At 44.4% G+C, this 233,601-nt stretch overlaps 3 protein-coding genes and 1 long non-coding RNA gene across 4 annotated transcripts; 2 read left to right on the forward strand and 2 right to left on the reverse strand.

The window, feature by feature from the left end:
* Positions 1-23,231: 23,231 nt before the first annotated feature.
* Positions 23,232-29,323, forward strand: LOC135914191 (dnaJ homolog subfamily C member 10-like). Its single transcript, XM_065446931.1, has one exon. The coding sequence runs from the start codon at positions 23,736-23,738 to the stop codon at positions 26,079-26,081; it is 2,346 nt and encodes a 781-aa protein (XP_065303003.1). The 5' UTR covers positions 23,232-23,735; the 3' UTR covers positions 26,082-29,323.
* Positions 29,299-60,417, reverse strand: LOC135914192 (ATP-dependent RNA helicase DDX55). The gene is made up of 16 exons (XM_065446932.2): positions 60,160-60,417; positions 52,702-52,839; positions 50,452-50,606; positions 50,275-50,368; positions 49,742-49,797; positions 45,697-45,886; positions 45,504-45,628; positions 44,406-44,495; positions 44,221-44,313; positions 41,479-41,593; positions 39,358-39,437; positions 39,170-39,258; positions 38,974-39,100; positions 34,346-34,442; positions 29,517-29,648; positions 29,299-29,456 (listed from the first exon to the last, which is right to left on the reverse strand). Exons 1-16 carry the CDS (start codon positions 60,259-60,261, stop codon positions 29,418-29,420), a joined length of 1,722 nt encoding a protein of 573 aa, XP_065303004.1. The 5' UTR covers positions 60,262-60,417; the 3' UTR covers positions 29,299-29,417.
* An 84-nt stretch (positions 60,418-60,501) lies between these two features.
* LOC135914179 (copper-transporting ATPase 2-like) lies at positions 60,502-212,731 on the forward strand. Its single transcript, XM_070524259.1, has 21 exons — positions 60,502-60,656; positions 60,797-60,922; positions 61,376-62,264; positions 64,195-64,377; positions 65,744-65,907; positions 72,083-72,244; positions 73,849-73,928; positions 77,414-77,573; positions 88,434-88,667; positions 96,165-96,305; positions 132,615-132,848; positions 159,304-159,441; positions 161,654-161,842; positions 168,704-168,886; positions 171,360-171,546; positions 172,768-172,911; positions 177,641-177,783; positions 182,241-182,444; positions 187,697-187,814; positions 209,273-209,375; positions 212,178-212,731. Exons 2-21 carry the CDS (start codon positions 60,809-60,811, stop codon positions 212,410-212,412), a joined length of 4,005 nt encoding a protein of 1,334 aa, XP_070380360.1. The 5' UTR covers positions 60,502-60,656; positions 60,797-60,808; the 3' UTR covers positions 212,413-212,731.
* LOC139049079 (uncharacterized) lies at positions 184,558-225,599 on the reverse strand. The gene is made up of 3 exons (XR_011508113.1): positions 225,472-225,599; positions 186,253-186,342; positions 184,558-184,686 (listed from the first exon to the last, which is right to left on the reverse strand). It is a non-coding gene; the product is annotated as an uncharacterized lncRNA (long non-coding RNA).
* Between the last annotated feature and the right edge of the window lie 8,002 nt (positions 225,600-233,601).

The raw sequence follows: 233,601 nt of genomic DNA on the forward strand, positions 1-233,601 counted from the left end.
GGCCAGGGTTGATTTCCACATCTCCACTCAAGAGGAGACAACTTGTGCAATACAATGCACGCGAGCAGCAGGATACAAGACGTTGTGGGCAAGGGAGCAGCAGCAGAAAGCGATCATCAGATCAGATACACTCGGCATCAGAATAGTAACATACCTGCATGAAGAACAAGCAATGATTAAACATGGTGCCGGTGCCGCTGCAGCCTAGCCCACTGAAGAGTCGATGCACGCACTGGACATTTATACCGTCAGCTGTTGACGTCACAGACCGAGAGTTGTCGATGATTGGCTGACCAAAGGATCGGACATCGGGGTAACTGGCATGCTGTAGCTTGAAGTGGGACACGCCGAGGTAATCGCATATGGTAGCGATAGAGCAGTTCCTGGGCAAGCACTCGATGACATCCACGTGCTCGACCACAAAGGGAGCCAAGTCAGACGAAGCAGCCCCAAGCCATGTGATGCCGCAAAGGGGGGGTACAGGAAGGAAGCCGAAGAACTGCATGAAGAACAAGCAGCGATTAAACATGGTGTCGGTGCCACTGCAGCCTAGCCCACTGAAGAGTCGATCCACGCGCTGGACATTTATACCGTCGGCTGTTGACGTCACAGACCGAGAGTTGTCGATGATTGGCTGATCAAAGGACCGGACATCGGGGTGACTGGCATGCTGTAGCTTGAAGTGGGACACGCCGAGGTAATCGCATATGGTAGTGATAGAGCAGTTCCTGGGCAAGCACTCGATGACATCCACGTGCTCGACCGCAAAGGGAGCCAAGTCAGACGAAGCAGTTCCAAGCCATGTGATGCCGCAAAGGGAGGGTACAGCAAGGAAGCCGAAGAACTGCATGAAGAACAAGCAGCGATCAAACATGGTGCCGGTGCCGCTGCAGCCTAGCGCACTCTTATTCAGAATTCAGAATTAATGGCGTCTAATGAATCAGTGTTCACAACACATGCTCATTGAGAGGAAGCGATAATCACAGTTACTTCTCCTAGCTTGCAAACTTCACACATTACCGCGAATAGAACCCATTTTGGTGCTAGGTTACCATCACTTCAGTGGGTGCCACCATTATTGTTGACACAAAGCTTTTGGAGCTCCCGCTAAGTCGGTGAAATAGTGTGCCCAATGCAAAACCCAAATGCAATTTGCATCTCGCGCATTAGCAGTGGCTTCAATGCTATTTCTTTGGGGCCCCAAATGTTTGTGGCCCATATTCTAAAACTTTCTAATGTATCCCCTTCCGTATCTCAACTTTGCAAGGAAATATCTTGTACTAGCCAGGATTTCTTATCCCCTAAAAGTTTTTTAGTAGTTTTTATAGAAATATAAAATGTCTATGTCTTTCTGTTTAAACATACTCTTATATCCACATTTTATGAGTGATTGTATCGCTACACCAGCCGCTACCATGCCTATCTGGGAGACCGGAGCTTTGTCAAGCTGAAGAACTATTGGTATTTTTATGGCTCTCCCTTTTTCACCTTGTATCGAAAGGTGAAAATAAAAAATCGTGATGATGATGATATCAATGTGTTCTTGCATACCTTTACTCAATTCATTCTAGAACCGTAATAAAACTTCAGTTTCCACCTTATTATTTTCTGAGCACTCAACTATAAAAAAAGACGTTCTATGGAATTAAACAAAAGGTGTTCCTGATGAACGAATTTCGTCGATTGCAAGGTGGAGGTTGCATCCTGCTTTACAAATACACATGGAGAGGATGGTCGTTGCACATCATGTGTGTCATAAGAGGCGTAGTACAGTGCATTATTCCATTTATTTGTAGTATTTTGTCTAGTTTGTCTGTAGTTCTTATAGAAATATGTTGATTTTAAAAGTAGCTATTAGATTTGTTAAAGTAGATTAGTTATTCACAAATCAACCTGAATTCATCCACTCCACTCAAGTGCTACCTTGAATAAGCAATCATAATGCTCGGTTTTGTGAAATGAATGCTGAACATTTAAGAAGCATTGGAACAGCAAACAGATGAGTATATAACTACGGAAAAACAAATGTAAGCAAGATAAAGCGTTGAATGAGTACCGGACGGTATTTGAAACATATGCTGACTACACTGAAGTCATTTAATTATGGCTTATATTTAAGGAGATGTTTGAACTGAGGCAGCGCTTTGTTCCGGCATGGACATTAACGAAAAGAAGAAGTAAACGTAGCCGTTGGTTTACTCAGGAGTTACGCAGTCTTACACGCAAAAGGCAACTAGTTTACAGCAAATATAAAGGAAAGCCAACACGTGAGTGTTGGTTGAAGTTACATGAAATTACCAAAAAAATGAAAGTTGCAATGGCAGCTGCAAAACATTCATTTGGAATTTCAATGGAGTCAAAATTAAACTATAATCCAAAGAAATTCTGGAAACATTTAAAAAGAAATGGAAAAGACACTGCAACTATACCACCTCTTGTGTCTGGTAACAGCTTTATTGATGATGACGTAGGAAAAGCTGAGTTCTTTAATACGTATTTTAGCTCTGTTTTCAGCTGTGCAATTGGACATGATGATACGAATACCTTGAATTTCCAGCCAGTGATGAGTGTTATGGATGATGATGTTATTAGCATCAATGGTATAGAGTCTCTGTTGCAGAATCTGAGGATTGCTAAGGCTGGGTGTCCTGATGACTTGCCAAACAAATTTTATAAACTTTGTGTTCAATTGGTTGCACCATACTTGAATATTATCTTCGAAAAATTGCTTGATGAATCCTGCCTTCCAGATGACTGGAAGATTGCCAGCATTATGCCAATTCACAAATCTGGTCCTCGTGACACCTTGTCAACTTATAGACCAGTATCACTAATTTCAGTTGCGTGCAAGACACTTGAACATAATTTGTATACTAGTATAGTAGCAGGTGTGGACGCACATTCGTTGTTTAATCCTCGTCAACATGGTTTTCGAAGGGGCCTAGCTTGTACTACGCAGTTGACTGAATTTGTGCACTACCTGGCAGGGGCACTAGACAGGCGTCTTAGCGTGGACTGTGTGCTTTTGGATTTTAAAAAGGCATTTGATGCCATGACGCGCTGTTTACTAATAAAAAAATTGGCCTTTTAGAATATTAATCCTCAAGTGATATCGTGGGTAAAATATTGCTTATGTTTACGTCAGCAGTTTGTGGTTGTGAACGGTACTGAGTCCCAGAGGGTGCAGGTTGTGTCCGGGGTTCCATAACGCTCTGTGTTAGGGCCGCTATTGTTCTTGCTGTACGTGAATGACATTAGCAACGAAATAGTGTCTCAAATGCAGTTATTTGTGGATGACTGCGTTCTCTATAGAGTAGTCACTTGTCACTGTTATGTTAAAATGTTTCAGGAAGACTTGAACAGAATCTCAGAGTGGCGCGTCAAATGGAATATGAATTTGAATTTATCCAAAACTGTTCATATGAAATTCATAAAAAGAAAAACCCTGATGTGCAACCTTATGTTATTAGGAATATAATGTTGGAACAGGTATTCAAATTTAAATATTAAGTTTATTTTACTCCTGAAATCAATTGGCACCATCACGTCCATTATGTCGCTGCTAAAGCATGCAAAACCTTGGGATTTCTTCGCCGAAATGTAAGCACTTTTCCACAGTCATGTAGGGATATTTTGTACAAGACTTATGTCAGGTCGATTTTGGAATACACGTGTATGGCTTGGGACCCGCCTACTGGTACAGATAAAGATAAGTTGGAGCGGGTGCAGAACATTGCCTCTCGTTTCGTATCTGGCACATGCAGGGCTCGATACAGTGCATCGCGTACGAAGGAAACACTCTACTGCGAATTGCTTGACATGCGCTGAAAGAAGTTGAGTCTGAAGTTTTTTTCATGCTGTTTATTATTCAGCTGTTCGGGTTGATCGCAAAACGTTTGTGCAAGAGCCTTTTTATAGATCCAGCCATGTTGACCATAATTTTAATCACAACAAAAACTGAATTGTTTAGAATGTCTTTGTTTCCTAAAACCATTAGGGAATAGAATAGACTGCCGAGTGATGTGTGAGGGTTGAATCAAATGATGCTTTCTTTTTGATGTTGTAGATTGTAAATGTGCATTGCTACGGGCTTTGCCTCTTTCTTTTTTTTTTTATGCATCTATAACTCCATCCAGGAGCAGAGGTGTCATATGTACTTCTTCTTGTACCCCGCCACTGTAATGCCTTGGTGCGGTGGGTTCCTTAATGAATAAATAGTATTGGCGTAAGTACTGAAGTTCGCAGCTATGCTACCCTTACATATAAGCATTTTTTTTTTTTTTCATTACAGCGCTCGTCCTTCCAGTGGTAGGCGTCGCAAGCTTGCTGATCTTGTGAACAGTTTTACCTTTATAAATACACTTTTTCGTAAGATTTTCTTTATGCCAAAATTTGTTAGTAAGTTCGCTTAGTGAATTCCACCCCTGCGTCGGAGAAGCTAAGAGAGCGCAGAGCCGCCGGCCACGCGATCGAGTGCCTTTGCTCGAGCCTTGGGTGTGGGTTTTGGAGAAGCCATATGCACTCCAGGCTAATAGACACTATGCCTCGCGGTAGCGTGAAAGAGCAGCAAGTAAACTTGGTCAAGAAGCACATTCCAGAGTGTGAAATGCTGAAAAAAGAAAGGGTCAACAAAGTGTCGATGCTAAACTAGACAAGATCGACATAATTGCATGTGAAATAAAATACGAATTGAGTGAATAATGAACATAAAAAAAATATAGAAATATAACCAACATTTAATCATCGCATCATTTGAACCACCATGTATGGTACGTCGAGACTTCGTTGTCTCTCTCTCTTGCTTTCTTCTTTTTTGTGTGTGTGAGTAGGGCACATACGCAGTCTGGGGGCATATGTGCCCCAAGAATGGGCACATTATACCAGTGGCTGAAGTTGTGGCATGAAACAGGTTCTGCATACTTGGGGGCAAAGTTCCCAAAGAATGCTAATCACATTAATACAGAATGCAGAGAACTCCTCAGAACAGGCGCTCCAGCATTCCCACAACAGTGAAATAGTGAAAACACTGGTTGGATCATGGATCATCTGCACTTGAGTGTAGAAGATGAATTCAAGACTGGCGTACCAGGTAGCACACAGCCTTAAAAACACAGATTTCAGGGATACAATGGATAAAACGAATTTCTGACCCTTTTTGACGTTTTAAAGACTCCTCAGACTAGTCAGATTATATCTCATCCTTAAAATCGCTTACAAGACATTTTCAAAAAAACTATTTGTGTCATTATCTTCTCGACACCCTATGAAAGCTGTTTTCTTTGGGGGGGGGGGGGGGGGAGGGGAAGCTTGTTTTTCTTTTTCTTTTTTTCGTGGCAGTGTCACGCTTTTTCTGATGCCGTTAGGGGGTCACAGTCGACAAAGCAGTTTCAGATGGTTTCAGCGTGGGAGGATGAGCAGTTAGCTGCTGAGTGTCGATCGATGTGTCGATTCTCCACTTTCTGTGAACTTTTTGGCTGGTACGTGGAGACTTCGCTGTTGCTAGTTATCGTTAGCAGATATCTGAATTTGGGAGCAGTCATCAGAGATGCAGTTACTGGTGATTATAGCGTACCGTAAATGATTAAAAGTAGCAGGAATGGTCACATTCATCTCCTACCAGTGCCAACCCAGTGTGTGCAGCCTTGATGTTCGTATTTATTTCGAGCATCTATTTAACTATTGTATCATGAATACTTGAAGTAGAAATAAGTCTTGAAAGCTGTTAATGTTGCTAATTTTAGGTTGTGAACAAGCTTTTTAAGTAGCGTGTATGTGCACTCTGCTGTGCGATCGCTGACATGCTCTGAATTATTCCGACGCCTCCTCACATCTGTGGGAGACAGAACACATCCTTTCCGAGCATAGAAGGAGGAGAAACTGGCACGAAAAGCATTTGTGAGAAGCTTCTTAAAGGGATTAGCGTGTATGTAACTGTCAATGGGCTTGCTTTTTATTTCTGAGTTACGAATTAAGAATAGTGATAAATTGCGCCTTATACGAATTTGTTCACATACGCGAGGTATATAACTTGTGTTAAAAAGTGGGGGATCCCCATTTACTTTGTATTTAAGTACGTCATGTTTAAGTAAGCTCGTCTGTAAGTTATTAAAGCGAACAGCTTTTTTTGGCTTTTGGCTGTTTCATGGTAGCTTGGCAGGACCGGGTAAGTCGGACTTGTGGGAGGGAAGGCGAGGAAATTTGTCAAGGGAAAGGGCACATAGTCTGAAGGGTGAGGGAGGAAAGTGGAACGGGGCATCATATACGAGCTCTCGCTAGCCACCATACTCTCACGGCAGGGAGGGGCACGAAGGAGGAGGTGGGGGAGTTGGGGGCGTGCTGTCGCTCGTTTGTTGTGGGAAGGTGAGTGATAGGGCTCATGCTTTTTGGCAAGTGAGTGGGGGAGACGAATTGGAGAGAGAAAGAAGAGATGCTGTCACGTGCTCGTTTACCGCACATCTGACTGGCTGTCCAGCGGTGACCCGACGGTCGTGGATGATTGGGTTTACGAGAATCCATAGCGGATTCTCACCCACGAAAAATACACCGCAGGCGCAGGCGAGCGTTTTGTCGAACTCTGATGGCGTTGACGTCGACACACCATGTAGAGCAATAAGTGGACGAGTTCGCCCTTAACGGCTGTCCTGAAGGAACTGCGGGAAGGCACCGAGGTAAAGGGCACATGGTCTCGCGCAACAGAGTTGGGGGGGACGACGGGAAGGTGGGGAGGGGGGCTGTTGATTGCTCCATCGTTCTTTCGGGCTATTCGCTTACATTGACAATCATTGTCGATGGTTTCTGCATAATGTTTCTTGGAAGGTATAGAACAATATGCCAGAGGATGTGCTAAAATATATTTATTCATGATGTTTCTTAGCTGAAAAAGAACTCAATTGACAGTAGCACCCTGTGTTGTGCATTGTCATTTTTATCTTACAAGCGATGATAAGTTCGCACATGGTCAAAAAAACAAATAACCACACGTGCTGCTTGTATCAATGCATTTACATCTTTGGTAATGCTGCTAACCGCCAGATTTCCTTTCACATCACTGTAAAGCGGTAAAACTTCGGCATTTGCTGATAGATGGTTGCATTGAGGTATCTGTTATGCCATCTGTTATGCCACTAGTTTGGGTCTGTGGTTCATAATTCAGCTTTCTTGCACAGTCCTATGAATGTACAGTTATCAAGTTGCCCTTTTACTTGTTCAATGAAAATGACGTGCGTGTGTCCCCAGAAAGACCAGGTCCCGTCTACTTCACCATTCATGTTATTACTGCACGAAGATAATATGGGGACGAGGGAGGAAGCACACAACACATGTGCAGACTCGCAACTCTTTCATTATGAAATTGCTACAAATATATAGTTGACACAGGTACACATGTCATCGTATCTAAGGCAGAATGAATGGCCTAACAAGAAATTGCTATACGTCACAAAACGATATTTTCCATGTATCGGCATTCAAGATACCGTGCTATAGACGCACGAAAACTCCTAATCTGTGAGGGCTATTGATAGTTGACTTATGGATTCTTTGTAATTCTCTTAATACAAAACGCTTCTGCCATCTCCTGGTTCAATTGTTCTCATTGTGAGGGGCCGTGCTCCCAGAAACGTTGGGTGCATCAGCACTCGGCAAATCTACAGCAAGGTGGGACAAAGCTGCGTTTTTCAGCGATGGATGATATCCTCGGAGGCATGTGTTGACACACCTTCCAGTTTGCCACACATGATATTTTCAGCGCGACAAGGGTATCCGGTAAACTATGCCTGCAATACAAGGAACGTAGGAACAAGTGTGGTTCACTTGACATGTATACCTTGACGTATGGAAGAGGCAGTTTCGCTCCTTTTTCACACGTGGGTGCAGGCTTCTGAAAGTTTTTCTGAGGCCGAAAATGCAGTTTGCACTCCATACCGCAGGGCTATATCCTTTAATGCGTGTAGTAATGCATGCACATGCGGAATGACGGAGAACTTTTCATTGTGTCTTTCGATGGTTTGACGGTTGACGGTTGCTATTAGTCTGTGACGGCTGCTATTAGTCTGTCACATGCACTGATAATGGCATGGCTATAGGGGATGTTCTTTGAACAGATTATCAGGCTGGGGAAAAACAACTTTCCAGAGGTTCACCCATTATCGCGCAGACTAAAGAATGTAGGCTAGTGATATGCAGTGCAAAGTGCACTCTCAGCCCCGAAAAACTTTCAAAAGCCTGCACCTAGAAAGGAAAAAGGAGTGGAAATACCTCTTCTGCACCTCAGGGCGTGTGCCAAATGAAGCACACTTGTTTCTATGTTTCTTGTAATGCAGGTACCCTGGTCGTGGCATTATTGTTACCATATCTGGTATCGTTTACCAGATACCCTTGTCGTGCCAAAAACCTTATGTAGGATAATGTGGAAGGTGCGTCAAGACACGCCTTCGAGAACATGAACTGTCCCTGAAAAACGCAGCTCTGTCGCACCTGGCTCTGCATTGCTGAGAGTGAGGATGCACCCCAAAGTTTCCCAGCGCATGGACTCTCACAAAGGTAAGGGAACAAATGAGCCGTGGGATAGTGGAAACGTTTACCTGCAATTGTCTTGTTGCTAGTTGTTATATATGAGGCGGTAAGTAATTCATTCGAAATACTTTTGTGGGCACAATCTTTTACAGCGGAGCTGTATATAGCTAGGGCACCATAGAATTTTTCTGTTCGCACACAAAAACTGTCATCATCAATGGCTCATAGCCCCATAAGGCAGAGGCTACAAGCACTCGGTAAAGTGAAGCGAGCAGTGCTTACATTCTTTCTAATCATGCATGCAACATACAGAACAGCATGTCGAAAACTCTCATCATCAATGGCTCATACCTTCGTAAGCAGTGGCTCATACCCCTGGAAGTAATGGCTCACACCCCCGTAAGCATGCAAAAAATGCAATGACTCATAGCCCTGTAATGGAAGACGACGACGAAGTTCGAAGGAGGCTTGTGGGCTTTTATGGGTCTGTCTTTTTCGAAGCTTCCGTGCCTTTTTTGGTCGCCTAGTGGTGCAAATTTGATATCATCGGATCCGTGAAGAAGAGAAGATTCAGCGGATACCTGATTTTGAGGTGGGCCACGCCTTTTTTGGACTTCATTGGAACTTTTGTGCTCACGCCATGCTGGCCGAGAGCTAGCGTCTGGTAGACCTAGCGCAGCATGGCAGCAGTGCACGTTGAAGGGGAAGTGCTCCCGGCGGAGGACTTTACTGAAGACCTGGGATGGCGGGCAGTGTCCAGCCGAAAATCTAGAACTACGACGAGGCATGGATTGGGTGATGGCGGTTCGCCAAGTGAGATGCCTGAACGACGGGGCGCAGGTGAACAGCGCGGAGGCTCGGCAATCAAGAATCGCATTGTGAAGGCGTCGCGCATGCCACCGATGCCACAAGAACACATCAAAATAGTCATTCGCCCATGGGGTGGACTGAATTTGGAGAAAGTTAGCTCTACAGCGGTGGGCAAGGCAATCGTAGAGGCGGCAAGCCTCGGTATTGAACAGATTCGGGAAGATGTTATTTGCCCGAACTTTATGCAAAATATCTTGGTGGCTAGTACGCCAGAAAGGAGCAACGCTGACCGATATGTGAGACTCGGGTCAATCAGAGTGGCAGACAAGGATTTTGAAGTCAGTGCGTACGAGATGACCCCACACACTACGTGTAAGGGGGTCATTTGCAATGTAGACATTATGGATGGCCCCGCGACACTTGAGTGGAACATTGTTAACGATCGCAATCCGCTGGCTATGGCGGTCAAACGAATCAAAAACACAGGATCAGTCATCATTGTTTTCGACGGGTTAAAGGTGCCAAATTTCGTCAGATATGGGCCAACTCTGGTACGGTGCTTCCTGTATCGAAAGCAGTTGGATGTATGTTATGTGTGTGGCAAGCTTGGACATCGGGCGGATGTCTGCCCAGCACCCGATTGTTTTGAATGCTGAGGATGCGGGACTCGGAACCCTGAAGAGGATCACAACTGTGTGCCTTGTTGCAAGCTTTGTGGCGGACGACACCTGACCGCGGATAAACAATGTAGACAACGATACCAGCTTCCCTACGTCGTGCGTGTTCGACGACAGGAGAGAGCCAGGGCGGAGCTAACGGCGGAACAGGAGGCAGCCGAGATGGTGCAGCTGGTGAGCGCCCGCGAACGCTCTAAGGGACGCTCGCGCTCTAGGAGCCGCTCCAGGTCGAGGCAGCGGCCATCCACTGGGACTCGTACGACCAGGAGCCGATCCGTTTCTATGGAGGCGCGGGTGCGCTTTCCTGCAGCTGGTGGCGGCGGCAGCGCAGCTGGGAGCCAGACCACCTGGGCTGACAAGGTCAAGGGTGGCATCAGCGCCGGCCGAGCGCACGAGCAGCGCCAGGAGCATGTGGATGGTAATAAGGAGAGGGATAGGATTGCGCAATTGGAGAGAGAGAATCGTAGCTTAAAAGCAGCCATTGACGGGCTTATCAAAGAGATAGCTGAACTTAGGAACGGCTTACCTTCCGGTAACAGCGATAACTTAGGACAGGCTAGGAAACATGATGACTCGGTTGAGGTACCAAGGTCTGTGGAGGTCGCAGAACAGAACATGGCGGACAAAGAGACGCCTGCTCCGAAAAAGAGGGCCTTATTCTCGACCGTACGGATTCAGGGCAAAGTCGGTTCCGAGCTTAAAGCAATGATGGCGACATTGCAAGAAAGTGTAAATCAGATCATTAGTAGACTGGAGCAGATAGAAGAACGGGAAAATATCACAGATCAGAGATTAGGCAAAATTAAAATATATCTAAACGAGACAGTGGTCCCTGTTATGGAGCGGGAGTGCACTCGGCCGCTAGCCCAGCAGGGTAAGTCGCCGAGTGGACTTGAGCTCAAAACTAGTTCACCAAATTTCCGTGGTCAAGATGGCTCTATTAAATAGTTCATTTAGTATTTGGCAGTAGAATTGTAGGGGGTTCAATCATAAGAAGGCGTCTCTGCAGCAGTTCGTTAGAACGCATGGTGTCAAGCCTCAAGTCATCATGTTACAGGAAACACTGACGTCTAACGTGACCTTAACGAATTTCAAAGCGGAAGTTGAGGATAATGAACAGGGCAGAGGACTCGCTACTGTCATTAATAGGAGGTTGGTGTATATTAGACATGCTCTTCACATGGCAGATTGCAAGATTGAATATATTATGGTGGAAGTAATCTTAGTTCGGCAAAGGTCATGTCAGAGGAGCGTTTACCTGCTTAACCTGTACAGTAGCCCCCAGGACACGAAGCAGAGTTTCAAATCTCTCTTGACCAAGGCAACCAATCTGGCTAAGGATGCACCGTTGCTTATTGGAGGGGACTTCAATGCACCATATCATGTGTGGAAGTATGTTTATAGCACTATTAAGGGGGAGAGACTACGGCAGCAGGCACTAGACTTTAATTTAACTCTGATTACAGACCCCTCGTATCCCACCAGATGTGGCACGTCGACATGTAGAGATTCGACACCTGATCTCACTTTTGTTCGGGGGGTGGTGGATTCGTCCTGGTCCAATTCTAATATAGATTTTGGTAGCGATCATTACATACTGATGATTACTTTGGTAGTGGCTAATAAAAAGGAGCGCACATTCAGGATGGTTGACTGGGATGCATTTAGGAAACGAAGAGCGCAGAGAATCGAAGATGAAGGAAATGAGTTGACCTTGGAACAGTGGACTAGCCAGCTTAAAAGTGACGTTGAGGCGTCCACTAAAGAGGTCCAGACCGATATTTACACGGAACACATGGATAGTCGCCTGGCACATTTGTTGGAAGCAAAGCAGTCGATGTTAGCGAGATGGAAGGGTCAGAGGTTGAATAGAAGGCTTAGAAAGCGTATAGCAGTGGTTAATCGGGAAATTGAAGACCATTGTCGGGTACTGTGCAAGCAGCAATGGGATGAAGTGTGCAATTCTATTGATGGTCTCATTAAGAGGGGAGGCGCCTGGAGTTTGCTCAGACATTTACTAGGTGAGACAAACACTAAGTCTAATCAGAGGACTGTGATAGGTAAGCTGGTCCATCAGGCGTGTCGGGACTCCACGGAGCAGGAGTTGCTGAAGGATTTGGCTGAGAGATACCTTCCGTTGGAGACCTGTCACGATACACCTTATGTGGTTTTGGAATATAGTGGAGACGAAAATGCAGCTATGGACGCGGAATTTGCTGAAAGTGATATAAGGATGGCGCTGCAGAATCTTAATGGTCGATTGGCATCAGGGCCGGATGGCGTTACGAATAAAATGCTACGGAATTTAGACGATGGGTCAATTGAGTTCCTTACGCGGCAGATCAATTGCCTATGGAAGGAAGGCTCTTTCCCGGAAGAGTGGAAACTTGCAACTACTGTTCTGATACCCAAACCGGGGAAGGCCATAGGGCTTGAAAATCTCAGACCCATTTCCCTGACGTCGTGTTTGGGGAAAGTCGCTGAGCATGCCATTTTAAATAGGCTAACGCGTTATGTTGAGGGCAATGGGGTCTTTCCGCACTCTATGATAGGATTTCGGCCCGGCCTCTCGACTCGGGATGCTATGATCAGGATTAAGCATCAGATCCTTGACCGGCGAACAAGGGATACTAAGGCACTAATTGGACTTGATGTGGAAAAAGCTTTCGATAAAATCCGACATTCTTTCATTCTACGGGTGCTATCGGACTTGAATATGGGGCAGCGGCTTTTCCATTTTGTCAAGGCTTTCCTTACGGATAGAAGGACATGCCTCAGGTTTGGGGAGATAAAGTCGGAAGTCGTTAAATTGGGTTGCTGTGGTACTCCGCAGGGATCCGTACTCTCGCCTATGTTATTCAATGTGGCGATGACAAAGTTGGCTCATAGACTGGACACTGTCCAGGATATTGGCTATTGTATCTACGTGGATGACATTACTATATGGAGTGTCGGTGGTAGTCATGGAGAGCTGGAGGCTAGGCTGCAGCAGGTGGTAACGCTTACGGAGGAGTATCTGGGTATTATGGGGCTTAAGTGCTCCACTAAAAAGTCGGAGTTGTTGATCTTCAAATCTAAGAAGCTAGGTCGTAGGCCGGAGGGTTGGGTACCGGAAGTTGAGCCTTGCATTAGAATTCATACTAGGGAAGGGTCGGTGATACCGAAAGTTGAAGCAATCAGGGTCCTGGGTTTTGTACTTGAAGCAAACGGATCGAACATTAGAACCATTCAGCGTATTACCAAGAAAACGGAGGAGGCCATAAGACTTATAAGAAGGATCTCTAATAGGCATAGGGGTTTAGGAGAAGAAGGTGCGATTATGTGTCATTTCTCGTATGTGGCGGCTATGCTAAATTGGAATAGGGGGGAGAAAAATAAATTGGAAGCATTAATCAGAAAAGCCATCAAGGCTGCGCTTGGTCTGCCTATGACTACGTCAAACGATATGTTGTTACAACTGGGTTTGCATAATACTTTAGATGAAATTGCTGAGGCTCAACGTACCGCACAGAGGGAACGGTTGCTAGGTACACTAGCGGGTAGGTATATTTTAGAGTCAATTGAAGAATCAGTGGCTGTGTCGCACGATAGGGCGCCCCTACACAAGTTGAACGTGAACTTTAGGGCAAATATCATGGTTCGTCCTTTTCCGCGGAATGTGCACCCCGTGCACAATGTAGGGAGGCGGGTCGCGAGAGCTAGGGCTTTGTTGCGAGAGGCAAAGGATCAGAAGGAACAGTCTGCGTTTGTTGATGCCGCATGGATTAATGGTAAAAATTCTTATTCGGTGGTGGTGGTAGATGGCAAAGGAAGCGTTAGAAATGCTGCTTCCATTTATACCAAAGATCCGGGGGTTGCTGAACAGGTGGCTATTGCTCTAGCACTAATTGATTCAAGAAGAGTTTTGGTGTTTAGCGACTCGCGATCTGCGATTACAGCCTTCTCGAGAGGACTTGTTGCGAAACCGGCTAACAGACTGCTACAGGGTAGGAATATCACTTCGCATACAGTTACTTGGTTCCCGGCGCACATGGGGACAGTGGAGGGAGCCCCGCGTAACCTTAACGAGGTGGCGCACAGGGAGGCACGAGGATTAGTGTGCCGTGTACTCCCTGAAGGGGCTGGATCTCCCGTTCCTGAGTACAGGGACCAACTGTTAACCTACAACGAAATCACCAAGCACTATTACTTAGGGCGCAGGGCATTCCCGCTGCCACATCCTAAATTAAATAGGCCGCAGGCGGTTACATTAAGGCTTCTACAGACACGTACGTACCCTAACCCGGTCATCATTAATAAAATTAATCCGGACTGCGGGGTTTCAATTTATTGTAGTAAGTGTGGGGGTTTGCTCGATTTACAACACATGCTGTGGCGCTGCTTGGCGTTGGCTGGTGATGGTTCTCGAGGTGAACAGTGGTGGCAGCGGATGCTGCACAGTGAAGTGCTGGCGGACCAACTCAGGGCTGTCCAGAGGGCCCGTGTCATGGCAGAGGGGCTCGGCCTCTCTGTGCCGACGTGGGAGCGGCCCGCATCAGTCCCAGACTGATCCCTCAGGACCTAAATAAAGTTCTTCATACCATACCATAGCCCTGTAATGTTTGTGCCTACTCACTTTGCGTGAGTTAGTTGTGATGACACTATCCCTGTAGTCGTTGTCCGTGATTTCATTCTGGATGTGTAGGGACCGTAGAGGAAGCAGTTTATACGTTTCACGTTGTAGACATATCGTTTGCGCTGCCGCACCAATCCGGCCCAACCGACCACCCAGCGACGTACGTGCATCGATTTGACATTATCAAAGAACGTTTTTGCAGTTGTGAGTATGCCGATCAGTGTATATCATAGCGATGACAAAGCCATTGTGACCGTCGTTACCAAGTGACAATGAGTGATGCAATAAAGTTCTTACCACAAGTTATCTCGCCACAATTACAGCTTTGCTGGTCATCCACCTTCACAGGGTGGAATGGTCTTGACTTTTTCTTTCAAAGGAATTGTATGCATCTATAAATTTGCTTGAAGAGAAACCGAGGGCCTTAATTTTTTGTTAATCATGACCATATGGAGCCAATTAGAAAAAAAAGAAGTTTGGCATGTGCCTTCATGTGCTAGTCAATTGAAAAGATGAATTACAATTTCTATGTTGGTAGTGCTCTTTGCAGATGCATTTTTTTATCACAAGTGAGGAGTCTGTTTTTGTAGCCTGCAATTGCTTTCATCAAGTTTTATTCTCCCAAATGTCTGTCTTCGTGTATTGGTGTTAATCAATTTTGAAAAATCTATATTTTTGTGTGACCTGTGTTCCACTGATGACGGGTTGCTACTTGTTATGTACTAGCACCGACAAATTCTATTGAAAAGCTAAATGTCTTTGTTAATGATAAACCTTTCAGGTGTTTCTGCTATAGTAGGATACAACTTAAACAGCAATTCGCAACCAAGGCATACGGACTGCGCAGGGTTTGTGTTAATCCACAGCCAATACACAAGCAAACAAAATTGTCGTCATGCGACCTTTTCAAAATGGCGTCGTACTTGATACCTCGGAGCGTCTGCTGTTGATTGTTTTCATCGGTGGATGTGATGAGGTGTGCAACAGACATGGACAAAGTATATGGAGTCTGAGAATTTCACTCTTCAAAAGTCCGCGGTACAGTTCATTTATTTCACTACTGAGACCGTTTTACTCGTGAAACGTGACTGCCAACTGAAGTGAAACTTCACACTAAGTTGAAGCAGATCAAGCATTTTTTTTCAGTTCAATAAAGAATTAGGCTTTCACCATTCCACTATAATAGATGAGTGAAAACATACAAACTTACGCACTTACAATTTTATTTTTGTGGTTATCTCATTGTTCTCGTAACAGGGAAAGTTTGAAGTACAAACTATTTGTAGTCTCGCAGAGGAACAGTCGCTGGCAGTTACGAGGGTGTGGGTGGGGCTGACCATAGTATGATTATCTTTGGAGCCTTATTACCTTGCTCGACATTTCCGATCTGCTGTGTTCAAGAACGACTGTGTTCATTTTTACATTGTCGGTGGTATAATATTGTTGGCGGAGCTGCTCTAAGTCGAGCCTTCACCGTCTGGTGTCACTCAGGGAGGCAAGTTAATGCACAAATCCACTATGGGGGATAGGCCATAGGAGGGGGGAGGAGAGGGGTATATGAGCAGGCGTTTCACCGGCGCACGCTCTTTCGCGCCGTGGATTCCGTTCGGCATGAGCAGCCGCAGGAGCTCGCACGTGAGCTGCAGCAGGAGCTCGCACGTGAGCAGCAGCAGGAGCTCGCACGAGAGCAGCAGCATAGACGTCGCACAAATCCCGAGTTTCGAGAGCGAGAAGCACACACCAGTGGAGGAAAGCCTCTACTGCCTAGGATCGAGAACGGGAAGCGCAAGCCAAGCGCCGGTGGAGGCAAGTCAACCCCCACTTTGAAGAGGATGCGGCAACCCAAGCCAAGCGCCAGCAAAGGCAAGCTAACCCCCAACTTCGAGAGTAGGAGGCAGAGCAGAGACGTCGACTCAAATAGATTCCTCCCATGGAGGTGCCCATGGACTGTTCAAGAGAGAATTCCCCGACCGTGAGTGGGGACACAGCTGCAAGGTGTGTGATAGGCTGTGGTTTGATCACAACCTCACACAACTGAAGAATGTGCGCAATCCGCAACCGAAGCTCGAATCTAGCAAAAGACGACGACAACGAGACAAAATGCTTTCGTGAAAATCGCGCTAAACACGAGTTCAAACTTGAGAAAACGCCACCAGCTTCGCTGTTTCGACGGCTTTCACTGCGTGGAACTGGCTTTACTTTTTCTTTTACTTCCGTACTTTAAGTGTTGTGAATTAGGAAATAAAATCATACTTCATCAATATCTGTTTGGAGATACACTTATTACGGTGCAAGATCTTCCTTTCACACGTGCTGTGGCAAAGGTTAGGAAAGTGACCGGGGCAGCGAAATTGCGATACGTGACGCAGATAGCGAGAGTGCTGCGGGCTCTTTCTCATATGTTTATTATGTGGCAAAATCAGAATTTATTGACAACGGCGGCCATGCGATTATGGATCGGTGTTTTAGCTCTGGTTCGTATGTTGACCAGCCATCAAATCATATAATTACTTCCAAACCACAACCGGCAGATCGAACTACCTTCGAGCGCGAATAGTGAGAACGGCTAGGTGCTCTTGCTTGTTATCCACGTGCCGTAATTTCGTCGCTCCAATCGCCGGTTACTCGCGCTTATCTTTTTCTCTTGCCACTGTACAAAAAAAAAAGAAAGTTAAGCTAAGCTGCAAAACAAAAGCAAAGACTAAATCGGATTCTTGGCTACCGTTTGAAAACGTAAAATTAATTTTGACAGCGGTTTCGGCGAGATTCTTTAGGTATTTGGAAACCCTTTTTCTAAATGGGTTTTTACGGTGAAGCTGTGTACCTCTACCGTCCAAGGAAATGTTAGTGTCGGCGTGGTAAGAAAAAAACTCCCCATACGTGGGCCGATACCGAAGATAGTGCAATACCGGCCCGAGCCGCGGCGGAGGTGAAGCAGGCCCAATTCCGACACGGCCTATTCAAATACATGTAAAACGCAAAAACATTTGTGTGAAATAACCCCTGGACCGATTTTAATGAAATTTGTTGCATTTGAGAGAAAAAGTTAAATTCTAGTGACTGTTGGAAGCGGAATTTCGATTTAGGGGCCGACATTTTTTTTAATTTTCGTAAATACCAAAGGTGAAAAAAATAGAAACATGAAGTTTACAGCTTAATAGGTCTGCATGAAGAACAGATATCGTGGTTCTGTAAACGGCATTCATTAGATCATTCAAATCGGACAAATTCGATGTGTCAATTTGTATCTTACGTGAATTTGTTACGTTGTTTACAAGGGTTCTGCAAAAGCTGTATTTCCATATTACTGTTTTTTTAGATTCACGTATTATACACCAATTTTGCCTGCTTTAAATGTACTATCATATACAATTCACAGAATTGTGATATCATTTTTCCTTGCTGAGTTACAGTGTTGTAAAGTTCATAGTTTCGTTTTCTGGAAATTTTCAATTTTCGGCAATTTTTAATAAAAAATTTACGACCTAAATTAAAAATTTGAACAAACCTCGCTAAATTTGGTGCAGTGGTTGCAGAGAAAAACGAATGCGCCTTTTACATGTACAGTCGACCAAAAAAGTTTACGGACCAAGAGATTTGACACAAAGCTGGATATCGCCTCAGTCTCAAAACACAGCCTGTTATTCCCACTTATAGCCTTTTGTGGCATGTGCGGACAACATTGTGATGTACAATTTTACTGGCTGCTTTTAATGGCTGCTAGTATATTTTGAATTTTCTGAGATCCCGTGGTCCGTAAACTTTTTTGGTCGACTGTACTTAGATAGGAGCACCCGAACTAAAGCGTTCTCTCAAGCACTCCCCATACGTGGGCTGATCCCGAAGATAGTGAAATGCCGGGCCGACCCGCGGCGGAGGTGCAGTTCGCTGGTCATCCTTCTTTACAGAGTGGAAGTTATTTCCCCTCTCCCACTCTTTTCATGTGTGTGAATTTTTGTAGATCTTTCTGTCTCTCGATTTGCCAGTGTAGGGTATCGAACTGGATATACCGGTTAACCTCCCTGCCTTTCACATCTATTTTATCTCTCTCTTGCGACGTTTTCAAAACCGGATTTCGACCATGTATAAAATGAATTCAAGCCGGACATATATATTGTATCCTACTATAGTAGGATACAGCATTAAAAAAAAAAAAATACAGCAGATCCCGGCCACGGCGGCCGCATTTCGATGGAGGCGAAATGCGAAAACACCCGCGTACTTAGATTTAGGTGCACGGTAAAGAACCCCAGGTGGTCCAAATTTCCGGAGTCCTCCACTACGGCGTGCCTCATAATCAGAAAGTGGTTTTGGCACGTTAAACCCCATAATTAAAAAAAAAAAAGCAGTTGCAACCAAGGCACACGGACCGCGTGGGGTTACAAGACACATAGGCAGAGTCACATATTCCTTCACAGTTTCCTTCCTCCATGTATTCAAGCTATTCAAGGACCAAAGTACTCTAGCCACCGTAACCAAAGGTCCCCAGACTTTCACCCACTCTTACTCGCGCCTGCGCGCGAACGGCTGGCAATCCCTCAAACGAACGTTTCGTGCGCCTATCTTGGAGCGAAATTGCAGATGCATTGCAATGGCTTCTGTACGCTAGCGCTCACTTTCTTTTTGAAGCGCTAACGTCGCAATATAGCTGCCAAGGGCCAATAAAATGTATTAGTCGATAAAATTTGCAGCCCCACGTCACGTTTCGCCATCTTGATGAAAACGCCAAATTGCATTTTGCAAAACCCGTTTCCCGGCACAAATTTCAAGGCACATGAGCTCTCCACAGCCAATCAGAACGTCAACCAACGCCTCCATAAAGGAGGCGTTGCGTCAACACGGCGAATAATGGCGGCCGTGCAGCCACCATGCGTGTAGAGAATTGAGCTTCTTGAAGAGATTGCATGGTATTTTCATTGGCGGAAGCGATGAGGTGTGCAACAGACATGGACAAAGTGTATAGAGTTCGAGCATTTCACTCTTCAAAAGTCCATGCTACAGTTCATTTCACTACCGAGTCCGTTTTACGCATGAAACTTCAATGCCAACTGAAGTGAAACTTGACAGTAAATAGTTGCAGCGAAGCAAGCGTTTTATTTCAGTGCAATAAAGAATTAGGCTTTCACCTTTCCACTGTAATAGACGAGTGAAAACGTATATAATCACGCGCTTATAATTTTATTTTTGTGGTTACCGCCTTACTTAGGTAACAGGGAAAGTTTGAAGTACGAATGATTTGCAGTCTTGCGGAGGAACAGTGGCTGGCGGTTATGAGCAACGTTACTAGATTACCTCGTGGTTATGAGGGCGTAGACATAACATCACTGCAGGCTTGAGTTGACACGCCACCGAAGCGAGCGGGGTAAGCTACGCATGTGAAGTTCACCTGTATGCACGACCCGTCTCTCTCTCTCTCTCTCTCTGATGTAGCCTTCGTTCTTGCGTTACTTCGACACTTCGACACGTTACCACTGCAATACTGGACTACGGCAGGATGAGAAATCTTGTTAGACAGTCTGCGACGCATTTCAAGCAATTGAGGCGTACTGCACGGTATCAAAAATTGTGACGCACTTAGCAACAAACAGCTCGGCCGTCCTGGCGCAGTTGAGTTAATGACTCGTACTGGACGATGTATGCGGCGCTTTCTATGGGCCCCAACATCCTTATTTCGGCAGTTTTTGGGCACGCTCGCCGCACCCGGCTTACTGACGCAGTTATTTCTGCGTGTCCTGCATCTTACTGGGACAAGTTCGAGACGCTTACTTTGACCCCCAACATTATTGTAATTCGTTACTTTTTGGGATATTTTTGACACAGTTAGCGAACACCAGCTTAGCCGTGTGATGCAGTTTCGAGTGTACTGAATCTTCCATGGGACAAGTTCGTGATGCTTTCTCTGTTATTCATTTCGTTACTTTTTGGAATACCTTGAGGTATCCCAAAAGTAACGCGCCTGGAGTTGTGACGCTGTTAGCGAAAAGCAGTTCGGCCGTGGTGACAAAGTTGGTTTGGCGTGTTTTATCGGGACAAGTTTGTGGCGCTTAATTTTTATGGCCCTGCAACAACATATACCTTCTTTCAGTACTGTTGTGACTGCAGTAGACAACATGCTGTTCGTCACGAGCAAGAGTAGCACGCGAGAGCCATGCTGGGAAGATAGTCGGAGGACAGTTCTCACGCGATGCTGGGCGTTGCTAATTTTCCCGTAACGTACGAGCTCCCCTCGTCAGAGAAAAAGCGTCACAAAGGGAAGAAAGAGGTGCCACTCCAGGGGAGGCCGAGACGACGCGAATGACTCGTGGACGTACGTACCCCGGAAGAAAGCAGCCACGAACTGGTGCCTGCCTTCTACTGAGAAACAGTGGAGAACAGACCCTCTTTCCACCTTTGCGCTCGCGAGAACTTGAAGGGGGGCGGGGGGTCGCAGGTCCGATATTCCCTCTGCGATAGTGTCGTATGTGCTTCTTGATTGGCTGTGGCCAATCAAGAACAGGTGAGAGAGAGGTGAGATACAGGTGAGAGAGAGAGAGAGAAAGAAGCGTTTATTGTACGAAACAGTGTCCCGAGCGAGGACGGGTATCACCCTAAGGTGGGAAGGCTCCTTCGTCCAGGAACCCTCTGGCTTCGACTGCCCTCTTGGCCCTGGCGACGAGTTGTCGTTGGTCGTCCAGGTACCCGAGGGTTAGCTTGGCCTCCCACGTTTCGAATAGGTCGTTTGCTTCTATTGCTCGTTTTGCGTGGGTCTCTGGTTGCATTACAGGTGTGATCACATTTTTTTTGCGTGAGTGTTTGAACAGAGGTGTTATATTAATGACGGTGCCGAGAAAGCTTAACAAGCAGCTCTGGGCCATGGAAACTAGGCTCATCCAGACGCTTGTTGCTAAAAACTTGATTTTTCGTTCTGTTGTTACGTTGTAAATAAGTTTTGTTCAAGTGCCAGTAAACCTCTTGGTTATCGTTTTCCCAACTTCCGAGCATCTGGTTTCTTCAACCCGTATCCTCCGCCACGCTACCATAAGCAGCCGGGTACGAGACATAACCTAGCACCGCAACAGTACTAAAGCTTGTCGAAAACGCGACGACCGATTGCCAAGAGTGATAGCACGGGAGTGTGTTGCTTGCGCCGGCAGAACGCGGAAATAACACCGAGGAGCTCAAAAGCCAGGAAATTGTGTAACTAGAAAATTCTGTCTTCTGAAACAGGCTTTGCACCCACGCATTTGCCTTGAGTGCGAGTATGAAGCATTCTGCGAGCGTCTAGTATGGTCTGGCTGAGAGGCTGTGCTGTGGTCACCTACCGCAGCAGAGCTAGCAGAACTCCACCTTGCTGTCGACCTACTGGCAGAGGAGCTACCAACGACTCCGGCAGCTATGTTCTGCGACTCCAAGGAGGCGCTGCTTTGCCTGCAGAGCCCTGACAAGGCTAGCCTTGGGGTTGCACTTCTCTCCTCAAGACTGGCGGCCCTTCAGGATGCAGGATATAAGTGTCGTCGAGTGCCTCGACTTGTCGGGGCTCTCGGCGAGACTCCAGGAAATTTCTTCAAAGACGAATAGCCTAACGGCTATTCAGCACCTCGGGTCTCCTGATCCGCCTCAACTTCGCTTTTGCTGGGCCACCTCCTATGGTCCGTCACCAGTGGCGTAGCTAGGTCGTCTGGCACCCGGGGCCGATAGCTCTTCTGTCACCCCCCCCCCCCAGGTGTAGTCGAGGAAGGCGAGGATATCGACAATTTTCGGGTGTCTTCAGACGTATATGACACCCCCCCTCCCTACTGGCCCCGTGCACCCGGGGCCCACGCCCCGCCTCCGTTGCTACGCCACTGTCTATCACGAGTCCACTCCTCCGGTCGAAGCCACTGGGCCTTCCCGGCCGGGCTGCTGCCATGGCGACTCTCTACCTTTCTCCCTTAGATCTCCCTCCTATCTCCTTCACTCCCATATCGATCCCCTGCTGGCGCTGAGCCGTGCTCCCGCAAGGGTTGCAGAAGATAGTGCCAGCCTTTCCTCCTTTCCCCACAAGAACCACTTCTCTCTCTACGGTATTGTTTGGGATGAGTCGGGTGTTTTTCTACGCCATGTATGTAAAAGCGAATTTATTTTGTTTGTAATGCTATTCACCACTTTCGCACGTTTCGCCTCAACGCGCATTATAATATAGGGTGTTAATACGAAAATGACACATGCTTGTAATTTTTTTTTTCAGCCGATGCCGTCCGATGGAGCTTTGTACGGGAACTACTGCTGCTTACCTGGTGCCACAACATTGGATGAATGCACGAATAGCCCGGAGCGAGCATTTATATAGAACAAAATAATTCATTTCACAAGGCGTCTTGCGTCGGCTTTATGAAATTGCACGTGTCACAGATTCGATGGAGGGTTTTAAAGATCGTTCGGAATCATTTTTACTAAATGATATCACGCGCGGTTGAGCAGTAGCAAAAACAAATGCCGCGCCGATCAGCGCAGCCGGCATAACGTGTTCCAGATAGCGTTCAAAACGCGCGCGCCCAAAACCGAAACCGGAAGTGTGGTTCATGTATTAATGCCGACGGCTTGGTGCACTATTACAGTCAATTCGGCTGCTGAGGAGACGTTGGCTGGGCTCATGGCTCATCTCACCGGTGCGCACCAGGGCGCCCCAATGCGCCGTTTTATCTTGTATGAAACTCTATGGTTTCATCCAACCATGGAGGAAGGAAACTGCATCCAACCATCGTTGTCCCAGGGCACACCGGTACGATTTGCCGAATTCGCCGAAACCAGCCGAGCCACGCATGGCCACGCCAATCCAAATCGTTCTCAGTCTCGGCCTTGGCGTCGCGTTGAATCGTGGCAATCGCGTGGGCACCGTTGGTATCATGCGTAAGCTAAGCTTTTATTGCTCATACTAAATTAAGAAAGTTTGTCGCAAAGTTTAGAAGCTCTGACATCAACACTAAGTGTTATTTTGCGTTGAGCAGTACTAATTGGAGATGACGTTAAGCTGACTATGATAAAAACCTTGCGTTTTGGCTGTCGCGCCTTGTCTAGAGCTACTGACCGCTAGTTTTGCTCAGAGTCTCGCCGCCTTTTGTGTGTCGTGGGTACAGCGACACGTTGACTAGCTTAACGCAATGAGAGCTGCAAAAGTGATCCTCCTCGTCGTCTTATGGCCAGCTGCATTGTGCGACGATTATTACCAGCTCCTGGGTATCGAACGTGACGCAGACAGCCGTGACATACGACGAGCCTTCAAGAAGTTAGCTCTGAAGTTTCACCCAGATAAGAACCAAGGTGATCCCGAGGCACATGACAAATTTGTGAATATCAACAAGGCGTATGAAGTGTTGAAGGACCCAGACGTTCGAAAGCGTTACGACACCTACGGAGAAGAAGGGTTGGACGGTGACCAGAACGGATGGGGGCGACAGTATCACAGCTGGAACTACTATTACGAAAAGTTCGGCATTTACGATGACGATCCCGAAGTGGTGACATTGAGCAGAAACGACTTTCAAAGCTCAGTAATTGAGTCGGAGGACGTCTGGTTTGTCAACTATTATTCTCCACAATGTTCCCACTGCCACCACCTTGCTCCGGCCTGGCGTCAACTGGCCAGAAGTTTCGAAGGAGTTATTAGGATTGGCGCAGTAAATTGCGAAGAAGATTGGCAGTTGTGCAGGCAAGAAGGCATACACTCTTTTCCGTCATTGATCTTCTATCCAGAGAGGGAAAAGTACACTGGTTCTAGAGACTTGGATGATTTGAAAGATTTTGTGTTGCGTCGGCTTCCGGACCTAGACGTTGATATATCAGAGACTGGCCTCTTACAGGCTGAAGCCAGCTCACTGCTTAGATCAGTGGTAGTTGCTTCATGTACTAGTGCCGACACATGTTTAGCAAAAGAAGAGCTCAAGAAGTTGGCTGTTGCACTTAATGGCCTTGCTTATGTCTCCCTGCTTGATTGCAGCAAAGAAGCAACACTGTGCAAAAAGTTAAGAATTAGTGATGGAGTGTACTTTTTTGAAGCAGCAACCAGCCAGGTTAACAAACCTCAAGAATTGGTGGGGAGTGATGCCTCTGAATTGCGGAGAGCCATTCTGAAAGAGCTTCCTAGTTTTGAGCCAATAACATCCAAGCTCTTCAGTGGCCTGATTCAGCAGCTAGATGGCAGTGATGAGTCAGAACCATGGCTTCTGCATTTCTCTAAGAGCAAACAGCCTGACACAGCTGCAGAGCTAGAGTTGAAACACATAAGAGGTTACATTCAGTCAGTGCGTCTCGGCTCTATTGACTGCAGCCAGGAGGTAGATGTCTGTGCGCAGTTTTCAGTGACAAAATCTCCTTCCTTCATCCTTTTGCGATCAAGTGGTGAATATGAAGTGTATCATGGTCGTGTTAATGCACGAGATTTAGCTTCATTTGCAAAGGAAAGCGCAGGAAGCCGCTTGCAGACTGTAACAACTGCAACCTTTCACAAAAAGGTGTCGCAGAGCAAAACCACATGGTTGGTTGATTTTTTTGCACCTTGGTGTCCACCATGCATGCGCACACTTCCTGAACTGCGAAAAGTGTCCCGCTCTTTTGAGGACATAATGTTTGGCGTTGTTGATTGCACCTTAGATGCTCCACTGTGCCAAAGCAATGGGGTCAGCTCGTATCCAAACCTTGTTTTATTCCACAATGGTTCAACCACATCTCTGAGTGGCTACAGGACAGCTGCAGAAATCAGGGAATTCATTGAAATATCGCTTGATCCTAAAGTGATAACACTCCACCCCGAAACATTTAAAGAACTGGTAGAAGGCAAAAGCGAAGCTGATGTTTGGGCCTTAGACTTTTTTGCACCTTGGTGTGGCCATTGTAAGAAACTGGCACCAGAGTGGAACAAATTTGCCAAGATGGTGGCCGATGAGCCAAACATAAACGTTGGCCAACTTGACTGTGATGCCCATAGACAATTCTGTGCTGAACATGGTGTGCGCTCATATCCCCACCTTCGTATCTATCCTCGTGGACATTTCAGCAGCCGCCACTACTCAACGTTCAATGGCTGGTCAAGAGATGCAGTATCTTTCAAGGACTGGGCATTGCATTTTCTTCCTAGCAGTGTTGAAGAACTTGATCATCACCGTTTCTATAAGGATGTTCTTGGTGACACTGCACCATGGCTTGTAGACTTCTATGCTCCATGGTGTGGCCACTGTGTGTCATTCAGGCCTGTGTTTGAAGCAGTTGCAAAAAAGTTTGAAGGTAGAGTAAAATTTGGTACTGTCAACTGTGAGGAGCACTGGCATGCTTGTGATGCAGCACAAGTGCATCGTTATCCCACTGTTATGTTCTTTGTTGGTATGACTACTAAGCTTCAGTCTGCAGTTGGCAGCATAATTCATGACCATAGAGAGGCTGATTTGGTGAACACATTGGAATTATTTCTCAAACAAAAATCTAGGTCTAAAAGAATTGATGATGAACTGTAGAATGAAACCATTTGCTTGCTGACAGGAGGTATGCCCTCTCTATGGTCATGTATATAATTGCACTGTTGCACACAAATCTTGGTTCTTTAAGAATGTTGGCTTTTGCTACATGTCAAAGCAGCAGCATGTGTTCTAAACGTTTTTGGCAACTGATTGTACTTGAAGGATTTGCCTAGTCATTTTTGAAGCACACAGTGCAAGGAAAGGCAAAGAAGTGATATCTCATTTTTATGCTTGAATGCCAGAAGTTCAGAGCAGAGTCTTACACCTAAGTTGCACAAGTAACTGGTTAAATAGTGCAGTGCATAACCCATTCAGTCACAGTATAGACGTTTGTGTATGCAAATTGTTTTTGCCAGTCCATGCAGGGGTGCCAAGGAAAAAGCCACAAACATTGAACTGCATGTAAATTGGACTCTTTCCTTGCCTAGTGTGGCTCAATTTCACTTCAGTGTGCAGAGTGTTACCACACATGACAACTTTACTAAGGCACTACCATGTTAGAGAAAAATTTAAGCATTCTATGTTCCGTGAGCATTGGAAGAAGGATTGTTTATCCTTTCTTATAATGCCTGAAGCTGGCAATTGTACACAAGTTTTAAGCACATGATTCATTTCTTTTCATAAAAAAAAAAAAACTGAATTGAGATTGGATTATGTATACTCACTACAAATTAAATGAGTGATTGTTCTGCTGCCTTAAAAGATGCAATTCACAGCATTCAAAATAGCTCCTGCCTCCTTTTCATAACCTTGAGGAAGGATCATGAATGATGTTGAAAACATCCACCTTTAAAATATATAGTGTAGAACATAAATTTCAGATATATCTGCCAAGTTTATACAGCTCTCTTGTAAAAGATATTTGTACAAGCAGTTGGTATCAATGGTGGACATGCTTGAGTAGCTGTTTCCTGTTCTACTAAGCATCTCAAACTGCATTTTTGTTCTTGTGCAACAGCTTCTGTTGCTATCTTGCGTTCCTATATACTCTTGTGTTCATGGTATTTAGTTATCATAAGCCACACACCCAATGATTATGGTAAAGGTGGAAACTGGAAATTAAATGAGCATCTTTTACATGAATTGGATATCAAAATATTGTAGGTGAGCACTAGGATTTTCTACTTTTTAAATGAGCAATCTATACATGGGGAGCTGCGTGCATAAGTGCGCTTTGGCCTATTGACAAGCCTTTTAAAAGAAGCTTAACATATGAAAGTCACCTTTTTCTTTTCTTTATTATAAGCAGTATTATATATGCTAAATCGCCTGATGGTTGCTAACATTTTTGTGTGCATTTTGTGAGGAAACCGGCCAAATATGGCTAAATTTTAAGCCAGTAGCTGATAAATGATGCAAAAGCTTCCCTGCTCAGATAGCTATGACCACTAGGTAAAGTGCTACTTGCGTACAATTGTTTCATGCTCTGTGGGCATGGATATAGTCAGCCAAAAAAGTATATTTCAAAAGTTCAATGACAAGTGTGCATTTCTGCTCCATTATGGCTTGGCGTGCCTAATTTAATGGACCAGTGTGTAGGTCACAGAAATTTCTATAGGTTGAAAGTTTTAATTTGAGGCTGTGTGCCAAGGCTTCGTGAGAATTAAGCTTTCCGCAAATCCTGGCTTGTAACCTTTTGTGGCTGACTATACTATTCATTGTGTTGCCAGCAGCAACTTGCTTCCTGATGGCTCTTCAGATATAGGTCCTTGCCATTTCCTATTGTTAATGTGTTTTTCCGTCTTAACATGAACGTCATTTGTACTAACTTGTCATTTTGCTCACTGGTATACTTATGTGTGCTCAAATTTATTTGATGCGCCCCCCAGTCTTGTATTTTATTGGAGGTGCTTTTGCATCAAACTGTACTGTGTTCAGGCAGCAAACCAAACCTTGCTTGTTCCTGTCATATTAAAGAAAGCACATTAGTGTCTTTATGGTCATCTATATACTATTGTAACAGCATTGTGCAATGCATTTATTTAGGAAGGGTTCTTTATTTTCTCACTTCTAGAAGGGGGGTGATGCTAGAAGGTCCACAGCCACAAAAGTTCACAGAACAGGAGCTTGACAAAACTTGTGTTACAGCATGAGACAAGGAATGCAACGCTGCACTTGTGTAACTACCATGACACACCTCACCGCTCTGGGCTATGCATCTTGGCAGTAAGGAAACTTGGTTCATACACAGCTCCAACATGCCGTAAAGAGTCCACATTTTATTTCGGCTTAGCTATCTATAGTCAGTGCCAGGTCCAGAACACCGCTGCAAGTGTCCCGAGGATGTAGCAAATGGCGCAACCTATTGCAACCCCCTCCTTATCCTTTGTATCTACATCCCTGCCTTCGCTCGATAAGCCCTTTTGGGGGAGCTTTTTGTTTATCAGGCATGAGTGATGTGTCTTTGAAGGATCAGTTTGTCCAGTTATCCTTTCTTGGTACATCTGCACAGGTACACATCCACACACAAAGCAGGTGTGTGTACATGCATGTAGGGGAGGATACTTCCAAGACCCTTTTCAGATGGCTTTTTTGTGCTTCACACCCAGACTTGAAGGTTTTGGTTGTTCATGTGTGTAGTGCGGGATCAACGCATGCAAGGGAACAAATTTCTACACTCTTAAAAGAGTTGCACCCTTTGGGGTGTATATTTGTTGCACAACAATCGTCATCTGCCTTGCTTGTGTTTCCTTTCTTGAAAACATGGGGCTCGCTACTTTCCTATGAATGCTATGTTGTGCTGATAATGGGCATGCTGCTCACAACTTCAAAGTACTGGGCTTGCAGCTTTAAAGAAAGGAAATGCGGGCAAGACATGATTATTACTGCGGGGCAAAATACGCCCCAAAGGGTGCAAACTTTTTAAGAGTGTAGGAAGCACATGCTTTTTTGGAAGGAGCCTCTCCTGCTTTCTTGACTTGTTGCCAACTATAATGACCACTGCTCTTGTCATTCTTTTGTGTTTGTACTGTCATGGCTTTAAATGTTCAGTTATACATTTTATGCAGATGTAATTATTTTGCACGTTTTTTATGCACTACATAATTACTAATCTTGCTGTTTTACACTGATGCTGCTGATGCTTCATACTCTGCTGGTTTACACTGATGCTTATAAGAATTTTTTACACCAGTTTACATGTATCCTGTTTACGCATTATTTTGCATTTATAATTGCTGACATATGGACTACAATTCAAGACATGAACTATAAGTGAGAATAAATTCTTGTGAATGTCATTCTTGTATTTATTTTGCACACAAAACAATGTGAAAGTGCCGATATCTTGTTGCAACACACACACTGTGCCAAGTGGCTCAAGGATGGCTTTGCCTAGATTAGAAACGCTTCATCAAACTCTTCTTTTGAGATCTGAAAACATAATGTGAATAAATGTCAGCACTAAAAATCTGTAGTACCATTCTGCCTTACCTTATTCTGCTTCAGCTTTTTTAACAACCTTGCATCTGAAGCCAAGTCATCCCACTCTTCATTTTCATAGTCTTCTTTTGTCTTTCGCTTCTTACCTTGTCTCTGCTTTTGTCTGCTTTTTACAAATGAGCCCTAGACAACAACAAAAAATAATACATGTTTGGCTTCTGCATGACATCAGCCTTTCTATAAAAATGAAAAAACCTCAAGCCAGTGACAACAGCCACTTAGTGTTTCATGTGGCTTGTGGCCTATGAAGAAGGTGTAAGAATTTACAGGGCATACATTGGTAACCTGTGGTTTGCTGATCATATTTATTGCAATTACTGCAGGCATAAACCCAACAAAATGTAAGTTTTATTTTATGGATAATATGCATGAAAATAGTTTTAAATTAATTACCATATAGTCTGGAGAGAAAAAGGTTCACAGTTGGAAGCTTATCAGCGTATGGAAGTAGTATTGAGAGCATTTATTAGACATTTGCAGAATAGAATTGCCATATTTATTTGATTATTAGGAGAGGGTGCAGTTGGGGTTTCCAAGAAAACGAACACTTAAATATAAGGCAATATAGAGTCACCGATGGATTATGCAGACTCACTGGGTATTGCCTAAAATATTGAATAATTGGCGTGGGTTATATGAAAATTTCGTCTTGAGGTGTGACTTCATGGTAGCACGATGTTCGCCTTATGATGTGGCTTCCCAGCAGCATGGTTCACTTTGCTCTGATGCCACATCAAAAGGTGAACATTGCGTTGCCAAGAAGTCGCACCTCAAAAATTCACATATAACACACACTATACCTTTACTGTTAAATTTCTTGAATTCTCAGTGCAGGTTATATGTGCAAAAATAAGGTACTGCTTCACCTGCCAAGGCTTATTAGTTGCTTCAATTTGCGCTGTTGTCTAAAATGTGGATCCTTGGAAATGTGGTGCTGTTGCCGCCATATTGAAACAGTATCTGAATCTATCAACCTCACATATACGGTGGGGGGGTGCCTTCGAGGCTAAGGATTCTGCGAAAAAGCTTTGCCTTATATTCGAATATATATGATAATTGGTTTAACTGCACTGGGCAAACAAGCTTAACCCTTTGAGGGTCAGTGACGTAAATATACGGCACCGCGAACAAATCCAAAAATGGTCGATGCCACATATTTATGTGCTGTCTGTACATTTAAATAACGCACCAATTTCCTAACTTTTTCTTTTCTATCATGTGTTGTCACTATGTGGAAATACAGGGAATTTTTTTCGCTTCCTCCCTTTCTCGGTTTTCGTTGCATGGTTTATTGTAGATCTACTTTTCTCCTGCGCGGCTATATATTATTGCTTGCGCATTGGCGCGCGAGCGGGTGGGTGGCAGTTTGGGTTTTGTTCCGCGGGCGGTTTCAGCTTCTTTCGTTTGCAAAACTGTTGGCTATCTTGTTACTAATCGCTCAAAGGGCCACCGCTTGTTTCTCGCTCATTTAGTGCTCACAAGGGCGCACATAGGAAGGATGCAGTCGTGCATGCATTTCCGTAGCTTTGTTTTTTTGTTTGGACACTCGCTAAAACTAACTGCCTCTGGTTAGCGATAAGATGAAGATTAGCAGAAGTCTGTCACAAGTATTGCTTTTCTGATGGGCACACAACCACACAATTTTCTTGAGTGCGCGCACCTACGCAGTTCGATTACGCTATGGATGTAAATATTAGTGTAAGAGCAGGAAGAGGCGAGAGTTGCGAAATATTCTTGCGTGCGCATTTTCAAAGCCTTGAACTATGTGTATAACAATGCATCAAATTTTTAATTCTTATAAATTTATTTCCTTTTTTATTGTTATTCATGAATGAAGAGTACATATATACCAACGAAAAATGTTTTTTCCTCACTTTACGGTCACCCTAGAAAAATTACGGTAAATTTTTTTCGAAATAAGTCCCTAAGAAGAATTGGAACCTGCAATAAAAAAAAAAATCAGCCCTGGGTGGTCGCATATGGCGAAACGAATCGACCCTCAAAGGGTTAAGACATCAACCGCAGCTTACTAATATCAGTGAAACAAAAAGTACACAATTGTTGCATTCTGCTGGAATTAAGCTTAGGAGCTAAAACTAGGACGCTTAAAAGGCAACTTGAAAGGAAGCCAAGGCCACCAGGTAATGTTACTTAAATAAAAGTACATTTACGTGTACAGGACAACTGCCAATGATACTGTACCATTTTCATCCTATTGCAATATTGGTACTGGTACACCTGCCCATGAGCAGAATATACAAGGTCTGAAAAAACTTGAGAGAGCTATGTGCAGCAGTAAAAACTGAAGCTGGATGTTACAATTTTTACGTAAAAGCAATGCAAAAGATACATAATCTGTTATCACTTTCTCAGGCAGCGACAATAGAGTACCTAAGACACTTCGCAAGAAGCTCAAAATACCATGGAAGTAGAATCTGCCTTTATAATTTTCCAATGCTATACCCTGTCAAACATCTCTGGAAACATGTTGGAGTGTCCCAGTAACTTTACCTGGTGCTGTTGATGTGCCTGCGCCGATGTTGCGCATGCATCATTTGTGCATTTGTCGGATTGTGTTTAATTATATTAACAGCCTCTCTAAAACAACATGCCATTTCCGGAGGTTATCTAGCTCTCACCGATGGTAGAAGTCCTTGGTGTGCGCCTGTGCTAACGGCGTGCACCGAGTACCTGGAGTTGCCAGGCGCGGTTGCAACCGTTAGCTAAAGATTGGCCGATGTTAAGGAAGAAGGCAACATCCTCAACACGACATTTAATGAAGTATGACACCAAGGAGACGGTGGGTTTTTTCTATTTACTTGCCATCAATGAAGGGCAGCTACTAAGTAACTCGTACTCTAGTCCGGAAGAACCTTGCACTGCTTGCCGTTTTAAATGTAGAGTTGCAGCAGTTGGTGCATACGATGTTGGAATCGCAGTGGTGAGCTGTGGTACCCGGCACAATTGTTTGCAGCAGTGGCATGTCTGTACATATTCCAAATCGCTTAGATATCCTTCCATAACCTCTGCGACCGTGTGTGGGCTCCATGTGTGCTGCCTGGTCTCAGAGGCCACTACCTTGCCGAATTACTCCCAACCTACAACCCCTTCCTAATCTTACCCTAGAAAAGTGAGAGGCAGCACTGTCCAGCTCGAGCTTGCAAGACCAGCTACAGCTGAAGTGGGTGCCACAGTCGGTGACTACTGCTGGATTTCTGGACAGAGGTGTCTATGCGCCAGTGGGTGAAGAAGCAAGACCAGCGTTCCCCACCCAATCCCTGTAATAGCTTCACACTACTACAAACTGTTTCAAACTACTCCACTAGAATCGCGTGCATGTGCAAGTCATGGCATGAAAAAGATGGATTAGGATTGTTAGCCGATGCCATTTATAAATTGGTCAGACACTCAATTTTTATTTCGTGGTTACTGCAGGCTTTGCTGCCAAGATGTATAAGAAAAATGGTGATAGAGTACTTACAAATGAGCTTTAGGTTACATGATGCCATTACGAAATTAAGCCAATTAGTGCTCAAGGCATGTGCATGCCAATTCACTAAGAATTGCAAGATTAGCACTGTTTTTGAGATGTCTCTTGCCAAAATATGAAAGCCATAGCCTTGTTCGGCATATGTGACATAAGATGACACATAGCATAGGTGACATGTCTATAATATGGTCTCAGTTTTACGATTTGCAATTAACAGACATGCGGCTGCTGGTTGGTGGTAATTCTACGACTCCAACACGCATCCAGACCTTATTGATTGTGTAGTTAATTACACAGCTAATTAGTGTTACATGTAACATGTTTATGAAGCGAGTACTTTTTTATCTCAACCACACTATCTACAAAAAAAAAAAAAAAATCTCTCCGCTTAAGTATGCAGTATTTTTGGTTTCACGAATATCCCCGAGATTACTTTCATTTCAGCAGTGGCATTGGCTACTAAAAAGCTAAGAGCTGCTGAGCTGGGCAATGTGTGTTGCCTACCAAAACCTGCATTGCTTTCCTGTGCTGTCGTAGCAATGGCAGCAGCAACAAAGAATGTTGTAGCCCTGACAAGGTCTGTCAGAACATTGGGCACATGCTTGGGGATAAATTAAAAGTAGCAGCAGGCATGAAAGGGAGTGAACCATGTCACAGCCTGGTGCACGATTTCGCTGGCAATATGCTTCTTATGTGGTCAGAAAGCTGCATTTATTTTCAGTTTTTCTAGTATGTCATCACTGTCTTCACTAGTGGTCAGTAGTGCCAATGCCAGGATACTTAAAAGAAATTTCACAGGTGGGAAACTCGGGAATTTTATGGCAAAGATCTGCTAGCACATGTTTTTCAAGCTTTCCGTGCACATATAAAAACTATTGCCAACAGCACTGCTTGTAGGAGTGTGCAGAATGTGAGAACACAGGTGCATTTGCCAGCAAAGTTATTTGTGAAATATTTTGTGCTTTAGTTGAAATATTCTGAAAAAGACATCCAGTAAGGCAGATTGGCAATGGTAATTTAATTTGGCCAGGTTGTTGTACCCTTGGAATACATTTTCACTTTCCCTGGTCAAGTGAGCTCATCCAAATGAAAGCATTACTATTACATAACTGGTCTTTACAGCGATCTTAACACAGAGAGAATGGAGCCTACAGGAAAGGCAAAAAAGAAAAGCATCAACAACTGTCCAAGCCCTAGTTTCACCAACATTCAAAAAGGAATATCGAAAATGGAGCGAAATATGTATAAATTATTTCTTCTGTGATTCAGACAGATTCCAAAGAACAGGAATGCTCATTCCAATCTTTGGACAGTTAACGTTAATCGTTACCTTTTTGGCCATCACCTTGACATCTTCGGTATCAGCATTGGTACCTTCCTGCACATTCTTCAATTTTGCTTGCCTCTGTTTTTCTCGCGATTTTTCCCTAAGAAAATGAAAATGCTATAATTAGATTACAGTATATGTGTGTGTGTATTTGGAGTTTCATTGCTCAACAGCATCAAGGCCCCCCAACTATATGTAGAACAATAACCCAATCTACAATGTTAGAGTACCCTTCTAGAAAGTTTACAACGTTTGTCTTGTGCCAAGAGGAGGCTTAAGTAAGAGAATATCGCAAGGAAAGTGGCCCCACAATTCTTCTGCAGTTTAAATCATCCGTGACAAACAGGCTCTTGTGTATGTATCCTCAAAGGCCATGCTGCAAATCTCCAAGACCATGCTCTGCTGGGCAATACTCTGCGTGCTTTGAGTCGATGGCTTGCACAGACAAGGTGCCACAATCCCGTGAAAAAGGTCAGTAGAGCAGCGTGAAGAGGTAGCATCAAGGTGTGTTTAGATACAGAGAGACTTAGGGGGGTCCCAAAATTATTTTTTCAGCAAAAATTTTCTGTGAGGTGGGAAAATGTCTCTGTAGAAAGAAATCAACCTTCATTTTACAAGACAGAGTGCAGATTTCCTGAAAAAAAAAAGTGGTTCACTAAAGTAGAGAAGAGCATTTAACAACTTTCAGTTTTACAACTTTCAAGACCTGTCACTCAATAACTAAAACATTGCACACTGCCAAACTTTCATAATTCTATACCATTAAAGCTATTCGCCCAAAGAAATGTAAATTTACAACACCCACAGAAGTATATTTTTTTAATTGGCAAACCTTGTTTTCTGAGCATGTGCCTCTCAATGACCCTGAAATCAGTGGCTGTATCAGACCCCTGTATGGTCATTCTTATGACCTGTGTAGTAATAATAATAAAATCAAAATTACATTCATATTGTGTTCTTCGCTCATTCACCTTGGAGTACTAGTTAGGGAAAATGACTCAGATTCTGTCTTTTTTGCCTCTGCTGAGCCACGAAATGTACTTCTGTTTTCAGGGTTCCTGTATCCGTATTTTTCCTACAGTACGTGGAGGTAGCAAGCATGTGAGAACACGCACAGTGAGATGTTTAAGGTTCGTCTGAGTAGACTACTGGCACTACTCTCTAAATACACCTGCTACCTGGAATGCTCCCTGTATGTAAGACAGTCGTAAAAGGTGCCCCAAATATTTTTGATTATCACTAAAATTTTTATATTAGGCAGAAAAACCCTGCCACACAGTGAAACCAAGACTACTTCTCCAATATACGGCCTTGTGTCCATATCACACGGGGGGGGAGGGGGGGAGTTCACTGAGACAAGGTGCAAAAATCTCGAGTCGCAAAATGTTGCATCTTAAAAAGTGCGTGGTATAGAGATTAGTTTACTACGCATTAAATATTTTACTCTACATCTATACAACTTCTCTCACGGAATTAAGGTAAACTGAGTTTAATCAGCCGTAGCACGACATGGTCAAAGATGTGAATTTTTCTTTTTAAAAGAACAGAAAAAAATTGGGGCGTATTTAGGCTTTCTTACTTCTTTTCCTTTTTTTCTCTCTCTTTCTTTTTTGACAGTGTTTTCTTTTTTTTTTTTCCTACAAGGCATGACAAAAATGCTTGCGATGATGTCAGTGAGCTTTTCAAACACCAAGCCACACTACACAACCTGCGATCACCAGCCACCAAGGCCATTCAATGTGCAAGTGACCTTGTGAACATGGTACCTGTCAAACTGAAGAATGTTTGCTTACTGCACATTGACAAGGATGAAGTAAACACCTTAAGTGAACAACAGAAAGAAGACTGGAAAGGTGTCAGGCCGGTGCAAGGAATTCAGCCATTTCATACGTGGAAGGTCGTAAAATCTGACCAAGGAAATTCCTTGTACGTTGCACAGAGTGCAAGCGGCGGCGGTTGCATATGCGTGGCTGAGCACGGGCCCTATGTTGAAAGCCATCTGCAGTGGGTACAGAGTCTAGGTGCACCGAGGGCTGATGGCTTCTTGTGCAATTTGCTCACTGCTGCTGCTGCTCTTACTCACGCCAGCGTTTTGACAGCGAGTGTCCGCGAGTGGGATGTGTTTAGATTTACCTGTGCAAGCGTGACACCATGCTGCTTAATTTAGTAAGTGAATGTTTACAAGTTTAAGCAGCCAATAAAAGTACTATCCTTACTTCATATAGGTAATACCGTATTGTTAGTGGGCGTCATCTATAGGCCTCCTGGCAGCTCCGTGGAATTCTTTGAAAGCCTTGATGATTACCTAACAGCGTTAAGTAAGAAAGCGAGAATAATAATCACTGGTGACTTCAATTTGCCTGGTGTAGATTGGGAGGCAAGAATCCCAAGTTCCACTGATAGGATTCATGCAGACAGTATGTTAGAAACAATGGCTAAGCTCGGTCTTATTCAGGTGGTCTCGTCTCCAACGCGAGTATGTGCGGCAAGTTCGACGACGTTGGACTTATTGTTTCTATCCGAGGGAACGTTTGATTATGAAATTGATGTGGAAGAAGGAATATCCGACCACAAAGCAGTAATTTCGTCTCTTAAAGTCAGCAATAAACTCTTAATTAAGAAATCGGCTAGTAAAGTATTTGATTTTTTTCGAGCCGATGACACATCAATTCTCGACCGATTGGAAATCGGTGTCAATGAAATGCCACATCATGAAGAAGTAAATGGGCTCTGGCGTCATTTCCTAGCAGTCGTAAATGATTGCTTGCTCAAATATGTTCCCCAAAAAACAAAAAGGACAGATAGGCCAAACCCATGGATTACACGAGATATTATTAATCTAAAACGGCGACTGCGCCGTGCACGTCAGAGAATTCAAAGAGACGCGACAGCTATCAGTAACCTCAGTGCGCAAGTGCGTTGAGAGTTAAAAAAAGCTAAAAGCTTTTTCCTTTCCAATACGTTAGCTAAATATATGCAAGAATCGCCACAGAAATTTTGGCGATACATGTCAAGGAGCAGAGACACAATCGAAGCTGTTCTTGTAGATGGTATGTCGTGTTCTGAACCCTCCCTCCTAGCTGAAGCATTTAACAAGTACTTCTGCTCTGTATTTACTTCAAAAGATGATAGTACTGTCATAAAACACTCGGACACAAATCTTTTCAGCAACGACATTGTTATCACCAAAGAAGGTATAATTGCTGCCTTGCTAAGACTACACAACAAAAAGTCACCAGGCCCGGATAAGATTCCAAACGCTTTTCTTAAACGTTATTCCGAGTGGGTGGCATGCTTTCTCGAAAAGCTTTTTTCATTATCGCTTCATAGCGGTATTATACCTACTGACTGGCTCATGGCAAGGGTGAAACCAATTTTAAAATCTGGAAGCAAGCTTGCCATTGGGAATTATCGCCCGATTTCTATTACGTGCACAATATGCAAGGTCCTGGAACATATAATTGCTAAGGAGTTAGTTCAGTACATAGAAAATAATAATCTTTTCTACAGTAAGCAGCATGGCTTTCGAAGAAATCTATCAACTGTGACCCAACTGTTTGAAACTATCCACAGCTTTGCTGAGGCAGTCAACTCGAAAGCGCAAGTTGACGTAATTTCAATTGACATGTCAAAGGCATTCGATAAGGTCTGTCACAGCAAACTGATCAGCAAGCTTTATGACTTTGGAGTCAACGAACAAATTACTAATTGGATTCAGGCACATTTGACAAATAGGCTGCAATTTGTTGAAATTAATGGCCAACACTCCCAAAGTTTACCCGTTTCTTCTGGTGTACCGCAAGGGTGTGTGTTGGGGCCGATATTATTCTTGATTTATATTAATGATATAGCCGAGCATATAGATACTAGTGTTGAGGTTCGCTTATTTGCGGACGATTGTATATTGTACTGCCCAGTGAAATCAATAGATGATCAAAAATTACTGAGTTCTTTTCTCTAAAAATGAAATAGAACTGGACAAGTAGCATTTTACCTCGTCTTATAATACAATACAAGGACGTTTTTTGCAACGAGTGGTTGAGAATTTAACTGAGGAGTGCTTTCATCATCAGGCAAGTGCTTGAATGTCCTGGGGGAGTCTCTAATCATTTCCTGCATTTACCGCAATTTCTCGATTATTAAGGCTCTGTTTGTGATAATATTGATGCTTTAGAGACTCTGGAGCACTAATATGTCACTTTAGCTTGACTTAATATTTGCCTTTAGTGTCCCTTTAAATCAGTGCATGACATTAATAATCACTCGGATTGGATTAGTCCAGTTGGAGGAAAAAAACCAAGTAAACAGCCTTTTACAAAAATACACTGTGTAGAGAAAAATGTAGGGACACAGAGACATGTAAGGATTTTTTTAACCTATGCTCTTAAGGACATAAAAAAGGGAGGTGGGGAGGAGTAAAACTGTGCATTAACTGCCGCACAATGTAAGTAGATGTTCTTGTGTTAAACACTTGTTGAGATACAAATGGCATTGCTAAAACTGTATCTGCTGTATTCATCAAACACCTTGGCCAGCATGGCATTAAATAGGTGATGGGCAAATTTTATTGTTCACGAAAGAATTCAACACTCTATATGACCAACCTCAGCAAGAAAATCAATAAGACTTACTTGTAGGGAATAGACTTCACATCAATACTGCAAGCTTCAAAACCTTGAATCTTCTTTCCTCTGAGCTCTGGCATGTATGGCATTTTCAGCAGAGCAAAGCCTTCCGCTACTTTAGCGAAATCAAGGTCTGGAAAAATGTCAAACAAAGGCAGTGATGCAGTGCATAGAGTAAACATTATGTACGTTTTAAACAAACCTTTTATCCTGAATAGAAGGTAACATTCATGCTTGCTGTATGCCTGAATATACGAAACAAAGGCACGCATTCCCTTCTCGTAAACTGCCCTAGGAGAGTAATGAACATGTTAATCTTTTACAACAGTTCAGAATGAATTTGCTCAATGTGCAAGTACTAGAACAAGTTAGATTTATCTTTCAACTTGCCTGTCTTTCGTTGCCATTTTTTTCACTCTCGATGTAACCTCATTTATTACTGGTGGGGGATCCATCTTTTCCAGTGTAACCTATTAGGCCAAAAGACAACAAAAAGAGATAGACAAATAGATGTCACTGGGCATTCATCAAGTATGAAAATTCACTCCTGCAATTTCTTGTACTTGGCTACATCTTCAAGTAACTTATATGTCAGTTCTACATGTCCACATTTTCCTAAAATTTCTGTTGATAAAGTAATCAGGTTTGTCAGTGCTATAAGAAACGAAATGGTGCCCTAAATCCATAACGATGTGAACAGTGATGCTACTCCATCTCGGAGCAACAAAATGGACTTTCGGAGCAGGTTTATGGAAGTGACTGCAAACTATAATATACAGAGCTTTTACAGCGGGCAAGACATGTGAAGGCTGTAAGTGGTCATTGGTTCATAAACTCAATCCAAACACTAAAAATACACTGTGTAGAGAAAAATATAGGGACAGAGACATGTAAAGATTTTTTAACCTCTGCCCCCTCTCTTCCTTGCAGTCATTACTATGGACTGCGACAAAGCGGTTGTGTCCCAAGATGTGCTTAAAGAGTACTTTAGTGCATGGCTTAGAAAAGCACGGAAGCACTTGGACGTGCTACATGCAGACTTCAGAGGCGTTTGGGAAACTTAAGGGTGATCTCACTGCTATAAATGTACCCTTTAAGACAGAGCACTCTGTGAGAAAAGAAGGTATGTTGATAATACAGGATAATATAGGCACACTCTCCTTCTTCCTCTCCTTTAACGGAATGGGCGATTTTTTTATATTCTTGCGTTGCTGCAACGCTGTTACCAGATGATAAAAGTCTTCTGAAGTGAAAGTATTGGTAATTTTGATAAAAGAAATGCTATTTACACAAATAGTTGCCTGTATAGGTACGAGGGTTCTTAGCTGGGCTTGTTGGTTTACGCACATTATGGCAAAACAGCACACATGACAGGACATGTGAAAAATGGCCAGGACAATGCGCTTACTATCAAGTGATTCTTTATTTGAAGCAACATAGTAATATAAGGCAGAGGACACAAAGGGCACAACGCTATCTATAATTGGCCGGCTGGTATGGAAAAGCAAATAGAAATCAAAGAACAGGTCATACTTGATGCTAAACTCAACTTGTCAGGTGTATAACTCGAAACACTAAAGTAACCGATCACAAGAAAAATCAAACAAAAAAGAATTGGTAAAAGACTAAAACAGGAATCTGCAAGAAGTATTTGTACACATGTGTTAACTATGCTGGAGTTCAAAAAGCAGGGAAAGTTGCGAGCTCCAAGCATTGTTGACAGATGTTAACAAATCTTTTTTGTACAATGCTAAACGAGTTTGGTGTCGTACTAAATGTTGTTGTTGAAATACTGTGTTTTAGTGAACAAATTAACTCGTAAAAAAATATGCGTAACTCTATTGAGTAATTTTTTGTGTTCTCGATAGTGAATGTTGGCGCCGGGAAATCGTACATAACGGGATTGTATCAATCAGGTTCTACTTTATTGGTAAAAACCGGTATCGTTATAAGTGGGTTCAACTACCCATAAAAACAAAAAATAACATGTTACAAAAAAAAAAAATGTTATCTAGATATGGTTTCAGAATCACGGCCTTTTGATTCAGAGTTGGGTCACCAAACATCCGCCCACAAAACATGCTTTTTGTTTAGCTTCCACATTGTTGAAGTATAAAACTACGTATAGTGAGCATGTTCAACACACAGACAGTAACCCTCAACACCAACGAATATTCCCTTTGTAATTTTCATTCCATTTATATCCCTCATTCCATATATATTCCATTTTTATAGGTAGAAGAAACTAGCAGGAGGAGAGAGTAGTAATGACATACTGTTTTATTTCACATGTTGAATCAACACATCCCAATGGTATGTCATTTCAATACCTACCAACAACTCACATACATATATGTAAACTTTGCTAAATGTCCCGCATATAGCTATCATTGTAAAATGGGCTTACATGCTGGACGTGTCCACATACAAGGGGCTAAAGAGCTACAAATACCAAGAACATTTCAGTTTAAATGCAGTCTTAATTTTAAGGCTTAAAAAACAGCAACTTACTTTCTGATTCAGCTCCAGGAACTTGATGTAGGCGTCCTCACTGGGCATCAGCAGAAGCACTGCGTTGCCTTCATTGCCCATTCTTGCGGTTCTTCCACAGCGATGAATAAATGAGCTGAAGCAAAACAAAAAAACATTTGAGTAATAACACAAGACACGCTATTGGCCATACTTAGGGTTCATCATTTTTCCATACTTAGGGTTCATCATTTTTGGCTTTTATTTTTTCAAAATTCAGCACACTTTTTTGCTATTTATTTCCACCTGAAAATTCAGTTTCCTGGGTGGTTATGTTTTTACAGATGAGCTTTCACCAGCTTTTTTTTTGGTGGACAACTTCTTGTGTTGAGGTTATTGGGTTTTGTCAGTGAATATTTGGTTCACAAATTTTGTTGACGAAACATGTTGTGGACTGCAGATCCTATTCTTCAACACTGAAGTTGCATTTAATTACACAGGATATCAACGTTTTGAGAAGCAGTCTAGCAATAATGTCACGTGACAATGCAGGAATTATGAATGAATGCATTTGATATTCAAACAATAGAAGGAGATCTTATTTGTAACATTATGTGGGCAGAGACTAGAGAGCTCCAATGAAACACAGAAATTTTTTTAAGAATGCGGTAGATACGACCTCGTGTTACCATCAGTAAACTTGCCCAGTTCATGCACCGCAGTGGCTGTGGCGCAAATACTGCAAGAGCTGAGGCTAAGGCTCCCTCGACCTCTCTGCTAATCCGCGCTCCTGCACTCACCACACACAGGAATACAGATCTCCTGCTTCTCATTTTCATAACGTTTCATCACAGCGGCAAACAAAATAGATGCACATAAAAAGACAGTAAAGATTGCTTTGGCCACAAGCCGACATGTGACCTTGCCAGGGTCCTTACATAGGAGTGTATGTAGGCTTATAGCTGTGCGCCAATCGCTGTCTTAGATTTATGGTAAATTTGCTCTCACGAACCTTTTCCGTAGAAATGAACTCCGCAAAAAGAATATTAGCATACTTTTGTTGGTTTGAAGTGAAAATGCTGAACCCTAGACATAGTTTTCATGGACAGATGCATAGTCATGCTCTTTTACTAAATAGTATACACCTGCTTGCCTGGCTCTACATTCAGGAAGACATGCACCTCCAGATTCCTATTTTTTTCTTATTAGAGAAACTAGAATTATAAGCCTTCAGGCAATAACAGTTTCGCTTGCTACTCTGAAAATTGTCATTTGTATCCATGTGTTTAGGTTTTATGTGGCAATGCAGCATGCAGCATATATGCATTTTCTTTGCACACCTTTTCACATGCAATTTTTTTATTTCATAGATTATAATACAACAGCTTACTTTGTGTCTTGAGACTGGCCCACAGAAAGATGTTTTTCAAAAACTACTGGCCATGATACTGCCAACATGTGTAAGCAAATTTAACCCTACCTGCTTTGAAAGCTACAGGTGCAATATTTGGTCATGTAGTGACAATTTGAAGTATGCAAAACACTGCACAGATAGCATGAAAAGCCAGAAAATGCACTTTTTTTTGTTTTAAACTGGAACATAAAATTTGAAAGTGCATTTGTTCTGCAACATCAAAGGAATTGCTGTGATAGCCAGTGCTCACAATGTCTTTTTTTTTTTTAAAGCAGGAAAAAAAGTTTGACAGTATGTTACCTTCCTGCAACACATGAAGGTGAAAGCCTGCTTCACATTTGGTAATGCATTAAGAAATATGATTGGAGGGGTCAGACTTCTTGCAAGACATAATGAGCCGCAGTGTGAAGTACACGTGAGGCGTTTTAGGTTGACGTCCTCAACAACACATGCGAGCACTTAATGCACTACATAAAAGTGCAGCATGCTTGTCACCAGTAAGTGTTACATATGTAACACTTACATATATAAAACACAAGCTGAAAGCAATTACGCTGAATCCTCTCTGCGGGGAAAGCAGCACTCGCGGTTGAACGCCTTGCTCCCGCTGCTTCGCACATCGCACCTTGCTTCTCACTTGGTGAGCACCCTCGAGGTCATGGCGCACTTCCAAGGCCTACCGCGCAATCCGCTAGGCCCTGGACGAGCATCCCTTATCGTCATCTCTCTCTCGCGTCGCAGTCGACTGTCACCACAACCGCCGCCATGTGACATCAGCGACGCAACACCTGCTTTTCTGTTTGCGCGCACCGCTCGTTCCCCTCTCCACCCACCGCTCACTCGGAGAAGGTCACATGGATTTTTTTTTTTTGTACCACTCAACAAGACGTTCTTTTTTTTTTGCAAGGCCATTGTGCAACGAGCCACTTTAGGCTTTTGCCTAAAAAAAAAAGGACTATAGTACCACTGTGACAGCGTTAGATGCATGTTCACTGACGTCTACACTTCAATGTTTCCTTTGGTTCCTTTAGATGTGAAAGTCGAATCTATGAGCATAACTGTGCAAATAAACATCAGAAATGAAACCTTTTTTTAGACAGATGTGATCCTTAAGCCTGTTTTCCCTTCAGAAAAGCAAAATAAGCAACAAGCAACATGCATAACACTTCAATACAGCAATACTATATGTGCAGTTCCAGCTTTCTGAAACGTGGTTCAGAATAATTAACAATCATCCATTCATCCAGCTTATTAAAGCTGGATGAATGGATAAATAGAGCTTAAATAAACAGCTCTATTTCCAGAATTTCAGCCCATGCACCAGCGTGGACCTGCGACATATGTAGTGCAAAAAAAATTGTAAGAACTACCTGGATGATTTTGGAGCATCATACTGGACAACCCACTGGACATCTGGAATGTCAACTCCTCTTGCCATAACATCTGTGCAAACAAGCACACCTCTGTAAATAGTGACGGAGAAGATGAATTCAAAAGATTCTTCTATTTTTTGAACTGTTAAGTGAATCGAGTGCATAAGAAATACATTATTTACTTGTCCATTTTCATGAATCTGTTGAAGACCCTTTGTCTCTTCTTTTTCATCTTGCCATGAATGTTGATAATAGTCATGTTTTTCAGTAGCCTGTGGAAGAAACAAAACCAAGCTTGCGAAAAACAGTTCTAAAAGACATTGTTGACTGTGAGGAAAGCAAGAACAAAGCACTCTAATGAAACTAGAGTAATAATTACTTCTGTGCCATGTTCTCTAACATGAATAAACAAGTTATTTTGCCATAAGTTTTAATAACACAGTTCTTTAGTATTATTTATAAAACACACATTTCCAAAATGATCTCTCTCACCCTCTGTTTGTCACATACTCATTAACATGGTTACAGAGTATTAATTTTAGGGTTAAACAAAATCCCTTAAGACATTTCCTAGAAATTGAAGAATTGATGGAGTTTGATATCACAATGCAACACAGTGGCTATGAGTGACTGCATAATGGAGGCCTCCAGATTAATTTTCAAAAGTAAACAAGTTATGGGGCCTTGCATTTCGAAACTGCACAATGGCTTATGAGGGGTAGACATAGTGGAGGGCTCCGATTTAATTTTGACCACTTGTTCTTCATTGTGCACCTCAAAGCACAGTACATGAGCATTTTTGCATTCCACCCCCATCAGCCATCGTGGCCAGGAGTCAAACCAATGCCCTCGTGCTTAGCAGCACATACCATAGCCCCTAATTTACCACAGCAGGCAAGATTAATTTTCAGAACCTAGGGTTCTTTAACCTTCATTTTAAGCTTAACATAGAAGCACTTATCCATGCCACACCCATCTGAATGTAGCTGCCATGATTGAGAATTAAACATGGAACATTATTCCTCAGGAGCAGAACACCCCTGCCACTAAGCTGGGTGGATTTCTTCAGTACAAAGTATATATTAATGATGAATTTAAGCAGAAATTAATTATGCCTAAGCTTGATACGCACATTTCAGAATGCTTTAGAAACTGCATGATGAAAAAAGTTTGACCTTCTGTGGAGCAAGTATGGTGTGAAACAAACATAAAAAAAATATGCAAACAGCAATTTTTTATGTAACTACTTTCCCATGCCTAAGCAATAGAGCAGAACTTACTGTACAAGAATGGCAGAGAAATACTCAACACAGGCACATGTGCTGAAGAAGACCATGTGTTTTCCACCTGAATGGCTTTTCAGAAAGGCCACCAAAGTGCTGAGCTTTTGGTCTGCCTCACAAAGCTGGAACAGAAACAAAGACACTATCTGCAGCTTGCAGTATTTTTTCATTTTTGGCAAAGATGCCTTACAATGTAAAAATTCTTCAGCAGTGCAGGAGTGCGTTGTGTACGGCCACATTCAGTGGGTTTTTCCTTCACTGTAACACTGACAGGGTTTCGAAGGCCAGCACGAATGAGATCTTCTACTTCCTTTGTTTGGGTAGCTGAGAACAAGCCTGTTCTTCGCTGTTTGGGTAAGAATGACAAGATGGTGTTGATGCTGTGGACAAAGAGGAACACATTTGCATATTTAAAAAAAGAAAAAGCATGCACACAGAGGGAAAAAAATGCACATGCAAATGTCTTGACAAATTATTCAGCTATTGCATGCTTAAGTATAAATTCCTGTTTCATCCTGTTGACGTTTGGCTCTTCAGTGTGTCCTCGAGATAAACGAAAATACAAAACAGTATAGGCAACACGTAAATAAAATGAATACCTTGATTTTACAATGTACAGGCACTTGTAAAGGCAATAGACTCCCCTGCATATTTCAAACCACAATAGGGCATCAGTTCGTGGACCAGTTAGTGCAAATTCTTGTTCAAGGCATGGTCATTTGCTTGAGAAACATTCTAAAGCAGAAACATCTTTGCCAGCTGATGCAAAAATTGATGTAAAAACCAGGGAGGTCCATTACTTTTGTGCAAGAGGGTAACGCCACTGGAAGCAATACAGACCAATGTCTCCTATTTCTGTAATTTATATATAAATTATGTGAGGGAAACAGTAGAAATAGTGGTTACCAAATGTGGCACAATGCGCCATTGCCAAACTTTGTGAACACATGAAGGAAGAAAAAAGAAGGTCGGAGGGAGCATCATGTGACAATTTTGAAGCCTAGTCATAAAAAAATTAGAAGGATGAGTAACCAGCCTTCACCATACATAGGCAAGCAGTAATTTCTAGCTAATTCATGCAATGCAAAAAGTACAGAGAGCAGAGTCAAGAGTGGTAGAGAGCAGTACAGCAAAACATTATAGTGAAAGGTCTGGCAACCATATACGGGCCCTGTTCTCAAAACTTATAGTGTGCCAAATGGCTCTGAAGCAAGAAAGAATGAGGGAAGATCAGCATCAGAAATTGTTGGCTTATTGATGCTAGTGACGTCATGCTGACTCCTAGTTTTTCTAATTCCTCTATGGCATTAACAAGCACCTTTCAAAAATTGCTATAGAATTCTTTCTGGAAGATGCTTAAATGTTCGTGTTAAGTAAATCTCTGATGGACTAGTGAGGGTTACTTTAACATATTGTATGAGATATAGAGGGCATTTGAGCAAACAATTTCCAAAATTCTTAAAGGTTGCCTGTGGCAGATAGCACAATTCTAGTTCATGAGGTGGTCCACTCAAAGCAGCGAACACTACTTGCAAAAAAAAAGAAGAAGAACTTTTAAGCTAATTACTTTATGGCCCACATTGCAACTTACAAATCCTAGCCATGGAGTTCGCAAAGCAGATTCACTTGGAACGAATTCTCATGAAGACACCAGTTTCGTGATATTAATTCCAGAACTTTGCAGACAAATGCATTCGCATTCCACTTACGTTTGTGCCTGAATGCATGAAACTAAGTTTTGTTAAGAAAGTAACTGGGATGCCAGTGTATTTCTCCAGAAAGTTCACTGGTGTCACCCTGAGAATTCATTCCAAGTGGATCCAGCTTGCCAACTACATGGCTAGAATTTGTAAATTGCAATTTGGGCCATAATATTAGTTAAAACTTAATTAATCTATTATGCATTAAAATTTTTTTTTCAATTAATGTCCGCCTATTCGAGTAGACAAGCTCATATAACAACCTGTCATATAACAAGCCTGTATATAACGTACTGAACAGAAGCCCTGAAATGCCCTGCGAATGCCTCAAGGTAACTGCGAAGTCTAAATGTTTGAAAACCATTGCTTGGTTACATGTGATGCATTTTGTCAGTTTGTGCCTGGACTTTGATCTTAGCCAAAGGGCTCAGAAGCGATATCCTGCCTGGATGGATAACAAATAATAAGCCTTTAAGAGTCAATTTTTGCTTGAGATAGTCTGTTTTGGCAAGAGATTAAATATTCTGTGCCTATGAATAAATGAAGATGGATCACTTTGCATAGTTTCCCTCCATTATTAAGATCTATAAAGCTGCAGACTGCCACCATTCAATGCATAACCACTGAGGAACGAGCTGAGTTAGCTTCTGAAGCGTTGAATTTAATATAATTCCCCTTTTGCATGGAAACATTATTGACTTCATAATTGATTATCCCAACCAGGTAGGCAATTTTGTCAAAGTGTCGAACACTGTTGTGCATATCAAAAGTCAATGTCAGCACTGCTATTGGCCTTTCTAGCAACACTTTAGTACACCAACCCAGCAAGATGCTAACACGCAGGGTACAGGTACAGTGCTCACGGAATGAAACGCGTCAATTTAGGGCTAAGTAATGCGCATACTTTTGTTTCAACCGGCTGCAGTTCGTGTCACATCGACGTAATTCTGGCGCGTACACTTACATCACAGTCCTCGTCACTTTTGGTGACCAAATTCCTAGCGACATGACATGGCGCTCTGGCGTACTTTGCACATATGTAGGGTTCTACTAAATGCTCTGTGTCCCATTTCATTCCGTGAGCACTGTACCTTCTCAGGTCATGGCTCGGAAATGACCCCCATTTTTAAAAGGCCACGCCACAGCTAACTACAGACCTCAATATAACGAACATCAATAGTAATGAACTTTTCATAACCTCTTGTCTATAAAACACCACATATTTAGAATCTCAACATATAACAAAGTGTGTTTGTACGCAATTTCAATTTAACGAAATTTCACTGTCACTGCAAAGAGATGCCAAGACATAAATGGAAACTTCCGCTGACGCAGATGGTCAAATGATTGAATTACAAGTGGCTGCTTGCAAATGCACTTTTTAAACCGTGCACTGCTCAACAAGAGCGACCGCAGAAATGGAGCCACATCATATTCCATATAAAGTCCAAGTGCGATAAGGTCCTATCAAGCCCCGCACACTGTGTGCTTTAGGTGCGAGTGAAAGTGTGCATGGGTGAGACAAGAAAGATGGTGGCTTCCCGAGTAATACCTTCCTATGCAAGCAAAGGGAAAGAGGGAGGGGAGCATGCTCGCAGTAATATGATCAAGCGCGCACGAGGGGGTGGAAGGGGGGGGTAAGTTTACGTGCATGTTGATTTCTGGCATGCGTCTCGGCCGTGACTGTACATGGCTGTAAGCGTGGCTGAGCACATGCGCAGCTGCACACTCTGCTTTAGAGGCAATCTGCTGTGTGCGCAAAGAGTGGGTGAGCCGAGATGATGACGCACCATGTAAGCTGTCTTCCCGCACATTTAGTATTGGAGGTTGCGTAATCTAGACTTTAGGTGACTTGTTGGAGCAAGAGGCAGACGAAGCATTCCTTTCCCGCTGCCAGCACTTTTCCTGATAGCGTCGTCCCAGTGCAGGCGACGCTATCAGGAAAAGTGCTGGCAGCGGGGAGGGAAGTGCAGGTGATGCTATCAGTCACGAGGGCGGAGTGCACGCGAAAGCATGGCTAGTTTCACATAATTTGTACCGCCGAAGTGAAGATATTGTCGACATACGTGGCATGAACCATATCATTCGGCACCGACTTGCAAATTTATCAAAATGAATTGTTTTGGCATTCAAATTTGCTTTTTTCGATTGTCCGATAATTCAGAAAGTTCTGCGACTCCTTTCCGTGTAAGAAAAACCGATTGGCGACTGTACTTGCAAAAAGGTCGAATTTCAATACAATGAAATGTCTATGTAAAGGAGCAAATTGTCAATTTTACCGACTTCCGTTATGTTGAGGTTTAACTGTATTAATACCAATGGTTAAACATTGACTGTAGCAGCTGCATGTGTGCATTATATTCAGACTAAACAGTGAAACTTGCATGCAATGTATAGAAAGCCCAAGTGAACTTAGTATTCTCTGTTAAGAATCACAGGAGTAGAATATCCCAAACATGCACCATTGCTTATCCATTGCCTGGAATTCATGGAAAAAGAAAGAGGGAGTTGAATTGCACAAAAAGATGGATATACCTTTTTTCAAATCCCATGTCCAACAGGCGGTCTGCTTCATCCAACACGAGCACTTCCTAGTAACGGGAACACAAAAGATGTAATAATGAAAACCATTTGTCAGCCATTTTACTTCTCCTGGTCATTCTTTGTTAAGAGCAGCAGTGGCAAAAGTAATAATAAAAATGAAGATGCATTTGTGAACTACACGAAATGTCATACTTGAGAAGTACACCCCAACTGCAATATGAAGGGAAAGACCAACAAACAATGATTACCGCCAATGTGTGGAATGAAACATGACATGTGAACGTGACCGTAGCAGCTCGCATGTTGAACACATTGAAAGTGTTGTGCAATAATTTTGTTCAGAATAGACGTTAAGATGCTTTGGCCTCCTAAATGAAAATTGGGGTTCTCCCTTTCATAGTGCTCACTGGTGTACTTACAGCAGAGGAGCGTGATCATCATGCTTCTTGCACCTTACATTTACAAATGGAACATGCTGACTTATTGTGAGAAATCCAGCTCGAAGGCACAAAAATTTCCAGTACCAGAGGTTTTACACAAGCCGCAAAGCTGAAGCTTTCATCTTTTCGTTCAAACATGTCCACCATACGTCCTGGTGTCGCCACTATGATATTAGCTCTGCAAAAATAACCAATTACACACAATAAGGTCAACAGATCTGAGGTTCTCAATATTTGTAAACATGATGAAGAGGTTATTACCCTTTTTCCTTGAAAGTCTTCACGTCATTTATGGGATTATAGCCTCCTGTAAGAAGCTGCCCTGTGAACTGTGGCAAAAACTGAAGGAAGTGTTCGAGGACGTGGTAAATTTGTGTAGCAAGTTCTCTTGTGGGAGAGATAATAATAGCACCAACCTGAAAGGAAAAAATAGAGAGAGATGGAAGAGTGATAAAAATTAAGCTGAAAACTTCTTTGGTGCCATCTGCACATCAAATATATGTTTAGGCATAAAGTATAATCTACTTGTTTTGAAACAAATGCACAGCAAAATGATTCCTGAACAATTTGACTAGTGACTTTCTAAATGGCAATTTACATCACCAGTAATGAGCACATATTAGTTCAATTATGGAGAAACAGATGAAACAAAGTGATCAGAAAAAGCAGGTGATACAGGTCCTAATAATGCAGAAGAAAAAATGGTAGGCAACCCTAATCTTTGACTTAGTTGTCTCTTAGCGGCACTTTCACCTTGGCGTCGGTGTTCTTTAGGTGGACTTTAGGCGAACATAACGCACAAACTGAACTTGGAGGCAAATGTTTTCTATTAATTACCCAGTTCAATATCATGCCACCTTCTTGTGTGTGACGTCATTACTTCCGCTTTCTACTTCCGGGTTTCCAGGAATTTCACCAAAGTTGTGCTCACGTGGCGGGTCTCTGAAGTATACGATTCTGTGCTTTGGTTGTGCAGTAATCAGTAATTTCTAATTAATTCTAATTATTACAGACACTTCAGTAACTCAATTTGTAACTAAACTTATGCTCTGACATCTATAATGAAACATATGAATTTCGTACTGTATTATTTTTTCTATTTATTTTAAATTTCGTCCCAGGTTGTCTCAGTGATTTCCAATTATTCCAGACGCTTCAGTAACTCAACTTGTAACTAAACTTATGCTATGATATCGTATCTATTACGAAACTCATGAATTTTGTACTGTACAATTTTTACAGCGAAGCTGTTAAAGGCTACTTCACTATTGTGTCCATGTGTAGAAAGAAATCCCCGAAGATAGTGCAATGTCGGGCTGACCCATGGCAGAGGTTAAGCAGGCATTAAGTATTCCCCATATGTGGGCCGATCCCGAAGATAGTACAATACCGAGCTGTCCCGCAGCAGAGGTAAAGCAGGCATTAAGCACTTCCTATACGTGGGCCAATCCCAATGATTTTTCTTTTTCTGATTTATTTTGAATTTCCTCCCCAGTTGTCTCAGGAGGTGAACCTGAAGTGCTGTGCAAGAGAAAAGAGTGTCACTCGATGCTTGTGCCACTAAAAAGAAAATTCTGGGGCTTTATATGCTAAAATTACAATTTGATTATGAGCCACACAGTAGTGAGGGACTTCAGATAATCATCACCATATGGGGTTCTTTAATGCGCACTTATTGCACAATACATGGGCATTTTTGCACTTCGCCCCCATCGAAATGCGATTGTTGTGGCCAGGATTTGATCCCGCAAAAGACTATTCAAGCAACACTTATAATGGGTGTGACTCAGTACAAGATTAATATCATAGTGTAACTAACAACAGCTCGTCAATATAAAGTTTGCAGGTTCAATTTAATTACACATAAATATTGTGCTCTTACAGAATAATAAAACAGCGATCTACTTGCACCAATAATTCCCTTGCCCCTGATGCAACCAACATGGGCACATGCAACTGGAACCAAAAAGTAAACACAACAGCGTGGAAAAGGACTTAAGTGCTCTAGCAGGTCACCTTTAAATTTAGGTGTGCTACGTTCACTGTGAGCAAACCAATCTAGCAGTTACATTCAAGCAAAGCACACCTACTTCAATCAGTGAAGTTAAATAACGAACTTCATAGGTTTAATTTTGATCCAACTTCGACAAAACTGCCACCGAGAAGGCCAAGACTTAGTTCCTGAGCATAAGTTGCTTTAGCATTGCCAGTGTTGAAGCAAGCAACTGCTTTCACAAAGTTTTTGGGGTCCTGAACGAGTAAAGAACTCCACAAAAGTCATAAATAGCCTTAGATACTTGCAGCAGCACCTCGTGACAACCACACGCATTATTGTTAAGGCCATAAATGCATGATTTCGCCATGTGCGGCTACTGCAGTGCATGTGCAGCAATCTTATTGCTAACACTTGCATTGATCTTGAGATCACTTTCCACACATCAAAGAAAACATATTTGCATTATGTCACTACCAGTTTTCAAATTTGTGCAGTGACGTACATCTCTGACTCACCGCATATTTTGTGAGTGGTTCACCTCTCTTAAGCAGAATCTCTAGCAGGGGTATTAAAAAGGCCAGTGTTTTCCCGCTGCCTGTCACTGCTTCCACAGCAACATCCTTATTTGACAAAAAAAGTGGTATTGTTGTCACCTGCATAGATAGAAAGATCAACAAGCTAGAATGACCCTGCAGTCACATGCTGTTAGTACATAAAGATAATTTTGTAATATCATATTTCACAAGATCCCTGCATTGAGAATAGCTAAGGTAGTTTAACAGGTTATTTCTCTCATTTACACAAAACTGAAACAAACCACAAATTTCTGCCTTAATACAATTTTACAATGCAAACGTACCACCACTTCAATAAAGGGGAATGGTTAGAAAAATCAAAACGCATGCTTCTCCCACTATATCAATACCTAAAAGGCAACAATGCTGTTGGTGAAGTTCCATATTATTGCGCTAGCATAACAAAACACATATGAGGACAAACACAGAAGAATTAGACTAAACAGGTGAAGTGCAAACTATTAATTGGCATTTAAGTGGAAACACATTGTGCAAGAAAAGAGAAAGAATGAAAAAGCAGCCATAAAGTCATAAACCTGGACCACATGCCTTTTCCTTCAATTTCCACACAGAAAATCCACTTCTTTCCATGTCAAGCTGATAGAAGGAGAGCTGACACACTTGTCTATGGTTCCAGATAACATGGCAAATGCTTCCAAAATTTTTATATTATAGTTTTTATCCATGATCTTCATAAAACCGAAGTGTTGGCGAAGGTGGGCTTAGATTTGCATCTGCCACAGTGTGCTGCCACGTTTCCCGGGGCATTAACGAGGTCTCAAGTGTATGTTTGTTCCCTTAGCCTGCAGTTCAAACAGCCACCTATTTGTTGAATGCAATGTTTCTGCATGGCAGTGGTATCTTGTACACAAGATGCCACTTGCTCCTGGCATTTTCAGTACATTCCGTGAACCTTGAGGCATGTCAAATGGCACAGTGTTGCTTTTTACTACTGTCTGTCACATATTAGAATGCTAATAGTGCTTTTTGCTAAAAATTTGGTGGACGCTTAATTAAACTTCACCTCAGAGTGGAATGCGATAGAATTCAAAGGTCCCTGACTGCTTCTCATGCTTCCCGGCAACTGTAGCATATGTAACCGTAATGTTTACCGGGAAACGCTCGCGGCGAACGCTATGCATGAAGGCGGGCTTTCTGGTAGAAACCCGACCTTTTGCGTGGGTCGCGATGCGGCGGAGGTGAGTGCCATCTGGAAGCGTTTCAAGGAAACAGACCCGCTGTTCTGTGGCTTCCGAGAGATTCGCGCGCTGGCATGCACAAATGGCAGATGCCGTGGCCAGCCTATGAATGGTAGAAATGCTGGAAAAGGGGTTTGAGTTTTCATGTAACAGAATTTGTTTTCTCGTATATTCAAATTACAATCCGACGCTATCATGTCTGTAGGTTGTGTGTAAGCCATACTTTAAGGTTTTTTTATGTATTTTAGCGTGAGAAATTCGATTGGTTCAGTAACTTCGTTGCACCACATGGAGGGCCTGGGTATGGGTGGTCCGAAATTTTTTTTTTACCGAAATGCGTTCGACGCCGGATTTTCTGCGACGTAGGACCCTCAACGCTAACGCATTAAAAAAATGTGCAACATCATTCATACAGGTTTAGTTTTTCAAAGAAAGAAAGTCAGCAATGTGCTACCTTAGAAGAACAGCAAAGGTCTTCGAGTTCTAAAATGGCTTCACTGCAGTACAGTTGTGTTATGTGGTGAAGCATGCAAGGTGTATTGCGGTGAAGGGAAGTGAAGGTGAAGAAGTGAGACTGCACATGCACCAAGTGCAAACAACCTCTCATTATTTAGTACACTTTAGACTCATTCACACTGGTGACTGACAGCAGCCGCATGACAAAGTTGGTCAAAAATGGTTGCAAAATCTCGCTTTTTTCAAAAAAGCTATTACAATGGGCCAGTCGCTTGCAGCTCAATTTTTCAGTCGCAAAACTGCTCAATGATTCAGATGCAGGTGCTCAGTGTTAGATATGGCGCCGTTTCCTGAGGCTACTTCGAGTTCCCCAAACCACTTCGAATCGCAGCACAGCTAATTGAGGAATGCAGAAGCAGGAAAGCACATTCCAGAGGAGCACCAGACAAGTGCAAACAAGTTTGCGGCCCCCAGGTCGTGCGCCGCCGGGATTAGAAGGGGCCGTCGGACAATAGAGCCCAATCATCACCCCTCTTCGCCTTTGAAGAAGGCATTTGCCACCACTGCGGAGCCGAGCCACCGGGAGCAGGTGGACCCTTGTACAATGGAGCATGAGCGCCCCCCCTCCTTCTCCACCTTAGAAGAAGTGGATTACAATTCTGCGAGGCAAGAGCGCAGGGGCATCAAGTGATCAAGAGAGGAGGACCAGGCGCCAACTCTCTTCGCCGGGTATGACACCATCGCACGGGCGCCTACCATTGGCTGAAAGTGGCGTCATCGGAGCGGACTCTCCCATTGGTCGAACATGACGCGACTTCCAGTGCTCGAAGGGTTTATAAGAAGCCTTCCAGAGAGACCAGAGCATTCCTTGATTCCCTGATTCACCTCTCTCGAACTTCTTGCCGCGGGCCGCAGCGTCCTTGTTGCTGCCGGCCCGTAATGACTGTACGTCTGTTAATTGACGCTCACCTCTCTGTATATAATGTAGAATAAATCCTCCCAAGTTTGGGTTTTCATCCCGAAGTCTGTCCCCCAACCCCTACATCAGGAACAGGATGTCTGTATACACTGACACTTATTTTAAGTGGCGATAGCATTGCGAGCAAATATGAATGGCATATCGTGAGGCATTTCAGTGTGGCGACTGGCTGGTGTGAACATTGGTCACCTTAAGTCCCTTTTTAATTGCTAGACCAAATTGGTCGCATAACCCACTCAAGTTGCCAGGGTGAATTAGCCCTTTGACAGCGCCCGAGGGACATCAAAGGGAGCCAGACAAGCCATGGGTTCGCTGAAGCATGTGGGTGCAGAAGGTGTATAACATCAACAAGCAGCAGATCTATGCGAACATCCCCCCCAGCATGCTCCAGCCTTGGCAGCCCCAACCGACTAACTATAGTTTACCTTAATTCAATATTCAGCCAGTATGCCTCGTTTAAAGAGAAACACTTTAGCTGCTTTTCAAACCTAGAAATTAATATTGAACCCTTAACGGTTTTGGACGAGCTCAGCACGTCAATGTGATTTTGGTTAATTTTGCTTAGGACGAGCTCAGCTCTTTGATGGCAATAAACCATTTTCAATGCGATTTGGACAAACTCAGCACGTCCACTTAGTTTTTTTTCTACTAAATAGACGGCTGCAGTGCAAGCATTTGAAATCTGCGGTTATTTTGCTAAAATTAAATAATTAAATCATGGGGTTTTACATTCCAAAACCATGATCTGATTATGAGGCATGTCGTAGTGGGGGGACTCGGGAATAATTTGGACCACCTGGAGTTCTTCAACGTGCACCTGATGGCATCCTCGATAAATCACACTGGTGCATGACGGGGTGTCTTCGTGCGCCTTTTCATCCAATCATCATTGCACCAGGGCGGCCTGGTGCATACCTGTGCGATTTGCCACATACGTCATAAATCTAAGCACCATGGATGTTTTCACATTTCGCCCCCATTGAAATGCGGCCGCCGTGGCCGGGATTCGAACCCATGACCTCATGCATAGCAGCCGGTAATTTCGCTTTCTTGTTTTACTGCACACGTCAAAACATTTTCAGCCGCGTTAACCCTGTCTTCGTGTTATACAACATAGATGCCAGCAGTTTGTCAGTGCTCAAACACTGCATTTTTGGATCGCACACTTACGGCGCCTATTTACCTTTTGTTGCAGTGACAAGCACACACACACAGCGTCTTCCGTATTTGGCCGTTGGACTTTCAAAAATTCCTGTCCTCATACTACTCCTCTAATCGGGAGCAAATATTGTTCACTGGGTAGCATATTGTAGTCTAAGTTGTTTGAGATGTATTTACACATCGGTATTTGCTTGCATTTTGTAGAATGAAGCAGAAACTGCTTTTGGTTACGAGCACAGATTTTGCAGACGGGAGCCAAGCTGCCGATCCGACAGGTTGCGCCATCTGGGGGATGGCGAGGAAAACTTCTCGGCTCGGAGGGCATAGGAGAGAAGTGCGCTTGCTTCGAAGATGCAGCAGACACAGTTCGTCTGCCACTCTTTTTTGCAATATTCATTTCGACGGGCAGACGAACTGCAACTGCTGCATCTTGGAAGCAAGCGCGCTTCTATCCTACCCCCCACACCCCTAGCCGAATTGTTTTCGCCGCCGTACACCAGATGGCGCAACCTGTTGGATCAGCAGGAGAGGAAAGAGGAAGCCACGAACTTGGTGGAATAAGGAAATTAGGGAGGCCATTGAACAACGACGGTTGGCGTCACGGGAACACATAGAAGCAAAGAGGGTGCAGTTATCTGAAGAGGAAATAGGCCAAAAATGGGAATCTTATCGACAAAAGAAACAACAAGTGCAGGTCCTCGTCCAGGCTAAAATAAAGCAGTCCTCTGATCGTTGGCTGGCTGACGTTCGCGATGCAACTAAAGGGGGGTCAAGAAAATTCTGGAACCATATAAGCTAGCTGGGTAAAGCGAATTACAGAAAGCAGGAACAGATTCACAATGCCGAGGGAAATTGTTTAGAGGGAGATGACGCTGTGAACTACATTGGTTCAGTTATAGCTGAGTCATTTACGAAAGACGACAGGGTAATCGCCCCAAATGAGGGAGCAACACAAGATAGCACAATAAAAAACAGCTTAGAACTGACCAATCTTAACTGGAAAAAGGTGGAAGCAAATGTTTCAAAATGCGAATCCACAGGGACAGACGAAATTCCAATCAACTTAATGAACTTGGCCCAAGAAGCAAGGAAACACTGATAAAAGCATTGGAGGCAGTCATAACAAATAAGCGAATTCCGCACAGATGGAAACAGAGTAAAATGAATTTGATTTATAAAGGGAAAGGCGATAAGACGAACATAAAATCTTTCAAACCAATTACGATAACATCAGCTATATATAGGCTGGCGATGCAGGTGGTGAAATTAAATGTGCGGTTATGGGTAGAAAGTAATAGAATACTCGGAGAACTTCAGAACGGGTTCAGAAGTGGTAGGCGCTTAGGTCATAGCCTGTTCGTGCTTACCCAGCGCATAGAAATGGCTAAGGCGGAAAATAGACCTCTGTATTTAGCCTTCCTGGACATAAGCGGTGCATACAACAACGTGAACAGGGAACTCCTGTGGAACATATTAAAAGATGAAGGTATCGGTCATGAGGTAACTGATTTTCTACAGGAAATATATCGAGAAAATGTTGAAATAACACGGGAAGGAATTAAGAGTACGACAACTGTCAAGGTACATAAAGGATTAAGGCAAGGTTGTCCTCTATCACCGCTGCTGTCCATGCTTTCTATGATAAATATGGAAAGAAGGCTACAATGAAGCAATCTAGGGTATAATCTGTCGTACAGATTCGGCAGAAAGGTTGTTCAGCAATGACTAGCGGGTTTAATGTATGCGGACGATATTGTACTGTTAGCAGATAGCCAGGAAGATTTGCAAACTATGGTTAATTATTGTGGAGACAAAGGAGACAGTCTAGGTTTCAGATTTAGTGCAGCTAAGTCCGGTGGGATGTTTTTTAACGATACAACTGATCAGGAGCTTACAATACAAGGCCATGAAATACCCAGAGTGGCTGAATACAAATATCTCAGGGTATGGATAAACAAAGGGCAGAGGTACACGGAAAAGCACGAACAGTCTCTCATAGCAAAAGGGCAAAGAGATGCCAGGATAATGAAACATAGGGCATTGTGAGGGTACAACAGGTATGAGGTACTGAGAGGCATTTGTAAGGGAGCAATGGTGCCGGGGCTTACTTTCGGGAATGCGATCCTGTGCTTAAGGGCAGAAGTTCAGTTGAGACTAGAAGTAAATCAGAGCTGTTGGAAGATTAGCACTAGGTACCCACGGGAAAACCACAAACGAAGCAGTACAGGGGGATATGGGCTGGACATCGTTCGAAGCACGGGAAGCTCAGAGTAAAACCCATGCGAAAAATGCCTGAGGAAATTGGACAATAACAGGTGGGCAGCTATGGTATTTAGATACCTATACAGAAAGAGCGCTGACTCACAATGGTGGAAAAGAACTAGGAAGCTAACCAGTAAGTATACCAGACACGAGGACGGAGAAAGACGGAGCATTAAACGACAGGTAAAAAATGCAGAATGTAAAAATTAGGTAAATTCAATGGAAAAGAAGCAAAGTGTTGAACTATATCAATACTGGAAGAGTTTTATGATTACTCAAGGGGCAATGCCCTACTCTTTGAAGCTAGGTCAGGATGTTTTAGAACGCGGAGCTACAAAAAGAAATTTAACGAAGAAGAAGCCACATGTACTGTGTGTGGTAAATCTGCAGAAACAATAGAACACCTCATACTGAAATCTGATAGTATCCATCCCAATGTCGATGCGGGCACAGTAACGCTTCCTGAGGCCCTAGGGTTCAGAGATAACAACAGTCATGCAAATAAATATGCGGTGGAAATTAGCAAAAAGTGATTGGAGGATTGGTGGCTCAAAAGCAGAGAGGTGACACAAGGTTAAAAGTGTAGGAAGACGTATTTAAAGATAATGGGGAATTTTAATAACTTACAACACAGTTAAACAAAAATAAAAAGCTGAGCGTGGTGGCAACTGCCATCCCCACGTTTCAAAGGGGAGCTCCTACCTTTCAACCATCCATCCCGCAGCTCTGCTTCCTCTTACAAAATCTGTGCTTCGTAGCCAAAAGCAGTTTCTGCTTCATTCTACAAAATGCAGGCATGTGCCAACGTTTAAATACATCTCAAACAACTTAGACTACAATATGCTACCCTGTGAGCGAAGTTTGCTCTCGATTACACAAGTAGTTTGTGGACAGGAATTTTTTAATGTCCACCGGCCAGACACTGTGTGTGTATGTGTGTACTGCATATTGAGGAGGTAAAATGAGGTTTGCATGCTTAAAACATGAGGCAAATCGGATGAAAAAGCTTTAGAATGATTTTCCACGAGGAAGAAGTTTGAAAATAAGCCCTAAAACAAAAAAGCAAAACAAGGTCACTTTTGGTCAAAATAATAAAACACTCCACGGGTTAAGGGGCGCGAAAATGTCGAGACGTAACACAGACATGAACAGATCAGCTGGCACGCTGGCTAACGCGCAGGGAGACAGTTAACACACAGAAGATGCGCGCATCCTTTATCTTCACTTGCCACGAAACCGATCAGTTGACGTAGCACACAGAAACTTTAAGCGCAAGCACTACGTAACAGCAAACATTTAGTTTCACATTTTCGGTCGGATAGATAATGTCTTATTACACACCTGAACAGGCGTCATTTTTTCAAATTGAAGTTCTTGAACTGCCTTTCGGACTTCATCGCGTATCTTCAACGACGCCCATGATGAATCAACGATTTCAGACATTATAATAAATGGTCATATAAACCTCTCTATAAGTCTCACCTCGACGTTTAACCCTGCATTGCAATGCGCACCAACCTATGCCAAAATCACACTCGCACCATTCTCGCACGCCGGAACATAACACACATAACACACAAGGCAGACACGTGAGGCATGAGGCTTCGGATGCACCACTGACTGGCCGTACACTGGCTTCAATTGACTTCTTTACTGACTGAGTGCTAAGCCATAGTAAACCAAGTCCAGCTGGCTATCGTGCGGCTACAGCGTTACTACTGTGTTCTGTGTGTTGGTTTCGGCAAAAATCGTCGGTTTCTACTGTACCGCTTCCACTTTGCACTTTCAGTCGCTGGACAGCGTTGCTCATTTGTGCTTACGTGAGTGGTACTTCAAAGGTATGTTTGTATGTTTACGGGTCGCTTTGTTGCAAGTAATTGTCTTGAAGTAATTGCTGGCCTTAAGAATGTTTCAGACGATCGACGCATGGACCGCGCGAGTTTTCATTAACTTCCTACATTGCTTTTCTCCATTTCAGTGAGGAAGTACCATGGCCCCGAATATGAGAACTGATGTTATTTTGCTGGAAGGAATGGCATGCCCAGTTTGTGTTGAGATAATCAACAAGAAGTTGGTGAATCTGAGCGGTGTTGAAACTGTTCACGTAAGTTTGATTATATTGTAGTGTGTACAATTCACGTATCTTGGCATATTTACTTACAGAAAATGAATAACATTCGGTATTGGCGTCTATTTGAAATTTAAAATTATGATCCTAATGAATGTATCACATGCATTCCACAATGTGCAAGTTGCATGAATGTGCCTTTTTGTGTATATCGCATCCTAACTGTACAGTTTATTACGCACCTTAGCCGATGTATGCATATTCACTCTAGTGGAAAACTTTGTCAATATTATAGTCATTTAGGTGAAGTCAGCGAGCTCACGCAGCTTGCCCGTGAGATCACAACAGCGCAGTAGTGTGCCGATCGAGGTAGTAGTGGTTTCAGATTCCCGTTTGTAATGTGAAGCGGGCTGCTTTGTTCTCGCTTGCCTGTCGTCTCCGCGGAAGCACATAAGCCGCGCTACGATCTGGTATAACCGTTCTTTGCAGGTGGATCTGGAAGAAAATGAAGCTGTTGTCAAGTATGATCCAAGCGAGGTAACTCTGCGTGAAATCACCCGAGCAGTAATAGAGAGTGGCTTCAATGCACGCACCAAGAACTCGTGTCCAAGCCTTGAAGACATCACACTGCTCATTGGTGGCATGATGTGCAACGAGTGTGTTGGCAAAGTAACTGCAAGTGTTGCCCAAATCAAGGGAGTCTGCCGTGTTGACGTTTCCTTGGATAAGGGCAGAGCCAATGTTACGTTTGAAACAACTCAAACGGACCCTCTTGCTATTAAGTCTACCGTAAACAACCTTGGTTTTGTTGTGACTCTGCCTGAAAGTATTCAGCCATCATCTGTCACTCTTTCTGTTGAGGGTGTTGCCTGCAGTCTATGTGTTATTTCAGTTGAAAGAGTACTTTTTGCAAAACCAGGAGTGAAGTCAGTTTCTGTGTCACTTGAAGAGCAGAAGGTGCTAGTTGACTTCTGTAGCTATGAGGTGAGAGCATATGACTTGTGTCGAGCTGTCTGCAATGCAGGGTATTCAGCAACAATCATCAGTGAGCAAGGACCCCCAGACCTTGTTTCGGCATTATTCAGCGTCACAGGCATGACCTGCATGTCTTGTGTTACCTCTCTAGAAGGTATGTTGTCTCGAACTGAAGGAGTTGAAGGTGTCAAGGTGTCTCTTCAAGAAGGTACTGCTGCTGTTGTCTACATCTCATCAATATTGACACGCCAAAAAATTGTGGAAATCATCAGTGATTCTGGCTATGGCTGTGAGATCAAGGAACAGACTCAACAAGGCTCCACACCATCAGAGGACACGCCACTTCTTGAAAAACAGCTTAGCAAAGCTGCATCATGCCTATTTGTTTCTTCTTTAGACACTGGTAAGTGCACTTGCAGTTCAGCACTCTTTCATATGCTGCATTCCTTTTTGCAAATATTTCCTCACCAGCCAAGTGTTATAGGTTTAATTCCATGCTGATTATCATAACAGATAACTTGAAATGGTGCAACACACAGGATGTGGTGAAGAGTACATAAATAGTGCTCCATGATTTCATCTCTTATTACTGTGCCGTCTGCTTGTACAAGTTTTCTCTTCTGCTGATACTTTTCCAGTCAGCCACATCTTCATGGTCTGCATAATTAATATTGTGGAGGTAATGTCGCAAGGGAAACATAGCGCACTAATTTGCAATAAAGCAAAAACACATTTTGTGCCACCATATGTGCTCATCCTCTGCAGCTCAGGCCATCACTTTTAATGTCACCTTCAGTCTCCCTATGATGTGAAAATAACAATATAACATGGCATGAAAACAGATTATGTGGCCATTGCACAATGGATGCTATATTTCCAACAACTGTAGGTTCCACCTTAGAAGCTGGAAAGTGGGTGAAATGCACGTCAAAAGTTTTAACCCGTGATTGCTTTGTGATTGTACCCCCCTCCTCTGGCCAACTTTATGAGCTCGTTAGCTCTGTACTAGCTAACTGCAAAGCTACCGTGCATCTTGAATGGACCCATCAAGAATATTTCATCAGAATGCAGGAATTGAAAACTTCCCCTCCTTATTCAGTATGCTTAATGAGCAACTTCAGTGATCGTTCTAAGTGTGTAAACATGAACAAAATTCATATCATACATTCTTCTGAGCACTTTTGTAAATGACACTATTGAGAGGTGTGTAGTTTTCCTGAAAATCAATTTTTGAAATCTGCATGCATACCAACAATTTGTGCCCTTGAACGAATTATTTCTACTGGCTACCCTATGCTTGCTGCTCGTAATGTCGTGGCTTGAGCAGCAGTGCTGATGTTGATATCTTTGAGATATGTCTTAAGCAACATGCACAGGACTGCTATTGCAATGCATGACTGTTCCAATTTACTAGCTGGCTTGAAGGTTTCAGAAGCAGTGTGAACTTTATAAAGGAGTCTTCTTTTATTTGTTTTATTTACTATTTTGCCAGGAGGAGTCGCACCGCACCAAGTATTTTGTAGAATTTGTTGTAGTTAACAGGTTGTCGCAAGATTTTGCTTCTAGCGCTGCTGTTCCGAATGCATGGCTTCTTTTATGTTGCCACTAACAGCATGAGAGGCAGCTCTCTGGGCTGCCCTGTACATATTCAGTTTCAGTGAGGGTTTCACTAATTTAAAATTATGTGTGTATTTTGGTATGGATTGCACTGTCTTATCATGTCAAAAAAGCACACGGTGATCTAAATCAGTCAAATCATTGACATGGCAAAAAATTGCCAGAGCTGCTCTTTAACTTCACCAATGCACCATGATGCTGCATTCAGTTATCAATCTCTCATAATGGATTGTGAGCTTTAAATATAAGGCACTGTAAGGCAAACCTGCATCACCTTTAACAGACTTGTGGGGAGGGCAGCTGGCACTGCCCCTCGGATGCACATATATCGTCACTCTCTATTCGATTGCACAATTCATTGTACTAGTAACTGTTTCAGTGCTGAAGAAAAATGTGTAAATGGCTCTGCCAGCTAATCTGCTGGTGTTTTTGTGCTTATACTTAGTTTGCAGAGCCATTGGCTGTGTTTTGCTTGGTGCCATGTTTAGGTGCAGTCCTTGCTTTTGCTAGAACAGAAACTTGATTTTATATCTGCAAGAAACAGTGGTACCAGCTGTCGTTCCACACCCCACAGCAGAGTGTGCCAGTGGAATGGCATCATGACTTAGCTTTGCAATCTTTGTTTATAAGTGTGTCACATTAACAGTGCTTTGCAAGTTTGCCAGAATGTTTTTGTTTATTTTTATTTCATCTGTTTTTATTATATTTTCCTTTAGGTTCAAGTGAAGCAATGTATTCATCAGTGGAGAATAGGTTGCAGTTAGCACCAACATCAAAAATCTCGTCAGGTTCTGTGCATGGAAAAGAAGTGCCTTTGCAGAAATGCTATCTTCATGTTAGAGGCATGACGTGTGCCTCCTGTGTATCAGCCGTTGAGAAAAATCTTCTAAAGCTGAATGGTAGGTAACTTGGATATTGTTTTGTATTCTTAAATAGTACACTGTTGTTGTTTACTGTGGTTTCAGAAAGTGTAGTGTCTATTGAACATCCTTCATTGGAAACTTTTTTTATATGTACTGCATAATGTAACTTGAACAGTGGAGACTACTTATAGTGGGCAGTGTAAATTGAGTGGCAATAATAAGGTACAAACTGATATTTTACTATTGCTTGTCTTCAAAGTTTTCTGGCTGTTATATTCGGTTATATTGTGTCTTTTCAGCTAAAGAGGGAGCTCAGCACCTTTGTTATTTTACTGTTGAGGCAAAGTTCTGGGGCCCTATTCCTGGCCACTGCAGCACATTTAGGATAATGCACAATGCTATAATGCCATGTACAGTCAAATGAATCCGCAATAAAATGACCTGTGTAATGAATTCCTATCTTTCTTTTGTATTGTAAACATCTCTACAATAAAGACCACTATTAATTTTTCTCTACAATGAAGGAATTTAGGCATCCTCAACAGCTTATTTATTGCTTTACAACAAAGGCCACATAGTGGCACCGCAACTGCCCTCCACAGATGCCACTAAACTGTAGTCGGCACTAGTGCTAGCAACACACTTGACAGGCATGACAGTGACACTGAGTGTTCCAGTCCTGCTGCACAGCTCCAGGTTTAGCACAACTTGTGTTGCTTGTTGTAGCACAGCAGTGGGTTTGACAGTCGATAAATATGTCATGGTTAACGATGCCATGACAATCTACTTGGAGCTGATGACTGAAGCCTTCAAGGATGAACAGGTTAATGAAGGTAGCAGTGATGAAGAGCCTGCAGACTAACAAATTTTGATGAAAAGAGAGGCAACAGCTGCATTCGATGCTCAGCAGCTTTACCTTTGTTGCTTCCAGGTTTTGCTGCAGAGCACGCCGGGAACTACGATGCCATAATGCCGACTACAGTTAGTTCATGGTGCTGTAGATTGGTAGAGAATAAGGTGGCATATCTGCTTTGCTTTTGAAAGGGATAGTATGCTTTTCTGTTTAATGCAGTTGCAGTAAACTTTGAGCCTGATTTTAATGCTTCTTGCAGAAGATCATGCTAGTGAGAAGCACTGACCCAGATGACCTTTGAAGTTATTGAAAGGTTTTTGTTTTTCATAGGTATCTTGTGCAATTTAAGACATTCTGTTCACTTTATGCATAGTTTATGATTGTGAACAGGGGTTCAGTGTAAGTGATCAAAGCAAAATTTCATCATCTTAATCTTGCTTTTCATTCATAATTAAATTTTCTTGAAGTATAAGTCTGCCTAATACTGAACATCAATGTGATGTTCCAAAGTGCTGTACCGTTTTCTTTTTTTGTTTTTTTATATCTTAGGTGTAGCCCAGGCACTTGTCAGTCTTCTGTCAGAAAGAGCAGAAGTGAAGTATGATCCAGAAAAAGTTTCACCTATGCAGCTTTCACAAGTGACAACAGATCTTGGTTATGATGCATCGATCATAGAAACAGCAGAGCTTCAACCAGGAGAAATTGATCTTTCAGTGAGTGTGCAGGTTGAATCTGGGTGTTCATCTTTGCATGTGCTTGTGTGCACATGTGTTATGTGTTGTGTGTGCACAGTGGGGAAGCACAACATGGTGGCCAGACCTGCTTAAAAGTAAAAGCTCTGATCAGTACAGACAGGAACTAAGTGCCAGAAGCTGTTGACTTGTGAGCATGAGCACGTACCTACAAAATGAGTGATCACTAGAGCAAAGCTCACTTTCCATGAGATCTTGAAAGGACAGAAGTATGTGTAAGCTGCAGGCGAGGTAAAATTAAGATGCTATGGTAGTAGTAGTTGGTGCCTCATGTGTGAACTGCAGTAAAGCTTATTTTAATTACTTGTCTTTCAGTACAAATAAAGTTGTAAACCATAATTACTTTATACAAAGCACTTGTGGTAGCATGCAAATATAAAATGCACATTATAGTCCCATTCAGTTACCTAAAATTTGAAATTTAAGCCATAAAAGTTGCATTTCACACTTGTGCAGAAAACCAATAGTAACACTTAAGGCGTATCCCAAACATAAAAAATGGCTGTGGCTTAGGTAAGGTTAAGCCCAGGATGCGAAGCATACTAGCCTTTATTTTAGTTGTTGAACCACTGTTTAGCCTGGTGAACTGCTGTTGCTTGGCTATATTTGGTTCGGCTAGACGAAGAAACAACTCATGCATTACTGCTTCGCCTTCAAGAGTGGAACGCGACAGCGTTCCCGTCGACCCGCCAAGGGGTGTAAGACAATGGGCTACAGGGCAGCGACTACGCGCCCCGCATTGGACGCGGTGAGCGTCGAGCAAAGCAGCGTTCGGCGCGGCAACGAAATGTGCGCCTGAGCAAGAGACGCACGCCTTAGAAACAGCTCGTTTCTAAGGCAACACCGCATTCACTAGAGGCGCTTTTGTACCGCTTTGAAGCATTGTACTCGTGGCTCAGTGGTAGCGTCTCCGTCCCACACTCCGGAGACCCTGGTTCGATTCCCACCCAGCCCGTCTTGCAAGAGTTGAGCCAAAGCCACTTCTCCTCTGTCGTGACGTCACGGTGTCACGTGGTTTCAAGGCGACACCGCCGCGCCTGAGGAGCTGGGTTGAGCTCTCGTAATATGCTTCGCATAAAAGCAAAGCTTGTTGCAGTAGGTGGCTTTACGTATCACCCACTTCTGATATTGCATGTGGGAAGTGTGTTGGCAGCAAGATCAGGTGTTGCCAGCACATTCGCTGATACTATTGGCACTTCCTGCATTGGGGCCAGTAGTGGGGTACTAAATAAGCTGGGTATTAATCCTGCATACTGCACAAATGTCAGTGTTTACCTAGTTTTTGGACAGGCTCTTTGATGGGCTTATGGTCCCTTTGAGCTTGAGGTCTGGCGACTAGACATCTCTGTAGAAAAGGTTTGACAGGTTGCAGACTTCATGATGTTTATTGAAGTCTTTGATCTGACACAATATTATTTTTTGAAGTTCTGAAGACTCTTGATTATGTGGTTGATGTGTCAGCTTGCTCAGACTTAGAGGAATCTTATCTTGGTTCTTAAACCATGAGCAGCTCTGCAGGGCTATACCCATTCTTCAAGAGAGCCAACTTGAAAGGCAGAAGTGTCAGGCCTTGTCTTTAGCCTCTGCAATCTTGAAGTTAAATCATCATGGCTCTTCGAAATTAAGGTGGGAACTAATTGTTTATGATCCATCTTCAGCTTGAACAGCTTGCTGACATGATAATCATAGAGCATTTAGCATGCCTAGACCAATGCAAGGGCATCTTTCTTGATTTGCAGGTAACGTTTCACTGTCTTTGAGAGTATCCTTGAGGCAGAAGTCATGTCTTCAAATGTCCCATTTGTTCGCTTGTGCCAAATTAATGCACTGAATTTGAAGAAGAAAGCATCTGCTGTGATTACTGTCTCTCTCTATATATCATAGACAAAGATGGGGGGAGATGAGAGCACTGTCTTCTATCTGTAGAAAGCCTGCTGTTGTGGAGTATCCCATGCAAATTCTTGCTTCTTTGATAACAGGAAAGTAAGAGCTTGCTGGACTTCCGAGACATTGGAAATGAATCTGGTGAAGTACTATGCTGCATTCTGAGAATTCTCTGCAGCTCGATCTTGTTTCTAGGGCTCTCCATTTTCAAAGTGGCTTTTCATCAGGTCTTATTTCATCTTGGCCCAGCCATTGAGCCTTGAAGGTGAGGTGTTGAACTTGAAACAAGCATTTGCTTCCATTAAATGTCACTCCAGCCTTGTCTAGTAGCTGAAGCACATTTCTGAGTGTCTCATTCTGACCCCAGATAAGGATGTTGTCCATGTGATGAATAACTCTGTTGGTCCCTTGATATACATAGGACATTTTTTTTGTAAGTTTGCAGGAGCAGATGCAATTCAGAAAGGTAACTTGTTCAAGTAGAAGTGCCCAAAGGGGAGTCAAATGCGGTCAGCTTTTTGAAATCTTTACCAAATGGAATTTGTAAAAACCCGGAGTTCACATCTAGTTTGGAGAACACTTTAGGCCCATGAAGAAGTATCGGGGATTGTGCTCTGCGGATGGGATAGCATGCCATTCTCTCTGGATGTGGTGATTAAGCTCTGTGAAGTCCATGCAGATTCTCACATTTCTGGAAGGTTTTGGGATGACTACCATAGGTGCACACCACTCCATCAGCTCATCAACAGTTGATATTGTCCAGATTTTTTGCTTCCTTTGTAGTTGCAGGTCTGTCTTCTCATATAAGGAAATTGGAATGTGCCTCAGAGAGTAGAGCATGAATGGTTCTGCTCCGGTCTGCAGTCATATCCAGAGTTTTTTGTGCAGCTTGTTAAGTCCCTGAAACAATGTTGGGAGCTCCTCTTTTGATGCCACCTTACCTTAGTGGTGGCATTCACAAATGCCTGTCAACATCTGGAGTTCTCTAATGGCTGGCTTCCCAAGCAAAGAAGTGCAGACATCTTCTGAAACGTACGCATCCTTAGCTGTTGTATGGCCATTGAGCTGGAGCTCTGGTATGCCTGTGGCTGAAGAAAGAAAGAGAAAACAAGGAACAGCAAGGAGGTTAACCAGAAGGGCATCTGGTTGGCTACTGAGCATGAGGGAAAATAAATGAGGGATTGAAAGAAAGGAAGAAAAGGCAAGCAGAGAGAGTTCATACACGCAATAGCAGACGCGGGGTATCTTAAGCATATTCTCAGGTCTGTTCATCTCAAGAAAGCTATTAGAGCATGTGTAGCATTCTGTGTTGATGATCAGTGAGGCCACGCACCCAGAATCATTGCTTCTGTAATGGTTCAACTGTCTGGTCAACTGAGTTCACTCCAAAGAGATTGGCGTTGGATGTCAAAGCAGGTACAGTGGCAGAGGGGCTGCTCAATGGCCTCTTGACAGTTGCATTGATTGCATATGGGGGAGCCAGCCTTATCAATGAGGAGGTAGTGCAAATTTGTGAAGGCTACTCCCAGTCTTAGGTGACACAGCAGGGTAATACTGCTCCAGGAGATGGCTGAATGTAATTGCAGCTACAGTGACGGATAAAGCATTAAGAAACAAGACATCACACCAGCTCTGAAGAGCTGGCATGGTGTCTCAAACAGTCTGGTAGAGCTTCTTAGCTGTGTCTGCTCTTGATAATGGAATAATTTCGATGGGGGCAAAATGCGAAAACACCCGTGTACGTAGATTTAGGCGCACATTTAAGAAACCCAGGTGTTTGAAATTTCTGGAGCTCTCCACTACAGCGTACCTCATAATCAGAAAGTGGTTTTGACCCGTAAAGCCCCGTAATTTAATTAATAATGGAATAAGCATGGTCTGTGCATTGTCATGGGCATTTTGGGCAGCTTCATCAGTTAGATCATAGCCAAAAAATACCACAATGAACGAGGCAGCTACTGAAAAATATGTCCTTTTTTCAACAGCACAATGGCAGATTTCTGTTATGCTTGAATCAAGTTCTCATCATTTCTATGGCACAATGCTGCTTGCAGGCTTTGAAGGGCTGATTTTGAATAGCAAAACACTGCCCATTTATATGGCGATTCCTGCTTGATATACCCTACAGTGGCATGAAGGGTGGTCATACGTGACACAGTCCTACACGATGTTTGCAATTTGGCTATCACCAGATGGGCTAGAAGAATGATGGCGGCTGTGGAACTGGTATGAAAGGCCTAATTTTCTCAAGTAAATTTTGGCACGGTCCGCATGCACTTTGTGCGGAAGTGGTAGTGTCTTAGGTGTATATGAAGCTTCTGCATGTACCAGAAGGGAGATGGTGCTTAGGGTAATTAGTGAGGCACGGTGGTTTTTGATAATGTAGCTGTAAGTCTCTCCACTGGCAAGTAAGCAAGATGGTGATCAGATATTCGGGCACAAATGTGGAATGTGCATGTCAGTAGCTATGTAAGTAGCTATGTAAAAAAGAAGCTTCCCATCTGGAGCATGTAGATAACAAGGAGGAGTTGAAAGAGAAGGCTTGTTCTTGAGCATCTTGAACGGTTGTTTTGAAGGGCTGTTTTGTGGGCACCACTGTCGTTTTTGAAGGTTAGTGACTGAGCCTTAAGCTAAGACTGTTCTCTCCCTTGTTCCAACTTTGCTGCACCAAGGAATTTTGGGTCTGTAATGACTAGTTGATTTAAACAGAATTGAAGCACTATGACACGCACATGGAAGCATAGTGGCCCTTTTTTAGGCAGATCCTGCAGACTTTCAAGCATGCTGGACAGAGAGTACGAGGGTGGCACTCTTGATGACACCAGCAGCATGGTTTCAGAACACTGTTCTTCCTGAAGGATGAAGGTGGTGTGGTTTCAGTGTGTGAGAAACCGTCATTCTTGTCCTGTTTCGAAGTATGCCAACTGGTTTGTCTCTGTCGGGCAACAGATTCAACTTTGTTCACATACGACACTTCATTACATCATCGTGGAGCTTGGTGTATTGCTGGCAGGTGCTTTTGATCCGGCAGATGGACTCAAGATCCTTTTGAATGCAATGACAAGATCCTCGATGCAGTGACATGTGCATCGAGCTATAGCCTGGCAGATAGTTTATGTCTGTCTTTTATGTTTGTCTTTGATGCCAACCACCAGGCAGTCGCACCTGAACTCTTCTTGAAGGGTGGCGAACTTGCTGTCTTTCGAAACCTTGTGAAGCGTAGAAACAAAATGTTAAGCCAACTTAGCATCTTTATGTACTCTGGTGTTAAACCTGACTCATTAGACGATTACATTACATCGTGGGCTAGAGTATTTGTCAAAATCTTATATGGCTGCATCAAATTTCTTGTACTAGTTCTTTTTAGAGAGATTAAATCTGGCATAGATCTCCTTGGCTTGCTTGCCCCTGATGTAGAGTAGTGCATTAACTTTATGTTTTTTGGGTTTTGTGCTGTGTCCTGAAGAGGTTTGTAAGCATTCAAACCTCTGTGTTCACTGTGGCCACTCATTGGGCGATGAATAATTGATGCCGTCTGGCTGCTGAACCATGAATGATGCCATGCCCCTGAGGTGCTAGGTAGTGATGCCAGTTGAATTTTGAGACTTAGTTACATAGAGAAGCCCACTGGCATTTCCTTACTAATGTGGTTCTTCGTATAGAGGACACCAAGAGCCAATATTCACTGGTTGCACCTATTCTTTGGACACCATGTTGTAGATAGGCGGAAGGAGTGGCACCTTTAATTGACTCTCTCAGTTCTATCCAAAGAACCCACTCACACACAGTCACATCACCAACTATGCTCTGTCGTATGAAACAGACCGCACTGTTTCACTAGGTGTCAGCATCTACTAGTTCTTAGAGAAAGAAGTCATAAGGGAAAGGCAGGCAGGTTAAGCAGACTGAGCCCGGTAGGCTACCCTGCCTGCACTGGTGAAGGGGAAAGGGAGGAAGTGAGAAGGTTACGCTTTGCACTGTTACACACACAAGTGTTCACTGCTGAGTCAGTCACAGGTGGTCATACAGGCTGCTGCATTTCAAGAAACGCACCAGCGCCTTTGTTGCCTGCTAGTTCTTAACTTTATAACAGCTAGTAACGGTCTGGTATATGTTAGAGAACAAAGGCATGGTGGCTAGCACTTGTTCACCATTTATAAAAAACAAAGTAATTCAAGTGTCTGCTTTCTCTTAACTTTGTTTAATGACTACACTTTCACCTCCACTTAAATCACTTCTGTTTTAATTCCAGATCAAAGGCATGACATGTGCTTCTTGCGTTTCCTCCATTGAATCTAACCTCTTGAAGCGACCAGGTGTGACGAAAGCATCAGTCAGCCTTGCCATGCAAAGGGGCCATTTTGTGTATGACAGTGAACTTATTGGTCCACGGAAACTTATCCAAGCTATAGAGGTCAGTATAATGGCAAAAAAGCTTTCCAATGCATCATATTTTTCTGATGCAGAAGCATCAAATGGTCCATTGAGTGAAAAAGCTGGCATCTTTTGTCTGGACAAGCGAAAATGGCACCTAAATTCCCATTGGCTGCAACGCCATGTTATGAGTTTCGACTGAGCAGAGTGGGTAAAAGGGAACACCTGCTGCTGTGATAGGGTGTCAGGAGTTGCGTGAGGGGAGAGGGCATTGCTGCGATGGCCCATCGCTCTCACTCTCACTCTTGGAAGCCTGTGTTATCTGCACGTTCCTTGTCCGTGCAAGATCTCGCCTGCTTTCTAACTGCGCCCTGGTAAGGCCAAATCAAAACGCGGCGAGCTAATGCCTCCTAGGTAATAGGCCTGTGCACTCTGCTTTATGGCATCATGCTACTTGGACTGAACTTTCCATTGCCAAGTCCGGCGTGATGAAAGCAGTGATGGCTAAATCGCCTTGGGTTACTCGGGAGCGTCCCCATTAGATTCTGTGGCAGTCGGGCGAGGTAGCGTGACGTCACAGATCAAAGTGCACTGGCCTTGTGTTATCTAGGAAGCATTGGCCAAGTGTCTCAATGCACTTGCTTGCCCTTGAGGAGTTCATAACTGGCAGGACCGCTCAGCGGTGTTCAGTTGGACATTAATGCTTTTGCATTCACAACTCATAAGTGCTTAGCTGTCCTTGGATTTTTTTTCTTTTTCTTTTATACATTTCTGATCTCCTTCATTTGTAAGATGTTGTGCAAAGATTCCAGAGCGTTTGTTGGCAGTTGTATTGAAATATATTTTTGATGGTTACTACTATAACACTATGCAGCTCACATGAATCCTGTTCATACTCTAAAAATGAAAGTAAAGTAAACCAACAAGCCTTGCCATAACTTTTGTCTCATTCGTTATAATTATCTTGTTGTAATTTGCAGGAGTTCATTTGCTTAAACTGCTAATTCTCAATAACTCAAGTATTGTGCAAGCCTGTCTTATGCCCTTTGTCATCTTGTGATGTTTACTGCCTTTTCCCACAAAGGTAATAGAGTCGTAGCTTATTACAACATAACTGAATGAATTGGACATTTGTTTTCATTATTATTTCACAGCTGTCAGGGTCTTTTTCAGCAGCAGAAAAGGATGCTGCCATCCTGTACTCTTAATACAGAATTAACTTGATTATAACTGCCAAAGTGGTGTGTTTAGGCAAGTTTGCCAGCAACAATGAAAAAAAAAGAATGCATAGGCATGTGTCATTGCACAAGGGCATTCAGTCGGTGTGCCTGCACATTGCAAGTACATAGATAATGCATCTAACAGCAGCCAAAAACACCCTGCTGTAATAACGTAACATAGCGTAAACTAAACTTTGTGGCATTTTTTAAACATTTTGCTTGGCCACATACATACATACATACATACATACATACATACATACATACATACATACATACATACATACATGCATGCATGCATGCATACATACATACATACATACATACATACATATATACATACATACATACATACATACATACATACATACATACATACATTTAAGTACAGTATGAGTGACATCTATTTCATGTAATCATTCAGGAGCTGGGGTTTGAAGCATCTCCTGCACCTGTCAACAAGCTTGGTGTAGACCATCTCACCCATGTTGCTGAAATTAGAAAGTGAGTGGGATTATTCATTGTATCTTAGTTATTCCATTTTATCATTTACGCGCTGAAATGAAAGTTATATTTGAAAGAACCATGTGGATGAATGTTGTAGTGGGGGTTTGATTTTATTATTTTTAAAGGAAACTTAGCAGAGAATGTTAGAGTTTTGTTAATAATCGAACTAAGAGATTACAACTTGTCTGCTGGAGCAGTTGTGCATTGAAGATTATTTACAACCATCAGTGTGTGCTTGCAGTTAAAAAAAAAGAAAAGAAATCAAGGAAGCTGTGTCACAGTTCTGTCTCTTTCAAAATTGAAATCCAAGCAAAAAGGAAAAAAAAATTGCTGTTCATAGTAGGGTAGCATGGCAGGTGCAGCTATATCTCTTTCACCATAACTTTGATAACAGGGAAAGCTCTGATGACTTTTCATAGGCCCAAGTAAGCCGGTTGTTTGTTAATGTAAATTGTAGATTTGTTTTATTGAAGGTCGAGCTTGTAAAGCACAATTATTTTTGCCATGTATTATCCTAACACAATACCTTTCTTTCTGACAGTATTGTTTGACATAACTGTATTTACATTTTGCGCAATTTATTTTTTCAATTCGAAGAACTTGTAAATGTTTGTAACTGCTTAGCATGCTAACTAGTAAGAGAAAACTCAAGTTGGTATGAATAAACTTTTCAAAGTTGATCCATATGCGGATCATGTTATTAGTGGGGGGGGGAAACAAGCACAGAGGCAAGAAACACAACATAAGTGCTGACTGTCAACAACTCTAAATATGTTGTCAAGATAGTCCTGGTTGAGCTTAAAGGGGCTCTTTGACGTCATTTCAACCACCAAGTATTGTGCCACAACATTTTCCATGTATGGTCCCAAAGTGAATGCAAAAAAAAAATAATTGATTATAAATTTAATGTAAAAAAATTCAATATACAAATGCAAAATAAAAGCAGGCAAAAAAAGGTCAACCAAGTGTCAGTGCTAAATAATACAAGGTTGACGTACGTGGTGGTTCAAATAATTAGATAATTAAGTGTTCATTATATCTCTCTATCCTGTCTCTTTTTCATGTTCATTATTCACTCATTTTGTATCTTATTCATATTGTATTTCACACACAATTACGTCGACCTTGTCTTCTTAAGCGTTGACACTTGGTTGACCCTTTCTTGTTTTGACCAAGAGGCCAGATGGGCCAATCCCAGAGGTAGTGCTGTCTGTGATGCAGTGTGGTTACTTTTCGACTAAATTCGTGCTCACTATGGTAGTACTGTTCATTTTACCTACTCTATGACTGTTTCTCGCTTCTTGTGGGCACCGGCAAAGTCGCCTTTGACACACAATTGCCTTGTGCGAGCCCTGCTTAGTCTAAGTGAACTCAAAACCCAAAAGTGAAGATTATTTACCACCATTGGTCAGTGCCTGCAGTTGAAAAAAAAAAAAAGCCATCAAGGATGCTGGGCCACAGTATGTTGCTTTTAAAATTAAAATTGGTGGCTTTGCCTCAACATGTCTATATCTGTGGCAGTGCACTATTTACAGGAGTATAATGCAATGCAATCAATTTTGTACTATAGTGGCTCTAAATGCACCCATACTATTAATTTTACCTACTCTGCGACTAATTATCATTTTGTGTTTCATTGAGACCTACATTTTGATAGCTTTTGTGACTTGCTATATCGCTCTGGAAGTGTGAAAGGGCTTTTTTTTTTCTGAAAGTGGTTCCGAGATATTCAGACCCCAGATATGCCAAACCGCTGTGAAATCGGCAAAGAAGGCTTTGTCTTCAAAATGCAGGCATACCCTTTTGCATTTCACTCAACCAGTGAAGACTTATGCTTCTACTCAAAACGCAACTTATGTTCATGATTTCTCATTATGGCCTTTCCACAACAACTCACAGCTGCGCTTTTTGACGGCATTGTTACCATGGTAGCAATGGCCACGTGCACTGTACATAATGTTAACAGAAGCCTCCTTCATGACACGTGACATGAGAAAGAATGACTTTCTTTGATGTGGTGGTGGAATGCGAGATTCTCAGAATAAGTGAACCACTGTGCATTGTCCCATGCTAAGACACACATGTTGAAGAGCCTGAAGAGCCTGAATCACCACCAAGCCCAACGCAACACAAGGTGAAATGCACACTTTATGTAAATCATTGGATAGCATGCATACTGTCAGTTGTAAACTTATTTAATTTTTATTGCACAGAGCTGAGATCTTTTTGCAGCTCTAAGAAGTCTAAGATACAATTTTATTTTTTAAGTTGTGACTATATGTGCTTCATAAACATGTGCAGCATGGTCTTCTTGCCGAACAACTCATAACGAGCTGTATAAGACGTGTCACGTGCCTTCCGCCTTACGAACGCTGCGGAAAATCATGGGTGTTGAGCACTGCAGTTATCACGGAAACTCATTTCTGGAACAAATTAGAATATTAAGTGGTCTGATCTCACTGCTTTCACTGGTTCTGATAAATTGAAGTTAGGTTGGTGGGTTGTGTTGTGGTGGATTGTGAGTTGGCATGGCAGAAACATTGGTAAAAGCAAAAGACGCAGCATTGAATGAAATTTCCACGCTGACTTCCTAAAATGAGTATGGTAACAAGTGGCTGAGGTACTAGTTAATTTTTTATAATTAAAAATGAAATGAAATCATGAAGTCTTATAGTAAGCAAGCTCTGAATAAAAACAACATGCATAGTTCGTGTAGTAGAGTTCCTTCAATTAATTCTTTTTTGCTGAATAAAAGCCGCATGTTGACAAGTTTTTTCCTGTAGCGCTAATAGCACAAGGACGTAGACTAGAAAATAGAGACACACACAGGCGCTAACTTCCAACAACAATTTATTTCCGGTACTGACGCCGCTTTTATATCCTCACTTTTTCTTTCGATTTTTTTTCACAAGCACATGTCTACTGACAAGGTAACAGAGCAAATGATAGTACAGCTCACTTGCAGACTAGGCAAAAACTATTATGTTTAATGCATGCGCAGGTAATCTAACTCCCTCTTTGATAGTGACGTGGATGATTGGCGAACACAAGCATCGCCAAACTCTTCAATGCAAGCACTTCCAATGATCAGACGAGTTATTCAGCATTTGTTTCTCCTGATAATAACTGTATCTTTCAAATCGTATATGCGTTAACCATAATAGTTTTTGCCTAGTCTGAAAGTGAGTTTTACTATCATTTGCTCTGTTACCTTGTCACTAGACATATGCTTATGAAAAAAAAACGGAGAGAAAAAGCGAGGATATAAAAGTGGCGTCCGTCCCGGAAATAAATTGCTGTTGGAAGTTAGCACCTCTGCATGTCTCTGTTTTCTGTTCTACGTCCTTGTGCTAGTTGCAAAACAACAACAACAACAACAAAAAACAACCTGCAAACTGTTACACTAGCAAGCCCAAATATCTACACTGTTGTATAGTGTTGCTGGCATTGTAAAACATTGTGTGTGATTTATTTGCTTTCAGGTGGCGCCGTGCCTTTTTAATTTCTCTTATTTGTGGCATTCCTACCATGGTCGTCATGGTTTACTTCATGGCCTTTGCCAGCATGGACAATCATTGCTGCCTTATTCCAGGGCTATCCTTGGAAAATCTTCTTCTATTTGTTTTTGCATCACCAGTTCAGGTATTTCTATCATGTTGGTTGTCACTGTGTGGCATAATTTTATTTTAAATGGTCTGTCTGCAACTTTCCACCTAAGAAGCAGATTGATCACACAAGAGTATTGTACACACATGCATGCATTAATTCAGGTGCCTAATATAATTGGCACATGAAGTAGCAGCCCCATTTCTTGAGTGACATCAGAGGTATTTGTGCTTTTAAGCTAGGTTGGTGGGTTGTGTTGTGGTGGATTGTGAGTTGGCATGGCAGAAACATTGGTAAAAGCAAAAGACGCAGCATTGAATGAAATTTCCACGCTGACTTCCTAAAATGAGTATGGTAACAAGTGGCTGAGGTACTAGTTAATTTTTTATAATTAAGGAAAAAGTGCTTGCCCTGCATTTGAAAGCAAGTGAAAGCCTGGGAACTTATGTAGACTTTTCTAGGGCAGAAAAGGATTGGGCTGAAAGCAGAAAAAATGAAGGTAGGACATAATGGTCTAACCTGATTTTTAGAACGACAGAAAGCTGAGCTAGTTGGTAAGGATTCATTATGCAAAAAGGTGAGGCATGCAGACAGGATACAAGAGAAGAGAAGTGGACAACACGAATGCCGACTAGCAACTGAAGAGAGCAATGAGGCGAAAAGAAGAAAGAAGACACAAAACTCATCTGCGCAAGCTCACCTAATGGAACATAAAAGGTCGTTAACCGGTGGATCGCCTTCTAATCTTTCCCTACATTGCCGAGATTGTAACTGCACGCCAGAGTTAGATGAATGCGCGATATTGTACAGGCACAAGAATGAAGATACGCGTCTTATGGTAAAGGCATGGCATATCTATAAGGGTGGAAGTGCGTGTGTAAGTCAGCCTTCAATTACTTTACATAAGAAAGAGATTAAATGCCTTAACAGCTATCTTTCACAAATGCCTGCACATGTACCCGACTGACACGTGGTGATACCATTCCAGAGCTTGTGCAGATGATTTTGGTGTCTTCTTTCTTCTTTTCGCCTCAGTGCTCCCTTCAGTCGATAGTCAGCGTTCAGCTTCTCTTGTGTCCTGTCTGCATGCCTCACCTTTTTGCATAACAACCTGATTTATTGTCCCCTTTTATTGCCCTTTTAGACCATTATGTTCCGTGTAATCCTTTAATGAAAATGTTTGTTTATTTGTGGCACTAGTACACGAAGCTCTGTAAGTAAGAATTTTTTTTTATGTAGCATGGCGCTGCTGGTCAGTGTCCACATTAGTGCAGTCATGTATAACGACAGAAGTCTAAGCATGTTGTTAGGGATTCAGGGTGCAGAAAGGCAGGCGTACAAAACGAATGCAGGAACAACAGAAAGGACTACTCGTTCCTTCCTTTTCATTCTTCTTGTGACCGTGTTTTGTATGCCTGCCTTTCCATACTACATACATATACTGCTTGTTGCACACAGTGCTGCATGTGTTCTGAACTGCAAACCTCTGTGAGAGCGAGAGCAAATACAGTTGCTGACCAATTTTTTTGGACGGCTGATTTTTCAGAACTGCTGAATAATTAAAACTTTCCTGTGGAACTGCCACCTACTCCATTGAACCAATGTATAATGACAACCGCAATTTCGGATGCTGCACGGTCTCTCACTAGATTTTCAGACTGATTCAGGTGTACAATCATTGCAAACACGATAACAGCAAACAAAGTTGCTGCCATTCAGACTGTTTTCCATGCCCTTACTTTTATTGTCATGGTGGTTTGTCGCCTTTCCAAATGCTGTGCAGCCACTGCCAATAGTTTCGTCAGCTAAGCACCAAATCACAATTTGTGTTGCCAACTTCCGATGAAGTGGTGCTAGTTGGTGACGCTGGCAAGTGGTAAGATTGGGGGAGCTTGCCCTTGATGCATTTGTGCACATAGATGACTCTATTGGTGATCACATGCATAGGCTAGACTGATGGCGATGCACATGAAGCGGAGTTTAGGTTCACGGGAGACCAACCAAAAATTGCCGCAAACACCTACCAAGTTTGTATGTGTGCTCACTGGACAGAACGGTGTAGGCTCGTGTGTGGCCACAAAGCTCCAAACTGAACTAGCACAGCACTACCTAAACTGACAGCTTCGTGGCGTCAAGGCCGCACATGCAATATTTGAACTTCACAACAATGTGGGTAGGGCTGCGCGATGAAAGAATGTGAAGCACATTTAAATTTTTAAAAGTGTGGAATTTTTTTCAGACCTGCATATTTAGCACCATTTTTTTCTAAAAGATGTGATAGTAGTGATGCCTATTGCATTTTTACTGGTATTATTGAATAAAAATCGCAAAAGTCATTGTGTATTATTTAGTTGTCAAAATTACAAGAAACTGCAGATATATACACATGTGCAAAAATTGCTGAAAGTTCTCGACAAGTTAACTCGTCATCGGCACCAGAGGACTTTCGTTGTGCTGACAAGTTACCTTGTCATCGGCAGCTTAGGGTAACCCCTTAATAATGAATTTCAAAATACATCTTTAAAGTGCGGAACTTCTTTTTACACTGGCATATTTTGTGCCAATTTTTTCTAAGGAATATACCAGTAATGCCTATTGCATCTTTATTGGTCTCGTTGAAAAAAAGGTAGCAAGTCATTGTGTATTATTTATTTGTTAAAATAACAATGAACTGTTCATATACACTCATGAAAAAATTGCAGAAAGTTCTTAACTTGTCACCGGCACAAGAGGACGCTTGTTGTCATAACCTTGTCATCAGCCATTATGGAGTTAACCAACATGGAATTTTGATTTTGCACAGCATAGAGCAAAATTGTGTAAACGAAAGCTTCATGGTGCTGAAATTATAACAAAACAATGAAATTGATTTTATCGTTGAAATTTGTTATTTCGGACTGACCATATTCAGACATTTTTACAGGTCCTGTATGAGTCCGAAATATTGAACTATGACTGTAACTTGTGTGGATGCTCTATCAAAAATTTTTGCAATGTTTATGTTCTATAATTGCATTGTACTCAACAGTATGCTGCCCAACTGCACTTGCTCAAAGATGATGTCCAATCATTCTTTATTTTCTTTTAAAAGATAGGAGAGGCATATGGCAAGGTTTATATTTTAGTTTCTCTACTTTCTCTGTGACTTATGTGTGCGCACATTGGGTAACAAAAATAAAGCATGAAGAAAGTTGGCAGGTTGGAACGTTAAAATGAAGATGGATATGCATTAAGAGTCATAGAGTGGCAGCATAGTGCTTCTGCGAACAACCTAGCAGACGATCACAGTGTCTTGAACTTGGTGCATATGCAGATTCTCTTGCATATTTTGTAGGGATGCTTCATAATACGATGCTGACTGGACAGCAGGTTGATGCATGCACAATATTATTAAAAAGTTGGATTGTTGTACACACTGGAGGTAGGATGAATACAAAGCACACTTTGTCATTCTTTAGCTCGAAATGCATATTGAAGTGCAGGTATGCCAGCCTGCAATTAGGAGTAGGTGTAATGATTGGCCTGACCCCGCAGGGGCGTCTGCGTCAGCAGGCGTTTGGTGTGTTGCGCCACCACGTACCCGAGCACACGAGGGTTGGACCCTCCCGCGTGTAGCCGTGCGCGGCTTCGCCGTGTCTGGGGAAAAGGGGATCCTGGGGGTTGAGCCGATGCTGGGTGTTTGGACCTTTAAGGCCCCCCGGCGGAGGCAACACACCCCTTTGGCCTCTGCTTCACATAGACGGCACCCCCGGACTGACCCACCCGGGGGAAATCGGCAGTCGCCTTTTCCTGTCCTCCTCTCCAATCTTCGTCTTTCTCTCCCACTTTTCCATCTTTCCTGTGTTCTCTTCACTTCTTATTACTTCCGTATTTCCTGGCGGCTAGGGTTAACCGTGTGTAATATATCCTCCCTTGGGTATATATATATTAGGTTATAGCGGCGATGCATGGCTGGCGTCTGCAGGTATTCTTCCAACCTTGTAGCGTCCCCTTGTTGGGCTCGGTGGTGGGTGGCCACCATCGCCGCCGAATTTCCCTGCTCTATATGGCAAATAACTTTCCTTCGCTACCTGATCGCTCCCTGAAGAGGGGGCGCACCGATGAGACTTTCACTTTCTTTATGCAGCCAAAACAATCTTTCCCAAAATACCACGTTGTACATAGTCAGAACGATAAGAAAACAGTCAGAATGATCTCACCATTTGTTGTAGCTAAATCTCTCACTGAAGCAATTGGCCCAGGCTATAAAGTAACGAAGATGGGAAGTGGCGATCTTCTTCTGGAACTCCGCGACAAAGTGCAGTATGACAAACTGTCGAAAGTTGTAGCATTTGGGGAAATTCCCGTCTCAGTGGGCCCACACAGATCAATGAACACAGTGCGCGGGGTCGTCTCAGAAGATGACCTCCTTGAACTGAGCGAAAGTGAACTGCTTGAAGGATGGCAAGACCAAAACGTAGTCAAAGTTCAAAGAATAACATTGAGGCGAGATGACAAGCAAATTCCTACCAAACACATAATCATTACTTTCGAAACCTGCAACCTACCTGAAACAATAGAAACCGGTTACTGTAAGCTTCGCGTGAGACCGTATATCCCAAATCCACGTCGATGTTTCAAGTGTCAGCGCTTTGGGCATGGGTCACAGAACTGCAAAGGACGTGCTACTTGTGCGAAGTGTGGTTCTTCTGAACACGCTTCGGACATCTGTACATCAACAAACCATTGTGCCAACTGTGAAGGAGACCACCCCGCCTACTCTCGATCATGCCCTACTTGGAAAAAAGAGAAACAAATCATAGAACTGAAAGTAAAACTGAACCTATCATTTCCAGAGGCACGTAAGCGTTTCGCACTCCAAAATCAGTCCAGTCCTTCCTACACCGATGTGGCGCGCCGGGGGGCAGCGCTACATCTTCAGGCGGCCGCGCAAGTCACACGGAGTGTGACGGCGGTTACGCCATCAGCCCCCCTGGTGGGAGCAGCCACGGCTCTTCCGCCCCCTACGACGAAGGGCCAGCAGACCTCCGAGCCTGCCGGTCCCAGGGCCACTGCTCGCGCAGACAGGCCCGAAAAACCCCCGCGCGTGCCCGCTGAGCGGGCGTCATCCAGTGCCTCTGACGAGGCGATGGATGTAACAAAAACTTCTCCGGCGTCTGAGACGCCGAAGGCACAGCGTTGCTCCCTGGAGCGCGGCAACAAAAAAGAAATACCCCGCATCAAGGGGCCTGGAAAGGTCCCTTGAACCAACCTAAGTGATATCTCTTGACACACAGCACATAAACACAAACAAGATGGATACACAAATATTACATTGGAACGTGAGAGGCCTGATCCACAACCTCGATGATATCAAAGAACTCTTACACAAATACAATCCAAAGGTGCTGTGTGTTCAGGAGACACATCTTAAATCTACGCAGACAAACTTTCTTAGGCAATACGCTATTTTCCGGAAGGACCGAGATGATGCTGTTGCATCGTCCGGTGGTGTAGCAATAATAGTAGACAGAGGTGTTGCTTGTCGGCAACTGCAACTCCGAACTCCTCTTGAGGCAGTTGCTATCCAAGCAGTTCTATTCAATAAACTAGTTACCATCACGTCTGTATATATCCCCCCAAGTTATCAACTCTCTAGCGCAACATTTCAAAGCTTTATTGATGAGCTTCGTCACCCTTACATTGTCGTCGGTGATCTAAACGCGCATAGCACACTGTGGGGGGATTCGTGCTGTGATGCGAGAGGACGGCTTATAGAAAACATCCTGTTCACTTCAAGTTCCTGCTTGCTTAACAAGAAAAAGCCAACATTTTACAGCCCTACACATAAAACATTTTCTTCGATAGACCTAAGCATAGCGTCTAGTACAATTGTGCCATATCTCCAGTGGGATGTCATTAATAACCCTTATGGCAGTGATCACTTCCCCATCGTTCTAAACCTTAAAAAACAAAGTGATTGTCATGCAAATCTTCCTCGATGGAAAGTTGACTCAGCCGACTGGACAAAGTTTCGCGAACTAACGCAGCTGCCCTGGAATGATATCTCTGAACTTAGCTTAGACGACGCAGTAGCGTACATAACAGCGTTCATTATTGAGGCTGCATCGGTATGCATTCCCCAAACAAATGGTTCGCCCTCGAAACGACGTATCCCATGGTGGAATGAGGAGTGTAGGGAAGCCAGGAAAAAGCAAAACAAGGCTTGGAACCTCCTCCGTAACTCACCAACCACAGAGAATCTGATTAACTTCAAGGCGATCAAGTCGCAAGGTAGAAGAACGCGCCGCCGCGCTAAACGCGAAAGTTGGAAAAACTACATAAACAGCATTAACTCGTATACAGACGAACGAAAAGCCTGGAGCAGGGTTAACAAAATAAAAGGCCGCGAAACTCACCCCTTACCTTTATTGAATACACAAGGAGACACTCTGGAGGATCAGGCAGATTGTCTAGGAGCACATTTCGAGCACATTTCGAGCACATTTCTAGTGCAGCCCATTACACAGAAACATTCCTAAAATACCAGCGACTAGCAGAACAGCTGCATTTGGGTCGGAAAAGCACATCAAATGAACCATACAATCGTCCATTTAGTATGGCTGAGTTCCAGACCTCACTGAACTGTTGCAACAAGTCCGCTCCAGGAAGTGACAGAATAGTGTATGAGATGATCAGACACTTACACCCTGAAACCCAAGAAACACTACTGTCACTCTTCAATTCCATGTTCTCTGCCGGCTACATTCCTTCTGCCTGGAAAGAAGCAATCGTGATTCCTATCCTCAAAGAGGGCAAGGACCCTTCCTCATGCAACAGTTACAGGCCCATAGCTCTGACTAGTTGTCTATGCAAACTGTTTGAGAAAATGATTAACCGTCGCCTCATCCATTTTCTTGAGAGCAACAAGATACTCAATCCATTTCAGGGCAGTTTTCGGGAGGGTAGATCCACAACAGATCACCTTGTCCGCATCGAGACAAATATCCGAGATGCCTTTGTCCACAAACAATTTTTTCTATCAGTATTTTTAGATATGGAAAAGGCATACGACACAACCTGGCGCTATGGAATCCTCCGTGACCTGTCTGAAATGGGAGTTCGAGGCAACTTGCTGAACGTGATTCAGAGTTACCTCTCCAATCGCACGTTCCGTGTTAGAGTTGGTAACGTCTTGTCTCGTCCATTTACGCAAGAGGCTGGTGTTCCACAAGGTGGTGTGCTGAGCTGTACTCTTTTTATTGTCAAAATGAACGCTATCCAGACTGCCATACCACATACTATGTTTTATTCCGTATATGTGGATGACATCCAGATAGGTTTCAAATCATGTAACCTAAGTATCTGCAAGCGACAAGTACAGCTTTGTATAAATAAATTATCTAAGTGGGCGGACCAGAACGGTTTCAAACTAAACCCACAAAAAAGTACATGCGTCCTATTTTCTAACAAGAGAGGCATAATTGCGGACCCCGCAATAGATCTAAATGGAGAACGGCTATCTGTGAGCCATGAACACAAATTTCTAGGAATCCTTTTAGACAGTAAGCTAACTTTTGTACCACACTTGAAGTATCTGAAATCGAAGTGCCTCAAGTCTATGAACTTGCTGAAGCTCTTGTCACGTACATCTTGGGGAAGCGACAGGCAATGCCTTTTAAAGCTCTACAAAAGTCTAATATTAACTCGCCTTGACTACGGAGCAATAGTCTACAATTCTGCCGGACCTAGTGCTCTGAAAATGCTTGATCCCATTCACCACTTAGGTATCCGCCTTGCTACAGGCGCCTTTAGGACTAGCCCTGTGCAAAGCCTCTACGTCGAGTCAAACGAATGGTCGTTGCACTACCAAAGGACATATTTAACTTTCTCCTACGCCCTTAAAGTTAGGTCAGATGTTAAACATCCTTGTCATTTCACTATATGTGACTTGTCCACTGCTAGGCTGTTTGGCTGTTTCGTAACCGCCCAGCCACTAGGCCTCCTCTGTCCCTCCGGTTGGAAGCACTATCAGAAAAAACAGGGGTCCCTCTTTTACACAATGACTTAATGGCTCCTACACAGCTTCCACCGCCTTGGGAGTGGCAGACTATCCAATGCGACATCTCTTTCTTAGAAATATCGAAACGAGCCCCGGAGGCACACATATATTCGCATTTTATAGAACTCAAGGAAAAGTACTCATGTGATGAATTTTACACAGATGCTTCGAAGTCTCCAACTGGTGTTGCTTACGCAGCTCTGGGACCCTCACTTTCAACATCTGGACCACTAAACCCACACACCAGTATCTTTACAGCGGAAGCATACGCCATACTTAAGGCTATTCAACACATACGGCTAAAAAATATCGCTAAGGCTGTTGTATTTACAGACTCATTAAGTGTAGTGAGAGCCCTAATTAGCTTACGAAAGCATAAGAACTCGGTTTTTAATGAGCTGTATAGCTTGTTATGTTCCGCATATATGTGCAATCAATCGATTATAATATGCTGGGTACCTGGTCACAAAGGTATAAAAGGCAACGAAGCTGCTGACGAAAGTGCTAGGTCAGTAATTTTTAGCGATGCAGATTCAAATATCCCCATCCCTGCCACAGACCTAAAACCCTTTCTACGCAGTAAATTGAGGAATCACTGGCAGGGCGAATGGGATACACAAAAAATGAATAAGCTTCATATAATAAAGCCAAAACTGGGGAACTGGATAAATGGGAAAATAGCAAGGTACAAGGAAGTACTTCTCTGCCGATTAAGGATAGGCCACACATACGGCACCCACTCTCATCTCTTGACTGGGGGCGATCCTCCAACTTGTGCTAAGTGCAGCTATAATCTCACTGTCCTCCATGCTCTTATTGAGTGCCCTGCAATAGAAACAGAGAGGAAAAAGTATTTCCCTGCTGCATATCGCGAGAATTTACCCCTTCACCCTGCATGAGCAATTTAATGTTCATGAATGCTGAAAGTTTGATCAAGTTAGGTAATTTTTGTTTAAAGCAAGGGGAAAAATTTGAAGGAAACTGTACCTCAGGTAGTCTAGCTTATAATGCATTTCCATCACAAACTGTCTTGGTGGCAAATAAAAATTTGGATGATATGTTCCATTTCACATTACAGCAGGCACATTCTGCTACGAACACTTTATGGTGTGGTTGTCTCTTATAATTTTTATAAAAAGTATGTTTTCATTATACTTCACCTCATGACCTGATAGGGCTGAAGTGGGTAGAGTAATGCGCGAGTTTTTACTCATCCATGTAAGGCTCTTGTACATAGATTCACAAAGCATTAAAATCCATAGGAATGTGAATGAAAAGGAAGTGCCAGCTATGTAGATCTTACGTACTGCCTTGTAGCTGTGTGGGCTTGGTGCATTAAAGATTTGATACATCAAATGTTCTATCAGAAGGAAGTGGCGAGTATGAAAGAAAACAAAAGTTTGTCACTGTCATTGTTCAGTGCCAGCTTGGCAGTGTACACAGTACACTAACTTATCACACCCACTAATGGAATTGTTTTATTATTTGTCATTATTAATTTCCTTGATCATTTACCAATCGCATAAGCAAAGCAAAGTTATATTTCACCTTCCTTTCACAGAGTTAGATTTCTGGTTGTAATTGGACATCAGGGCACTAAGCACAATGTTAAGAGCTTGCATAATCATAGTTGGAAATTTAAGCAGCAAGAAGATTCATATATGTCTTACAAGGTTCTACATTTTACAGATATTTAAGTAATTAAGCATTTAAGAGCCATGTGTTTGACTACAGGAACTTTTCAAAGGTATAGTAAAATTGGGAGAAAGAGGAATATCCTGAAACAGCTTATTCTGCATAACAGAAAACCAAGCTCGAAGATTTTATGCCAGGCATCTGGCCTATGAATGCCATTGGCTTGATTTGGCAAGCTTTGTAACTTCATCAGAAAATTTAAGAGATACTTGAACGTGTCTGGTTTAGATAGCATGTAAACTTGTCTTGGTTGACAAAATCACATAGAGCAACTATAATTAATTACATGGACTTTGTTCAGTGATATGACAGTGAAGTGGACCTTGAAGTGTAAGAATTATTTAGGGAGGCTAATGTTTCAATTGAATGGGAAAACTACCTCTCTTTACGTACCACTTATTCAGAGATGATGTACAGTGATAACAAGGATAAGTAAGAATTGAAAAGTAAAAATAGTTGTCTTTGTGTGCCACTTATTCAGAGCTGGTGTGCAGCCATAAAACAAGGGTAAGCAAGATTTTCTTCAATGGAATATTTGTCACCATTTGTTTGGCTCTTACATTGAAAACTGTGGGAGCATTAGGATGCACCATTTGTGCAGAAGTGTGGCATTGGTCAAACTTTTTATTTGCCTCCAAGATGTGCAGTGAAGGTATAGATAAAGCAAAACATATGGACAAGTGGGGCGCAGTTTTAGGTAGGCACGGGTTCACGCCCTACAGTGAAGTGACACTAAAGTGATTTTCATGCACTGCTGTGAAATTTGTGACTGTTGCAGCTCAGGATCCCTAAATGATATTAAGCTTTGTCTATTTAAGTACGGAAGGCACATTTTTTTTTTTTCTTCCGAGAAAGGAGTAACAAGAAGTTCATTTTAAGTTCCCTGCTGTTCTCGCACCCGCTAATAAGGGTAAATTTATCAACAGCTCAATGCTGCTATGCTCAGAATTCTCAAGGTCATGTATCAGTGGCTTGAGAGGGCAATAAAGAATGCGAAAACCATGCATAGCTTTTGTTATGTGGTGTGGTGCCTGGTAAATTTGCAGCTTTGTTCAATGACCATCTGCTTAAGGAGCCTTGTGCAGTTCCCATATGCCCTCCAAGATTGCACACATACAATGGTACTGGAAAAATGTGTGTTCTCTTTTTTTTTTTTTCAGTTTGTGGGTGGGCGACACTTCTATTTGCCAGCATTTCGGGCCCTGCAGCATGGCATGGCGAACATGGACGTATTGGTGATGTTAGCAACCAATGTGTCCTACCTGTACAGTGTTATCATTCTTCTCTACTTTGTGGCCACTCGGTCTGACCGCAGCCCCACCACGTTTTTTGACACTGTGCCCATGCTCATTGTCTTCCTTTGCCTTGGTCGCTGGCTGGAGCATCTTGCCAAGGTAATTAAGCAATATTGTTTATCAGAGTATGTTTTTAGGATTACTATGGCTGTTACTGCTTGGCTAGAAAACCTTGTTTGTCAGCTGACATTTGTGCACAGTACTTTCTTTGCCCTGTTTCATGTGTTCTTTTTCAAGACTTGTGAAGTAGTACATGCATACGGAGGATCTTGGCTGTAGTGCATTGTGCTTCAGAAGCAAGAAAGGAGTTGTTTAGCTGGATTCAGCAAGAGGATGCCTACTTACCTGTTTACAAACTGGCATCATTTCATGCCTATTCATCACAAGATCGACTTAGACGTGGGAGCCCTGTTACCACATTACTGTTGATAGGCTGTCAGTGGTACTCATAGAAATGTGCACAGTGGCACTTCGGTAAGCAATTTGGGCTGATTTTTATGAAATTAGATGCGGGGAGTGAAGTGGTAACATACTGTCCTCTGGCATAGTAGAATGCTTGAAAGAAATGCAAACTATTCAGCAACAGGGGACAACCGCTCAGCTACACAATCTCCGTTTCAGCACTTTATTCCTGGTTCTTGCATGTTTGGTTCAGTAAGCATTGTTGTGTTATTTCATGCCACATTTTCTGCTATTCGTGTATTGATGTACAAAAGCCAGTATTCCTCTGCAAGAAAGTATAAAGACTCACCAAAGGCAAATACTAAGTCGACGTGGACTGTCAAAATACCACTCAAGAAACCTCCCAGTGCTTGTTTTGTGACAGAAAAAGACTTACCATATTTTCCAGTCTATAAGTCGCGCCCCCCTCAAGATGGCAGCTTTTCTTTAAAAAACAAAAGCAAAAATGTATATATAAATTGCACTGGTATATAAGACACACCTGTTCATTTGCTAAGAGATATAAAAGGAAGATACAGGGACATTTCATTTCGTCAACGCAGGCCACACGCATTGCAAGCATATCGGTGCCATTCCTATAGAATTGTGATAGCAGTGATATGGACACTCGAGGCTTATTTCTGCCGTCGTGGTCACTGCAATGTTTCGTATAAAGTCCGAGGGTGATAACATCATTCCCGCACGCCGTATGCTGTATGTGTGAGTGAAAGCGTGCGATGGTGAGTTGAATCACTCATAAGGGAGGAAAGTGGAATGGCAGCAGGGGAGGTTGGAGGAGTGGCTTGTACTCTGATAGCAACTGTGTAGTTTGTGTAGTGGTTCCCACCATATCTTGAAGCAATCTGCAAATGTGACGACTTCGGAGTCGGTCAACTCGCAGTTGGTCTGCTGCCGCTTTCTGCTCCATCCTTCTTGCATGGCGCTTGGCAACTCGACCACAAGAAGAACCCTGTACCTCCATAGCATGCGCACAACCCGTAGTAACTGTGAGATAAGATCAACCCAGCGTGCTTTGTGTGGCCATAGCATCCAATCCGATTTTGACTGCAGTATACTAAAAAAAAAAAAATGTTCTATAACACATCGTTCTATAATATGCACCGACGAAAAATTGAGAAAAAAAAATGTGACTTATACACCTGAAAATATGGTAGTTTACGGGAAAATTTCGTCTGAAGGGTTCACATACTTATAACGCAAATCAAATCGCCCGCCCTCGATCGGGGCGTAGTGACGTTGCATACGCCATCACCACCCTTTACTGCAGTCAGTGAGTGAAACAGCGCCCGACAGACGACACTATGGTTTTCTGTGCAAAACACAAATGTGCGGCCATGGAGAAACTGATCCAAGACAAAGCATTGAATTCACCATTGCAGCTGCTCTTGTTCAAGTGCTGTGGACCATTCGGGAATCTCGTGACATCACATGGACGTGGCATTCTCTGCTAATTGCAGTTTGTGTGAGTTACACGAGCCAGCAAAACCAGCGCAGCCCTACGCAATAACAAAACTACTGAAATGCAAAAGTGCAGGCAGTGCAGGGTGGAGAAAACGAAACCTCTCGACTGCCCAAGTCATTGCCAAGGGTTATGTCAATGAGCTACTTTTTTCTAAAAATCAAATAGAACTAAAAAAGTAGCATTTTCTTTTTATGTATATTGCAATGCAAGGATCTGTTTTCTACAAGTGCTTGAATACTAGTGATAGAGTTATATTGAGGAGTGCCATTGTCATCAGGCTAATACTTGAATGTCCCAGGGGAGTCTCTAATCGTGTCCTGCATTTACCTCAATTTCTCGGTTACTAGAGCTCTGTTCGTGATAATGTTGACGCCGTAGACATTCTCTAGCGGTAACATATCACTTTAGCTTAACTTAATATTTCCCTTTAGTGTCCCTTTAAGTGGCAATAATGCACACCCTACTCCTGTGCTTGTATGTGGCTGCATTTTATTTTTTACTTGATTTTGCCATGAAATGCTGTAGACACTTATTGAGTTCAGTCAAACAGGCTTTACCACTGAGGAATGGACCGTTAACAGTGTCACCAGGTTGCTTCATCACATAGTTTTGATTGCAGTAACAATAAAAAAAGTATCTTTTTAACGCAAGCCTGTTTTTGCAGAGCAATGTACACAATAGTTGTGAAAAAGTTCTAATTATTTTACAGGTCAAAATTAGCGAGCTGTCTCTTTAATTTATGAAGCTGATGGCTGCTATTTTCTGTAAAGCTAACAGTGCCACTCATTACAGTGCAGTCATGCGAAGTGACAGACAATGAAGCCAGAGAAAGCATAGGGCAAGCTATGTTTAATTGAAATGTAGAAATAATCGGGTAAAAGGAAATGGAAGGGCATGTAAAGATAACTTGCCACAGATGGGGACTGAATCCACATACTCCGCATTATGCATGCAGTGCTTTACCAATTAAGCTACTGGGATGCTATCCCTCCAACCACATTTCTTGGTATTTATGTACAAAATTAGCCGTGGGAGTGTTAGCCAACACCACTGGCTAATTACAATCTTGTACAATCTTCTGCTGTCGTTACACCACCAGATCAAAGCTTTATCGAGTACCAGAGATTTCAGAATAATCAACACATCGCAACAAGTCACTAGAGCGCTGTATTCGTGTTCCACAGCAAAGTTTTCACTTGTTAATTGCATAAAATGTTTTTGTGATGTGCTTGAAGTGCTGAACAGCATTAAAATTTGAATGATTGTGAACAACAAAAGGTGGAATGTTCCCACAGGGTGCACTCAATATTAGCTATCATTGCTATTTTAACAGTGCAAGAACAAGGCCATGTACTCCTGTTTAGCATAATTAAATGCAGGCAAGCTATTACGAGTCCACTACAACCATGGGAAAGACCTTTTTTTAAAGACATGCTCAATGTGCTTTCATGTGTACACATTAGTGGCGTGCAGATTATCTGAGGAGCAATCCACACTAAACAACGTTCTGGCAGCTGGCGACTCTGCTCACCCATGGCTCCGTACAGATGGTTAACCAGCGAAGCTGAAACATGCAGCCCCGCTGTTTGTCACTGGGTTAATCCCAATGGTTCATTAAACGACGGCTTGGTAGACTGCCAGATCTGCTGGTGCGAAAGTACCGGGATTTTTTTTGTTATCGTTTATATGGCACATGTGCTTCCATTTGATGCTCACTTGGGTTTAAAGGAACCCTGGACTACCTCTTGAGCTTCATGAGTAAGCACATTCAAGTAGAGCATAGAGCTGTGAACATCTCTGCCAAGCTTTGTAGTTATACAAAAATTTTGTAGCTTAAACAGTGGATATAGAGTCAGCTGCCCCTATTTTTAAAGCGAGGGCTCCTACTCGTTAGTTTTTAAACTGCCATCCAGCTGCTAGCTGATGAGGGGGCAACAGTTCATAGGCACCAGACATTGGGTGGTCATTTTTTAATGCACGACTTACTTGTGCTGTGTGTATGCACAGTCTTCCAGACAAGGAAACAGGAGGGGGGAATATTAATGCAACCCACCTATCCTGTCACTGATCCTGTCACCGATCCTGTCACCGCTCCTTTTTCACTCTCAGCATCTTTGTCTGAGGCTCACCTCTGAAGGTTGACACAAGTGGACTCAAGAAATAAGAAAAAGATAGAAAGTGGCGATAGGAAGGTAGTTGCTATTGTTCGTGCCCCAACTGAGAAAAACTGATGAGTGAAGGAGGACCGGGGAATGTAAACATTGTGCTCTTTATAACTTAATTCATATTACGCCCTTTTCAAAAAATTATCTGAGTATACATTCCTTGACAGTCACCGCACTCATTCCAATGTGTTGCTCTGGTTTCAAAAAAAGCTGTTTCAGGGCCCCTTTAAGACTGTGATCATGAAGATGAGAGTAATGGCATTTAGAAAATTAGAGTAATTCCCCTTTTGACAAGCTTGGCAAGAGTGCTGTCAAAGGGAGTGTAACCCTTTCTTACACCTTAGACCCTACTGCCAACATATGTGGTCGTCATTAAATAGCAGCCTGCTAAATAGAAGAACAGAAAAAAAAATTACCGCCCAAGCACTCCGTACAGATGGTTAACCAGTGAAGCTGAAACGTGCAGCCCCGCTGTTTGTTACTGGGTTAATCCCAATGGTTCATTAAACGACGGCTTGTTAGGCTGCCAGATCCTTGGTATGCATGCGCTTGGCTGCACGAGCCTTTTCTTGTGCCTGGGCTGCAGCATCGGCACAGCGTAGACGAGCTCGTTTCCGGTTCTACTAGCGGCGTTGCTGATCGAAAGCTGCCTGCTCCTAAGTGGTACGTTTAACTCGTGGCCTACCCATTTCGGAGCTGGAGAGAAACTGCTGCGTGCGCGCTCGGCTGCGATGGAGAGCAACGACGTCACTACTGGCCCAGCTAATCCAACACCACTTAGATAGCACAAGGCCGTTTCACTCCAATCCATGACGTTATCTTACCTGGCCCGACTGCCATAGAATCTAATGGGGATGCTCCAGAGTAGGCAACAATGATTTAAACGTCACCCCTTTCATCATGCCAGCCTTGTCAATGTAAATTTCAGGCCAGGTATTGACTCATGGATCAGAATAAACAGGCCTTGTGCTATCTAGGTGGTGTTGCCTAGTCGTGCGCCTCTCTCTCTCTCTCTCTTTTTTCTATAGTGCACACGCATGGGGTTGCGCCAGAGGCATTTTTGGCATACAGGTGACCAACAGACGGATGGACGGACCTTGGACAGCACTCATTCCAAGCTTGTCTAGAGGGGAATCGTAATTAATTTCCTTTATTCAGCTTTAACGAAATCATGTGTCCATGCGATGAGTGACAGCTTTGGTGTTCAGGTGACGCAATTGAAGGAGGCTGGATACCCGTCTGTTTAAGTTTATGCGGTGGTGTTAGGCTGCTGAGCACGAGGTCGCGGGATCGAATCCTGGCCACGGCGGCCGCATTTCGATGGGGGCGAAATGCGAAAACACCCGTGTACTTAGATTTAGGTGCACGTTAAAGAACCCCAGGTGGTCGAAATTTCCGGAGTCCCCCACTACGGCGTGCCTCATAATCAGAAAGTGGTTTTGGCACGTAAAACCCCATAATTTAATTTTTTTTTTTTAAGTTTATGCGGCTTGAGAATCATTATTTCAAAAGGTAAAGCACTCTTACTCAGGAGGAAAATCTGAAAAGCAAGAAAGGCTGGTACAGGTAATTTTGTATATTCATAAACTTCCCCATAGCATTAAAGCATTATGTTTCAGGGGTTTTTTTCTGCCCTGTGCAATTTATCAAAACTATGTGCCTTTAAAAACAAAGCGAAGTTGCCACAGTGCACAACCCAGCACAAAAAAAGATTTGCAGATTGTGTGACAAATGTTGCCTATAAAATTCCTTTGAGCTGTGGCTGCCAGTACATGGGCAAACAGGCAGATGTTTTAACCAGCAAGCTAAGGAGTGCAGTCCTAATGTGAGCAATAAAGTAAGTGTCTTTTTAGCTGAGCATTGCAAGCGGTGTGGCTGCACACCAAGATTTAACACATCTAAATTTCTTAAAGCTAGAGACAGGACAGAGTGTGAAATTGTAGAACCATTCTTTATTAAAAAAGCCATGGAAAACTGCATGAGCAAGCCATCTGTTTTACTGAGTGATGCTGAGAATGCTTTTCTTGATGGTTTTATTTTGGTTTTAAATGTTTCATCCTCATGTAAAGATTTCCATGTTTCTGTTGGTCGTCTTCTCATCCTAGACGCATGTTCAGGTTGAATGGTCAATGTATAGTTTTCTGCTGTGCATTTGTTCTTGGTTGTTTGTTTTATTGTACAGCCAATGTAGCAGTATATTTCTTGAAAGATCACAGTAACAATAAAAAATTTGATGAATGTTTTTTCTGTTGGTGGTGGTGGGGGTGGTGGTTAGTGTGATATGTTCTTGCTAGCACATTATCTGGATATATTTCAAACATGTGGGACCATCTTTGTCAATTATCGTATTTACTCACATAATGATCGCATTTGCGTAATGATCGCACCCCTGAATTTTGTCGTTGAAATTCGATTTTTTTTCTTTCCCGTGTAATGATCGCACCCTGAACTTGCCGCAGCAATATGTCATGTGCCAAGTCTAGCTAATGATAATCGCGATTACCATCTGTCAAATGCTACGCGAATGACTCTTCAAGATATGCCAAGCGGTCTGCACGCAACCAACATTAAACTGTCGCAGCGGCAGCCACCTGCTTGTCGACCCATTGTCATCCCTCAGCAAACGCGGGATAAAAAACTAAAATGTTTCTTTTCGCGGGAAATTTAAGCCACGTGATGATCGCACCCCTGAATTTGCATCAGTTTCTTTGACAAAAAAGTGTGACCATTATGCGAGTAAATTAACTGGTGGTTGGAGATGGCAAACTTCTGTACATATAAAAGGCAGGCCTTAGTGCAAATAAGACCAATTGTTAGTCAGTGCTTATGATGTAGCTTTGTGTTTCTCCTTGTCCTTGTATCAGTCGCGCTGTATTTTTATCCATGTATGAACGAACTCGCCCAAGTTAAAGTTTTACTTACTGCAACTTGATACCTGAATCATCACACAAGCTGCTTGTTTCGTATAGGCCAACTGCAACAAAATTTTGTACCACGTAAGTTTAAAGCCAAGAAATTTAAAGCCTAGTTTCAGAGAGTGTAAATAAAGAGCAGGCTTCTGGTAAATTTTTATGCTTGAAATACAAGTAAATGCATCAAGAAAAGCTAGCAAAAATGTACATTTTTTATGCTGAAACCTAAAAAAAAAAACGTTTCTATTACCACTTAACAGAAATGGTGCACAGCCTCAAGCATTGATAACCAGCCTGAGCATGACCTTCGTGATTAGACAGTGCCTATGGTGGCCTGAAAATCTTGCTGGTTATGCTTTGGAATCTCCATCATATCTTCTAACCATCACGTGCCTGCGTTATCTACTAAGGCACTATTAAAAAAAAAAGACAATTATCAGCTTTGCAACTTTGCCGAGATTGCTTTGATAGTAGTACTTGCTACTCATAACTAATTTAGCCTAAGTGAAATTTCATTGCAATTGGCCTTTAACTTAAAGTTCTTAAGTACAGGCCTAGTGTGAAGTCCTTATTTCTTTTATTTTTTGTATTTCAGAGACATACTTCAGGTGCTTTGACAAAGCTAATATCGTTGCAAGCCACTGAAGCTACTTTGTTAACAGTAAATGAAGATGGTGATGTATTATCTGAGAAGAAAATTGATGTGAATCTAATACAGAGGAGTGACACAATAAAGGTAAGATTTAAATTCATATAAGCATTGTTTGAAGTTCGAAACTGTAAGGGAGGGTTTAGCTTGGCACTGTATTGCTGCTGACTTGAGCTGCACAGATGCATAGCTGCTGATGGGCTTGAGGGCCAGAGTTTACTCCAGGGCACTGGTTGTTGGAGAGAAGTGTGAATAATTGGGAGTCCTTGCCTCTTAAAATGTTTTTCAAAGCAAGCTCATTAGTGACTGGCAATGGTCCCAAGAATAGAACACAAAGATATCTCTAACAATTATGTTGTTAATTGCTTTGTCTGGAGCTACAGTGTAAAAGAAGATTTGAGTGGAGGTGGGACTATATCAAATGCCTTTCTTTTAGAATGAACAGAACAGATAGTAAAATTCTACTTGAGCTGGATTATTTTAAGAGGGGGGCATTACTTGCATGATTAGTTGCAATGCACAATCAACTAATTAACAAAATATCACACATTGAGTAAACTGTAATAGTAACTGTAATTGTAATGTAACATTGAGTAAGCATGTAAGCACATGCGCGGTCTATACTGCTTCACATGTATAAAATCAATTTCAGTGGTACATTAAACTTAGTTGACAGTTTGTGCTTGGTGTGTCGTCCTCTCTTACATCCGAATTGTTTTTTGTTGCGCAGTATCATTTGAGTAATGAGTAAACTGATTATTTTATGGCAATTTACTAATTGGAGCCAATGAGTTCACAAGGTGTATCCATTTGGAAAGAATTCTGAGGGGGATTCTGGTTTTGAGATATTAATTCCTAAAGTTTGCAAAAAATACATTGGTGTTCCTGTTGTTTGGTGCTCTAATGCATAGAAGGTGTTTTGTTATAGATGTAAGTGAAACAACAGTGCATTTTTACCACATGCTTGACTGTGCATATCTTGGAACTGATGTCATCCTCAGAATTCGTCTTAAGTGGGTATACCTACAATCTCACTGGCTAAAATTTGTAATTTGCAGTATGTGCCATTAAGTAATTCGTTAAAAATTTAGTTAGTCAAATTACGTACATTCTAAGAATTCACCAACGCCTTATTATTGAGAAGGAAGTGCAAGTTCCACGGACCACCCTGATATCGTTTTCAAGTAGTTGGACCGTTTATTTTCGGAACATCGACCACTTTATATAGCGCCACGCCGACACGGCCGCTAACCTGACCCAACGAAGCTGGTGGCTGGAGCCCCGGTGGCTGGAGCCCCGCCTCTTTTCGGGTTAGAGCTGCAAGATGGCAGCGGTGAACGTCGAAGGGGATGATATAACGAGAGAAGAGTATGAGGACGAAGCAGGTTGGCGTGTTGTGAAGAGAGGAGGATGTGCCAAAGAGTGGACAAAATCTCACGGAACCAAGGATCAGGCAGCGCTCTTCTCCAGCGAGAACGCATTCAATAATAGGTGGAACAAGGGACAAAAAGCAAGACAAATCATGGCGGCAAGCAGGATGCCCAGTTTGCCGAAGGCAGAGTACAAGATAATAGTGCGCCCACATGACAGCTTCAAGGTCACCAACTATGGGATCAGTCGCCTAGAATGCTGCATCGCTAACGCCGCGGGAATCCCCAGGAAGGAATCGGAAGATGACGCGGAGTGTGCCAACTACAAACAGAACATTCTAGTGATCAGCACGCCATTGGAGGAGCGTGCCGAAAAATACAGGACTATCACTCGACTGAGTGTGGGAGACAAGGAGTTCGAAGCCAACGCGTACGAGTCGGCTCCGGAGGATACATATAAGGGAGTGATAAGAGGAGTAACGCACGAGGTGTCTCCTAGAGAAATAGTGGAGATGCTTGTAGCACCAAGGAACCCAACGGTCCTCATGGCCAAAAAGATGGGAAACACCCCGAATGTCATCATCCTTTTCGAAGGGCATCACGTCCCAAACTACGTTAGATACGGAAGGGTACTGGTCAAGTGCTCACTATACCGGAAGCAAATAGACATATGCTATCAGTGCAGACGCCTCGGACACAAAGCGGATGTCTGCCCGAACCCGAACAGCAGGATATGCAGAGGCTGCCGGATGGAGAACCCGCCACAGGACCACGAGTGCGAAGTGAAGTGCTCGCTCTGCGGCAAAGACCACCCTACGGCGGATCGCCGATGTAATGCCTGATGCAAGTTACCGTACTTGGTAAAGAGGCGCCGCTGGGAGCGAGTCAGACGAGAGGAAGAAGAAGCGATGTACCACGAAAGGGAAGCTAAAAGACTGTACAGGCCAGGACGGGAAGGCTGGAGACAGCAGTCGAAACATCGGACAAGGGACGGATCTGGACTAGAAGATTTCCCCCAAGCTCCAGGCAAGGGAAAGGCCCCGCTAGACGTCGAATAGAACCAGATCGAGATCGCGGTCCAGATCGAGATCCAGATCCAAGACCAGTAATACCGAATCTCCCAGAGCACAGGGGGGAGGAGGATCTCCCAGAGGATCTCCCAGAGCCCAAAAGGAAAGAGCAATGTCAACGGCGCTGCAGGACCCTTACAGGTGAGCTGGGTGGACGCGGCTTCCGGGGCGAGTGCAGAGGCTGAGGCTGCTTTTCAAAATAGAATTAAGGCGCTAGAGAAAGAATTGGTGCAGATCAGGCAGAGCAATGTTTCGTTTATGGATGAATTTAAAAAACTCAGGGAAGAGAACGACCGTTTGAGGAGCGGGAAAGTGCCACGCAACGAGGAAACCTCGCGAGTTATGAGGGAGGAAAAAGAGACAGCAGTCGAAGAAGACGTAGCCCTCACTGCCATTAAACGTAAAACCGAGAACGCTCCGATTGAAACCGGAGTAAAGAAACCCAAGCCACAACGCTCCAAGGAAGACGGGAGGAATTTGAACAGAAAATCGAAGCCAGCATCAAACAGAACGAAACAAAATTTGAAACTAAACTAGAACAACTGGAAGTGAGGCTTGACGCAAAGATAGAGGCGCTAGGAAAGGCGATACTACAGCAAGTGCAACAAATGATGGCTGACTTCGAAGCGAAACTAGCAATATGGGGACTGCAAACAAGCAGGGGGGGACCAGTTAAGACAGCTATTAAGCCGTACACTAGGCCCCTGGTACCCGCCGAGGGATTGGAGAACCTGTAACACTGCCATGGACAGACGAATTAGATACACGATTTGGCAATGGAATTGTAGAGGACACGATTGAAAACGATACATTTTGCAACAACACCTTAAAGACAAAGAAAACCCGGATATTATAATGATGCAGGAAATGCACGGGCTGGCAGAATTGTCGGGATACAAGTCCTTTGGTACTGCCGAAAGAGAGACGAAGGCGCTAACGACGTTGGTAAAGCGAAGTCACTCGGTCGTTCAACATGACACGGAAGCTAAGTCAATCGATCAAATTCTTTTAGAACTCATACCCATGCGGAAAACAAAGGACAGTCTCTTTGTATTAAATATCTATAGCAGTCCAAAGTGCAGACGCCATAAATTTCGATCGCTCTTTAAAAAAACCCTAGCCATAGCGGACAACCGAGCGGTAGTGATCGGAGGCGATTTTAACGCCCAACACGCGGCATGGGGTTACAAAATCGAAACTCAAAAAGGCAGGAATCTATGGCTAGACGCGCAACAGGAAGGCCTGACCCTCGTGACGGACCCATCGGTTCCCACGAGAATAGGTACCAGCGTTTGCGTGGATACTACGGCAGATTTAACATTCACCAAGAACATACGGGACACACAGTGGACAAATACGCAACACGACTTTGGGAGCGATCACAATATACTAGAAATAATGGTAAGGGCAGGACCACGCAAGGCAAAGGGTAGACCACTTAAGCTTGTCGACTGGGACAAATTCAGGAAAATAAGGGAGGAGGCCGACGACACGACACAAGGTATTGAGGAAGGGACCGAAAAACTAAAGGGAGATGTGGCGACAGCTACAAAAACGATCCCGCTGGAGGCGCATTTAGAGAACGTAGACAGTAAGCTTCTACACATGTGGGAAGCTAAGGCAGGGTTGCAACGGATATGGGAAAAACAAAAGCACAACCGGACGCTTCATAGAAGGATAGCCAGATTGAACAGGGACATAGAACAGTACGCCCAGCAGCTATGCAAACAACAGTGGGAGGAAAAATGCAACAACATGGACAGTCAGATAAGAATGGCAAAAACGTGGAACATCCTTCGATATTTGTTAGACCCGGACAGGACAAAGTTGGCACATAGGCAAAATATAAATCGGCTAATACAAACGTACTGTGGGAGAGAGCTGGACTTCCTCAAGGAAATCGAGAAAAGATACATCTCGCAAGCGCTGCCCGTCATACACCCTGACTACACAAGGCAGGTAAATGACGAATTAGACAGCAAAATCGGCGAGTCAGAGGTCAGGGCAGCCCTACAGAAACTCAATACCAAGTCGGCACCCGGACTAGACAGTGTAACACATAAAACACTAAGGAATTTGGACAATGAGTCTATAGCTAAGTTAACCGAATATATTAACGAATGCTAGGAGGCAGGGCATATTCCGCAGCAATGGAAGACGGCACAAATCATATTAATATCTAAACTCGGCAAGCAACTGCAAATTGAGAACTTGAGACCCATATCTCTCACTTCTTGCGTGGGGAAACTCATGGAGCACGTGGTCCTAGCAAGTATAACCACCTACCTCGAAGACTGCGACGCGCTCCAGCCCACGATGATAGGATTCAGGAGAAACCTCTCAGCACAGGACGCTCTATTACAACTAAAACATCAGATCATAGATGATTCGGGCAGATTGACAAAGGCAGTTCTTGGGTTGGACCTAAAAAAGTCCTTCGATAGCGTAACACATGCAACGATACTAGATAGAGTAGGCAAACTAGGACTGGGAAAACGCACGTACGATTATGTACGCAATTTTCTAACGGGCAGAAAGGCAAAGATCACGATAGCGGACCTAGTTTCGGAGGAGATCGGGATAGGCAGTGCAGGTACGCTACAGGGCTCGGTTTTATCACGGATGCTATTCAATCTGGGGCTAATCGGCTGCCAGCCAAGCTACAAGAAATTGAGGGTCTAAATCATACCTTATACGCTGACGATATCACCCTATGGGTGAGAAACGGAAGTGACGGACAGATAGAACAAACGTTTCAAACAGCGGTCGAAACAATCGAAAAATATCTAGAGGGGACAGGGTTAACATGCTCGGCAGAGAAATCGGAGCTGTTGCTGTTCGCAGAGGTTGCAAACCAGGCAACTACAGGGAAGATCTCACCCATAGAGAGGAGATACAGTTAAAGACGGCCGATGGGAAACCCATACCCAAGGTCGATAGGATGAGGGTATTGGGGCTCCTCATTGAAGCCAAGGGCAACAACGGAGAAACCCTCAGAAGACTGGAGGGAACTGTAGTGCAAATCATGAGGCTAATCAGAAGGATAACAAATAAACATAGCGGGATGAAAGAGGAAAACATGATCAGGTTAATACCGGCCTTCGTAATAAGTAGAATAGTATACGTAGCGCCGTATTAAAAATGGCAGGTCGCGGAAAAGATCAAACTAGAATGCCTCATTCGGAAAATATACATAGGTTTACCGATCAGCACCAGCACGGACAAGTTGCTGCAATTAGGCCTACATAACACGATAGACGAGCTCATTGAAGCGCAATGTACGGCACAATATGAACGCCTCTCTAAGACTAGAGCAGGCAGACACATCCTAGAAAGATTAGACATAGGGTACCACACACAGCACGGTGTCAAGGTGGACATCCCGAGAGAGATGAAGGAAAGATTGGTAATACCTCCCATACCAAAGAACATGCACCCAGAACACAATTAGGACAGAAGAGAGAACAGAGCGAAGCAAATACAGAAGAAATTCTACAGTCGCAGACAGGGGGTCGCAGACGCAGTCTGCAGTCTAAGTCGCAGACGGGGGTTTACGGCAGCCGTAATCGATAGGGAGAAACGGCGCAAGACGTGCGCGACGATATGCATCACAAGTAACGAGATAGCTGTAGAAGTAGCCATAGCGCTCGCAGTAGCTCAGACTAACGCAACCGTGATAGTCAGCGACTCTCAGACGGCAATAAGAAACTTTGCCAATGGCCGAATCTCCCCGGAGGCACTACGCACTCTTCTTGCAGGAGGCCAAAATTACAAAAGAAAGATATACATCACCTGGACACCCGCTCACACCCTCGCGGAGGACGACAACAACGAGGCGGCACACAACGCGGCTCAAGGGCTTACGGACCGAGCCGCAGTCGCAAGTGACGCCCCGACACCCTCCAGACGTGATGGTGCAGTTTGTACTTTGCAGTTCTTTGGAGGATGACGCGACCGTGTAACATCACCGTGTAAAATACAGCTTGAGGCGGACGACATGTACAGTCTCTGCGCGTCTGGAACCACTTTATAGTTCACGTCGTTTACATGCCTTAGTATTGTGTATGGTCCGAAGTACTTGCTCAGGAGTTTCTCGCTGAGGCCTCCCCAAATGAGTGTCCAAACCCAAACTTGATCACTAGGCTCATAGGTAACTTGTCGATGGTGGAGGTTGTACCTTGTTGCATCTGTACACTGCTGCTGTCTTATGTACACAGCCAGTTGGCGTGCTTCCTTGACGCGCTGAATGTACTTCTCGGCGTCAGGAGCTGGTCGGTGTCTTCGGTCGGTGTCGGTGGCAGTGTTGTACGCGAACATTACGTACAGCAGGATTTCGTCCCACATTTTGTGCTGCACATCCACGTACATAGAAATCATGTCTGCCAGTGTTTTGTTTAGTCTTTCTGTCAAGCCATTAGTCTGAGGGTGGTATGCAGTGGCCTTTCGATGACTCGTGTAACTCAACTTGAAGATGTCATCCAGAAGCTTCACCGTAAATGGCATCCCTCGGTCAGTGACGATGAATGACGGTGCGCCATGCCGAAGCACAATGTGATGCATAAAAAACTGGGCAACTTCAGATGCTGTCCCGTGTGGTAGTGCCTTCATCTCAGCGTAACGCGTCGAGCAAAGGGGACGGCGATCAGGTGCCCGCCACACGTCCGATTTCCTTGGGGCCTGTCGGTGGTCCTGGTAATACAAGGCCACTTGGACGGGCTGTAGCATGGCCGGGCACGTGGTGCGAAGTGCGGAGGAAGGTGGGGCAGGTTGCCTCAAAGCTTGCGAATATGACATGCGAGGGTTGTCAGTTCTCAGCCATCGAACTTCTGTGTTGAAGGGTGCTTCTCTTAGCGCATGCTGGACTTCGTCATGGAGAACGCTGGACAAGGAGCTGAGCGTCGGCTGTGAGGGTACTGACAGTTTCTGGAGTTCTTCGCAGATTATGGAATGAATGAGCTCTCGAAAGAAATCGATGTGGCCCTCAAGAGCTCCGAAGAAGTCCGTAGGTGAGGCAGCGTTTACTTGGCGTTCGTATGATGGTGCCCGCTGCCGAAGAGTCTGTTCCATGGTGACGGCCTCGGAAAGAAATTCTGACACAGTCTTGGGAGGACTGCGCACGAGACCACCAAACAGCTGCTCTTTCACTCCGTGCATCAGGTAGCGCACCTTCTTTTCTTCCGACATGCTGGGGTCGACTCGTCGAAAGAGACACGTCATTTTCTCAACATACATTGCGATTATGAGAACAAAGAAAAACTGCGCAAAAAAGAACAGGACAGAGAAAGACCCACACGACACCTGTCCTGTTCTTTTTTGCGCAGTTTTTCTTTGTTCTCATAATGTCATACCAACTAGCCCCTCACCGTATGCTTCTATACATTGCGACACCCTCGTTCGGCATTTGTATATGGGACTGGAGATCACGCTCAGCTCGCTCTCGGTGATCAAGGCTTGCATACGTCTCAAGAATCCCATGAAGTTAGGGCATCTGCACGGTTCTCATACCAAACACGTGCGCCATCGTTAAGGCTGAAATGTACATTATTCAGTTTGTCTGCATCATCCCACTTGCTGAACACGACAACACGTTCATAGTTCACCTGCCAATCTTCAACATCCTCATGTATGGCGCCGGGGAAGGGATTCGGCGTTTGCGGATTGAGTAGCATACAATGAATCAGCGTTGTGCCTTCCATACTGGTGGGGATGGTCGGAGCTGCCATTTTCTCTGGGAGGAGTCCAAACTCAGGGGCTTGTCCACAGATCCTTCTGCTGGCACGATGTAGAGACGTAACCACCAGTACGGGGCTGGAGCTCCTGCTGCTCGGAGGGCTTTGGTGCATGCATAGATTAGATTACCCAGCACTTCCACCAGTTTGTCACGCGCTAAGGCAAGAGTAAGCAGCAGTACCAGCAGCCTGACACGAAAAATACCAGATACGAAGGGACGGTTCTCCAGCTGGCGCACAATCTTTGACTTTGTTGTCTTCACCGTTTTTTCTGGGCACACAATGCTGACTGTTTGCTGGCTCAAAACACCAGGTGGCAATATTGTCGAGGGACTTCAACGTGACACCATCTGGTGCAAGCTGCTAGATATGGTAGATGAGAAAAAGTTCACCTTTGTCCAGCTCTGCAACTTAGCCTTGGGCATGGAGACAGCACAAGGGCCAAGGCAAGGAACTGCATCTCACAGAAGCCACAGAGGCAAGCGCTAATGCTCCAGAGCACATAAATTCGCACCAAAAGTATAAAGTGCAAGTCGATAAAGGAAGCTATTAACCTTCGAGTAACTCTGTCATTTTTGCTAGGTGCAGTAGCACACATGATGATTTTGGCCACAGGGGGCCTTCTCAAAAAGATGCACACAAAGCAGCAAATGTGTGAAACTCTCGCACTGCATAGGCAGAAGGTAGCTGTGATACCTTGCATTCACATTCTATCGCACAATCTGAAAAAGGTGGCCCAGTGTTACGATGTGAAAGTCGTGTTCTCTGCCCCCCACAAGGTGCCCAAGCTTTGCAGGTTGACCGACCCAGCTGCAACCCAGCAGTGTGACTGCGGCATGAAGCACAAACGGCCTTTTGTTGCGTGCGCAGAAAGTGCAGTGTATCGAATTCCTTTCAAGTGTGGAAAAATGTACATTGGCCAAGCTGGGAGATAACTGATAACAATACATTAAGGGAGCACACAAACAACATTCGAAATGTGTGTGAAGGAAAAGATTTCGAAGGTTTTCTGGCAAGTCATTGTCAGACTTGCAAGGACTATTCACCCGACCTTGCAAACACTTCTGTTATCAAGAAGAGTAAAAGCATGTGACACGAGAAATCACAGAATCTGAATGGATTTCTAGACTCTGGGAGGGATGTGTCAGCATGGCCTCCAACACGCTTTGAAAGAGCTGGCATATTTACACATGTGGATAATCCCTGGCTTGGACAGCATGCATACATTCGTGAATCATTCACAATAAAGTTTGTTAGAGGTTCAGCGCTCGTCCTTGTCGTCTTGTCTCTGTCCATGTCTCTTTTGCACTGCCACCTTTTCAGATATTTATCAACATGCCAAATTCACCACGTTTAACAGACAAATGTCCTTGATTAAGGAGTACGGTGATGTGTTCCAGCAGAGATTTGTGGTAGTCAAAGGCTTTAACCCTTTAACTTACAAGTTCTTTCCTAAAAAGTGTATAAAATTTACTAATATCTTTTTTTTCCAGCTAACAATTGGAAATTATGCCTCAATTTGAATAATATATTATACATGCACTTTATTGCTTATAATACCATATTCACTCAAATCTAAGCCAGCCCTGATTCTAAGCAGACCCCCGAATGTCTGAAGCCAGGAAAAAATAAAAAAACTTGCCTCGAATGTAAGCCGTACAAAAAAGTGAGGGTAGCGTTAACAAAATAAAAGCAGTATTTATTTAATTTGAACATGCCAAGCTCACTCTGCATAATCATCGCTGCTAGCCTCGTACGCTTGCGGACGTGCGCAAGCTCACGTCTGTGCGCCCACGCATGCACAGACAGTGCAGTACGGCTCATACACGTCTAAATGCAGCGCGGTCTCGGTGAACAGCTCCTCTCTGTTATCGTGTGCTTCCTTATCGCTATCATCTCCTCCTTGCAGCACATGCAAAAGTCGTCTGCCGTTGGCCCCTACGACGGACGTTTTTCTCATCCATGCTGCTGCTGCGGATGATGATGATGAAAAACTTTATCCCTCATTAAAGGGAAGGGGACAACGGGATAGAAAGTGGATGGAGAAACTGCTTGGAGTAGGCTTCCTCCATCCTCTCAGTCTACTCCAGGATGGCCTCCTGAAGGTTGGGTCTTGAGCTGCACAAGGCAGCCTCCCACTACTCCTCACGAGATATTAATTATTAATTTCTTGAGGAAAGGGGGAAGGGGGTGGTGCTTAAGGCACCCTCACATTATGGCGGCTAGCCACCATACCCTCATGATGTGGTTTAAGTCTGCTTTGGGAGAGACACATAATTTACAAGAGGGAGAAATATAAATGGAGGGATGAATGCGGTGGAAGAGGTAAGGGGAGGGAAAGGTGCACGTCTGCAACTGTTGCCACAGAACTTTACACCTGCGTGGGGATTTGGCCATGAGCGGCGGAAAGGTTAAACTGTCTAATCGGTAATGTGTGCAGATGTTGTGGCAGGTAATAAGCTGATCCCGTGCTACAAATGGCACCTTCTCTGTTGACAGAGCAGAGCCAGCAGCCGTGCACTCTACATGTGCTCACACTCCTTTGTATTGCTGCATGCAACAACCATGCTGTAATCATCAGGCAGATGACATCATTCACCGCCAGCTATTGGATCTGACGTGACATCGTGGTTCCTTACAAGCCGAGACAGTTTCACCACGTCCTGTTTCTGTGCATGGGAAACGCCCACATCGGTCCTATAAAAGGAAGGTGGACCTGGCCAACTTCACAGAGCAAAGCCAGCCGCCGTGCACTCTACATGCGCTCACGCTCCCTTGTATTGCTGCAGCAATTCTTTTCTTGTATTTTAGCAATTTTCAGCTGATTACATGGTAGTCGCAGTTGCTGGCCTGCTCAACTGCACACTGCCCTTGTTCTTGCATTGTAATATTGTTTTTGCTACTACTTTTTATCATAGAACACCATAACACAGACGCTCTGGCAGATTTTGCAAGAATACTGGGAGAAAAGGTGCCAAGTAGCATTAAGGAAGTTGTAAAGGTAATAACTGAAATGACTGCGAAGTTCACAACAGCCGTGCATGATCTCAAGAGTGAAATGAAGGTGCTTCACTAGTCAAACTTGGTGGTAAAAACAGAGTTGACATCTGTCAAGGCGTCGATGGGATTCATGAACGATAGCTTTGAGGAATTCAAATCGGAAATCAGGGCACTTTGAGTGGAAGCAAATCAAGTAAAAACCCACACCCAAGACCTTCAACAGGAAAACCAGCAACTGAACAGAGAACTGAAGAAAGTTAATAAGCAATTGATAGAACTAAAGCAGTATAAAAGAAAGGATAACATTGAATTGAAAGGTGTACCTGCAGCAGAGAAAGAGGATCTCCGTAAAGCAATCCAAACAATAACTACATGCTTACAAATAGAACACACCAGCAGTGATATTGATGACGTTCATTGGGTACCGACGAAAGGAAGTGGACCCACAAATATTGTAATAAAGTTCATCGTCCAGATCCTCACGCGACATGTTTTATCAGGCAGCAAAAAAACATAGACTTAATGCTTCCATGCTTGGTTTGTGGAAAACGTACCCATTTTCATAAACGAGCACCTCTGCAGAGAAAATGAGATACTGCTTAGGAAAGCTATACAAGCCAAAAGGGAAAACAAATAGTAGTTTTCTTGGGTTTCTGACAGCAAAATACTCATGCAGAAGAGTGAAAATGCGAGGGTAGTGCATGTAACCTGGGAGGAAGATCTAGCAAAAATAGCATGATGCGATGTTTCTGACTGCCTGACGTATGAGGTATGTCATCATGGCTAATGAGAGTACATTGAAAACTGCGTGATTTTAGTCTATTTTACAGCAGCGTACGTAATATAAATAAAAACCTGAACTTACTTCTTTCGCTTATTGCACAACAGGAACTGATGAACGATATTATTGCTACTACAGAAACTTGGTCAAAAAAGAACGAAAACGTGTGTATTCCTGGATGCAAAACAGTATCGGAAACGCGTGGCTCAGCGTCGCGTGGAGGTCGTGTTGCTTTTTTTGTACGGTGCAGACTAAGATTTTCTGTCATACCATCTCTCACATGCAGCCTGCCACACATTGAAACACTGTTTATTTGATTGGAAAGCTCAGTTTATAGTAGGAGTGGTTTACAGACCACCGAGCTCAAGCAAACCTGATTTTTTAGGTAAGCTAGAGGAGATTTTCATATTACTGGTAACAAACTACACTCCTGTAGTAATCCTTGGTGACATAAATATTGACAGCATTAATACAAACCACACTGAGTCTACCAATGTCCTGCAGTCTTATAATTTCCATAATGTAATCACTACACCAACACGCACAACTTCTACTTTGGCAACCCTAATTGATAATGTTTTGACAACATGATCAATTTTGAGCCTCTGCTGCGCGCTTGATGTTGCCGATGCTGCTTACTTCGCGCACGTTCCTCATCTTCCTTACAATGGCCCCGCGGAAATAAAGGAGCCATGCTGGGGACTTAGTTTCCTGGAAGGATGGTAGAATTGTGATACGGCTTGAGACGCTGAACGTGAACGACTTCGCGGTTACGACGTCGCATGTCGGACGGCGGCGTTAGCGGCTCAACCAGATAATTAACGGGTGATGTTCTCACGAGAACGCGGTATGGACCGTCGTACTTCGGAAGGAGTTTTGAAGCGAGCCCAGGCATGCGGTGTGGCACTGACAACCAGACGAGAGTGCCCGGGAGGAAAGTGGGAGTCGAGTTCTGGGCATCGTGAACGGCTTTTTGGCGGTTCTGGTCGTCCGAGGTGAATCGGCGGGCAAGCTGGCGACATTCCTCTGCTTGTCTGGCAGGTTCCGAGATCGGCAGGCATTCAGATGGGTCCGGCCGGTAGGGCAGAATGGTGTCGATAGTGTGCGAAGGATGACGGCCGTAAAGAAGGTAAAAGGGTGAGAATCCGGTAGTGGCCTGAGTCGCGGTGTTGTAGGCGTAGGTGACAAACGGAAGAACCAGGTCCCAATTAGAGTGATCAGGTGAGACATACATGGCGAGCATGTCACCAAGAGTTCGATTAAAGCGTTCCGTGGTACCGTTAGTCTGTGGATGATAAGCAGTGCATTTACGATGAACAATAGCGCATTCAGCGAGCAGTTGTTTGATGACTTCAGATAAGAAGGCGCGGCCTCTGACGCTTAAAAGTTCACGTGGACCTCCATGACGAAGGAGAAAACGACGAAGTAGGAAACTGGCGACCTCCTGCGCCGTAGCACTTGGTAGAGCAGCAGTCTCCGAATAACGGGTTAAGTGGTCTACCGCAACGATGATCCACCTGTTGCCGGCAGGAGTCAACGGAAGCGGCCCGTAGAGATCTATGCCCACGCGATCAAAGGGTTGGGATGGGCATTGTAAAGGCTGGAGTTCACCGGCGGTATTGTGCGGTGGCGCTTTCCGGCGTTAGCACTCATGACAAGAGCGGACGAACTTTCGAATGAAATTATACATTCCCCGCCAGTAATAGCGGTGTCGAAGTCTTTCGTAGGTCTTGAAGACTCCCGCATGGCCACACTGAGGGTCGACGTGGAACGAGGAGCAGAGCTCTGCTCGCAAGATTCTCGGAATGACGAGTAACCAGGTGCGTCCCTCTGGGGCATAGTTGTGTCGATACAGTAGCTGGTCGCGAATCGCAAAATGAGGCACTTGGCACCGAAGCGTACGTGACGCTAAAACTTTCGACGTATCCGAGAGAAGGTCGAGCAGAGATGCAGTCCAGGGATCATTACGCTGTGCAGCAGCGATAGTGTCAACGTCCAGAGAGGATAACGTGCACTCGCAGGGGGAGTCGTGACTGGCCTTCGGGGGAAGCGGTGATCGGGATAGCGCGTCAGCGTCGGAGTGCTTTCACCCGGAACGGTACACCACGCGGATGTCGTATTCTTGGATTCGCAATGCCCAGCGGGCAAGGCGGCCCGATGGATCTTTGAGCGTTGACAGCCAACATAGTGCGTGGTGGTCGGTCACTACGTCAAAAGATCGGCCGTATAAATATGGGCGAAACTTGCCAAGCGCCCACACAATGGCCAAACACTCCTTTTCTGTAATGCTGTAATTGGTCTCCGCCTTGGTTAACATGTGACTCGCGTATGCGACGACGTATTCTGGGTGGCCAGGTTGACGCTGTGCCAACACAGCACCAAGGCCTACACCGCTTGCATCGGTATGGATTTCGGTTGGCGCTTGTGGGTCAAAATGGCGAAGAATGGGTGGCATCGTGAGAAGACGGCGCAAGGTTGTGAAGGCGTCGTCACACTCTGGAGATCATGATGAGAGATCTCTAGCGCCACCAAGGAGCTGCGTGAGAGGCGATATAATTGACGCAAAGTTTTGAACGAATCGCCGGAAGTAAGAGCAGAGGCCGATAAAACTGCGTAGCTCTTTCATAGTAGTAGGTTTTGGGAACGCAGTAACAGCACGTAGCTTCTTGGGATCCGGGCGAATGCCCTCCTTTGACACGACATGGCCTAAAATTGTTAGCTGACGAACAGCAAATCTACACTTCTTCAAGTTAAGTTGCAACCCGGCGTTGGTCAAGCAAGTGAGTACGTGCTGGAGGCGGAGCAGGTGTGTTGGGAAATCAGGGGTGAACACCACAATGTCGTCAAGATAGCAAAGACATATTTTCCATTTGAGGCCACGCAGAACATTATCCATCATTCTTTCGAACGTAGCAGGTGCGTTGCAAAGTCCGAAAGGCATGACGGTGAATTCATACAAGCCGTCTGGTGTCGCAAAGGCAGTTTTCGGGCGATCGGCCTCTGCCATCGGAACCTGCCAGTAGCCTGACCGCAAATCCAGCGAAAAAAAGAACTCGGCTCCTTGCAAACAGTCCAGAGCATCATCGATGTGGGGTAATGGGTAGACGTCCTTCAGCATGATCTTTTTCAACCGCCGAAAGTCAACACAGAAGCGGATGGAACCGTCTTTCTTTGTGACGAGGACCACGGGAGAGGCCCATGGGCTTTGGGAAGGTTGAATGACGTCTGACGGAGCATGTCATCGACCTGGTCTGCAATGACGTGACGTTCCGTAGCGGACACGCGATATGGTTTTTGTCGCAGGGGTGAGTGAGTGCCAGTGTCGATGTAATGCTTGACTGTCGATGCACGGGCAAGAGAGGTTTGCGCAACGTCGAAAGAAAGGCGGAAGTGCTGAAGGACCGTGACAAGTTGAGGTCGCTGCAAAGGCGTCAGATCTTTGGCGATGAATGGGCTGAACACAACAGTCGATGTTGAGTCTGGTACGGAGAGGGCACTCAGTTCATGGGCGGCAGTAGAAGACACTTCGTTGAGGACGGAGACAATTCGTGTTGAATCGACCGACTCGACGTAACCAAGGCATTTGCGGCGGAGCAGGGATAGCGGCGATGAAAGATGATTGTAAATGGGCATCGTGCTCACACTGGCAGCAAGGTCAAGAGCTGCAAAGGGCAAAGGAAGCGCTTTTCGGGTAACAAAGTGATGAGAGGCCATGAAGAAGACCGTCCCATCGGATATGGTACTACAGAAGACTGGTACGAATGCTGACGAGCACGGGGTAATACAGGTGTCTTCTTTCACGACAATTTTAGCGGCAGGATGAGCATCGACCGAAGCCAGGTCACCAAGGTGGAAAAGTTCAATCTCAGCCCGAGCGCAATTGATGATGGCATTGTGGCGTCACAGAAAATCCCATCCTAGAATAACGGCGTGGGAGCACGATGAAAGAACTATGAATTCAATCGTGTACAAAACGTCCTGTATGATCACACGGGCAGTACAAGTAGCGGTAGGGTGAATGGGTTGAGCACTCGCCGTTCGGAGCGACAATCCAGACAGAGACGTCGTCACTTTACGAAGCGAACGGCAAAACCTGGCATCCATAACTGAAATAGCGGCACCGGTATCGACTAAGGCAACTGTAGTGACATCTTCGATAAGCACATCAATGACATTGGCAGGTAAAGGAGGAGGACTTCGGCATGTCGACACTTGCGCAGTTCTTGCCTCAGGAACTGCGTCATCTAGTTTCCCTCTTCGTTAGAGACGGGTCGTCGATGCATAGGGGAAAGCGATCGACGTCGGGGGGACGGTGACCAGAGGCGTTCAAAGCGAGGATGGCGATCAGTCTGGGAGCGAGCTGGTGATGGGTCGAAAAGTCCGTAAGGCGCATTTGAATCAGGCGGCACATAGGACGCTCAGCGATCGTCATCGAACGCCTGCGAGCGGCGGAGGCAGAACCTTGCGACATGACCGGGACACCTACATGCGAAGCATATAGGGCGATTGTCCGGCGTACACCGCAGGTTAGCGACGGCAGTGGTGGTCCAGGGGATGGGAGGTGGAGGGCGGTGCACAGGCTGCTGGAAGCGACGCACGGGCGCAGTGCGAGGGGCCATTGCAGCAACCGTAGCATAAGTGACTGGTGTAGCCACGACATCCTGCTGGTGAACAGCCGGCAGCGCTTCCGCGACCTCTTCATGGATCACGTTACGGATATGAGACGGCAAAGTGCTGGCAGACTCCTGAGTGACGGACACCAGAGATAGCTGTCGTGCGACTTCTTCGCGGACGAAATCCTTGATTTGCATTATCAGGGAGGCTTCTTCTGGGCCGGTGGTAAGGCTGCAGAGTGATGCCGCATTTGGTGTGGGATGTCGCCTTGTCAGAGCTCGTTGCTTACGCAATTCATCATAGCTCTGGCACAAGCTGATGACGTCGCCAACAGTGCGCGGGTCCTTGGCCAGAAGCATTTGGAACGCGTCATCGTCGATTCCTTTCATGACGTGCTTGATCTTTTCTGCTTCTGTCATGGCAGCATTCATGCGCCTGCACAAATCGAGAATGTCTTCTATATAGCTGGTGAATTTCTCACCCGTGTCCTGTGCGCGTGTACGCAAACGCTGCTTGGCTCGGAGTTTCCTGACAGCGGGTTGGTCAAATACTTCTGTAATTGACGTCTTGAGCACCGACCACGTTCGGATATCCCTTTCATGATTTCTGAACCAGAGACTGGCCACGCCCGCGAGGTAGAATCACACGTAAGCCAGCTTGTCCGAGTCATTCCATTTGTTGTGAACGCTCACCCGTTCGTAGGACGACAGCCACTCTTCAACGTCGTTGTCATCGGTTCCGCTGAAGATGGGAGGCTCCCGCTGGCGAACGGTGCCAGCGCAAGGTACGGGTGGCGATGGAAGAGTCTGCTGGTCGGCGTCCGGCATGGCAGAGGGTAGCGTCCGAGAATGGAGTTACAGGATGGTAGAATGGAACGTTACCCCGCACGGCTCCACCACTTATAAAGGAGATTTATTGGGGTTCGTAGCGACCGCCGGTTCTACGATGCACCGAGCACAGTCCCCGAGCTCAAGCCTCTGCTGCGCGCTTGATGCTGCCGATGCTGCTGACTGCGCGCACGTTCCTCATCTTCCTTACAATATCAATGAATGTAGATACCCACGTCCTTCAACAACCTATCTCAGACCATTTGCCAATATTTCTTAGAGTAGGAATCCCTCTTATGAAAAAATTAGTAATAGGTAGACATTCATGAAAACTGATTACACTTATGCTTGGAACCTTCTGTTGGCATGCAAAACAGACATCATTTATCATGATGATGTCAATACTGAATTCTCGAACTTAATTCAGATGTTAAAGGACGTTTTAAAGAATAGCCAACTTGAATTTCTGAAGCACTCCTATGATAAACCTACCTGCCCATGGATGACAAATCATATATTAGACTTGCTTAAGGCTAAAGACTACTGGTACCATAAGTGGACATACAACAAAAGCAATATTTACTACTTAAGTGAGTATAAAAAAGCCTGCAATACAACAGTATCGGTGCTGTGTAAGCGAAAAAAAGACTATTACTCAGGGATGATTAAACAAGCTGCAGATAACTCCAAGAGGATATGGCAGATTGTTAACGAAGTTATCTCCCAGTCTAGCAAGCAGAGCATTCTTCCTGATAATGTAACAGCAAGTACTGTTGAGAAATTTAATGCGTATTTCACAAACATAGACCCTAGTCTAGCAAAAATGCTTCCTGATCATAACTTGCCCTCTTATTCCATCAACCCTATAGTTAATTATTTTGTTATGCATGACATTGATCTGGAGGAAATACTTAATACTGTAAACAATCTAAACACTGGGAAAGCAGCAGGACCTGATGGCATAACCGCGAGGTTAATCAAAGAAAATATTGATATATTGGGTTCAATGCTATACTGCTTATTCAATCACTCATTGCATGCAGGAATCTATCCATCAACGTTAAGGACTGCTAAGGTCACCCCAATCTCCAAAGAGGGAGACAAATCTGACCCATTTTGCTATCGCCCCATATCTGTTCTAAGTGTTACCAATACCATCTTCGAAAAACTTCTTGCTAAGCGTAATCATTCTTTTTTTAAAAAGTTTAATGTACTCAGTCCACAACAACATGGCTTTCGACCTAATCACTGTATGTCTACTGCAGTACTTTCATTAACACAGGCAATAAACAGCGCTCTTCATAATAACCAACTAGTAGCAGTTATTTTTCTCGATTTAAAAAAGCTTTTGACACCGTTGATCATAATGTCTTACTTAATAAGCTAAGCACTTATGGCTTTCGCAACAACGTACTTGAATTGTTTCGTAGTTATTTTCACAATCGAAACCAAATCGTTGATTTAAACAAGATAACCTCATCCCCTCAGCATCTGAGAACAGGAGTGCCACAGGGATCTGCACTTGGTCCCTTGATTTTTACAATTTATAGCAATGACTTGCCCCAGATTTTAACGTCCGCTAATGTATTAATATATGCCGATGACACTGCTTTGATAATAACAGGTAATAACATCAAGGAAATAGAAGAAAAAATGCAAATAGAGTTTTTTAAGATTACTGAATGGTTTCTTACGAATAAATTAACAATAAATACAAAAAAATATACTCTTTTTCATTCACGTTCTGAAACTGTCAGTAGTAATTCTATTTCATTGTCTCTAAATCGATGTCCACTCGAATGCACTGACTCATATATGTATCTCGGCGTTATTCTCGACCAAAATCTAAACTGGCAATGCCACATAGAAGCTCATTGCTGCAAGCTAGCATCTGGCTGTTATGCTCTTCTCAGTGCACGGGAACATTTTCAAACAAAAATTATCCGCATTTTGTGTTTTTCATTTATTCAATCTCATTTAATGTACTGTATTGAGTCATGTGCATGGACTTTCACAACATACCTAGAACCTATTAGACGCCTTCAAAAACGAGCTGTCTGCACCCTACTTTCTCTCAGCAAAATGAAACAAGTAAACCAATCTTTGTCAAATTATAAATGGGTAAATGGTTAAAAAAATACTATTTTTAGCAAATGTCTGCGGAACCTGTCTGAATATGTTCATCCCATGAATGCAACCAATAGTATGTACTTGTTTCCAAATATGTTTTTATGCTAAGTTGCAAACAAGATTTTTTTTTTCGTACTAACGAAGTGTTCCTTTCAATCTATACTGTTTTTCTATATGCTCTATGTGTTCCTTATATTTATACTGTGCATTAATGTGTCACAGACAAGCTTACTGCCAATTATATATTTGTAAATGGCCCCATTACTAACCTTTGGATAAAGGGCCATACAGTGTTTGCACACAATTTGTACTAACTTTGGAGAAAATAAACTTGAAACTAGGTCCGACACATGTAATTCCCGAGCCCGGACTGTAAATCCTCTGGCACTGGCATGAGCCACCTCGTTTCCGGCAAGGCCCACATGCACGGGAGTTCAGTTAAGGCTACAGTTTGCCCTGCAGGGGCGTCTGCGTCAGCAGGCGTTTGGTGCGTTGCGACACCACGGAGCCGAGCACACGAGGGTTGGACCCTCGCGCGCGTAGCCGTGCGCGGCTTAGCCGTGTCTGGGGAAAAGGGGATCCTGGGGGTTGAGACGAAGCTGGGTGCTTGGACCTTTAAGGCCCCCCGGCGGAGGCAACACACCCCTTTGGCCTCTGCTTCACATAGACGGCACCCCCGGACTGACCCACCCGGGGGAAATCGGTAGTCGCCTTTTCCTGTCTCTCTCTTCTCAAACCTTCGTCTTGATCTCTCACTTTACATCTTTCCTGTCTTCTTCTCACTTCTATTTACTTCCTTCTTCTTGGCGGCAAGGGTTAACCCTGTGTGGCTATCCAATCTTGGGTACACCATATTTGGTTATAGTGGCGGCGTACGGCTGGCGTCGTGCAGACTTGCATGCAAGCTCTGCAGCGTCCCCTTGTTGGGCTCCGTGGTGGGCGGTTGGCGCTGTTGCCGAATTTTTATACATTTTCATGGAAACTTCTTTCCCCAAACTTCCTGATCGCCCTCAGAAACGAGGGCGCACTGAAGAGGTCTTTCAGTTTTTCGGACGACAAGTCCACAATTTTCCACGTTTTCATGTCATCCACTCAGAAAAACCAGCTAAACAAGTACGAACAATCTCCCCTTTCCTTGTCTCTAAGTCTCTTACCGAAGTTTTTGGCCCAGGATATAAGGTGTCGAGGATGGCTAGCGGTGACCTCCTCTTGGAGCTTCGCGACCAGAAGCAATTTGAGAAGCTGCCACAGCTAGTATCATTTGGGGAGACCCAAGTAGTAGTAACCCCGCACCGCACGATGAATACCTCCCGCGGTGTTGTCTCGGACGATGATTTGCTGGAGCTCACTGAGGCTGAGCTCTTGGAGGGCTTCAGCGAACAGAATGTCATAAATGTCAAAAGAATTAAGATGAGGCGAGATGGAAAAGAACTTGCAACCAAACACCTAATACTCACCTTCAATTCAAGTGTCCTGCCCGAGTCAATCGAGGCAGGGTACATCAAGCTCCGTGTAAGACCGTACGTGCCGAATCCCCTCCGATGTTTCAAGTGCCAGCGTTTTGGCCACAGTTCGCAGAGCTGCCGAGGCCGCCAAACTTGTGCGAAATGCGGCGCGCATGAACATTCCTCCGAAGCCTGTGAGAATTCTTTCCACTGCGTAAATTGTGATGGCGAGCATGCCGCATACTCGCGGTCATGCCCGTCTTGGAAGAAAGAAAAAGAAATAGTAACAATCAAAGTAAGAGAAAACATATCATTCAAAGAGGCACGCAGGCGGGTTGCATACCTTCCTAAGGCCAGCTTTGCCGAAGTGGCGTGTCAGGGGGCAGCGTCACAACGGCCTCCGGCGACTGTCCGACCCACACGCAGTGAGTCGGCAGTTACGCCATCTGCCCCCACGGTGGTTGCAGCTAGCGCTGCTCCGCCAACCGAGGAAAAGGGGCCATCGACCCCGAAGGTGGGCGCAGCCGAGGCTGCCTCAACCTCCCAGGTCCCTTCCAGTGCTGGCAATGGCCGGCGCAGCCAAATCCCCCAGGGAACCCCATCGACCTCCGGGCTGGTGGGCCCAGGGGTCTTGCCCTCCAAGGCGGGGCCTTCCCTGGTAACTTCTCGCTCACAAGAGCACGTGTCCGGCGCCTCACAAGAGGCAATGGACACTGCACCTATCCTCAAGGCGCCCCAGGCGCCTAAGGAGCGGTGAGGTTCCCTCGAACGCTTCAAAAAGAGCAAAACTCCGGTTACAGGGCCTCGAAAGGGCTCTGCAATCTAAGACATTCCTTCCTTTTCCGTAAACACAGCACCAATTAAATTTAAAATATGGATACACAAATCATTCAATGGAATGTCAGAGGTCTACTTAGGAATCTTGATGATGTTCAATAACTTATCCATAAACACAATCCAAAAGTGCTGTGTTTACAGGAGACACACTTAAAATCTACACACACAAACTTTCTCCGAAAGCACGTTACGTTTCGCAAAGACCGCGAGGATGCTGTCGCAGCATCTGGCGGTGTAGCTATTATTGCTGACAAAAGTGTAGCGTGTCAGCATCTAAAGCTCCAAACGGCCCTTGAGGCCGTGGCCGTTCGAGCCATACTTTTAAATAAACTCATTACAATATGTTCTCTGTATATACCACCACATCATCACCTTCACAGACGCGACTTAGAGTCATTAATAGATGAGCTCCCGGACCCCTATTTTATTCTTGGTGATTTTAATGCACACAGTACTTTGTGGGGCGATTCACGCTGTGATGCGCGAGGTCGCGTCATTGAACAGGTGCTTTTTTCCTCTGGAACATGTCTCTTGAACACGAAGGAGCCCACATATTTTAACCTGTCCAACAAGTCATACTCTGCCATAGATCTTAGCATTTTATCGCCGACGCTTTTACCCTATTTTAAATGGAATGTCCTTAACAACCCGTATGGGAGTGACCACTTCCCAATAATCCTAACCACGCCGAAACAAGATCAACTTCCCCCGCTGGTCCCTCGGTGGAAGATTGACTCAGCCGATTGGGAACGGTACCGAACTCTTACTTACATGACGTGGACTGAGATGTCTGGTATAACCATAGATGATGCTGTTGCATATTTTACAGCTTTTATACTGGATGCCGCCTGTAAATGTATTACACAAACGAACGGCGTGGGTTCCAAGCGGCGTGTTCCCTGGTGGAACGATGCATGCAGGCAAGCACGGAGGAACCAGAACAAAGCGTGGGCGATATTTCGCGATTCTCCTACAGCTGAAAACCTGGAAAACTTTAAACATGTCAAATCCCAGGCAAGGAGAACGCGCCGGCAAGCAAGACGAGAGAGTTGGGCGAAGTTTATATCAAGCATCAACTCGTACACAGATGAGACAAAAGTATGGAATAGAAAAAGGTTAATGGACAACAAACGTATTCCCTGCCTTTAGTAAATAGTCACGGAGAAAGCCTGGAAGATCAAGCCAACTTTCTTGGCACACACTTTGAACACATATCCAGCTCCTCACACTACACCGAAACATTCCTAAAGAACAAAACGCGAATAGAACAGCAAAAGTTACAAAGAAAATGTGCTAAAAGTGTGGCGTACAACGAACCATTCTCCATAGCAGAACTGCAGGCAGCACTGAACTGTTGTAATACATCCGCCCCAGGTTCAGACCGCATAATATATGAGATGTTGAAACAACTACCCCCCGAAACACAAAAAACCCTCCTTTACCTTTACAACATTATATGGTTTTCAGGCGAGATCCCCTCTGTTTGGAAGGAGGCTATTGTAATCCCAATTCTAAAGCAAGGAAAGGATCCTTCCTCTGTGTCAAGCTACAGACCCATAGCACTAACAAGTTGCCTCTGCAAAGTTTTCGAAAAAATGATTAACTGTCGCCTACTACACTTCCTCGAATCAAACAATTTGCTCGATCCATACCAGTGCGGGTTTCGGGAGGGTCGATCTACCAGTGACCATCTTATACGCATAGAGGCACGTATCCGTGAAGCTTTTGTCCATAAGCAGTTTTTCTTATCTGTATTCCTTGATATGGAGAAAGCTTATGATACTACGTGGCGGTTCGGGATATTGAGAGACCTCTCACACTTAGGTATACGCGGTAATATGTTCAATGTTATAGAAAGTTATCTGTCTAATCGCACATTCCGCGTTCGAGTGGGCAATGTTTTGTCGCGGAAATTTGTACAGGAAACTGGAGTGCCGCAGGGTGGAGTGCTTAGTTGCACGCTCTTTATTGTAAAAATGAATTCTCTTCATCTACACATACCACATAACATCTTTTATTCAACATATGTTGACGATGTGCAGATAGGATTTCAATCAAGTTCTCTCGCAATCTGTGAGCGACAGGTCCAGCTTGGTCTTAACAAGGTCTCCAAATGGGCTGATGAAAACGGGTTCAGACTGAACCCACAAAAAAGCACCTGTGTTGTTTTCTCTAGAAAAAGAGGCCTGCACCCTGATCCTGAAATTGTGTTGCATGATGGGCGTCTACCTGTAAACAGGGAACATAAATTTCTAGGCATAATTTTAGACGCAAAATTAACTTTTATACAGCACATAAAGTATCTTAAAAACAAATGCATGAAAACAATGAATATCTTAAAGGTTCTCTCACGCACAACCTGGGGCAGTGATAGAAAATGTCTCATGAACTTATACAAAAGCCTCATACGCACATGACTAGACTACGGAGCCATAGTTTACCAGTCGGCTACTCCAACTGCTCTAAAGATGCTTGACCCTGTCCACCACTTAGGAATTCGCCTGTCCACAGGCGCCTTTAGAACAAGCCCAGTGGAAAGCCTGTACGTTGAATCGGATGAGTGGTCACTGCATCTGCAGAGAACATATTCGTCTTTCATGTATTTTCTTAGAGTGAACGGAAACAGTCAGCATCCCGCGTATTACACCGTAAACGATTTGTCCAGTTGCCAACTTTTCCGCAACCGGCCCAGAGTGGCACAGCCTTTCTCCATGCGTGTTAGAGACATGGCTGAAGAAACAAGGGTTCCACTGCTTGAATACCACCTTATGTCCCCTGCTATACGGCCCCCGCCGTGGCAGTGGCAACCAATAGACTGTGATACATCTTTCGTAGCTGTCACAAAGCACGCGCCTGTCGCACATATACGAATGTACTTCCTCGAATTACAGCACAAATACTCCTCTCCTGAATTCTTTACAGACGCATCGAAGTGTAATTTTGGCATATCTTACGCAGCGGTCGGTCCATCCTTTTCAGATGCCGGTGTTCTGCACCCTAACACAAGTATTTTCACAGCAGAGGCCTACGCGATATTGGCTGCCGTTAAACACATTAATGAATTTAATATCCCAAAGGCAGTTATATACACTGACTCTTTGAGTGTTGTAAATGCTTTGAAAACTGTCCGGAAATATAAAAACCCTGTAATTCTATCTCTTTACTCTGCATTATGCACAACCTATCAGTCCAAACAGCATATCGTCGTATGCTGGGTGCCGGGGCACCGAGAGATAGAGGGAAACGTGTTGGCTGACGAGCTAGCCACATCCGTCAACGCGAACGCTTCCAACACTTCCACGACTGTCCCTGTAATGGACCTCAAGCCCTCAATAAGAAAAAAAGCTAAGGGCTTTCTGGCAGTGCTTGTGGGACAAACAAACAGAAAATAAACTACATGTTATCAAGCCGTATCTTGGCAACTGGCCGCCGGTATCAAAGAACCGCCACACAGAAGTAACACTTTGCAGACTCAGGATAGGACACACATACAGCACACACGCATACCTCTTGTCCGGTGGCGATCCACCCATGTGTGATAAATGTGGTGAGCCACTTACCGTGCTTCACATCCTGCTGCAATGCACTGAATTAGACGCTAATAGGAAAAAGCATTTTCCATTACCACACCGTCAACAAATTCCCCTTCATCCTCTTATGATCATAGGTATGGAACCGCTCTTTAAATATCAATCCGTGTTCGCACTTTTAAAAGATGCACATAGTTTTCATGTCATATCACCAGGAAATCCGTAGCACGGCCTCTTAACTGAGGTTTCTGCTGCGATAACTGCACTAAAACAAAGCACCTGCCTCCCAGCCTTTGGGCTCAAAGGCCTCCCGGAGGCTTAGGTGGTATTTCAACATTCTTGCATTTTAGCTCCATGATCACTTATCACGCATACTAGATCCATAGACAACTATATGTATCACTATCATAATTTTATATTATATATCATTTTACGCTTTTATGATACGGATTGATTTTAGGCCACTTTACAGCCATGTCACATCCCACCATCGTAACTCACCAATCAGCGTTTAACACATCATTATCAGTCATGGCGCTCTTTGGCCACACCTGGCCCTTGCGCCACTAAACAATACACATCCATCCATCCAAGGCTACAGTTTGATGGAAAGGATGGGCCAAGAGAAGGGAAAGGGCTGGCTTAGAGACCCTGCCCGCTCCTGAAGTCCTCCCTAGCTTGAACGTTTGACAATACCTCTGCGGCTAGCACAACTTTTAGTTTGTGGCATGACCTGCTTGGTGCCATTACGATAATACCACGCCGCACGCCGATACCATACCGATACCAACAATCTGTATGACACAGGTCAAAATGGCAACGTCGCTCGTGTACTTTGGTTGGCTACTGGCGCGGCTATTAGCGGCTGCGACACTGACTTTTCTAGATGACGCTAGCTATGCACCATATTTATAAGTTTCAATTACAAACTGACACGTTTCTTAAAGTCCTCGAATCTAAGCCGACCCTAGAGTTTGGTATGTGATTATTTTAAAAAATGAAGAAACTATCGGCCTAGATTCGAATAAATACGGTAACCCAAAATATTGATGAAAGACGTCTGACCTGAAAAGTGAATTTCTGCCAACATGCATATAAGTTTCAAACTTAGTTATCTGAACAGATGATAGCGAAAGGAATTGAAAGCATCAAGGAATATGTTCGTGTGCTGAAATTCAATTGTATGATGTGAACTGATTTGACAAGTGCAGCTCGTCTCTGTCGAGCAAAGTAGAAGAAGCTGCGGCCTGTATGAGTACAGCTTGTCCTTGGCGATACTAGTACAGATGGCTAGGATGAGTACAGCTTGGGCTTGCTGGTTAAATGGTTAAAGAGCCCCTAAACCACTCTGAGCCTGAAATTTTGTTATATAGTGGTGGCTGTTTACCACTACACAATGAACATATAACCACAATAATTTTTCGAAATGAGGCTGTAAAAGTGAAGTACAGAGTACAGGCGTTTGATAAATGACTGCCCTGCCATCACAATTTCTTGCTTGTCTTTGCTACTCTCCACATGCGCGCTCTCTCCTCCTTGCCACATACTTATTTATACTCTGTCTCACGAAGTTGGTGGAAATGCAGCAAAAGCTACGGGGGGGGGGGGGGGGTCGCATCAGCCAAGCAGAACGGAGGACCAGAAGAAAAGCACTTCCATTGTCCCTTTATTATTGCCTTTTGAGCTATGTCAGCTGAATGGAAGCTTCAAGGAATTATTATTGGCCCTTGCTTAGCGAGTCCTTCTTCCTTCTCAGCACACACAGCTGACTTTGGTCATGTTGGTGCTGTGATCCCTTGTCAGTCATTCCATTGACAGCTTTTAGCCTGGTAACATCGTGCGTTTAACTCTGATGACTTTACAATGCATGAAGAAGGGACAGGAAAAGCCCGGAGAGAAGCACGGGAGTGTTTTTTGAACGTGTAACTTCTCCGCAGCACATAGTGCCATCTTGATCAACAAAGGTGATCGTCATGGCAATCTGTACATGATGCACATTCTTAGTTAAAGTGTGTTCACAATGTCAGAAGTGGTTTAGAAGGCCTTCAAGAGAACTTTGCTATTGAAAAGTGACACACAGCCCACTTGAAAAGATGTGGCTGTTTCGCCAGAATGGTGAAGCATTGAAAGTGATAACAAGGTTTATGGTTGTGCTGAAGCTTCTTAGTGTTCTAACAATATATTGACACGTGTACTTGTCTTTATCGGGCGACACGTTTTGCCGCCTAACAAATGTTATCGCACAGCGCGGGACGCGCCTGCATGTATCCGAAGTTTCTGGAAAGTTATCGATGCTTCTATCCGCTGTCTGTTGTCGCCAAACCTTGTGTTATCTGATTTCATCGCTTGACGCGAATGGTGTAGAACTTTGTAGAAGGCACGCGGGTCCCAACGATTGGTCTGGAACATTCAATGACTGCTGTATAAAAACCGACGCGCTTGACCCGCTGATCAGATTTTCGAAGATCGCCGACCTGTTTTGTGTGTGTGTGTCTCCTGTTTTGTGGGCACAGGTTCGCCCAATAAAAGTTAGTTTCGTCGTTGACAGTATTGCTACTGTGTTATTCAATGTTACCACCACGTGACATCTGGTGGAGGTGCTAGTGTGTTCATGTACCGAACGCCCCCGCAAAGCCGCGATCCAAGCCCAAAGCCCGAGGACAAAACCAACATCGCCCAAGACCAGCGTGCAAGCCGCAGACAGCAAGGACTGCCCCCAGAGCACGGACTGCCCCCAGAGCATGGACTTCTACCTGAGACAACAAAGAAGATTGTGGTCAAGACAACCCCAGTGGCTGCCCCAGCGTCCCCCGTCATCCTACAACAACCTCGGGACCCACCGACCTTCCATGGAGCAGCGACTGAAGACCCGGAATCCTGGCTGGAGACCTACGAACGAATTACGACATTCAACAACTGGGACTCCGACGACAAGCTGTAGCATGTCTACTTTGCCTTAGAAGACGCCGCCAGAACGTGGCTTGAGAACAGGGAGTCGACCTTGACAACATGGGACCTATTCCGTAGCGGCTTCCTGCACACCTTTACACGTGTCGTGTGCAAGGAAAGGGCCGAAGCTATGCTGGACGCCCGAGTGCAGCTACCAAATGAGAACGTTGCCATCTTTAGGGAAGAAATGAGCCGTCTGTTCTGCTACGCCGACCCGGATATGGCCAAGGAAAAGAAAGTTCGCCTACTCATGCGTGGTGTGAAGAAAGAACTTTTCGGCGCAATGGTACGAAGCCCACCGACGACTGTAGCAGAGTTCCTTCGCGAGGCCACTGGCATTGAGGAGACACCCGAAATGCAGAACCGGCAATTCAACCGCCGCACGAACTCTACAAATTATGCAGGAATTCAATCACTGGCCACTGACGATCTGCGCGAGACTATCAGAGCTGTCGTACGGGAAGAGCTGCAGAAGTTGTATCCGAGGTCGCACCCTCAGGGGGCCTCAATCGCCGAAATCGTCAAAGATGAGGTCCAGCGATCCCTTGGAGTTCCTGAGGTGCAACCAGAATCACTGCAGCCGGAAGCAATGACCTACGCCGCCGCCGTCGCCTGCCGTCAAGGCCCCCCTGCGCGACCGCGCCAGGGTCCTGCAATGACACAATTCCGTCGTCCGCCGCCGCCAGCGCGCCCACCCGCCGCCCAGCGCACCTACGCGAGGAAGACGGACATTTGGCGAGCCCCCGACCACCGCCCGCTCTGCTATCACTGCGGAGATGCCGGCCATGTGTACCGCCGATGCCCATACCGCGACTTGGGACTGAGAGGGTTCGCTGTCAACGCGCTGCGTCCACAGCTTGGGGAGCGCCCACGTGACATCGCCGATTACCTAGCCGCCACTCAGTGGAACTCATGAGGACCGTCCCGTTCGCCCTCACCAGGCCGCTACCTGTCACCGCAGCGCCGACCATACAATGGTCCAGCCTGGGGCCGCTCTGCGAGCCCATATCCGGAAAACTAAAAGCAGCAACCGATGGAGGTGCGGTTGCTGTTCGTCGAACTGACGAAGATCCTCCGCTGCCGCCGAAGACATTGAAGAAACCATCTCGACGACCTAATGACGACACGCCTCCTGACGAAGTCAGGAAGCCAAGACTACACTGACGAAAGACGACTTGATGACGTGACGTTCCAGCTTCAGTTCAACGCGATGCAGCCGTGATCCGACGCCAAGACCCAACTGCAACGCCAGACAAAGAACCACCGACCTCGACGTGCTTCTCGACGGCCACGCAGTCACTGCCTCAGTCGACACAGGAGCCGATTACTCCGTCATGAGTGGACCCATCACCGCCCAGTTGAGGAAAGTTAAGACTGCATGTGGAAGGCCCTCAAATTTGGTCCGCAGGAGGACACCTCATTACGCCGACTGGGATCTGCACGGCAAGAATTACCGTTCATGACCATACTTACCCTGCCACCTTTGTTATCCTCCAACAGCGTTCGCGAGACGTCATTCTCGGCATGGACTTCCTGAACCAACACGGCGCAATCATCGACCTGAAGTCGAAGTCCATAATGCTGTCGGAAGATCGAGCGATACCGCCGGAGGGCTCTAGTAGTCACCATGCCTTAAGCGTGCTCGAAAGTCAAGTCAGCATCCTGCCTCGCTCCAGCATTGTCATTTCCATAGGCACCAAAACGCCTGCCGACGTAGAAGGCGTCATCGATGGTGACCAACGTCTACTGCTAGACCGTGAAATTTGCGTCACAAGAGGGATCGCTCGACTGCATGGAGGGAAAACTGAAGTGTTGCTGTGTTGCTGACAAACTTCAGCCAGGAGGTCAAGCACATCAACAAGGGCACGACGATCGCATACATCGAGGAAATTCTGGAAACCAGTAATGTGTTTGTCCTCTCGGATTCCGCCGCATGTACCCCGGTGACAATGGTTCCCGAACCAGACTACGACATTAATCCAAGTCTCCCCGTGATTAAGCAACAGCAGCTCAGAAGTCTGCTCCAACGATACAAAGGCTGCTTTTCGACATCATCGAGGATTCGACAAACACCAGTCGCCAAGCATCGCATAATAATCGAGGAGTGCGCTCGACCACTCCGCCAGAGCCCTTACCGAGTTTCGCCGTGAGAATGTGAAGCTATAAGACAACAAGGCGACGAAATGCTGCGCGACGACATCATCCAGCCGCCGAAAAGCCCGTGGGCATCCCCTGTTGTCTCCTTGAAGAAAAAGGACGGCACCTTACATTTCTGCATCGATTATCGTCGACTGAACAAAATCACAAAGAAGGATGTATACCCCCTACCACGGATAGACGACGCATTAGATCGCCTCTGCAACGCAAAATACTTCTCGTCCATGGATCTCAAGTCTGGCTACTGGCAAATAGAAGTCGATGAGAGAGATCGCGAAAAGACCGCCTTCATCACGCCAGACAGCCTCTACAAGTTCAAGGTCATGCCATTCAGACTCTGCTCGGCACCTGCAACGTTCCAGCGCGTCATGGACACGGTGTTAGCAGGATTGAAGTGGCAGACCTGCCTTGTTTACTTGGATGACATCGTCGTCTTCGCCGAAAATTTCGATGATCACCTTGGGCGGCTTACGATAGTACCAGAAGCCATCAAGTCATCAGGGCTCACTCTGAAGCCAGAAAAGTGTTGCTTTGCTTATGATGAGCTTCTGTTCCTAGGCCACGTCATCAGCAAGTCTGGAGTCTGCCCCGACCCGCAGAAGACAGCTGCCATCGCAAAGTTCCCGCAGCCCATCGACAAAAAGGCAGCGCGTAGATTTCTTGGCATGTGTGCCTACTACAGGCGATTTGTCAAGGACTTTTCACGTATCGCTGAGCCGCTGATACAGTTAACTAAATGTGACGTTGAGTTCAAGTGGGAAACGCCGCAGGCCGACGCATTTCAAGAACTCAAACGACGCATGCAGTCGCCACCCGTACTTGCGCACTTCGACGAGCACGCCGATACCGAAATCCACACTGACGCCAGTAGCCTAGGCCTTGGTGCTGTGCTAGTCCAGAGAAAAGGTGGTCATGAACACGTGATAGCTTACGCTAGCCGGTCGTTGTCAAAAGCGGAAGGCAATTATTCTACAACCGAAAAGGAATGCCTCGCCATTGTTTGGGCTACAGCGAAATTTCACCTGTACCTATATGGCAGGCCATTCAAAGTCGTCAGCGACCATCACGCTTTGTGTTAGCTAGCGAATTTAAAGGATCCTTCAGGACGGCTGGCGTGGTGGAGCCTAAGACTGCAAGAATATGATATCACTGTAACCTATAAGTCCGGACGAAAACACTCTGATGCCGATTGCCTATCACGCGCCCCCATTGACTCGCCGCCGCAAGATGACGAAGATGACGACACCTTCCTTGGCATTTTAAGCGCAGCAGACTTCGCTGAACAGCAGCGAGCAGACCCGGAGTTGAAAAACCTCATCGAGTATTTGGAAGGGCACACTGACGTCCCTAGGGCATTTAAGCGAGGATTATCTTCGTTCTCGCTTAAAAACAACCTACTCATAAAGAAGAACTTCTCACCAGTGCGCGCCAACTACCTTCTTGTTGTCCCGTCAGGACTGCGTCCAGAAGTATTTCACGCCCTCAGGACGATCCGACCGCTGGACACCTCGGATTTTCCCGGACACTATCGAGAATACAGGAAAGGTATTATTGGCCGCGCCTGACTGCCGACGTCGCCTGTATATCAGAACATGCCAAGACTGTCAGCGACGCAAGACACCACCGACAAGGCCAGCCCGATTACTACAGCCAATCGAGCCTCCTTGCCGACCATTCCAGCAGATCGGGATGGACTTGTTGGGACCCTTTCCGACATCAACTACCGGAAATAAGTGGATCGTTGTGGCGATGGACTACTTCACCCGCTTCGCTTAAACTAAAGCACTGCCGAAAGGCAGCGCTGCCGAAGTGGCGAAATTCTTTGTCGAAAACATCCTGCTGTGACATGGCGCCCCAGAAGTCCTCATCAGAGGGACGACCTTTACAGCAGAGCTCACCCAGGCCATTCTGCAATACAGTCAGACAAGGCACAGGAGGACAACTGCGTACCACCCACAGACGAATGGTCTTACGGAGCGGCTGAATAAGACCCTCGCCGACATGCTAGCAATTTACGTCGACGTTGAACGCAAGACGTGGGATGCCGTCCTGCTGTACGTAACATTCGCTTACAACACGGCGGTGCAAGAAACAACACAGATCACGCTGTTCAAGTCGGTTTATGGCTGGAACCCGACGACGACGCTCGACGCCATGCTGCCGCACGTCACTGACGAAGAGAATCTTGACGTTGCTACCTATCTCCAGCACGCCGAAGAAGCCCGACAGCTCGCCCGCCTATGGATCAAAAACCAGCAGCGTACTGACAGCCGACTCTACAACCTCCGACGATGCTTCATCAAGTACCAGCCCGGTGACCGTGTTTGGGTATGGACCCCGATATGCCGACGAGGACTGAGTGAGAAACTATTGCGACGCTATTTCGGACCCTACAAGGTCATCCGAAGTATTGGCGCACTGGACTATGAGGTCGTGCCAGATGGCATTTCGCATTCACAGCGGCGCCGCACACAACCTGAAGTGGTCCACGTGGTGCGTCTTAAACCGTTTCACGGATGCTAACGAACTTCCCTTATTTTGTTGTTTTCTTTGCTCACGTGCTTATTTATTACTTTCGTTTGTTCGCAGCATCGGGTCGATGCTTTTTTAAGAGGCGGATATTGACATGTGCACTTTTATCGGGCGACACGTTTTGCCGCCTAACAAATGTTATCGCACAGCGCGGGACGCGCCTGCATGTATCCGAAGTTTCTGGAAAGTTATCGATGCTTCTATACGTTGTCTTTTGTCGCGGAACCTTGTGTTATCTGATTTCATCGCTTGATGCGAATGGTGTAGAACTTTGTAGAAGGCATGCGGGTCCCAATGATTAGTCTCGAACATTCGATGACTGCTGTATAAAAGCCGACGCGCTTGACCCTCTGATCAGATTTTCGACGATCGCTGACCGTGTTCGCCGCTATCGTTGTGTTATAAGTGTCTCCTGTTTTGTGGGCACAGGGTCGCCCAATAAAAGTTAGTTTTGTCGTTCACAGTATTGCTACTGTGTTATTCAACGTCACCAGCACGTGACAATATGTGCAGGCTACACGTTGGAGCGATGCAGTACACGAGGAAATTGCTGCTGCGCAGCACTTACAGTGTAACGAAATCTTAGAAGTTGTTCCACCATTAAATGCTCAATTAGTCTCTAATTGATGCAACACCCTGTCTATTTTGCATAAAAACAACTGCAGCTACAAGGAACTTTATAAACCACGCCCTAATAGCATTCTGTAAATTTATTAACTTGTCTGGTCCTTTTTTTGAAATTCAACTGGTCTTTCTTACTTTTTACAGCTGCACGTATCTTTCCTAACTTATTTTTAGTTGTAAACACAATGTTTACCCCATATTAGTGAAGTAGGAAGTTAAGTCATTACACTGTCGAGATTGCAAGTTTACTCAAAAATTTACAGATAGTGTAGTTTTGTTCAGACATTACAAGCACCTTATCCTCGATGCATGCCATATAATAATAGCAGTAGAACATGCGTTGTCATGGCTAAACAGTTATCTTTTGCAAGTGCCCTCACATGCCCATGATTGATGGGTTGGTGCTGCCTTCTCTTGAGCATGCACAGATAAGTTTTGTGTCTTCCTTCTTTTTGCCATTGTGCAACATTTCAGTTGATAGTGAGCATTTGTCTTGTCCTTAGCGTTTTACTTTTGTCTGTATGCCTGCCTTTTCGTACCATGAATAGACTTGTCTGCTATGCCTAATAATATCCATTCTGAAGAGGCATGTGCTTGTACTGCTGATAACCATGCCACTCATGACAGATATGATAGCTTAGCAAGGCTTGTTGCTGGGCTAGTTGGCTCATGGTATAAAGTAAAATTAAAATAATGCAAAAAAAAGACAAACAAGACTGGCAGCACAACTACGCGCTAACACCTGATGCCTCAGGAAAAGGTGAAATGATGAAATGAGGATTGAAGGTGTACACAAGCGTGTCACAAATGTCACATGGGCGCTCAAAACAAAATTGTGTTAGTGACAACATCGGCGATTGCGTTAGTGACACATATGTTACCTTGAGGAAGAGAGAAGCAAGGTTGCTGCAAATGTTAAATTGACAAGGTCTTTAGATCTGATGGAGGACTGGCGGAATTCCTTTCATTTTGAGCATCTCTGATATTTGTGTCCTGCATGTGTAGACCTTCAATTTTCATTTCATCATTTCACCTTTTTCTGAGAAGTCAGTTGTTAGTGAGCACTTGTGGTGTTAAGTCTTGCCTGCATCTTCTTTTTGTGGTTTTTTAATTTTACTCTTTACAGATGTCATAGTTCATCAGGCCTAAAAACACTCCTAGAAGCACCCATGTCCAGGTGACCACCAGAGGGTTGCATGTAGAATTGGTTGTATACATGAACTGAAACTTATTTTGTTCCTGTTTGAACGTGCACTTGTGCTTCGCAATATGCTTGATTGTATAACTTGTGAGGATCGAGGTGCCTTCCCACGCCTCATCCCCAACTTGCATGTGATGAGAACCATTTGCCAAGCTCGATTTCTAGGAATTGCCACCCCGGCAGCAGCATAGCACACACGGCTAGTGTGCTGGAACAATTTTTTCACACAAACTGTGCTTCTTCTTTTCCTAGTCCATTTACATGAATGAACACACGTCACCAAGACATACCCAGATTGGCCCCCCCCCATGATAGCTCTCTGAGTGCCCTCTCACCCCTGATCTCTGAACCTCTGAGGGCTTCCTTGTTGTGGCAGATGCTACACTGGCCTACTACGCGTTGCACGTGGGACCTTTGTTCTCATGACTTCTTGAACTTGGTGGACTGCTACCTGATTAGCCTAGTACAGTGACCACACATATTTGATGGAGAGCCTTTGTCCACAATCTGGGACTGTCATACTGTGGTGTATTTTTGGTTGATAAACTGGTGTTTGTGGCTGATCTGACTCTGGAGCCGTCTCTGCATCATGTCAGAGTTGATGAGCCCAGCAGTGCCATCCTTCATGTGTTGCGGAGAGAAGTGTTGTGCCCTTTTCTGACCGTCACTTGCTGGGTGAGCCTCACACAAGGTCATCTCCACAAAATGTGTGCAAAAACTCAAAGGGTAAAGGGTATTATGCCTGTGCTATGGTATATCATACAGTGCAGTGCCCTACTGCAAATACATGGCTCAAGTGTTTTATCACTGGTGGCTTGGCTTATTTGAGTGCATATCTTCTTTTGGGTTGACGTGTTCTTTTGTAATTGCTGAATGATTGTCAGCCAATAAATGCAGTATGCTCAGCTGTCCATCTTGGACCTGTGGCCTGTACACCCAATGCTCTTTAGCTTAACATTGGTTATTTCAATTTCTCATGTAATATAATATATATTGAGGGCTCTGTTTTGAAGGGCAATTTAAGGAAGTATATAGATGGACAAAATATATTTGAGGACTAGCACAGCAGCAGCTACGGCATTCTTCTGATGGGCATGAAGTAATGCAGCTCTCATCTAGCTCCAGAAGTTGAATTCCAGTGTGGAAGGAATGCAAAAAATGCTTGTACAATGCACAATCAAGCATAATATATGGGGAAAATTCATCTGAAGATCTTCACTATGCTTTTATAACTCCAGTGAAATTGTAGGACATTAAACCAAGTCCACTCCCTGTCTACCCGTCTGGTCCAGTCTACTCAGTTAAATTAGTCATGTCAGCCTCTTGAATTGAAATGTGCATCATAATGGAATTTGTTAAACTAAAACTTATCTTATCTGGATGCAGCATCATGCTAGCTTTATAAGATTTTACACTAGCCTGCTCATTTTAACTGTGCGCTGAGGTGGCATCTATTCATGTGAAGTTCTACTTGTGCAGTTATTCCATAAACACAGACTTGAACATATGATCCCTTGAACATTTGTCCTTTTTAGATGGCTGTAACATTGCTGCTGCAGTATGTTAAGAAAGGCGTGTTCTCTTTATTTTTCTTTTGTAGGTTGTCCCAGGTGAAAGAATACCTGTGGATGGCAAGGTTATTGGTGGATCATCAAATGTTAATGAAGCTCACATCACGGGGGAACCACTCCCCGTCATCAAGACAGTTGGCTCCACTGTGATGGCAGGCTCAATTAATGAGAACGGTGCTCTACTCATTTGTGCAACTCATGTTGGCAAGGACACAACCTTGGCCCAGATTGTACGTCTTGTTGAGGAGGCACAATCATCTAAGGTGAGTACAGGCCTGAGTTTCCACTTCTTGATTTAATGCTTGACATGAAAGATCATATTGAAATTGTTGTGTAAAAGAAAATTGCTAAGATGACCACAATATTTTCGTGCTGTCACATTGTGTTCAGGCTATACACATCTCAACTTATCACCGCTGTTTGCACTGTGCAGCTTTTCTGGACAGGGCGATTAGTTTTCCTATTTCCAGCATTGGAACTGGAGTGCGAATTTTCTAATGTTAAACATTTTTAAAGTTTACCTTTATATCTGTTAATTGCCTCATTCAGAATAAAATTTTACAGGTAAAGAGGTATGCAGTTTGGGTGGTTTTGGGGTACAATTTGCGCACTAAATTGATTCACACAAAAATTTTGAGCATACCTATGAGGAAATTTTTAGAAAGCATACTCTGAGGTCAGCACCCTTATTTGTGCTTTATACAGCCATACATTGCCTTCTCACTGCTCGTGCACTGACTTAGAGTCAGACAAGTCGAATTTCACTGGCAAAATCCGACCAGAGCATTAGGTATTGCTGTCATAATATTTAGGTTTAAGCATTCTGATGGATGATGCATCTGGAGAATGTAGCCCTTCCTTTCTGGTTAGAAAAATAAAGCAGTCAATGCCTAGCTTTTTGAAAAAGCACTACCATGCATGTGGAAGCACACTGTAGTGTATTGTCAAAGTGTGTAGCCATTTTTACAGCTTGTTACATGTTTATACCAAACAAACCAATCATGCTTTAACTCCATATATAGTATGCGCATGCAGGCCAGGAAGAGAGCAAATATTTTTGACATTAGAAAGAAGACAAGCATTGCTCAACATATGCAGCATTGTTGTAGGGGTACTTAAGATTCAGCTACAGACGAAATGAAAAGGTTCTTGAAGCATGTTATACAGTGCTTTTAAAGGTAAAGTATCAGGAATTTCCCTGCAGGGGCATCTGCGCAAGCAGGCGTTTGGTGTGTTGTGACACCACGTACCCGAGCACACGAGGGTTGGACCCTCCCGCGTGTAGCCGTGCGCGGCTTAGCCGTGTCTGGGGAAAGGGGGATCCTAGGGGTTGAGCTGATGCTGGGTGTTTGGACCTTTAAGGCCTCCCGGCGGAGGCAACACACCCCTTTGGCCTCTGCTTTACATAGACGGCACCCCTGGACTGACCCACCCGGGGGAAATCGGTAGTTGCCTTTTCCTGTCTCTCTCTCCCCACAACCTTCGTCTTTTTCTTACTTGCCACCTTTCCTGTCTCCTTCTCATTTCTTTATTACTTCCGACCTTCCTGGCAGCAAGGGTTAACCTTGTGTGAGTAGCCAACCTTGGTTATATCATATTGGGTTATAGCGGCAACGTACAGCTGGCATTTGCAGGCCCTGTTTTTCAGGCCCTGCAGCGTCCCCTTGTTGGACTCCATGGTGGGTGGCCAGTGTTGCTGCCGAAAACTACACATCCACACATGGCTGCTTTCTTCCCTCCACTACCTGATCGCCCTCAGAAAAGAGGGCGCACCGATGAAGTATTCCAGTTTTTTGGCCGCCAAAAAGAATCCTTCCTGCGCTTCCATGTCATTCATTCTGCACAACCAGATAAACCAGTACGAACAATCTCACCCTTCCTTGTTTCCAAGTCATTGACTGAAGTCTTTGGTCCTGGTTATAAGGCGTCGCTTCCGTGTCTGAATAATTTCTCTCATCGTATTCGAGTGCTGATTGCCGTGTTATAGTTTGTTAACGAAGCTTTCCCTCAAGTCTAAATATTTTAAGGCAGTTTGTCATGTGTGCATCATGGCCATGCACGCTTATATCGCCTTCCGTTTCTCTACCACGGTTGCGCTTTAAAACCACGGCGCTGCAAGTTTGCTTCAGAGACTTTCCTTTAATTCCTTCCCTCTTCTCCGCCCTTAAACTGGCTCTCTTAACTACTACACGCAGAGACAAAGCAACAGCGCACGCATTAGATTCTATAGATGAGATGAATATTTACAAGTATTATTAGGGTTATAATTATATTCGAGTGCTGATTGCCGTGTTATAGTTTGTTAACGAAACTTCCCCTCAAGTCTAAATATTTTAAGACAGTTTTCCTAGTCTCTAAAGCCGCTCGAGTTCACGCTGCTCCTCTGGTGGCCATTTTTCCAAGAAATTATGCCTTCCAACCACTCAGAAATCGACTATCGCGGACATCATCAGTCCCTTTTTACATAAGTATGAGGCTCGGAGCAGGAGCTATGGCGCTTGAAAGTAACCGGTGGCTTGACGAACCAACCGACTGAGCTACCTTTCCGGGCAACATTGAAGGGTCACGAGTTCAAATCACATGTTATGTTCCTTTTCTCCCCCCCCCCTCCCTTTTTTTCTTTTTTTCTTTCTTTTTAATGTCTTTTTCCTTCATTTTATCACTGTACGGAAACCCTCCTAAAAAAAAAGAAAAATTTATATATCCTCGATTATGTGTGGCCACACATGTGCAGGTCATAAATACCAGGTTCTCTAGCCGAGTGCCATCCATGCGGTATAACCGAGCTCAGATTGGTCCACCTTGACTGATCAAATAGGGCACCACCGTAGGTTAAATGAGGCGTACAACTCCTGCGGGACCCGCCGTGGTTGCTTAGTGGTTATGGTGTTAGACTGCTGAGCACGAGGTCGCGGGATCAGACCCCGGCCACGGCGGCCGTATTTCGATGGGGGCGAAATGCGAAAACACCCGTGTACTTAGAATTAGGTGCACGTTAAAGAACCCCAGGTGGTCGAAATTTTCGGAGTCCTTCACTACGGCATGCATAATCAGAAAGTGGTTTTGTCACGTAAAACCCCATAATTTAATTTTTAATAAAACTCCTGCGGGGACGGTAGAGCATCCGTCTCCAGTGCAAGAGGACCGTGATTCAAATCCCGGTGCCGCGCAATTCTCCACCGGAAAATACAAAAAAAAAAAACGTGTGTTGAGAAAATTGCACAAACAGGCCTGGAGTGCGGCCTGATCCTGGTGACCAGAACCGGTAACGCACTCTCTCACCAGAGCAGGATTGGCCACCCTGGTGCAGTACTTGGCCACAACCTCCTATATGAATACAACAATCAAACCCCGGCCCTCAGTCCCCAGCAGCTGCGAAGCAACTGACCACGGCGGCTGTCAGATCTGTGACGCTGCAGAGGGTGCTAAGAATACCTGGCTCCGGACAGGCCGCCATTGGAATCTGAACCTGGCAACGTTTAACGTTAGAACGCTATCTAGTGAGGCGAGTCTAGCAGTGTTATTGGAGGAATTAGAGGGTAGTAAATGGGATATAATAGTGCTCAGTGAGGTTAGGAGGACAAAAGAAGCATATACAGTGCTAAAAAGCGGGCATGTACTGTGTTACCAGGGCTTAGCGGAGAAACGAGAACTAGGAGTCGGATTCCTGATTACTAAGGAAATAGTTGGTAATATACAGGAATTCTATAGCATTAACGAGAGGGTGGCAGGTCTTGTTGTGAAACTTAATAAGAGGTACAAATTGAAGGTGGTACAAGTCTATGCCCCTACATGCAGTCATGATGACCAGGAAGTCGAAAGCTTTTATGAAGACATAGAATCGGCGATGGGTAAAGTCAAAACAAAATACACTATACTGATGGGCGACTTCAATGCCAGGGTAGGCAAGAAGCAGGCTGGAGACAAGTCAGTGGGGGAATATGGCATAGGCTCTAGGAATAGCAGAGGAGAATTATTAGTAGAGTTTGCAGAACAGAATAATATGCGGATAATGAATACCTTTTTCCGCAAGCGGGCTAGTCGAAAGTGGACGTGGAGGAGCCAGAATGGTGAGACTAGAAATGAAATCGACTTCATACTCTGCGCGAACCCTTGCATCATACAAGATGTAGACGTGCTCGGCAAGGTACGCTGCAGTGACCATAGGATGGTAAGAACTCGAATTAGCCTAGACTTGAGGAGGGAACGGAAGAAACTGGTACACAAGAAGCCAATCAATGAGTTAGCGGTAAGAGGGAAACTAGAGGAATTCCGGATCAAGCTACAGAACAGGTATTCGGCTTTAACTCAGGAAGGAGGACCTTAGTGTTGAAGCAATGAACGAAAATCTCATGGGCATCATTAAGGAGTGCGCAATAGAAGTCGGTGGTAACGCCGTTAGACAGGAAACCAGTAAGCTATCGCAGGAGACGAAAGATCTGATCAAGAAACGCCAATGTATGAAAGCCTCTAACCCTACAGCTAGAATAGAACTGGCAGAACTTTCTAAGTTAATCAACAAGCGTAAGACAGCGGACATCAGGAACTATAATATGGATAGTATTGAACAGGCTCTCAGGTACGGAGGAAGCCTAAAAACAGTGAAGAAGAAACTAGGAATAGGCAAGAATCAGATGTGTGCGTTAAGAGACAAAGCCGGCAATATCGTTACTAATATGGATGAGATAGTTCAAGTGGCTGAGGAGTTCTATAGAGATTTATACAGTACCAGTGGCATGCACGACGATAGTGGAAGAGAGAATAGCCTAGAGGAATTCCAAATCCCACAGGTAACGCCAGAAGAAGTAAAGAAAGCCTTAGGAGCTATGCAAAGGGGGAAGGCAGCTGGGGAGGATCAGGTAACAGCAGATTTGTTGAAGGATGGTGGTCAGATTGTTCTAGAGAAACTGACCACCCTGTATACGCAATGCCTCATAACCTCGAGCGTACCGGAATCTTGGAAGAACGCTAACATAATCCTAATCCATAAGAAAGGGGACGCCAAAGACGAATAATTATAGACCGATCAGCTTACTGTCCGTTGCCTACAAAGTATTTACTAAGGTAATCGCAAATAGAATCAGGAACACCTTAGACTTTTGCCAACCAAAGGACCAGGCAGGATTCCGTAAAGGCTACTCAACAATAGACCATATTCACACTATCAATCAAGTGATAGAGAAATGTGCAGAATATAACCAACCCTTATATATAGCTTTCATTGATTACGAGAAAGCATTTGATTCATTCGAAACCTCAGCAGTCATGGAGGCATTACGGAATCAGGGTGTAGATGAGCCATATGTAAAAATACTGGAAGATATCTATAGCGGCTCCACAGCCACCGTAGTCCTCCACAAAGAAAGCAACAAAATCCCTATAAAGAAAGGCGTCAGACAGGGAGATACGATATCTCCAATGCTATTCACAGCATGTTTACAGGAGGTATTCAGAGACCTGGAGTGGGAAGAATTGGGCATAAAAGTTGATGGAGAATACCTTAGCAACTTGCGATTCGCTGATGATATTGCCTTGCTTAGTAACTCAGGAGACCAATTGCAATGCATGCTCACTGACCTGGAGAGGCAAAGCAGAAGGGTGGGTCTGAAAATTAATCTGCAGAAAACTAAAGTATTGTTTAACAGTCTCGGAAGAGAACAGCCGTTTATGATAGGTAGCGAAGCACTGGAAGTGGTAAGGGAATACATCTACTTAGGGCAGGTAGTGACCACGGATCCGGATCATGAGACTGAAATAACCAGAAGAATAAGAATGGGTTGGGGTGCGTTTGGCAGGCATTCTCAAATCATGAACAGCAGGTTGCCACTATATCTCAAAAGGAAAGTGTATAACAGCTGTGTGTTACCAGTACTCACATATGGGCCAGAAACCTGGAGGCTTACGAAAAGGGTTCTGCTGAAATTGAGGACGACACAACGAGCTATGGAAAGAAGAATGATGGGTGTAACGTTAAGGGATAAGAAAAGAGCAGATTGGGTGAGGCAACAAACACGGGTAAACGACATCTTAGTTGAAATCAAGAAAAAGAAATGGGCATGGGCTGGACATGTAATGAGGAGGGAAGATAACCGATGGTCACTAAGGGTTACGGACTGGATTCCAAGGGAAGGGAAGCGTAGCAAGGGGCGGCGGAAAGTTAGGTGGGCGGATGACATTAAGACGTTTGCAGGGACAACATGGCCACAATTAGTACATGACCGGGGTAGTTGGAGAAGTATGGGAGAGGGCTTTGCCCTGCAGTGGGCGTAACTAGGCTGATGATGATGATGATGATGATAAGGCGTCGCGGATGGCAAGCGGTGATCTCCTCTTGGAGCTCCGCGATCAAAAACAATACGAAAAAGTGTCAAAACTAGTGTCATTTGGGGAAATCAAAATAATTATAACCCCGCACCGCACGATGAACACCACCCGTGGTGTTGTCTCTGTCAATGACTTGATGGAGCTCACTGAGGCTGAACTCTTGGAGGGCTTCCGTGACCAGAATGTTATCAATGTTAGACGAATTAAGTTGAGGCGAGATGGAAAAGAGATCAAGACGAAACACCTGATACTCACGTTCAGCTCAAGGGTCCTTCCCGAGTCCATCGAGGCCGGTTATATCAAACTTCGTGTTCGACCATACGTTCCCAATCCTCTCAGATGCTTTAAGTGCCAACATTTCGGCCACAGTTCACAGAACTGTCAAGGCTGGCTGACTTGTGCCAAGTGTAGTGACAAAGAACATTCCTCTGAAACGTGCCAGAACACTCCACATTGTGTTAATTGTGATGGCGAGCACGCCGCGTACTCACGGTCGTGCCCTTCCTGGAAAAAAGAAAAGGAAATCGTTACAGTCAAAGTCAAGGAAAACATAACTTTCAAGGAGGCACGGAGGCGGGTATCATACCTGCCCAAGAAAACCTTTGTCGATGTGGCGCGTCAGGGGGCAGCGTCACAACGGCCTTCGGCGGCTGTCCGACTCACAAGCAGTGAGTCGGCAGTTACGCCTTCTGCCCCCGCGGCGGTAGGAGCTAGCGCTGCTCCGTCAACCGAGGAGAAGGGACCATTGACCCCAAAGGTGGGCGCAGCCGAGGCTGCCTCAACTTCCCAGGTCCCTTCCAGCGCTGGCAACGGCCAGCGCAGCCAAATCCCCCAGGGAGCCCCATCAACCTCCGGGCTGGTGGGCGCAGGGGTCTTGCCTTCCAAGGCGGGACCCTCGCTGGTAACTTCCCGCTCGCAAGAGCACGTGTCCGGCGCCTCACAAGAGGCAATGGACACTACACCCATCCTCAAGGCGCACCAAGCGCCTAAGGAGCGGCGAGGCTCCCTCGAACGCTCCAGAAAGGGCAAAACCCCGATTACAGGGCCTCGAAAGGGCTCTATAGTCTAAGGCATAACTTCCGTTTCTGTACACACAGCACTAATTCACTTTAAATATGGATACACAAATTATTCAATGGAACGTTAGAGGTCTTGTTAGAAACCTGGATGATGTGCAGGAACTCATCCAAAAACACAATCCAGAAGTGCTGTGTCTACAGGAAACTCACTTAAAACAACAACACACTAACTTCCTCCGACCGTATGTTAAGTTCCGTAAAGATCGCGATGATGCTGTCGTATCATCAGGCGGTGTTGTTATTTTTATTCATAAAAGTATTTCCTGTCAGCATTTACAGCTACAAACGCCCCTTGAAGCAGTGGCAGTTCGAGCTGTTCTTCTAAATAAACTCGTCACCATTTGCTCGCTTTACGTACCCCCGCACTACAAATTAAACAAACATGAATTTCAGTCCTTTATAGACGAATTGCCAGAACCTTATGTTCTTCTCGGCGATTTCAATGCGCGCAGCTGCCTGTGAGGCGACCCTCGTATAGACGCGCGAGGTAGTCTCATTCAACAGTTCCTTTTTTCTTCAGGTGCGTGCTTGCTGAATAAGAAGGAACCCACATATTACTGTCTTGCAAACAAAACCTTCTCTTCAATTGATCTCAGCATATTTTCCCTGTCCATACTGCCCGAACTCGAATGGAAAGTTACAAACAATCCTTACGGGAGCGACCACTTCCCCATACTGATAAGAACATCTAAAGAAAACGAATATCCTCCACAAGCTCCTTGGTGGAAGATAGACACAGCCGACTGGGAGAAATTTCGAACTCCCACCAGCATCTCATGGGCTGACATGTCTTCTCTAGAAATTGATGCTGCTGTGGATTATCTTACAGCATTCATAATAGATGCCGCATCAAACTGCATATCCGAAATAAGTGGTTTGGCATGCAAACCACGTGTACCGTGGTGGAACAGCGAATGTAGGATCGCTCGTAAGAATCAGAGCAAGGCGTGGGGGTTGCTACGCGCTTCTCCCACTACAGAAAATCTTATCAACTTCAATAAAGCAAAGTCCCAAGGCAGGCAAACCCGCCGACAGGCCAAAAGAGAAAGTTGGCACAAGTTTCTATCGAGTATTAACTCGTTCAGAGATGAGGCCAAAGCCTGGAACAGGGTTAATAGGCTTAGAGGGTGTTAGATATGGAGCTGTTTCCTGCGATTACTTCCCCAGACCACATCGGATTGCAGCACAGCTAATTGAGGAATGCAGAAGCAGGAAAGCGCATTCCAGAGAAGCGGCCGAGCAAACAAGTTTAAGGCAACAAGTTCACGTGCCAACAAGTTCGTGCATCGCCGGGATTAGAAGGGGGCCTCGTACAATGGAGCTCAATCGTCCCCCTTCGGCTTTGAAGAAGGCATCTGCTACCGCTGCGAAGCCGAGCCACCGGGTGCAGGTGGGCCCTTGTGCAATGAAGCAGGAGCGCCCCCCCTCCTTCTCCAGCCTAGAAGAAGTGGATTGCCAGTCTGCGAGGCAAGACCGCAGAGAGCCGCCAGGTGCGACACCGCGACACGGGCGCCTACCATTGGCTGAAAGTGGCGTCATCGGAGCGGACTCTCCCATTGGTGAAACATGACGTGACTTACAGTGCTCGAAGGGTTTATAAGAAGCCTTCCAGAGAGACCTGAGCATTCTGGGACATGCCCTGATTCCCTGATTCACCTCTCTCGAACTTCTTGCCGCGGGCCGCAGCGTCCGAGTTGCTGCCGGCCCGTAATGACTGTACGACTGTTAATTGACGCTCACCGTCCCTGTACATAATGAAAAATAAATCCCTCCCAAGTTTGGGTTTTTCATCACGACGTCCGTCCTCCAACCCCTACATCTGGTTGGCAGCGGTGGGATCGCCTCCGAATGCATCAGCTGGTGGCAGCGCTACGGATCAACCTTCGTCGAGAAAGATCATAAGGAACCGGGAAGAACGAAGAAGAGAGAGCCTTCGTCGAAAGAGGTCCGAAGAAACTGGGAGTAGCGAAGAAGGAGCGAGCCTTCGACCCAGGGTGTCCGGAGGAACCGGGAACAGCGGACAAGTGAACCGGATGGCAGGGTGCTGCAACCGTAAGTGAGCGCGTGGTTTTTTTCCTTATGATTCTCCAGACTCAAAGGTTGTGTGTTCAATTTTGATAGTTCTGGGAATCGGGAATTTGTTGCATTGTGTGTTTGCACAAATTAATTAAGGAAAACAGTTTTAACCACCTGTCGGGGCAGCTGCCATGGATCTTAGAAGGTTGACGAGGTTAGACTTGTTGTTGGTGTGCGACGATTTGGGAGTTGAGGCGGACGAACGGATGGAAACGCCAGCTATCATAAAGGCGATTAACGATAGTGGCAATGATGGCAAAAGCATTGAGCTTGCTTGGGAGGTGATACAGGAGCCACGGGAGCGTGTGCGTCGTGTACGTTTGCGGGAGCGTCGTGAGCTTAGGAGTGAGCTTAAGCGTGAAGAACGCGAGAATGAACGGAAGCAGGAGCTTCAAGAACTTACTCTTAGGTGTGAGCGTCACGGACGTGAGAATGAACGCGAACGTGAGCGAGAGGAAAAGTTTGAGAGAGAGAAGGCAGCACTGATCAAAGAGATACAGTATTGTGATCAGTTATTGGCACAGAGACAACGGCTGTCTGAGAATTCTGTACGCAGTACAGAGCGAAAGAATGAGGCAGCATCGAGCGGATTTTCGCCAGAAGCGGACGAGAAGAGTAGTGCCTGTGAGATTAGCTGCAGATTCATAAGTAAAGGGAAAAGGCTAGCTGCTAACGATGCCTTAGTGGCAATAGAGGCCGTTAAAGGCCAGAGTGAGAGCGACGAGGTGCTGTGCCAACAGATGACTGTGGAGACAGCTAGGCCAGCTGCGAACAAATTGGCACAGTTACCGCGTGTGTGCGTCGCTAGTAAGGTTAGCGAGGTTGCTAGCGAGGAAAAGGGTACTGTTGACGCGACAGACGCGAGCACCCATGTAGAGCCAGATCTGCGTGCAGAAGTGAAGTGCGAGCTGGACGATGCAGTTGAGAGTAGTTCTCGGGATGGCGAGCTCCGTAGCTCACGAGAGAACAACTGCATTGTTCAGGGATCGGTGCGGCTCTCCGCCAGTCTAGATAGCCTAGAGAGGGATGGTTCAGTTAATAATCATTCAGACTGTGCGCGTGAGACAGCGATCGAGACCGACGGACTGTGTGCCGATGCACAGCGTGAGCTGGGCAATGTAGCAGAGGGCAGTTCGCAAGAGTGCGAGTTGTCTAACTCGAGTAAAGCCTGCTGCATTGTGCCAGAGTTGGTTGAGCTGTCCGCCAGTCGAGGCAGAGAGAGTGTTGATTTAAGTGAGAATCACTCAGACTGTGCGGGTAAGAGACCGATCCGGGCCGACGAAATGTGTACCGGCCAGCACGAGGCACGAGAAGGCGACAGGAAAGCGAGTGCAAAGAGAAAGCGCCGTAAAAAGAAGCGCAGTAAAGACCGAAAGACGGTAATTAATGTAGCGCCGCCAAAAATGGCGAGAAACCCAAATGGGCAGGGCGCGAGGAAAAAGATGCGGTCGTCTCGTACGATGTTGACGCATCGAAAACGTTCAAGCCACCGGTCAATGGGGGACCGCGAAGAAGGTTCTGCGCGGACGCGGACAAAGGGCACGAGGCAGTTAAGCTCCTCGTCGTTCCGTAGTTCTTTTCAAAGCTCAGCGTGCAGTTCGAAGAAACGCAAGGTGGTAGGACGAGACCAGGTGGGGAGTGGCGACGCGGTCAGTCGAGTTCGTGTTGAAAGCGGGGCGCCGGGACGCAAATTGGCAGGAGACCGTAACGTCTTGGGGGAGCTGATAGTGAATCAGCCCTTTTGTTGTCTCTCGGCAGCCAGAGTAGCTTTGAAACTTCGCCCACCGCGGGTCAGGCTGAAAGTATGAGTCAGTCGTAAGCAATCGGGAACGGGAGGCCAAGAGCGCTTCCGTAGAAATGAAGTGTTTGTTTTTTATTTTTGAGCATCGGAAAATTTCGCGATTTGAGACTAGAGTTTCTTTCAATGTGTAAGGTTTGAGCTTTGTTTATGTTTTGGTTTGAGAAAGCTCCGAGATTTGAAAGATGCGTTTTATGTAAACATGTAGTCTCGCGAGATGCTCATTAATAAGTAGATAGGCTTTTTTTTGTGTGTGTGCGAGTAACCTGAAGGTTAAGGTTATCGTCGAAAGGCCTATGGTAACGCGCGTGTGTGTTATTTAACCTTCTTTCTTTTTAAGTGTTTTTGAATTTTGTAAGGTTAAGCGCGTAGGTTTTTAGTAAGTGCATGATTTGCACGGAGAAGCGTTCTTAGTTCCATTAGCGCGTGTCCTGTGTGGACGGAAGGAAGCAGACTTTATGACTGGGTTGCTCGTGTGTTGAGGGCAGCCGTATTCTGGCTTGTCTTATAAGTACGCGTGGAACGAGTTAGTAAAAGACGCATTATTTTAAGGGTTCTGCGGAGTGTGTAAGTCCCGCAAGTTTAATTGTTCGTTTATGTCACGTGTCCTGTAGGACTTTCAGGGAAGAAACGTGAATAAGCGTAAGTGAAAAGTTTGCCTACAACGCAAGTACGCGTTTTGTTTAGTGACCACAAGGCTAGTGCGCTTGTGATTACGTACTTATGAGGTTGACCAGATTGTTCAGTGGCACCATTATGTGCGATAAGTACGCCACTGCGATAGATTGGAAACATGCTGTTCGTGTGGTTAGGCCACTTAAGTTATGTTCGGCTGTTTTCATTTGTTGTTTGCATCGCCAACGACCTTTTTGTTTTGCAACAACAATAATAGTCTGGTCTTGTGGGCAATCGAGGAGAAATGGATAGCTGTTTGGAAGGGTGGTTGGAACTGTTTTGTCAAAATTGGGGAACTAAAAGATCAGGGTTGATTTTGACTCAGTAATAGCCTGGCGAGTCAGGGGTGAAGAGCCTGCGCTTACGCGTGGTGCAGCGCTGTGTTGTTTGGTTTGTTTGACGTATGTTCTCCAGGGCCCAGGATCCCGAGGGTTGTCAAACGAGGCTCGACCCCAGTACCCTGCAGCTTCTTTCAGCGTTCCTCATGGCCAGCGAATTGAGTTCACCGGCCATTCAGAACAACCGGGGCGAGGACGAGCTGTTAGATATGGAGCTGTTTCCTGCGATTACTTCCCCAGACCACATCGGATTGCAGCACAGCTAATTGAGGAATGCAGAAGCAGGAAAGCGCATTCCAGAGAAGCGGCCGAGCAAACAAGTTTAAGGCAACAAGTTCACGTGCCAACAAGTTCGTGCGTCGCCGGGATTAGAAGGGGGCCTCGTACAATGGAGCTCAATCGTCCCCCTTCGGCTTTGAAGAAGGCATCTGCTACCGCTGCGAAGCCGAGCCACCGGGTGCAGGTGGGCCCTTGTGCAATGAAGCAGGAGCGCCCCCCCTCCTTCTCCAGCCTAGAAGAAGTGGATTGCCAGTCTGCGAGGCAAGACCGCAGAGAGCCGCCAGGTGCGACACCGCGACACGGGCGCCTACCATTGGCTGAAAGTGGCGCCATCGGAGCGGACTCTCCCATTGGTGAAACATGACGTGACTTACAGTGCTCGAAGGGTTTATAAGAAGCCTTCCAGAGAGACCTGAGCATTCTGGGACATGCCCTGATTCCCTGATTCACCTCTCTCGAACTTCTTGCCGCGGGCCGCAGCGTCCGAGTTGCTGCCGGCCCGTAATGACTGTACGACTGTTAATTGACGCTCACCGTCCCTGTACATAATGTAGAATAAATCCTCCCAAGTTTTGGGTTTTCATCCCGAAGCCCGTCCCCAACCCCTACAAGGGCGGCAAACATATTCACTCCCTCTGGTAAACACACAGGGTGATACACTACAAGACCAGGCAGACTCACTTGGGGAGTATTTTGAGAACGTGTCAAGTTCAACAAATTATTCACAATCCTTTCTCAAACACAAACAAATAGAAGAATCTAAGCCTTTAATCAGAAAATGTCGTCAGAATGAACCATACAGCCGTCCTTTTAGTATTGCAGAGTTGAGAGCTGCCTTGAGCGCATGCAAGAGCTCTGCACCAGGATCGGACAGAATAATGTACGAAATGATCAAAAACCTACACAGTGACACGCAAGTTACAATACTTGCACCTTTTAACACTATCTGCGCTGTGGGGTACCTTCCAACCGCATGGAAATAAGCCATTGTGGTCCCTGTTTTGAAACAAGGCAAAGACCCTTCCTCAGTGGCAAGTTACCGCCCGATAGCCCTCACAAGCTGCCTCTGTAAGGTATTTGAAAAAATGATTAATCGACGACTAATTCACTTTCTTGAACTGAGCAAAGTGCTAGATCCCTATCAGTGTGGCTTTAGAGAAGGGCGGTCCACAACTGATCATCTTGTATGTATTGAAGGATATATTCGCGACGCTTTCGTACACAAACAGTTTTTCCTATCGATATTTCTCGATATGGAGAAGGCGTATGACACAACGTGGCGGTACGGAATCTTGCGAGACTTGTCGAGAATGGGCATCCATGGCAATATGCTAAAACTGATAGAGTTACCTGTCCAACCGTACCTTCCACGTGAAAGTCGGGAATGTACTATCACGTCCATTTATACAGGAGACTGGTGTACCCCAGGTAGGTGTGCTCAGGTGCACGCTCTTTATAGTTAAAATGAACACGCCCCGCGCTTCATTACCACCAGCTATATTTTATTCCGTGTAGTTAGATGACATACAAATAGGTTTTAAATTGTGTAACCTTGCAGTGTGTGAAAGACAAGTACAGCAGAGTTTGAACAAGATATCTAAGTGGGCAGACGAAAATGGATTTAAAGTGGACCCCCACAAAAGTTCATGTGTTCTCTTTACAAGAAAGAGAGGCCTGGTTCCAGACCCGTGCATGGAACTGGGTGGACAACAAATACCTGTCAACAAAGAACAGAAATTTCTAGGTGTAATACTTGACTCTAAGCTTACTTTCATCTCGCACATAAAATATCTCAAATCTAAATGTCTAAAAACTATGAACTTACTAAAGACGCTATCACACACAACATGGGGTAGCTACAGGAAATGTATAATGAATATTTATAAGAGCCTTATTCAATCTCGGTTAGACTATGGCGCCATAGTGTACAATTCTGCCGCCCCGAGTGCACTAAACATGCTGGATCCCATCCACCACCCGGGTATCCGTCTGGCCACAGGCGCATTCAGAACTAGCCCCATTCAAAGCTTGTACGTAGAATCGAATGAGTGGCCACTCAATCTGCAGAGATCTTACATTGGCTTCACATATTTCCTTAAAGTGCACTCCAATAATCAACATCCATGTTTTAACACTGTTAACGATATGACCTGCACTACACTTTCCCATAATCGCCTCTCTGTAAGAAAGCCTTTCTCGCTTCGAGTGAGGGACCTTAGTGACGAGATGCATGTCCCACTCCTCGAGCCTCGCCTAATGCATCCAACCCAATTGTTACCGCTTTGGGAGTGGCAGGTCATAGAATGTGACATATCCTTTTTAGAGGTAACAAAACACGCACCAGAGATCGAAATACGAACTCATTTCCCATTTCCTAGAACTCCAGCACAAGCTCTCCTGCGCAGAGTTCTACACAGACGCTTTGAAGTCTAATGCCGGGGTGTCGTATGCTGCCGTCGGCCCATCCTTCTCAGAATCCGATGTACTACATCCGGAAACAAGTATATTTACGGCCGAGGCCTACGCATTACTGACTGCTGTGAAGCATATAAGAAAATCAAAACTCCAAAAGTCAGCGATATATACAGACTCCCTAAGTGTCGTGAAGGCCCTGATGTCACTCTATACACACAAAAATCCAGTACTTCATGAACTATATTCTGTCTTGTGTAAAGCGTACATACCAAACCAGCATATCATTATATGCTGGGTGCCTGGCCATAGGGGCATCGAGGGCAACGTTCTGGCGGACGAGATGGCCACGTCTATAGCACCGCAAGCCGTTAACCCTACCGTTGAGGTGCCTGTCACAGATGTGAGGCCTTTCTTGCGAAGGAGGCTGTGGGCCCACTGGCAACGCATGTGGGACGTGGAAAAGGATAATAAGCTCCACCTAATAAAGCCACAGTTAGGACTCTGGCCCTCTACAACAAAATCGTGCCGAACAGATGTCCTATTCTGTCGTTTAAGAATAGGACACACATTTGGCACCCATAACTTTCTACTCACCGGTATTGAACCTCCAACCTGTGGTAGATGCGGGGAGAGGCTGACCGTACTCCACGTCCTCCTGGAGTGTCGGGAAGCCGAATCTGAGAGAAAGAGATATTTTTCCTTAGCATACCGACAGCACATTCCCCTTCATCCTGCGATGTTTCTTGGTCCAGAACCGCTTTTTAATACAGATACAGTCCTAGGTTTTCTTAGAGATGTGGTCTTACATGTTATTAGTCCCATGCATTCGTAGCACCTCCTCTCTCCAGAGGATGCCGCTGCGATAATTGCTTTGCATAGCACATGCCTCCACGCCCTTGTGTTTTTAAGGGCACTAAGGAGGCAGTAGTGTTCTAGCATTTCTTATAATCTGATATATTTTACCTATCGTATCATTCTTTTTAAATGCATCAAAATGTTCATAATACAAGTCATATGTCGTCGCCATAATTTTATTACACAGATTTTACGCACTTTAGAACGTATATTTTAAGGCCCCTTTAAAGCCACATCACACCAATTTCATAGTAATCATAGTTACACTGCACACCCACTACCACAGACATGGCGCTCTTTGGCCATTCCTGGCCCTTGCGCCATGAAACCCCATACATCATCAAGTATCAGGAATTTTAATAAAAACACTATGCTAGTTACAGTGACACACATTCTGCTTGCACAGGTGGCGCACAGGCACTTGGGAAGACACAGTTTTCGCAAACGAGTCAACAAACTCATGATTAACAAAAATTGAACATTTTATTTTAATATTCAATATATGTTTGTATTATAAATTTGAAGACAGTCATATTTAAAGACACCTCCATTTTGTTTGATTCTTTAGAAAGCTAAAGACAGTAATAGTTAAACACACCTCCGTTTCCTTTATTCATCTAGAGAGCCTGTGTTCCAAAATATTCATAATCGAATATGGCACTTAGTAGGCCAATTTCACATTCAGAGATGGGAGTCCTGGCACTAAGACAAACCCATCATGGGATGTAGCTTATTACGGCGGAAAGGGGGAAGTTGATTTCCAGTTTTTGCCTGCTTAGATCAGCTCTACTCAGCCTCTAAGCTGGCATGCTATATACACTCAACCGGACGTGGAGGCGTAGTAGTGCCTATGGTGTTGCGCTACTAAGGCTCGGGGGTGTGGGATCCAATCTCAGCCATCTCGACCGCATTTCAATGGGGGTGCTACATGAATGCCTGTGTGCCGTGCATTGGGTGCATGTTAAAGAATCCCAGGTGGTCAAAATTAAGCCTGAGTCCCTCACTATGGCATGCCTCGTAATCAAATTATGGTTTTAGCATGTAAAATCCCGGAAGTTAGTTATATGCACTCATCTATGTCGTGTGAAGGAGTGTGTCTTTGTGTCGAGGCAAATGCCAAGCAGGTTCCTTATTCAATCACTTCCTCATGTGCCTGCATGCCTGAACAGGTGTTCTGGGTCCACACTGTCACATGGCTTTACCAACGAAGCACTCGCACCACCTCTTGTCATTACTGCTTAGCTACAACAGGTTGTCTTGCGACGTGTCATGTATGTCATGCGGTGAAGCTAGATGCCAGAGACTTGATAATCATATGGGGAAGAGGGCCATCAGAGGATGCACGAAACTTGAGCACTCTCACTGAATAGTCTTAAAAATATTTTATATTGATTGCAATACTTAAAGCCATCCTTATTCAGGAAATTATATTTAATTTTATTTTAAAATTACACTCCTCACACATCCTTAGCTTAGCATCAGAGCTCTATTACAGAGTACTGTTTATTGAGGTTCAGTTCATTTCTCTAGTATGTGTGAGAAATGAGACATACTATACACAATTTCATGACATCTAGTTGTGTTTCAAATCACACAGTTTGGGGTCAAAAATTGGTATGTTGAAGATTGTGTCGCCAGGTACAGTGGTAACAGTGCTCTAAGCAGCTGCTCATATGCTGGCTTGTCAGCTGGACAGCTTCAAGGGAATCTATTTACATGGTTTCGGACACTTTTGATCGCATTTTATTTTTTACTCGGAGAATTTGTACAGTTGACTTCTGTTAATTTGACCCTGATAGGACCAACAAAATTTATTTGATTATTCAGTGGGTCGAATTAAAGAAGATGCAGAAAAAAACACCAAAACATACCTCTTATTCATTCGCCAGTATTTGCCTGATTTTAACGCCCCTGAATCAAACAGGCACCCACTTATTTGTCATGTTACCAAAGTAAAACTAACATACAAATGAAATTAAAACTAGGGGTTTGCGATTACTCTAATATTTGATGTCGAATAGAATAGTGAACATTGTAATAATTTAATTCGTGAATCGAATATCTAATATACGATTTTTCGAATATCGGTACCTTTGTTGAATAACCCGGCCTTGGTCGGTGCCTTAACGCGCGCAGCATTCCCACGGCGCACAATCTTTATCGGTACAAGGTTCGACCAGGTTGAGCAGGCCGGATCGAAACGATTAATGGTACGCGAACAGAAGGAACAACAAAAGCTGTACGTGTGGAAAGCGCGGAAGCATTTGTGATGATCAGGCCGATTAGTGACACGAAGGCACGCTGATCGCATCGAATATGTGAGTTTGGGGTTCACACACACAGATTCACGCAGTCGGAAACTTTCTACCAACATTTAAGCACACTGACAGCGACCGCGGACCTGAACGCCACTTCATCGGCCGTCAATCTATAACCCGTACGCATAATCTCATGACCGATTACTGATGAGCCACCCATAGGAACATACTAGCAACAAGGTTTCCGTGACAGTTTTTGGCCTGTTATCACATCGGCCAGCGGCGAATTTTACAGCGAAGCTGTTTATGCGGACTCTGTGCCGTCGTTGTAGGACTTGGCGAAAAAGGAGCCACGTGACCTAGCAGGTGAGGAAAGGAAGAGCTTAACAGGGGGGAAAGGGGTAGGAGTGACCGCTTTCCCCCTGTGCCAACCCCTTTCCCCCTGTGTGAATGCTATTTTATACACGAATCTTATACGGTTGTCACATGGTGCATTTTCAGCGATCGAGCCAGATCAGCATCGAATTTATCAACAATTTATTCCACCCTGCCACGAAAGAAACAAATGCTATGTTGGCGGTTTGCGGCCAACAAACAGTGCCTAGCGATTGAAATGCGATACTAGGAGCATTAGAAGTGCCAGCAGCCACGTCAGTCGTCAAACCAGTCCAACCATTGTCAAAACAATTGCAGCGCCCGCATCTGCAGTGGTGGGCCTTGTGCCCAATATACGGAGGTTTGGATTAGTAGTTCTGTTATTCCATCCCAGCTACAACTATGGGAAGACCACGAGTAGTGCGTATTCCTGTGGAAGAAGCTGCCTACCGTAAGCGTCAGCGAGAGTTGGCTCATGATCAGGCTCATCGTCGTAGAGCCGGCCCCGAGCTGTGTGCCAGAGATACCAGATGCCAGAGATGCCTCCCCCCCCCAATACAAACACTCAATCATAAAGCATGCTCACCATGTGAAGCACGCAAAAGTGAAAATGGGGTGAAAGAGTCGTGAAACAAAAGATTTACAATATAGTCTGCAAGTTATGGCTACCGAATCAACGCAGCTCTATTCACATCAACCTGCCATGGTTGCTTAGTGGCTTTGGTGTTGCGCTGCCAAGCACGAAGCCGTGGGATCGAACCCACGGCCACGGCGGCTGCATTTCGATGGGGGTGAAATCCAAAACACCCGTGTACTTATAGTTAGGTGCATGTTAAAGAACCCCAGGTGTGCTAAAACTCAAAATTAATCCGGAGTCCCCCACTACGGTGTGCCTCATAACCTGATAGTGGTTTTGGCATGTAAAACCGCATAATTTTTCAATTCAAAGCAGTCGCACGACCATAGGAAAGCCGACAAACCGCGTCACTAATGAAAGCGAGTCCACTGGATGACCATTGCATGATCACGGTCACCATCTCTGCGAAATAACGTATGCTAGCCCCTCGTTCCGAATGCCGTTTGTAGCTGCACAACAGTCTCTTTTTGTAGCTTCAAGCAACGCTTTGAGCGACCTGTCTTACGTTTGGATTTACGTGACGGGCTAGAAAATTTGTGACAGCGCGCTGACCCCCAGCTGCAGACGCATTTACAAAGACAGTAGATGAACGCGGAAAAATAGGGGGGGAGGCCGAGTCGCGCAAACTTGCCATGTGCCTACCGATTTGAATGCTCTTCACCATCGGTGCATGCGGCGTCGATGACCGCGCGGAGCAGTGCCGAGTGGTCCCCGCTTTTGTCTGTCGTTTAGCTTGGCCTTAATGAGCTGATGATAAACTACAAAAATTACCAACCATAAAGATGAAAAAAAAAGGAACTTCATGCTTTCTGAAAGAAAACTGGAAAGCAATACTTCCTAAGCAATAGAAGATTGCTATTAAGCACAGTATGGGCCCAATGTTAAACTGAAAACCCCATTGATATTTAGGACAGCTTCGCTATTTCGTCAGCTTCAGAGGAACGAAAGCATTTAATTATATTTGACGGACATTGTCTCGTTAAAAAATATTTTCCATACCTTCTTATACAATGTTTAGAAGTATGGTTGTTTTTGCTAGTTGGTTAGATACACAGCAATGGGAGTTATAGCGCTGGAAGACACGGGCAAGAGCGAGACAATAGGATGAGTGCTAACATTCAAGTGTGTGTTTATTTCTATAAAACACCGTATTTGTAGATCCACACACTGAATAGGCCCAATCACCGCACATAAAAACCAGCCACTTCCAGGAACGCAAATTCGCTTGTAATCAGTGCAACTGAAGGGGAACTCGACCAGGGGAGGAAGGGGAGTGCGCTCGACCACTCTGCCAGAGCCCTTATCGAGTTTCGACGCTAGAACATGAAGCTATTAGGCAACAAGTCAACAAAATGCTGCACGACGACATCACCCAGCCATCGAAAAGCTTGTGGGCATCTCCTGTAGTCTTGGTGAAGAAAAAGGACGGAATCCTACGTGCCTGTGTTGATTATCGTCGACTGAACAAGATCACGAAGAAGGACGTATACCCCCTTCCATGGATAGAGGACGCATTCGATCGACTCTGCAACGCTAAATATTTCTCGTCGATGGACCTCAAGTCTGGCTACTGGCAAATAGAAGTCTGCAAGAGAGATCGCGAAAAGACCACGTTCATCACTCCAGATGGCCTCAATGAGTTCAAGGTTATGCCATTTGGACTGTGGTCGGCGCCTGCAACGTTCCAGCGTATGATGGACACGGTTTTAGCAGGATTGAAGTGGCAGACCTGTTTTGTTTACTTGGATGATATTGTCGTCTTTGCCGGAAATTTCGACATCACCTCAGGCAGCTTGTGACAGTACTAGAGGCCATCAAGTCATCAGGGCTCACTCTGAAGCTGGAAAAAGGTGCAGGGTGTATTGCGTAACTTGAACCAAGGACTTTAAAAAAAGTGGTTAACTGCAACTGAATGAAACCAATGACATGGTTTGCCGTCATGTGGCGCTCCTTAGGGTATATATTATGTTGTGCTTAATTTGTTAATTAACTAAGATCAGTTATTCAATTTTTTAATATTCACTTTAAGGCCAAGTGGGTCTCTTTACGTTGCAGAGGGCATTCAAAAACGACAGATCCAATTTTTTTTTGGCAACGTACATGCTGCGAGGAGATTTTTTTTTCCGTTTAAGGAAAGCCAGCGAAATATGAAGTAAAACCATCTGACGGCGCTCATGCGCTACCCTATTACAGCACTCTCAACCGCGCTTCATGCGAAAAAAAAAACATGCGTGCGGTGGACCGTGGTGAAGTGAGCGGCCGTGGCTCTAGGCATCGGCTTCACAGTGTGTCAGCATCTTTGGCAGTGGCACACAGAAAGGAAGCACCATCATCCCTGATAAGCGATAGGCTCAATGCACGGTTGAGCGTGCTGCAATACGATAGTGCACGAGCACTATGCACGAACACTAGTGCACGAGCACGAGCAATGCACAGATATCTGTGCATTGACCTTTTCACTTAAGATTTTATTGTGGCTAGTAGCTCACTACATTATTGTTGGTGCAGATGTGCATGGCTTTTAATTCACACTTTCGCTTTATTTCTGCAAATCCTGACAATAGAAAAACAAGCACATTAGAAGCACCAGCGGCGGCTGCCTCATCCGCATTTTCTCACTTCAACATTGCTTTTTTTGTTCTTTTTTTTACTTTTTGGTCAACATTCACACTGTAAACAATATGCACATACACAATATATTTAAATATATACAGAGGACCAATTTCATTATATTTTTAAAAGAGGAGGAGGTAGCCAATTAACAATTATTTCTAAAGGTATGGATAGCCTATGCCTAGAGAATGAATTTGTTGCTGTATGTTCACCTCGCTTCAAGTTGCTTCGCGTGCTTTTTTGACCCTGGAAAATACCTATAGATTTCAGTTAGCCTTCCAGCACAGTCTGTATTAACGGCGTGTGAAATGAACATGAATGATGTGTCTCAGTATTGCTTCTCTTTCCAGTAAACAATGCTAATGACTCATGAAAAAAAAAACGTTTCTAATAATTTATAAAATTTATTAGGGATGGAAACATCGTCACTTCTATGCAGCGGTCATAAATATATATAGGGTGTCCCAATGAAATATCATTCACCAAGATTTTAAAAAAGAGCAATGCATTACACGAAGAAAGTCTAGTGCATATTGTTTCCAGTACAGTGCAGTAGCCGCCAGAAATTTTTTTGTTACTGAGATTTAATTATGTCATTGTAATTAATTATCTATATTGAGATGTACTATCTTAATTATCAAAGTATCAATGATGCATTTGTAGGCACGGCCAAGGGACATCTTACTGCGGTATTTTCAGCGACATAGTAATTGCCTACAAATTTTTTACAATTTATAAGTAAACCCTGCGAAATACGGAGAATACCACATGACTGTGCTCCCACCCACGTCATAAAGCAGCGCCCTCGAACAGGCGCTGTTAGTTAGCCAGAACAAAATAAAATAAATAAAGAAAAACATTGTGATCGAGCTAGTGCCTTATCTGCCTCGCCCCAGACGTCGTGTTTGGTGTTAGTTGGAAACAAGCTCTGATAGCTGTTGTCTTAGCGTAGATAAACTGCAAAGGTGTTTTTTTTTCTTTTTTTTTTGCCACAGTACCTATCACCACAAAATCTAATTGACAACGTCAGTGCAAAGGTTTAAAAGTGCATTTTGTTTCATCCCAGTTGCTATTCTTTCTCTATTGAGCAGAAGGTAAACATTATTCTTGCCTTGGGATCTGCAAATGGCAACAAGAGGAAGGCCACAAATATATGTGTCAGTCATGGAAGTGTGGTGGTAGACCAAACGCATTGCTTATCATCAGAAATTATTAAAACCTGACACAAGCCAGCAGCTTCAAGAAACAGCAGCGGAGGACTCCATCTTTGAGTCCTAACCTACGCACCAGTGTTCTAGCATTTATGGCCTCAAACCCTCATGCTAGCATGCTAGACATGACTGCCCAGGTACCAATTTCCAAGTCATCAGTTTGGAGGATTCTAAATGACGACCTTTCACCCATACCACCTTCACCAGCACCATTTATTGGAAGATAGGGACCTGTAAAATCGTCTAGATTTTTTGAATTGAGTCCTCACAAAAGCCGGTGTGTCAATGGACTTTTTGAGCAACATCATGTATACAGATGAAGCCAGTTTTCAAATGCCCAGGTAAATTTGCATAATGCACAATATTGAAGTGACTACAATGTGCACTGCGTAAAGCGCCATCGGCACCAGCACTAGTGGTTGTTCAATGTGGGGTACAGAATTTATGCCGGTGCTATAATCAGTCTCATCTTCGATCACACACCGGCTGGACAGCGTTACGTGAATGAAATCCTTGAAGGACTGATGGATGAGTTTCTCAGCAAAGTCCTGCTGTCACGTCTTCCACTTCTGTGGCATCAGCAAGATGGGGCATCCGTACACAGCAGTAGCTGAGCACGAAACTCGCGGGATGCAACTTTTTGTGTGCAATATATTGGAAGGCACGGGCCTGTAAATTAGCCAGCTAGGTCACCTGACCTCTCTGCACTCGATTCCTTTCTTTGGCGTTTTGTGAAAGATAATGCTTACATGATAGAGAAGGACGTCAGATTAGCTCAAGGCAAGGATAACTGATGCCTGCCGTATAATTCGAGCTTCGGTCATCAAGAAAGTCACTGAAGATGTGATAAAGCGGACTCAGTGCTGCATGGCTGCAGAAGGAGACCTATTTGAACACCTCCTCTAGGCAGCAGCTGGTGTTCAACAAGGATTACGAATTCATAGATAATGAGGGCAAACTGAAATCTGATGTTTTTTACTTTTTGTGCAGGAATCCTGGTTGCCAATTCGGCTTATTTAGAAGTGGTATATTTTTTTTCTTGAATGCATCGGTTTTGCCTTTTCTCTACACGTTGGTTGCTTCCCAGTTTGTTTATTTTGCTTTTATTTTTTGACACGAATCTGGTTTTGCAGTACGTATACACTTTCATGAAAAATAAAACGGTCACTTTAATTTGGCTGTAGTCCGAAGCAAGTTTCTGGCTCGAAATATAGGTTCGCGCGCCGTGTGAGCAATGCCCGTGTTTTGAAACATTCCATGCTTATTCCATTGCTTTTCGCATTTCTCGCATGGTCAGAGCGGGGCTTCGGCCGCATTATCAAGGGGTTTTTGTTACTAATGTGATTAGTTGGCCTTGAGAGACGGATAATAAGTGTGACATAGAGAGGAAGGAATAGCTGCAAAACGTGAAACCTGCTGTTGGTGGTCCTTCCGTACCATTATCAAGGTGATGCGCTGTCTCTTCGGGTTTGCGACAGGCATGCAGTTGCTTTCAATCAGCTTATTTGAGTGCACTGCTTTATGATACATGTGGGAGTGCTGTCACATGGTATTTTTCATATTTCATGATTTATTTATTTATTTATTTATTTATTTATTTACATATTGCAGACCAATCTGGTCTAAGCAGGACAGGCAATACAATGTACAGAATATATGTTTTACACAAAAGGAGAACACCAACAACAAAAGAAACATGATAGTACCAGAGGAAAGAACACAAAAAGACATAATCATCTAGTTATATAGTACATCATAAGGTTCTGTTAGGCTATTCCAGTTGGACACAGAACGCAGAAAAAAGGAAAAATTATAAATGTCTGTTCTTGCAAAGTAAGGGGTTAGAAAGTGTGTTTGGTAATGTCGCGTAAGTCTTGTGGCCAAAGGGGAAAAAAACTGTGTTTGATCAATAGCCATTTTACCATTAAGAAGTAAGTTTAAAAAATTCAAACGCCATTTTTTTCTTCTTGATTCAAGTAGCTCAATGTTGTTAGCTTCTTGATGTTTCTTTGATGTTTTCCTCGTGATGTTTCTTTGCCAGTTTCTTTGCTTGCAAAATTGTATGCAATCGGTATGTCGCGGAAAACACCCTAATTAGACGTCATTTGGGTGTGCCTATAAATGTCCCATTGACACTTCGATAATTAGGACATTACTTCTCGAGTTAGATAAATAATTGCAATACCGAAATAAATCTGAGTAACAAAAAAATTATTGGCGGCTGGAGTAGCGCTACTGCTCATTTTTTTTTCAGTCTTGGTGCATGATAGTTAGAGCACCCTGTATAATTCACTCAGTAACTGAAATAAAGCCAAGCCAGATTCACTCGAAACCAGAATCAACAGCAGTCATTCGCAGCAGCGCTCAGACTCGCAGAAAATGAAAGAGAGAGAGTCTGCAGTTTCGCCGGAAAGGCGAAGCAATATTAGTGATAGCGTGATCAATAGTAGGTATGTGCGCATACACACACAGACACATGTGGTTCGGAAAGTTGATCGGGCCCCAGACCCTCCCCCCAACCCCAGAAAAATGAAAACTTACTGCCTATTTATGTTGCCACAAAAAGTTGGAGCAGTCGTTTTGAAATGCCCTCTACAACGTAACGAAACGCACTTGGCCCTAAAGGGAATATTAAAAATATTGCATAATTGATCTCAGTTAATTAACTAATTAAGCGAATATAAAAAATATCCTAAGGAGCACTGCATGATGGCAAACCATATGTTGCTGGTTTTGTCCAGTTGCGGTTGACCACTTTTTTTTTATTTTCACATTTTTTTAAGCGACATATGGTTTGCTGTCATGTGGCGATTCTTGGAATATTTTTAAAGCGCGCTTAATTATTTGCTTAATTAGGTACTTGGGTACTGTACCTATTGTACCTATATATGTGTGTGTGTGTGGGTGTGTGTGCAGTACCCAAATTACTGATAGCTAGCAAGATTCTTGTTAAGTAATGTGGTTAGCCTCCTGAGCAGGTGCAGCATTATCTTTTAGGCACAATTTGTAAGCATACAAGTTTGTTTTAAGTTTTCTGATATTTGATATTCGATTCAAAATTTACTGTCCAGTATTTGTACATCTCTAATTAAAACTCTTAAAAAACGTAGAAATCTAATGCACCCAATGTTTTAGCAAGAAAAATATGTGTGGCACTGTGGTGGAAAGGTTTCATAAAGTGAGCTTCGCCGCAATACATCTGTGTTTGGTAAAGCATACAAACGACGCGAAGACGGTTTTGGTTTCGTATCCGATTATACCCCGCAGGCAATTTTCGACGCAATTTTCTTTAAAAAAATATACATATATGTAGTGGGGGGGGGGGGTGCACGTTAGAATTGGGTAACTATCGTAATCAGACATTTTGCGCTACGGCTATTGCTTGAAAATCTTCCTAGGGCAGACCAAAAATAGGCCTTTTTGACAGGAGATTTTTTAGTTACATGTGTTCAATGCATTCACTGTCCCCTAACTCCTCCAGTACAGCCGATGGCACGAAAGGGGTTGCTATTGGACTCAAAATTGGGCTCAGACACGTGCATGCTGTCTGGTCAAGTACAAATTATCCAGCAAAAACCAATTTTAGGATTGAAATAATAAAAGTTTGCGGCCGTAAAAATGCATGGGTGCCGGCGAGGACCTTCGGTCAGAATCGAATTAACCGAAAAAACGAATTAACCGGAGTTGTATTTATGGAAGTCCACTGTACCTTTTTGTGGGATAGTTTGGACTTATATTTGTTGGTGCCTTTACTGCTGTGCTAAGTGAAACTTCATCTGATGCAGGCCCCTATTCAGCAGCTGGCTGACAAAATTGCTGGCTACTTTGTTCCAACTGTGGTTGTCCTCTCAATTCTCACACTGGCCGTGTGGCTTATCCTGGGTTTTATCAGGACAGATCTAGTCTACAACTACTATGGCAAGGTGGGTGGCTATCCATGCTTGATATTTGCTGAACATTACGATTTCTAAATTAGGTATACTTTATGTTATGGTGAGTGTTGTAATCAAGCCACAGATGAGGAGCTCTGTAGTGACACTAATTTTCTTTTATCCCCTTCTGTCATGGCATACAGATTTGTGTACGTGACTTATTTTTGCCATTTCTTTTTAGTGGTGGCAAGGAATAAATTCTGAACATTAAGCTTAGGGTAATTGGAACATGCTGCTTTTCTAAAGTACCTCCATTTTACTTCTGAGTGAAATGTATTACTACAGACGACCACTTTTGTGAAGGCACCACCATGTTTGACTGGACAGGACGTTTGACGTTGTACATTTCGGTAGCACTTGCAAAATAATTATTTTCCTTTTAAGTGATGCTTGCAGCCAATAATTAACTTGCGCATGTAATTCCAGCAGGTGATTCAAATCTTTTTACAAAGAAATGTAGCATGTTTGATAATACAATAAATGGATATTTAATTACTCCAAAATTATGATGACTCACTTTAAAATGCACAGACTCATGTTACCTCTCTAACATGCTTTCAGTGGAGTCGCCAGCATCTTGGCAATAAACTATGCAAATTTCACATATTTATTAACAGATGATCATAATTCTTATCTGAAGAGGTTATTCTGTGAAGGCTCAAGGAGCATGAAAACAAAAACTTTTTTTTCTCATATAGGACTCTTGTGAAGTTATGTGAAACATTATATTGCACTTGCCTGCTTAAATGATGAAATAGCTGAGGCTACAAGTTTGATTCATGCCAGCAATGGGCATGTTTCAGTGGGAGCAAAATAGAGATACACACAGAGACTTTGATGTGCCTTTATACTAAATATGATTTTTTTTAAGGCTCAGTAGACCTATAAAATTTGTATGTGACCAACAGCACCATTCCTCCACTTAGGTAGAACTGCTTGAAGAGGTGTACATCCCTTGCCTGACTAATCATAATCAGAAATAACATAATGAATATTTGCTAATTAATGATGCTAATAATAACTTTAAGGTAAACTTATCAATAGCAGAATTCAAGCCTAGTAGCAATATAGGCATTTATCAGAAGTTGTAAAACTGGCATAATTTTTATATATCCAGGCTCAAAATCTGCCTCATTGGTATTCTGCTTTGTTGGGGACGGACACGTTAAAGAACCCCAGGTGGTCAGAATTAATCCGGAGTCCCCCACTACAGCATGCCTCATAATCAGATTGTTGTTTGGCACATAAAACCCAAGAATTTAATTTTTAGCTTTGGTGTTTGTGGAAGGTGGGGGAGAGGGCACTCTTTAGGAAAGATAGCTTGACTACCAGTGTATTTTGGAGCACTTTTGTGATGTATATCTCAAAACGAGTGCTAGTTTGACATGTATTTATTACTACCTTGCTTCAATTCTGCAATTGCAACATTGCCCTAAAGTGAATAATCTTACAATAATTAGTGAAATATTGTTAATCAATTTATTGAACATTGTGATTTATTATGACACTATTGGCTACCTCTTTAAGTAGTCCAACTAAAGTGACAAAACAGCAATATCTGCCAGACACATTAAAAAAATTATAGCTAGAATTGAAGCACTTGTTTGTCAGTAGGTTGGCCTAATTTATTTGAAGCTTTCCATTAAATGGACTGTAGCCCAAGTGGTTCTTTCTGAGGTAAAGTCTTAAGCAATAATTATAGTTATTGTTATCATTATTATTGTTGCATGTGTTTAAATATTTGCTGGCCCCTGTCTTCAAAATGATTACTTTGTGTTGATGAACTTTTTTTTACTTGCTATATGCTTAATGTGCGTTTGTTTTGATGAAGTGAAAAGCCATTGGATAAACATAATTCAGCCACATCTGTTTTTGGGTTCATGTGTAATTATTTGTTTTTTCACTACATCCTTTTCTTTTGCATTTGCAGCATTAACTTTACTCCATCGTGCCGAAAGAATACAAAAGGATAAGCTATATTTCATGCAATACTGCCCTCATGTAATTTCCATGATAAATATCTCATAATGACTCAAAGTAGTAGCTTTATTGAATTTTGCACTTTAATGTACATGAAAACTCATACTTATGTGTGGTATTACGATCGATGTACGAGGTATTCTTTTTGATTTCCATATTTTTTTCTTAATATTGTCCTTATCTTCTTCATAACCAAGGTGCGGAATTTCCTCTTATCTTCTAGGCACAAGACATGTCAGAAAGTGAAGTGGTCATCCAATTTGCATTCCAATGTGCTCTGACAGTGCTGTCAATTGCTTGCCCCTGTGCTTTAGGCCTTGCCACACCAACTGCAGTGATGGTAGGAACTGGGGTTGGTGCCACAAACGGCATTCTTATTAAAGGGGCTGAGCCACTGGAAGCCATTTGCAAGGTACTTCCTTTGTGATTTGACTATCGAGTGACTTTGTTTGGTTGCGGCTTTGAGTAGGTTTGGTTAATCCGCCTTTTGCTATGCATTGTGGCGCCATCGTGCGGTGGCTGCGTGCTGCGACAGCCGCCCCACGCAACATTTGCGGCCAAACAAGCAGCGTGTCAGAGATGACCGAAGCAACGCGTACATGCCGTCATATTTTGTCATCGTCAGCTAGCCATCCAGACCACTGGTGAATGCTTTGTACACGGAGGTTTCTTCAGTGTGACGAATGGCTGCAAGAAGAGCTTTGACAACGCTTTGCAAGCTCCTCCTTGGACTGAAACTGCTGCAGCTGTGGCGTAAAGTGAATAAGTAATAAAACAGCATGAGTACGCACAAAAACGCATGACTCGAGTAGGGCATGAGGTGTAGTTCTTAGGGCGAATATCACATTTCAGCATTGCATGTCTTGCTTTATGGTGTGCCATATGCTAGGCGTACATACATACACAGGCAGTGGGGAGGCCAACAGAATACCAAGTTGCATACGTTATTTACCCACATAAGATGTGTGTACATCTACAAAAATGGCAAAAAATGGTCAGAATGACCAAAATTGGTGATACCCCGTTTGTGGGGTGCCTGTCTTCCTCTTAGAACGTGCCTCGGTATGAACATAGTGGTCGACCACGTCCATTTTAACGCGACAGCGTTAAGGAGCTCGTGTCGAAGAAAAGCCATTGTCGTCGGCGTCGGCGTCGGCGTCCGCGGCGTTGGCCGTGATCGATAAATCCCAGCAGGCACTTCATGAATAAAAAACAACTTGCAAGATGGGCTGGGTGGGAATCGAACCAGGGTCTCCGGAGTGTGAGACGGAGACGTTACCACTGAGCCACGAGTTCGATGCTTCAAAGCGGTACAAATGCGCCTCTAGTGAACGCGGTGTTGCCTTAGAAACGAGCTGTTTCTAAGGCTCAGGCGTGCGTCGCTTCCTCAGGCGCACATTTCGTTGTCGCGCCGAACGCTGCGTTGCTCGACGCTCACCGCGTCCCATGCGGGGCGCGTAGTCGCTGAGCCGTAGCCCATGGTCTTGCACCCCTTGGCGGGTCGACGGGAACGCTGTCGCGTTCCACTCTTGAAGGCGAAGCTTAAGCGTCCTCCAATTTTTTTTTTAACTGGTGCGTGTACACAAACAGCGTCGGTATTGTCACGTAGTACTGACAGCAAAGAACACAGTAGCAATTCTGTGAATGACGAAACTAACTTTTATTGACTGAACCTGTGCCCACAAAAACAGTCTACACTTAAAGCACGACGATAGCGGCGAACACAGTCGGTGATCATCGAAATCTGATCAGCGGTTGAAGCGTGTCAGCTTTTATACACAAGCTATCGAATGTTCGAGAATAATCTCTGGTGCCTGCATGTCTTCCAGAAAGTTGTACACCATTTGCATCGCGCATACGTGCAATCAGATTAGACAAGGTTCGGTGATAACAGCGGATAGAACAATCAATAACACTCGAGAAACTTCCTATACATGCGGGCGCCTCCCGCACTGAGCGATAGCATTTGTTTGACGGTGAAGAGCGGTCACCCCCCAAAAAAGACCAACAAATACTCGTGTCAGTATGAAGCCCAGATGTCTGGGCGATAGCGAAGGCGCTCCTGAATTGCATCAATTACAGAGTAAGACGCGCCACTTGACTCCAGGAGATGCCGCACAGAAAAATGAGCCTTAGTGCATACCGTGCTATATCCAGATTCACTAAACAAATGTAAAAGCCTTCTGCAAGTAAATATTACTTTACTTGGTGCCGATAAGAACGACGAAACAACAACTAGCAACAATTGCTAACTAGCACTATCAGCTACTTAGAGTTACTTAGCTGTTTCCAACATCAGCCTGGCAGTGCAGATGAGGTTGGCTCTGACAGATAACTAAGCTGACATCACTAGCATTCGCTGAGCGTTTATAAAGCTGCAAGTGTGCACGATATGAAGTTGCGAAATGACGGCATTCTAGCGACGGACGCAGAGACGATAGAAGAAAAAGAAACGCAACCAGGTCGTGCGAGCTCAGAGATTGTTTGTTTCACTAGCTCAAACATACATTTGCGCCTTAGTCGAGATTAGTCGTACGAGTCAGTAATGACAAAAACAGAGAGGTAAACTCCATATGCCGATACATACCTGTCACAAAGTGCAGCCCTAATCCAAGCTTCATGGCGCTGTCGATCGCGCTTTACCGACGGAAATTGGAAACTCTGCATTGCCCTGCTGGGATGGTTACGGCAGGTGCAGCCGTAAACGAGACACGACATTGGCATTGCGCCAAATTTCGATGGCAATAATGTTCGAAAGGCGTTCCGTGCGTGCAGCAGCGAGAAGGGCAAAGCTCGCAAGTGAATGAAAGAACTTTATTGGAGTTCCGACGAGGACGCTAACTCGTCGCGCCCCCGCCTTCGTCAGGTCTGGTAGGTCTAGCCCACCGACCCGGTCACGGCCACGCCGAAAAGCCAGGATTTGCTTGTCTAGAGTGGGGCTACGCAAACGCGACTCCTACTCCTTCTTGCTGAACTTGGGGTATCTTGACCCACTCTCCCGGAGCATGTGTGCTAGAGTGGAGGTCTGCCTGCTGGATGGGCAGGTGTCATCGCGATATACGTCGAGGTAAACCGTGTAGGACGGCAAGACACTGACAAGTGCGGCGCATGCCATGGCCGTACTACTCCATTCACTCGGAGGAGAGAGTCGAGTCCGGCCATGCGCCTGCCAAATTGCTTCGGTTGTCAGCCGCTAGGGCGCTGCGCATGCGCAGTTTGGCGTCGCAAAAGGTGGATTAAGCCAAGTGGTCAAACATATTAATTGTACTCTTTTGATTAACTATACTTTCCTATTTCTTTTTTTTAAATGAGCCTTCGTTTTGTAGGATTTACACATGGGTGCTTGGTTGTTGCACTTACTGGATTTTGTTTTCTGGTTGAAAATATATCTTCCTTCTTTATGATGCCTTCTCTGAAAACACGACAAGCTCTGAAGTAGCATAACACTGTGTTATGCTACTTTTCGGAGTGTATATCATTAGTGGGTTTGCTGCTTATGTTGTCAGGCGATGTAGAAGAAAATCCTGGACCGGTAACGGAAGCGATGATTGCAGATGTAATCCAGAACCAGAAAGAGATCCTGTTGTAACTCACTGAGGTTCAGACAAATCAGGCTAGCTCTGAAACGAGGATGCTTGAAATGTAAAATTGACTTCTTGCAATTGAACAGAAGCTACAAAGCTTTGATGATACTCAGCTCAGGCTTACAAACGTTGAAGCGCTTGTTGACAGGTGGGATGAAAGCACGACAAGCCTTGTTAGACAGGTTGATGATTTCAACAACCGTTCTAGAAGAAATAATTTAATAATTAGAGGCATGCAAGATGGCGTGCAGGAGAACGATGCAGCACTGATGAAGGAAGTCACTGAAGAAGTTTTTAGAGACCTCCTGAAAGTGCAAGTAAGCCCCATTTAAAGAATTCATAGGCTCGGAAAGAAAACACCTGGTAGAAACCGCCCAATTATCTTTCGGCTAGTGGACTTCAGGAAGGAAGCAAAAATTTTTAGCAATTGTATGAAGTTTAAAGATACAGAGATAAGCATTAGTGAAGATTACTCCAAACATGTAGTGGAAATTAGGAAGAAACTGTGGGACTTATGTGCTGAAGAAAGAAAAAAAAAGGTCGTAGGGCCAAACTTGTCTTTGATAAACTGAAAATTAATAATATAGTGTATGGATGAGATGAGGATAAAAAGGTGAGGTACCAAATTTCGAGGGTAACTGAAACTGGCAACTGACGCCAACAAGGTAAACAGGATGGCTTTAAGATGATAAACATAAAGGTATGGAGCATAATAAACAAAACTGATGCATAGGAAGTAGTGGTCTTGGAACATGAACCTGAAGTTATTGTCATAATGGAGACATGGTTACATTGCAATTTTGGAGATGCTGAAGTTGTGCCAATTGGTTACAAAGCATTTAGAAGGGATTGAGGAGGAAGAGGTGGAGGAGTAGCCATATTGGTTAAGTCAAGCATATTGTGTACTACCCTCTAACAATCGTATAGTATCAAAGCTGTATGGATTAAAACTAAGCTTGCTGATCGAACAGTTTACATTGGGGGTGTATATTTATTTATTTATTTATTTATTTTCACATACTTTCAAGGCCCGAAGGCGTTACAGAAAGGAGTGGAGTCAAAACAAGAAGTAATGCAGTAAAAAAATACAAACAAGTATTAACAAAAAATTAACAAAAAATTTACAAAAAATATTAAGAAAAGGCATTCTGAACGGCGGTATTGAAGTTAGTAGGGTCGGTGATGAGTGCGATTGAGGCGGGAAGGTGGTATATATAGCCGGAAGGTATATATAGCCCCAAACACTTCACCTGATGGAATGAACAGCCTAAGAGAATTTATGGAAACAAATTTTCGAGAAGGAGACAATATCATTCTCCTGGGCAACTTTAACTTACCGGGAATTAGTTGGAGCTCATACTCACCCGGGGAGGTAGATGTGGCTAGTTGTGAACAGCTTTTGGACTTGGCATTCTCTTATAATGTAGAGCAAATTGTAGGAGAACACACCAGACTATGTGATACAACTTCATCTATTTTGGATCTTATTTTAGTGTCGCATGGGTTGGTAGGGCTTTTTACTGACTGCCATGTAAAGGACGGAATATCAGACCACAAGATTTCAATAGCTACTTTCAGTATGTCTCCATCCCCCTCGCTGGGTAACCCAAAGAAAAGAGTTTGGAATTTTCAATCCGCAGATGATGTGAGTGTCTTAGACTATCTCGAAAGCTCCTTTGATGAGTTTATCTACTTGTATCAATAAAATGTGAGCACTGATGATTTATGGAATTTTTTCTACAGTGTAGTAACTCATTGCATGGATAAATTTGTTCCTAAGAAGAATAAAAAATGCGGAAAGACAAATCCTTGGATGAACTGAAAAATCATCCTGGCAAAACGAAAAATTAAACGAAAATGGAAAGTATGTTCACAAAATAAGTATACAGATGATGAAACTTCAATTCTAAAAATGAGGCAAGAATTGAAGTGGCTAATTAAGGAGGCGAAAGACCAATTTTACAATGTAAGATTGAAGAAATTCCTCTTAAAAGCACCGGCTAAGTTTTGGCAATATGTAAATCCGCCGAATAAGCAGTGCTGTTCTAATCCCAAAATTAATGATGCTGAAAGGGCTGATCAATTTAATCTTTTCTTTTCGTCGGTTTGTACAAAGGATGATGATGCAGTGCCTAGCGTATGCGAATTCTCTGTCCGCCCTCCCATTTCGAATATTTAGATAACTGAGGAAGGTGTGCTAAACCTTTTGCTCAATATAAATACTAAAGAGAGCCCTGGACCAGATGATATTCCTTAGATGATATTGAATTCTTAGTGAGGTATGCTGAATTGGTGTCTAAGTTCCTTACAAAAATATTTAATTCCTCTGTATTGAATCGTTGTTTCCCTACCGCATGGAAACTAGCGAGACTAGTACCAGTTCATAAAACCGGGAACACTTCAGACATTACCAATTACCAACCAATTTCCGTCTCAAGTACATGCTCTAAACTCCTGGAAGACATCATATCGAAACACTTGTCTTAATACCTTGAAATGTATAACTTGTTATCCCCTGTGCAGCATGGATTCCGTAAAGGATTATCTACGATCACTCAATTAGTTTAATTGGTTCATGACACTTCACAAACGATAGATTCCCATGTACAGATGGACCTCATTTATTTGGATTTTGCCAAAGCATTCGATAAAGTTTCCTACTCCAAACTTTTGTTCAAAATTAATACTGTGTTTAAGAATTCTAACCTCACAAAGTGGTTTACCTCGTACTTACAGTGCCATCAGCAGTACGTTCACATAAATGCGCATAGGTCCAGTCTTCAACCGGTGTTATCTGGAGTACCTCATGGAAGTGTCCTAGGACCTCTTCTATTTCTTATTTTCATCTGACTTTGTGAATAATCTGATTTTATGATTTTGTTATTATCTGTGTATGTTGTTCTTATTTTACATGCCTCAAGGGGTATTGATTGGTTATTCTGCTTGCTTTATTACAATGTATATGCACTGCAATTTTTTTTTGTACATTGTATTCAAATGTATTGTATGCCCTGCCTGAATCAGATGTGTTGACATTGCTTGTTTTGTTTATTTTTTTCTCCTCTCATGTAATGGCCCTAAAGAAAGGGCTGACAGTATCAATAAAGAAAGAAAAAAGAAAGACACAGAGCTATTATGAACTGTCATGTGCAAGATTGTAGTTCTTTTGCAGACTTACCTGGTTTGTCAGTGCTGCAGTTACTACAAATGGGCTTTGAGTTGAAAATGTTAATACATACTACTGTATAAGCCAATTAAAAGTTGGTTTTTTACCAAATGAGTGTGTATTTTAATTGATGCATGTAAGTCAAACAACCAGCTCAAACTGACATTGCAATGCACTGCAATGTGTTGCTTGCATCTTCCTTTTCTCCTTTGTCTGCTGGTACTAAAATGCACTCTTAACAGTTTTGCAGTTTATCACTTTTTGCAATTTTATTAAACTTTCAGAACCAAACATTTAACAAAACAAAGCTGTCTGTGTTTATTCTTGGGCTGGCTTTTTATACCACTGCATAAATTATAATAGTTACAAATTTAAATTGGCATGTTCAGGCTGGTTATTGTTAAGGGCTGCTAACAAGCAGATTGATCACATCTAGCAGGAGGGTGTGTGTTGTGCATATGACAAAATGCATCTGCTAAACTTGTTTGCCATTGTTAAGCTCATGCTTGAGTATTCTTCACAGGTGAAGTGCTTTGCATTTGACAAAACTGGCACAATTACAAAGGGGACACCTGTTTTGGTGTATGCTGGTCTCGTGACACATGTTAAGGCCCTAACACTAAATGCCCTGATGGCCATTGTGGGGACTGCTGAGGCAAGTAGTGAGCACCCAATTGCTAAAGCCATCACGGATTATGCTAAGCAGGTGAGAGACGTTATTTGTCACTTTAGGTGGCACATTTTCTTATTTGGCACAACGGTGTATTATGTGGCACGAAGTTCCAGAATGCTTGGTATGCTAGAATGGTTCTGAAATGCCACAGTGGAGCTGGGATATTGCAGCAACATTATCTTTAAAGCAACCAGTGATGTTATATTGATGTTGCCATGAGCTACAGAGGACAAGAAAAACACTTGTGGGGCACATAGAAAATCTAGCATCAGTGCTCCCATAAGTTAAAGCCTCAGTTGATGTGATACACAGTGGCATCACTAGGGGGGTAGGATTGACCTGTGTGCAGCTTGGCAGTGAAGGGGGGGGGGGAATGACAAATAATCATTTGTCAGAGAAGCAGGAAAGCGCCGGGGTGACTTTCACTAAATGGATCAGTGGCACTATGCACTGACTACAGAAAACAAAAATGTGAAATTTGTAGGAGGGTGCCCTTAGCAGAGCTTAATGACTTAGTGTGCTTTAAGATGTGGAGTTAAAACAAAATGTTTTGCAGATACACCCACTTAGCGCTTGTTATAGCTGGTGTGGAAATACTTCACTGGGGCCGACTGCATTGGCAGATAAGGATTTGTGCTTTAATTTTCTTATGGAAGCTCCTTTAAAATACCCCACGTTCCACTGAGACTGTCGTCTTCTTCGCCCAGTTGCCTGCTGTTTCTGGCTTATCTTCATTTTCCTCTCTTTTGAAGTTTTATTCTTAGAGGTTCGCCACTTCCCTTAGTGCTGTAACGCCACTGGTGATACAGTAAAACTGTTTATCTGTGTAAAGATTTCTGCATGTGTAGATTTCTAAATATACTGAAATCTGAAAGATACTAAGATACTGAATTTAAAAAAGTTATATGCTGTTACACTGTGGACTTCAATATGGCCTCAAGAAATCTACTGTGTGTCTGTTACATTTTTTAAAGTGTTTGTCCTGATTTAACACCTTTATTTCAACTAAATACATTATGCATGAGAAGAGGTACCTTGTAAGCAACAAGTACATGAGTAAGGGTGGGGGGAGAGGTAGGAAATGGACGAGGAAGGGAGCTTGTCAATCAAAACCTCTCCATTTCTACCCTGCCCTTCTGCCAAGCACATAGCTCACTAAAATTTGATTACCTGACATAAGTAACATTCATGTTTTCATATAAATAATGAGAACTACATTTAATATGAGATGGCACATACATGCCCCATCTCATTCCCTCTATTGTCAGTGTCTGCTGGTTCTGTATGTATGTGCAGTATCCTACTGACTAGCCCATAGAATTATGTTAGTTGCTTGGAATGTGTCAATATAAAAGAAAACATCCAAATTTTTCATAAATTGCCATTAGTGATGGGCATGCTTAGTAATGACCAATATTGTTAAGTTCAAATGTTAACTGCATGAAGTTCTGTGAATTCTTTCGGGGAATTGAAATTACACTAAAAAATTATGCATGGCTCTGCTATCGCAAACACCAGAGACCAGCGGAGCTGGGGGAAAGCCAGTAAAGTAATGCCAAACCGCATACTTGGTCTAACTTTTGCTGGGCTTCCCCCAGCTCCACTGGTCTCTGGTGTTTGCGATAGCAGAGCCACGCATATTTTTTTTTTCCACTGCGAGAAAGAGGACCGCCGATGCGGGCGCGTGGGTTTTTATCGGAGAGCAATGACGTCACACCACCTGCGTCCCCGCCGCACCGCTCCTTTTCCCCCGCTAGGCTCCACCTACCCTCGCCGCATCGCTATGTTGCACGATGCTATTTTTATACTCTGCTTTCACTCTCTCTTAGATCTCTCTCCCACAGCTCGACGTTTGCGCGTTCGTCGTCGCGCGGTACCACCAAGGGACACCGCCGAGCCAGCTGTGGACGAAGGCGACGACGAATGCGTGAGCGCCGTGGCTCTCCTTCTCCCCCGCTAGGCTCCACCCACCCTCGCTGCGTGGCTATGCTGCGCAATGCTATTTTTATACTCTGCTTTCACTCTCTCTCAGCTCTCTCCCCCCAGCTTGGTGATGCTGCAAACGTCAAGAGAAACCCGGCGAGGTTCTAACAGCTCCACTGTAAAAAAAGTTTAACCCTTTGAGGCATATTTTGTCTCCAAACAATAATCATCATTTGCCTTGCTTGAGTTTCCTTTCTTAAAAACTCTGCAAACGCAGCGTTTTCAAGGAAGGACTTTCAAGAATGCTCTGTCACACTGATAACGTACATGCTGCTTGTGACCTGGTAGTACCGGGTGTCCAGCGTTAAAGAAAGAAAAGGCATGCAAGGTAGATGATGGTTATGGTTTGAGGACAAGCTGAGCCCCAAAGGGTGCAACCTTTTTTACAGTGTACTTATATTACTACAACCAGCAGTATATTACCCCATTGTGGCATGTTGAAATCTAATTTCAGTACCTTAGATGCTGCTTTACATGCTTGATTTAACTTTTCATATTGCTCTCTTTTGCTGGTGTGTAACAGTTATTGCAGACAGAGGTTCTTGGAAGCTGTGAAGGCTTTGAGGCAATCTCAGGCTTTGGTCTGTCTTGCAAAGTTGGAAATGTGGCCAGCATTTTAAAGAATGCACCAAAGTATGCAGATGAACAGGACTCTTATTGTGTAGAAATTCAGTACATTGGAGAAGTGAACCAAGAAGGAAGTGAGCAAGGTGCGTCAAATTTTTTTTTTTCAGACAAGTGCGTACTCAGACTTAAATTTCAATGATAGCTTTTCATCATCTCATTACTAAAAACTTTAGGCATTGTTTTTTCATTGCAGGGGAAATCGAAGCTTACTTATGAATAAGGAGGATGACGGAGTTGAAAGTGCAGTTAAAGACATTTGAGAGTTAATTTTCTTAACTGCGAACAACCCTAGTTGCATGGGCCTGCTAGTCACAGTTAAGCTGAATGTCAGTTATGGCCTACCTTAAGTCATGCACAGTTACAAAGAAAAGCTAATTGCATCTATATGTGAAGTTGCCATGGTTAATGCAATAACATTAGTTCATGTAAACTTGAGTAGTTGCAGTAGGCCATAAATAAGCTTAACTGTTATTAGCACTTCCATGTAACTGAAGTATGTATGTGCTATTACTTGTATATGAGCTGGAGTCGGTGATAATTGAAAACAGTTAAATAAGTTGTGCTCTGTTCTCCCCTGCCCTCCTCCCTTCTAATGGCCTCAGAGACTTGTGGCATTGTAGCAGCTACATAAGTTTATTTTACACTGTTGCTGCTTATTATATTGCACTAGCGTTTCTGGCAGCCTTCATGCCCAATTCTGTAGATTCTGTTAAGCAAGACCTCTCCAATTTTTTCTATCATTCTCACACACAATGGCCTAATTTAGAAACTGTTAGCATTTTGTAAACCACAATCTATGCATAATTTTAAACTGAAATTTAGATCATTGAAAATTAAATACTGTAATTGTTTATCATAACAGCATTAAGAAACAAAAGTAATGGGACCCTTTAGTATGCTATAGGCCTTATCATTCTCATGATCTCTTGACTTTTGCTTTTTACAGTATGTAAAGAGATTCATTTTGGCTTAGGATTAATCAAATCAGTATGCATATCTGTTTGACTGCTGGCTATTGTTATGTCAAATTTTGTTAATGTTGTGTTATAATTAATTGCATCAAAGAAGTGGGCTCCTGTGTACTCTTTTTGTGGTGTTTTAGTTCTGATTAACCTTTTTTGTTAAAATCGTTGCACTCTGTTGATGTTTGCTACTCAAGGTGGGTAGTATTGGTAACTGAGCCCACATTATTTATTGATAGATGTCATTATTTAGTGTTAGTCAATAACACAAATGGTTAGTTACAACATTTTAGGTGTGTGTATTCTGCCCTGGCATACATATATAATTTTTGTGCTTTGCAGAAAAATGGGACAATACATATGACGTGCTTGTGGGCAACCGAGAATGGATGCAGAAGAACTCTGTTGAAGTGTTTTCTTCTGTTGACAGCTTGATGGCCAATAGAGAAATGCTGGGGCAGACAGTTATTTTGTGTGCCATAAATGGTAAAACTACCTATCATTTTGTTGTTACACATTAACAGAATTTGTATTTATGCCGCATGGGTTTCATTGTATGGCAAGTGTTATAGTAAGCTGTATGCCTAGCATAAGTTTCTACTCATTATGAGGCACACGCTTGCCATTCAGGAGTTACTTTTTTATTGAAGGTGGGAAATATGTAATTATTAGAATTGTGCACCTTGCACATGTGCTTATAGTCTTGTGGTAATGGTCAAATGTTTATCATCATACATCATACAAAACTAAAAATGTTCTGCAGGATTGACATGATTACTATGATAAGAAGGTAGTGACAAAATGATCATTAAGTCTTAGTTAAAAGTATGAGGGCGAATCAGAACGTCTCTGCACCTATTTTTTTTAGCCGCATTATGGCTGTAAATGTGAAGTCAACATATCCATTCCCAGAGGTAGACCCTTGTTGGACCATCCTGGCCTTATCTGCGGGTAGCTCCATGGCACGGCGCTGCTCACTTATTGAAGGTGGCGGTTGTGCTTCACACGTCCACGGTGCATGAGCAACGAAGTGTGATCCCTTTTCTATGGAGTTAAGGATGAATGCCCATCGAAATCCACAGTGAAATGCAGCACATATATGGGGAAAGGTGTCTCACTTTGAGAAGTGGGAGGGGGGTGTTGTGAGTTCGCAAAAGGCCACGAAGACTTGCATGACAATGAGCGTTCAGGGAGGCCGCGTGCATCACTGACTGATGACAACATGGAACAGGGGCATTTCAAATTTAGTTCTGCGATGGGACGAATGTATGAAACTGTGTGGGGGCTATGTGGAAAAATGGTGTAAGGTACATAGAATAGTACATATATTTGTAATTACTTGTATGTGCCTTAGGTTGGCCAATAGAAATAGGGGCAAATACTTCCCGATTCACCCTCTTACTAAAGGAATTAAGGCCTCTTGAATACAGAGTGAAAGAAAAAAAACTGGGTTTTAAATTTTCCCTGTGTACACTCTTTGGCATTAATAGGCTTGTGAGCCTGTTTTCGACTCATTATCAGCATTTTGGTAATTGCTGCAATTTTTAAATTGCCAAGCTGATTTAGCAGGGTTGATGTTTAGAGCACTGTAGATTGTGTATTATCAGCTTTATGAAGCTCCACTGACAATATTTGAATGGAACTTGAAGAAAGCAGTCGATACTCATGAAAAATGCCGACAGAGTATCGAAATGTGTCATAATGAAAGACATTATGTGGTTTAAATCCTCTTCTCTCAAATACATTTCCTAATATGTTATTTATTTATTTATTTATTTTCTTAAAGTGCCCAAGAACAGCTTTATGCCTTAATATTGATGCACTTGTGTTATGCAATGAACATAAAACTGAAAAACGAAACAGAATATCTCAAACAACAGTGGTTCAAAATGCTACAAAAAATTTAGTTATTCAGAGAGTCAGATAATAAGCAAATAGTAGAACTGAATATATCAAGATCATCACGCAAGTTATTTTGTTGTGCTTCAAGACGTGTTATAGCGTTAGAGGTGCAAGAGGAATTCACGTAGAAAATGCTAGGATTACACAGGTTAGGGCGAAGCAAGCAGTACTTTACAGCTGACAGTAACCACGGACAGGAGAAATGGTTGAATGCATTAATGAAACCACGTTTATTCCACATTAAAATGCGTCGAAGACGCTGCGGTGGAAAGAGGAAGGGTGTTATTGGAAAAGGGGAAGAGTAAAACTGCCTCCATTTTATTAATAAACGTCTTGGAGGCAGCTAAGTGGGGGCGGCATGACGCTTGTGGCTGTCGCGGAGCCGATCATCGACGGGTGGTGCAGCAGGGTCCTGAAGGAACAGCAGCAGTGCTCGCCAGAGCTCGATGGCATGGTCCGGAGATGTGGTATCCGGGCAAACCCAAGTCCGGAGAGAAGGCCAGGGTCCCCGCTGTATGGTGGCCAGGGCACGAAGCCTTGGTGGGATGTAGAGGGGGCACTCCCAACAAAGGTAGTTTAGATCAGCACGACATGTGCACATGGAACAGAACCCACTTACAGGTGGTGGTGTGCCACCCTTGTGGAAACGGTTCAACAAGTGAGGAGTAAGGAGGGTGCTTGTCCGGATTCTCCGAAGCAAGACTGACTCTCGCCGTGTGAATACCTTCGGTGGAAGTGACGGTATAGAGAGTGGATTGCCCACTGCTGCGAGGTAGGCAGCACGTCGTTGTTTGGTCGCATGCTTGTCTGCCATTGGGTCTGCTACCTTAGGTGTGGTAGCTAGGAGAGGATAAAAATTATCGGAGGCTCTGGCTAGCGCAGTAGAGAGATGAGCGCGCGCCAGTCTATGAGCCTTCTCGTTTCCGGGGATACTGCAGTGCGCAGGGACCCAGTGAATGGTAACATCGTGACCGCATTCGTGGAGCAGGTGTGCCTGGTGCCGGATCTTCTGCAGTACGGGATCTGTGTAAATAATATTAGCACATGCCTGATGGGCAGCCTGGGAATCTGTGTACACATGAAGGTGAACAGGGTCAGTTTGAGACGAAGTTGCGAGGGCCCACTCCAAATACAGTAAAACCTCGTTAATTCGAACCGCAAGGGGAAGCCGCTTCAGTTCGAATTAACGAAAGTTCAAACTAACGAAAGTGAAGGAGGGCACCAGTACACTGCGATTTGGAAGCAGTATAGGGCATGTCAGAAATTTGGCGTGTCAGAAAGTGATGGCGTGTGCCGCGGGCACACGCCATCTTCAAGTGGAAGCTCTGGGTCCGACTGTGCCACACCACCGATGTCCACCGAAACGAACGTTAGCCGAGGCTTAACACCATCACAATGAATCGCGACGGCCGATACCTCCTAAGCTGAAAACAGAGGTGCACAACCAATGAAGACTGCCGAGACCAAGACGCTGAACATGTGAAGGTGGCGAAGGCCATGATTCGTTGGTTCTTGATTGCAAGCGCAGCTGCGTCGTACTTGATTCGCTGTGTTTTGGAGCTTGCCGTGCCATCTCCGCACAACATTAGCAGCTGTACAAGATTTGCAAAGCCTCCGAGATTCGCAACGGGCAAGAAGTCTCGGAGGTTACGTGGAACGGAGAGGCGGCAGCCGCCGCTGCCTTCTGGCTGACCCCGCGTCGGTTAGATTTTTTTCCGATTTTGCCTTCTCTCGCCGTTTTCTCCGTTTCAGAGGCAATACAGCCTTGTGTGTAGGTAGCTCTGTGTTCCGGGCCACGTGCAAGTGGAGGCTGTCATTGTCCTTTTTCAGATCAAGAACCACACTTGTAAGTGATGCGATTTTGTCGCACAGGGTCTGTACGACGACACGAAGTTGGCCACAGGCTCGATCACAGGCAGTGACGTCTTGGTCCCACAAGGCACTTATAGGTGGCATTGGGAGCCCTATACTGTCGCACCGTTGCATCTAGTACACTGGGAGCACTTGTACGTGCTCGACCCCGTGGACGTGTATAGCTCGTGCTCTTCGTCAACGATGGTCAAGCACTTGCAGTGGAAATGGCGGCCACAAGGCCCACAGCATCAGAAAAATTGTTGTTGACTGAAGAATAGCTGCAAGCACGAATTGCACTGGTCCTTTGAACCTGTCATTGCATGTCAGCACAAGAAACGGCTGTACATACGCAAAGTTGGCAGAATTGGGGAGCGCGACAAGAACATGTCCGCACTCATTCAGTGCGCAGCTCTGAATGAGCGCAGAGCATAATCATCTGTTACAGATGGCCGATGCATGCTGAATTTCGGGTGAATGTTGGCAAATTTTTTTGTATGTGCACTGAATCTTTCTCATGGTTGCGTAAAGGCAGGCCCAGTGAGTGGTTAGTCGCTGAAGAGGGAGGTGATTGTGCGTTCGTTCGCCTTGCGCCCACCATTTCCCGTCGGTTCAGGCCCGACACTCAGATGGGGAGGCCACTTTTGGGTTGTTCTGCCAAAGAGCAGGTTGCGTTGAAGGAACGTCGGTGGGAGCAGGCCATGCGTCGTGCGTTCGGCCGAAGAAAAGGTGGCGTTTGGTGAACGCCGCCGGGAAATCACTCGAGAAAGGGCTTGTCGTCGACATGCTGACCTCGCCGTGAGGGAGTGCAAAGCCAAGGCATTACAATAATGAAGGGCAGTCAATTTTTTTTATCCACTATAATGTCTTTAATTCAATTAATAAGTACACATAATTTCCCCTATGCTGTCCTTGGTGTCTGTTTGTTGGCTTCTTATGATATGATCAGGCAAGTCACAAATATACATGAAAAAAGTGGACTAACTGTACTATTTTATGAGATGTCAGGCCACCACAAGCAAGCTGGATGTAAATTGCCTTTACAATGTTCGGAATCTTTACCATTTCACTAGAATATTTAGCCTTTTTCAGTCATTGTGCATCATCTAGGTAGGGACAGGTAAGATCTTTTCATGGAGCTCTGTTTCATGTGCTTTACAAGCTTGTAATATCCTCCTGTTTAGCATTCAGTAACTAAGATTGCCTTGTTTCATTAATATGGCAACACAGTTTTCATTTACTTGTTATAGTATTGCCAGACTTCAAAGGCGTTGCAGGTTACAGTATTGATTTTTACATGTAATATCTAGTTTGTGCTTTGCCATTTGTCGCATACTTTTAACGTGCAACCAGCAATGCATCATAGTTTTCTTAACATATTAGACAATGTTTTAACACCTCTCACATTCTGTACTTTCAGAAATATCATTGTATGTACTGATTGATATATTTTACTGTTCAGGTGTTCTTGCAGGCATACTTGCTGTGTCAGACACACTGAAGCCTGAGTCCAAAGCCACTGTGAGTGAACTAAAGGAGATGGGCTTTAAGGTTGTTCTTCTGACTGGAGACAATAAGCAGACTGCATCAGCCATTGCACAGCAGGTAGTAATTCCTTATTAATAATTATTTTTGGTTCCTTCACATGCAGAAAACACTTGTTTCATGCTGTGAGCAATCTCCACTGTACATATTCCTGTTTTACAGCAATTGCTGTTATAGGGACAATTGAGCTATATATGCAGCATCACTGTATATTGTAAGCATAGGTTGCCACAGTTTACACACACACACACACACACACACACACACACACACACACACACACACACACACGCACGCACGCACGCACACACACACACACGCACGCACGCACAGAGTCAGAGTGCCAAGCCTTAATAATCATAATCATCAGTAAGTTGGCTGCAAGTAAAGATCTGTGGATGCTAGAGGAAGATGAGGACTGAGAAACTGGAAGATGGCAAAGAGTGCGGTATTGAAGTGTACAGGGTTTAAGTCATTGTGGTGTCTGTGTTGCAATATACATGTATACCGGGTGTCCCAGTTAACTTGGACCAAGATTAAAAAAAAAAAGCCCCAGAGCTCTAGAGAAATCATACCAGCTGCATAGCAGCCATAGTCGTGTGTACTTACAGCCAGTATTTTTTTCATCATGAAGTATTAATAAATAATTGCTTTTAATTAGTAAACTATTTAATTGTTGCTTGAATCGCAAACATATCAAATACAAAGTTGTAGGGCACCTCAAATATGAGGCGCCTTCATTATATGAGGAGGAAGGGTCCCAATTGTCCATAACCTCAGCGCCACGCCACCCGGTAGCTATGCGATCGACGACTCCTCGTGCAGCTCTATGGGCTGACTCGTTGAGGTATGGCGGGGCACTCTCAATCTGCCTCATGTGTGCGGGGAACCAGATTATCGTGTGCAGCTTGATGTCCTTGTCCCGCAGAATCCACATGACCTGCTCCGAAACGGTGCCCTTGGCAAACACTCAGACAGCCATCCTCAAGTCGCTGTAGATTGTGGTCCTTCTGTCGTCCAGCAGGGTCAGGGCTATCGCCACCTGCTCCATCACCTTGGCCGGCTTTGTTTGAACCGTCATAGAGTTTGTGATTTTCCCATCGTAATCGATGCCCACCGCTACGAATGCCATCCCGTCAGGGTACCTGGCAGCATCAACAAAACAACAATCCTGAGCCCATTCCTGAGCCTCAACCAGGAGAGCCTTGGCCCTAGCTCGTCTCCGACCCACATTATGTTCGAGACGAACGTTGCGTGGAATTGGAGCAATGATGATGCGTTTCTGCTGTTCCCGAGGGAGACGGCAAGAGCGAGACTTGATTTCTGCCGGAGTAAGCCCCCGCTCCCGCAGTATGCTCCTATCCGCTTGGGTGCTCAATACGTGATACACATAATTTTTTTTTCAAGTATTAAAGAAAGACGGCTTGAAGGTGCCTTTCTTTAATGCTTGGAAAAGACTTATATGTAGCTGTAAAGTAATCACATGGACCGTCACGTTTGTTGATGTGCGGTGCAGCGATTACTTTACATTATCTGGTGTCCACGACAGAACTAAACTCTTGTAGCACCTTTGAGAGTATCACTTTGTTTGCGTGCTGTGGTTGAGGAGGTATGCCGAAAAATTGATAGGTCTCTGTAAAGAGTTGGGACTCACAGGCAAGGCACTCCAGCAGTGGATGGATGAGGAGCATAGCAGAGAAAGAGAATGCCGTTCACAAGAGCGTGAGGCTGCCAAAGAGGACCATGCACGAGAGTTAGAGCGGCAAGCTGGAGAACGCCAGTTGTTGGAACTACGGCTGCGCTTGCAAGAATTGCAACAGACAAGTCAAGCAGTCACAGCCGACTCAAGTGATCAGGAAGCAAATAATCAAGGTTTCCGAAGCCCGCACAAATTAATTCCAGCGTTCAATGAAACTTGGGATGAGCTCGACACATACATTCAAAGGTTTGAGCGAGTGGCCAGAGACCAAGGGTGGCCTAGTGACAAGTGGGCCCTGTCCCTGAGTTTGTGCTTAATGGGGGAGGCCCTCACTGTCGTTGGGCGCATATCTGCTGAAAACACGACTGATTTTGCTAAGCTTAAGGCAACATTGCTCCAGAAGTGTCGATTTACGCAAGAGGCCTATTGAATCAAGTTTCGAGAGGCTAAGCCCAACAATGGCAAAACAGGTCACCAATGTGCAGGCAGGCTGCTTGGATATATTGATCACTGGCAAGGGTTGGCCAAAACTGAAAAGACGTATGACGCCTTGAGAAACCAGGTTGTCTCCGAACAATTCTTGCGGTGATGGGTCTAGAAGCTTGCCATCTTTCTGAAGGAGTAAGGTTGCAAAGGTCTTGACAGTTTGGCAGAAACTGCGTATCACTATCTCGAAGTACGAAGTCTGACAAATCTGGCTAGAGGTCGAGAAGAAAAGGTGTATGTGAAGAGTGGGACACAAGGTAATGAGCCATCAAATGGTCAAGCGAAGCCCCATTGCTTCATATGCAACAAGCGAGGACACAAGCCATCAGACTGCTGGTCTAGGGCTAGCGGATCTGACGCTGCAACCGGTAGGAAAGAAAAGGAAGAGGAAGACAGGAGCGAACGGGCAGCAGCAGCCAGGAGGGCCGATTGAATGAGGGCTGAGCGAGGTTCATGGAAAGAGTCCCTAGAGGGCTACCTGGGTGTACTGCTTGGCAGCCTCGTGACAGGTCGCAAACCACCAAACTGAGGTCCTGCCCGTGTCCCGTGCCTGGCCGAGTCCTGAGATCTTGCAGTTCCTGTGCACTCGGGAGTCTGATGCTCCCGCAGTTCCGGCATCGGAATCTTGAGCCAGCAACCAAGCGGCTGTCGCAGCGTCCCCTCCATGGCCTACCCAAGCCGCCTCCGACGCCTACGGCGTGTCAACGAAAATTCCTACCATACGTGAGCAACCACTGGTGGGGGGCCGTATGCCGCGGCGCCTGGACTTTGTGTGCTATTGGGTAACTTAACTCTGTAGTATGCCATATCGTAAGGCTTCATACGCTAGAAGATCATCTGTGCTAGAGAATATTATTTGTTTATGTCTAAGAGAATAGTGTGAATTATATGTCCGCCTGTGCAACCCGTCCCATTACTGCTTTCGAGTCTTTTCTCATCTCATCGCACATCAACAAACATGACGGTCCACGTGATTACCTTACAGTAGCAAGTATTGAGCAACAGAAAGATGGATCAGGAATTTTTCACCATGGCCTACAATTTTCCTATTGACAATTTTGCTCTGATTATAATATTTGATAAGTGAACTAATTAATAATAACTAATTATGTAATTGGACAGAATACAAGAAATTGTCTGACTTGCTCCAAGCGACGACAAACAATGTTACCTTGGTTCTGTCCAGCTACGTGGCACTCGTATGTTTTTAAGTGTTAGCACGAGTTACAAAGGTCACCCTGTATTAATTAAGAGAAAAGGAGGCACTACAACTAGTTTCGCAGCTGGAACCTTCCCTCTGAAGATTTACCTACCAGCCAACTTCACTACCATGACATTGACTAAATGTGAGAATAAGGAGCACCAATGAGTTATGAGGCGCTCATCATGGGGTGTGCTATGGTGCATGAAGCCATCGTAAACCAGAACCAAGGTAAAAAAATAAAGCAGAACAGTGGCACTAAAGAAATGCAGATGCCAAATTGAACTGAGGGTAAGGAAGTGCAGTACAGGATGCACATGGAGAAAAGGCAAAAGACATGATTCTTTATATGTGCAGATTGCTCACACATTGCATTACATGTTTGATACAAGGGATACTACGCTGGACAGAATATTGTCACAGCTAGCTATAACTCGACTGCTTTGCACTTTGGGCAAGACTACAGTGTTTTTTCATTAAAATGCAGTTGTATAGTCTGCACTTGTCTGTGTCTGCTTCCTGTCCTCCCTTTTGTGTTGCTAGTCCCTCACTTGATGTATACGTACTGGCTCAGTTTAGTACCATTTTGAAGTTAAGGTAATTACTGATCAGGTTCATTATAGTTAAACATCCATTAATTTGACTCTGGTTTGTGGGGAATACATATCACTGAAGCAATGACCAGCAAGCCACCAGCCATGGCTGAAGCATTTGCTTTCTGTGTTGCCGGCTGTTGCTGATCTCTAACACCCTACAGTCCCACAGTTTATTAGTGTCGTTGCTTATTTTGACTTTCTACAAGTGCAAATATACTTTGTCATTGCATTTTATTTTCAGCTCCTAATAAATGTGTCCTAGGTTCTAATTAATTTTTGTGGATGCTGTTGGGTGCTGGTAGTTGACCGTACTAGGAATGAATTTTCATTTAAAATATTAACAATATATCTCAAACTGAATATACTTAAATGAATCTTAAATTAGTAATTAATGTGTTAATATTAGCATTCAAAAAGCAGGTGGTGAAAAATAATTTTATGTTCGTTTTTCAAATTGTGTTCTGCTGATGCACACAAAAGCAGCAACTTTCGAGAAACACTTGTACCTGACATAAAGTGTTCCTGTATGTTGCAGGTTGGCATTGATGAAGTGTTTGCTCAAGTTTTGCCCTCACACAAAGCAGAGAAAATCCAAGACCTACAGAATAAAGGTTTCAAAGTCGCCATGGTTGGGGATGGCATCAATGACTCACCTGCCTTAGTTAAGGCTGATGTTGGCATCGCCCTCTCAGATGGCACAGATGTGGCAATTGAAGCTGCAGACTTGGTCTTGATTCGGGTAAGAAGTGTGAAAACTGATGTTTATGCTTCCTGGTCTCTGCATGCATTGGTTCTACCTAATGCAGCTGCTTGCATTTTACACTTTCCTGATACTTTATAAAAAGTCACAGTTTCACCCAAAAGGTGATGCATTGATAGTGTCACGGTCTCAGGGTGGTAAACACGACGCAAGGAACGTTTGAGTTAGGAAAAGCCTTTATGGGGCATGAGCATAAGAAAAATACATATATCCAGAAAGCACGCATTGCCAACCCGATGGCAAAACCCTAACATACGACAAACTATATACAAAGCTAGTTAATTGAAAATATTGTCTTAAGTCCTTGCACACGACGTATTATGAAGTTGAAAATAAATAAAGTCTACCGACGTGGCCACGTCTCATCGTTGTCACTGCTTCCGACGCCATGTCGTTGGGCCTGCCGATGCGTCGTAGACTCGATGTCGCTGTGTCTGCCGTTTGGTCCATGGTTGGCCTGGTCAGGGGGTCAGGAAGGTGGAGTGGTCTAGGCGCCTGGATCTCCCGGTCAACTCCACAAGCTGCGGATCGTAGCCACCGGGAATATGGGAAGCGGCGCCGTCAGCCTGTAGCTGTGGCTTCCGGTGGGAGGTCCGCTCAGCTCGCGTGTCGTGGCCGCGGCAGCTGAAGAACTACTTTCACTGCATTGCCACCGTCTCCGCGATCCACCCATCGTGTTCAGCCTCCAGCCCCGTCTCCTTGTAGCGTAGCTGGGCCACTCTCTTCGGCTACGTGTCCCTTCTCCCATTGGCCACGTAGCTGCACGTGCACTTTTACACTTTTGCGCTTCTGCTTTCATATTGTATTCTTTTTGTATTTTTATATTGTATTGTATCTTCTTTTTTTTTCTTTATTTCTGCCACTGACTCCTCATGTCTTCTTGTTTTCTTCTTATCTTCTGCTTTTTCTTCTTCTTTCTTTCTTCCTTGATTGGCTCATGACAGTGATAGCAAAGTGTTAGATTATTACACAAATTAAGTTGTTCAATGTTTTATGGTCAGCATAAATTGCATTAAGCATTCACTTACCTAAGCAAGCATGGTGTTAAATGCCCAGAGACACACATGAAGTGAATTCACTCGATGACCACGAGCATTCGTGGTCACAATGCTGGCTTGATGAGGTGCGCTGGCTGTGAGGAGTTTGCGTGCTTGTCCCAAAGTGATCGTTCCGGGCGGCCATTTCTTTTAGCATTTCAATTGTGCCATGCCTCCAAAATTGGCAGATCAAGTGACCTCCAATAGTGGGCATGCGGGAAGACAATGTACATCAAGCCACCAGCCTTCTTGACTAGCGCTTATTTTACACTGGCACTTGCAACAGGTCATGTGACCTTCAACACACTATATGCACAGGCAGCATATGCACTTGGCCATTTGGTCAGAGCGGGCTGAGTGGGCTGGGCTGCGCATGCACTGTTAGACCCAAGACTGCACAGCATTGGTGGCAGCATTGACGGTGCGAACATGCTTCAAGTGTCCGTATAATTGTTGCTATTTCAATAAATCTGGCAACCTTCATTAAAGAAAAGAGAGAAGAAAAAGCAGCAGCAATGTGTGTCAGGACCTACTTGTAGCTGTATGGTTGTACTATGTGTTCTAAGGTGCTGATATGCCGTGTGGTCAATGCTTGCGCAATAATATTAAAAATCTGGAAGGCTGTATCTTCGAATCATGTTTTATGCTCGTGAAATGAAATTGATGGAACGAGATGAAATATGAAAAAAATCTGGAATAAGAATCTGGAAGAGTTCATAATTCTCTGTTCTTCAATCTTCGTCCTTCTATTTCTGTGTCCTTATCTTTTCTATGCTTTATTTAGCATGCCTAATGAGTGAGATAAGTCAACAAGGCTCGTTAATTGTTTTGAAGCACTGAAGCTTCTTTATGATTATTATTATTATTACCAAAAACATTGTTGCTCCATAGCCTAGCAGAGTGGAAAGCACAGTCTCGCTCAATCTCCTGGGCTTCTTAAAAATGAAACTTCTTAGTGCATGCAGCCAAGCAACAGATCTGATCACGTGTGCAATGGCTTGGAAATTTTGACAAAGGCTGTACATCTCAAGTCACATACAGTAGAATGTCGTTTATGCACTCACAGTCTTCGTGATGTTTATTATGAGTCATGGTAACTCATTGCAGTGAAATCCCAATAATTCAAAATCTCTTGATTCAAATTGATGAAAAACTTGAACTGCTCTGTTGGTCCCGGCAAAGCCCTGTGTATTTGAATAGAAAAAGATCTCCCATGAATTTGAACTCCAAAAACCATGCAACGGTTATTTCAAACAAAATCTCTCACTCCCATGCACCGCTTTTCGGACAAACCCGAGCCAAAGGCAAAGCTTCGATGCATTGCTAGCTACTGTAATGTCGCTTGCCATAAAAATTTAGAGCAAAGACACGCGGGAAGCGGAGACTGAAACTGAACAAGCCGAGTGGCAAGTGCCCGTCCAGCTTAAAAGGGGCAGGAAGGAGCCCTGGCCTTTGAAGCCAAAGCCTGTAGTGAAAGTTTGCCTTTGCAATGTGAGTCAAGCCAGCATTATGAAATGTACTGCACAAGGCAGTGAAAGTTTGGGAAAAATGTTACTAGTCTTGTTTCATATGTACTGTAGCAATAAATTGAAGAACTTTGGTGATATTGAAGTTTGATATTGATAATATTGGGCATTGGAGCTGAATGCTGAATACAAGTTTAAACTTCTCCACAGTTTCAAAAATAAAAGGATAACCTTGTCTAGCATAGGTGATGTATTTTGATTTAAGTAGAGCTCTCTAAATATGTTTCACGCAAAATAAGTTTGATGATCTATTGATCTTGAGCCCCTTGTGGAGAAATGATGTCATGCAGCAGCTTTCCCTTTTAAATTTGTGAATTTCTGTGCTGATGCAGATGTGCAGCATTGCAACTTCAAATAGCCTTAACAGAAACTGTATAGGTTTCACATTTTTTGCAACATGGCCTAGGAAAAACTTTTCTTGCTGTATATGAGATATCGCCTTACACTTATCTAAAGCTTAGTGTATTTCACTGTGTTGTTTCAATTACCTTTGAACATGCAGGTATAGTCATGTGACTTTTTGAGGAACACTTGAGTGACAAAAATTTAGAGTAAGAATTACATTTTATATTCTGAATATTTACGACGGTCTAGCATTGCCAGCCTTTGTTCTGGCATGACCATTCACTTATTTGCAAGATGTAGCATTGTATTATGATGAGGTTATCAGTATATATTTTTCTAAAGATGAATTTAAGGTGCCATTTATGGTCTACCATTTCATGTTACAGTTAAACAGGGAATTTTGAAAAGATACCTTAAACAGACACTGCAGTGTTCTTTGTTGTATCTATTTCACCCTGCCGTTTTCATTCTATGCTGTGTAGCATTTTCTTTGCTAAGGCACCAATAAAGTCGACTCCGTTAATTCGACCGTGATGGGACTGACAAAATCGATCTAATTATCGAACAGGTCGAATTAAACAATATGCATAAGGGATGTTGGAACATACCGCCAATTAATTTGGCAGTATTTGCCAGAGTCTAACATGTCCCCGAATCTAATGCACACCCATTTTCTATGTTTTCCAAGTAGAAAAATAATGCAGAGATTATATTAAAGCTCTGAAACAAAGTAGACATCTGGCACACATCCGATTGTTTAGAAAGAAAATATGTGTTGCACAATGATGCCCCCGGTTTCCTAAAGTCAGCATCATTGCACAGTTATGCAAAGTCAAATTCGCCGCAGTACGGTTGTGTTATGTGGTAAAGCATACAAACCCCATGAAGATGCTTGTAGTTAACGCGACAGCGTTAAGGGCCCCGTGTCGCAGAAAATCCGTCATCGGCATCCAGCATCGAACATCGTTTCTGCAGAAATCATTCCAAACCATGCATACCCAACCACACAGGCCCTCCATGTAGTGCAAGAAAGTTACTGAACTAATTGAATTTCTCAAAGTACAATACATCAGAAAAATCGGAAAGTACAACTTACACACAACCTACAGACATGATAGCATTGGATTGTAATTTGAATATATGAGAAAACATAATTCTGTTACACTGAAACTCAAACTCAAACCCCTTTTCCAGCGTTTCTCCCATTCATAGACTGGCCACGGCATCCAAGATTTGCATACGCCAGCATGCGCGAATATTGTAGACTACAGAGTGGCGCACCCAGTTCCTTGCAACGCCTCCAGATGGGGCTCGCCTGTGCCGCATTGTGGCCCAAGCAAGAGGCCGCATTTCTGCCAGAAAGCTTGCTTCAAGCATAGCATTTGCCGCCAGTGTTTCCCGGTAAACATTATGGTTACATAAGCTGCAGTTGCTGGGAGGCGTGAGATGCAGTCAGGGATCTCTGAATGCTATCGTGTTCCACTCTTAAAGGCAAAGCTTGTGTCTTCCAAATTTGTATCTTATTGCACCAAGCAGCCAATTTACGGCCCAGTTTTCTTTTAAAAGAAATCAAGAAGGCATGCGTTAGAATTGGGTAAGTACTGTAATCAGACATTGTGGGCTACAGCTATTCAATTCTTCCTAGGGCAGGCTGAATAGCCGTTTTAGATGACAGATTTTTTTAAATGCATGTTCTATGCGTTCACTGTCCGCTAAGCTCTGCCAAGACAGACGCTACTTCTTAAAGGATTGCTATTGGGGTTACCATAGGGGTTGGGCCGCGTGCGTGATGACCAGTCAAGTTCACATTATTGGGTGAAGGCGAATTTTAGGATCAAAGCAATGAAATTTAGGGCCCATAAGTATGTACGGGCGCCAGCGGGGATGTTTGGCCGGGATCGAATTAATGGTAGTCTACTGTACCTGCGTGCTTCTGCAGTGGGGACAGCATACTGCGTTTTTATGACATGTAGGGATAGTGCAAAAAAAGCAGTGATGCCATGATGCTCATTATTTGACTGTTTGCTTAGCGTATATACCATTAAATAACTCAGGTTACTCATTGTGCAGCAGTCACAGTAAATTTATTGGCATCCTACTTGTGACTTCAGATATCCTTGAAATGATTTCATGCCACTGCTACTCAGAGTTGTATTTCTTGCCACACAAGTCATATATTCTTTGTGCTGTGTGGTGTGGGGAGATTTTACTACTATCGGTCATTGTATGAAGAGCACTTGCAAAGGGTTCGAGTGTATAATGTCAAATTTATTCTCTGTGCTTGCTATAAATGCTCATATTTGTTTATCCTTCATTATTTCAGAACAATCTCTATGATGTAGTGGCTGCTGTTGATCTTTCAAGGAAGACTGTGCGACGAATTCGGATGAATTTTTTCCTTGCTAGCGTCTACAATCTTGTGGGCATTCCTCTTGCAGCAGGTATGAAAAGCATGTGCATTGTCTAGCTGCACTTGTTTTGTGGACATCGATTTGCAACTGAATCTGACCACCATCTCTTATTTTTATTTTGTCAATTTGCGTTTAAACTAATGGTCACAGCTTAAATTGCATTCCTTTTATAAAATGTGTCAACATTTAAGACCCATTAAGCAACACTATCAGATGCAGAAGATGCAGAACAAATTTGGTCATTGCGATTGGTTTCACTGGTTTTTTTTAAGTTGGAATGAAAAATTTCTTCACTCTGCTGTAGTTTATTTAAAACAGATTGTTCCTATTTGGTAAAAATAGTGCAACTGAGCTTGCTTGTGCTTCCATGAGGAACATGCAGTTTCCCACAGCACATAGGTTATGCAGTGGTTATCGTAGAGGGTCATATTACTCTTATACAGTCGATCCCGGATATATCGAATCCGGATATATCGAATTATTGCCTATATCGAACAGTTTAAAAATCCCCTTGGGAATCCCATGCAAAAGCATAGCGCTATTGTTTGCGTATATAGAACTCCCGTGCACCGGCATATCGATGTATCAAACTCCGTGCTGAGCTGCGCCCCGGCAAGTGCGCTTCTCCTCACGAAGATCTGGTGATGTTCCCGCAATCTCACGCGCCGCCCCGCACTCTGAGAAAGGGGCGTGGGGGTAAAACGCACGTGACAGGGAGTACTTGGAGTGCGATTGGGTGTGAAAGGGAAGTGGGAGTGAGAAACCACATTGACCGCAGGCGTCCGTTTCCTGTGTTTTGGTTGGCTGACACCGCTGGCGCAGCGAGACGAACAAGGTCATTGCAGCTTGGGCTTGTGGTACTGCAGAGTGGTGCGTCTTTTGAGTCGCTTTGTTCCTTTTATTCACGAGGCCAACGCGAAGGCTTGAGACTCGTGTGGTGCAATGCGTTTTTCTTTCCGCTTTTGGCACGTGTTTCAGAGCCATGGCCACGAAAAAACGCAAGAATTTGGATTTTTCAACAAAGGTTGATATCATTTGATGGGTGGAGGCTGGCGAGAAAAAGTCGTCGGTTGCCACGGCATTCGGAATTCCTCGCAACACCCTGAGTACGATCCTCAAGAACAAAGCCGATGTTAATCTGAAGGCAGTGCAGTTCAGTCGCCCTGGAGCGTGTCAGGTGCGCGTCCCAACCTTTGACAAGGTCGAGAAGGCATTGTACACCTGGTTTTTGGAGACACGTGCCAAGAACATACCTGTTGACGGCCCAATGCTCATGGAGAAGGCCAAATGGTTTGCTGTGGCCTTCGGAGAAGAAAGCTTCACTGGTGGCTCTGGTTGGCAGCAGTGATTTAAGAGTCGCTGTAGCATCGTCGGAAAGACCCTTTCGGGCAAAAGCGAGGCGACTAGCACAAGTCACATAGAGAAGTGGTTGTCCGAAGAGTGGCCAAATATTTCCGACAGCTTTTCGCCGTCGCAAATATTCAATGCAGATGAGACGGCACTGTTTTGGTAAATGCTGCCAAACAAGACTCTGCATCTGAAGGGCACTGCATGCCATGGTGGAAAGAACAGCAAAGTGCGCGTATCGATTTTGCTTGCTGCAAATATGGATTGGTCATGCAAACTACGGCAGTTTGTTATCAGAAAGAGCAGGTCGCCACGCTGCTTTAAGAATGCGAAAGGCCTCCCGGTTCGATACACGTTCAATAAGAAAGCTTGGATGACACACAATTTTTTTCGTTGAGTGGCTACAGGTGTGGGATGCTGAACTGGAGAAGTCTGGCCACAAAGTTTGTCTTCTTCTTGACAATTGTTCGGCCCATCATGTCGTCTGCCCATTAAAGCAGATCACCCTCAAGTTTCTGCCGCCAAACACAATGGTAAAACTTCAGCCTCTCGACCAAGGCATTGTTAAAGCATTTAAGGTTGGATACAGACGACGACTGGTGCAGAGGCTCCTAATCAACCTTCGATTAGGAATCGAACTCAAGGTGGACCTCCTCGGAGCCATTCAAATGCTGGCTGGTGCTTGGAACGACGTGAAGAAAAGCACGATTGTGAACCGCTTCCGCAAAGCAGGCTTTGTGGTAGCTGCAGACGACAGATGTCTTGACAGTGAAAACGATGATGCTGGATTCCTGGACAGCGAATTTCGCGAGCTCTCAGCATTCCCAGGCGCCATCTCAGGTGGCATTACAGCACGCGATTTCGTCAGCACTGACGACGGCGTGCAAGCTGTAGCAGATTGCGCTGATGCGGAGATTGTGACTGACATGATGGGTGACGAGGACGCAGAATCGAGCAGCAGCGAAGGTTCCGACGAAGAGGACCTACCACCATGCACTGCAGCTAAACTTGCATCGGCTTTCAGCGTCATTCGCCACTGTTGTGGCACAATGGAAGGAGCTGGCCTTTCTCATTTGGACACTGTCAACAAGCTTGAGGACAGCTTAATGAACTTCATGGTGCAAAAGAAAAAGCAAGCAAAGGTCACAGATTTTTTTCTTCCGAAATAAAGTGCTCTGGTCATTGCGCTGTGTTTTTTGTTTTTTTACGCGCCTTGGAGGCACAGATAGGTAAGTTCCCATCAGTCACGACATCGGGAAACTGCCTTGAGATGTGTGGAGTTTTTAGAGAAGCTTTTGACATGCATATTTTATATTTCAAATATGCTATATCGAACTATTTCGAGTTCGATATATCCGGGATCGACTGTATATTTAAATGCGCTCTTTTTGCACCTCCTGGTCTTCCTCTGCTTGCCCATTCAGTCATATGATGCCCATTAGAGAGTTTTAGAATAGGGGCCCCTAACGTTTTGGGGCCCCAAAGAAATAGCGTCGAAGCCACTGCGCATGCGCGAGACGCAAACTGCGTTTGAGTTTTGCGTTGGGAACGCTATTTCACCGATTTAGCGGGAGCTGAAATAGCGTTCCCAAAAGCTTTGCGTCCACAAACATGGCGGCACCCATCGAAGCGACGGCTCTAACCTAGCACCAAACTGGGTTCGATTCGCGGTAACGCGTGAAGATCGCCAGCTAGGAGAAATGACTGCAGTTATCGCTTTCTCTCAACTAGCCTGTGTTATGAAGATTGATTCATTAGACGCCGCTGATTCCGAATTCGAGTGTGGATTTTATGGCTCGTAGGCCTAACGCGGCTAAGCTTGGCTAGTGAAGGCACGTAAAGTTGGTTTTGTTGCTCAAAACTAAGCATAACTAATTGTTTGCTGCTTAAAGAATAACCTCTAAATTGTAATTAAATGCGAATACACGCACGTCAAAATTACTATTCATATTATAAAATGGTATATTTTATTTAATTATTTTTAATCGTTTTTCTTAGACGCCGTAGTGGCGCTGTCAGCGCAAGACGCTATCCGCAAATGCAAAGCCCTATTCTAAAACTCTTCACTCCTGCGTGCCCCAACGCTAACACCCGCAAAGCTTTTTGGGGCCCCTATTCTAAAACTCTCTATTTTCATTTCTGATATGTAAGGTGAGAGAGCGTACAGGATGTGGTCCACTTACATTCATCTTTACTTTGATGTACTATACATCCTCATAACAACATTTTAATTATCTTAGCTTCACCCAGGGGCAACTAAATTATAATTTCAGCATACTGCCTCCAAGCTGCCTCGCACTGCCACACACACTACCAAACTTGCGGTCACAAAGAAGTTGACCAAACAGGTTCCATGCATTGTTTGTAGCGAAAATCCGACAACTATAGCTATGAGAGCAAACTAACAAGCTTTAATCCACAATTAGCCCTGCATTAGATATACAGAACTGTTGAAGGTACTATTTCTTTACACAATAAAATGCCTTCCTCATTTATTGAGGTGCTTGTGTCGAGGTGGATATTGATCTTGCGAAATCATGCAAGGCCAGTTTTGCGTGGCACAAGTCACACTTATGTTGTTTCAGGTGACTTTGATAAAGCTGATCATGTTCAGTGATGAACAGAAGAGCATCAATGGCCAACAGAGCTTTTACAGGGAGAGTGAAATGACAGTAATTTTTAATGGGCACAAGTCTGATGAGTACTTCGATATTGCAATTTGAAAATGTGCCTGAAGTGCTTTATTGGCTCCAAATGAAGATAGTATGGAGGAGTTGGGCAAAATCACTGTTCTTCTGATATTTGAGTGAATAAAGCTTGAGAAATTTGTTTGCGTCAGCTGTGAAAAATACTATCCTTTATCACAGTTGCTCTATCCTCTTATTGCTCTTCTACATGGGCTTTCAATTTACTTTATTACCTTGAAGACTCCACTACGGGGTTGATTACATACACATTCATCAATTAATACAGGCAGTTACAAAATAATGGCAACAATTTCAGAACATGTCATTTGACATATGATGGTAGTGACTTCAGTCTTAGCTGCATGGGGAAAGGTGCTGGTCCGATTGCATGGATGTACATCGTGAAGTCCGTGACTGGTGCACTTCGATGTGCATCAATGAACCATGATGTATGGTGGATTGTTAAGAATGGTCTAAAAGAATTTATGAAAGAGGAAAAGGGTGGCGTGTTAATGGCAGATGACGAGAGCTGTTAAACAAGACTTTGTTTTCTACGATGAAATGCTAGTGTCATATAAATACGAGAATGGAATGGAACTACCGATATCTGATGAATTGAGCACACACATCTCCATCTCTTCTTTTTTTTTTATTTCACCTGTCACAACGCCATCCACATTTGGTGATGGCAAACTCATTACATAATCGGGCTCCACATATTTGTCAGTGAGTACCATTTGTATGGCCTCCTCCAAAGTCAGGAACTCGTGCCAGGGTATTTCTTGAACAAAGCATCAGCTCCTTTAACAAAAGCAGCAATTCACAAAACTAATATGCATTTCGTACGAAGCTGCAAATGCTTTCCCAATACTTTTCACATTGAGCAGTAGAGACCACACATTATACCATTGTTTTCATTTGGGAACTGCTGACAATCTGCTTGAAAACTGGCTGGAACTCTTCAGCACATTTGAACTTTCTGCCTGCAAAGCACTGCATTAGACGTCTAAAAGCATTTCTCAACTGTTAATGTGGATGTATAAAGGATCTCTTGGCATAAACAGTGGAAGCCAAGTGCCAAGGAAATGCTAAAAAAAAAGTTCACTTATTTATTTATTTATTTATTTATTTATTTATTTATTTATTCATATACCCTAAAGGCCCGTTCGGGCATTACATAGAGGGGGTAGCCAGTTACAAATACAAACGTGTAAAAAAGAACATTGATAAGATACATTGACATAATTATATACAGAAAGAATAACATACGCAAGTAAGCACTCAACCCAGAAATAATCACACATTTAGGAAAACCTTCAACTTTAAACAAAAACATCATGGTTAATGGCAGATACAATGTCCCTCGGTAGTTTATTCCAATGATATGTTGCCAAAAGTAATGGTGAATGACGGTACAGATTAGTGCGAGCAAAAAGGGGTTGCACCTTAAGGTGATCAAAACGCTGAAAAATACTTTGAGCTGCATTGATGTAAGATTCGCGGAACGGTGATCTACTATGATAAAGCACGTGAAAATGTGGTAACAATGTTATTAGTCGGCGGTTTTGAAGAGAGGACAATGAAAGTGATTCCTTGATATCCGTAACACTGTAGCTTTGCGAGTATTTTTTTGTGATATATCTTGCTGCTTTATTTTGTATTGCTTAGAGCTGATCAATCACATAGGTTTGATGCGGATTCCAAATAATGGATGCGTACTCTATCTTTGAACGAGCAAGCATAGTGTATGCTAATAACTTAGTAGCAGAGTTCACCAAGCATAACTTACGTTTAATGAAGCTGAGTGTTTTGGATGCCTTACTGGTTATGGTATTAATGTGCTCGTTCCAGGATAAATCAGAGGATAAATGAACTCTGAGACATTTAAATTTGGATACTTTCTCAACAGGGATTCCCTGAATCATGTAGTAGCTCAATTCTGGATTATGTGTTCTCGTGAACGTCACGGCCTTAGCTTTAGAAATGTTAATTTCCATTGCCACTGGCAACACCAAAATGCGAGTTTGTTGAGGTCTACCTGTAATGAGTTCTCGTCTTCGGCGTTACTAATTCATCTGTAGATGATACAGTCGTCTGCGAATAACCTTATAGTAGAAGATAAAGCGTTTCCTATGTTGTTAATATAGATAAGAAATAATATTGGACCCAGGACCGAACACTGTGGTACACCGGATTTTACATGCGAAAGTGAAGATGAGTACCCATTCACGTACACTGATTGACTTCGGTTGGTTAAAAAATAAGCTATCCAATTTGTAATCCTACTGTTTATGGTAATATTCATTAGCTTCATTATTAAGCGGATGTGCGGAACTTTGTCAAATGCTTTTGCAAAATCAATAAATATAGCATATATTTTTAGTCCACCATCAACGGCTTTGTGGAGGTCAGTTACCAATTCGAATAGTTGGGTTTCACAGGAACGACCACGAAGGAAACCATGCTGATTGCTAGAGAAGAAATTGTGATCTGATAGAAATTTCATGACGGTGGATGATATGATGTGCTCTAGTAATTAACAACATATGCTTGTTAATGATATGGGCTTGTAGTTTGAGACTAAGGAGGGATCACCAGATTTAAAAATGGGAATCACGAGTGCACACCTCCAGGCGTCAGGCACGCATCCTGTATCAACTTACTGTTGAAAAATAGCAACCAAGATACGTGATATAGCTGGTTTTGTAAGTTTTAGCAATTTTGCGCAAATGTCATCTGGTCCGGGTGCCAATTGACTGGTAGACGATCTATAGCGGCTTCTACACCTTCACAAGTGACTATGAGGTCATTCATTGAAGTATTTAAGCCGATAAAGTTACATCTGGTGGCACTGGTTCTTCTGATTTGAAAACCGAACAGAAAAAAGTGTTTAATTCTTCCGCAACTTCGGACTGCAGAAGAGGCTGACCATCTTTCATTATCGACACAAGGGATGATGACGATGGTTTCGGATTTACTACTTCCCAAAATTTTTTACGGTTGTTTTTTAACATTTGTGATAAGTCGTAGTTGTAATATTTTTCCTTCGCTGCTTCAATTTCTGCTTTGCAAAGTCTTGCCTGTTCGAGATAGCATTCCCACTCGTCGGCAGAGGTCGAATGCTTTGCCTTTGAATACATTCTTTTCTTCTTATTATTGCACCGCTTAACGTGTTGTAAACCACGTGTTTTTATTTGAAGGTGTGATAGTAATTCTTGGAATATATCTTTCCTTAAGTTCAGTGAGTGTTCTTTGAAAGATCTGCTAATTTTCGTTTGTATCACACTCGGAGAAGATCAATAAAAACTTTTGTATCACGCTCGGAAAAGGTCAATAAAAACTGCATAGAAAATGTTAGTAGGTCATTATTTAATCCGTGCTCTGTTGTAATCGTATATGGTTTTCTTTGCATTACGAGGTTTTTCATATTTTATGGTGTACTTGCAGTGGATAACATTGTGGTCACTCATGCAGTCAAGGACGCGTACATACATACTTTGTTGATCTGTAGTCAATACAAGGTCTGGAACTGAATCAGCAAGTGTGGGACTTGATACCATTTGGCTCAAACTAAACACAGAAAGAACATCAAGAAACTGCCTACATTCATGCCTTCTTGCGCCCTCGACGGGTCTACATGTTGGCCAGTCAAGCTCATGTATCATGAGCTGTATCATTGCCCAAGCTCATGTATGCACCATTTCTTAAATTAAATTTAGGCATAATTCACTTCGAAATTTAGGATTACTACATGGTAACAGTGTTAAACAAAAAATTACATTTTTAAAGCTCCATGAGACATTGTGTTGCCGGTATGTTTTGTTGCACAGAAACCTGCTCGGAGATTTTTTAAAGCTCTCTTCGGGTATCTTGGAGACATAAGCATGAGCGTATAGTGCTGTTGCATAATTTTTTGTCAGCATGCACTGCAAGCTTAGATTTTCTTTCTTCTTTTTTCCAAATTTTAAGCTTAGGCAGCCATGCTGTACTACTGCTTTAACCTCCTACTTTTTTTTTTGCTGACTTGAGAGAAAATGTAAAGTGGTGTAATTTTACTGCAAACAGTCAAGTGCAGCCATTTCTTTTCTTTCTCTACATTATTTCACTTCACTTTATTTGTCTGCACCTTTCAATAAAAAAATGTAGTTCATCAATTAATTATTCTAAATTGAATAACTTGCATGTACATAAACACACCCAGTGCATGAAATATGTGAGAATACTTTTGATCACTATAAAAATTAACACTCCAATTACAACATTGGCAAAAAAATGCCGAGAGCCAGTGGGGCTATACTAATCCAGGTACCGCAAAATTAAAAAGACCCACTAAGCTTCAACAAAAGACACTCCCTCACCAGAACAGGAATTGGCCTCCATGGTGCATTATTTGGCTACTACCTTCCTGATGACTCATTCAATCAACTAATCGCCCTCAGTCCCCAGCAATTTCGGAGCACCTGACCAAGTCAGTGGTCAGACCTGCAAGGCAGCAGATGGTGCTAAGAATCTCTGGACCTGGACAGACCGCCACTGAAAACTGAACCTGGTAACGCTTAACACACGAACCCTCTCGAGTGAAGCTAGCTTAGCAGGACTCCTTGAGGAACTATCAGGCATTGTGTGGAATATTATGGGCCTTCGTGAAGTTAGAACTGGTGGGACTTCTGCAGTGCTGACTAATGGCCATATCCTCTTCTATAGAGGACTCTCAAATAAGAAGCAATATGGGATAGGATTCCTAATCCATAAGAACATAGCAGGTAACATTGAGAAATCATACGGCATTAATGAGAGAGTAGCAGCAGTCATACTAAAACTAAATACAAAAGAATTGAAAAATTATCAGCCCATTAGCTTACTCCCAGTGTTATATAAAATATTTACCAAAATAATCTCTAATAGAATAAGGGCAACACTGGACTTTAGTCAACCAAGGGAACAGGCTGGCTTCAGGAAGGGATACTCTACAATAGATCACATCCATGTCATTAATCAGGTTATCTAAAAATCTGCAGAGTACAATAAGCCTCTCTATATGGCTTTCATAGATTACGAAAAGGCATTTGATTCAGTAGAGATACCAACAGTCATAGCGGCATTATGTAATCAAGGAGTACAGAAGGCTTACATAAATACCTCAGAAAATATCTACAGAGGTTCTACAGCTACCTTCATTCTACACAAGAAAAGCAGGAAGATACCTATAAGAAAAGGGGTCAGACAGGGAGACACAATCTCTCCAATGCTATTCACTGCTGCTTGGAAGAAGTATTCAAGCTATTAAACTGGGAAGGCTTAGGGGTAAAAATCGACGGCGAATATCTCAGCAACCTTCGGTTTGACGATGACATTGTTCTATTCAGCAACAGTGCAGATGAGTTACAACAAATGATTGAGGACCTTAACAAAGAGAGTGTAAGAGCGGGGTTGAAGATTAATATGCAGAAGACAAAGATAATGATAAATAGCTGGCCAAAGGAACAAGTTAAGGATCGTCTATCGGCCTCTAGAGTGTGTGAAGGAGTACATTTACCTAGGTCAATTAATCACGGGGAACCCTGACCATGAGAAGGAAATTCACAGAAGAATAAAAATGGGTTGGATCGCATACGGCAGACATTGCCAGCTCCTGACTGGAAGCTTACCATTATCATTGAAAAGGAAGGTGTACAATCAGTGCATTTTACCAGTGCTGACATTGGGGCAGAGACTTGGACACTGACAAAGAAGCTTGAGAACAAGTTAAGCACGAATAGGAACGAAGAACGCTAGGCATAACCTTGAGAGACAGAAAGAGTGCAATTTGGATGAGAGAGCAACTGGGTATAGCCGATATTCTAATTGACATTAAGAGAAAAAAAATGGCACTGGGCAGGTCATCTAATGCGTAGGTAAGATAACCGTTGGGCCATTAGGGTTACAGAATGGACACCAAGAGAAGGGAATCGCAATCAAGGACGACAGAAGACTAGGTGGAACAATGAAATTAGGAAATTCACGGGCGCTAGTTGGAATTGGTTGGCGCAGGACAGGGGTAATTGGAGATCGCAGGGAGAGGCCTTCGTCCTGCAGTGGACATAAAACAGGCTGATGATGATGATGGTGATGATTATGAGCAGTAGTCATAGTAAAACTAAATACTAGGAGGTATAGAATAAAGGTAGTACAAGCCTACGTTCCAACCTCCAGTCACGATGATAATGAAATATAACAGCTTTATGAAGATGTTGAATTAGCGATGAGAAAAGTGCAAACTCAATGTGCTGTAGTCATTTACCACTTCAATGCAAATGTTGGGGAAAAGCAGGCTGGTGAACAAGCAATTGGCAACTACGGCATTGATTCTAGGGACACTAGAGGAGAGATGTGGGTAGAATTCACAGAAAGGAATAAGCTGCGAATAATGAACACCTTCTTCAGGAAGCGTATCAACAGAAAGTGTACCTGGAAAAGCTCTAATGGTGAAACAAAAAATGAAATAGATTTCGTACTTTCTGCCGATCCCAGTATAGTGTAGGATGTAGAAGTGTTAGGCAGGGTAAAATGCAGTGATCATAGGTTAGTGAGGTCTAGGATTCACCTCAGTATGAAGCGACAAAGAGTCAAATTGGTCAAGAAGAAACAGGCCAGCCTAGATGCAGTAAGGATAAAAGCAAGCCAATTTGAGCTGGTATTTGCAAACAGATATTCTGCCTTAGAACAGAGGGATGAAGATGACATAGAGGTAATGAGCGCAACCGTAACTAGACTGGCTTCAGCAGCAGCAATTGAAGTAGGAGGTAAGGCAGCAAGGCTACCAGTAGATAAGCTCTCCCAAGTAATGAAAGACCTCATAAAGAAATGACTAAGATTGGAAGTGTCCAATCCAAGAGATCAGATAAAATTCGTTGAACTGTCAAAACTGGTCAACAAGGTAAGGGATATTCAAAATTATAATGTAAGCAAGACTGAGAAAGCAGTAAAAAATGGACACAGCATGAAATTAGTGTGAGAAACAAACTTGGTATAGGACAAGCCAAGATGTATGCACTGAAAGATAAGCAGGGTAATATCATCAGCAATTTCAAAGATGTAGTAAAAGCAGCAGAAGAATCCTATATCGACCTGTTCAGTACCCAGAGCAGCCGCGATACCTCCAGTCGACTTCATAGTAACGAAAGGTTACAGAGGCTGCCTCTGTAACTAGCGTTGAAGTTAGAAAGGCCTTGCAAGACATGAAATAGGGAAATGTGGCAGGAGAAGATGGAATAACAGTCGATTTAATTAAAGATGGAGGAGACGTCATGCTTGAAAAGCTCGCGGTCCTTTTACCAAATGTCTCTCGACTTCAAGGGTCCCAGAGAACTGGAAAAATGACAACATTATACTAATCCACAAAAAGGGAGACAAAGAATTGAAAAATTATAGACCCACTAGCTTACTACCAGTATTGTATAAAATATTCACCAAGATCATTTCCAACAGAATAAGGGCCAAGAGATAGTCAACTTCAGTCAACCAAGAGAACAGGCTGATTTCAGGAAGGGATAGTCTACAAATGGATCACATCCATTCCATCAATCAGACAATTGAGAAATCTGCAGAGTACAATCAGCCTCTCTATATGGCATTCATAGATTACAAAAAGGTATTTGGTTCAGTAGAGATACCAGCAGTCATAGAGACATTACGTAATCAAGAAGTACAGGAGGCTTACGTAAATATCTTAGAAAATATCTACAAAGATTCCACAGCTACCTTGATTCTCCACAAGAAAAGTAAAAAGATACCCATAAAGAAAGGGGTCAGGCAAGGAGAATCTCTCCAATGCTATTCACTGCATGCTTGGAAGAAGTATTGAAGCTATTAAACTGGGAAGGCTTAATAGTGTGGATCAAATGTGAGTATCTCGGCAATCTTCGGTTTGCATATGACATTGTCCTGTTCAGCAACACTGGGGACGAGTTACAACAAATGATTGAGGACTTTAACAGAGAGAGTGTAACAGTAGGTTTGAAGATAAATATGCAGATGACAAAGATAATGATCAATTGCCTGGTGAGGGTACAAGAGTTCAAGATCGCCAGACAGCCTCCAGAGTCTGTGAAAGAGTACGTTTGCCTAGGTCAATTACTCACAGGGGACGTTGATCATGAGAAGGAAATTTACAGAAGAATAAAATAGGTTGGAGTGCATACGGCAGACATTGTCCGATCCTGACTGAAAGCTTACCACTATCATTGAAAAGAAATGTGTACAGTCAGTACATTCTACTGGTGCGAAGGTATGGGGCAGAAATTTGTAGATTGACAAAGAAGCTCGAGAACAAGTTAAGGGGGGACGCAGCTTTCGCATCGCGAAAAATGGAAAAATGGCCGAAAAATCGACTTTTTGAAAATCACATTTTAAGTTTCTATAACTGTTTTTGTATCTGTTTTCGAAATAACCCTATATACCACGTAGAAGCGCTGTAAAAAAATTGTTTTATCAGCCAAGGTGGCGAAACATTACGCGGAACTCAAGAAAGAACAGCATTTTTCAAGACACGGTATCTCTGGAACGGTGCAACCGAGCAGCGCCGCCATCATGGTCTCGTTGGAAAGCGCATTTCTCTGTCTTCAGATTTGCCGCATCAGCTATCTCCTCCGTACAGAAACGAGCACACAAAAGGGAAATGATTGAAGGTCGTGTACGAGTCTGCGATTGGCCATGTCCGCCTATGATGCCCGCCACACGACCTACTGTATAAGGGCCACGACCTACTTTATACGGTAAGTCGTGGCCCGCCATGTGACTCCAGCGCGGTTCGCCATTGCTCCGGCGCTCGCGTCGTCCGCTCGGCTCTTTGCACCTCGCGAGCCTGGAAGTCTCGATGTAATCTAGATGTGTCAAAACTGGCGCCAGGCGGACATCGCAGTAGCGTGGCCGATAGACCCGCGGCTAAGCATTCCGAGCATCGGCGACGCGGACTTCGCGACCAAAGATTCGCGCACGCAATCCTCAGACATGCGGCTAGGCCTTTCACCACTCGGTGTTTCGGAATTCGTGACCAAGCACATCGCGCATGCAATCCTCGTACCTCGGCTAAGCATTTCGCGCATAGGAGTCTCCGACTCGTCGATCAAGCACATCGCGCGCAGACATCTCGGACCCTCGCCTAAGTATTTTGTGCATCGGCGCCTCCGACTGCGCGAATAAGCGCATCGAGTGTCGACTCCTTGAGCCCGCGTGTAGGCATTTCGCGCGTCGGCACCTCGGACTGCGCGTATAAGTGCATCGAGTGTTGACTCCTCGAGCCCGCGTGTAGGCATTTCGCGCGTCGGCACCTCTGTCTGCGCGAATAAGCGCATCGAGTGTCGACTCCTCAAGCGCGCGGCTAGGAATTTCGCGCGTCGGCACCTCGGACGGCGCGAATAAGCACATCGAGTGTCGACTCCTCGAGCCCGCGTGTAGGCATTTCGCGCGTCGGCACCTCGGACTGCGCGTATAAGTGCATCGAGTGTCGACTCCTCGAGCCCGCGTGTAGGCATTTCGCGCGTCGGCACCTCGGACTGCGCGTATAAGTGCATCGAGTGTCGACTCCTCGAGCCCGCGTGTAGGCATTTCGCGCGTCGGCACCTCGGACTGCGCGTATAAGTGCATCGAGTGTCGACTCCTCGAGCCCGCGTGTAGGCATTTCGCGCGTCGGCACCTCTGTCTGCGCGAATAAGCGCATCGAGTGTCGACTCCTCCAGCGCGCGGTTAGGAATTTCGCGCGTCGGCACCTCGGACGGCGCGAATAAGCACATCGAATGTCGACTCCTCGAGCCCGCGCGTAGGCATTTCGCGCGTCGGCACCTCGGACTGCGCGTATAAGTGCATCGAGTGTTGACTCCTCGAGCCCGCGTGTAGGCATTTCGCGCGTCGGCACCTCTGTCTGCGCGAATAAGCGCATCGAGTGTCGACTCCTCAAGCGCGCGGCTAGGAATTTCGCGCGTCGGCACCTCGGACGGCGCGAATAAGCACATCGAGTGTCGACTCCTCGAGCCCGCGTGTAGGCATTTCGCGCGTCGGCACCTCGGACTGCGCGTATAAGTGCATCGAGTGTCGACTCCTCGAGCCCGCGTGTAGGCATTTCGCGCGTCGGCACCTCGGACTGCGCGTATAAGTGCATCGAGTGTCGACTCCTCGAGCCCGCGTGTAGGCATTTCGCGCGTCGGCACCTCGGACTGCGCGTATAAGTGCATCGAGTGTCGACTCCTCGAGCCCGCGTGTAGGCATTTCGCGCGTCGGCACCTCTGTCTGCGCGAATAAGCGCATCGAGTGTCGACTCCTCCAGCGCGCGGTTAGGAATTTCGCGCGTCGGCACCTCGGACGGCGCGAATAAGCACATCGAATGTCGACTCCTCGAGCCCGCGCGTAGGCATTTCGCGCGTCGGCACCTCGGACTGCGCGAATAATCGCATCGAGTGTCGACTCCTCGAGCCCGCGCGTCGGCACCTCGGACTGCGCGTATAAGTGCATCGAGTGTCGACTCCTCGAGCCCGCGTGTAGGCATTTCGCGCGTCGGCACCTCTGTCTGCGCGAATAAGCGCATCGAGTGTCGACTCCTCCAGCGCGCGGTTAGGAATTTCGCGCGTCGGCACCTCGGACGGCGCGAATAAGCACATCGAATGTCGACTCCTCGAGCCCGCGCGTAGGCATTTCGCGCGTCGGCACCTCGGACTGCGCGAATAATCGCATCGAGTGTCGACTCGTCGAGCCCGCGCGTCGGCACCTCGGATTGCGCGTATAAGTGCATCGAGTGTCGACTCCTCGAGCCCGCGCGTAGGCATTTCGCGCGTCGGCACCTCGGACTGCGCGAATAATCGCATCGAGTGTCGACTCCTCGAGCCCGCGCGTCGGCACCTCGGACTGCGCGTATAAGTGCATCGAGTGTCGACTCCTCGAGCCCGCGTGTAGGCATTTCGCGCGTCGGCACCTCGGACTGCGCGAATAATCGCATCGAGTGTCGACTCCTCGAGCCCGCGCGTCGGCACCTCGGACTGCGCGTATAAGTGCATCGAGTGTCGACTCCTCGAGCCCGCGTGTAGGCATTTCGCGCGTCGGCACCTCTGTCTGCGCGAATAAGCGCATCGAGTGTCGACTCCTCCAGCGCGCGGTTAGGAATTTCGCGCGTCGGCACCTCGGACGGCGCGAATAAGCACATCGAATGTCGACTCCTCGAGCCCGCGCGTAGGCATTTCGCGCGTCGGCACCTCGGACTGCGCGAATAATCGCATCGAGTGTCGACTCCTCGAGCCCGCGCGTCGGCACCTCGGATTGCGCGTATAAGTGCATCGAGTGTCGACTCCTCGAGCCCGCGCGTAGGCATTTCGCGCGTCGGCACCTCGGACTGCGCGAATAATCGCATCGAGTGTCGACTCCTCGAGCCCGCGCGTCGGCACCTCGGACTGCGCGTATAAGTGCATCGAGTGTCGACTCCTCGAGCCCGCGTGTAGGCATTTCGCGCGTCGGCACCTCGGACTGCGCGTATAAGTGCATCGAGTGTCGACTCCTCGAGCCCGCGTGTAGGCATTTCGCGCGTCGGCACCTCGGACTGCGCGTATAAGTGCATCGAGTGTCGACTCCTCGAGCCCACGTGTAGGCATTTCGCGCGTCGGCACCTCTGTCTGCGCGAATAAGCGCATCGAGTGTCGACTCCTCCAGCGCGCGGTTAGGAATTTCGCGCGTCGGCACCTCGGACGGCGCGAATAAGCACATCGAGTGTCGACTCCTCGAGCCCGCGTGTAGGCATTTCGCGCGTCGGCACCTCGGACTGCGCGTATAAGTGCATCGAGTGTCGACTCCTCGAGCCCGCGTGTAGGCATTTCGCGCGTCGGCACCTCGGACTGCGCGTATAAGTGCATCGAGTGTCGACTCCTCGAGCCCGCGTGTAGGCATTTCGCGCGTCGGCACCTCTGTCTGCGCGAATAAGCGCATCGAGTGTCGACTCCTCCAGCGCGCGGTTAGGAATTTCGCGCGTCGGCACCTCGGACGGCGCGAATAAGCACATCGAATGTCGACTCCTCGAGCCCGCGCGTAGGCATTTCGCGCGTCGGCACCTCGGACTGCGCGAATAATCGCATCGAGTGTCGACTCCTCGAGCCCGCGCGTCGGCACCTCGGATTGCGCGAATAAGCGCATCGAGTGTCGACTCCTCGAGCCCGCGTCCAGGCATTTCGCTCATTTAACACCCGATTTTATAAGCAGTTTTAGTATAGATGATGCTGTTGCATATTTTACGGCTTTTATTTGTGATGCTGCTGAAAAGTTTATCGCACAAACCAATGGTGGTTCACTTAAAAGACGTGTTCCCTGGTGGAATGAAGACTAGAGATGTGTGAAAGATGCAGAGTAAGGTATGGGGCATATTGCATAGATCGCCGAATACAGAAAATCTTTTTGAATTTAAACACATAAAATTGCAGGGAAGGCGGATACTATGTCAGCGAAGAGAGAAAGTTGGGAGAGGTTCCTTTCAGGTATAAGTTCATACACACAGGAGGCGAAAGTTTGGAATGGTGTAAAGAGGCTAAAGGGGCAGCAAATAAATCCGTTGCCTCTGGTGAACGATCAAGGGAATACCTTAGAAGAGCAGGCAGACTTTCTTGGGGAGCACTTTGAGTGTGTGTCGAACTCAATCCACTATTCTCAGTCCTTCCTTAAACACAAAGAAATAGAAGAATGTAAGCCAATCATACCTAAATGCAGACAGAATGAACGGTATAACCGGCCTTTCAGTATTGCTGAGTTGAGAGCTGCCTTGAACACATGCAAGAGCTCTGCACCAGGACCTGACAGAGTCATGTATGACATGATTGGAAACTTACATACTGACACACAAGTTACACTACTCGCACTTTTCAACACTATTTGGGCTGCAAGATATTTTCCATCCACATGAAAAGAAGCGATTGTGGTCCCTGTTCTGAGGCAGGGTAAACACCCTTCCTTGGCGGCAAGTTATCGTCCGATAACTCTTACAAATTGTCTGCGTAAGATTTTTGAAAAAATGATTAGTTGCAGACTCGTACATTTCCTTCAATTCAAAAATAAACTTGATCCTCATCAGTGTGGTTTCAGAGAAGGGTGGTCGACAACAGATCATCTTGTGCGCATTGAAGGTTATATCCGCAATTTATTTGTACATAAACAGTTTTTCTTATCAATATTCCTAGATATGGAGAAGGCGTATGACACAACGTGGCATTACAGGATCTTGCGAGACTTGTTGGGAATGGGCAAAAGTGGAAATATGCTGAAAATAATTGAAAGCTATTTGTCGAATCGTATCTTCCGCGTGAAAATCGGCAACATATTATCACGACCTTTTATACAAGAAACTGGTGTACCCCAGGGAGGCTTACTCAGTTGTACACTTTTTATCGTTAAGATGAACACACTTCATGCTTCACTACCACCGGCCATTTTTTATTCCGTCTAGACAATATACAAATAGGTTTCAAATCCTGCAACCTTACAGTGTGTGAGAGACAGGTACAGCAGAGCTTAAACAAAGTGTCCAAGTGGGCTGACCAAAATGGATTTAAAATCAATCCCCAAAAGACTTCTCGTATTCTCTTTACAAGAAAAAGAGGGCTGGTTCCAGATCCTTGTGTAGAACTGGGCAGACAACAAATTCCTGTCAACAAAGAGCACAAATTTCTAGGTGCTATACTTGACTCCAGGCTTACTTTCATTTCACACATAATATGGCTTAAAGCAAAATGTCTAAAAACAATAAACTTACTTAAAATCCTATCCCACACAACATGGGGTAGCGACAGGAAGTGTTTACTGAATCTTTACAAGAGCCTAGTTCGATCACGTTTAGTTTATGGTGCCGTAATATATCACTCTGCCGCACCGAGCGTGCTAACGATGTTAGACCCCGTTCATCATCTGTGTATCCGCCTGGCCACTGGCGCATTTAGAACAAGCCCTGTCGAAAGTCTATATGTATAGTCAGATGAGTGGTCACTCCAATTTCAGAGAACATACATCAGCTTCACCTATTTCATCTATTACCGCCCTGGGAGTGGCAGGTGATAGATTGTGATGTATCCTTTGTAGAGGTCGCAAAGCACACACCTGACCTCGAAATCGCTATGCATTTCCGTGAACTTAAATCGAAGTACTCCTGCTCCAAATTCTATGCAGACACGTCAAAATCACATGCTGGTGTATCTTATGCTCTTGTTGGTCCCTCTTTTTCTAAATCTGACGTATTGAACCTGCAAACAAGTATCTTTACTGCAGAAGCCTATGCAGTACTGTCTGCAGTAAAACATTTAAAGAAATTAAAACTTGACAGAGCAATTGTATTCACAGACTCGTTAAATCTTGTAAAAGCGTTAATTTCTTGACAGAAGCATACAAATCCTGTTTTCATTGAACTTTATTCACTCTTATGCAGTATTTATCTATCACATAGACATATAGTAATATGCTGGGTACCTGGCCATAGAGGTATCGAGGGTAATGTACTAGCTGATGAAATGGCCACATCACTCGCATCACTAGCTATTATTCCTACGGCTGTTGTCCCTGTCACAGATCTAAAGCCTTTTTTACGAAAGAAACTGCAAAAACACTGGCAACGCATGTGGAATGCAGAAATAAATAATAAGCTGCACGTTATAAAGCCACAGCTAGGTTTTTGGCCCTCCCCAACAAAATCATGGCGAACAGATGTCCTATTCTGTCGTCTCGGAATGGGCACACATTTGGTACCCACAATTTTCTGCTTACTGGAAATGAACCTCCAACGTGTGGTCGATATAGTGAGAGGCTGACCGTCCTCCACATCCTCTTGGAGTGTCGGAAAGCCAAATCTGAGAGAAAGAAACATTTTCCTCTTGCATATCATTATTGCGTCTCTCTTCACGCTGCTATGTTTCTTGGTAAAGAACCTTTTTTTAGCACCAAAGCAGTCCACAATTTCTTAAATGATGTTGTCCTACATGTTATAAGCCCATTAAATTTGTAGCGCATCCTCTTTCCAGAGGATGCCGCTGTGATAGTTGTTTTGTATAGCACATGCCTCCAGGCCCTTGTATCTCAAGGGCTGTAATGAGGCAGTGGTGCTCTAGTCAATTTTAGCATCTTACATATTTTGTATATCGTATCATTATTTTGCAATGCACCTTAATGCTTATAGTACACGTCATTTGTCATTGCCATAACCTTATTACACATATGCTTTATGCACTTTAGTGCGACCATTTTTAAGGCCCCTTTATAGCCACATCACATCAATTTCATAGAAGTCATAACTTCACTGCAAACTCATCAACACTGGCTTGGCGCTCTTTGGCCATACCTGGCCCTTGTGCCAATAAACACCACACATTCAATTCAATTCATCCTTAACTATAAACCATGGGAATGTGTGTGTTATGAAATTGTGCCACCTTTGTGGTAGTTCTGAGGTAAGATACTGTTGAATGTTGTTACTTCATTCTAGACAAAACATGATGGTGTTATTTGTAGATGCACTTAGTAATGATAAAAAAAGAATGAAAAAAAATCAATTAAAATTACTCTACATATATACAAGTTTTATACCTGTGTTCAAAGGTGAAGTACAACAGTATTCGACTTTGGCTGAATTGGTTATAAATGAGTACTGCATACTGTAGAAACACTTTTGGCGAAGCTGCTGGGCTGCAAATTTTTTAGTTTGAAAAATTAATGACCTTTACCCTTTAAGTGTCATGGATGCGCCCTACTCGGTTACAATTTTTTTTGTATAAAGTGCCAAGGACTCATGCATCTTGTCCACATGTTTGGGCACTCTTTCTAAGTTCCACTAAGTTCCATTTTGACATTCTGGCAAGTTCCCTCTTTGGCTGCAAAGGTGCCTACGGACTCCATTCATCCACCAGAGATTTTAAAAAGGGTGGATGCCAGTCACGTGTTGCTGCCCCCTCAAGCGTGCACATTCTTCAGAAGCAGGGCATACTCATCTGATGGCACAGCACTTTGTAAATTTTATCCCATCTACAGCAGGCAAAGAACATCCAACAAAGCGGTGCATTATCTGATGCAAAAGTCGAAGCAACATTGGCAATAAAGTCTGCAAAGTAACATGCTTCTTGTGTAAGGAGTGCAGTGTGAGACTTTGCCTCATATTGTGTTTTGAGATCTATCATACATAAAGCAACGTCCTAATGCTCCACAGCCACACTTCAAAAACCTTGACTTTTTTGCATTTGCAAGTCTTTCTGAACAAATGCTTGCTCTAAAATGTACCTGTAGCATCGAAGTGTTACGATGGAACTTGTATCAACTCTGACAATTCTATTCAATGTACGTAGTTCTTGTTCCATATTATTGGACACAACTTGTGAATTGACTACCCCCATGTTATACATATACAGGGTGTCCCATGGAACTTATGTCAAAATTTTAAAATGTGGGAGTGCCATGTATTTGTGCCAAACCAAGGTAATACTGTTTGTCATTGGTTGGAGCAAGTCAGATTTTTTTTTTGTATTTTGCGTAATTACCCAATTATTTATTATTAATTTTCTCAAATGTCATAATCACAGCAAAATTGTCAAGCAGAAAATTGTAGGCCATGAAAAATTCTTGATTCATCATTCTGTTGCTCAATACATGCTACATGAAAGTTTTCTCCAACTGTTAAAAAAAGCCTGCGAAACATGAAAGAGTCCTGCACAACAAGTCGCACGGCACTTTTTGCGTGCTTTTGCGGGATTCCTTAATGCTTGGAAAACATTTCATGTAGCACGCGTTAAGCAACAGAAAGGTGGATTGGGAATTTTTTATGATGGGCTAGAATTTTCTGATTGACAATTTTGCTCTGATTTTAATATTTGAGAAGTTAATCAATGAATAATAACTAATTATATAATCAGGTAAAATACAAAAATTGTCTGACTTGCTCCAAGTGACGGCAAACAGCATTACCTTGGTTCGGTCCAGCTACGTGGCACTTGCATATTTTTTAATTTTGGCGTGAGTTACGTGGGACACCCTGTACTTCGAAATGACACTTTCTGAATGCTTTATTTTTTTGCTGGCCCTTAAAGGGTTAAACAGCTTATTTGCAGATGATGCAGGTGGTAAGTTGATATGATACAGATCCTACAGAACTATGCATTCTGATCACGCTGTCATATCTGGGCAGTCTAGGTGCATCATTTGCTCATTGTCTGCCGGTTGAAACAGGCTCTGGTTCTCAATTATTCTGGATTGTGTGTCATTTCTGGCAAGCAGTAACACCAGCCTTTATTTTTAAGTTCAGTATGAAAAAACCTAATTTTTATCACCTTCTTGTGATGCATCCACTCATATTTCCTGCGTGAAATTTTGCACGAAGACTGCTCTTTATCTACGCTACCAGAAACTAGGCTTTTTATACAGTACGAAATTTTATTGCAGTTGGCCTTTAAAAGTATGTCTTGTTTCTTTTTTAATCACAAGGTGTCTTTATGCCATTGGGTGTTGCCTTGTTACCATGGATGGGAGCAGCTGCTATGGCCCTATCCTCTGTTTCAGTAGTCACATCGTCATTACTCCTGTACTTGTAAGTCCAACCTCTTTATGTGCTCTTGCTGTTTGAATTTAGTATTCATTGTGCATTATAAAGTGCACAACCTTGCTGAGAGTCAATGAAATCCATTAAATGCTCATGTTGTTGCATGTGAAAGCATTTTGTCAATGCATAAAGCAGTTGAACAGTACACTTAAAGGGAGGACAAAAATGAAAATTTTTTGAGGTCTTATATGGTAATTGAACACAGTGCATATAAAGGCACACATTATTGGTGGAAATGGGCAGAGAGTGGAGAAAAAAAGAATAGGATACCATTTTCTCCCCTTTCTTTCAATTCTCCTTATTTTCTTTTATCTTTTATGGAGGAACACAGCAGCTTCCCTTGCAGATGCCAGAAAAAAAAAAACTAATTTATAAACATTGGTCACGATGCTAGATTTCAGTTTATTTTTACCTACGGCAACAGTAAGAATGCTGTGATCATGCCCAGTCAGTTTGAGCAGGCGAAAATTCTGATGTCCCATGTCACTTTAAGAAAGCTCAGTAGGTGTTGCCATGAAAGAATGTAGAATTTAAGTAGAGAGCAGTAGATACACTCGCAGTAGGTCTCAAGAAAGCTGCATTGACTGAAAATTAAATGTGGCACTTCCAAAACTTGGAAATAAACTTGGAAATAATTTTGGGGGGATTTCTTGTCTTCCCAATTAACCCTTTGCTGGACAGGGGGTATACAAGTCCCACTTCCAGGGCAGCTTCACTGTACTGTAGCGGTGAAATATAACATCTATGATTTAAATTTTTTGTGTGGCTGTTTCTGAACCTTGTTTGAATGTTTTTTTTTGTTTTTGTTTTTAAATTTCACATTCATCAATAAGGCTGAAGAGATAACTGACTGATTTCTTTTTCGCTATGTTTTGTTTTGTTTGTTTCATCTTTTTGCACTAAAGTAAATATACTGCAAAAGCCCAAGCCCATTTTCACCCATATATATTCATTAAAAATATTGTAGGCTCCCATTAAGTGAAGATCTGTACAAAACTAAGAGTCTGCTATTCCTGGTGCACCCAAATATTCAGGACAAAAAATGGTAACTGAAACAGCATTACAACCAATAGGCAGTTGTGGAAAGAGACATTTATTGTATGTGCTATAGAGGATTGCTTTATGCATGCTATGAGCTTCTATTGAGAAGTTGTTGTTTTCTGGAACTCTGCAAACCTATGCACTGTCACAAATGCTGGCATTTCAGCTCACTTGCTCTAAAATTCTTCAGTGCCCTCATGTTGTTGGGAAAAAATGCACCAAAGTATTCAGGGCATTATGAGATGCATCATGAGTGAATACCGCTGGTTCTAGTGACCTTTAGGCAGTGTCCTCGCCTTACGTATCAGCTTGCAGAGGGTACCTCAAAGGCTTATTCAGTTATTGTTTCTGTGGTGTCAGTCCTGCAGGTTTCCACATAATCGTTGATGCTGCCATAGTTGTTTATGTCCATAATAACATTTGATTACATTATAGCTAGCAGAGTTGTCTCCTCCAAGTACTATACCAATACAACCGTCTTGCTAAGCCGAGCAACAGGTGTCAGTGGCGGTTGTCAAAGTTCAGCTTAACCGAATTTGTGGCTGGTGTTAAGTGGATTTTTTGGCATGGGGTTAATAGAAAACAAACAAAGTGTTTGCAAATTGTTTCTCATATCTAAAAATTTGACTCAACAGACTTTGTATTAATGAGAGTCTACTGTACTTGAAGACAGCAATTTAATAGGATGGTGCGCTTTTCTGATTTTGGGTGATGTCAAGAATCTCAATTTGCCATAGCCACTTATATTAATAATAGATTAACCATAGATTAACCATTAGCCTCACCAATGCATCACAGCATTGTATATGAGAATGCATAGTGTTTGAGACTTTCCAAAAGCCTCAGACTTTGTGGTAATGGGTAACCCTGATAGATAATGCTGGTATAAAAGATGCTCAGTAAATTTGATGAAAACATGATAAGCTTGCATGCGCATGCTGCTTGTATAGTTTACTAGTGTACACAGGCTGCTTCTGACCTTCTTTCAGGCAGCCATGATGAGGTAGAAGGGGGCAATGAGGATATGTGTGCCCTGCTTGATGAAAATGGCCTACGTTGCTAGTGTGACATATGATTCCTAGGTTTTTTTCTTCCAGTATACAAAAATGCTTCTAAGCTTTCAGGTTTTACTTTTTCTTTTTTTGAGCAATACCTTCATGTTTGGACGCCATCTACAGGAGAATGCTGATACCCTGCCAATCACCTGCACAACTTTATATGCCTTAATTTCTGTGTGGTTTATTATGCACAAACGAAATACAAGCAAACAAAATCGAATTAGAGCAATGATGTCATCAGATTTCCACTTGAAGTAGGGGACATACTAGTTAGTGCTCTTGGTTAGAACTTCAAAGTGGAGTACACTATGCTTTGAAAGTATTCATAGTAGGGTTTGCTATTCTTTGGGAGGGTGCTCATGTTTGTATTGTCCTGTTTGCATTTCATTTGTGCACAATATTTTGGTGTGTGTTTGTGTTGCATTTATATTTTGCTAATTCATTTCCATTTTTAAAAGATTCAGTGTTAGGACCTACTTTTGGTAGCAACATGAAGCAGCTAGACTTTCCTTTGGCAGTGTAAAATAATGCATGTGGATTGCGCACTGTTATATGGTTCAACTTTGGTTCATCTGCTTGTAGAAATATCTGCTGCCATTATAAACTAACTTAAATGCTCATAGATTTTGACATGTAGATGCTTCTTAGTGCATCTGCTAGCACTGTTCTTTTTTATATATGTAATGTGCAGGTATCAGAAGCCTGTTTTGGCTAAATCATATTGCCCAAGTGAGCCAGAAGAATCACAAAGGAAAGACATGAAGTTTGCTGAAGACATTGTGCATGGGGCAAAGCCTCTCAGTGCAAGTGTGGCCAAAAACGCCAATGTCCAAGGATCACCTCTGAGAGACTCATTTTTGCCAGAAGTCTGCATTCAGCAAGAACTTGAAGCATTGTGCAATGATAACATGCAGCAGTTACTTTGAATCCTGCTGGGCAAACCCTTCTTGTTTTATCTTTTTCCATTCCCCTTGCCCCCCCCTCTCCCCCCCGTGCCCTCTATCTAGTCCAGTGTGCTCTAAGAATTTCCTGCAGGGTTATGTGAATATACAAGCTTACCTGCTGTTGCTGCAGGATGGACATAAAATATCCAGTTTTGGCCAACTAATGTGAGAACTTAGCATGCATGACAGTTTGTTTACCTATGCTGGGTGCCATATCTTTCTTATTGCTCTGGCTTGACTACTTGCTACCAAAGTAGATTTTCATTGTATAAATAGCTGCCTTATTGCATCAGATCTTGAAGCAGAAGCTATGTGAGAAATGTTGGCTGAACATATCTGTGGCGCTAGTTTCACCATTTTTAAAGAGGCTTAATAGATTTGTATTTGGGCAAAAAGTTAATTTAGTGAAAAACAATGTGCTTATGTTTAGCCAGTTCAGCTTTGTACAAGGTTTGTTCCAAACGATCAGGCAGTATGTCTAAAAAAGATTATTTCACAAACTTTAGATACATCAATGTAACTACACAGTAATGTGTTTCACTTTCAAAATACTCCCCATTAGACACAAGACACTGGTTCCGCCTCTACTTCTATTGCTGAAAGCACCCTTAGAAGTCCTTGTCTATTGAGTGCTTCAGCAGCGATGTCGTGGCTTTTTCAGTTGATGTCACATCTCCAAAATACCCCCTTGGAGCACCAGTTTTGCATTTCGAGAAAAAAAAAGAAAAGTTGGAAGGTGGCTAATTCCAGTGAGTAGGGAGGGTGTTGCAGTAAGTGATGGAATCATGTACCAAAAACTCGCGCATGCTCAATGCAGAGTGCGCAGGGGCATTATCGTGGTGCAAAATCCAATGCACTTCTTCAATAAATTTGGTTGCACTCAGTGCACATGATCTTACAGATGCTTCAGGACCTCTGTGTAGAAAGTTGAATTGACGGGATATAAATTCATGGTGAGAAATTCTATGGCAGTCAAGAAACATGATCAACATGACTTCAACTTTTTCTTTGTTCATCCATGCATTCTTTTGGCCTTGGCTCATCTTTCTTTATCCATTTCTTGCTCTGCGACTTCAGCTTGATCTCATATTCATAAATTCAAGTTTCATTGCCAGTGACGACCCTTCGCAAAAATTTATTGCTGTCATATGAAGTTTTACAATAAATGCAACATTCATTTTGTCGAAACTTTTGCTCAGGAGTGAGTAGTTTCGGCATCGTCTTGGTGGAAACCTTCTTCATTTACAAGTTTTTAGTCAAAATCCGGTGGACAGATGCTTTTCCTATATCAAGTGCCTCTGATATCATCATAACAGTCATTCAGTGGGCTCTGACCACAATAAAATGCGTACAATAGTTGCTTTCATTTGCACACGAGGTGGAGGTGCTTTCAGATTTTGCATTGTTCTTGGGGACTTCACGACCATTGCGAAAATGCTGGACCCACTCGCACACAGTTCTTTCCTTTAGGGCGTCATTTCCATAGGTCTTTTGCAGCACTTCATTAAGTTCTGCACCTATCTTGCCTAGTTTCGCAGGAAATTTCATATTGATAGTTTGTTTCATCTGTTTGTCAATTTTCATTTCGACAAAGACTAAAGATGGTTTGGACAAAAAGTGCCAATAAAATTCTGCTTTGTCGTACAGCAGTCCGGCTGGGCTCGTACTAGAGGTCAACCAGGTTCTTTTGAGTGGAGAAAGTGGAGCCGCTACACTCTCTCTCACTTTCTTGCTGACTCACTGCATGAACTTTTGGGACATACTTTTTATGGTGTATTTGATACAGATATTAAGACAAGCTAGTGTGGAGTGATATTGTTGTGGTGGCGCTTCCTATTTACCCTCTAATGGAGTACTGCAAAGCAATGTGAGCAGATTGACAATGATGAAGTAGTTAACCAAAGGAGCTACTTCTGAGCGATATGCTGCTAGTATGAAGGGATGTCCCATCCTGCATCAACATAAATTAAGTGTGTGTGTTTATAAAAGCAGTGTTTATGCTGATATTTCATTTGCGTTGTTGACTTTCTGGTAGTGCATTGCTGAGCCGAATGAAGGTGAACTTGTAGCCTTTCTCAGAAGAAGTCTTGTGACAATCTTTTATTGTTTTGTTCATTTTTCTTATTTTAAGCATTAAGTTTTGTATTTAATCATCCGTCATGTACTGAACTTTACTGTGACCTTTATATAGTACTTACTTTGGCAATTTTGAATAGTTTTTCTTACTTTGCCAATGTCTCATTTGTGTTCATATCGCACATGGAGATTACATTTTGTGGTTTATTCTGCACGGTATCACATTTGACATTGGTACTTCTCTAGGAGTAGATATTAAAAAGGACGGGGATGCATAGCATGAGGTCGGCTATGCGAAGCCAGCTCAGCCTGCAATTATCTATCATTTTCAGAGAATATAAGGTAGGTACGTGTAGGAACCACCTGATAGCCCGACATATCCCAAAAATATGCATGTTTAAACCAAGCCAAATAAAAATCACTACCCAAGCACTTTGTACAGATGGTTAACCAACGAAGCTGAAACATGTGGCCCTAGTGTTTATCACTTAGTTAATCCCAATGGTTCATTAAACGATGACTTGGTAGGCAGCCGGATCCTTGGTATGCAGTTGCTGCTTGTGCTCGGCTGCACGAGCCTGTTCTTGTGCCTGGGCTGCAGCGTCGGCACAGCCCAGACGAGCTCGTTTGTGGTTCTGCTCACAGCATTGCTGATCGAAAGCTGTGCTCCTTAGGAGTACGTATGATGTGTAGCCTACCCATTTTGGAGCCGGAGACAAACTGCTGCGCACACGCTCGGCTGTGACGGAGAACAACGACGTCACTACTGGCGCAGCTAGTCCAACACCACCTAGATAGTACAAGGCACTTCAATCCATGATGCCATGTTAGCTGGCCTGACTGCCATTAGCGGCGAGAATTAGGAGTGGCGCCCTCTCGCGAGTGACGTCACGGCCAGGACGCCGCTCGCTCCGGCTTGCTCGGCTGCCGCGCGCGCTCGTTCCCTTCGTGTATGCTTGGGGTACAGGTGGCTCGAGCCGTACGTATTGAAGGATACGTCGGCTTCTTTCAGCTGCCATGCCTTAACCACAGTTTCTTCTTCAAAAGCGTGTGAGTCGAGAAACTTTGCGACTTGGATATCGCAAGCTATGTAGCGTTAAAGAGGTCTACTGGTTTTGCAATGCATATATGCGCCGTGTCTATCGGTAAATTTTGCGTAAAAAGAATGTCTGCAAATTCAACACGCGAAGTTGTGTATGATGCCTCGCTAAACACTTAGCATTCCCTTAGTATTTAGCTATGAGAGACATTGCATTTTACATGGAAGAAAAATCTTGGTAATTGGCGTCAGCATGTTATCCGATGTTAGAAAGACACTGCCCAGCGAAGCTGTCATCATGATTCTTATTACTCTGGTGTGTTGTTCTATTCAGATATGGTCATTCATTAATGCGTAAACAAATAGTTAGGCGCGCATTTCTTATGAAAAAGTTTGCTGCTACTTTTATCCCCTCTGAAACAGGCCTCCAAAAAACGAATTGCTCATGGCTGCTAACACGACGGCACGTCATGTAGAGTATTTACATAGTTAATTCACAAACACCATAGTAGCAATCACCTGAGAGAAAAGTTTCGTTGTTAAGATCGAGAGCCAATCAATTGAAAGTGATGAAATGTTTCATAGTGGTCATAGTGGCCTTTATCGACAACATGCCACACCCCTGATCCCGTAACGGTAGCAATCGACTGTCGGTACGGCGAGACACGCTAGTGTTTACGAAACCCGTCGGTTCACTACAACTTCGAATTGAAACCATAAAGCATTTTTTTACAGCGCCAACTGGAATGGCTAAAGTATACTCGAGCTACTATAGCGCAGCTTAGGTTGCCTAGAAAAGGAAAATTCAAGCACCTTCTATCTCACCATGTCTCGATCCAGCGTTCTTTAATTATACGAACGGATAACTATTCGCTTCGTCGGTACATAAAAGAAAACCTTGCCCAACTGTAGGCTAAATAAAGTTTGCTTCAATCCAATCGCAAACATTCATAAAGAAAGCACCACGAGCCTTGCATATACTTTCACTTGATTTCTGACCCTCCACCGGGGAATTTCGATGTCTTCAATATGTCCCATACTACGAATGATTGACGCTTCGACTTCTTTCTGGCTACAGCCATGCGGTCCACCAGGCATACTTCACTAAAAAAATTGGGCCGAGCAGCCTGGGTCAGTTCGCCAACCAGATTCGTCATGTATATTCTTCAAGCAACAATCACCACTAAATTTCTCAAGTGAGTTGAATGTGTAGCACGGAAAAGGGAATATATATTGGTACATTCCTATTTGTATTCTGTAAATAGCTGCAAGCCTTCATTAACTTTACTTCAAACTACCTCCACTTAAAATAACCACGTGAAGAACCGCCTAATCTTGACAAGCAGTTAAAGAAGCAAGTTGTGCTTGTGGAATCTAAACTCCAGTATTAGTTGAGTTCCCGTCTTACTGCCGAGCGTTTCTGTGACGAAATGCAAAAATTCGGTATTATACCATGAACTACTCGTCGTGAGCAAACCTGTTTTAGCGGATTAAAATCAACGTAACTGTTGTAGAAGTCATATATGGCCATCGTTTGTGACATACTTGTTGCACTGCGGCAGGTGTGGTATCAAAACTTGATTCCTATATGCGCTGTGTTTTCGCGATTGCCCATCCGCGCATGAAAAACTCGCAATGGGCTGGTCTGCGCTCCTTCGGCTGGCAGTGTAGCGTTGCCTTTGAGAGCTGCATTGCTGTCTAAGAAATTAGCTCTTTGAATAAATGCTCGCAAAGGAAGGCGCCGTAAAAATATTGTTACGTAGGATGACGCAGACGAAAAGCTATGTACAAATATATTTACAAGGAAAATACGCTGCGCTAGGCCAAGAGGCAACAGCCCGCGCTAGCATCTAATCGTCGTCGTCGTCTTCACACTGCTGGCCTTTCGTGATCGCACATATTGTGCCGTAGCACTACCCCCGGCTGCAAAAGCGCCGTCCCGGAGCGACTAAAGATCGGACTCGGAAGCAGTGTAGTAGGCCTTGAGCCTACTGACGTGTACGACATCACTAGATGCCACAGGAGAGGACGAGGTTGAGCCCACAGGAGCAATTTCGTAAGTCAGAGGTGTCACCTGGCGCAGCACGCGGTAGGGCCCTGTGTATCGCGAAAGAAGCTTCTCTGAAAGTCCGACGTGACGAGAGGGCGACCACAGGAGCACGAGCGCACCAGGTGAAAACTGTACGTCACGATGGCGGGCGTTGTACTGACGCTGCTGAGTGGTCTGTGAGGCCGTAAGTCGAGCACGGGCAAGCTGGCGTGCATGGTCGGCGAGGGCGATGGCGTCGCGAGCATACTCGCTTGTTGAGACCGCAGCAGGAGGAAGTGCCGTGTCTAGGGGCAAGGTAGGTTCGCGACCGTACAGGAGATAAAAGGGAGAAAATCCGGCGGTGTCGTGCCGGGAAGAATTGTACGCAAATGTTACGTAAGGAAGGGCAGTGTCCCAGTCATGGTGGTCCTTGGAAACGTACTTGGCCAGCATATCGGTAAGAGTACGGTTTAACCGCTCTGTCAGGCCATTGGTTTGAGGATGGTATGAAGTAGTCAGTTTGTGTTGAATGGAGCAGGAACGCACAATGTCAGCGATAACTTTCGAGAGGAAGTTTCGACCACGGTCAGTAAGCAGCTGTCGCGGGGCGCCATGAAGCAAGATAATGTCACGCAAGAGAAAGTCCGCGACGTCAGTGGCGCAGCTGGTAGGGAGAGCCCGAGTGATAGCGTATCGGGTGGCGTAATCAGTCGCGACGGCTACCCATTTGCTCCCAGAGGATGACGTGGGAAAGGGACCGAGCAGGTCTAATCCAACACGAAAGAACGGTTCCACAGGGACGGAGATCGGCTGGAGATGACCGGCAGGTAGCACCTGAGGTGTCTTCCGACGCTGGCAGGGATCACAGGCAGCGACATAGCGTCGAACGGAGCGAGCGAGACCAAGCCAATAGAAGCGGCGGCGGACGCGGTCGTACGTGCGGGTTACCCCAAGATGTCCTGCAGTGGGTGCGTCATGCATCTCAAAGAGCACAGTCTGTCGTAGATGTTTTGGCACGACAAGAAGAAGATCAGGGCCATCAGGGAGGAAGCTCCTTCGGTACAGAATGCCGCCCTGGAGGACATATCGGCGAACGGATGCGTCGGTAGGTGTAGAGCGCAGACGCTCGATGAGTACTCGCAGCGATAGGTCGCGGTACTGCTCATCGGCGATGTTAGCGAAGGCAGACACAGAGAAAATGCCGTCGGCGGTACTACTGTCGGCGTCGTCAGGCTCGTCTACCGGGTAGCGAGACAGGCAGTCAGCGTCCTTGTGTAGTCGGCCAGATTTGTAGGTGACAGAGAACGAATATTCTTGGAGGCGTAAGGCCCAGCGACCAAGTCTTCCTGAAGGGTCTTTCAATGAGCATAACCAACAAAGCGCGTGATGGTCTGTGACAACGGAAAAGGATCGGCCATATAAGTATGGGCGGAATTTCGCAACCGCCCAAACTAGGGCCAGACACTCACGCTCAGTGATGGAATAGTTGCGCTCCGCGGGTGTGAGGAGCCTGCTGGCGTAAGCGATAACACGGTCGTGGCCACGCTGGCGTTGTGCTAGTACTGCTCCAATTCCGTGACCGCTGGCATCAGTACGGACTTCGGTGGGCGCAGAAGGATCGAAATGGGCCAGAACGGGAGGCGTTGTGAGAATGTCGATTAGATGAGAGAATGCAGAGGCCTCGTTATCGCCCCACTGGAAAGGAGAGTCTTTTTTCAAAAGGTCGGTCAGTGGTCGTGCTATGGCGGCGAAATTCCTCACGAAACGGCGGAAGTACGAACAAAGGCCGATGAAGCTGCGCACATCCTTGACACACGTCGGAACAGGGAAGTGCGTAACAGCATGGATCTTGCCTGGGTCCGGTTGCACTCCGTTCGCGTCAACGAGATGTCCAAGGACGGTAATCTGGCGACGGCCGAATTGGCACTTCGATGCGTTGAGTTGCAGACCGGCTCGCCGAAAGACGTCCAGGACTGCTGAGAGGCGCTCGAGGTGCGTAGCGAACGTTGGGGAGAATACGATAACGTCGTCCAAGTAGCACAAGCACGTGGACCATTTGAAACCGTGAAGAAGGGAGTCCATCATGCGTTCAAAAGTGGCAGGAGCGTTACATAGGCCGAACGGCATCACCTTGAATTGATAAAGACCGTCGGGTGTCGCAAAGGCAGTCTTCTCGCGGTCGAGATCGTCCACGGCAATCTGCCAATAGCCGGAGCGAAGGTCAATAGAGGAGAAATAGCGAGCACCGTAGAGGCAGTCAAGGGCGTCATCAATCCGAGGTAGGGGGTACACGTCCTTTTTGGTAACCCTGTTAAGGTGCCGATAATCCACGCAAAAGCGCCATGAGCCATCCTTCTTTTTTACCAGCACAACTGGTGACGCCCAAGGACTACATGACGGTTCAATAATGTTCTTGGCAAGCATTTTGCGAACTTCTGCGTGTATAACTTGACGCTCAGCTGGTGACACTCGATACGGGCGGCGATGAATAGGAGGGGCATCGCCGGTATTAATGCGATGTTTGACAGCTGTAGTTAGGGCTAAAGGACGATCGTTAAAGTCAAAAATATCGTGGTGGGAAAACAGAACGCGGTAGAGTTCACGAGCGTGCTCGGAGGGCAAGTCGGGGGCAATCATTTTCCGTAAGTCAGCGAAGGAACAATTTGGCGACTGCGATGGTAGAGAAGTATCGGATGAAGTGTCGTCTACTGCAATGGATGCTGAGTGATCCTCGAATGAACAAAGCTGGGCCAAAGACATCCCACGTGGCAGCACTTGTGTCGTCAAGCCAAAGTTGACCACTGGCAGGCAGACGCAATTCGCCGTAATAGATAAAACTGTATGGGGTACTGTGATCCCGTGTGTAAGGAGGATGTCTTGCATAGGAGCCGCGATGTAGTGACCGTCGGGGACTGGTGGGGATGACACTAGGGCAACGTAGGTCAGTGCCGAAGGTGGCAAGCGAACGAAGTCGGCGGAACTGAGGCGACTGGGGTGTGGTTCAGTAGGATCCAGAACAGGCAGGTCAAGGCGGAGAGTACTGGCGGAACAATCGATGAGAGCAGAATGTGCGGAGAGGAAGTCTAAGCCGAGGATGATGTCATGGGGACAGTGCCCGGGCGATGACTGTGAATAGCACGATTGTTGAGCGATCGGCGAAGGAGACGCGGGCGGTACACATACCAATGACGGGGGCTGTTCCGCCATCGGCGACACGGACAACAGGCGTCGTGGCGGGCGTGATAATTTTCTTGAGCCGTACGAAGGTCAGCGCTCATTACGGACAAATGCGCCCCAGTGTCTATGAGAGCAGACACGGAAACACCGTCGACGTGCACGTCAAGAAGGTTCAGATGAGTGGGCAAAGTCAGTAGAGGATTTGGCGGCGTAGGGAGCAATGCAGCGTCACCTCGAGGCGCTGCATCGTCTAGTTTTCCGGCTGGGAGCGGCGCCCGAAGGGAGTGGGCGAATAGGAGCGACGGGGCTGGGGAGAGCGAGATTGTCGTCGTTGGGGCGAAGGCGAACGAGAATAGGGGCGGTTCGTTAACAGGAGAATCAGTGGCGGCAGTATCGGAGCGTGCGGCATAGGGACGAGAAGGGCCACCTGAGGGGCGAGAGTAGGCAGTATAAGTAGACCGGATCGGGGAACTCCAGCGACTACGACAGTGCCGAGAAATGTGCCCGATTCGATGGCAGTGGAAACAAATAGGCTTGTCGTCAGCAGTGCGCCACTCAGATGGGTCGCGGAAACGTGGTGGGTAAGAAGATGCGGGACGGGGCGAAATCGAAGAAGCCGGGCGGGTATCAGGGCGATGGGCCGGGCGGGCATCAGGGCGATGGGCCGAGCAGACGGTGTGAAGACCCATGTTTTCAAACTCCTGGCGGACAACTGCCTGGATCAGTGAGACCGTGACTGCAGATGTGTTGGTGGGACTGGAGTCGAAGGCAGCCGGATAGGCGGCCTCGATCTCACGCCGGACGATCCTGGTAACATCGGCAGTATTGTTGGGACGAGGAGCGTCGGCACAGGAAGATGTCGCTGGGGTGTTGGGCAGACGGGCAAACTGCTGGTCAATACGTCGGCTTTTGGCTAGTTCCAGGCGGCGGCACTCTTTTATAACAGCATCCACCGTGGCTACGTTGTTGCAAACGAGCAAGTTGAAGGCGTCATCGGCAATGCCTTTGAGGATGTGGGAAACCTTGTCGGAATCAGTCATGTGGGTGTCAACTTTGCGGCACAGAGCCAAGACGGCCTGAATGTACGTGACATAGGGCTCTGTTGATGTCTGCACACGGCCGGAAAGCGCCTTCTGCGCGGCCAGTTTTTGACCGTAGGGGTTGCCGAACAAGTCTCGAAGCTGTGTCTTAAGTGAATCCCAACTGGTGAGCTCATCTTCGTGCGTGCGATACCAAACTCGAGGTGTGCCACCGAGGTAAAAGACTACGTTGGCGAGCATAATAGTAGGGTCCCACCGGTTATTGCGGCTGACGTGTGCATAGAGGCTGATCCAGTCATCGACGTCTTCCCCATCGTGGCCCGAGAATACGCCAGGATCACGGGTAGCGGGGAGAGTGATGTAGGTCGTCGAAGGGGCAGCAGGTGTCGGAGCCGGCGGAGTCGGGTTGTCGTCGCCGGGAGCCATGAAGGAAGGCTCGACGTACCGTCCACTGCGAAGCTCCGTGACGAGGTACAGGGAACGTCCACCTCCACCAGATATGTTACGTAGGATGACGCAGACGAAAAGCTATGTACAAATATATTTACAAGGAAAATACGCTGCGCTAGGCCAAGAGGCAACAGCCCGCGCTAGCATCTAATCGTCGTCGTCGTCTTCACACTGCTGGCCTTTCGTGATCGCACATATTGTGCCGTAGCAATATATTGGAGACGACCGCCATAAGTATACAAGCAGAGAAAACGAGGGCGAACAAACGAAAACACCGCAGAAAGCGCCCGGACAACGCCCGAACTGTAGCAGACGACAGGCGCGAGTCCTTGCCCTGACGTCACGCGAGCGGCGCTCGCAGCGCGCCTGTAGTTCGTTCTCGGGGCTAATAAAATATAGTGGGGATGCTCCCGAGTAGGCAACAGTAATTTTGACGTCGCCACTTTCATCATGCTAGCCTTGTCAACGGAAATTTCAGGCCAAGTAGCATGACGTCATGGATCGGAGTAAACAGGCCGCGTGCTATCTAGGTGGTGTTGATTAATTTTGCACCTCTCTTTCCCCCCCTCTCCTTTTTTCACGCATGTGCATGTGGTTGCACCGGAGGAGTTTTCAGCATACAGGCGACTGACAGACGAACAAATCAGCTAGCCATATACAGCTTCGCTGTAAAACAACTATCACGTGCAAGCACATTCACGTGATCACTTGAGTGAATTCACATCATCGAATAAGTGCAATCAACGATCTGAGTGGGCCTGTGCAGCCAGTGACCCTATGCAGTTCATGGAAGAGCTCCACTGCTTATTATGGTATGTGTGACTTGCCTGCTGTGAGCAAAATAAAATAATGAGCACATAAAGCGAGGGAGTCCCACATATAGAAAGCAACACAAATCCTCTCTTCTGGCTGAATTCTCTTTTTGATTCCCAGGTTTGTAAATTGCAGATATTTAGCATTTTAACCAGATAAACCAGGGAAGTTGTAGTGCTTCATATGTTCTCATGCAAAACAAACTGCAAAATTCTTCGTTCCAGTAAGAGTTTACTGCTAACGAGTTGCCAAAATAAATATGCAAATGATAGATCAATTTGGTGGCATTTTTAACAGATGAAATTCTGCACATATATATGCTGCAGAACTTCTGTCCTACATTTCCGGTTTATAAAATTTTTTTCGTAATGTGTTCATACTCTGAAACCCCATTTAAGTCACATCTTTTAGTGCTCTGCTTCCTGCATTACCTTTATTCAAAATCTACTCTATTATTTTTTCGTGTGTTCGGTTCCCCAAAATTTATAACATTTTGTTGCATGTAAATGCTTGCGAACTTAGGTCACAGTTAGCTCTACAAGGCCAGAAGATCATGTAATTGCTACAGTTTATTCAGTTTACCAAATTCAAAGAACAGGGACTTTGGACAATTGTTGTATTTCAATCTCTTTAACTTAGAATAAAGTGAGCAAGTATTATCTTTATGACCATGTCTTGGGCATTCTTGACTTATCAAGGGTCAGTGAAATAGCGACTTGAACAACTTATTTATTTTTCAATAATTGTTAAAGATGTTCGTAAATTCTCAAAGCTTTTCTGATATGTTCTTATTGATATCTTAAAACAATTTCTTGTTGTTCATGTGCACTACTTGCAAAGCAGCTTTTTTTACCTGTCTGAAGTGAGAATTGCTCTGTGGTATCATCCGATGAATGTAAGATGGCTTTCTTTTACAGCTCTCTTCTAAGATAGAGAAAAAGAAATAAACTGCGTGTTCAAATATGTAAGCCAACCAAAAAATGAAGTAAAAATATAAATGTTTGAAATCACAAACACACTTTCTTCCAATTTCAGTGCTAGACATAAGCCGCGGCTTACTTTTCTCACATGATCACTCTTATTCCTTGTTATCATCTTTGAATATATTATTGCCTGTTTGTGCCAGTACATTGTCTTCAGTTTTTGACTAATATGTTCAAAATACAGCACTTAAGAGGAACAGGGCATTAATTGGAATGCCTTCCAATCTGGATAAAGTGTAGTTAGCCAAATGCAGTAGTGAGACAAATCTAATCTGTGCATTTGGGGTTAGCTCTTGGATCCTTTTGGTGAGCTTGGCTGTATAGTAATGCTGACTGCCCTTAAAGGGACCCTGAAACTATTTGGACGATATTGTACAAACATACTGAATCGTTAGAGTAGGTCATTTTGATCATTAATTGACGCATCTTAAGTGCTCCGCGTAAAGCGTGTAATTACAAGGTTTTAAGAATGTACATCGCTGCCGATCGCAGCACACTGCTCGGCGGAATTTTCAGCCTCCCCTACCCATATGATGTAAATCACCCACGTGACGTCATTAGGGCGAGCTATCTGAATGGCTGCCCAGGGCGTGTCATCGGTAATTTTTCCACCTTTATGGCGAACAAATAACGATAGTAATAGTTGGAATGTTAGTTAATTTGTTTCTATAAAAAGAACGTATAACAGAAAGAATGTACAAGAACAATTTATCACTACACTTGAGCACTTGCAGCACACAGCAAGCCTTGTCTGCTTGCGTTACGACGTACTCCAGTTTGACCAGAGCTCCGCGGTCAGAGTCTGTCTCAGTCTTTTCACGAGCACTATGATTGGACTTTGTAGCGTTGTGGACTGCAAACGTAGCGACTGGCAATATGTCAAGCTGCGACATCGTGTCCCTCTGCAAGGCAGCAGACGAGCGAACTGGCTGCTGCGCATCGGACTGCCGCTATCCGATCAGCGCCAAGATTTGCGCGTTTGCGCCCGTCACTTTACACCAGAAAATTACTAACGCAACAGGGTTTCGCGAGTCCGGTATTCGGCTAAACGAAAGCGCATGGAGACAGGGCCTGGCCGTTTGACCGTGCCGTTTCACAGGATGAGCAGAAGTGCAAACGGGAATGGTCTGCACGGTGCAGCCACCTGGTGGCACAGTGCTCAACCAAACACAGTAGCAGTAACAAAATGGATTCTTTGCTGCTGGTCTAAATTTTTCGCCTGAGTGTAATCGTTAACACGTTGTTTTTGTAAATGCTTAAAATGTTTTACACTTGGTTAGAGCAATATTAGCGCTTTGTTTGGCTGGTTAAGCGCTGCGCCAACAAGTGGCTGAACCGTACAGACCGATCAGGCCGCTCACGTACGTTTACGCTAAAGTTTCTTTATCACCTTGAGTTTATGCCTCCAGCCATCTGCCGAAATGCCCATCTTACCTGTAGTTACCGGAATACCAGACACGTTCGGCGCTTCGACACACTGCTCGCAACGCATGCTGCTTTGAAAGCTCTCGCTTGGGGTCGACTGCCAAGCAGCTGGCGGAGAGTTTGGAGAGGCTTCGTGCGCTCGCTCCTAGAGAACCGGAAGTCGACGGCACGACGTGCCATCATGATGCAGAGCCAGTGAAGGCGGAGCTTAGCCCCGATAACAACAGAAAGCTGAGCTAGTTGGTAATGATCCATTATGCAAAAAAAAATCTGTGCTACTGCGTGTTACTGTGTTACTGCTACTTAGCCCCGATCACTTGGCGAATGAGTTGAGAAAATGCATGACTGTGGAGGAGGGCAACTTGTAATCGTCCGTAACTCTCTTCATATGAGACGTTTCACACAAATTGTGGTGCGGATGATTAACTTTAGCTGTACCCGACGCGTCTACAAAATTTTTCTGAAATGAGCAGTAGCTGCTGTTAATTTTCTAGTTTGGCGATGTTCGAAAAAGCCGGTGGCATCTCGTTCATGGGACACACATTGTTGAACCTAAGTCGACCTATGAGTTTCATATTAATTGCGCAACCTCTTCAGGCACCAATAAATTTTGACTTGAAAATTTAATTTTGCCATATTTCTCCCATCTTCAGAATCATCAAAAGTGTACAGCTGCAGAACAAATTTATTTCATGTGACGCATACATGAAAAGCATCTATCCAGCTACTTGAAAATGTGCCTGATGTGAAACATTGTGAAAAAACAAAACAAAAGTGAATTCACTACATGACGACATAATGACACCGAGGGCAGACACCCGACCATTAACCTTTGAACTAGTTTTACTAAAACACTTTACACAAATGATTCAAACGTTCAGCACAGATCCAATCAGAAGTTTGTCAAGATATACGGGACACATTTCGTACATAATGATTCATCAGGTCTTTTGCTCTTGATGTACTATCATGGCATGCGCAATTGTGCATGCAGTGCCTGAAGGGATTAAAGGGATGCTAAAGGCAAACATTGAACCAATCTCCAATGTTAGATTACCTTTCTGGTAACTTTGCAAGATTTTTGTTATGCCAAAAGATGACTCTGTTACAGAGAAAAGTGTGATTGAAGAGACTGTGCAAATCTTCAGCAATCCAAATTAGCTGCAATGAAAGGAGCGAATTACATAGAAAAACCTAAAAATTAAGCTGCTCTGGCAGTCTCGGAGGTTGTGCTGTACCGTGGACTGCTATCGTTGAATAAGAAACCTGCCTACAGAGGGAGGGTTGCCTTACTGTTGCCAATAGCCCGACAGAGTAAATTTTCTTTAGGAAAATCTAATAAAATAGGCCAGACTGTATTTTCTTATCATTTTGAAATGCAGTGTATGTAACTTTTATATTTTACGAATTGTTTGGTGTCATGTGTTAACAATCCTGTCCTATGTTTACATAATTTTATTGCTTATGAGATCTCTGTTCTTAATAGAAATGATGGTTTGGACATGTTCAGGTACCAATCAGTCACATTGATATGGCCTAATGTTTGCATTTAGTGTCCCTCTAAACATTAAAGGTAGCAGATTTAATTTGAATAAAGGATTAACTTACTTGCCTTGTGAAAGAAATAATGGTTGTGATGTTTAGGTGCATTAACAGCACTAGGTTATTGTGGGCACCATCCCGAATGGAGCTTGGTTCTGCTGGAACTTTACTGTAGATGTGAAATGAAAGGGAAAAATTCTTCTCTACAAAATACTGAAAAAAAAGTAAAACAACCAGGATGAGTTTTTCCTCGACTGTGAAGCTTGCTTAGAAATCTATATGGGTTTCCTTTGTAGCTTCGTGCTACATTTGGGTGGATGACAATTTTGACAACTGGATGACACTTCCTCCACCTTGAGCGATCCCCCAGAACTGATTTGCCATATACTGTAGAGGTGTTGAAATAGCGAAATTCTCTAACTTAAATAACCATATTTGGACGAAACTGCCTAAGGTACTGAATCAAATGCCAAATATTTCTTAGAAAAAACAAAAAAGCATTAAGCATATCAAATTCAGTGAGTGAGTGAGATATATATCCTGGAAACAAAATATTTAACATAAATTGAAGTAACTGTTGAGAAAAAAATGGCAGCTTCACGCACATTACATCAGAAACCAGTGCCACTTGAAGCATAATCTTTTGAAACAGGTGACTGCAGGAATGGCTAATATCATCAAATAAGGTCATTGACAATGGGCATGTAAAGCAGCCTTTCAGAGGTTCTTCATTATTCAGATTTCAGGTCTTATTGCTTTCAATTAACTTAGACGTGAATTTTCCATAACGGAAGCACTTGCAAGTTCCATGGTCATGCACTATTAAACGAAGATGTGCCTTGATAGCCCTGTGAGATATTCTGGTAGACAGAAATCTGATTAATATGATTTGAATTGTAAATTTCTATGAACCTTACGTGAATTGACCATTGGACTACTATAAAAATGACATGCGTGAGTGATGTATATAGTAGCGTTTTTATTGTGTAAGCTTTTGTATGGTGTTTTATTGTACTATTGCTTTCTTGGTTTACTTTCTTGTTTCATGTTTACAGTTATTTTTGTAGGTAGTGTGTTTGTGATGTGTGTGCATCTTTGGGATAGCCGGCTCTTATATGTAACCTACATCGGTCGCGGACCGATAAGAGAGAGTTTTAGAACAGGGGCCCCAAAGAAGTAATGTCGAAGCCACTGCGCATGCGCGAGACGCAAACTGCGTTTGGGTTTTACGTCGGGCACGCTATCTATTTCACTGATTTAGCGGGAGCCCCAAAAGTTGCCCCAAAAGAAATGGCGGCACCCATCGAAGCGACGGCTCCATGGACGGCCCTAACCTAGTACCAAACTGTGTTCGATTTGCGGTAATGTGTGAAGTTCGCAAGCTAGGAGAAGTGACTGCCGTTATCGCTTTCTCTCAACTAGCGTGTGTTATGAAGATTGATTCATTAGACGCCGCTAATTCCGAATTAGATTGTGGATTGTGGACAACATGACTAAGTGTTACGTTTTCTGCCCCTTGTAAGCTTTCGGGTCTCTCCTCGCGCATTTCTCGAGGCAGGGCAAGGAACCACGTTCGCACAACGCAGCATGAAAACCGTTTTACGGCATGTGTCGCAGGGGTTGTGTATAGGTTCCCTCTCACATGCGAAAGATTTTACATAGGCCAAATCGGTCGATGTATTAATGACCGCCTGTGTGAGCACCACTCCTCCCTGGGGTCAGATAACGGTGCAAACTTGCCTCGCCATTGCAATGAATGTGGCTGTTATTCTTTGCTCAGCAATGTAACGATTCTTGGTAGGGGCAAGGGCAAGGAAGAGCGAGAAATCCTGGAAGCGTACTACATCAGTTTATTAGGTGACGACTACATTAGTACAACCTTGGTGCGCTTACTTGAGAAAGAATTTGCATTTCTAGGTCGGTCACGATAGATGCGATATCTTGTCTTTCCATGCTCTGTGATTAGCGATGATGTGGCTGCGCATGCTCTGCTGGCCTTGCTGGGACCATGCCTTTTCTAATAAAGCTCAGTTGATAGTCCAGTAGTTGTGGTGTGAACCTCTCCTCATGCCCTTTGTGTTTTTTGACTGGTTTTTTCCTCAAAGTATGTACCAACTGGCCCTGATTTCAACCCTTCTCCTGGTTTATCCGAGCGTTGGCAGGCGCCGCATGATCTTACAAAGTTTTCTACGTCTTTGAAACAGCCAGGCCAGTAATATTCCATAAGCAATCTTTCCTTTGCTTTGTTTATGCCTAGGTGGCCGGACCACCCATTTCCATGACAGAGACTCAAAAGGTCCTTCCTGTACTTAGTAGGCATGACTAACTGATCTAGAATCCTACCCTTTCGGTCTCTGTAGTACCTGTACAATAATCCCCCTCTCTCTTGTACCGTCACATTGCGCCTAGCAATGCCTTTTTTGGCTGCGTGATGTAGTTTAGCTAAGCTGTCATCCTTCTTTTGCTCGGCTGCCAGTGACTCTCTGTCCACACGTAAAAGCTGATTAAAGTTCTTTGAGGCCGGTGATAGTAACGACCCTGTCTCGCTTGCGAGTGCATCAGCTGGCTCTTCCTGCTGGCGTGAACTTTGAGACCCTATATACAGTGATATGCTATCATTGAGTTGGTCAGCTGGCAGGCTTTCCTCAACCGTTTTTTCGTCCGTCGAGCCTAGCTCGGATTCGGTTACTGAACTTGCCTCTTTTGCTACTTCCACTGGAGCAGCTCTTGCATTTTCAGCCGAAAGCGACGCAATTTTATGACCCAATTGGCCTCGCGTTAATGCCTTTACTACGCCCTCTCCCAGGTTAAGCCCTTTGTCACGCAGTAACTGACCCGACCGATTCTAAAAAATGTAAGGGTACTGCAGCGACAAAAATTTGGAAACTGCAGCTTCGGTCACGAGCTCCCCGAATGGTCCACTGATTTTTGACTTTGGCCATGGGCAGACACACGCTATGTTCTTCTACAGCCTGTTTAATCCATGCTACTTCTCCAGTGAAGTCATCTACCGTCACATAAGACGGATGGACAATGTCCATAGTGGCTGCACTGTCTCGCAGCACCCGGCATGGTTTTCCATTAACTTGCAGGTCGTGAAGATATGGGCTTAAAAGTTCCATATTCTCGTCTTTTTCATCACGTAAAAGAAAACTACGCTAGGCTTCCCGCAGTTTACCGCGATATGTCCTAGTTTGTGGAACTTGTAGCAGTGAATCGGTCTGAAAGATACAAATTTTCTTTTCTGCTCTTTTTGTACGGTTTCTTTTTGATTTGATTTGATTTCTCCTCGCTCTTTTCTGAAGGCTTTTCTTCCACGTCTACAGGCTCCGGTTGTTTAGTCTGCGAACCCTTTTTGAGCGGAAATGGTTTCCGCGGTCCATTTCGACCGTCCAAATTTCCGTCCTCGGCGTTCAGCTTTCAACGCGTTGCATACTCTTCGGCTAATTCAGCTGCCCTTTCCACAGTGTTTACATCCCCTTTGTCTTGCACCCACAGTTTCACAGCCTGGGGGATGCCTTTGTAAAAGTGATCTAGGCACATGCATTCAATGATCATGTCTCTGCTGTCGTACGCTTCCGCGCTTTTCAGACACTCGACTAGGTTTGCCTTTAAGCTATATGCAAACTCCGGATATCCCTCGCTATCCTTCTTGCCTGTGCTTCTAAACCTCTGCCGAAAAGCTTCGGCTGAAAGGCGGTACTTTTTCAAAAGACTAGCTTTAACTTTCACATAATCATATGCATCCTGTGCACTGAGTCTAGCGATTGCTTCCGCAGCCTCACACGGCAACATAGACAGCAACCGCTGTGGCCCATGTACTCGGACCGAAGTTCATCTTCTCGCAAGTCCTTTCAAAATAGGAACAAGCCTATGTCGTTCCCGACCTCAAATGGCTTTAAGAGCCTGTCCATGCGATATGATTCTGCCTCACTTGATCGTCCCAGAGCCCCTTCACTTCCTTGAGACAACTCCAGACATTTGCTTTCAAGTTCAAGTTGCATTTTTCTCAACTCGCGATCTTTCTCGCGTTCCTCTCTCTCTGTGCCGTTTTTCTTTGTCCCGTTCTCTCTCTCTGTCCAGTTTCTCTCTCTTTTTTTTTAAATTTCCAACCCCATTTCAATGTCTTCCTCACTGGCCTGTTCGGAAATTAGCTGGAATAATTCCGATTTTAGCATTTCCGTGCGTACCTCTAGGCCCAGTTCCTCACCAACAATCAACAATTCGTCTCTCAGCAGTGTCCTTAAGTCCACGATTGCTGCTTTACTGTCTTGGTCCTGCTCGCTAAACCTACCTAGGAAAACACAAGCTGGCTAACAGTCAACAATATAGCTTGCCTACTGTTCTAAACAGAACAACCACAAAACGAAGCTTAGAGAGTCAAAGCAAGAACCAAGCACTCACAGCAGACACAGCACCACGTCGCCAAGTCCGTCTCGCCGCTGTCAGCCAGTTGTAATGTTTGGAGTCGGGCATGAAATAGATGGTAGCTGGCCCATGCCGTCGTCCAACTCATCCACGCTGAGGACGTTGTTGAAGTGGGAGACTTATTCTCATCAAGAACGAGGAATATGGGTTTATTTACAGTATCTACATAAGGACGTTGCAGTTCATCCGTCTTGCATGACTATGAGAGAAAGCACACTGAAGAGCCGCACAAGAGTTCCTTAAATACACTCTGTCCTCCCTAGATCCCTAGGTGAGGGAAAACGTTCGACCAGAGTCATCGTAGCCGAGCCGCCTTTGAGGAGGAGGGCTTACACACACACTTCCGCACAGGTTTCACGGCCCCCACCGAGGCGAGACGGTCTTCGCAGAACTGGGTCTTGCCCTAAGGAGGCGCCTCTTAATCCCCGAGCTGACCCCAGCAGAGTGGCCGCCGTGGTTCTCCATTGTCTTGCGTCCTGAAAGGCGCGTGGGACTAGCACGAATTACTCGAGAGGACTCAGTTTTGTCCCAAGTGCTGTAGGCTGTCTCAAACGGTGAAGTTAATAAACTGCCAAAAGAACAGTTTTCATCATGCAGTAAACTGGAGACTGAGCTTTCGGCACAGGAAGGGTGCCTTGTTAGAGGTTCCCGGATGGTAACTCCAACAAATGCGAGAAATTACCTTCTTAAACTCGCACCTGCAAACCACCACATAATTGTCGCCATGAAGGCATGCGCACGAAGGTACTTTTGGTGGCCAGGCATTGACGCAGATATCGAACGGCTCGCTAGAAACTGTGCAACTTGTTGTCAACACCAAAGGGCACCAGTTCCCGAATGGGAACGCACAAGAACGCCTTGGGACACAGTTCATGCAGACTTCGTTGGTCCCATAGAAGGCAGAATGCTGGCTAATTGTTGTGGACGCATACAGCAAATGGTTGGAAGTGAGCTCCATGCGCAATACACAGTCTGCCACATTGACTGAGGAACTCCAGAACCTTTTCGCAGCTTTTGGGCTCCCCAAAAAGCTTGTGACTGATAACGGACCATCCTTCGTTTCAGTAGAAGTTGAGAGCTTCCTAAAGAAGAATAGAGTGACCCATGTAACAAGTGCACCGTATCATCCTACGACGAATGGCCAAGCAGAAAGGATGGTTTTTGAAACAAAACGAGCATTAGCCGAAAACAAGGACAGAACATTCGCTTGTAGGCTGGCCCAGTTTTTGCTAAAGCAACACACCACCATCTGCACATCAATGGGCGAAATGCCAGCTGCACTTGTGTTCGGGCGTGAGCTGGATACAGCTCTCACGTGCATTCAGCCCCAAGCAACAGCGAACGAAATCCATACCAACTGCAACAGGGACACAAAGTCGAGAGTACTCGCTGTCGGACATGCAGTTTTCTTTCAAAACTTCGGAGGAAATCTGATCTGGACGGAGGGAATGGTTTTGGAAAAGCTAGGCCACAGATCGTGGCTCATTAAAAGCCCTAACAGGTTAGTGCGATGAGACACTCCACAAAAGATTCGGCGACACAGGATAAGGGCCATACAGTAACCGCGAGCAGTGTCCCGCTCCCATTTATGCTTGGAATAAAAGCAGATAACTCCACGTCGTCAGAGGCCACTCTCTCAGGAATGCTGGGGCCTTCGCAATCATTGGTGACCAAACCAGAGATTGGCACTGACCCTGAGAGCGTGGCAAACACGACTGCAGAGTCATGCCTGCAGCGGGAACGATGCCACCTGGATCAGTACGCCGACTCCGTCTAGGGAGGAAAGTGTTGTGTACAAGCGACGCACCACTGCTCCTTGGCTTGACAAAGCACCAATGTGAATGAAACAAGAAGCGACCTCACCCCCGAGTCGAGTTCCAAGAATTCTCTATCACCCCTAGCGTCTCGGCCACTAAATAACTTCTGAAAAACACACAAGATACGTGAACGAGGCAAAAAGGGCCGGAACCAAAACTGCCCGCAACGCTTGTGCACGGTTCACTTCAGAACATATGCATATTGCATAAAACGAACACTTATACGCCTAGCACCACTGTGACACATTGCACGTACACATCACAGTACACTTGCGCTTCGTAAAAGTAAGAACCCTAGCGCTCGAACGTTCTGTACGTGTTCGCGGTCACCAATGCGCATCGCAGACCGCAA

This window comes from Dermacentor albipictus, chromosome 1, assembly GCF_038994185.2.
Source record: "Dermacentor albipictus isolate Rhodes 1998 colony chromosome 1, USDA_Dalb.pri_finalv2, whole genome shotgun sequence".
NCBI classification, from domain to species: domain Eukaryota; kingdom Metazoa; phylum Arthropoda; class Arachnida; order Ixodida; family Ixodidae; genus Dermacentor; species Dermacentor albipictus.

What these genes read in the sequence shown, in the direction of transcription:
- LOC135914192 (XM_065446932.2), bottom strand. Translation starts at nt 60,261, where the DNA reads ATGTCTGAAATCGTTGATTCATCATGGGCGTCGTTGAAGATACGCGAT. An exon ending in AGATTCATGAAAATGGACAA is followed by an intron (nt 44,314 to 44,405) that starts GTAAATAATGTA and finishes CACTATTTACAG; the next exon opens with AGGTGTGCTTGTTTGCACAG. An exon ending in TCCTGGAGCTGAATCAGAAA is followed by an intron (nt 39,438 to 41,478) that starts GTAAGTTGCTGT and finishes TTGGCCTAATAG; the next exon opens with GTTACACTGGAAAAGATGGA.
- LOC135914191 (XM_065446931.1), top strand. Translation starts at nt 23,736, where the DNA reads ATGAGAGCTGCAAAAGTGATCCTCCTCGTCGTCTTATGGCCAGCTGCA.
- LOC135914179 (XM_070524259.1), top strand. Translation starts at nt 60,809, where the DNA reads ATGGCCCCGAATATGAGAACTGATGTTATTTTGCTGGAAGGAATGGCA. An exon ending in GGCTGGAGCATCTTGCCAAG is followed by an intron (nt 88,668 to 96,164) that starts GTAATTAAGCAA and finishes TTTGTATTTCAG; the next exon opens with AGACATACTTCAGGTGCTTT. An exon ending in CACTGGAAGCCATTTGCAAG is followed by an intron (nt 161,843 to 168,703) that starts GTACTTCCTTTG and finishes TATTCTTCACAG; the next exon opens with GTGAAGTGCTTTGCATTTGA.